A 288,358-nucleotide genomic window follows, 5' to 3' on the forward strand; every position below is an offset into this window, starting at 1 on the left:
TACTCTTCACTAGAAATTATATCTGTTGTGCCCAGCATCACTGAGATCCAATGTGTTTGTTGCATGCTTCACACTTAACAGTGTCACCAACCATTGGAGCACTGGCTTTTGGTGCAGAAGTGTATTATTTTGTGAGAAGATATATGGGGCTTAAACTGATTTAACAGACTTGACTTTAAACCTGTGTCATTCAGGGATAACAGCAAGCATCTTCCAGCAAGCTCCAACTCCAAGATGAACTGATATTTCTAATTAAACTAAGAACTAGTGCAGTTCTTCAGGCTGTTTTGGTAAAGGCATGTAAGGACATCTGGGTGGTTCTTTTTTGTTTTTTGTGAGTTTTGTGTTTTGTTTTTTTTAACAACCTCTGGTGACACTTTTATTTACTTGCTCATTCATTGACAGACCAACCCAGATGATGTTGCTAGGCAATTCTGGCAATTCATTAACAGAAAACATCCTTTTCCTTAGCTTTTCCACACGTTTTGCATCAGTTGTCTGGAGCAGCAGCAAAATAACACCTTTCCATTTTGTACCTGTTCCCTCCTCTATAGTGTTTTGCATGCAAAGGACAGTGACTTGCTTTCAGACTGGTAACTTTTAACTAATGGAGGAAAACTGTGAAAAATCTATTAGCCCCGATGAATGCACATTTGGTAATGTGTCACATAAAACCATTTCTGCAAGCCATCCTTGCAGCAGCTCCTGTGCATCTAGTGCAGTAGAGAAGAGGTGATTTGATAGGAAATGGTGCAGATTATTTTGTGCTCCCTTGTCAGAGGTTACTGATATATGTTGGGAAAAGCTAGCCCAGCTGCTTGTGAAATGTGAATGAAATGAAACTTACAGGACAATAAACGGATCCTTCTGCACATCCATCCTAGTCTTTGCAGCACAGCACTCAGTCCTTGTGCTAAATCATATGTGCCCTGTTACTCAATATGTAGCAGCTGCAGTCATGTCATTTTTTGTGCCTGGAGCTGGATGATGGCAGTGGTAGCTCAGCCATCAAAGATGTCTATTTAACATTTTAATGAATTGGTGTTTCCAAGGGAAACACTGAGACTTAGATGATTTTTGGATAGTTTTTCTGGTGCCTGCTATGGCTACCTGTGCTTCAGAAGCTCACACCTGGGGCAGATTTTTTCTTGCATTTCACTTCCAGCATCAAGGCTTCCCCTTGGAACAGAGTATCTCCCAGATCCTGCTGTTGCTGTGCCTCATGGATGCTGGTGGAACAGCATATGCAAGGGAGAATGGGAGAAAGAAGTGTGCTGTCACAAGGGCTGGATTCTCCTCCTTTGTATATCTACATATGTGCAAGGCTGAAGTGCAATTACCCTGTGTATGTCAGACCTAACATGAACATATTGTCAGAAAAGCTTTTTTTTTCAAGATATATCAATTTTTTCTGTGTATGAAAGGGCACCTTGAAGCCCCTGTGATGAAAGAAAAGAGAAGAAAGGCTTGAAGATAAAACTGCTGGATTATGTCTCTAGCTTTCTTATTTCATTACTACAGTTTTCTGCAAATTCTGTGTTGTCTGCCACTGCTCTCCCTGTCTGCAAAATATTGCAGTACCCTGGGGATTTCTTTGTGGAAGCTCCAATAAATATTTTACAAATGCTAATGAATCAGGTCAATGAACAGCTCAGTGTGTTAATGTTTTCACTATGCAGGCAGGGTTTTAGCAAAGGTAGAGCGGGAAGGTGACCAGCTTCATGCCATGCAGCAAATTTGGGGTGGAAAGGGAGTATGAATCTTTTACTTTAAGAATGGAGATTCCTTTTATAGCTTCATTTCATCAAAAGGAGAGGTCCTGAGGCATGTTACTTCCCAGGCCTGGTAGGTGCTTTATTGCATGGTCAGTTTGTGGGTACTGGGATAGGGAGCTGAAGCAGCTCACTGTCTGGTTGAGGAATGGCAGAGCTGGCAGGGGAGAAGCTGCAGAAATTTGTGGGATGGAGAAGAAGGGTTAAGCTTAAACTTTTGTATGATTTAGAGTATAGACTTTCATGCCTGTCCATCTAGATTTCACCATCTCATTAATAGCATCATGGACAGCTTTCTTCTTCTGGCACCTTTGTCCCCTCTGCTTCATTATCTATTTTATATTAATTAGGTTCCTCCTTTCCCACTACATGTGAAGGGATCAGCTGGGAAGGCCATGAGCTAAGCAGCACCATTCAAGTACATAAAGCGATGACCCATGGTAGGGACTGAGGCAGAGGAAGGCAAAAACTGCCCGTGCCTGCATGCAAGAACCATGCAGGAAGTTTGTTCTGTGCTCAGGTCAGTGGTGCTGAGCTCTGAGTTGCAGCTCAGCCCTGATTTATCAGGTTCTCATTTTATTCTTTATGTTGTCACCAGTGCTGGCCTTGTGCCTGTTTATGCAACTCCTATGCAATCACTCCTGATCCCAGAAAAGGCTCTTCCTTTTTTTTTTTTTTTTTTTTTAATTTTTGCTGCATCAGTGCTCTCTGCACTCAGTTCCCCAAGTACTAATTTCTTCACAAGACTCTCTGATCAGTGATTTGTATTACTGTAATTTTTAAAAGGGAGAAAACCCTCAATTTAAATATCTAGCACCTACATACAGAGAATTTTAAATGTATACATCAGATCTCCCATTTTGGTGTCAAACTGATGGATCTAGCTTCTTTTAAAAAAATATTTGGGTCGGAGTTTGCACATGTAGCAGAGCATGTCTGCCAGCAACATTTCCCTTTCGTCCTCTATTTGTTACTCTGTTCATTTAGATTATCAGATCTTATGAGCAGGGACCGTGCACAGCAGCAGAGGGCTTTTCTGTGGAGTTGCAGCCTCCCAGTACCACTGCCAGACAAATGAGTAATTGGCTGAGCAGCTCTGCAGAGCAGTCTCCTTGCACTGTCCAAGCCGAAACGCAGAAGTAAAAAAATCCGTTCTCAGTGATGAAGAATCATAAAATTGTAAGCCCAGAAGGAATTAAAAATCATGAAGAAAAACCTTTTCTTAAAGAAAAATTCGTTGTGAACATATCTGGCATGCTCTTTAAGAGGCATTCTGTGATCTTGCAATGTGCTTCTGGGATCTTCTCTCTTCACTGTTGCTTATAAGATAGCTTTAAATTAATGATAAGCCATTCAGAGCACAAGCTGTGCTGAGGTTCACAGCTTTCATTCTGAATGAGAGAATAAAGTAAACTGATATTGAAAGCAAGGAGCGAGAAACAAATACAGTTAGTAAGCCTATAAAGTCTTAGCCAATTGCAATGGTGAACATCCTGCCGGTGAGAGTGACCTTGAATGAACTAAGTGGGATAAAGTCACCAGCCTGGACTGACAGCTGAAGAATCAGGCTGGATTCCAGCAAACTGTGAGAGCAGATTCCTGACAAAAGTCTCCTGAGCTGTGGCAATGGCTACTCGGTGTCGGAAATGTGGACAACAGGTGCCCAGGAATCCACCTTTCACTGCTGTCCGGATAACAGAAGGAGAAATGAAATCTTACCATGATTTTATAGGAGGATGCGTTAGACTGGAGAACATGGCAAAGAAAGGTATGTGCAGCATCTTTAAAAGAAATCTTCTCTCAGTGATAGCTGCATTGCATTCCTAGGAGATTTGCAAGAGGAGATTATTTTTCTAATGCTTTCTCTGGGCTGCACTGGTAAATACAGACATCTGGCTGGCTTGGGCTGTTAGCTCAGATACGAGTGCATCACTTGGCTGTATATTTCTGGGATGTTTGCAGTGATTTGACTTAGGGTTAAAATGAAGGCTAAACTCATTCTGAATAAATGTTTAGTTCACTCAGGTGTTAGCCATTGAGGTTTCTGTGTATGTTGGAAGCAGCTATTTGCTACACGTGTGAAATACCTTTTAGAAATGAATGTTAGGAGATGGGGCAGTGGGTTTTGTGACCCAGCTGACCCTGTCACGCTCTGCTCTGAAACTACTGTGTAGAAGGTCTTTCTCACTGTAAAGATTCTGTTTTCACTGTACTTGTAACAGAAACTCAGACTATTGAGCTCTTTGTGCACTGTGTGAGCCAGTCTGGCTACAGGGCATTATTCCACTCTGAGTGTTTTGCTAGTTTAAGATGCTGATGACCTGGCAATTTGTGATCATTGAATGTTAACTCTGAAGTGGAGTGACAGTAGTTGATATCTAAGCTGTTGCCTCCTCAGTCTCATATCAAGATTGCTGAATCATAGAACACTTTTTCTCTCATTTGAGAGAAAGATTAACCAACGACCCCTTCAGTTGCATTTAGTCTGTGCCATTAACTTAAACAAATACCTAGAAAACTGGAAATCCAGAAATTTAAAGCATGTTTTATAGTACATGATGAAAAGATCCCCAAAAGCATGCAATATGAGTGTATTTTCAAGCTGAATTGTTTATTGTGATTTAATTAAGTCTTCAGTGAAGAGCTGCATTCAGTCTGGTGAATAGAGAATATTCTGCAGAAAAAGAGGTGGACCATAAGCAGGTCATCTGCTGGCAGCTACTGCTTACAAATTGGGGATTGCAGATGCTTTCTTTAATAGGGCTCTAATGCACAATGGCAGCATTTGAAAACTGCAAAGCCAGTCCATTGTCCCTCTGCTTCTGTTGGCCATCTACCCATGCTGATTTTTGGGCTCAGTGCCTACCTATGTGTTGTTGTATTTGGCTGACCTTTTGGTAACACTGATGTTTCCAGTTGCACTTTTGTAATGAGGCATTCTGAGTTCAGCATAGCATGGCAGAAATGTCTGGTATCTGAGAAAAAGACAGAACTGAATTAATTCAAGTTCTTTCCTGAATCTTTGATCAGGTGCTTCCAGATTGCTGATGGCTCTGGGGGCTGGTGAGCCTGCTGGAGGGAAAGCTCAGGCATCTGCTGTTCTTTTTCTTCCTGTAGGAAGTGAGGGGAAGACACTGGTTAGAGCTTTGCCATGGTTACTGTTCCCAGGGAAACACCTTTCCTGCTTTTCATGTTGAGATATGACCTGGCATAGTTTATGAGTGGAAATCCCTTGGAAAATCATTTTCTGCTAGAGAACAGGTAGTGTGTAAACTAGTCTGAGCCTGCGGCCATTTTGCAAGGCAGAAAGCATATTTGCTGCTTTTGTTTTAAATTCTACTAGTGAGGGCACAGGGGGGTCAGGTTATTGCTATGGACAAGGTACTTTCAAGTGCATGTATGAAAGCTGCCTGAGCTGAGAATACACCTGTGACATCTCTGCTTGAAATCATCATATTAGAAGGGGGTTAAAGAGCTGACAAGGTGGTACAGAAATTCATAGTAACAATACTGCCTGGGTCCTTTTCTCCTGCTCTGAACTGACCGTGAACATGTACATTGTCTTGTTTTGGCCTTAATTTTTTTATCTGTAAAGTAGCAGCAGTGGGAATTACCTGCCTTCATGAACAGTGGATCCCAATGTTGTAGCTGTGACTATACTTCCATGATGAGACCCTTTTCCCTTGGCAGTAAGTGCTGTATAAACACAGAAAAAGTGTTTACGTGGGCTCTGCTTGCTCCACATTGCTACCCTTTGCTACTGGCAAAGACTCACCAACAAACCTGAGGTGTGGATGTGTGCCTCTCTCTCAGACTGGCTCTGTTTGGATGTAGTGGCAATGCAGGATCATGGATCTCTGTGAGATGCTCTGGCTTGACTCTCACTTAAGGGTCCCCTTTTCACTATGTAAAGATCCAGCTGGAGGTTTTTTTGAAGGTTAATTGTCCAGTGCTGATTCAGTACTTCAGACACTGCAAGTATGAAGTGTTTTTCACATACATACTATATCTGTGGGGCCCTGTGAATATTGTGTGGCAATTTTATCTCTTGTACTAAATATCATCACTAGAACAGATGGAAAGCATGCAGGTAACAACAGCAGAAATAGAGGCCACATGGTTGCACTCAGACCTGCAAGTACCCTGCCTTTTATCCGCAGTGACCCATAGCAAACAGCTCTTTGCCAAACTAGTCCAGTTCCTGGATCGTGCAAGTTCAAGGCTTCCTCTGAATCAATGTGATCTCTTCCACCCTGATGTTCTATGATTTATTTTGAGGAGTGGTTGAACGTGTGGTTGTAAACTTCTGTTAAAGTAAAGAAATAAAAATAGTGGATGCTTACAGAAAGAAAGTGCCACTGTAAGGGGGCAGCTGAAGGGGAGTTTTGCTCTGTCCATGTGATAGCTGCATAGAGCTCCACAACTCTGGCTCTCTGCAACAGGCCAAGGAGGGACCTTGCTGTATGAGCTGGCCTATGGGTGCCAAAGTCCCCTCTGGGGTCTGATGTGCAAATAGTACTATTTTGAGCACCAATATGTAACATTGGGGCTCTCTGGGAGCTGCAGCTCCAAGGTGCTATCAATGGCAACCAAAAGGAAGAAGCTCCTAGGATTTCAGGTAAAAAAAATGTGGCAGGGACTCCAGTCCAAAGCTGATCCTCCTTGTAGTGTTCTCAGTTGCTCATAAAAGAGATAATGAAGCTGAAAGCAAAGCACAGCCTCTTGTCATTAAATACATCATCCTTGGACAATTACTCATGTGCCTCTTCAGCATGGACATGACTGTTCATGTTGCCCAGCTACCGGTTTACATCTTTTTGTGCTTGAGGACACCTGCCAAAATGGCTTCCTCTGTCCCCAGATGCTCTTAATTAGCCTGCCCTTTGTGATGCTCAAGTCTTCCAGTGTGACAGCACAGCTACTGGGGTTTAGCATGGATGGATGAGCATTGGCTGGTTATATTATGTTTCTGCATGCTGTGGAGCCCAAGGCTGCATACAGATTATATATTTTTAAGTGAATAAATGTGTGAGTTTTATCTGTGCTCAGGGCTGGTGGCTGTGTGAAACAGGGTAATGAATCTGCAGACACTAAGGAGTATGCAGCTCATTACTGAGGCTGTTCAGGATTTTGCTATTGCTGCAAAACCAGGCAAGATTCTCCTTTGCCATTAGGATATGAACCTGTCTCCTGTGCTGACAGAGCAATTCTGATTTTGTCCTTCTGTAGGACAGAGGATTGCCACATCCAGCAGTCATGCGCACTTCTTCTCGGTCCTGCTACTGTGTCTCTCTCACTGCTGGAAATGAAAAGCAGTTCTTCAGATCTTCCTGTTCAGGAGGGAGAGGGACTGAAGTACTGGAAATTGTTTTAGAGCAGTTAAGAATTTAAAGATGGAAAATAGCTTTTATGGTGCTATTTCCAGAAGGAAATTCTATCTAAATGAGATCAGACTGATATTCTTTGACTTTTTGGAGCTTCTCCACTTTCAATAGTGAAATGAATGAGAAGTGTTTGCCTTTCCCACATGGCTGACCTTTCTACAAAGGTGTTGGTTACTGGGGAAAGTGAGTCTTTTATGTGAAGCCTGAAATCTGGAGTGTAAGTGGAAGGTATTTCTAAATCCCTTGAGGATTGTCATAGTGCCTCCTTGTTAATTGCTCAGAATTTTCCTTTATTTATTTGCATCCAATATTTACTATTTAATGTAAAATGCTACCTCAAGAACTTGGGATAATTTTTTTTCAGCTGGCTCTCACTGCAAAGAAAATAGTTAAAATAAAATATTCTGTTTTCCATAGAGGAAAAAAATCCTTATCTTAGGTGCTTGTGTCCTCTTTTCACCAGTGTCCATTGATATACAGCCTGCTCTGCTGCTATTGAACAGTACTGAACACTGTTCACCGAATCAGAAAAACCCAGAGAATGTGATGAAAAATAGGGAAGGCATATCTTGATTTCCATTTAAAGAGTATTGAGAGATAAGTAGTACGAGAAGATCAAGAGAACAAATTCTCAGAGGGCAGGTTATAGCAGAAGACTTCTGGGTATTTATGTTTTTCCCTTCCTCCCATGATACCAGAACAAGAAACAACTCAGTGAAATGGAAAAGCATTAAACACAGATAGACAGATTGCTGTAATTGGTATGGTTTTGTTAACATGTGGGACTTTTTACCACAGCATAATAGCTCAGTTTTCTTGGTTTTGTATTGCTAAATTGTATAAACTGTCTACAGAGAATATTTCAGGGGAAAATGCTGCTGAACGTAACAGAAGGTTGTAGAATAGAGCCTAAAAAAATTATTCTCCAATTTCAGCCAGTTCTGCTACTTCAAGCTCTGCTCACAGACCCACTTCTGCTGTGATAATATTTTTATCTGGTGTACAAATTATGCTGAATTTTTATCTGAATTTATATCTGAACCATGCTCTGGATTAGCCTGCACAGTGCGGTTTATAAGTCATGGACTCTCCTGCTTCACCACTTGCATGCTATCTAGTAGAATTCTGGTGCTCAAGTATAAAAGAATGATAAGTAAAGCTTGGTTGTAGCAGCCCAGCTTTCTGTATATTCGTATTTACACTATGCCAGGTGTCTTGTTGCATGAATTTCTGATTCTGTTAGTTCATTCTCTTTCCTAAGGGAAGAGAAAATTCTTTAGGATTCTACAACGAGCAAGAATTATTGACCAAACATTTGTTTTTCACTTATTTCTAGTCCAGGATTTCTCAGCAACTTTGTTCTGTGCAGAGACAGCACTTTATTTGTATCCAGAATGTGTTCCTGACAGTCTTTAAATTGGAAATTGCTGAGTTCAGGCTATTTGTCTAAACTCGAGTCACCACCCTGACACAGTGTGCTGCTGTGGCAGCCTCTAAGCAGCATGGGGTCTGCATGACTGAAGATCTGACAATGAAATTGGGGTAGTGTTCATTAGCAAGGTCTTTCTGGGCTAGCATTGAGAAAAGCTGAGCTGTGATGGGAAGAGGTAAAGGAATGGGAATCTCATGTTCCCTTGGCTTTGCCACCAGCCTCAAGAAGGGAGGTCTGCGACAGGGTGGATAAAATTGGTGGCAACTGTCAGATTTTTAAGTTAAAGGCCTGATAAGAATCAGCAGGCTGGAAATTAAAGTGAGACCTTTGAACACCAAGATAATATCTTTTTGTGTTGGGCCAGCTGCAGAGGGAGCAGTGGCTTTGCAGTTGCCTGAAGTCTTTAACATAAGATTAAAGAGCTTTCTCAAATGCTGGTTTAATCCAATTTCCGTGAACTTCTTGTGTGTTCAACAAGTCAAACACAATGAACATAGTGGTCCCCCACGGTCCTGCAGTGAAAGAATATGGGAACTTTATTTCTGAGATAGAGATGAGCCAGCTCTTCTTGTGCTTTTGGAGAGCCTTACCCACCCGTGTTAACACATAAACATGTGGGGTCAGGTGTGTGGATGGTGCAATTTATTTCAGTGAAATTGGGGTGTATAGTAGCAAATAAGGATCAGGTCCTTGGGGCTTTTTTTGTGTGTTTTTGCTTAGGGTTTTCTTTTTGTTGTCATTGTTCTGTTAATAAAGTAAGCTTCCATAAGTACAGCAGATGTGTACCAGTGACAAAAACTGTAACATCAGTATTACTCAGTTCCACATTCTGTATGCTGCTGGGACAATATTTGGGTAGTACAAAATATTGTTCTACTGGGAGAGGTACAAATAATCCTTTTCAGCTTGGCAAAGACCTTTTAGAGTGCACACTGAAATTACCTTTACTAATCATGCAAACAAAACAATGTCTGGCACTTGTAAGTCTAGTTTATGAAACTAAGTGTTGTCTGATGAACCATCCTTCGAGCATGCAGTGGACTGAGAGCAATTTCTTGGTCCCCATTCTATGGTGAGTTCATTCTACTCCTTTTCTCAGGAGTCAGACTACATTAAGCATTTCCATTTACCTTCAGAGGAGCATTTACTCTTCAAACTCCACAGATGGATTTGTTACTTCTACAGCATCTCTACACATAGTTTTAAGGTTATTTTTAGATTGCAATCATCTGGCAGATTTATCAGCCACTTTACATCGATGTGACACTTGCCTATAGCGCTTCGATCTTCTCCCACCTCTGCTTCTGGAGAGGATCTGGAGAGGATGTCTTCCCAGGGCGCTCACGAATGCTGCCCAGGAGAGGGCAGTGCACCACACGGACCATTCCTGGGGAGCTCAGCTGCGCATTGACTGCTGCCTGTCTAGGGGCTCCCACCAGTGATAAACTGGGTCTCGGTGTGTAACTGGCCTGGCGTCCATCCACTGTGTGCAAGCAGAGCTGAAACTCAATCTCCTACCCACAGCTCCCCCTTGGATTGTAAACTGGTTAAATGGGGATATTTTTATCAGTATTGGCAGCAGGGAGTAACATTACACACTCGCTACGGCTGGCAAATTCATTTGTTTAGGGTGCAGTTTAGGAGAGGCTGGAGAAAGAAAGTGCAATCTTCCTGCTTTCCGAGTCTATCTAACTAGTAGTGCCTGTAACACTGCAGGTGTCATGCACAGTGCAAACTTGTTTCCTGAAGAGTGTGTTGAACTAGATACATAGAACGGATTACTTCCCTGTCCAAGAGCTGGCCACATGTTTCCAGCTAAATTCATGGGTCTCATGCAGTCTTCTCCTTTGTCTTTAAATGACAGCACTATGCTTTGGTGTGTGGGTGTGCCCTCGGGATAGTACTCTAAGACAAGCTATTCACAGCAGCTGGTGGTTTCCCTTGGCCCTGAATACTCTACTATTTAAAGTTATTTTCATGAGAACCTTTTCCATAACATAGTCTGAGCAAGTGAATCCATGTTGTCTCTTGCTGGGATGTAGCTTTCTTTTTGTGCTGAGCTGTGAATGCCTCCAAAGTATCTAAGGGTCTGAGCAGAGAGCTACCTGGGAGGCAGAGGCAGCTGTACTTTGGGGAGGGTTAAAGCCTGGGTATGATTATGATTTGTGTCAGACGCCTCTGCTGTGGTTTGCACTGAAGCATTTAGTTAGCAATTCGTGCAGTCTCCTCCAGGAGAGTGTCAGCTCTTTGGTAAACTGTTGGTTACATCCAGGACAGCTTCTACAGAAGGCTGCCTCCCTCCATCCCTCCCCTCTGCCTCGGGTAAACTCATTACCGCAGTGGGACAGCGGAGAAGCCAAGGCTGTGACACAAGGAAGGGTACATGCTCGTGAGTGTGTGTGGGTCTAAAGGGGAGGCATTGCTCTTTGCAGTTTGTTTCTGTTGCTTTTTCTAATGGGCATCTGAACTGAGATGGTGGTGACAGCTTGGAGAAGGCTGCTGCAGGGGTGGCTGGGCAGAGAGGGGCTGGGCACTGGCTGTGAGCACTATTTGTCCTGTTACTGAGATATACACTCGGAGTGCTGCTGGCAGCAGTGATGGCTGCTGTGGCTCACTATTTGTCTCCAATGGCAGTAACCAGGGAAATATTTTTGAACTAGCTGGCCTCTGTTCAGGCCTGAGCAACAAACCAGTCCTTCAGCTCCTGAGCTAAGTGGTCCCTCAAAAATTATGTAAATAGTTTCTGAAATGTTCTTGCTATCTGCAGTAGTATTGATCAGAATCAGTGGCTGGGATTTTTCTAAGATACTGTTTCAGCTTTGAGACTGCTGGCAATCTCTAGGGAGGAATGAAGTCTGCTGTAGTCTGCTGTATCTCTTGAACAGCTTAGTGTCCATGTATTGCAGTGAACATGTTTTAGCTTTGCAGATTGCCACATGCAGGTTTTTTTATTCATGATGGATTTTCACATCCATTTCACATTCCTAAGCAGGAATTTTTGTTCTATCAAGCGTTGCTACGAAGCACAGATTTGGGGAAGATGTCAAATTAACTTTTCTCTGGCAAAAATTAGAAACTTTCAAGAATTTTACTGCTTGAGGTACTAGGCAAGGGGCTGTGCCATGCTGCTGTAAATCTGGTTTAATTTCTTGAAGCTGTTACTGAGCTGAGATCTTGGCCTTTAAACCTATAAACCTTTAAACCCAAACCTATAGCATCTCTCTGATTTTTCTCTCTGAAGTAATAACCTTGAAGTTCTTTTTGGCCTTCAGAAATGGAAATATTTTGCATAATGGTTTGCATTGGGAATTCTGGTGGAACAGAATATTTTCAAATCCTTTAGCCTGCTTAAACTTTATCAGTGAAGACAAGCAAATTTGTCTCCTTAGTGTGTTTAATTCTTCAAACCTGACGTTGTTCTGCTAGACTCTTATCTAAGTGTTGTTGTTCATGGCAAGCAGACACAGGACTTGGGAGAGCTTTTGAACTGTCGGTACTCTACAACTTTTGAACTCTGGATTTGTGTGTTGCCTCAGTACTTTTAAAGAAGAATCAGAAGAATATTAGGTGTCCTTTCATGCTCTTAAAAAGGATATCTCTGGCCTTGTGCTTAACTGTATCTGCTTCTTCCATCATATCAGCAATGTGATTTTTCCCCAAATCAACAGTTTGATTTGAATTCTATGAGGGTTGTTTTTGACTAAGCTTGCACAGAACACAAGTAGGTCAATGGACTCTGATTACTTTTCCTTTTTTTTTGATATTAACAAAGATTTTATTTCATTTGCAGTTGTCTTCTTTCCCTGTGACTTGCATATTAGGGTGTCATTAGGAAGAGGTGAACTTTGCTCTGGAAATTTGTAACCTATTGTTCCAAGATCAGTGGCTTCAGACGGTGGATTAAAGCAGCCCTCCCCTCAGAAGGCCAACCAGTTGGAGCATTCAGTCACTGCAGACCAAAGAAACCCCAGTGCCCAGTCACGGCTGGTTGCCTTTGGCTATTTTTCATGAAGCAAGAGGCACAGCTGTACCAATCTGCTCAACCCAGTCCAGTCTTTCCACTCCAGGTCATATTTCCAACACTGTTGGAAAACATTAGTTGCCATTAGCATGTAAACTAGTTTTTGCTCAGAGGAAGGAACAAAATGATATTCACTGTTGCTGTTAATCAGCTGCTGTTGGTGTAGCTCTGAAGGTGGCAGTCTGAGGGCTGTGCTCCTGCCTTGCTGCAGGAATACATTAAGCTGCAGTGAGAAATAAAATAGGCAAATGTGTGTGTGGGGGGGGGGGGGGAAGCTGAAGGATGTTTCCTTTTTGAGCAAGATGAAGCGTAAATAAATGGCTTTCCCCTTAAAGACTGGATAGCAGTATTGCAGGTAGCCTCCCTAGGGATCTGGGAGGGAGGAGGAGCTGTGTCAGACAGATGGCTATAGTAATTGCTTTTCTTTTTCTCCCCCATGGTAGGAAAACTTGGGAAGCAAAGCTGTAAGGCCTCCTTTTTCTGCAGTGAAATGAGCCTCCCCTAGGAATTGAATTTATCATGGTTTAAGAGGAAAACGAAGAGCAGATGGACTTACTTGTTTAATTTTTTTCCCCACTGTAGTATCATGTCTTATTCACATTATTCACATTTTCATTTTCTTGGCAAATCCATTTCACCCAAGTAATGAAACACTTCAGAGTATGTGTAAAGACTCAACTTTGGTGACCTATGTAGGGGGGTTGGATTTATTTCACATAATACTTTTTGATCAAATAAGCTGTTTTCTTTTTTAAATTTGAGAAGCTACATGTCACTGCCTTTATAATAATAATAATTTTAAAAAGACCACAAAAAAGGCTGCCAAGATAACTATGTTCCAGCCAAATGGCTTATGTATGTTTTGGTATTATCTTTAGTTGCATGACCACGGAGGCCTTTTATCAGAAGACAGGACTGCTTTTGAAGTAACCAGAGGCTGCCCAGTGTCTTCTGCAAATATTATCAAGGTGCAAGGAAGCAAGACAGCTGTTGTCAAGCTTGTTGACTTCCTAAAACCTTCCCATTGACTTCTGAGTTCCCATAAAGTGAATTAAAATGTTACTATCCTCATTAAGTTTTTCTGAAATTGCCTGTGACCCTGCAGCTGCTAACTTGCTCTCAACTCATGTCAGCCTAAAGTAGGTTTTTCTCAGCTGTGGCATCTGTCCCACAGGAAAATGGTTCATTTCTTCAGTCCACTTCCATGTGGCTTGCAGTACATGGATCAGGAAAGCTACAGGGCTTCCTGGGATAAAGTTAGTGGAAGATACGAAGAGATTAGTGGAGATATGAAGAGATTAATGCTCATTGATGCTAGACAAAATGTCATGGCTTCAAAACAAACCCTGACCTTTGTCTTTTGGTTTGCTTTTAAGAATTTTTTCGAACTTACAGTCAAAAATTAAAAACTTCCTTCAACAACTCCAGGTAATTGTATCTTTCCAAGGTTTAGGACTTCTTTTGCAAGCTCTGTGCTGTAATGCTGTTACAAATTCATCAGTATTGGAGGGTAACGACCTTTAAGCACTGTCCTAGAGGAAGATGCAAGAGGGCAAATGTAACCTGGTGCGCTGGGGCTACAGCTACTGACATTTTGGAGCCACATTATGTGGTTTGCTGTTTGGGCTTGTGAGGCACCTTCCCTTGTTTCCTCTGAATTTCTCAGTCTCCTGCTGGTTTCTTCTGCTTTCTTGTTCTGTAATTTCTTTTCCCAGCATGTCAGTGTGTGAGCTAAACTCACTTACTTGAATGTGTGATTCATAGCCACCAAATATATTTTGTCCCACCTTTTTCATCATCTGAATGTCTCCTGCTGAGTGTGGGTTTTACAGCGAATCCCATGTGGCTCACTAGAGAGAGTCTTGCCCAGGCAGGGGATTTGATGAGAACTAACTGGCACTTTGCAGTTCTTGTTTCTATTATTTCATCTTATCCTTTTACCACAAAATAGTTTCAGTAGAAAAAGGCAACTAAGCTATTTTTAGAGCAAGCTAATAAAACAGCTGTATGAAGAGCAAGGGAGAGGTTTTCTGTTTTGCTCAAGGCTAGTTTGGTATTAATGATGCCTACGTATTGGCAAACATCAAAAAGTAAAATATTGTGCTGGCAAGTTTTACCTGCAGGGCTGAGAAAGTCTCTGAGAGGATAGAGATGGTGGCATATTTTCTAGTTAATGTTATGTTTCTTTTGAGCCTCCTTGTGATTGTCCCATGCACTGTAGAAACCTTTGCTCCATTTTTGCAACTGTTTGGTGCAATGTCAGTCCTGGTCACCCAAACCTGAGTGCATCTGTCTACCTGTGACTGCACAGTTGTCACAATATCTTTGCACCTTCCAGATGTTGAAATAAGTATTTTCTTCGATCAATACTCCAAGCTGTCTCAATTCTGGGAGTACAAGCACTGTTTTAATTATTATTTTGATTTTCCCTCCTGCTTCTGCGTTGTGTATTTTTACTGTTCTTTGATTCATCTTTAGTCTCCTCTAAACATTCCTCTTCTGCCTCTATCTTGCTGCCAATCTGTGGTTTGAAAAGAGCGTATCTATTACTTTTATGGTGACTCAAACACTTCAAGTAGACCATCTGAAGGGTGATAAAAGTCCTTGACTAAAAAACCTTATTTTAGGTGGGCTGTGTAAATACAGCAGCTCAGGGTATCAACCTATAAACTAGTTTGTGGGTCCTCTGATTTCTCTGCTTTGTCTGTGATGTGTTAAACTTTAGCTCTGTCAACTCCATACAACACTGTAACTGTGTGACCATAGCATTAGACTGAAACTACAGTAAGCTTTATGAACATCATTGAAACCAAGCTCGTTAGCTGTGATTCATTAGTCTGCCCTTCTGGTAGATCTTAGCCACCTGCAATGTCAAGCTTCTCTGATAATGGGCTGTGTAAACAGGATAGAAATAAAGGTCCCACATCAAAGCCATTGCTCATTATAGTTTGACTTTTCCCCTTTTGGGTTCAATGGGAAGATTTTCAGAACCAGTCCACTCGAGATTCTTTTTTTTCAATTGCTTGGAGCTACTGCTTTGTTTTGTGCATCAGCCAAAATCTATGTGACTTCTTTCTGTGCTGTGTGTCACTTTCTGTCAAGGAGAGGGCAATGACAAAAGCTCTTCAGTAAGTCTCTAGTCATTAGTGGAGTGTTTGAAAGCGAACAGAAAAGTTTCCAAGTGGCATTGTATCATTTAAAACCTAGTTCTGGAAAGGATCAAAGTAGATGTCTCAAAGGAAGATGGAGATGGTATTTTGGGCAGCAGAGTAGGACACAGGAGAAAGATGCTAATTTCTAACCTCTCTGACCTCCCTCTCTATTTCTGGACAGTTTGTTTAAACCCAGGTGCACCAAAGTATTTCAGTACCTGCATTGTATTGATATCAGTGAAGATCTTGATGCTTAAATAGAGCAACTATCTGCCTTTACTCTGATCTGTGGTCTGCCTGGACCCAGCTTTCATCTTTCCACCTGTTCTCTGTGCAGTTAGAGGTGAGCTGTACAAAGGGCTGGTTGTTGTAGCTGGTTACTACTGGTTGTAGTTCAGTAGCTGTAGAGTGGCTCAAGAAGTAATTGTAACATAAGGCGCTACTGTAACATAAACGTTAATCCTGAGGGTTGAGTTGGGAGGTGCTCCCTGTAAACTCTGCTGGTCTACATGGAGGTGAAGAGTGGGGAGAAGAACTGAGAGCACCTGTTACAGAAAGAGACCATGTTACCTCAATGTGAGATTATAGTTGCTGGTCACTGAACAGATCACAAGTGGAAATTGTGGTGATTTTTTCCCCAGCTGCTTGCCAAGGTACTTTTTATCTTTTTAGTGTTTACTTCACAAGAACAGGCTTTGTTTTCATGAGAAGAAAGCCTCACAGCCCCTTATTTCCTCTCTTTACTACGTGTTTGCTTGTAACGGAAAAAGCATCAGCAAAGGAAACTGTTCTGGATTAGCTGGTTACTTACACAAAGTCTTCAACCAGAGACCAGGGAACTGAGGGTGGAATGTGGCACAGTATCTGAAATAAGCTTTGCTGTTTCAAAGACTGAAAAGATGCTTTATGTGGGAGGCCAAATGCAATGGCTTAATATGGAACATGAAGTAGTAGCGAGAAGGCTGTCAGCTTGAGCAAACCTGTGACACGTTCTGGCAAATCTACTGGAGCTGCTTTATGGAAAGCTCTCCCTGAAATCACAAGGCAGTACATAAAGTAAGTAGGTTGAAGATGACTCTGTAAGTATTATATGACAGTCACAAAAAATTTATAACATCTGAGCCAATAGTCAAGCCAGGCTTTTTTCCCTTGAGTGTCATCTTTGTTTCTCTGGGTAATTAAAGGATGGGAGAAATTGTCATTAAGGTTTTATTAACTCATTGAAGATTTCTGTTTTCACTTTCACAGATGAAATCATGCAGCAGGAGATACGGCCGCTGGTTGCAGTGGATATAATAGAGCAGCTCCACAGGCAGTTTGCTATCTTGTCAGGTACGAAGTTGCTGGTAATCACATTCTGGGATTCTCTTGGAAATGTATTGGAATCTGTCATGCTGACTGCCACCCTTCAGCTCTGCAATAGTATTTTTATACTGCTAATGAAAAGTGCTGTTACAATCAGACCTTCACAGTGCATGGAATTGATAAATACACCTTGTTGTGTTTGGTTTTCTTAAGACAGGTTAATTTTCCATGATCCCCACAATGGGGTGGGGGGAAGAGATTTAGAGGGTAAGGAATTAAACAGATCTTTTTGTATGTATCGTTGCAAAATATTCAAGCATTTTGTTTGTGGGAAAAGATTTTGTTCTGGCAGGGAGTTTTCATGACCTTCCCCCTCTTCCTCATTTGCCTTTGTTTTAGAAATTATTTATTAAGTGTAAGGTTCTAATCTTTTAAAAATATTACGTATTCCTTTGTTTGCCTGAAGTTTGCAGTCACACAAAGTGACGCAATTCCTGCCCCAAATAAATTGCTGATATTAAAATATCTGCCAAATTATTTAATATACTTATTTTGAATACTGTAGAAGATAAATAAGACCCTTATCTGGGTCCTAAATTGGCCTCTTCTGTTCACTATATGGCCTCTGGCAACTCCTTTTGTCTCTGTTTCCTCCTGTTTTGCAAACAGGGAAATTAAGAACTTGCCTTCCTTGTTCCCCATAAACACACAAAGAAGTAGCATGAATTTGCACTAAACACTGAGATAGTTTTGTGAGGTAAGTCTTTAACAGCCTATTCCTCTGCTTGTTGGAGAGGAACAGTGGGTACGCAGTGTAGAGAGTACATAGACCCAGCTCTGTGAATGATCAACTCAGCAGGCCCAATCCTCCTGCATCTTCCCATTTTCTTGTTACATCCCTGTGAAATCCAAATCTTAAGTGTCTCAGAATTCTTTATGGGGCTCTGAGTATTAAAACTTGATTTTACAGGTTTCTAGGTAGCATCTTGTGTCAATTTCACAAGCCAAATAACTACCCATTTTGCATTTGACAGAGGGTAATAACTGAGCAGAGGTGGAACTAGATGCTTTCTCACCTGTGGAAAAGCATCTCTGGGTCACATCTTCAAAACAGTGTCAACAACTGCATAAAATTGCTCAAACATTTTGCATTCCACTGTTGTGCCTAGTGCAGGGTGACTAGGAAAGGTTGGGGTAGCATCTATCCTAAGACAATTTTTGTGGGGTTGCAATATTTTCCTTCAGCTGTCTGGGTGTTTGTCTGCATACCATGTGCTCACTATAGCCCTGTCAAGCCAGAGAGGATGGTTAGTAACTTGGTATTGTTCAGTGCTCCAAACAGGAGCACTGCAATGCACAGATGCCTCAACAAGGTCTCATTAGGATTAGATGAGCAGGTAAAGCTGGGCACCCCTTTCCTCTTGTGCAAGCTGCTTAGTGGAAAAAAAAAAAAAGAGTGATGGGTGAAAGATGACAGCCTTTTAATCTGAGAGCTGTTGTCAAGTTTGAAACCAATCCTTACTTAAAGAACTGCTTCAAGAGTGCTATTCCAATCCCTTTTAATTGTGCTAAACTGACTTTGAAGTATTCAAAGCAAAAGGAAGAGACCAGCAAATCTAATCACCATTCAGCTCCTTTTGGGTCTTGATTTTAACCTCAGTCACATCATAACTGGGATGCTTGTCTGCTCTCTCTACAAAGCTGGACTATCTGCTGGATTTTTCTACTCACCAGGCACTCAATGATGCTGAAACCAATATTGTTTTCATAGCCTTTGATTTAACTGATGGAACACAAATGACTAAAACACTTGTCTCGATGTAAATAAGATAAAGTCTTTTGAGAATTCAGTGCCTCATGAATTGCCTATCCTGTGAAATAGGGAGGACTGCTTTTCTTAAACCACACTACCTTCCAACATAGAGACCATTAATAAAAGCTATATATGGCATGTAATGAGCAATTTGGGGGAAAGAATTTACTAAACAGGAAGAAAAGCCATTTCCAGTTCCAGCTAGAATATTAAACACTGAAATGTAAAGGGTAAATACAAAAAAGCATTTCATATTTCTTTAATGACTCATTTCAGCAGTGCCTGTATCCTTACTTGCTATTTTAGCAAATACAACTCTTCACTTTTAATCTTATACTTTTATTCTTAGAAGCAATGAAAAAGATGTTTAAGACTATTTAAACCTAAGGTGCTTAAAAACTTTGGAAATAACTCTTAATAGAAGGCAGGGCTGATAGGCTTGTTTATTAGGGATTGGCAAATGACTGGTTTATCAGCGTGCAAGTACTAATAACAAATACCAAAAAATGAGGGGGGAAAGTGTTTTCCACGACTCCATCTACATAAATAACAAATTCTGTTTGAAGAATTTTCAGGCTTACCTGAAGTCTTCTTGGTACAATTCAGAAATAATATCCTAATAAGGAACACAATCTAGATCATAGTTTGTAAGTTGATTGTAATTGTAAGTTGATTTCAGTCTGAATTTTACAGCTAAATTTTGAAGCATAGGTGCTTCCACTTGGAAATCTCCATGGTATCCGTGGCAGAAGGTCACGACTGCAAATAATCTACTTGGAGGATCCTTTAACTTATTATTTTACCCTGTTGGTGACCATCAGTGGGTCAAAGGTAAAATTTAACAACAGGAATCTTCCTTACTGTCCCTTTAATGCATCCTGTGAACTGAGGCTTTGGTACAAGCCATAGATTATGGTTTGTTTCAAAAATGCATTTCTCTAAAAAATTTCTTTTTCTTTCTATGCTGATTTTTTTTTTTTTCATCCAATGAAAACAGATCTGGGCTCTCTTCTGCCTCAATTCACTTATTAAAATAATTTATACAACAAATTGCTTCATTTGAGATTTTCTTATTTTTCCTCTGGCAGTTCTGCAATTTTTCCATAAAGCATGCTGCTTTTCAGTCAGAACAAGCAACCACAAATATTTTTGTGTTTCAGTGCTTGCCTACATGCAGACTGAAATCTTACCCTGTTTCCTGGCTGGCCATGCTGTTATGTTCCCACTCGATAACCACCATCTGAAAAAAACCCTCTGCTCTTTGGCCCCACCACTGTGGGCAGTGAAAGATGCTCCCTATCTACTTGTGGAATGTTTCAGGCATATATTTTCTGAACAGCTGTATTAAGATGGTCGATGCTGATTTAAACCAGTTGGAGGTTGTTTCCTTCACTCTGTAAGCTGCGGCCTCCAGAGGGCAGCTTGCCACCTTCTCCATGCTTACACATGCAGAGCTCAGAGGATGTTAGTGGTGACTCTCATTTGTGCTACTGCAAAGCTTCTGGATTTGTCATGTTCTTCTATTCAGCACTGTGGGATGCAAATCCATCTGTCCGGTGGTAATGAGAGTAACTGTTTGACTACTGCAGAGTTTATTATAAATGCTTTTGGCTAATATCAGCTTTTTATTAGCATCTGGCAGCTGAGGCACGTGTAGTGAAACCACGATCCCCTGCAGTAAAGCAGAAAAGAGCAGAATAAGTGAAGTGGAAGACTTTGTTTTCTCTGGACATGACTCATTAGAAATCATTGCCTCCTGTGCAAACCTCTTAGAAGAGGATCTGACTATCTTGCAGTATCTGAGCCAGATTGTAGTAATTATGTAACCAGACTAATGAGTTTGGTGTTTGGTTGTGTCAGGGTCTGGTTATAAGGAGTGCATTAGACACTGAGCCTTCTGATCATCCTGGCTGTCCAGCTATCAGACCAACCAAGACTGTGCTGTCCACACCAAGAACAGGGAAAGTCTCTAAAGCCTCCCCTGGTCCACTGTGGTCATGGAAAAGGCTGAAGTATAACGTGGCACTGTCCTTAATCATATAATTCTACTTCAGTCATCTCTTTTTCCATGCAGTGATCTGGCCCTGCTTACACTGTAAAATGGGTTGGGAGTGCTGGTTCTTGTGGTTAAATTCAAATCTTGAAACCACTACTGCCTTTTTCCTTTCCCTGAGAGCTGAACTCCCAATTATGGGACTACAGCTGTGACAACACAGGAGTGGTGTTTGTGTGTTTCCTGTAGCTGTTAAGGGTACTAGATCACAAAGCTGGGTAGTACTGAAAACCTGGCTTTTCTAATGCACACCGTTTTGTACTGAAAAATGGACGATGACTGTTAAAATACTGTTCCTGTCTACTGACTAATAAACCACTGCACCAATCTGCTATTGGAAGTACTACTACCCCCTCCCTTTATATATGCAGTTTCACAACCTGTTCTTATCTGTAATTACTCTGTCAAAGAGCCCAATCTGCCATTTGCAGCAGATTACTGTTACTAAATCACAAATTTATTAGACAAAGTGTCACAAAGTGCTGTAGGAGAGGTTAATTTTCTTTGTGTTTTGCTCCTCTCAAGTCAATGGGCTCTAGTAGTTGGGAGACTGTCTCTGAAAATGGTAACTACCTCCAAAGCCAGTTTATTTGATTTCAAGGGGCCTTGAGGATATATGGCCATCTGCTTCCTGTTTAAACTGAGTCTTTTTGAAAACCTGGCCTGACCTTGACAAAAGGACACTTTAGAACTGGCATAAAAATCTAGACCCAGGAACCATGACTTAAGTTTAATGAGAAATACAGACTTCACAACACTTAATCAACATGGAAAAACAAAACAAGAGAGCAGAGAAGTAAAATCTGACCAAGGCAGTGAAACTTCAGCCAGGATATGACTGAACACTTCAACTGTCTGCTCCACAAGATGAATTGTTGTCAGGTCTGCTATGACTAAGGGAGCTGTCTGCATGTGGGCAGACTCAAGCAGTTGGCCTGCAAATGTCAGCAAAATTGTAAAGAAAACTTTCCAATACGAACTGATGAGTTGGTGTCTGGCAGGCTGCGGAGGTGTGCACTGTAAACTTGCAGATAAACTTTCTTAACTTCTCATGGCCAAGCCTGTTTGTGTGTTTTGGTGCTTTTTATTTGTTTTTTTCCCCAAAGAATTAAGTATATTTTGTAGACTCTGATTAGATGTTACTTTACAAATCTAGCTATTGGTGTTGCAAGAAGAGTTGCTGACTGGAGATTAGGACTTAAATGTAGCCCCTGAGTGTCTCAGCCATGGATAATTTTGTTCCTTGGACAGGAAGCATAGGTGGACTAGAACTGAGGAATGGGAGATTTTCTAGGTTCTCACTCACATCCAGACATTTGGCCTGCAGTTGTGATTTCTTGCTGCTTTTGCATCACACGTACCAACAGAAAACTCTAGCTGTGAGAGCCCTCAGAATTCAGCACTCACACCTCATTTGTCAGTCACACCCTTAACACTGTGAAGAAAAATTAAATTTTCCCTCCTGCCATATCCCATCTGCCCCATGCATAATCCTTCCCCAAATACCTCAGCTGCTTTATTGCCATTGCTGAATTCTGGCCCATCTTCACTGCAACAGCCATCCAGGCTGCACTGGCAGCTGAAAAATCTATCTAATAGGAGCAACTAGGAATGCTGCTTTGTGCCCTGGAGTTGGGAAACTGATGCACATAAGAGTGAGTGATGGCCCTATTACCATGCCTTATACTACCTTGAAGCAGCTTGTGCACCATCTCTCCTACTTTTCTTTCCTTTCCACAGTACTTCTGTCCTGCTGCTCAGGTTCTTCCTGTCCCATTGCGCTTGGGCCACAAGAGAAGAGGAAAGTTCAGCAAGAAGCTGGGGTGAAAAATAAGAGAAGTGCCCAGGAGAGGAGGAGAATAATGCTGTCATTCTGAGCAGCAGGTCAAGCTGACTGTAATCTTTTCCTATTAAGTCTTGCCATTTTCCAGGCAGTTGAGCCCTCTGCTCCTCCATCTCCTGCTGATGTTGTCTGCCTTGTGTGCTTGAAGCAGCTGAGTTTGCACCTCTGGCAGATTGCAATCTGCAAAGGTGGAGATGATTCTCTTGAAGGAAATTGATGGAGCTGAATGAAGGTGGCAGCATGTGTTGCTTTTGCTGGTGCTGTGTGGGAGGGGAGCTCATGTTTGCATCAGGAGATGGTAGACAAAGTCCGAGTTTCCTCTGAAGGCCAAACTGTGACAGAGCAGCCTGGAGTCTGACTGATGAGCAGTGACCCACAGGAGACTGCCAGAGATGGCCTGGCTCCTCTGAGGCAGTGTTAGGTGTTAGTTCAGCCAGAGGATAGCCATGAGCCCCCACACCAGCTTAACCACCAGCTCTTGTGGCTGCTGCCTGCAACCACCACTGCCCCCAGCTGCTCTTTCCCTGGAATCTCACCAAGCATTTGAAGCTGCCAGAAGGTGTTGGACGTGGCTGCCGGGTTGCTTGCAGAGTGGCATCTAATGGTGCCTGGAGGAGCTGCAAGACTGCAAGGCAGATGCCTCAGCATAGCACGGGGACGGCTGCCAGGCATGGCTGTGCTTCTCCTAATGTCTATTTTTGAGTTTGTCTTTGTTTCTCCTCCTGACTGCCCTAAACTGAAGTTGTTGTTGACGTCTCCCATGGAGCTTTTTAGCTAACCTCATGCCCCGTGTTGCTCTGGCTTTTCACCGAGCTCCTTTGCTCCCGGCAGCCAGTCCTTCAGCCCTTTTATTTTCCTGTACAGACACTGCTGCTGAACACAGCAAACCTGCTGCAGCTGTAACCTAACTCCCAGCGTTGTGCTGTGTTCCTGTGGCTCATTCTGCTCAGATCTTCTGTCTCCATTCTCTGTTCTCACTTTCTACTTAAAAAGTCTTTTTTTTTCTTGAGGACAATTTTTTTTTTCTTTTAGCCTTCTATGTTGGCTGCTGGAGTCTGTTCTGTCCCTGCCCACATTACTTGACAATGGATGGTAAAATTTTCTGGTCAGCAATTACACTCTTCACAAGTGATGCCCAGCAGCATGAGGGCTTTATGAATGGTTTCAGCAAGCACAAGAATTGTATACAGAAAGTCCTTGGGGCCAAATTCCATGCACTCAGTCCTTGTGCCTGTGGAACTGACTGCAGACTGTCCCTCTTGGTTTTTAGTTTGTGGTCTCTGCCCTTTGAAGACATTGTATAGCCTGTTAAAGTATTTCAAGGACTGGAAGAAATGTAAAGGCAGCTCCCTAGAGAGCAAGGTTGATGGCCCAGAAAAAAAGGGCCACAGCTTGCCAATTCACATTCTGCAGAAATTTGCATACTGCAGCAAATCTTGGCTTAGTGTCAGGAAAAAAAAAAGGCATTGACATTTAGATGTATGGAATTGCTCACTCGTCCAGAGGACAGAGTTTTCCAGACACTCCTGATGTACAAGGAGCTTTCCTTATATCCACTAATATCCACTCTTGTTACCTTGCTTGATAAAGGGATATGAATCATTTTCCCTTGTAACCCATATACCCTTGTAACTCAAGGTTCAGATATGGGCATATTACTTAATTATTTCTGTTTATAAATCTCCCTCATACATCACCCTAATTTCATGGTAGAGCAAGAACTGAGGGTTTGTTTTTTTTATTTTGGTTTTAACTTGTCCAAAATATAGCTGTATTCATGAACCTTTTGACAGTTCTTCTGTTTTGATTGCAGCAGTAAAGGCTACTTCCACTTTGGAGGATGAGATGGAGACCAAGAGGTGTTAAGAAAGTGTGGAGTTCTTTGTTCTTAGTTGAATATTCAAGTCTGAGAATGCTCCTGAGTGTCCTTCTGGATTTGTTGCCAGTGGACATTGATTCCTTGGATTACTTTTTGTGGGGAAAGGTCCTGTGACAAAAATACACATCTGCATACATACAGTGCATCATCAGCCTGCCTCATGTAGCTTTGGGAAAAGAAAATTGGAAAAGAGCACATGTTGGAATGTAGATGCAAGAGAAAGAGAAGATAAAAGGGGCACAGAGATCCTGGTCAACAGGAACATTAGAAGGCCATGTGAAAATTGTACTTTAAACAAATCTGAGTATAAATGCAGGTAAACTATTGAGTGTTGAAGGAGGAGAACCAGGAAAATCTTTTTCTTGTCTTCAAACCAAAATATTACAGGTTCCTATATCTCCCTAATTCAGTATTTTCACCTATCTGAAATATGTGACTGTGAAAATGGGGTGCCCAGAAACCATGTGAATTAAGAAATACAAAATACGAAATACTTTGGTAAGCACCGAATGGAAGAAGAGACAGGAGCAGACTTCCCATTTCATCTTCCTGGCCATTACTGTTTGTGTCCAGAAGATGTCACTAAGAATCTGTAACAGCCCGACCTCACTGGGTTCCGATTGGTTGAAGTACCTGGTTTCTAGAGTACAGCAGTCTGAGCAAAGTCTGATTAAATACGCCTGTCAGCGTATTCTGTGTCACTGCTGACTGCAGATGCATCAGCATTTGGCCCTAAACCCAAGGACAATGTGGAGGTCAGTGTGGAGGCGATGGTTCCACTCAGTATTTGAAGTCCAGTTCAGTGTGAATGACAGTATTCCTGCTTTGCATTTTGTCTGAAAGCCTTCTGAATCTCTGTAGAACTGGGGTGTTTTGTTTGGTTTGGTTTTTGGTTTTGTTTGTTTGTTTTTCCCTTAAACAGGGTGAGCTTACTGGATGATCTAATATAACTTAATTTTCAGTTACTAAAGCAAATAATCAACCTTCTGAAAGGAAGATAAGGGATAAAGGTAGAGTCTTGATAAAGCCACCTCCTTGATCAAAGTTCCTATTTTCTAGAGCTCTGACTTCCACTTTATGCAAGCATTGTGTTCCTCAGTGTCCCAGCTCTCCATGGCTGGACAGCACAGAAAGGACTTCAAATAATACAACTGAGTCTGGGAGGGTTGGGCAGAGGCACAATCAAGACTAGCAAAGGGCTGACCATTCTAAACAGAAATAGCTATGAATTACTGGAGCAATGTTGTGCAACAACCACCAAAACAAGAGAAGGAGCAACTGGCTTGTGTATTCAGCTGTGGTTATCAGCAGGGAAAGGCAATGGTCTATGGAAGCAGCCTGGAAACAGGGTTCCTTTGTGGGGATTTAGAGGGCACTTTTGAGGAATGAGGACTTTTTTTTTCCCTTAGTCTGTTTTTCTTCTCATTCTCTTGATGGGACAGTTTACTGGATATTTTTCTTAAGGAGGAAAATATCTGTCTTCCTCTTGCAGCTTCTCCTTCTCTAAGGGGAAACTATTCCTTGAACAAGAATATTATGTGGGTGATAAATGACTGGGAAAACTGTGTGTGCTGCAGGACCAGGCTCAGTATTGGATTTGTAGAGAGTTCATGAGCCTGATGCAAAAAATGGACTTGGAGATTGCAGAGGAAGGAGAGACTAGGGAGGAAAGCATGTCTTAATGCCCTAAGCAGCACTAAGCAATAAGGTACCTATAACAAGAGCTTTGTTTTGTTATATTCCTTTACATGCTACTGCCTCAGTAGTCTGCTCTTGGCTCTGAGTCAAAGTTGGTAGAACTCCTGTTAGCATCTGTGTGGTTTGAGTGACACTAGATTTATTGGAAGAAACAAGTTAGGATTGGTCCTGCAAGCAAATAGGGTTTGTCCTGTCTATACATCATCTCCTAGAGCTGAGTGTTGTCAGAACTGTAAAAGCTGCTGGGATATAAGGGGCAGCTCTTCCAGAGGCAGAAGGCTGCTTTTTGGATCTGTGGAGCTCCTCAGATTGGGACTCTTCTTGACCTTGCAGCTTATGACCTTCCTGTCACATTTAATGGAGGTGTGATCTAAAAAAACCAAGATGAGATGAGCAAAACTCATGGATTTGAATACCCCATGCATTTTGAACAAGTCTTTTTCTGTTACAGGAAAGACTTGATTGGTCCTAGGCCCGTGTTGTGGGTTATATGTGTATATTCAAAGCTTGTGTGTTCTATTACTTCATTTCCTTTCATGTCTAGAGGGAATTGGAGAGTGCTGTACCTATACATAGGGAAATGCTGCAGTATTATCACAGGGAATTGTTTGGAAATGAAACAACGAATGTCCTTAATCAGAATTATGCAGACAGTTCATTAAAAAGCTGAGAATAAACAACAGAGGTGAGAATCTCAGCTCGAGTAAACTGAGGTTAATGTAACTATGGTGAGTTATAATATTAAATAAGAAGCAGACCACATGTGCATTGAATCTGGGTGCTTTTCAATGAGAAATGTGCCAGTGTTCCTCATTTGAGTACTGACCAGTCTGTACAAAGGCAAATTACCCCCTAATCACTACAAACTCTTTTGCAGGAGGAAGAGGGAAGGATGGGGCACCCATTATAACCTTTCCAGAATTTGCAGGATTCAGTGACATACCTGATGAAGATTTTCTGAACGTGGTCACGTATCTAACCAGCATTCCCAGGTGAGGCTAAGCAAAAATGACTGATTTCCTGTAGAGCTTTGCCTCCTTAGTAGCTCACTGCTTGTAGTGGTCCTGCCAGGATGTATCAATGACTTTGCATCCATCCAGTCAGTACTAAATTTTTATATATACAGTAGGCCCTAGGAAACATCATTTGTATGGAGCAAAAAAGCTTTGTTTATTGGGAGATTACTCCACAGCTAGGATGTTTTGTTTGCCTGCAAGAAGAGTGAAACAAACTCACTTCCACTACTCTGAGGAAATGTGCCAAAGCATAGCTGCTGAATTACTTTTTGTTTATCCAAAAAGAGACCTTAGTATTTTTCAGTCCCCTGATCCTGTCTCCTAGTTAGAAGCACAGCATGGATTTATTATTTCCTGTGGTCTTTACATAAAGGTGCTTAGAGGATGATGAGGGGGAAAACGTGCCTCCTTCAAGTTTGACTATGAGGTTTTCCAGCTCCACCTACATCTATTCCCTGTACCAAGTTGCCAAAGCAAGCTGAGAGAAACCACACACTGTGAACTTAACAGCTTCATTGTTTCACTCTTCTCTGTAGGGCCTTTGTTCTGCCAGGAGAAACTCTGTTACCTCTCTCTTCATTAGTTTCAGGATTGAAAAGATGACCATTTAAGGGTTAATAAAACAACACTAGAGAAACACACAACTAATTTGCCAGTTTTTAGTGTTTGGTATTATTTTTGGGAACTATCGTGTGAAACTGTTAACATGATAGACAGAAATGCTTTATGCTTCTTCAACCTGTGTGACAGCCAGAACTACAGATGGATTCAAAAGCCAGTTCATGAAGGATTGCTCCATCAGTGGCAGCTGAACACAGTGGCTCAGATGCCAACTCTGGCTGAAGAAATCCACGTATTCCTTAATGCTGGGATTTGAAAGAACATACCAAGAGAAAGATTGTCCTTCTCACTTTGCTTCTGCTTTTCTCTTCCTTGAGAATTAAAATTAAAAGGACTACTAGCAGTGAAATTACATGTCCATGAGCACTGTCATAACGTAATATGCATACAGTGTATAGTACTGTAGTGCTGATGAAAGTAACAAATGTGGTTCATTTACTGCTCTGAGATGTGTGAGAGACTGTGCACAGATCAGCCAACTGCAGGTTAACAAGACTTTGCTGCACCCAAACAGTCCCCCCATTTATGTCACATTAAGATCATAGTTCATACGATTATGCCATAAATCCCACAACCAAAGCTTGGCACTCAGAGTCTTCCTCTTAGAAATCAATATCTTCATCCCTCCCCATCCACGTGAAAGGTGGCAAGTTTCAAATAGTGACTTGAGAAAGCCAGTCTCCCTGGAAAACTCGCGTCCCAGCTGTGTGATCTTTGATTAAACCTGAGTCAAACCAGTGTGCTGGTATGCAGAAAATGTGGGTTCAAATCCCAGTCTGTGGCTGACCTTGAACAGGCAGTTTAAATCAAACTGAATAGTCACCTATTCAACACAAATTTCAGTGAGCCTGTCTGTAGTATCCATCAAAGTGACAAAGAGAATGATCTTTAACTCTTGTGGATTTACAAAGAGAATGGCCATGAATCGGATAAGATGAAGTACAGTTTGAAAAGGAGTTCACAATACTTCCTTGTTCATAGCTCAGTTAACTGGAGAAATCAGCATAATTTCTCAGGCAAATAGAGAATATCTGTCTGCTGTAGTGTCTTTTTCAGTGTATCCTTGTAGCATAAGGTTCATGCTAGTTGTGGGGAGGAAGATCTGTTATTTGCAGATGGCATCATTCAATGAGTTTGTAACTTTATAAGTCCCTCTGGAATAATGTTTAGTGTACCCATATGACAAAACAGTGAAAAGATAAAGAGAATCAGCAAATGTTGTTACTCAGATGCACAAGTATGTACTTGCCTTTGACACTGCTTGGCAAATTTGCTTTACCAGCTGTGACACACCACAGTATTTTGGGGTGGGCTGTAAGTAGACTTTGCACTTCTGGGCTTTACAATGTGAACTGCTCTCCAGAATGGAAGATCAGCCCAGTGTGACTTCTGCAATCTGATTAGTTTTTTCTCTGGTTCAACACCAGCTTGTGAGTGTTCCCTCCACCAAAGATATACATGCATACATACACTTCCACAATCACTGGGTAGGTAACACAGTGTGTGCACAGGCATGCCACTATGCATGTATACTTACAATAGATAGCTTCAGAAAGCCCTTTTTTACTTGCTTTATTCCATGTCCAGAATTCCCTTCTCCTACAATTGACAAAGGTTGGCTACTTGAACAGATACCCTTACCTTCCACAAGAGGTCAGGAAATTTGACATACCCTGCCCTCCTCAAGTCAGCGTTCGAGGCCTGAATTCAGAGCTGGGGATGGAATAGCTCTGCCGATTGCACACATTTCCTTCAGGGAGAATAAAACTCCATGCCAGACATCTGTAGAATCTAGACAAATATGCCAGAATCTGATTTGGAGGTGAGCGTGATGTTTATATGCTCTGCAGGATTGTCTTAGAATCCCTCTTTTCAGAGAACTGGAGAAACACCAATGCATTCCCATAAAGAGGGTAGAGGCTTTACAGAACTGACAGAGAAAACATTGACAGTATGTGTGTGTTTGTTTTAAACTCCTTTCCTCTGGATGTGCACACAATGGATATTTTTCAGCTGTACATCCACTTGCCCTGATGCTGCTACCCTGGCCAGGCTGTTTGCCTGTGTGCATCCCTTAGAGCCAAATGACATTCAGACCTTGGTATGGCCTTTCCTTTCAATGTGTTGACTGAAATAGGATCACCTCCTGACATTCTCTGTTTCCTTGGATAAATTTAGGTCTTAAATCAGTCCTATCTAGTAAAAATACCCAACCCAAAGGAAAGACCAAACATACAAATACCACTGGCTTATCTCAGTGAAGACAACTGATACCATCCTGAACATCAAGGTGAAAAAAGCAAGTAGTAACATTGCAGAAAGGGGAGGCCTAGCTTTCCATCAGGGTCACAGCCCCATTTTGAATTTTCTGTTGTCCAAAGGTACCTCTCTTATCTAGAGCCTTGTCATGTTGCATCCATCAACTCATAGCAGCCAAGATCTACAGAGGTGTATATTCTGCAGAGGTGTATATCTGAAAGGCTTCTTTGCTGCTTGCCTTTGCACAGTTTGCCAGTGATTCTGAGTGACATAGATAATCTCTCACACATTCTGAAATCTGCTCAGCTGCTTTGCTTTTTAGCAACATGGTTTTTTTTCATTAGTTCTCTCCACTCTTTTCCTCCTTAAGTTTAAAGTTTTGTTTAGTTGGTTTTGTGTGCTGTTTATTTGTTTGTTTTTACCTATTTCATCTCAGACAATGTAAGTTCAATGTTGTGAATTATTTGTACTGCAATATGTATCTGAATTGTTTGCTTAATGGCCACCTTCTCATTTTACCCAAACAGATCTCATACCTTGGCTTGTTTTTTATGCTCTTCCACAGCTTAGGATTGTACCTGCACTGTGTAATGAAGTATTCTGTCATGTGCCTTCCCCCTCAGCTGCCTGTGCCAGGCATGGCTGCTTGGCAGGTTTTGTCTTTGCCAGCCACCTGCAGTTGATCTTGGAGGGAGAGAGCTATGAGTAGCACCTCAGCTTAATTAGACTGCATGCAAAGTGGTATTTTACTCTTCTTTATTCTCATATTTAAAGCCAAGTCACACAAGTATCTATTTAATGTTCCATTTCCTCAGTTTGTCTTTAACTGGCCTGCAACACTGGTGTGCAGTGGCCACTAATTAGCAGTTTTCCTACTCCCATGTGTTCGCTATTCCCAGCTCTTCTCACCCCTATGACCATTCTTGCTGAGCCTAATTTCATGAGAAAACTCCGTTGCTGCTTCTCTGTTGCATTTTCTTGTCTCTGTGTTTCATAAGCTCTTGTTCCTATTATCTATGAACTTCATTTTGGGCTGGATCTGATGCTTGGATGCTTTCATGCTGTTAGAAATCCCCACGAAGAAGAAAATCTGAAAAAATTAACTTCTCAATCATGGACATGCACTTGGAAAAATAGCAAAGATCCCTTTTTGAGTGATTTTATAAAACAGAACTAAAGAGTTAGTTCTGAGGAACTGAGACAAGTTTTACTTGGCACAAATCTTTTTGTGTTTGTTTAACTCACAGTTGTACTTGTTGCTTTTGGCAGATGCTGTCTTGTCAGTTATTTCCCTTGCAGTTTGCTCACCAAGGTGCAATTATAAGGGTCTGATTCTAATGCTTATAGGCTTCCAATCGTCTGTGTATACTCCTTTTAGAAAACCTTTAATCAGTTTCTCAAAGCAGGCAGATAGACAAACCAAGGATTATTTCTATGTGCAGTCAGCTTGTGTGAATATGGTGCTTATGGATATAGTTACTTGTGGTATGCTACATCATGAATTTTGTGAATAACAGATTTTTCTTATTTTTATTAGCCTGATATTAGTTGTATGATGTATTTCTTTAGATCAACATCAGCTTTTTGTTAACTTCAGCTAACACATCTACTTTGATGTTATTAATTACTGGTTTCAATGGAACTGCATAAGATTTGAACCTGATTCTATATGTCTAATTATTGTCAGAGATATTCAGCAATTACATATTGGTTGCATGACTCTGAACTGAAAACAGGATGCTGATTGTGGTTTATATTCTCTGTTTCTTTGAAGTAGAGGCCATATTTTTGGTGATCCACTTGATTCAAATTGTGTCCTCTAGCATTCCAATTTTCCTGCTGCTTTAACATGGTTATCAAAAATTAACACGGCAGTAAAAAATACATAAAAGGAAAAGCCATCTAAGCATGTAAGTGTTTAAAGAAGAACTGCATTGGTGTAATTTCCCCCTTCACATCTTACTTTATTACTAATAACTTCATTCTAAACAATAATCCAGTTTCAATAACACACTGTAAGCCACATGGATGCTGAATGGTAACACCATTCTCTTGGAATAATTAGTCATAACATGCATTTTCTGTATTTGTTCCGGATAATGAGATATTTGGATGAAATCCTGTTCCCAGCAAGAGCAAATGCATTTTGTGGTCACTCATTTCTCTGGTCATTTGAAGAACTGTGACTAGAAGATCTTACCTCCACCCATACAAGGCCAGAGCATGCTTGAGTCTGTGGTTTAACAAGAGGCCAGAAAGGCTGCTGAGATGGTTTTTTTGAGATTGTGACAACTGTTTGTATTGACATTATCAAATGTTTAAAAACTTCTTTTCTGCCTGAGCTGGTGGAGAGTAGGTAGGAGTTTTTTCAAGTGTTTGTAAATGAGTCTGATCTTGTCTTGAACAAGTCAATTTTCTGTAGTCTGTGTGGTCAGAGAGCAGTCAGTGTTGACTGGATGGTCTCCTGTCCTCGAGCCCAGGGAACTGGGTGCTACCCATGTCTGATTTTTAAAGAGTGTTTCTCTGACAGCATCTTAGTGGCTTTTTTGTCTTTTGTGGTGGTGGTTGTATTAAGTAGAGGATCTGGGGCTTCTAGTTTCCAGAAGAAGCAGTTTGATAAAACCAATGCAGATTTTTTTGTATTTTAGGAAGTCCACAGTTTAAGTCTTTTGTATTTACTTTCTCACACCTGTTGTGTAACAATCTGCAACGCACACAATTTCTTTGCTGCTTTCCTCTGAACCTTTTTTCTTTAACACCTAGACCGAACATTAAAAAAAAATGAAGTTGGAAAGTCCGTTAGTTTTCCTAGTACCAGCATGATGAACTATTAGGAACACTTGCATGACATCCCAGATTTGCACAACCCTTTGGTTTCCAAGTTGCTGTTCTTGATTCTGCAGAGCTGCATCAGAAGATCAATATTGGTATTGTTGGTGCTCTTCAGTGGATTATTGATATGAGTTTGCAAAAATAACCCATGACAATGGTGTTCCTGAGATCCTTCTTGTAGGAACAATGTAAAAGGGATGAAGGAAATATTTTTATAGAATTTCTTGAAGATCAAGAGTTGTAATCTTTGTGGTGAATGGAGTGAAATTCAGTTGGTGGCCAGCCACAAGTAGTGTTCCCCAGGGGTCAGTGGAATCATTCTTTGAAGGGAGAGATTAGTTCAGTCTCACTGAGACTGCACACCAAAATGGGATTTCAATGAGAGAGAGTGAAGATGGGATATTTATGAGGTACGGAGCATCAAGTCTGTGCCCCATAGATCCTCCTTGAAAAGTATGGAGAAGGAACAGTAACTGTTATTCTAGCCAAAATGTTCAAAGGACAGTTTTGAATGACTTGCAACCCTAGAACCAAGCTGTGCTTGGCAAGATGTAACCCTTCAGTTCCTGCTTTGTCTGTCAGAATTCTTGCGGCATTGTGTACATAGGCAAGGTGGTGACATCAGGGAAATAGTGACTCCCTGGAACTAAGTGCTCCTGTCACATATCAGTGTACTGGGAGAATGCAGACTAAAGTGGGATGTCCAATACCTTGAATTATTTTGAGGAGATAAAAAGATCTGAGGGTTTTGCCTTTGATACAACACAGTGTAATTCCTCATCCTGAACTATTAAAATCACGTAGGTTTGGCAGCAGAGTAGCAAACCAACTGCAAGATTTAGCAGCTAAAATATTCATGTTTTGTGTACACTGATAACCTTACCCTGGAAAGGGAGAATTTGTTGGCTTTTGTTTTCATGTGAATTTCTGCCAAATATTCATCCTTTCCACTGTATGTTGCATTTTCATAAAAGGCTTAGAGAGTGATCTAACAGAGGCTGTGTTTTGCTGCAGCACATTTCCTTGGAGCAGGAGTATCTCCAGGTAACTCAACATACCTATTTCTTCTGTTTTGCAGTCTGGAGGCTGCCAGCATTGGATTCATTATCATCATAGACAGACGACGGGACAAATGGAGTGCAGTGAAGGCATCCTTGACACGGATAGCAGTAAGTGCTTGCTTTTTAAATTTATCTTCTAGAAAATAAAATTATCTGCTAAACCTTCAGCACAGGATACAGCTAATTCTTAGCTTCTGTTTTCTGTTTGTGGATGCAGATTCTCTTCTGCCCTGAAGCTCGTGTGCGTTAAATATGAGAGAGAGGAAGAGGCAGTAACAAATTAGACAGCCTTTTTTGCTGCTTAATTGGGACAAATTCTTTATTTGCTGGGCTGAGTGTAATATAAATTCTAGGAAATTGAAGTTTGTTCCTAGAAGAGTATAACAGCAGTACCCTTCTGTGCACAGAGGAGTGATGACGTGGTCTGCTTATGAAAGAAACAGATGCAGAGAGCTTTGTGTCTGGTTGGTAGTAAGTGATCTCCGTCAGAAGGTCTTAATGCTCTTAATAGCTCATTATACCTAATGTGCAAAAGTCAGATTTAAGCACTGATCTTCAGTACTAATTATACTGATTTTATGCAGCTATTACCAGTAACATGTGCTGTGTGAGAAGGAAGTGATTATAATATACAGAGTTGTAGAATGGATGGATGACCAAGGCAACTAAGTTCCTTCAAGGAATTTAGAAAGATTTGCTTTTCATTCTCAGTTCTTCTAAGCTGCTCTCTTCTAGAAATTGTTCTTTTTTTATGCTTGATGAGCTCAGAGAAGTGCAGTGAAAGATGTGGGCTGGGTGTTGCAGACATGGCAATGTTTGATGTGTTGAGTGCCTGTGTGTGTAGAAAAATATGTGAGGTTAAAAAGATTTTAAAATATCTTTCCAGAGTGAGAAGGCAGGTCAACCTGGGGAATATATCTGTGCCACCAGGTTCGTTCAGCAAGTCCAACATGGGTAGACAGTTTTGCCCCCTAGTGCTTGCAACCTAAAAAAATGAGAAAACTGACAGTGTGGTGTAGCACAAAGGGGGTTGGTATGCTTCAAATATGGGGGATGAAGACACTAGCACAGAAACTTTAGAGCTCTGTGATAAATCCATATCAGAAAGCAATGTATGGCTGGGCAGTAAAATCCATGGGCTGGTCTCTTCCTTGGCTTTGGAGACTGGGACAATGAGCACGTGCTGAATAGACCAGCTAATATCATCAGCAGCTGGAGTGAATAAGGTTCAGCAAATCGTACCTGCTTTGTCTCCTTTAGTCAATACTTGACTGAAAATTCCCCTGGCCTTCCTACAGGGCAAATGTATGCTTTCTAATAGCTCTGTATTTCTTTTAGGGAGCATTTCCAGGAAACCTGCAGCTGGTGTTTGTCCTGCGACCTTCCCGCTTTATCCAAAGGACAATCGCAGACATTGGCATCAAACTCTATCGAGATGACTTTAAAATGAAGGTACCGGTAAGCATGCAATTATTAATTTGTCCATGTGCTTTCTTTATCTCCCTTGTCTGCAGTTCCTTGGTGTCAGCAATTACTCATAACCCAGTAACTGAGATCTAATTGCACGTAGTGACTGGGGACTTTGATCTGGGTCTGTATGGTGTATATAATAGTAATGCCAAAGAGTGGATGCTTCCTGGCATTTAATGGGCATGTTCCCATATGGAAGGTTGGTGTAGTTATAAAATGTGACCTAGGTTTTTAAATATTGACATCTTAACTCAGTGGAGCTGTTCCCCTGATGCAGACAGAAGTAGACCTCACTCTGGTGACAAACATAATTACACTACAGAGCAGTGAAAAGCTAGGGCTGAATTCTGCACTATTTTACATATTATCCATGGGACTGCTGACAATCTGACAGTGCCCCTGATAAATGCTTGCATAGCACTGAGTATTCATAATGCCTTTTATGATTCTTAAGCCCTCAGAATTAATTTTTTTTTACTTGGCACTTGGCTTATGCTATGGGTTGATGAGAATATAATTTGCAGCAGGTTATAAATCCTGAGAGTTTAAGTTTTAGATTATTCTTTGAAAACTCTTTCAGGAGTTGTTCCTAGCTGCATGTTTGCACGTGGTTTCAAAGTGTTTATTTATAAAACTTGAATGATGATGATTAATGGTATTTCACCCTGGAACAGACTCAGAGTGTTCCACAATGACTTTACTGGAGTGATTTCATATGATTACTTTGGATTATGCTTGTGGTTTTATATCATTTTGCAAATAACCTAGGGCTCTCCTCCAGTGAACTGTAGCTCTGTCAGTACCTAAGTTTGAAGTTCAGGTATTTAAGACACTTTGTGCTTCTAAAGAGGCAAAAGACAGAAGCTTATTTATTACAATGCATTACGAAAAGGAAACATGAATATTCATTCAGTTACTGTAGATTAAATTGTAAGATTGCCTGTAGTTTGGCAGAGGTGGCTTTTTGGTAATTAAAAGGCCCATTGATGTAAAAAAGTATATGTTTTAACACAAACCAAAATCTTTTCATTTTATTTCACCTTGAAAAATGGATGTTCCTGTATTTAATAAGCTTTAAGCTGTTACCATAGTAACTGTTGTACCAGCAACTGCAGCCCAGGAAGAGACAGCTTCATCAAGGAATGGCATTTTCTAGCAATGCAGCATCTTCTGTACTGTTGCAATTCAAATTCAACTTGAAACTATGAAAGCTGGAAGGGTGAATTCTAGGCTTGGGTCAAGCACTGCATTAAGTATTAAACAATAACTTAGCTTTTCAACAGGCAGGAAAATAAAAATATTCTGCCCAGATATCTTCTGACAATCTGACAGTTGTATATATAGCCTATTGTAAGTTTCTTAGGATTGTATTAAAGGTGTGCAAAATTCCTGGGCTCTTCCATGCTTTCTGGAGAGGCCATTCAGCTGTGTTGGCTTCTCTTCCAATAAAGATCATCTGAGCATGCCCCTGTATTAGCCCTGTTTCAGAATGGGTAGGTTACTGAGAACAACACCTATTTGTTTCCAGTGAAAATATCATTTTACATGCCAAGCATAAGAATAGGGCCAGAACGTTCTTGTCCCATGGGAGATATCCTTACTCAAGGAATTAAGTATCAGGACCTATATTTAATACCAACTTCATCCTCTAAATCGTTTGCAGGTTGGTTGTTCATGTTGTGCATTTGGCACTGTGACAGCGTGAGTGACATAAGTGAGCCATGGATGGGTTGCATTTCCTATCACTACTATAAGTGAGTCAGGGGCAGAACATGAGCATTCTAAAGGGGCTTCAGGAACACAGTGTTAATTTGTTAAGGAAACGTTTGTTTAAGTGTTTATCTGAACTATCAGACTGCAAATATGTTCAGCAAAATAGATTAGCTGGGTTAAATCAACACTGAATTGGGTAGAAGCCAGAAGATCAAACAGGAGCAGGAGCAGGAAGTGGAGCCTGAAATAATATACCAGACACAATAAGGAAATGCAGGATTTATATGACTTAATGTCATATGAATGTCATTAATAAAACCTCCAGAGGCAAATCTCTATTGGGATTGTTATTTGATTAAAAATCATTACCCAGGAGCAAGATACAGAAATATTAGAAGTACACCAGGGTTCATCTAATATATTCAAGCCTAAGACACTAATGTCCAGTCATTTGTGCTCAATATCTTGGTTTTCTATTGCTGAAATATGTTTGTCTCTCCTTTCCCTTTCATCATGGTTTAAAATGGAATAATGCCAGTGAACTCAGTGGTCATACAGTGCCATATAAATGATGCAACTGAAAGGAAAATCTTACTCTCAGTTATTTAATTTCAACACTTCCCTAGATCAAGTACCTGATGCTGAGGAAACTGTTTAACCTGCCTGCTCCTCCTTTCTCCATACAGAACAGTTATCTAGAAAATACAGAAAGTATTTGATGGAAGTTTGAACATTATAAATTCAGTACTTTTGCTCTTGATGCATATGAAAAATTACTGTATCTTCAGCCTAGAAAGGAGCAAATTCATGTCAAATTATTGTTGGCTGAAGAATGGCCATGTACATACTGAGAAGGCAAAACCTAATGGAGATAAACTGTGGCTATGCATGAGCAAATACATAATGAGAACTTATTGCCTATGGTGGAACTACAGTCTGGGCAAACCCAGTTCCTAGGGACAACGATTGAAAGGACTCATTATTTCTCTCAGTCCTTTGTGTTTGGATTTGTTTCAGATCATCATGTTAAATTCTGTCTCTGATCTCCATGGCTATATTGACAAAAGCCAACTGACCCGGGAGCTGGGAGGAACCCTGGAGTATGGCCACAGTCAGTGGATACATCACCGAACTGTGAGTGCTGGTGCTGTTCTTACATGTGTCTACATGCAGAATTGTTCTGATGACTGATGTAGACCAACCATTAAGTAGTAACTCTCCAGCTTCATTTCAGCCTACAAATTCTGCTAGGGAATCATGGAAAGAGGAAATCCATGACTCAAGTAGAGAAAGGTAAATTCTCCAAAATTCTGTAATAGAAGCAGCAATCTGTGTCTCACTGTTGAACTGCACTGGGTCCTAACAGTGTCACAGTATTCTTATGTGGAAAGGCCTTTATATACATTCTTAGATTTTGAATAATTTATGACATTCATAGGCCTTCCAGTCATGGTTGAAGTTTAACATATGCTATAGCAGTGTATTGCATCAAAGGTCAGGATTCTCAGATTAATAATTAATTATGTCCATGTTTTAAAGAGGTGAAAAATGCTCAAGACACTGGATTTTATTTTCCTATTTCATTTCTGTGCTATGCACAGCTGGGTCTCATTTTGAGTAACTGAAGAGCAGTTAGTAATTATGGGAAGACAGAAAACCTTTTTTGTCTGTTGTCTTTGAGGAAACTTGTTACAGGCGTGATTGCTTGTTCCCTTTTTGAGTTGGTTGACACACCCCAGTCACTGTTTCAAAACAATGTAAAGAATTCATGATGGCACCCAGAAAAGGTGACAGTCTACAAAAAAATTACCCCAAACTGTGGCACATTATCAGGCAAAATACTATCTCATCCCATTAAAGCAAAAATGGGCGAAGTTCTGTCCTGATTCTGGAAAATGAACTGATTTCCTTGAGATTGTAAGAAATGTTTGCATCTCTGGCCCTACTTACAAGACTGGTATGTTAGGGCTTCCGTTTGAGTGACTTGATGGTGCTTGATGCAGTCAGCCAAGGATTCTCTGCTAGATATGAAGGTGTCACTGGGGAACAGTCAGCCTCCATGGCACCTTGAAACAGTGAGACTTTCAGTTTTGTTGAGCTACTGTCTTCTCTTACCTTTTACAAAGGTATAATACTTGTAGCAGTGTGCCTGGAAGACTAAGCATTGTTGAAGGGTTAAGAGTAAATAACCATTCTGTGACTTTATATTCTTGCTTTTCCAGGCTATTGAAAACTTTGCAATGACAGTAAAAACAATAGCCCAGATGCTACAGACCTTTGGAACAGACCTAGCAGAGACTGAACTTCCCAATGATGTACAGTGCACAGAGGAGCTCCTGTCTGCACACACTGACCACCACTGCAAGTTGAAGGTGAATGTTGTCTCACAACAGCTCCATCAATGTAATATAAGATTTCTTAGTGTAACAAAATTTTCTGCCATAATTTTGGAGCTTATTGTCTGAAAACTACTAAAACAGAGAGAAGCCTGGGTTCAGGAGGTCAATTTGATTCAACTGTGAAAAGGAGACATTTTTACAGCTTCAGGAATGGTAGAAAAGGGAAATGTGACTTCTACTGTATGAGGGTTTGATGGGATCACATCTGGAATTAGCATGGTTTCTTGATGAAGAGTTCATCAGAAAGGATGAACTTGCACTGGTGCAGATGTAGAGAACACCTGTGAGGATAAGCCAACTGAAAGAGCAATCCAACTAGATAATGAATGTCAGGTTGGTTTTTTTAAAAAATAAAAATAATAATAAAAAATGATGTTGGGGCAAGTTTAGCTTTTCAGAGGACAGCTCAGAAGCAAACACTGCTGCTGTCAGCAAACACTTTAGGTCTGGCCAGACATGCAGTCTCCTAAAAAGTTATATGCTATTCCTGTTTCGAAAAATATACCTAAAGTATTTCAAGTAGAAATATATCTACTATTCAAAGTGAACAGATGTCATCTCTGTATTTCTAGGAAGGAATGCCATCTTTGGTAAACATTTATATTTTGTTACAAGTATTAAATACCTATAATAGAGTCCTCCTTTAGCATTAAGAAGCTGTCCATCTAAGAGATGTGAGAATAAGCACATGCAATTTGTTTGTTGTTGTTTTTTTTTTCCTCAGGATGAGCTGAAATTAGCTGTGAAGCAGGGAGCCACCCTACTAACATGCATTAGGGAACCAGTCACCCGAAGTGCCAACAGCAAACTCAGTCCAGATGAACTGGAAAATGTGGCAACAGTAGAAAGGTCAGTGAAACTACATTACCTTGCCCAAGTTGCTAATTTATTCCTAAGAAATACAAGTATAATTTACATTATTTAAATATGCATGTTGTAAATTCCTAATAGTTCAGCTCTTCAGGATTTATTCGACAGGTAACTCAGAGAAGGGAATAGCTCTGAGGGAGTTACTTGATTAAACTGTCAAGGCAAGCCCAAACAAGTCTTGAATTTCTTGGTAATTTTTGGTTGGATCAAAAGTACCTGGCTGAAGAGTTAATGTGGGACATACTTGCCTCATAACATATGCATCCTCCAGACTTTTATGCCTGGTTAGAAAGTGGCAGCTGAATCTATGTGAAATGAGAGGATATGTGAATGTGCATGTCTGTGGAAGTGCTGGGGGAGGAACAGATGATAATTATACCCCAAAACATAGCACTTCACAGCTGCAGAGAGAAATCCCTATTCTTTCCTACAATGCTAGCTATTTCCATACAACTTTTAGTCACTGTGTGGAAACTTCTGCTGTGCCATGTGACAGAAAGAGAAATGTCATGCTGGTGTTTCAGTGCATCTGCATTCATTGGGAACAAAGCTGCTAAAAGTACAGCTGAGCTGCTATTTTTCACTGAATACTTTAAAATCTTTTAAACATTTATCCCAAAGAAATGCGCTAATTCATCTTGAATACATAAACTAGCTTCAATTAAAAACACGTTTTTCAGGGATAGATTGAAAACAGAATTTTGGTTTTGAGAGGAATAGGAGAGAACTATTGGTGTTTGCCCCAAAAACTTGGTGATTCCGGCACTCACTGGGATTGTAGGAGCTCAGTCCTTGCTGCTTGGACTCTTGTCCTCTGCCTTGTCCTCTGCCTACCCAAAGAGTGCTGGTCTAGTGAAATAGAGGATATTCAGAGATTACTTCCTTTTAATATTTTTCTATTTAAACATCTCTACTTTGAAATATAATTAATAGATCATTCAGAGACTGTGAGAATGACTCACTAGGCTGGTGTCAGACATTTTATTCAAGACATATGACACAAATTTCTTTGTGAATAAATGTTTCGTAATGTACATAAAGTGAAACAATGTCCATGGGAGGTATTATGAGTTTCTAGCCTATTGTTTTGAATGGACTGAGAGAAATTATTCAGTGCTTGCCTGTTTCTTTAAAATTGCTTTCTATTTCTTTAAAGTCGTCGTTGCCTATTCAGCCTTAAACACTCCTTAAAAGAATAATTGCACCATACCCAATCTGCAGCCTGGAGTGAATAATTTTTGAAGAATTGGGTGGAAGCTGGGGAGAGACAGCTGCCTTGGGCTGCCAGTGCAGCATGCCAGCTGCATGCCTGTTGCAGGCCAGGAGGCAGGACTGCAACTGCCACAGTGGATGCATGGAATTGTCACACTTCTGTCTCACTGCAAGTTTCATTCTCTTTGGTTTAAGGGAAAGTTGACACAGAGCCTTCTGTGCATAGGCTCCCCACCATCTCCCTGCTCTACTTTCTGCCATCAGTTGGTGTAACTTAAAGGAAAAGAACTGTAAGAGAGAATAAAATTATTTCCATTCTGATTTCTTAACAGGTTGTTAGCTCAGCTGGATGAAACAGAAAAGGCTTTTGATCAATTTTGGACCAGGCATCACCTAAAACTAGAACAATGCCTGCAGCTTCGACACTTTGAACATGATTTTAGAGAGGTATTTAATTGTTCCATTCTGTCTGGCCCTCCCTTGTAAAGAAGGTGAAATTTTACTCATACTTACAGCATACTGGCAATCCAAAAAACTGAGGCTGGGAAAGAGGCCCTTCATTATGAAATAGGAAATGTATATTCAAAAATAAAATTCTTGACTGGTATTAAATATCTTGCAACATTTGAATAAGGCACAGTGAGCAAACTGCAAGCCTGCTAGGCCAAAATGTGAAATGACAGCCTCATGATAAATCATTTTACATTTGTGTGCTACGTTACCAATACCACTCCTGTGATAGTAAATTCCCAGTCCCACCAGAGGCAATGTATTACAGTTCAGAGAGCTCAACTGTCAGCCCAGAGTCTGGAGTAATATAGATTCTGGAGCAGTATAGACTCTGGAGCTGCAGGTCTTCAAAACTGTGTGTGCCTAAATAAATAATAAGAAACAGGGGCAGCTCTTTGAATAATAGTTGATTGTTGCTTTATTCTTTGGCTTTTCCATTTTGGAATGAGCTGAAAGACTAAACTTGAGATGCAGACTCATCTAAAAGATGTAGATGAATGTTTAGAAGCCATAGGTTTTTTATAATTTTATTTAGTATCTTGTGATGGGATTTTGGGTGACTTTTTCTGATTATTTATTTGCTTGTTTTATGTTTTTTGTTGCTGTTTGTTAGGTAAAACTGGCACTGGATAATCTCATGGAAGCACAAGCAGGTTTTGCTGACATTGGAGACACTGTGACTCGAGTAGAACACCTCTTAAGGGAACAGAAACAACTGGAAGAGAAAGGACAGGTTTGCACTCAATATAGTACTCCAGCTGCTATAGACATGATTTTCTAGATACTTCTCTGACTGTTATTGCATCACACTGACTCTCTTCTCACTAGTCATTATGTTAAATTGCATAACTCAGTTCCTAAATTCCAGAAGCCAGGATTATTCAAATCCAGTAGTTCCAGTTTTTTACTTGGAAAACTAGAATCCAGTTCAAAAATTGGTATTTCAGTGCAGGGCATAGTTGGTCCAACTTTGGAATCTGAAAGGCTCTGAATATTTAACAAGTTACCTTGGCAGATATCTTTTAAGACTATTTTATTAAGATTCACAGCAGTTTAAGGAATACCCTTGCCTTTCTATAAATATATTCCTTTTCCAGACATCTGGATTTTCTAATTCCACCAGTAGGTCAGCTGTGAGCCTACATCTCATTTAGCATTATTAGAAAGCGGGGAACAACTGAGTAAATTGAAACAGAGAATGATGCATTCACATGCACAAATGGAAAATCTGATTATCACCTTTTTTTAAGAATAGGGTTATAATTTAGAAATATTGTGATCTTTGCACAGCTCTTCTTCAGAAGCCTAAAGATATGAGTTACAGTAACGTGTATTTTCCTTCCATAGTCCACATCACATTGGTGTGCACTCTGTTCCTGTTTGCCATCTAAAATCTCAACCTTTTGTGACAAAGTTTATGAATTGTGCTCAGTTGGATCTGAAGAGTTTTCCAGAATATATCTTGGAATAATAAGCTAAAGCTTGATAAACCTTGCAACTACTGAGTGAAAAATTATATATATATTTTTGTAATTGAGAACTTTGCAGTAAAAAAGAAACTTTGTAATGAATGTTAGAAAGAAGGCATACACTCACAGAATCACATGTGTCACAGAGCGATTAAGGATGGAAAGGTCCTCTTGGAGGTCATCTTGTTCAGTGCCCCTGCCCAAGCTGGGCCACCTAGAGCAGGCTGCCCAGGAGGGCAGGTTGTCCATATGTCTTTTCATTCTTCAAGGATGGAGATTCCGCAACCTTTCTGGACTACTTGTTCCAGTGGTCAGTCAGTCTCACAGTAAATATTGTTTCCTGTTGTTCAGATGGAATCTCTTGTGTTTCAGTATATACACTGACAATTAAGTTGGTCTTCAATGTTAGTATAAAATAAGACATATCAGCTATATTAATATTCCAAACCTTTACCTGCAGGCTATGGCAGGGATTCAGGTATAGATTATTTGTATTATGCATATGATTTTAAGGTCTAACTTGGGATTTTTTCTCATTAATTTCACAGGAACCTTTGGAGAAGGCCCAGTCTCTAGCTCTCCATGGAGAACAGCTCATCCAAAATAACCATTATGCAGTTGACTCCATTAGACCAAAGTGTGTTGAACTCAGGCGTGTTTGTGATGACTTTACCAATGAGACCAAGAAAAAGTATGATATTTTGGGAAAGTCTCTTGAGCTACATAAACAGATAGACAAGGTGAGTGAACTTTCTCAGCTAGCAGCCCTGGTAACACTATACTGCAAGTGGATGTTTTTATGAGCTCAGGTAATTTCGATGAAGAGAAAAGGTGTTTATTCCTTTTCTCTCCATTTCATTCAAAAACTGTTATTATAAAAATTGGAGCAGTAGCTTCCCATAATTAAAGTCTTAAAATGATATAAAGTAGAAAATAAAACGAAGCAAAAATAGAGCTCAGCCTAAATTTGTAAAGTTGTTTTCACTTTCTCTGATTTCTCTAAAATAGCAACCTAAATGCTTTGAGAACGTCTGCTTGCTATTCCAGTGTCATCTAATATAAGAATTATCAAAATTTTACAATAAAATCTGTTTTGGAGTTTTTAATGAGTTTTTAATGCCTAAGAAGTTTTATGGGGAGGGGCCGTGGGGCGTGTGGTGTTGCTAATATGGGTCTAATAGTTGTTTCAGTATTTGGATAATTCTGTGTCTGAACATCAAAATGAGGTAATACAACTGACATTTGATTTGCAAAACCCATAGTACCACTTCTTTTTGCTCAGCATATTATTATTTAACATGCTACTGGACCATCTAGCTCATGAGAACAGAATTGAACTTGCTGTTGTTCTACATATCTATCTGGGGTGACTTGTGGCCAGGAACTGTTGGGTTTATGAAGTAAGATTAATTCCCTTAAGTGACATGTAAGGGCAAATATGTATTTTATGGAGCAGAAGCAACACTTCATTGTTGATGGAGTCACTTGCCCTGTTTTTCTTTAAAGGCGAGCCAGTGGTGTGAAGCTGGAATCTACCTCTTAGCTTCCCAAGCTGTGGACAAGTGCCAGTCACAAGAGGGAGCTGAAACTGCACTCGTTGAAATTGAGAAGTTCCTGATGACAGCTAAGGAACACCAGCTCTCTAACCCAAAGGAGTTCTACAATCAGTTTGACATGATCCTCACTCCTGAAATAAAGGTAAAACCCCCTCAGATGTGCATGTAATCACTTAGAATTTCAAAACTATCAATTGCCTTGTTTGCAAGAGTGAATTGGACTAAATACTTCAGTCTGCTCGAATTCCTCTTTCCTTACACCAAAAGGGCATAGAGGAAAGCACTTGGGGCAGTAAGGTTTACTCAGGTTAGCAGTCATGGAAACCATGTGATTTTCTTCAGAGTAGTGCTAGAAAGACTGCACAAGTCACTATGTCTTACTCAGGGAAACAGATCTGTGCAGAGTGCATGGGCTGTGTTGCATTAAGCTGCAGCACAGTACAATCTTCAGCTCTGTTCTGAGTTAGGGTGACAGAAATCCTTTCCTAATTTCCTTACTCCATCACTGACCACCATCTGTTGTTTACCTTTCCTTTGCCTAGGCCAATGCCCAAAGAATTCTACAAAAACTCGAAGATGTACAAGAAATGTTTGACAAGAGACAAGTAAGCCTGAAGAAGCTGGCAGCCAAACAGACCCGGCCAGTACAACCTGTTGCCCCACATCCTGAATCTTCCCCAAAGCGAGCATCACCAAAGATTACCAGACCAGCAGGAGTAGGTAGGCCATGAGCAGTGTCTTTCAGATAAACTCCAATGGTTTGTCCACATGACAATTAATTTTTTTCAAAATGAAAACTTGTGTATGACGTTGTGTCAGCATTCTAGGCCCATCTGTTGAAAATTAATGTGAATTATCTGTCACTACAAACAGACAAACAAAGGTGAATAAAAAAAATAATTCAGCCTTCTTTTCCTAGGTCTAACCTACAAAGTACATTTCTGTATTCTTCCTCAATATGTTGTATATTGCTAATTATTGAAGGCCCAAATATTGAAGACTGCAAGTACAGAAAGTTAACATGAAAACCTTTTTTACATTGCATGTACTGTAATGTGAATATTTGGCTTTAAAGAGGCACAGTCCCTCAAATTTCAATCAGATATTTGCAAAGGTTAAGGGTTCATTAGCAACACTGACTCCTTTGAATGGCTTTAACCTATACTAAAACTGAATCTTCAGGCTAAAAGCTGGTCTTGCATTTCTGTTTATGTGTGCAATTTCCATATTTGTGTTTCTTGAACTTCTGTCTTGTCATTCTAGGGCTCTTGCAGATTTTTTTTTTAAATTATACTTTTGATATAGGTAGAATCTTAAAAATGAGTCACTCATATATAAGTGACAATGCCTTAAGTTTTAATTCTTATTCACACAACAAATTAACCCAGGGTGCCTCTGTACAAAGAAATAAGTCCCGGACTACCTATAATTTATTGTGGTACTCAAAAGGTTGCTTTAACCACTGTGAACAGTAGATGTATATTTACATACACTGTGTAATGAATTATCCAGTTGTCCACTGCAAAGAGTTATACTTTGAATTTCCCAAGTGCCCTTTCTGTCAGAATGCCAAAGTACTTGGCAAGCACTGGTAAGCATTTTAAACCTCTTTTTTTTTTCAGAAAGAAAACTGAAGCACAGATAAACAGTGATTCAGACAGTTGCACATTCTGAGTCTGAAATGTGGCTGAGAATAGAAACAGGGGCACTGAGTCCTATTCCAAGCCTTGCAAATGAGGCTGTGAAAATCTGTTCTTCTTGGAGCTACTTTTTTTTTTTTTTTTTTTTTTTTTTTTTTTTTGCGCTCTTTCCTCACAGTCATGGAATCAAAAAAGAATTAGTGTTTGTTTATGGGGAGAATTTATTGAGCACCACCTTGGAAACATGAAAGAGGCTAAGAACAGCTTCTGGAAACGGATACTGTAGCTCTTGTTATTTGTTAGCCAGGACACACCTGAATATTTCTAAAAGCTTGCAAAATAGAATATGGCAACAGGAAACTACTATGTTCCTAGGCTGTGTAAATACAAAGGCAAGCAAAGGCAATAAAATGTGATAAACAGAAATAGAAGACCAGAAAGAAAGGATTTTGTCCCGAGGCAGCAGATGTAACAATACTGCAGAAGCATTGCAATGGCTGTCTGTGAAAGGCAAAAAAGCTGCATTTGTTGCAGAATAGATTCTGTTTTCATTTTACTTGCTGACTCTCCATTTCCCAAACAAGGAGTAGTGTGTACTAATAGAAAAAACTTAACAGACATGAAAGCTCAGGCATTAAATACTCTGATATTGTAACTGTGAGACACTTCATTTTACATGGATGTGCACATAGACGCATACAGGTAGAGCTGATATCATGCAGGAGAGAAAGGGCAGATTTCCATCAGGGAAATGACTGTGACAGTTTCTTAAATCTATGTCCTTATGATCTCTGGTGACTCTTGGCAAGCTTAGATAAGGAAAACTCTGTTTACTCTCAGTGGAAGCTGCTTGAATACTGCTAACAGCTAAACTTGTTCCTATACATGTTGAGAGGAAAGAAATGGCACTTAATGAGGAAGTGTCTCTGCTCTGTTTCAATACCAAATGCATAATTTTTAATTGACTACATTTTTGTGGACTTCATTTCTGTAAGAAAAGTTGTTAGCTGGAATGAATTGAAGTAAGTCCACAAGTCAAAATATTTAGGCTAGCATTTCCCATAGGCTGCCAGGCACAGTAGGATAAGCCACAGAGCTGTAAAAGATAATATAAGCCATTAGGGATGGCTGTAGTTAGCATTTTTCTATTTTCATTTACTTGTAATTCTCCCACAGTCTAACTCTTTCAAATGAAACTTTCCCAAAGGCTATCTTCAGTCTGACATTTCCTTGGAAAACGTTCAGTAAAAAATGGCTTGGCCATCTTAGTGAAAAAGGCTAAGAAAATTGTCTTGTTCTAGTTGTCTTTGTGGTGAGTACTGGACCACGGCAGTAAAAAAATTGTTTTGTCCTTTCCTAAAGTGTCTGGGTTTGGCAGAATTACAAGCACTTGAGGAAAAAAAAAAAATCCCAGGTCATAACTGTTCCTTATGCATGAACTTACTACAGTTTGGCTCCTATAGTCTCATTTACTTTGTTGTCAGCAGAACTCATGGAATTCAGAGAGAAAATGTTTCTTATCCCCTGCACTGCTTGTTTCCTTACAGTATGATCTTGCAGCAGCTTAAGACCTTCTTAATGCAGGCCTGTTACAGTCTCCCTTTCTCATCTCCTCTTTGCCCAGCACAGCAATGTGTTCCTGATTCTGCTTTCCCTCCATACTTATGGTCACATAACCAATGAGAACAAAGAAGGGAACTGAAAACTGTCACTGGGGTTGAGAGGGTTGTTTTGGTTGGTGTAGCTCATCATCAACCAGTTCCATGAACAGCGGTGCTGACAAAAAAGGAGACAGAAGTGTGTGGCCAGAGGCTGGAAGGAAAAGGAGAACCATCCCAGACTCATTTCAGTTGGGTTTAAACTGCTCTGGGGTCACCTCTGAAGCTGTTGCTCCTTACTGCTGCTTTTAACTCCTGCTGACATGGGGAAAACAAGCTGGTGCAATAGGTGTAAAGGTTTCAGCTCTGTTTCTGGGGTACCTCTCCTATGAAGACACAGAGAGAGTTGGGGTTATTCAGTCTGGAGAGGAGAAAGCTCCAAGGAGAAGTTATTGTAGCCTTTCAGTATCTGAAGGGGCTACAAGAAAGCTGGTGAGGGACTTTTTAGGATGTCAGGTAGTGATAGGACTTAAGGGAAATGGAGTCAAAGTAGAGGAGGGTAGATTTAGATTGGATGTTAGGAAGAACTTCACCATGAGAGCAGTGAGACACTGGAACATGTTGCCCAAATTTTTAAGGTCAGGCTGGACGGGACTCTGAGCAACCTGATCTAGTGGGAGATGTCCCTGCCCATCGCAGAGGAGGTGGAACTACATGATCTTAAACATCCCTTCCAACCCTGAAAATTCTGATTCTATTAAAAAATCTATGTGGGTGTTAACATGATCCAACTTAGTGCAATTTGGGAGTTTTTGGTTTTAATAACTAGTTCAAATACATTTTAAAAACCTACATTGAAAGAGCAGTGAAATATGAAAACAGAACAACTGGCAGAGCACGTGCTCATGAACATGTGATCCAGAAAATTCAGTTCTAAAAATGTCACCTTGGCCTCCCATAGCATATTCTCTTTTGATCTTTATCTATAGCACTTGGAGATCTCAGTGTGGATAACAGCCTGTTACCTCTGAGAAGTGTTGTGAAAACAGCTCAGTAAATATTTATGAAGCACTTGAATTTGTAAAAAGGACTATTAGAAAAAAGATAACCATTTTCAGAGCAGGGATTGAAATAGCATATAGATAGTAAAGCTCAGGGCCCGCACTGAGAAATACAAATAAATCAAAATAATGAAAAGCTGCACATTAATCAAATGTTTTTTAAATCTGTGCACAGAATGAGGCAAGGATTCTTAAAGGGGGTGGACTCTAAGATGCCTTATCAGAAAAGGGGCAAAACTAAGGTTGTATGTGTAGCTTTGCTTCAGGCATCTCTTGTCTTCTAAATGCTATCCTTACCTAGGGATTTCTTAGTGTGCAACATAGATGTGAAATACAGGAGCAGAGATGTCACAATTTCTGTGAAATTATGAAGCAAATAACAGTTAACAGCAAACTGCACATACTAAATCTATGACTCACCCTAAAAGCATCTCAGAAGGCCAACTTGGAACATGAAAATCATATGAAAGAACACAGCTGGCATCTTTTCAGTACTTTAAATAAAAATTAAACTGCTTCCATCACAGTCAAATGTGTATGACTGCTCACTGGATCCATTCCAGCAATCCTTATAGTCAACAATGCTTAACACTCACTCACTAATAACAGCAGGATAGAAGATAAAAAAAGAGTGTCTTGCAAGAGTCTGGGGATGTGTGCAGAAGTAAAGCTGCAGAGAGGCTGGCTAACTCAGACAAGATGGTGCATGTGATTTTCATTAATGGTTTTGGGAAACCAGCAGTTTCTATAGTTTGGGAGATTTCTATAAATGAAGTAGAGAAGAGGGGAAAAGTGCTTTCAATTTTGCAGCTGTAGAGTTGCTATAACACTTGGGCAAGTCAGAGGAAACCAAGTAGTGTGTTCTTACAGAATAATATTCCACAAACAGGGACCTCACTCTTTGCTTTTTATACGGGCAGATTTTCAGGGAGCTTGACAGCAATTTTGCTAGAGCAAAGGAGTAGAGTTGATATTGCCTAATGGAAAAGTATTAAGTCATTAAATGATAAATCTTAGATACTTAGGTGTTTCTTTAGCTGCCTAAGCATGCTGTTTTGTCATCACCAGCATTCAAAACCACTGCTGAGTCATTAATTATCTTCCAACTCGTGTTCCTGTGGGACAGCATGAGCTGCAAGCCCCAGTAAACAGTTTAGCAGGAGCGTTGTTTCCACGCCTGTTCTTGCCAAAGAACTTTGATTCCACTGTAAGTGGTTAGTGAGAATGCACCAGCTCTCCCACAGAAAACAGATGAGGAAGCTCATGGTTGGGAAATTCACATAAGATCTGAATGTAAAGCATGGTACTTATTTAATGTCTTATTGAATGTCTTGCAAGTGCTGAGTGTGTGTCATAACCCTTGACTTCAGCCCATGTCTCTTGCTGGCTAATGAGTTATATTTACTCTAGCAAGAGAAAACATAAGGCCAATTACCCAGATAGACCAACCCAGTAGATCCTGAGCACCTGGGAGCTGTACACAGTTCTGCTTGTGCCCCATTGTGTGACGTGCCCCGCCATGAGAGATGAACTCCTGAGACACATGGTGCCTGTGACCTGCCATGCAGGAACAGGGTGGGGAAATGGGTGAAACCACAGCCTTTCCCCACAGGCAGCACAGCATTTGTCCTCAGTGAATTTATTTTGGTCATGGAGTGGCAAAGTCTGCAGAGAAACATTGAGCACATGAGTCTGTCTCCTCTCCTAGCAGCTTTAGGGACAGTGCAGACCACATTTACCACTTGGTGTAAACTAAGTCATGAAACAGGAATTCTGTATTTATCGTGCAACTTGATTGTAAGAAACTAGTGACCAGAACTAAAGCCTCATAGGAGAAGCACAGTAGGGCTTCAGAATGCTTAACTGTAAATATCTCTGCAATTAAAAGTTTAAAGGACATTCAATACCCTTTGAAAGCAGCACCAGGCATTTTAGAACATTAATGAGTTCAAAATGAAATCTTCAGTACTCATTATGCAGGAGACTACTGTGAAACAATAAAATGAAAACAACCTTAAACCATACGGACCTTAGATTGTTTATAGATACAGTTTTACTTTGTTTCTCTGCCTTTGTTCTTTCAGTAGGCAGTTGGACGCTGGTACTTTCACCTTCCTCAGCAGTAACGACCTTGAAACGACCAACTGTACTGACGTTTATAAAGGAGTTTCCCCTTTTATATATTTCCAGCTCTACAGTAATTAGTGCAGTAATAATAGGCAGGTATTTGGGCTGTTTCTTTCTAAATTACTCCAGAAACTACTTAAATGTAGTGACATGCAGCGATGACTGAATATGGGCCAGTCAGTAACCCAAAAATATTTTGGAGCATAACCAAAACCAGATTGCTTCCTGCTTTCAATTCATTTCTGAGTCAAACTGGAAGTGCTGGTCTGAATCAAATTCACCCCTAAAACATAGGCAGCTGGCTTCAACTGCTTTTTTATCTTGTACCTGTCTCCTTCTTTCTGAACTATGTTATAATGATGAAGCCAACACTAAGCTAGTAAACTGACCTGACTAATCATCTGGTGGATCATGGAGTACCTGCACTTGGGATTTTTGTGAATGTGTCATCTTTCACTTCACCCATCCATTGCTCTCTTTCTGCATCACCTGGAGCACAGTCTGAGTTTATAAATTGTGATCCAGACATCAAAGTCATAGCTGACTTCCACATTTTCTGCCAACTGCTTTCAGACAGGATTTTCAAACATAAAAACAAATGAGTCAAGAGCTATGCTTCTCTAAGCAGAAGTTCCCATGTTTCCTCAAGTTACCACCCAGTATGTATAAAACCTGAGAATTAGCTTGATGAGCAATGGAAAGGACTGAACTCAGGTTTAAACAGTGTAACTGGACATTGGTAACATGTCTAAGGTAGTCACGAGTGTCTGGTAAATATGTAAAAAAGAGGGTGCAAAACCACCTTGGTTTTGTTTAATAGAATCAGGATTTTTATGACCAAGTCTTGGGTGAAGTAACAATACCTTTGAGAGAACATGTACTACTTCATGGAAAGTTTTCTTTGGGATGGGAAAGGCAGCTGCTGAAAGTAGTGCTCAAATTCTGCAGTAAATTCTGAAAGTGATGGAAGAACCAGAGATAGCATTTGCATTTCAGCTCCATCTTGGGAACTGTAAGAATCTTCTATTACTTGATTCAGCTGCTGGTGGCAGCAGACAGTGCTGCTACATTGAAGAAACTTTCTAATATGGAGTCATTGTGAGAAAGATAAAAGGCATGGAATAAAACCAGGAAGATTTAGCAAAGAGTTGGAGAGAAGCTGCATGCTGAAGTGGTTTAAAAGACACAGGGCAGAGAAATGTCAGGTTGTTAATTCCTATGAAACTGGTACGGTGCCTTTTTAATATAATCTAGGGTGTTCCTATGCCACTGCTTTTTTTTTTTTTTTTTTTTTTTTTTTTACGCTACATTAAAATAATTAAATTACAAAAACTTTGGAAAATTTGTTACTGTCCTCTCCAAAGATAATCTGGTTCTTTTATCACATCCCTTGGCTACTCCCACAGAGGAAAAGGTATTTGTGACAACCAAGAGCCTCAACCCCTCAAATCATTAGACTTGGTGAAACCCTCTTTAACAGAATGTTACAGGACACATTTGAAAACACCAGGTTTTATTCTGGGAAAACAAGAACTTTCCAAAAAAACAAACCTACAGAGGACCTGATCTCAGGGCTGTAAAAATTTTCTTTCTTGCCTCACCCAGCCTCTTTCATCATTTCATCTGGTATTCCTATTTGTTTTTACCATGACATGCATGGTTGCCTATAACAATTCAGCAGTTGAGAAAAAGGAGAGCACTGTTTGCCTTAGACCTATACAATATGCACTGTGAACTGTCAATTTAAAACAAGGATACAAAACATGATGGGTTATTTTTTACGAAAGCCAAACGTATGATTCACCTTCTCACAGTTTACTATAGTTTTTTCTTAGCACAGAAGTCTTAGGGTAAGCAGTTAAGTTGTTGAGGATTGTTTTCTAGTAGCACTGGACAATTCAAGGTCACCTGTGGTTTACAGATCCTGCAAGTCCCAGCAAACCTGACATGACACAGCAACTTCCGAAATAATTTCCTTGGAATCACTGTCATTGCATAAATGGTCACACTGACTTCTTGATACCTGTATGATTACTCTTTTCAGATGTATTCATGTGATGAAACTTAAATGGGAGCAATCCTTTATAATACAACATAAGGAAGCCATTACCAGAACCAAGATTTCCTTTATTCGGAAACTGACACATGGAACAGCACCTCAGCTTAAAAACTACAGAAGTAAAAATTAGTCAACTGCTGATAGAGCTACATAACACTTACCTGAGCTGCTCTAAAGATGACTGCCAGGGAGGAATCCAAAACAAAGTAGTCTCTACAACGTGGAGCTATGGGCACCAATTCAAGACAGTGGTGTACTGAACAACACTGCCCATCCCTTGTGCCAGATGGTCCTTCACCACTCCAGCAACAATTCAGTTCTCTAAACCAGGTCTCAGTTACGAGATGTGAGAGGATCTTTGCACATTGACTTTTATTAGGAAGTAGGATTTCAACTTTCAGCACGTATTTTTTAATGTTGCTTTCTTTCTGATTCCTTCAGCTACCAACAGGAGGTCCACAGAAATTTCCTGCCCTCCAAAGACCATTTCTGAAGTAGAGTTATCAAAAAAGAAAAACATTAAGAAGACTAAAGGTGGAATTAAGGTAGGAGCATCTGTGTCTTGGGGACATTCCACATTGTGAGAAAACTCAAAATAAATACAGGTTTACATATTTATAACTGGAATTAAAAAACCTGAACATCTAATTAATTCTCTAAGCATTTTTTGCACTTCGTGTTGCAGGTTGAAAGTTACTCAGATAGCAGTGATAAAAATGTGTATGCTTATGTACATGGAAACCAAGTTACAGTTAAGTAGAAATGGGAAACATGGAGGGAACATCCAACAGTAATACATTAGAGTGCAGCCAAAGTGCTCCTTCCTTATAGCATTTTAAATATTTTGTTTCTACAACTGGAATATTATTCCAGCTTCCCTGAAGTTATGATATGCTATATTCAGCACTTTCTGATGGTATGTATTTTTCTGCATGTAAATATTTTCCACGAGTAGGTTTTACATGAAGGAAGAAAGACTACATATTTAATACTTAAAAATAAACCAATAAACAAACAAAAAACTAAAGAAAAATACTACTGTTACCTGTTGCTGCATGGACTAGTATGGTTCAAGGAAAAGTATTTTGCTTATTTGTTCTGTTAATAGTTCAGGTGATAATAGCTTATTCACAAATTCCATAATCATCAACAACCAGCTAAATAATTTAGCTACATTGAATATAGGTACATTACATTACGTTTTTCCCTTAAAAACTAAAGTGCTCAGAAACTTCAAGTTTAGATACAGTCTTGGTTTAACTGCAAGCTCAGTAGCAGAGTAGTTCAACTATATTTGAAGACAATGCCTTTGAGTAAACCCAAGTATTTTAAAGCTACAGGCAAAAGGAGGAAAAGCCTGTTTAAAACTTGCCTGGAGCACACTTGAAATGATACAACTCAGCAAGACTGGACAAGGAAGTAGGTTAATGTTTGTCAAAATAGTTTGTCAAAAGACCCAGTCCATTTCAGCCTGGGGACAGCCCTTGCACACATACACTGTACCCAGCAGCTGAGTTTTACAGAACACTGCTGCTTTTACAAAGACACTTTGTAGAGGCACAAGGCAGATTAGTCCTTAGACTTCACCACATAGCACCATACAAACCACTCTGAAAAATATTAAGGTTTTTTTTTGTTTCCTGCTAAAAACAAAACTATAGTACTTCAAAGTCTAAGCATCAGTCTGTTACACCTGTAATTATCTACACAAGCAGGTAATTCTCCTTCTGTTGTGGAAGATCATAAGGACATTGCCTAGAGTCAAGAATGCCCCCCCTGCCAATACTGAGACAGCAGAAACATAGAGAGGAAGGATTATTGATTTACAACAAGCAGCCATAGAATTAAAATATTTTAACTTGTCCAGTACCATACTACACTAGATAACATTCTTTTAGAGCTACAGTTCTCTAAATAAAAGCATCATCAACTAAGTATTTTTCTTTTAATATGTCCTTTTTATTCAGATTGAAGTGATGCATGAAGCCAGTCAAGGAGGATCTAGCAGAGTCCTGGTAATGAGTGAAAGTGATGAAAACTTGTCAACAAGGAGAAGGTAAGACTACTTATGAGCCAGTATCATTTTTTTTTGTTCTTAGAATGCAAACAGCTATTTATAGCACATTGTCTACAACTTCTTTGAAGTTCACCCAGCTTAATAAGTAATTGGATAGGATCATGTCATTGAAATGCTTATAGCCATGCATTTATACTGCCTATCAGCTGGAAAAGCAAACAAGACATAACTTTGGGGTTTTATGTGGGACTCTTGGGGGGGGGGGTTTCCAGTTCTTTTTCCTTAGAAACATTAATTACATGAGGTGAGAAAATAATCCATTAGAATAAGCAGTGTATGTATTCCCAAAACTGAGTATTGATTATGATCTTTGTGTTAATGGTATTAACATTCGAGTATAATATTTGAGAATCTTCTGGTTTTCAAATGCATGCAATTATCTTTTCTCCCTTTCTGCAAAGTCTTGAGAAAGACACTAGTTATGACGTATTGTAAAACACCAAATACTTAACTGATTTAACAAAAAGTACCAAGCAAACCCACTTTTTAAGCTGAACTGTACTTTTCTAGGCCAAAGGGAACAATAAGAAAACAACAAACAAAAAACCACCCCACATCACAAACCACCCTGCAACAAGCCAAGCCCCACAATCCTTTCTGACTTCACCTCCTTTGTTCTCTTCCTCAGTATGATTTAGAGAATTTATCCTTGTATTATGCCTCTGTCTCACACAGGTACACACTGAATTACTTGATGCAAAAAACGTTTGGTATGTTATGCTAGATAAATTGGAGACACATACCAAAATGCAACGTATTACCATCTGAATGTAAATGTATCCTATGAGAATACTATGACTTGTCTTCAAATCAGATAGTTTTCAAACAGTGCAAGTATAATCCAAAATAGCACTTATTTAGATGTACACCTCTTGTGGGACAATTGCCTAGAGAGAACATAGAGATTTGGAGTTAACAGTAACAACAGGTTAAGCTTCTAATATCTGGCAGTTTCACACAACTTTAGACCTAGAAGTAACAAATTTTTGAGCCATCTCCTTTTTTGGGAACACCAATTTTGTCTTTAGTTTCACAAAAAATGTGATTCAATGTAGAATAGAAAGGAAGCAGGGAAAGAGGGAGAAGCAGTTTGAAGTCCTCTCATAAGAGGTGACTCAAGATAGCATTTAAAAACAGAGCTGAGCCTGTCAGTTACAAAGAAGGCAACACAAGATATTTACCACCTTTGTTGTGTTGTTTTAGTTTTTTTAAAAGAAATAAGTCTGTTTATTCAAAACAAGTTTTACAAAACAATTGTCTTTGCAGTACAGAGCAAAGAATAAATATTGAATACTTTGTATAAAAATCAGTAATATCAAAGGGAAACTGATGCAAACCAAACAAACAGGTAAAAACAATTTTAGCATTAAATATGCTGTGCAACAATGTCAAACTCTTAACAAGGAGTGACCATTCAGGCTGACATAGTTTTATTTGTACAAGTAAAACCTGACAGCCCTGCATTGGAGCACCAAGACTATTGTTATAACAGGTTCTAGGTAGAGGTGTACAAATCTTAAGTCAGTGTTATAGAATCAGAAAATAAGTTTTCTAGCTTCTCCATTTTTTAAGAGGAGTGCCTTCATGCTTTCCTTTTTATTCAAGAAGGAACTTCTTTCCACTGCATCAAAAGAAAATGCATACTACCAACACCAAGGCCCTTCTAGTATTAAGAAACATTCCAAACAAAACTCAAACCAGCTGTAAAACAAAGTAATTCAATGGTCAAAAGTGACTTTCAGATAACGTCAAACTACATTTACATGTTAGCTAGGTCATTACCCTATAGAAGATTAAACTACTTAAAACTTATTTTACCTTCACTTGTATGACTGGAAACAATAAATCCCAGCACAGTTATACTGAGAAAACTGTAGTTTTACTAGAACATTTTGGTTGCATACTGCATATGAAGACCCTTTTCCCTACAGTGGGTGGCTTTTTTTAGTAGTGCAGTTTTGCTGTGCAGCTTGTTCATTTAAATGGCTCACAAATCAGAGATCTAATGAAGCAGATTTCCTTCTGTATGAAATACTTTCTCTGTATGTGCATTTTATTTCTCTATAAGCCAAAAATTTTTATATATATATATCTAGGGTTGTCCTGTGTTTTTTTTCCCTCTAAAGACCATACATCCTCAGTGCTGTAGTCAGTCCTTTAAGCAAGAACAGGAACTGGATTTTTCTTTCTAAAGTATAGCTGTTACATTCTTTAATCATTCTGACACTGCATTTATTTGTGGCCTCTCAATACACCAAACACTTGGGTTCTGTTAGGTCTCTTACTCTTTTCCTTCTGGAAAACCAATCAGACAAAGTTACATATTTTACTCAATTCTAGTAGCTATCTCCCATCCATCAGAAATGGCAGTTTAGAGAACAGTCAGCGAGCTCAGTCCTGAATTTTGTCTACGCTCGCATACTCCATTAACCATTCAAACTATTAAAACCTGCAGCACAGCCCCAAAGTGCAGTAGCAGTTATTCAAACAAAGTTTACTACTTGTAGCTTGACACTGCCAAGTAATGTATAAGTGATCTGCAGGAGAGTCAGACGACACAGATCAAATACCTCACTGCCCCACACAGGAAAAAAAAAAAAAAAGCAAGCCAAACAGGAAGCAGATAGTTTTGCTCCTGTAATTAGCACATTTCCAACAGACGTTTGATCAGTTGTAAGCTTTTGCATTGTTACTGCTCTGCTGACAAACCTGACTTATTCAAGCTTTCAGAAGTAACTTTCTGACACTGTCCACACTAGAACTTGTTCCAGCATCAAATCAGTTCACAAGTTAATACCTGACTGTATCTGGTGCACTGTGGCTGTGTCCACTCCAAGAAGAGCTAGCACAGGTTTGGCAATTGGTAATTAAAATATTTGTCCTGAGTCTGTGAAAGCACCATTAGTGAACTATACAAGAAAAGACTGCAGACATCCTAGAAATTTGGTTCTCTGCAGTATTTATATGGCACCACAGTACAACTCATTAACAGCTGGAGGTTGAGCATCACTTAGTTCTATCCTGATTTACAACACACAGGTGTTTTGTTACTCCTGCAGCTGATACGAACATTGAAATATGCTCAAGATACAGGGTTTTGTGGACACAAGCTACCCTAAAATTTCAAAGACAGTATTGTGCTTAAGACTTCTGGAGAAATACTTGGGTGAATTGTGTACTGTGTTTCTGTGGATCACTATCTTCCTGTGCATTCACTGTGAAGTCAAACTTTTAGCAGGAAATACCTTCCTCCCTCTTTGTTAGTACAGGCATGAAATTTTGCTTTTTTAAGGTCTTTGTGAGCTTCAAATTATCTAGAAGTAACACTCTGAGACTTCCACTTGCTTGTCACATTTAGAACCACAAATATTGGAAAGCAGAAGCAGTGATAAAGAAAACTCATTTAGCTTATTTCCTTATTAAAGACTGAATTTACAAAACATACTGTTTCAGTTTTCAGAAGGCAGAGGAAGATTAACAGATTAGCAAAACCAGTTATGTAATATTTGATTTTCATCCTTTCAAATTCAGTCCTGATCTACAGGGAGCAACAACAAAGTCAGAGGGCACTCAAACAGTGTTTCCCTATTTCAAAGATCTAGGGAGCTTTCAGGAAAAGACTGTTGCAGGTCTTCACTTCTAGCACTCACTGTTCATCAATTGTGTAGGTCCAGACTTACTTTCTATGAAGCACTGAGAAATGGTGAATAACCAATTTACATTGCCTGAAAGTACTGCAATAGTCTCACTCATCAAGTCAGATTTTCCTTGCATTTTGAAAGGTCTACTCCATTCTGGTAAGATTTTTTATCATGTGCCTTATTTCACATAGCTATTTAAAAAAACTTTAAGACTTACTGACAAGTTCAAAGTAACAGACATTTTCACCAAGCATTTCAAAGTTTAAAAATCAATTCCATTACAGTTCTTTTAATGCAGACTTGCATCTCTTAAAGAGTGCAAAAAAACCCAAAACCAAAACAAACAACCCAACAACAAACCAAACCAGACTATAATGTAAAAGGCTGCAGCACAACAAGAGAACAATTTCAGTAAGAGTTTCTGAACAGAATCTGGGACCATCTTCCCTCCCACCTCCAACTATTCACATTTAGGTTTCACCTCTTTCCATGTTTACATATTTTGAATAAAACAGCTAAAAAATTGTTGCTCTGTTTTGGCTCAGTGGATCTTCAATGCAGATATTCAAGTATTAAGAAAATGCAGCTGAACAAGGATATGTGTCCTCATAGTATAGTTTACAGAGAAGCATAATATTGATAAGTCTGCAGTATATTCTACCCCAAATTCCTGAAGCCATTCTTTTAACTTTGGGATCTGTAGCCTGCTTCCAGAGCTGGTGAAGATCATCCACATGTCCATGAGATGTCATCATTTTGTTATAAATGCAAGGATGATATGGAGCCTTTCCTTCCCCAGAAAAAAATACATGGTATTGTGGTACAAGTCCCATTTTATTGGCACAGAGACCCATGAAAACATCATCTATATAAAGACTTGTATTGAGAGTCAATGAAGCCTCATATACTTTAGCTGCTACATCATTTGATACCACATATGCAGCTCCAGCTGTGTAGTCAGGATAAGAGGGCCACTGGTACATTTCGTATGGAACGTAGTATTTGCTACTCTTGTCTCGTACCGGAGGGGATCCACGATGGACACGACCAATCCAGAGATCCTGAACACCCATTTGTGCTAGACTTTGGAGATAGGCAACAAGATTTGGCATATGGATGAATATATCATCATCTGCAGACATAATGAACCTGGCATGAGGACAGTAGGCATTCACCCAGCTAAACTGCAAAAGCAATTTAAGAGTAAGATTGTGAAAAGTATCCAAGAAGTCTTGCTGAATCAAATCACTGTATTTCTGGTCTTCAAGATGAAGTTCTCTTTGCAGCCGTGTTTGCTGCAGATCTGTTGGTCGTCCTAAAGCAAAGAGAGTTTTAATATTGGCATTAAGTTGCAAGCGAACATACTTCTCATTACCCCAAGTTTGTCTAATTGCATCCCTCCGATGACGATTTTCAGGAGAAGTCTTCACAAACAACAGGAGAAGGACATCCTGCTGCTCACATTTCTCTCTGTGGTTGATCAAGTACTGGTATCTTGATACTCTGTCCAAGTTATCCCTGTTGACAGACAGGCTGTCATTCACAAAATGGTAGCTATTTATGAGGTATCTGTATGAATAGGACTTCATATGGCTCACAATGTGATTATCAAATGGTCCCCAAAAAATCATGAGACACAGTATGAAGCAAGTGGCAACTATCTGCAAAAAATGGCATTTTCTAACTTTTCTGGGACTAACAAACATTCTGATGCAGTTCCTAAAATCTTGTCAGGATCAGTGTTTTTACAGTGCCTGTGTTTCAGTTTAGGAGCACAGTGTCACCCCTTCAAGATAAGTGTCCCTTGTAAGGCATGTTGTCTTTCATTCAGTATCCTTGAATAGCCAACTTTGTTCACAGATTTCACAAGTCATCTTTCTCAAAAAACGTTTTTGTTTGATTGAAAGAATGCAGACAGTTTTGACAGATGAGACCTGCAGATGAGTATTTTCCCTTTGGCGCATCTTGAAGCAAACACTACAGGTCTAAACCAGATCTTCTCACGTGTCTCCTTCCTTCATGAAGATGAATGCCTACCAACTGTAAGGGGAGGAGAGAGGTTTTAGTGAGCTGTTAATACATCTGGGTTTTAGGTTTGGCAATTGAAACTGGTTGACTGTGCAGGCACTCCCCATCAACCACCCACCTACACCCCCCCAAAAAATGGCAGCAAGTTAGAGGCTGTCAGTGGCCCAGAACAAGCTTGCTGGAGGCCAATGAAGGAGAAGGGGAGCCTGACACAGAGGCTTCAGTTCCAACACAAGAAACTCTTAGAAAAGCCCCTGCCGTTAACTGACGGCTAACAACACGCTCTTTAAGATCTCAGTCTGGAGGGAGGCCCTACCCTTCCGCTGAAGAAATTTACAAGTTGTCTTTGGGCAGCCTACTGAAGGGACAGACCCACACAGGGCGACTGCTCCCGGATGTGGGGGCGCCACAACGGCCAGAGCCGGGCCAGAGGCCTCGCCCCCACCCTCCCCTCACCACCGCCCGCAGCCCCTCTGCCACAAGGGCCTGGAGCTGACAAGAAGGGCAGCCCAGGCTCCCGTCCGGCTGAAGCCCGCCGGGTCGGGTTAGGTTAGGTTAGGTTAGGTCAGGCAGGGCCGCCCCAACTCATCTCGTCCCGCCCCCTCGCCACCCTGAGGGAAGGCGCCACTCCGTGTTGATCCCTTGCCTTGGCAGCGCCGCCGTGGCCTCACCCCAGCACCTTCCCCACCCCGAGTCGGAGGCGCAGGGCAGCCCAGCTCTCCTTCCCCGAGGCTCGCTGAGGGAAAGCGGCCGTTGGCTTCCACAGCCAGCCCAGGGGTGGATGAAGCGTCACCAACTGTACAACCGGGCTCCGGTGGCACCCGTTACCACACACCCTATGTATCAGCTCAGGGCTGCCATTTGGCTGACAGTGCAGACATTGTCACCCAATTAAGATGATTTTGCCCTGCTAAAACCAGACAGCTAACACGGCAGGACTACCGTCCCTACTTCGCACAAGGGTTTTAGTAAAGAAAAGAATCCAAGGCACAAAAAAAAGACACCCAGGTCCAGCCTTACTGCTCTCCAGTTTGTAGGATTCTGTTCTTGTAGCCAGAACTCTCATGTCTCCTAAATAAGAAGAGGTCCCATGAGCATGCTGATCCCAGGACCATGAAATAAAAACCTCAGCAAAGTGTTTACTCCACCATGCCAGAATGTCAAACTTAAAAGGAATGACACCCACCAGCTGAGCACTTCTTGCACAGAGACACAACCCCTGAACCAAGAGAGCACAAGCTATCGCAATTATATGAGATGTGCAACACAAGTTTTTTGACATTATTTTACCCATCTGAGGTCTTGCAACTACATACCGTAAGTACACAACAGACTACACAGAGATAAGGAAACCTGGAGCAATTTCGTGGTGTCGTTACCTACCACAGGAAGAGGACTGGCTACTCAAAATGGAAGCCGTGCAGTGGTGCAGTTGAGGCTTGCAGATTGTAGTGCATAAAACAGAAAAGCTGGATGGGCAGTTTGGTGATTAAAAGTCAGCGCTTTTTATAGCATTGGTTTAAACCCTTTTTATATTGGAAACATGAAGTTCAACAATGCACCTCAGAGATATAAACTCAGCAACTTTACAACAGAAAGCTATTGCAAAGCTTACTCTTGTTTCAGATGAAGCACGAGAGTGTCACAGAAATCCAGACATTTAATAGCTCCATTTAGAGGAGTAGGTCTGAAGATATCCAATACTTCCAAAGAGGGAGGATAAGTTCTGTTTTTTCCCCTCCAAACTAGACAATTGTTTGTGCTCTTTCAAAAAATATGTACTCTACATGAAATCGGCCACTTATTACAAATGCTACAGCATCTTCTCACCCAATTACGTTACAAAGTAAAAAAAAAAAAAACCACAAAAAAAAAAGCAAAAAAAAAAAAAAAACAAAAAAAAAAAAAAAACCCAACAAAACATCAGCTGACCAACTTTTTTGAAAAGAAAGGGAGCAGGAGGCAATCTATTTTTTCCACCTGTAGAAGCCAAGTTTACCTTGGTATATACAGGAATCCTAGTCATCAAACACAACTTCTTTAGATTACACTTGAATAAAATGCTTTGGCAACAGCCTACAATTGTCCATGTCTGGTAAAAGGAGACAACAGTCAATACCACAAATATAAACTGACAGAGGTCACTGGGGACTAGGAGTGAAACTAACCTATATGACAGTTATTGCCACTAGGAGAGAAAAAAGCCCCCAGAAAAACCCTGCAAAAAGCCCAAACACATATGTCACAGTGAAAACAACTTTAATTAAAGAACAGATAGCAGGGCTCAGGATGCACGTAGACCAAATTTTCTGCTCCCTTAAACTTCACCCCTGAAGTCAGAGTGCAAGTCTAAGATGCTGGTTAAGAAAACATGCTTTTCCTTGACAAAAAACCCAAGCTATAAAATCAGCAGATGAAAGGCTGGAACAGTCTAGTCTTTAATTACCTTGGTCTAGTGCAGGGATATTAAAACAGCCTTTAGGAGATAGAAGTTGTTCAGAATTCTCCTCAAATATGCATCTCAGGTAAAACTTAAAAATGCAATTATAAAATTTATCGGTACTGTTTATCTAGGTCTATATCCACTCCATCTTCCTGCAAAAAAAGCCCAAATGCCAATAGACAAGTAGTCTTTCATTGTCAGAACTTTTCATAACCCATTTGCAACACTCATCCTTTGGGCTTAGTCATGCTCTCCCCTTCCCTTAAACAGGAGAACAGGTTGAGTCACTATAGTAGCTATTTACTTCTAACTGATTCTCATAACTGAGTTTAAAAAAAAACAAGGATATTCTCCCTAGGAAGAGGAAACACTGTGGAAAAGAGAAAACTGCATGCCTTATTTTTCTTACCATAATTAAGGTGTTTTGCCTCTTGGTGTGCATTCTCTCACTTGCGGTACAGAAGCTTTGTTAACTAAAACTTAATTTTTTGTAACATTTTGTTTCTAAGCCTTTAAACAGTTGTAATTCCTGGGAAACTGAACTCCATCAGTACCGATTTATCTACTGCTTACACCAAAAGAAATCTAGTCAAGTTAGCACATCAAGTAAGCCCAGCAAAACACAATTACATCTCTATCAATATTTTCCCTTCTAATTGAAGATTCAAAGTCTAAGGAAGTATGTGCCTAAGTTAATGGGAACAAAGCCCAAGTGAACCTTGCTGCTTACAGCTTTATCTGTGATATTATGTAACCCTCTTAAAATTTTTTTTTAATTGCTGACACGCCTTCACGAGTTATGCTGTTGTCATCTTTGCCCCGGCTTATGTCTTCCTCCACTCCCCAATATTTGAAGATCTTCCTATATATTAAAAATTTGTTTTGAATTTAATCTTCAAGTTCCTCTTACGTATGAGCTGTATGACAAAAGAAAACTGAACAGAAAGACTGAGCAAGTTACACCCCTGCCACTTCTAGGATTTCCTGCTATAGCAAAAGACAGTCAATTTAAGGAAAAAAAGATGCAGTAAGGTACTTAGCTAAGTCTTCCTTCCTACATAGTTCATTAGCAGAGAGATGAAAAGAAAGCAAACATATCCTGCAAAAAAACAAAAACAAAAAAACTTCAAGGAATTTCAAAACTTCCAGAGTTACACCTTGTTCTGTACAAAACTGGTGAGAAACTTCAGACAACTTGGACACATCCAATAGGAAGATATGTTCACAATGACAAAAGAATTAACTGAAAAACCCAGTTTAGCACTACAAAGATCTACAAAGGGTTTAGAGTCAGGTTATGGATGCTGCATAAATACGGAACATAAATACAGGGATGACTGACAGCAGCTTTGAAAATTTGGTTTCAAAAACATTTAACCCATCTTCTGCAATCTCATATGCAGGCTTTGCTGGCAACTTGCAGTCAAAGTAGTTTCCTGGAATGGCAGAATCAGCATTCCTAGATGCTTTATGTACATGTATTGCGAGCTCAGATTGAACAGACACCAGATTTTCAGAAAGTGAACATCCAACACTTTCAAAAACATGAAGTCTTTATATGATTCTGAAGTTAATCAAGTCAAGAGAAAATCCACTTTTTAAATAAAAATGGGTGATGAAGTACACTTCCTCCAGGGGAGCCTTGTATCAGATGTAACTACAGCAGCATGTAGAAAAACGAGACACTGAAAGCTGGAAGCACTTGCTGCTTCTCACTGATGTGAAATACTCAAAAAGTACTGGGGCAGTCTTTGAAGTGTTCATTGGCAGAGAAATTCAAAGGATGGCAATGCACGAGAATCATAGAATTAAATGAGTAAAGCATTTCAGATCCTTCGGGCTTGGAAGCAGAAAGAGAGGTGGTAAATGCTGAAAACTGCCAGGAAATGGGTAACAGCCAGGAGAGATTTAGTTTCTACAGAGGTTTTGCACTTGTTATAAATATTTGGTGGAAAGGAAGAAAGTAATTTCTTCAGTTTCCCCTAATATGGAGCAGCAAGCTGCCCAGCTGCTGCAAGCAAACTGAAATGGAGACATCTGCCAGAATGGACAGACTTGCCTTAAGTTGCTTTCATCAGGATCAGTTCCCTTAAACAGCTGCTGTGCAGACCACAGGTGAGGAGCAGGACTACATCTTTCAGGCAGCAGTCTCCATTTAGGCTGCAGTTTTCAGTTGCTTTGACCTGGCTTGTCTACCAGAGAGTCTTCTCCATACAAGCTAGAAGGGAGGGCTACATTTTCCAGAATTAAAGCTTCCAGAATGAGTCATTTAATTCCAGTGGGTTATGCACAACACACACAAGCACCAACATGAATTTTTTTGCTTTGTGTGCTGCAGATTGGTTTAAAAGTGCCAGTTCTTTGTACATGAGAGCATGTATAATGTTCTGAAGTTTCAGCCTGGCAGTGACATGATTGAGGCTGCACATCCTCATTTTCTGAGAAGAGTGGCTAAGCTAAGTACCTACTTCTACCCAAGCAAGTCAGATCTCTTAAGACAGATATAAAGGCCACAATTGTTCCTACTGTACAACCTACTTCATCTGTTTTGGTAGATGCTAGCGATGAGCTCTAGTGCTATACTGAACAGCAGTCTGCATTTATGTGAGTTCACTGTACTAAGGCAAAAATGCACAGCAAAGGGGCAGAGACAGCACATTAACTGCAGCTGTTAATGTTACCCCATCAGGCATCTTGCCTTTGCAAGCAGGACAGGACCACAAAAGGCATTACAGAAGACCTAGCTTTTCACGGCTTTCTATCCCACATTAGCATATTAAACTCTTCACAAAGTGTATTTCAAACAATCTTGCAAGGAGGACATCCAATTTGCACATGACATGCTTTGAGATGAAGGTTTATCAAAACTGAAGAAAACTGTTTTCCCCATACTAGAAAAAGCAACTGTGAAATATCAAGCAGTTAAGGTTCCAGTCCAAAGCTAAACGCTGCAAGACAAGAGAATGTGAATACAGTAATTCAGAATCCTAGTTTAAAGGCCATACACCTCAAGATCTTTGAGGCAGACTTTTTCCATCCTAGCTGCTAAAGTAAGACAGGAAGTCAAATTTAAGACTTACACAACTAATTGCAAGAAGACTACTTTAAGTTGCCTTTTCACGGGGCCTAAATTTCAAACTTTTTTTTTGTGTGTAGTAACAGTACTTTAGAAAGATACAGTGAGTTAGAAAGCAGGTGAAGGACTCATTTAAACAGAAGGCTAACACTGTTGCACCATGGCCATTTCTAAAGCATGCTATCCTAGTTCCATGTTTTAAGTTTCTCATTCCAGATTAAATATTCTCATCTGCCATCTGTCTTTCCCTCTTCCCCAGGCAATGCTCAGGCCTATAATCCCAATTCAAAAAACTCCAGACTGATGTGCTATATTGCATCAAGAGTGTACAGTCAAAAACTGGATACAGCATGTGTCACTAGCACATAAGCACTAAGGCAAGAAGGCAGACAAATTAACTTCACCTTGCAGACTAGAACACATAGGGTGTTTTGTGTCAGACAATGTTTTTTTCCTCTGAATTTGAGTAATCATTATAAAACAATGAAATAAATAAAATAAAAAATGTAAAATCAAACACTGGTTAACTTATCAGGTACAGGAACGGTTGGGTTTGTTTCTTTAGTGTTCTATTAGACTTCTTCTCTCCAGATTTAAGCTAGAACAAATTAGAGATGTGAACTCATGAATCCACAAAGCAGAATTCCCACCCATCTAGACTTCTCAAATCATCTCAGCTTCATAAACTTGCCTCTCTCTTAAGCATGGTTCATTAACCTGAGCCAAGCATCACGGTGACTAATCAATCCAGACACCATTTATCCTCTCTACACAACAGAGCATGATAGAGGGTCCTGGATCCCTTTTCTGCATCAGTTCTCTTTTTCAGAAGTCTATGTTCCCAAACCTACAAGCTTAGCCCCGGGAAACAAGTCTGAAGGTTTACTTGTTTAAACTTAAACTTGAGTTTAAGGCAGCTGGGCTGCAGAACACTAGTGCTGGTGCTCATCCTAACAGTACCTCAGCAGTAAGAACCAACATTTCTTTTGTTCAAAGCTCTTCCACTTAGATGGCCTGAGTCATGCAGTCAGGAACACAGCCTGTTTCAGTTCTTTAGACACATTTCAGAAATTAAAGAGCATATCGGGTTCCAGTCCTACAAACAAGGATACTATACAGGCAGTACAGACTTATTTTCTCAGTTGCAGGGGTAGCACCCAGGTCTTCAGGTTCAAGGCCTTGCTTTCCTTACTACATAACACACCCAGCAAGCATAAGGTCTAATGCTAGACTGAATCCACCATCCACAGAGATGTACCTCTAGCAAGGCACACGCATACACAAAAAAAGGTCTCCTAGTAATTTAATAGAGTCCTCTTAAAGCAACTATAGGATCAGCCCAGAAAACCAACAGTATTTTTTCTCAACAGGGCTATCATATCTCTGGAAGCATCTGCATATATGATTATATTTAAAAGATGAGCTTTCTGATGAGTGAAAAGTCATGAGGAAGAAAACTTCTTAAGATGACACCCTAAAGGTCATCACCCCCACAAATGTAGTAGAGCTACCATTGCCACTACATTTCAAAGTCCTCCTCTTTGAGATCACTAAGAGCAAATGTTGCCTAAGTCACTTCAGCTTTTCTGACACCCACAGATCTATAAGCACTTAAGAACAGCATTGCACACTCTGTTGCCTTCCCCTTAAACTGAATCATGCTTTGTTCATTCTCACCCATTTACTGCTGTAAATAGCTGCCAGCAACTCTTAAGCTGAGAGAAATGTATTCTACTCGAGGGTAAAGGAAGAGGAGACTCATTAATTATTCGGTCTGCTTCCTGGTTAGTCTCATCTATGGGTTGTCTTCTTTTATGTCTAGGAAATTAATCTATTTGAATTGAGAAAGCAGTCTATCTGACCACACAGTCTCTTCTTGTTTAGCATTTGTACTTGTTATTTTCTTCAGAGATCGATTCACATTCAGGGTAGTTCTGCCCTTATTTGCTAAAACTCTTTAACACATGCAAATGAAGTGTAAATAGAAAGTCTTTTTATAAACTATGTATAGACACACATTTTCTATAGAAGCACAAAGTAATAGTTATTCAAGTACACCAACAGAAATTAAAGAACTTAATTTTTAAATCCCTTTAAAATTAAAGTTACACAAATACAACGTTGTTCAAGAGTCACCCTAACTGTAATCATTATCTGGAAACAGCAAATGTACCTCCTAAGGTACATTACACCACTCCTCCAAAGTCCTAACTTTCAGACTGCAGTTCTGAAATCATTCAATCTTCATTAGCATTAAGCCCAAAATAATTTTAAAGTTGAAACTGAATAAACTTGCTAAAAGCACTATGTTGAGAGGTACACGTACTATGAAGAAAACCAAGCTCAAACAGGTAGCATCCAAAGCCATTAATGCCTTGTACTCCAACCAAGAGTTATTTATCTGTACTAAATCATGTCCGCTTCTTTGGGACTGATTGTCAGTCTGGGGAGAGGGTTAAAGAAAAATGCAAAGGAAGTTCTGTCAAAGTGAAGCATATTGAAGAGCTGGACACCAAAAAGAAGTTTTTTGGTGTTTACAAAAACTTCCAGCTGCTGGCAGAAGTTACCACCATTTCAATACTTCCTGAGATCTGTATTCATGAGGCTAGCAAATATTTTCCTTTAGTTCAGTAGTGAAATGTTGAGCTTTGGTCTATTTCAGTTATTTCTTTGTAAGTCTTGGGGTTTCAAATAGTTTTCATGACAGTCTAGTATTTCACTTCAAAAGCTGTCGATTCTATGTAGATTTAAAATCAGATACAAAAGTGAAGGCTCCTTCATATTGAAAGCCTCCATGTTTGTTTCAAGCAAGCCACAAAGGCACCAACATTTCCGATACTGTGATCTGTGGCTGGAGAACCACCTCGGCATACCCAAAGGAGCTGCAGACTGGCTGCAGTCATAGTGGTTCAAGGCTTTGTTTAAGCCTGCCTGCAAACTGGGTGAGATGAATTCCATTCAATCCCCTCCTACTTCTGTGGGAACCTAGGAGAATTTTGGCCTTCTCTGCAGCCTCTTCTGAGATGCAACAAGGCCAGGGAATTAACAGGAAATTTATCTGCTTTTGCTTATAAAATATAGGGAGCAGAAACCACACGGGCTTAGGGCAGAAAAGCAGAAAGAGCCAACACCTCCCCCCACACGCATTTAAGAGAAACGTGACAATTCCCTGAACTGCAAGCAATTTAACAGCAGCATCCTGCAGTTTCTAGCTTACCACAGCTTAAATACCCTTATTGGGAGCTGTACCAAGCCAGAAAACAGAGGACTGAAAGAATTCCTCAGGCCTAGCGTCAAGATTCAAATCCGATAAGAAAAGTTAAGAAACAAAGGAGCTGCAAATCACTCCCAACATGTTTAGTAAGCAGATCGAATTTGCTAAGATTACAGTCTTTGTAAATTAAATTAAGGAACTTGTGCATTTGCATTTAACCAGAAGTACTTGTCTCTCCTTAGGACAAACGGATAGTGGGTCACACTATTTAATAGTATCAAGCGCCAATAAAAATATTTTGATATATATATATATATATATATGAAAACATGTTCTATAGATGTGTGTATATATAAACACACACTTCCATGAAACCGTAATGTAACGCCAGGAATGTAACTGAACTACAGCACCAGATTAATACCAGCCATGAGGTTAATTTAGTGAAACTGAGTTAAGCAGAAACTACAAATGGAATTCACTGGGAGACAGACCACAAAGCACCAGTCTGTGGACTCTAGAAAGAAGCTACAAAGATGGGACCAGAAGCTTCAAAGGGAGAGATGGCTTAAGGCTGAAAAAGAAAATAACAAAGACATTCAATTAAAGAAGCCTCATCATTCTAGTTTTGAGAACAATGCAACAGAAAGTCACTACTCATAATTTCCACAGGACTTCATTCAGGTCTTGCAGACAAAGCAGCCAGAACCTCAGAAAAGATTTAGTGGTAATTATGGTTTCTTTGTCACCTCTGTGACACTATAGAGGTTTCCTACTGAGAATACAGTGAATACTTTTTACTGGGAAATTAGGAAAATTACAGGGAAGAGTCATGAAAACACTTTGCCTACTCTTTACAATAAAATACATGGATTTCACACCCCATGTATGTACAGTGCAAAGTGAAAGACTAATCATTCTTCAGTTAACCAAACCAAGTAGGAGACAATCCATCCTCTGCTTGTTTCATATACCGTGGAAAAACACAACTAGGAAGGGAAGGAGGGGGTATACTGCAATGGTGTTTGATGAGAAGCAGTGTAACAAATGAGCTGCCTGAGTTTCCTGACCTAAGACAAAATAGTCAAGTCAATAGTCAAGTCAAGTCAAAATAGTCCAAGTCAATCAGCATAAGCCTCTTCAGCTCTTCACCAGAAGTGAAACTGGAAGAAACAAATTACAGGATGCAGGAGAAGACTTGTACAGAAAGTGACTGAGAAAGTGACTTACTGCACCAACAGATGGTACCAGACAGTCAAACTTAACCTCATGAAACTGGTTTGCAGCAAGCAAACTTGCTCTGTGCTACAGGCAGACACTCCTACATCCTGAGATCTTAGCAATATGCAAACATATGTCCCTCTTCAATAGTCCTTCAAATGAAATTGCTTTTGCTTACACCACCATCCCCTTCTTTGGGGGTCATCTGTCCACAGGTTGTTTGAGCAGTCTTGGATTGTTATACTCCGAGTTATTTGGGCATGTAGAAGCAGCATCTCCAAGCCACCATTTTAAGTCGAATATCAGACTATGCAGTCACTCAAGTGACAAGTACACTTCAGGACTGGTACAGGTTCATATTAAAAAGTTGCAATTCCAAAGCAAAGGGTTTGTTTCACGATCCTGTTTCATAGCAGTGGTTTCATCCCTGACTGAATTTAAGTCAAGAGTCATCTTTCAAAGATCCTTCCAGAGCTTTCCCACTCTTGCTGCCAGGAGCAAATGTGCCATTTTCATAACTTATGAAAGAGGGGAAGCAACCTCTTAAGTATCCGTAATTATTATTTCAATCTTTGAAGACTCAAGAATGCACAGATCTCTGGTCAGTGTCTGGAACACAATTTCCCAAATGATGCAAAGATTTCAAATATTTAGTATCTCTTATGATCGGTGGACGATCTTGTGATACTTCCAGCCAACCCGACAGAGGTGGACCATATGCTGCCTTCCACTGGAAGATGAGTTATTATTGAGGTTTACTGAATATTCTTCATGTAGCCTCACTTGATATGTGCATATCCTAATAAGCTGAGGAAGGTACTGTACCATAAACTCTGCAAGTGCCATGTAGAAGGAAGAGCTAGTAGTAAAATGCTGATCCATCACTTTCTGGTTTCTTCCACCACCTTCTGCCTGTGCCAAGGCCTAGGAGACCTACCACAGTAACAGCAAAACCACAGCAAGTTTTCCCAACAAAAACACCTCTGTACTTTTGGTAAGCAACATCAAGTTAAAAGATTAGCTAGTATTCTTCAAGCATAGACTGATAACCATAGGAGATGAGGCAATTGCAGGTACATCCTAGATTCTGTAACACTGTAGGTGCAGAATAACAGCAAACACACAAGCCACCGGCATTTCAAATGATAAGCGGTGACTTGCAGGGTTTTTTTCCACGTGCTTCTCCCTGATCTGTAGGGGAACTACCTCTCCTGGCTTCAGTACTCACTACTCCAGTTTGGCCAGATGTCACAGACTGTCCCAACTACTGTTTTGCACAGCATGAGCAACCAGTTTGCTTCTCAGTAATTTAGGACATTAGAGAAAGCAGAAAGTGATACAGTTTTGATTCACTCGGTGGAAGAGGCCAGCAAGCAGACACTGCTATTACATTTCTAATTACATTTCTAATCTAAACACAAAGCAAAACTAAAGCTTATCAGTGAGGCCCCCAGACTTTCACGGAGATACAACATTTCCGTTTACTACAGATGGTGAGCTTCTATGCAACTAGTCTTGTGCAGAACAACCAGTAACTCCCATAATAAATACCCAGCTCCATCCACATAATACTCCAGCCTTCTGGAATACTTACAGAATATTCCATGGCTGTTGTTATCAGTGATTTAATGTCTCTTTCTCTGATCAACAAGGAATAAACAAAACAAAACAAAGCAAACAAACCCAAAGAAACAAACTGGCATTTATCCTCCTTTAGAATACAGCTAGTTTTCCCTTTTTAAAAAATAATCTATCCCCAACCTTTGCCTTTCCCAACTGCCAAAACAAATGCAAGAATTGGGGAGGAGATGCAAGAACAGCATCATACAAAGCACTTCAGCAGTTGCACTACTAGTTTCAACACCACTGAGGCACAAACCTCGGCAGTCACCAGATGAGGATGCTGCAGCACGTACCGAGTTCTCTGCTTCTTTGTGTAGCCAGAACAGAACTAAAGATTTTATCATTGTCTTGCACTTAATTTAGTTCCTTACGCTGGTGTAAAGCCAGTGTCCCATCTCTAGAGGGACTCCCAAGATCTTGCTCAGAAGCAGATAAAGCTACTTCTAAAAAGCTCAGATGTTTCCTTTACTCCCACCAGTGCAGCTCAGCCAGTGTAACTCAGCCCGCTCCTTCCCCCCTCCGCCCCGCTCGCCCGCTAAGAGCATCCCGAGCTTTCCCAAAAGCCTCTGAAATAAACCCAGGAGGACTCGGGAAGAGTTTGAAGCTCGCACGGGTGCGGGCTGGAGGTCCCGCCCCCCCCGCGGTGTTTCCGCAGGTTATTGCAGTGGCCTCCGCGCCTCACCCAGCGGCTGCGGAGCGGCCTCCTGGCATCCCCGCGAATCCCCAAATAGGCGCAAATCGATCGTTAGTTTTCACAACACACATTCCTCCGACCGAGCATGAGAGGGGGAATGGGGCAAAGATGGAGGGGCAAAGCGAGCAGCTTCCAGCCATGAGGCTGCGACCGCCCTTAAGGGGGAACAAAGGAGGGAACCGGCCCGGCTCGGCCCTTCCCCTCCCACCGGCAGGAGGGCACGCCCGGCCGCCTGCAGTTTAAAAGTCCACAGCGCTGCCAAGAGCACAGAACTTTTAAAAAGTAAAAGAAAAAAAAAGGGGGGGGGAGGGGGCGGAAAAAAAACCAAACCAAAACCCAAAAAAACCTAACCCCAAACTTTTTTAGCTCCAGAAGCGAGCTTAGCGTAAACTGGCTTTCAAAACGCTTTCAGTCTTTCCCCCTTTCGCCTAATGCGCTTTCTCCAGCCTGTTTTCTCAAAAGTAGTTTGGGAGAGGGCTGCTCCCACCCAGCGGCAGCCTCCGTCCCCGCTCCCGGCGCTAATCAGGGCGCTAACGAGGCCAGGGCGGGAGGGTTGCCCCAACACTTTCGGGAGTGCGTCCCCGTGTTGCAATCCGGAGCTGAGCGGAGAAACTCCGAGCCGGATTTGCGAGTTTCTCGGGTGGGAACAGCTGAAGAAAAAATCCTGCACACTCTTCCCGTAGGAAAAAAAAAATAATATATATATATAAATAAAATTAAAAATTGAGAAAGGCGGGAGGGGCCGCCGGAACAAGGGGCGGGAGGAAACGGCACTGCTTTGAATGGGTTATTTCATCGCAGTAGTCGAGTGGCTGCGAGTTTTCCCTCCAAGGCTCAGGGGATGAGTGAGACCGTGAAAAGGACACAATAAGTCAGAGGTTGTTCTTTTTTTTAAAATGTAACCGACTGACAGACAGCGATCAGAGACTGGGGGATGAAATCTGCTATAAGGCTCTACTATAGAGACGTTAAAACTGCACTGAATTTATATATTGTTTATCGCAGAAATTTGAAATATCAAACCTCGACAAAACCCTTATTTTAAGGCAGAAGAAAGACAGCCGCGTATAGAGTTAATGAATGAGGTCCTGTAGCAAAAACCTTTTAAACAAAGCAGTTGGAAAACTTGTTTGTCCAAAGCATGAAACCGCAGTTTCAGAAACGCGAAGAGGCGAGTACCCCCTCCCCTGAACAGACCGGCTCCTTCAATCTCTGAAGCCGAACAGAAAGCAATAAAAAAGGGCTTGGGAAAACAGAGTATTTTCCCCAAGTTCAATTACCCAGCTACTCGATTTACCCAGAACTGAGGAACCAACAACCCGGCTGCTCTTCGCTAACGAACAAACTTAGAAAGGGGAGTTGGGGGGCGGGGGAGGGAGGGGAACAGGACGACACCCAGCAGAAATTCCCGCATCTCACCAACAGAACCGAACAGCTTTCTTCTCCGCTTCTTCCTTCCTGCGGGAAAAACACCAGGACCGGCCCCGTCGCGGGCGCCCTCCCAGCCGGCGCCCGGCCGCCCAGCCCGCACCCGGGGCCGCCTCATCCACTCGCAGCATATAGGATCTCCCGGCCCGGGGAGCCAATCGGCTCCTCCTCTCCTCCCCCCCGCCAGCTCCCCGGCTTTGGGCCGGGATTGCTGTGCCCGAATCAGATGTCCCGGTGTTTATAAACACCCGGTCCGCCCGCGGCACTGTGTGTCTTTGGGATTATACATACTCCCGGTGTGCCAGATCGATACGATTGTGTTTGTTTTTTGGGTTTTGGTGTTTGTTTTTTTTGTTTTTTTTTTTGTGGGTTTTTTGTTGTGTGTGTTTTTTGGGGGGTTTTGGGGTTGTTTTTTTTGTTTGGTTTGAGTTTTTTTGTTGTTGTTGTTGTTTTTTCTTTCTCTCTTCCTCTTTTTCTCTCCCGTAGAGGTGCTGAGGGTGAGACTGCAGTGTGCTATATGTAGAAGCAGCGTCTTGCAGTTGGACTCAAAGTGCTAAAAGAAATTCAAATTCCTAGAAATTCAAAGTCACTTACTTCTTAAAAATACATTAGGGGACACAATAAAAGTTTAACTAATTGCTGCTCTAAGTCTTCCCAGGTGGCAAGTAAAATTTTACTGTGGGTAGTCAGTTTGTAGGTCATGGTGGAACTTGTTAATTTCACTTTCTTGTTGGAAATCTTCAGAGGAGGAGTAAGAGTAAGACAAGTAAGTCTTGTGTGTTTTTTCTCTTCTACCTTGGCCACAGGCCTTGGTGATGTACTTGCATCATCTTGAGGGGAATGCCTGATTAACTGAAGTACATCAGTGATGTCAGTCACTGTGGTCCATAGTCTGAGATGGAAGTATTTAAAAAACAACCCAAGGTAAACACCATGAGCAAGCCTTCTTTAAATAAACTTCTGCAAAACTTTTGTAAAGAGAAAAAGTAGATCAAAGAAGTTTTTTTCAAATTAAGTTGAAAAGCCACTATAATGCTGTGCCTTGCATGATCTATCAGAAACCTGAGATTTCTCACTGAACATAAATGTCAAACACAAGCCCATTGTATATCCCTGCTTTCAGATGACTATGATTGATCTGAATCATTCCTGACCTCATCGTTGACTTCACAGAAATTTAACTATTGCATTTCATGAAAAGTAGTATCTGTCACTGTATAGCCATAAATCTGACAACATCTTTGTGAGATGAGGAATTGTTTCCTTTTTACACATGAGAAAGAAAACCAGAAATAGGAATACGGTTGTCAAAGGCACTCAGCAAAGTAGAGCAAGGGTAAAACCTGAGCAGTTAATCACATGGAAGGATGTGTTGCTTTGTAATACAGGTTTTGTTGAGGGAAAATGAAAGGCCTAAGGAGTAATTCACTTGTTCTCTCTTCTCTCTTCTTGCCTTTGTATGACTAAAAACTTTATAACAGCCGTCCCAGATTTCTCTTCATCTGTTTGATTATGCAGTAAGACAAAATAGCATTATTTTCAACTGGCAGTTCACCCTAGCAGGAAAAGTTTGTAGATCATTGTGTAAATCTGACATGTTATCTATGCAGTGTTTAAATAACAGTAGAAATAACCTTATAAGCAAAGCAATGTTCATTTTTCTTAGTAAAATAATAATTGCTGATTCCTTCCCTAGTTCCCAAATTTTTTTTTTATAAATTTATTATTCTTTCTTCCTTTTAAATGTCACCCCATTCAAACATTTTATCAGTGATAAAAAAGTCTCAGAATCAGAAATGCTCAATGATAGATAGTCTAAAAACTCTAGAGCACAGACTTCTTGGCTGTTGATAACTGTTTTTCCTAGTTTTGTTTTCAGTCAAAATTGGTAAAACAGTGAGAAAAAAATAGTATCTGGATTTTTCCTTTCACAACTAACTGTAAACAACAACAACAACCAACCAAACAAAACAAAAAAACCAACAAAACCAAACCAAACAAAAAAGTCTATGTGCCCTGTTGTGCTGTCCAGTGCAGCTCAGTATACAGAACCTGTGTCTAAGCATTCATGGGAGGAGAAGCTTAATCAACATACAGAGGATTTTTAAATCCATAAGTGCAGTTCTGTTTTATGATCCAAACCAGCACCCTGCATTCAAAATAATTTTTTTTTTGCTCTCATTGCCTTTACTATCAGGTGGCCTTTGTAACTCTCTTGTTTATCACATTCTAACTGAGAGCCATTCGGTTTGCACTTTCAAATCACTCTGTATCCATGAGATGTTTCTTGTGTCAGAAATCTGATGGTCTTTCATAATCACATGACTCTGAGCTTAGGCTGTAAGCAAAAAATAGCTGGGCATTTTTTGACAAAATCACAAGGAGGGAGGGCACCCTTTCCACTTCATTTATAGAAGCCGTAGGCAGCCTGTATGGATGTTATTGTAGCAAACGGACCAAAGTTCATAGAGTCCTAATTACTGTACTCCTTAGTAGCTTGTATACACTAACTACATTACTGTGACATTTTGCAATTTCTGTTCAAGTGCTATTATTATGGGGAGCTGATTTTGCCAGACATCCTGGGCTATCATTTTATGAAAGAAAATCTGATTCATAAGTCTATTCTGATGACAGTTTCACAACCAGTCTAAGGTCATCCAGGGCTGCTGCTGCTGTCATTTCCTCCTCTTTCTCTCCCCACACCCTGTAGCTCCCTGTAGTCCCTTTGTATCCTTTCTACAGGGGTAGCAACTGCATCTAGTGTGACTTTTTTCTTTTTGTGAGGTTAGATTTGGGTTTACCTGAGTGTCAGTCATTGCTAAATGCAAGGGAAGGGGCAGGATGGAGTAACTGGGAGCATGAGAAGGTGCATATTTATGACTTCATTGTTATGAAATTGATAAATTTATTTTAAAAATGCATCCAAACATTTTATGTTGATCCCTAACAAATATTAAAATTAATTTCCTGTAAATTTGCAGTATTTTCTGGTGATTGGTTTAGATCTAATTCACCCATCATTTTTCTAGTCCATCTTGCAACAAGGGCTGTGAGGCTTGTTAGTTGGTGTTAGTGCTCCCCATCGAATGGACTTTCTGACCACAGTAGGCTCTTTTCATGAGATATTGCCTGTAATCTTGTACATGGTGATGGTGTTATCAACTGTTTGTCAGTGTGATCACCTTCACAGTGATCACCTATATGCACAGCAACATATATATTGCAGAATGTGCAGTGTCAGGAGTTACACTAGTGTTAATTATGTCTAATTTTCATTCAAGTCTGTTACTGCTGAATAAGATGGAAAATTGCAAAGCATTGGTGGTTTTGTACTCAGATGTGGCATAATCCATGCTTTCTGAATTAAACTCTCATGAGAATGTAAGGTCCCCTAGAGCTTATATTCAGATAGGATTCATGACCATCTCTAATGTTTGGAGTCTGAGGTATCATTTATGAAACTTAAATGAAAGAGTCAAGTTTCAGAATTTGGGAAGGCCCTAGCTATCACATATGCATGGAGAAATTCTGCATACATGCAAAATAGTCTCCAGGCATGTACACAGTCCAAAGTCATTGCTTGTCCTCTGAATATGCACATAAAGTTTGCTTTACATGCTGAGGTATCTGGAATCACTCCTGCATGCCAGCAGCCAGCTGTCACTTTGCAAGCTCACATCCTGGAGTGTGCAGCCTGTGGGTCTGTGCTTGAAGGTGCTTTTACCCTTAAATGACAGATTCCAACTGCAGATTTAGATATGATTTAAATGTAAAAGTCCTTTAAATTCAATGTGTCTTAATATCTGGGTCAGACCTTCCCTCATTGTTATTGATCTAGCAAGGACTGGAACGTCATAAATTATCATAAATTAGTCTGTGCATCACTGTGTGTATGAGAATAACTAAGTATATCACTGAATCATCAGGTTGTGTGAGTAGAACAGGATAGCACTTCTGCCCTGGGTAAAGAACTAGCAGCTATTTTCAGAATGAGAATTTTGTGCCAGAGCCCTATTCTAAATGAGCAATAGCAAAATTGCACTGACATTAGGTCTGGAAATTGCTAAATTTAGTTGTGGACTGGTGTCAAAAATACTGGTAGCTCAGGGAGTGCTGCTAAAAAGCTTTGGTGTCCAAGTGCTTCTGGTAGTCATCAGAGCTGCATATGTCAGGGGACAGGAACTGAGATCCCTGATTTTATTAGCTATTGGCCAAAGATGCTTTTACAGGAAACAGGGATAAATCATAAAATCATAGAATGGTTTGGGTTGGAAGGGACCCAAAGATCATCTAGTCCAATCCCCTTCCCATGGGCAAGGACATCAGGTTGCTCAAAGGCCTATCGAATGTGACTTTGAACACTTCCAATAATGGGGCATCCACAACTTCTTTGTTCTCACCACTCTCATAAAAAATTTCTTCCGTATGTCCAATCTAAATCTACCCTCTTCCAGTTTAAAACCATTTCTCCTTGTCCTGTAATTACAGGTCTCAGTAAATCTCTCTTTTTTACAAGCCTCTGTTATATTTTAAAAGGCTGCCCTACTGGAGCCTTCTCTTTTCCAGAATGAACAATCCTAAAAGGGGGAATGAGTTTCCCTTTTTTATATAGCATAAGTGAGATCCATTGCAAAGATTTCTCTGAAGTGTGTAAATGCATGATGTAAGAAATTTCATAATACAATATAATATAATAAAAGTCTTCTATTATAATTGAGGCAAGGAGATTCTGGTGAGTGGTTGAGACATAAGTATTACAGTAGAACCCCAACGTCATGTCTTTCCAGTCTCATTTCGAGACTTATGAAAACTTCCAACTTGTAGAGGGGAAGAATTTCGAGCCTGCTTTTGAAAAGATAAATTGTGTTTTTGACTGAGTGGTTAAGCACAGAGAACTGCTTTCTTTCACCAGACTTCATGAAAGAGCACTCAGTACAAGAATTTTCAAGAGTCCACTAGCCATTTCTTGTTTGCCATCATCTCTTTCAACCTTTACAAAACCTTTGTTTTCAGAGAAGTTTCCCTGTTGGGCAGATTGGCTCCAGCACTTACAGCTCTAATTACAGCCTAAAGGGCTGGGAAGATCTTTGAAGTGAAGTGGATGCTGCCTTGTAGGGAGATCTTGCTGCTGATAGAAATGTGTGTAGAATAACAAGAGGAGACATTTTCCTACTATAGATCAGAATATTTCTGGGAACTCGGAAAATTATTGTGAAAGGGAGAAAAAAAATCTTATTGTTACAAGACAATGGTTTGTTGAATATTCTGAAGGCTTCTTGGAGGCTTTTTGTCCTTGCTCTGAAGAATCTGGGAGGTAGAGAAAAGCTGAAACAAATGCTCTCAACATGCACATGCTTTCTTACAAAATTTGTACTTAACCAAGTATCAGAGAAGGATAAGCAGCCACTTCTGCTATTATCTCTCATACCTGCTTCCTATTGGATGCTAAGGTTATTTTAATACTCTTCAGAAATTCCAGGAATTCCTCAGCCTGGTTTCTGTGCAGTTGTTCTGCAGCCTCTTGGCTTTGGGCAGGCTTCTGGAACACAGCTGGCTACCTGCACAGGCTGGATGGTTAGTTTGTTATAGACACATGGGGAAATCAAGATCAGACTTATGTCCTGTCTTGCCCTCTGTCACAGGAATGCATGTCCTCCACTTGGAAAGCATTGGGAACTTCAGCAAGAATATAGTCAATGTGGGGCAACCTACATCATCTGTTGGATGGCAACTTGCTGAGCCCATCCTGGGCTTTACTGAAGCTCATCTCTCTCTTACCTCTTGACCCATCTCAAGGTTTATAGAGCATGTGCAAATAAAAGCTGCTTTGTGTTGGCCTAGGAGTGGATGCATCTTTTTTGAAGAAGCCCAAGTGGGCTTGAAGGCTTCTGTATTTGTTTAATCCATAAGCGTAGCTGTATCTCCTCTCCATAAAAGCCTCTCTTTGCTCTGGCACAGGGGACTGACACTCCTTGGCCTTTCTGCATTTGCATGAAGGACACCAAGAAATCCCAGGCAGCTTAGGCACAAGTGAAGGAACAGAGGAAGTTATTCAGCCCTTTTATCACTGCCAAACTGATTGATGGGGAAAGAAATGGGGAGGCACTGGTATGATTTTATACCAACTCAGTTCAGGTGCTGCTGCTTTTTCTTTAAAGGGCAGGACAGTGACAGTCTCCAGACTAAGAAACCACTGAACAAACTAGGAGAAGTGACACTTCTCAGAGTGTAAAATTCTCCAGACTGAGCTGCCAAAGGGTACCTGCCTTCCCATACACCTTCATACCAGTTCCAATGAAATTTGTTTTTAAACCAATCTGAAGTTAAAACCATGCAGCTCCTGTATGTCAATTAGCTCATGAAGGAGTGCTGACAATTGCTATTGTTATTTCCAGCAGCACAAAGAGGATGTCACGTTGTCACACCAGGATGTCAGAGACTTGCACCCACACCGGGCTGATCTAAATAATTGCATGGTTTGCAGGACAGCAGCAGACAGGGCATGGCAGATGGGAGATCATTGGGTGCTGTGTAGATGGGGATAAGAGGGAGCAGCACAACTCAATTGCAGCTGTTCAGTAATCAGCTGACTTCTTGCATTTAACAAGTTGCTCATTAACTGGGAATAAAATAAAAAGGTTTGGAAGATTTGTGACGTATTAGTGTTTAGAATTCTGTATTTGCTTCTGAAAATTCACTTATATTTTTCTATATAGCAGGAACCTTCTTTCATCATACTGGCCTGAATAGGAGTTCTGTTCAATATAGTCTCACTTATCTGTCAAGCAGATCCTCTGCAGGCTCTGCAAAGTTCCTGTGCATACCCAGATTATTCAATACACCAATGATTATCTTTCTCTGCAGCCTCTATGTTTAAGGCACTGGTACTTTATTTGCATTTCTATTTATTTCAAACCTGTCTTCAAATGCTGTTTCCTGGTCAACAACCACATGGAACAAACTACTACGGGCAATCTTGCCTTTATGGCATCTTACCAAAATTAGAGCAAATAATATGGCAGTGAGTATGCTATTCTTGGTAAAAATGTGTAGATTCCCTTTGTCTGTGCTGGCTTCTCCACTAGTACTCTCAGGCTAGGCTTACTGAATGGGTAGAGGACACCAAGAGCTCCAGCCTCTGTAATAGGTCTGCCTGATGTGGCATTTCCTCTTCCAGTCACCACTGCAACTGCACCCAGCCCCAATTCTAACCACAAACACAGAAATGAAAAACTAGATATTTCCCATGTAGACAAGGCTTGTGTAAGCTCCCTGTGAATTCCAAGTCTAAATAGTTCCCATTAAGCTTCTTTTAGCTTATATTTTGGTTCTTTGTTTTTTCTCCCTGGTCTGTTCAAAAGTTTTGTGTTTTACCACAGTCACTTTCACTTTTATTAAAAAAGCCCTTTTTCAAATATCATTATTTCCTATTCTGTGTGGGAAAATCCATGTACTGTCAGCCTTTATCAGATTTCTTGCTCAATAAGGTCAAGTGGTGTTTGGATATCATTATGTCATGTCTACAAAGGAATGGAAAAAATATACCGCAAGTAGAATGAAAGTGATTTCTGTCTTAAAGGTCAGGTTGAGCTTATAAAGAAGCTGTTAAATGATTTTTGCAAAAGTCGGAAACTATTACATATCTGGAGATCTTTTACCTGCTCTATTTCCAACTTTATGAAAAAAAGCGTCCAGGAAGGAAATGGCTTCCAGGACACAGGGACCCTGTGAATTTCCCACAATAGGACACACAGAATCCAGTGTTCTTTATTTTAGAGGTCTTATCTTTTGAATATAATCTGTAACTGCATGTTCTACTCCTTCCTAGCTAGAAACAAGTAAGAGGATAAATCTCAACATGAGTATATTAATGACCTTACTTTAATTTTTCCACATTTGTGTGTATATATATTGGCATATTAAAATGCAGTCAGCTTAGCTTCCTTAGTGGAATGGTAAATTCAGTATCCATAATGACTTCAGATCCATTCTTAGGCAAGTGTAGTGAAGAATTCTTTCTTTCTTTCTCTCCTGTCCCCAGTTGAGGTTATTTATGCAATTTATTTTGCTGTAGTAAATGAAAGCTCCAGCTGTCCTAGATCTACCTGACCTTAAGAAATCAGAAGGTTTGCTTTTGAATGGAGAATATTTCTATGGAAGGTCAGTGAAATTTGAGTCATTAAGTTGATTCTGTGGCCTATATGTGAACACTCATGATTTCAAGCAAGGAAATAATGCTAAGAAATTTCATGGAAGTCTCTACAGTACAGGAGCAGATGGTTAACCTGCCATGTCTTTGTTACATGCATGTGTGTGGAGTAGCTTGTATGGATAACAATCTGCATAATAGGAACCTATTCCAATCTACTAAAATGTGGCCTAATACTAGTAATGCTTAACAGTTACATTAGTAGCAAATTTGATCTCTAAATTATTCACTTGGTTTTTGCTTATTGATTACTCAATGCTGAGATATCACAGAGATAAGTATATCTTTTTCCTCAAATAGAAATGGTGCAGCTGCAAGGTTAAAACCCCAAATCACAAGGTGGATTAGATGGGTAGTTCACAAATATGGGCAGTTGACAAATATTTATACTTGGTATGTTATGGTGGCTTACAGTGAGGAGCAGCCTGCAGCATGCACACTATCTAAACCTGTCTAAGATTTATGTACAGAGCTGCATCCTTTCAGTGTAGATGCAGAGCTCAGATGAGAAACATCTCTTGCTTGACTTTTAGTCTATTTATAATATTTGTCTCTGTAGGTGATTCAGTTAATTTGCATCTCCATTAACAACTATGTTCTGGTTCCTATAATGTAGGTCAACTAATTAAGATATATAAGAATATTTCCCCAAGGTCACTGGTTTTAGGAACAATGAATGTGGGACAATTCCTTGTATAGATCATTTCAGAAGAAATGAAATATTATAAATGGTGAAATGTATTTCTAACAAAGATATGGTCCTTCTGCTCAGACGAACTTCCATAATAATTTTAGCAAATCCATTTGACATTGTAGCAAAATAGGATCACCTAGGCAGGTAGTTACAGTATCTGCACTACAGGCCACTAATTTTCAGGTGAGATGAAGCATCCCTCATGCCTCTCAAAGTTGGGGTTCATTTGCAGCCACAAAATGTACTTCAAGGACAATCTTTGTTTTTTTCAAGACATTGCTTTCTTTCACTTAAAAAAAAAAAAAAAAGAATATTTCTCAGAGAAATAAGAACTGTTTTCTGTATCAACTAACAAATATAAAATTCCATTCAAACAATGTTCTGACGTCCAAAATGATCTTTTGTTCCACTTTAGGAGGTAAAGTACAGCAACTGACTCATTACTTAATTTCACTTGAGCTGTTGCACAATCTCAGCTGTACTTTTCAACTGGAGAAGGTGCTTTTAACACTGTGAGAAAAAAAAATTCTTCTAACAAGCAATTAAGTAGGTGGAATGGAAGTTTCCTGCATGCAACAGCTGACATGCTGTCATTTCTTTTGATTCCCTAGCACAGAGATAATTCTGATATTTTAAGATTACACCAGTCTTAGAATTTCTTGTCACAATTTCTAATTCGAAACTGGATGTGCTATTTATTGTTTATTATGTTTCCACTGGGACAGTGAATTTTTTACCATTTACTTCCTGCAAAGGAGATACCATTACAAAAGATCCAATTTTGTAATGTTGTATTTTATGTACATTCAGAAATAGAAATTTGACAATGCTTAAGACTAGACATAGTGCTGGGACAAGGAGGTCTTAAATACTGTGCTCATTTTTTTCAGTTTCACTTCTTTTATATCCAACTCTATCCAATGTTGATATTTATTTGAAGTATATGTATCTGTTGCACTGCACACAATTTGTTCAGTCCTTTCTCTCATTTTGAAGCTTCTGGTATTAAAAGAGCCAGTATTTTCAATTTAAATAGATTTATATCTAAATTATATATTTATAAAAGTTGTATTTCTTTTATTTGTATCATTTTAATAAATTCCCCTTACTATTTTACTTTTGCACACAAGATATTTTCATCTTCTAGGTATTACGTGTTTTTGCAAGACAGATCTGGTATACCCATGCACAAGTGCCACTTTTGCTGGCCCCACATCAATCATATAGACAGGTTTTAAGCAGCATAATAACTTTGGAGTCCCACTTATGATTTATTGATATTGTGTTGCTTTTTGTTCGTTTGTTTGGTTTGTTTTGTTTTCATTCAGAAAAGCTATGGTTTAATTCTGTTTGATGTCTCCAATTTCTCCTCTGAGAATAAACTCCATATCAGGACAGACACCTGTGTTAGCAAATCCTGACATAGAAACAAGATCTGTGAATGGAAGTGATCCAATGCGTTGGTTAGAGAAGCAGCACAGCTATGGAAACAAAAATTCTGAATTAGTTTTATGTTGCCATCTGAGCAGATTGCACAAACAGTAACTGTATGAGCAAAAAGCCATTGTGATTTATCCAGAGGATACATTAATAGGTTGTGGTAGTCTCTAAGATACTATTTCTGCTAAGTGTTTTACTATATTTGATAAAATGTTTTAGGGTAGCATATATCACAGCAGAGTTATTTGACTCTGCCCTTACCAGAATTATTATGATACAGACCTGTATAATGACCTGGCACACTTAGGGAGCTTGGCCAGCCAATCACTTGTGTTACCTTTTTCTTCTGTTATTAAGGAAGGAAGGAGGAAGAGTTATTGGTATGTAATGGGCTGGTACATGTCTTCTTTATGGTCACTGTTGTGAGGACTCTCCTAGTAACCCATTACCAGAAGAAGCCAGCTCATACAAATACTTATTGACAAAATTTTGTTGTGACAAAGCAATGCAGTGCAGGATTAGTTTATACTTTGTTAGAAACATTGCTAGTTGCTGTTTGTAAAGTCTAAGCCAATATAAATAGCTATATGTTGTCTGAAGTCAGAACACGCAGTGACAGGGAAATGCATGGCTATGAATGGTGCTAATAAATACCAGCATTTATCTCGGTTTCAAGGTTTTATGACCATGACTTATGAACTAAGTCTCTTCCTGATGCTTTGCTGTCCTTTGCAGCTCCTGCATTCTCATCCCTGTTTAGGAGAATCTCTTACACATTAAATTTTCTCCTTCACTTCAGCATCGCATCACTAACTTGCCAGAGGTCAGAGAGAGCACTACTGATGAAGTAGAAACGGATTTCCTATTACTTTCTTACCATCCTTATTGTGCTGGCACTGCAATGCCTCTCAAAGCTGGGAGCCATTTCAGGTGGAATCTGGCTCAATGTGTAAGATCCTGGTCGTGCTCTAGGGTCACAGGATACCATGGTTTCCAGGCAAGAATAATCGGCCCAAAGGAAACTGATGTGAAATCACACCTGTAGAAGTGTGGAGTAGTTCATGCAGTTTAACAGTTTCTCATAAGAAGAAGTTTCCTTTGCTGGAGGAACATCTGACAACATCACATCAGTTACGGTCACAGCAAAGGCCCTTCCATACTGACTGTTTCCCAGGTTAGTAGACAGAGGAAAGCTGTCTTTGCTCTCCTGAACAAGGAGATCAAATCACTATTTCCACATCAGGAAAGATAACGGGGAAGGTATTCTTGTGACGAGGGTGTTCCACCTTTGGAACTTTTCTAATCTGGTGAGTATCTTTATTTCTCTGGATAAAGTATGGGGAAGGAGCAAGTATACTCCAGTGGGAAGAGGGTTGGTGGCAACAAGGATGCCTACAGGTTGTATCTTAGGATCAGACTCCATGGAAACATTAGACCTTCAAGTCAGATGCCTAATCCTTCACCATCCATGCCGAGATGGCCTGCTTACTGGGGATGATCCTGATGAAGAACTATCCTTGTAAGAACAGCTCATAAACTTCAGCCAACTCAGAGTTTTGTTGTCTTTGGACTGCTACCATCCAAACCTCATATTCTTGTAAACTGCCTGTGAAATGAAGGAATGCGGAAGATCTACCCCCCTTTACCTCACACATGCCAGTTACACCGTTTTTTATTTCCACTTTCCAGTCACTGAGGAGAGTGTTTGGGTCTTTCCTGTAACCACAGTGCCGAGTCCAAAGTTGAGGCTGCAAACCCCTTCTGTTCTGAAATTACCTCAGAATCCTGTCAGACACAGCCAGCTGCGATGGGCCTGCTGATAGGGTGCAGGTTCTACTATTTACTGGCTGAACTGTGAACAGTCCTTTAATACTAAGGGCAAAATTTCAAGTGTTTCCTCCTGGCTCCATCTCCTGTTTTCACATTTTCTCTGTGAAGGGGAAAGCAAATACAAAAGCAGGTGGGATGGCAGATATATTTGTGCTTCCTGTGCTGCTGCCTCCAAGGGAATAGAGGGCTGATTTGGGCTGATGGGCTGTGTGTGTGGAGGCTGAAGAAAAGGCCTCAGAAGCTGGTAGAAATGAAACTGCTATGCTGTCTAAGCTGAATGAACTGTGAGCTAACTTTAAAGCTCTAAATACAGAAAGGGCCCGTGTCTCTGCTCTGCCATTTATTAGCTTATATTGTACATTTTTCTGATATGCTTTTTCAGTCCTTCTCTGTCTCACCTTTTGTTTCATTTCTGATATTATTTTCAGAAACATCAGGTAGAATCCTGGTGCCTGCACTTTCTTCTTCATGGTTAGAAAGACAATGGATTAGATGCATTTGTCTTAATTTCTTATCTACAGTTCAATGTCCTTTCTCTTTAGAAACAATGTATGCCTGGATTTGCAATATTAATTTTGTTCAAACTTTGGAAAATATAAAGAGGACTTACAGTGCAGAGGGTCACCAGAAATTAATTCTAATCTTGCTTGTTGAGACCATACAAGGGATAAAGGGACTTGGTAGGTCTGTGTGTGACAATAGTCATGTCAACTGCTGCATCATATTTTCCTTAAACATGATACTCTCAGCAGGTGCATGCTGACTTATCCTCACTGCCCCATGATATCCTAAAAGAAGATACCATATTTTAGCCCTCAGGGCTTGATGTGGATCAGATTAGATCACTATGAGTTTGTAGGCTGTTAGATTATCTCAAATGCCATTATAGGGAGCCATGTGCCATATAGGGAGCCCTCTACTTCAACATTTACCAACCTAGCACACTCACACAGTGAGCATAAAAGTATCTACTTTATACCCTCTCAAGGTCAATGCTTTTCCCCACAGCATGTTTATGTAGCTCTTAATTTACTGTTCTTAAATTGCATCTTTGTCAAGGCATTTCCAAGGTTTGTGGAAGGCACTTGACCGAGCACACAGCTCTATATTGTTAGCAGTTTGACAAGGGAATGATTCATGTGCAGCAACCTTTTATGTTTGAGATTTTGCTGCTGTGGTTGTTATTTGGAGAACATTGCAGTTAAAGGTGTGATTTCAAAACTTACAGCTGATGAAGCAAGCGTCATACCTATTCTCCAGTTCTTGAGAGAAATATGGAGCTCTTAGTGTCTACTAACGGAACCATAAAGTGTGGTTTACAAAGGGAACCATTAATATAAACATCCTTTGGCTCTGAAGAGTGCTAAAAGTTAAAGTATTTCTATATATCATTGCAAAGACCATAGCTGCATGCACGGGAAGGATATATGCACAGTTTCTATGGCCACATTGTTGTACCAATGCAAATATGAGGTTTGCATAGGAAATTATATTTGCATGTGTCTCTTTTATCATTTCTACTATTAGCTGCCTACCTGGACAACTGAATCTCCAATTTTCTCTACTTAAGGTGATAGCCAGTGAAAAATGCAATTTGAACTGCTTAGTGTGAAATAGGTACTCACCACCAAACGTCTGTGTGTTCCAAAAAGTTTCTGCCACTACTGTTTGTGTTGTAGCTTGATAACCATTCATGGCTTAAGCTTAATGAGGTATGTTAGTTCAGTTTGACAGCCAACCTCATTTTTTGACTCCAGATACAAGTTGTGCATTGTCCTCCTGGTTTCTTTTCAGCTCTGCAAGTGGTAGTGATGCTACAACAGTGGCAATCTGCTTGTCCTACTTTCCATCTGGCCCATGCAGTAACTTCAATAGCTGATAAAAGGATAGACATATTTAACCATAAAATTTTTATTTGTTTCAGTCATCTGTAAAAGCAAGTGTTAATGTTTGTAAAATATTTTTTTTTGACAAATGGGCCCTTAGGCCATTGACTGTTCAATTCTCCTGAAGGTGAATTGGTGTATGTAGCTATCTCACAAGGAGTGATCTAGTACTCTGAGCATGCCCCAACCATGTTTTATGGCTCAAAGGTGTGCAGATTCAGGGAAACGTGGACAGAGCTCTTATACAGGGTGAAGTCCAACAAGGCTTGGCTTTGTGAGCTCTTGCATAGTACTGCAGAATCCCTTTGCACTCATCTTTGCTCAGTAGTATTGCTTGGTCATGAAGGGTGATAACACTTTTGTTTACTGCTGGATGAGGCTTTCCTGTGCAAAAATACCTCAATTTGACATCCATGTGGGAGTCAGTACTCCTGGAGTGTGCAGGGTGCAGCCCTGACCCATTTCCCTACCTTGTACCAGACACTGCAATTTTGTCTTTCCTTAAGGCAGTAAGGCAAGACACCTATGAAATCCCAGCTATGTTATAACAGATTTTGAAATAGTGTAGGTCGGTTGAAAGTGGCTTTCTCAGTAGCTATAAAGTTTCCCAAGTAGGGTCTATAAAGCAGTAATAGCCTATGAGACCAGAAAAAGGTCTGCACCTAGCCTGCAGAATTATATTGCCTTGGAAAAGACTAGGTATATCTGGAGCAAATAAATGAATCTGTTTTAGTAACCCAGTAAGCTTTCAGTCAGTGCTTTTTGCATTTTGCTGCCTGAAATGTATTTTACTTTCAAATGCCTCTCTATCCCATTTAAAGGAGTCTTTATCAGAAGTGTGACTGATTTATTAACCACAAAAAGGACATCCTAAAAGATGTGGAGGATGACTAAATCCCTTTCCAGTTGATGCAGTGGTGTAGATGTGGTTCATGATATAAAGGGCTAATGGGGTCTGGCTGATTGCATGAATGTTGCGTGATATATAAAATCCCTTTATATAACCAGGCATAGTCAGAACAAAACTCCCAGCAGGAGTGATAGAAGTCACTTTCCTTTCTTTATAAAATTCTCCTCTAGAAAGCAACCTTGAGATGCTGCAAGCTTTTGGCACTAGGCATCAGAGGAGCAAATTTCTATCTCCATCAGTCTCTTGGAGAACTTTTTACCAATATACCAGAAATCTGTATTTTTTTGTAAAAAAAAAAAACACAACCAAACATGATTCCAGTACATTTACTCTGGAGGTTACCCTCCAGACACATCAGGATATTGTTGGCTGGCCAATGGCATGTGGGGCAAGTGCATTTCTTGGTGAACACCTAGGATTAATGGTACCAATTGTATATGTAAAGTGGCAGGTAGCTTCTGAGGTAGAGGGGTCTCCAGGTGTAAGATATTTTTCCTCTTTCTAAGCATTACTGCTTTCATTCTTACACTAATATATGTACAAGGAGATATTGGACAAATGCATGTGCTGGCACTGATGCCAGTTGTTGCCTGCACTTTACTACTATCAGGCTGTGTGCTGCTTCTGACTGCCCATACTCCAGTTCCTCTGGACATGACTCACTCGTGTCCTTCTGTGTTTTTGCTTGATGTAGCTCTGTGGTTACAGACTCTTGTAAAGCATGGACCAGGAAAGGCACACCAGGCTTTAGTCCTATTCTACTTAGAGAATCTGCTTAGACCTCTGGAAGAGCTATGCTGAAAATCATATTCATAAAAGTATTAAAGATAACTTTTTTCTTGAGAATATGGGACAACTGGTTACATTAAAAAAGAAAAAAAACAAAACCAAAACAAAAACTTAAGGGTTTAATGTAATTTTATTTTAAAATCTAATTAGTCATTTGTAAAAAAATTAGTTGGTTACAGCCATATTTCTATGAAATAGATCAGGAATATTCAAGATACGTCTCCAAGTTACCTAGAAGCATTGAACTAATATCAGAAATTAGAAGTCCAAAGTATAGTGTAAATATTTTACTTTGATTTACTTTCATATTGTCAGAGTTCCAGCATCATCCTGTTGCCTGTTTTTATAATGTATTAAAGAATGGAAGCAGAATCACCAATTTTGCTTATTTTAGAAGGCAAAACATAAATGTAACATGGGCCTTGAGAAATACAATCCTCTCTTACTGAGTATTGTTAGCTATTATTAGAAGAGGAAACTTTTTTTTTCCCTCTGCTGGGGCATTTTTAATCTTTTATTCCAATTTATAGGTACAGAAATAACAGAAGCAAACAAGATGAAGAGCTGAGAGAAAATAATAGAGATGAGCTGAGAAAAATAATAGTTCAAGGGATGTTTAGGACTTGTAAGCTTATCAACAAGGCACAATATTGAAGTATGGAAAAATAACCTTCAGAGATGTTACTAGAGGGTGTTTTTTGTGTAATCAGATGCACAAACAGGAATATACAGGGAAAACCATTTTTTCTTTCATGTGTTCTCTGTTGAACTGTTGGTAAAAACTATAACTTTCCACCTTTCTTCTTTTTTTAGCCACATAATCAATGAGCTGATAGAAACAGAACGGGTTTATGTCGAAGAACTTCAAAGTATAATAGAGGTAAGAAATTCTTCTGTGATAATTTCTTGTGCTTAACCTCTAATTCCTCACTGCAGGTGTGCATCCTCCATGGGCTGAGCATTCTCACCTCCCACCTTGTGTTTAGAGTAGGACAGAATCTGTTAGCAAGATAGCTCAGCCTTGGAGATGGAAAATGAGAAGGATGTTTTGAACGTCTTTCCTCAGGGCTTAAAGGAAGAGGCACCTTTTCTGACCCCAGCCCACAGAATAATTCTGTATGGTTCTCAAGTTACAGAGAGAGGACTAATTAATAATGTGCCTTTTCAAAATATCAATAGGCTTTACAAATAGCACCCTTCATTTCCATGGGCCAAACACTAAATTCTGAGAATATAGGCTTAGAAAATGACTGAGAAAAAAGAAGGCCTTCTTCCCCCTCATTTTTATTGTCCCATGTAGTTTCTGAGCACAGAAAAGAGCAGTTTACACCAGAAATATAATTCTTGAGCTTTTGAAACTCACAGCATGCTGGCGTACTCTGTCTTTGGCCTCCTCCAGTCTGTAGGAGGATGAAAGCTGAGGAGGGCTCCATCATGCTTGTATTTGGGTGGGATTTGAAGGACTGGGTAGGGGTTTTTTAAAAAAACCTTGTGGTTGCTCCATTATTTGATTTGATCTGTGGGAGCTGACAGCTCTGGTAATTAATATATTACTCTTGATTTTAAAATCTGCACTCAGAATGTTCTTCTCTCAAAGTTTTTATTGAAGAAACACAATCCAGTTTCTTCAAGAAAAAGACAAATAATGAGGCCAGATACCACAGTTCAACAAATAAATCCAAACTAACTCTTTTACAGAGAAGCTGTATAACAGAAAGATATGTGGCTATCAAATTTAGCAGTTTCCATCCCTACATGACCAAAATCACATTTGAATCTTATGGACGTACATTTCTCCTTTTGGTTAATCCAGTAATCTATCTAATTGTGGTTAAAATGTTTTTACACAGCCATCAGGGGTAAAAGCTCTGGGAAAAATTAGAAACATGTAATTCATGGGAGCAACAAAGAAGCTGGCATAGGAGAAGCCTTTGTATGATGTGCTGGGAACAAAAAGCACAAAGGCTTTGGGGCTTTTCAGTGTCTCAGGCATCATACTTCTTCCCGGGTAAAAATGCCTGGTTTTATTTTATCTTTCACTCTTCTCTGCAGGGGTATGCTTCAGCAATGGACAATCCCAATTTAGCACATCTGATTCCATCTGCACTCCAGAACAAGAAGGAAATTCTATTTGGGAACCTCCCAGAAATCTACGAATTTCACAACAGGCACGTGGGAACTGGCGGTTGTCCCGTGCCCTCGGGTGCTGCTGTCATTTCTATTCCCTTTATGTGGGGTTCTTTGTCTTACTGACATACACAGGCAGGAAAACTCATCCTCACTTTGCCTCTGTGTGTGTCCTATAAAATCTTTGTGTCAAGAGCACTTCTGACATCATCAGAATTTTATTTATTTATTTATTTATTTATTTCTGAAAGATTACACCCCTTTGTGCATTTACGAGTGATTTCTCCTGCATTTTCCATTTTGAATGTTCCTCATGGCAAGTATTTTACCACCTCCCTTGGTACACTGCTAGATGTCGCAGGAGTGAATCCTGATATTCTTTCTCTGGTGAGACTCCTCTGTGAGGAAGTTTTCTTGGTGTTCAGCTTATTTTCCTATTCTTGTTATCTTACCAGAACACAATAGATTTGATAGCACATTTCTTAAGAGATTTTAGCCTTCACATGATCATAAACCTTTTCAGAAGCCTTGTCCACAATATGGACAAGATGATCTAGTGCCTATAACTAGAGAATACCAAGTATGGACAAGATTAACCTCTTTTCAATCCTGTACCAAGAACTTAGGGTTACTTTTGTAAATTTTGTAAATTTCCTGGGTACCTTGATTAAGTAAAACTGGCTGTAGCTGAAGTAATAACTTAGGAGTATTTTTGGATAATAATTGCCTGTAAGATGTAACAAACAGTTGAAAAAAATAAGATAAAAAATCCCCCCTCTTCAAGGTTAAATATTATGCCAGAGTAGCTGATACACAGTTGAAAAATTACTTTCCAATTTACCTATTATTTTGAAAGAATGTCTTCCATTTGGAGATTGTTATTCACCTGCTTTTGCAGGCCAGGTCTTTCTTTCCCTAAAGGCATGGTGTATTGACTGCTACTGCAGAAACTTTTGAACTGCATCCCATAGTTTCATTGCTGGCTGATTAAGCAACTGCACCTGACCAAGCTTTTCTGTCTTTTCTGGCTGTTCTGATTCTGAAAAATCCTCATAATCAAGTGGGAAGCAGGTGTTGGGGCTACATATTGGCAACAAATCTCAACAGCCAGAGCAATCAGATGTGTCAGATGCTTGTGAGAAGAGGAAAACATGATATTATTGGTGACTCAGGCAGTCAGCTGTGAACCACATCCCACTTGTCCAAAATATATATATATATATATTTCTGTGTGCATCCAGTTTACACAGAAGCCAGCACACTGTGTGAGTGGGATGTTACATTATTTCTTGCTTTCCTTTCTCCCTCTCAGGATTTTCCTTAAGGAGTTAGAAAACTGCATTGAAAACCCTGAACTTCTTGCCCGATGCTTTTTGAAAAGAGTAAGTAAATCCTTTTGCAGGTCTGTATGAATATCTATGGTCTTACCCTACAGTACTTATAGATTTACTCCTACTCTTTCACTCTGATTGCTTTTGTGAACGAGGAAACCTCAAATAAACAGATATTTACAAATTAAGCCACAGTAAACAAGAACGTATTCCAAAATCTGAACTTTGACTTGGTTACTGACAGGACTGTATCTGTTATCAGTGTTTCACCAATGTATTTTAAGCCCTGGTTTAAAAAAATAAAATTGGTCATCCAAATATTTAGCTTTTCATATCACACAAATCTATACCAGTAGTCTGATGTATCCCAAACACAACCCCACTATAAATAAGAAGAGAATGGTATAAACAGATTGCTCTGAGTACAGACAGTGTATCCTGTATGTCTTATCTCTCTTTTCCTTGCAACACTCAGGAGACTCACTCCTCTAGAACTGGTCCAGCAGAGTCTACCACCTTCCTTACTGCCAACCAGCCCCATTAGACTCCATGAGGTCAATTCCTTTACTAATATACATAATTCAATAAGCAATTGGGATTCTCCCCACTTTTCTGGAGCAGTAAAGGTTAGGTTTTTGTCTAAAAGTTGAGTGAGGTCAGCTTATTGGAAAGGCCAAAGCCAACAGGCAGTGGTGGCCTTGATCAGGTGCATGTGTCTTGGCTTCCTGTGGCTTTTAGTGCCCAGGTTCTGCAGCTTTCTCCTCCCAGTCATGTCCCACCCCCAACACCCCTCCCAATTAGTATGACTGGTTTTTCTATTTCCTGCAACATAACAAAAGATGCTTGTTTACATAGCACTCATTCAGAGGCCCTATTAATAAGAGCCTCTTGGCCTTGGCAGGTTTAAGCCATTTTCATAGTCTAACAAAACTGTTGAAACAGACCCTGTGTTTGCATGGGAAATGGAAGAGACGTGAGAAATGGGAAAATCTGTCCACTCCTCTGTAGTCAAAGATACCTCCTGCTTCCACTGTATACATCTAGCATTTGCTGCTTTTCCAGGGTACCTGTTGAACCTTCTTTTCAACAAGGTTCTGTATGAAACACAGACAGATTTGGATGAAATATACATACCGTAGCTGCCAGATGTGTTGAGCACAGCTACATCTATAAAATTTCAGTGGGAGTTAGGTACACATGATATTTCCAAAGGATAGCCCCCAAATTTACAAACAGGTCAGTCTGAAGAACATCATACAAGGATAAATACGATTATAAATCCACTGAATAATTTTCTGTTTAACAGCCAGCATTTAGAGCTTGAGTAAATGACACTACTAAGGAATATGTTGTTCTCCTAAGATTCAGATGCTGAGCAGGAAAATATTGTGGTGAAATCATTATACAAAACAGGATAAACAGTCTTTGAAGAATGCAGACCTTTGAAATCCAAGAAATATAAAATATTCTTTATGTTGCAAATATCCCTGGATTTGGAGTTAAAGAGAAATTACTGATACAGAATTGATCATGTAATCCTGCAGAATGTTCAAATTTCATGTTTAAATATTGTAACTTCTCTCTCTTTAAAAACAGCTGTTGAGCCATTTTTTCTCACTCTTTTATCAGTATGAAATCTGCAGCACTAAAGCAATGGTTAAGCTGTGAAGTGAAAGAAAATCAGCTTCTGTCACCTTGGCTTATCAGTTTCTATGGCTTAGTCAAACAGCACTAAACCTAGTGAATCAGAGGTTAACTCGTGCATTTCCTTTCTCTGTTTCAAATTTTATGCTAAGAAAGCAAATGCCTCTCTCCTGAGATGTCTCTTCTCACACAGTAGCACCTTTGATTCAAGAACTTGCCCTTATGTTCTGTTTTTAGAAAAAGCCACAAAAAGTCCAGAAATTTGCTGTTTCTGTTGGACTGCCCTTAGGATGCACAAACAAAAGCCTGCTTATGTGTTTGTGTTCCCCATGATTTGGCAGTTTTTAATGTCTTCCTGATGAGCAGAAGTTTCTGGCTTGCCCTGTGAGTTATGGCTGTGCTTGCTTTGGCATGGGGGAAACTGAAATGGCTGGTGTTCAAGGTGATGCTGAATCCTGGGAGGAAACTCACATGATTACAGATTCCCTTTTCCATTTCTCCTTCTTTGTATGGGTGCAGCCATCCAGCCACAACATCGTGGTGGTCCTGTTATTAGAAACAGGCTGATTTCTAGATTCATACTTGAAGAATATTACCCTATCTGATCACACTGAGACTTTTCAACCCTGATTCCAGAGCTGCCTGAAAGCATCTTGTGACACACTATTGCCAGAGTCCCTTCCAGCCCCTGCCAGTCATTCCTCTGCCATGTCCACACACACTCTCCCATGTGCACCAGTACCACCTGGTCAGCTGTCCCCAGGGATGTCAATCCTTCTCAGGTGACAGCAGAAACAGTCTATGGTGTCCCAGCCTATTTCTCCTTTCTGGCTTCTCTACTGGAATACAGTAGCATATTCAGGCAGAAGATGAGGCAGAAATGCCCCTCTTGTCCTCCCTCCCACTTTGCCTGACCTTATTAGGGCATGATCTTCATATGAACTAAATTACATGCAAATCAGCTCAGCTTTGCCCACATGGAAGCTTTTATACAATCACTGATATGTGTGGCCTTGCTTAGAGCTCTGCATGGCAAGGACTTTACAGGTGCTCAAAGTGGGGATATGTACTCAATGCCTTGCAGTATGGGTCTTCTAGTGCCTTACCAGAAACACTTGTGGGCTGATCTGCTACCCACAGGGCTGGGAAAAAGGAAATCTTACCCAAACCAAGGCAAGAGTGCCCAGGAAGAAACCAAAGGTTTGTCAGATTGCTTACCAGCATATGCCAGGTGATGTGCCTGGCAGGAGTGACTCACTGGGGATTGCCACTGTTTACTTATTCATATTGCTAACCTTGGAAAAAGGGAATAATTTAGTAGCAACAAGCAGCTGAGACCTTTGGTCACTCAGGGAGAAAGGAGCATTTAGAAAAGGAAGCTATCTGTGAAAGGACTGTAGACACGAACAGAAACCTGTGAGTTGGATTCAAAGGGCTAAATTCTAACCAGATGCAAAATTTATTCATAAGTTAGCAGGCAGCAAAGACAATTGGAACTGTGCACATATGCCATGTGTGTGAAAGCTTATAAAGATCTCAGGATGCAAATCACTGTGGAAAGCAAAAGTGTTACAGGAGAGATGGACATGATGTAAAAGTACCAGCAAGAGGTCAGAACCTCTGGATATGAAAATAGAGCTGTGTGGAACATTTAAGACTAGGATCTGAGTAATTAGGCAATTAGTTATTACTTGGAATTTTAGAGTCTGATCCTAGTAATCTCATTAGGAGTTTCCTGCTCCTTGTACTATTACAAAACTTAATGCTGTTTTTAAATATGATGAGGGCAGAAGTAGATTGCATTGGCATAAGGTGGTTCTGATATGACACATTACTGGAAAATTGTTAATTATTGTATCTTTTCTTTACATTTAAGTTTAAATTGTCGCTGTCTCTGTTCTTCCTGTCCAGTCCAACTTGGTTTCTGTGGGTCAGAAACAAATTGTAATGCTTGGTTATACTTTTTGTTACTTTTAGTTCTGTGGGGCTTAGACCTGCTCCAAGGCAACATGTACAAACAATTCTATTTGTATGAAAAAAAAACCAACCCTCTCTGCTTGTTTTGAAACAGCAACATTAATAATCTGTTGAGTTGTAACAGAATTTTTCTATTGTATAATACTTAACAGTCAGGTGTTGCCTGGTATAGCTCTACTTTCACATCTGATCCATCAGGGTGATGCCAATAGAGGTCCAAAGAGAAAGGTAACAGTGATACTGATTTCTTTTAGTAACTATCCAAAAGAAAATGCTTTCCCTGCACCAAGCCAGGAATTCCTGAGCTTTGTTTTTAGTTCTGTCTTTGATTCACTGAGGTCATGTCCACCAGGGTGGGTGTAAAAATGAGGTCTCAGCCAGTAAGCCACAGCCAGCGCTGCTTGGGAATCTGTGAGGCACTGCTCCTCACTTACTTGCTGCACCTGGGTGGCAAGCCAAGAACCTGGCAGAAGAATGTCTGTCTGTCTGTCTGTATCCGCCCATGTAGCCTAGAGAGCTTGAAATACACCTCTGTTGGCTTTAGAAGAGATTGCTTTTGTTTTCACTGAAGTCACTAAGATTTTTTTGCCAGTGACTACTGTAAGAGCACCTGGGAGTGTACTCAGAGGTAAATAGAGGTCAAGTGAGTCCACCCAGTTCTAATTTGGATACAAAAACGTTTAAGCACTTACCTTTGCCTTGCCCAGGACATCAAGACCAACTTGCTACTATTTAATTCATCATTGTACTGCTGAGAGAGGCTGTTTTAAGAGAGTTTTGGACACTTAAACCTTGGCTAAGTGGTGAGCTAGCAAGTATCAGTCTGCTTTTTACCAAAATAAATAAATAAATCTCACTTTCAGGTCTATTCAGCTTCTGAGGATGAAAAAGTAAGTTTGGTAGCTTCAGTATATTTTTTACATACAGAGTTATCAGCATGAATTAATTCCTACGTGTGGTAGGATGGAAAGTAAGAAAAACTGTGACTGAATGCAGATGCTCTGTGGATTCTTGTTTCTTACCTTACCTAAATTCTCTGTTTCTTGCAGAAAGAGGACCTCCAAATATATGAAAAGTACTGTCAGAACAAGCCAAGATCTGAAGCTCTCTGGAGGCAGTGTGGAGATAGCATATTTTTTCAGGTGGAATTTCATTGTGGACTAGCAGTGCAAGACCATAAAAACTTGTTTTCCTTCTGTGTTGCTTCTTTTTTTAGATAACTTAGAGGAATAGACAGACTTTTCTGCATGTTTCTCATACTGATGGCAGGTGCTCAGTGTGTGTCAAGGTGTCAGTATGTATACAGGAGTCTCAGAAGGTAGAGTAGGAGGTAGATTTCCTGGACAGGAGCCTGACTCTTCAGGCTATCCCCAAAGCAAATAATTGCTGGCTTCTTTGTAAGCCCCAGATGATTGCAATCTCAGCAGAGCATGCCAGATTTTGACACTGAATTGAACCTAAACATTAGCTCTTGTTTAGCTACATTTTCACTGTGGCATAAGTAACCTGGAAACTCCTATGCAGATGGAAGAAATTTCTCTCTCAACTAATCTGCAGACATATACTATTCAGGTGACCAACAAATAATGATCTTGGTGTCTTGCTTAAAGAAACAATTGCATTTTTCATCTGTGCTGTCTCTCACAGGAATGCCAGCGTAAACTGGATCATAAGCTCTCTCTAGATGCTTATCTCCTAAAGCCAGTACAGAGAATCACCAAGTACCAGTTGCTGTTAAAGGTAAGTTCTCCATGACCATGCAAAGAAGTCCAATGCATAGCTTGCTTTACTCAAAGAATTGCATATCAGCATTATTTTCTGAAGAACACAATGGAAATAAAGCCTTCAACTTTTTCAGCAAAGACTTTGTATTGCTCAGTTGTAAAATGGTAACAGAGGACTTCTATTTCAGAGTAAGTACTGCTAGTACTTAATACTAATACACTATGCAGCAGCAGTGTATTATCATATGGATATACTGCTATATATATATAGTAAGATATTTTATATGATATTTTTTTGTCTTGAAATAGAAATTGAATTTGGCTTTTTTTGATCAATATGTGGTCTTACTGTTTGAAAATGGAACTGATACTTTAAATCTTGTTTCTGACATCTGTCCCTGTTGAACAAAGCTCTTCATCTCTCTGAACTTGTTATTTTCCCAACCTTGTGACACAAATGTTTCAGTCGGAGCCACTCCCTTTTGGTGCTTCTGTTTTAAAGATCCAGCCAGGAACAAATAGTAACTTTTATACGTAATGAATATGTGCATTTCCCAATTGATTTGTTTGGAACTGTGAGTGGTACATGCTTAAAATCTGGTCTGAAATGGGCAACTAGAAATATACACTCTCAAACTAGATGGTGTCTGAACTTCCTGTCTTTATCTCCTCAGTTCTTAATATTTACTGACATTCCTTCTGGGAAAGTCATGAGGGTGAATTTCATGCTCTTCTCCATCCTCTGGACTTAATGTTGTGCCCTGTCATGAAATTTCATGTGAAATTTGCAAGGAATATTTAAGGCAGCAATCTTATTTGCTAATAGTTACCAGGTAAAAATGTGTCAGCTTAACCATGTGAGGATCTGGCTGGTCACTTACTTGATGCAGTATTTCTGTGGCCTGTTTATTCACTTTACACAAACCTGTACAATAAAAATAACAACAGAGGATATTAGCAAGGATGCAATTGTGCTGATTCCAGTAGATTTGCATCAATGTAATCCAGAGGTAAATTTCATTCTATTTTGTGAAACTATTCAGTGTGAAGGGAGAAAATGCCAAAGTCAGAAGAGCAAGACTAAACCAGATTCTACTTTTAATTTGAAATATGTCTGTAAATAAAACCAAGATTAGATCAAGAAGTAAAATTCTCAGGCAAACCAGCTTGCAGCCAGTGGGGTTGAAGCTGGTCAGACCAGTTTTGTACTTAGCAACAGCACATTGGCATGGACATTTACTTTTTCAGGGATCACGAGTACTGTGAGGATGGTGCACTCTCCCTGGCAGCAGGAGCATTTAAAAAGTGTAGGAAAATGGGAGTCAGTGAAAAACTGATAACACTCAAGTGCTTAAGAAACTGTGGGCAGACCACTTCAATTTTGTCTCACAGTTCTTGCAACCCTCTGGTTTCAATTAGTTTAGCTAATATTATAAACCATAGTGCCCACTGTAGATCCATCCTAGAAGCTGTGCAACACACACTATAGGAATGCATCCTGCATTTACATTCTAAGCCCTGGTCACCCAAGCACCAGAGGAGACACTTCTGCTGTTTGGGATTTGAAAGAAGTACTTTTTTTCAGCCCTGGTTTACAAGAACACAAGTGCATCAGCTTTTGAATTAAATTATTTCCAAACTCAAAATGTGAATAAAAACCAAGTCAATGGCCACCTTGGTGAAGGGGTCTAATTCTCACTGTGATATCACTACTTTATATCACATCATTTTTCAAATTTGCAAATGTAAATCTATGAATTGTAGTGCAGAGGTAGAGAATTTGCAGTGAGGAAAATATATAGTAATCTATCATCTATTCCCCTTTCCTCCTGCTCTCCTCTGCCACTCCCCCCAAAAAATTAGCAGTTTAAGCACCTGTCTTATAGATTTATGAAGTATCATTGAATGTAAGGAAGAGAGGTTTGTGAGATGATTTGACCATAAGTACATAAGCAGCTACACATGTAGAATTTCTTTATCTGGCAAGAGCTTGCTAAGACCTGATAAGTGGAACATCAAAGCTGCCAAACTCAGACTAGACATTGCCACTGTTAAAAATATAAAATTTAAGTAGTAAGCAGCTTGTGGAAAAATTTTCAAAGGGAAATGATGAATTTTCTAACACCTGAAATCATTACATTAGGATTGAATTTCTTTCCTAGCAGTTGTGGAGTAAAAAAGACCTGAATGTAAATCTGTGAGACTCAAAACATTAATTGTAAATATGTCAGAATGTTCCTGTCTCATCTAAAATTAACCCATAAAACTTGAAAATGTCTAAAAAGTAAAAAAGCATATTCTCAATGACAGTCCTGGTGAATGTTCTGTTTGGTTGGTTTGTTTTTGTTTTTTTCTTCTCTCTTTTTGCCCCTCCAGTCCTACTACTTTGTCTATGCAACACAAATTTTAGGGAGAATTGTCTTTATGCTTTTAAGTCTAAGAAGATTTAAAGTAGCTTTTTGTATCTTTTTTTTTTTTTTTTTTTTTTTTTTTTTTTTTTCAATCAGGAGATGCTGAAGTGCAGCAAGAACTCAGAAGGTACTGCTGAACTGGAAGAAGCCCTGGCCACAGTGCTTGATATCATCAAATCAGTAAATGACTCCATGCACCAGATAGCAATCACAGGATATGAGGTATTAAGAGCTGTTGCTTTTACTTTGGTCTTGATCCATTCAATGTTTCTCTCATCACTGATCATGCTGTGCCCGTGGCTAATACATTCTGTGGGAGCCTGTGCTGCATTCTTGAAAGAAGACACCCTGTGGCATGTTGTGGTGACCAAAAATAGAGGTCAGCCTACTAGTCATATGGAGGTGGGGGTGTGAATGTAGGGAGGAAGTGAGACAAATGTGGTCCTTCTGAGTAATTGCACCCAAAACTCATTTGTAGGTGAGAGGGTGAAAGTGTGATGGGCATAATTTAAGAAATTTGCTGAAACTTTGTGGCTGCTGTGCAACTCAAGTGTTTCCAAATCTTTTGAATTTAGGGAGGAAAATTTGGCTTCCATTTAAAGTAGGTAATACAATCCATCCTGGTGATTGGCAAGCTCATTATCTGAAATGTGCAGTAACAACCACAGTACACATCAAAGGCCACAAATGTACTTATCTGTCTGCTGAAGCTCCATTAAAGTCATATGACTTTCAAAAACTAGTGTTGCCTACATAAAATGAGCCCTGAAGTGAGAAGTGGAAGTAATTGACACATAAAGGAGAAATAAGCCTGGCAAAATGAGGCCTGAGGGTGATGTGGTTGCCCATTTTAAAATAGCTGCAGGGTGAAAATATCAAGGAAAAAAAATATACTCTGAAGCTGGGTTCAAAGAATTATTGGATCACAGTAACAGGGGCAGCTGAAAACAGTATTTTGCACAGAGAATGACTTCTTGAGGAAATACCACTGTCCATACCAACTGTGTCTGGGTGGGAAGAGTTATTATGTTTATAGAGTGGCTTTGGGTGTTTTAATTTCTATAGTTCTGTTTTGTGCAAGTGCATCTGCATCTGGTAGCTGAGGAAACTGTGCCCTTTATTAGCATTATTTTAGAAATTAATTTAACTACTTGCTCAGCTGTCATAGATCTACTGCTGTACACAGTTGGGGATGCTGCTGGGATACATTCCAAGGTTAATTTTCAGGTTTCCCAAGTTTTCCTGCAGTAGGTGAAGCTTACTACATTCAGATTTGTTGGCTGAAGAGGAGTAGTTAATTAGCTTTTTAATTTCTCCAGGCTCGTAGGTGCAGCCCATCTTTTACTTCCCTTGTTTCCACTGTTTCTTGTTCATCCCCAAAGAGAAAGTTAGCTTTCCTCCTGTGTTTCTCACTTTAAATGCAAGTAGTTAACCCAATTTTAAAAAGATAAAGGTATGGCCAGAAGAGATTCTCCAAGAAAGTAACATATTATCCTAAGTGTGGGAAACTACCTAGATTTCTATATATAAATGTTGAGGTCACCTTGTTGCCTATTCCTTACTTTCAAATCTCAGAGTAGCTTTGTACTCTGGAATTAAACAGAGTACTCTGTCCCTTTTCAGCTTCTACTTTTGAATTTGGCAGCCTTCAAGGGTATCACCAAGGGGTAGATTTTTTGCCTCTGCTTTGTTAGCTGAACTGAAAGACATGAAAAGGAGCAACATGGCTCATGTGTAGCCCAATATTGACAGCATTCCTGAGGTGGTTTGGAACATGATTATTAAATGAGGTGAAAGTATGAAAGAGAATGAACCCAATAATTTCTTTGCCCCCCCTCCACCTGTCCCACTTGCTTAGCTATGATACCAAATAAACACCACCCATAGCTCATGAAGCCACACCCTATCTTGTGGAGTATCCACATGGGCACGGTAGAAATACTTGCCTAGAACATCTCTTGGAGAATGATGTTATGCCAACAGAAAACCAGGTTTCATGGCAGCTAATGACTCCTCCTAATTGCATGGGCTGTCCTACTTCTTGGGCCTCTACATGTGAAGACTTGAGAAGGTGAACTCTTGTGTAAGAAATTGCTAACATTTAAGTTTGGGATTGATTGTGCTTGGTTTTGTTTTTTTTAAATTTTTTATATTTAGGCAAAGCCACAAAACAGGACAGTGGAGCTTGGTGAGCAGAAGTTCTAGAGATGTTTCCTACTATCATCCTAATGTTGGTATATAATATGGTCTGGGTAGTTTGTCCATGAGCTATGCAGCATTTAAGCTATTCTTACATATCTCTCATTTTCTGTAAATGAGGTACAGTGTATTGTTCTAGCAGGGGATAATTATATTTGCTATAATGCTGAAATCTTCCATTTTAAATGAACTTCCTTTAGGACACTAGCACAAGTTTCCAGAAGCAGTGTCTTCCTCTCTATTTTCTGCCCATTGTGAGGTAATATTCAGAGCCCTTTGTGGGTGACTATCCCTGATCATCCCCTTTCCCTATGCAGTGTTAGCCTCCCACTTCCCATGCTATAATCCCAGTCCTAGATCCAAAATTGAAGACTCAAACCTACCACAAGGGTTGGAACTGAGCTATTGGATCTCTGTGCAGTATCCAGTAGTGCCTTGTCAGACCTATGTAGAAAATATGTTTATGTGGGTTTTTTAATTTTTATTTAGCTTTATGTCTCAACAATATGCTTTTCACAGGCTTGCAGTTTACAACCGCATGGACGTGTAAATACAAACAAATTCAGTCCTGTAAGCACAAATAAAAAATCCAACTCTATTTATTAGAGGTGAGAAACTGTAATAGAAATTAGTGGTTTTTTAAAAACATCCTGATTTGGAGTAGAAAAATGCCTAATCAAATCCTGGTTTTGCAGATGGATGTAGGGTAAAGGATGGATGTGAGAGGAAGAACAATTTGCAGTCTGTACTTTAAGAAATCTGACATTCTCACGTGGAGCCAACATCTTTACCTTACAATCAACAGAACATACAAATGCTGAAAATACATAGTTTAATGATACACTGAACTTATTCCCTAAAATTATTACATAGAGCACTCCTAGAAAAGCTTGCTGTCAGGATAATTATATTTCTCATTATTTGATGATACCCATTACTTTATAAATGTTGCAATATCCTCTGTCCACACAATGTTACAGTCCTTACTACTGAACAGTTTGTGCTGGTGGCATCTGGTCCAAATATTTATCTCAGTTGAGATAGTTCCCTAGTGGTCCTCAGACAAGGGACTTAATATAGAAAGGTCTGGTTCCTGCTTCGTTTCACTCTCCCTCAGGGATTTTTATGGCTCCTTGGTGCATTTAATCCCTCTTTGCCCAAAACTGTGCAGCATTCTCTGCTTTGCAGATGGTGAACTGAGAAACTGTTGATGAAGTTTTTAAAGAATATATCCCAATGGGAGGGAATTACATACCCCCATACCTCTATGTACTAATCTGTGTCTTCAGAAATCTAAACATTTTTCAAGGTTTTGCTCAGGGACCTAAGAAGTTTGTAGCAGAGAGGAAAAATGAACCTATAGCAAGGATTTTGCTTTGATGTCTGGACTGCACTGGGGCTTAATACTACCTTTGAGTCAGGACTTGAAACCCAGGTCTTTTCAGGAGGTGCTTACTCTGAGGTCATCAGAGGGCCTGTGGGTCAGATCCAAAAAGGTCCTGAGACAGACCTCAGGCATTAACAATGAATGGGGAGGCAAACTGGGAATTAAGGACATGGAAAATAGAGGGTTAGTAGCTATATGAAGAAAACTCACAGGTTTAACAAGCAGATGTATGCAGATGGGATTCCAGATGTAACATGTCCCCTCTCCAACACGAGGGGTGCCTAGGCACATGCCTCTGCCTGGAAGCTTAAACACCACGAGAGAAAGTATGGAAGCTGGCATTACCCTGGTTTGAATTTGATGTAGGCTCTGTTTTCCCTGCTTACTAGGGGGATGTCAGTGAGCTTGGGAAGCTGTTGATGCAAGGTTCTTTCAATGTGTGGACTGACCACAAGAAGGGGCACAACAAGGTAAAGGATTTGGCTAGATTCAAGCCAATGCAGAGACACCTCTTCCTCTATGCAAAGATGCTACTTTTCTGCAAGAAACGGGAGGAGAACACAGATGGCCATGAGAAGACAGCTTCATACAGCTTTAAAAATTCATTAAAGGTAATAAATGCGGTAATGAGGAGGGGAGAGAAATAAATCTGGTGTTCTCACAGTACAGGGATGTTTCCATGGGGAGACTTGAAGAAGGTACACATATCTGGTGCAACCTTGCAACCCTGAGTAAATGAAAGCTCCCATTTATTTTTGATCTCGAGACAGACCCAGCCATGTGTCCTGCAACTCTAGATGTGAACCTTGGTTTTGCAACTCAGTACAAACTCAAACTGGCACCACGTATGTTCTTGCCCGGCACCACATAAAGAGAAGCACGTCAGAAAGAACCTGCATCTCTCATTGTTTGCCCATACGCCACCCCCTTGTTCAGTTCTGAGTTTTACTTTCAACTTACTTGACATCAGTTGAGCCACGTTCTGTGACAATAAAAGCTACAGGTGAATAACAGTACAGCAGAAATGCCTGTTTATTTCCATTTATGAGTCAAGATATTTTCTGTTCACATGAAATTCACAAGTGGGCCAAAGCACATTGGCATGACAAATGTGACTTCAGATGAGAATCATCACGTGTAATGCTGCATAATTATTAAAGCATAACCAGACAGCAGTTGTAATAGAACCTGGTTCAAGGAATGAACCATATAGAAATGTCTGAAGTTGCTGTTTGTGGAGATAGCAGGAATGATGACAAAATCAGAGCTGTTTAAATCTTCAGTCAGCACAAAAGGGGATGAATGAATAGAGGACAGGGAAGTAGGAAACCTGGTAAGTATAGTAGCAGCTGGACTTCAAAATCACGGTTAAAAGAATCTCTTAAGAAAGCTAAAATTATTTTCTCCAGTTCCTGAGGCACTTAGCTCCTTGCTCACCTCTTTTTTTTTAGTTTTCCTGAAACTCTAATGAATTTTTTATGTTGTTGAGATTTGCAGATGAGTCATTAAATCTTACAAAGCTCTGTTCCATCCCCTTTCCCCTCCCAACTCAGAAGGTCAGTGATGGCAAGCTGCAAATACCATCTTCCTTAAAATGAAAATGTGTATAGGTCAACATGAGCCAGGATAAATTTGAAAACTGACCCACAGTTCAAGCAGAAAAAGCAAAAAAGATAAATTCATGATCAAACATTAGCTTGTGTTGCTTTTAAGCACTTACATTTTTATTTTTCCTATAACAATGAAAAAGATTACTGATAAATTAGATGTTGAGAAATAACATGTTTTGAATTTTACTTTTAATGACTCCCAAAGGTGCAGAAGGGAATGCAACCTTTTAAAAATGCTTCTCAGAGGATAAAGAATTTAAAGACTATTGACATTTTTCAGATTCCAGCTGCCTCTTTTCTATTTTGAAACAGATGAGTACGGTGGGCATTACAGAAAATGTAAAAGGGGATAACAAGAAGTTTGAGATCTGGTATAATGGCAGAGAAGAGGTCTATATCATTCAGGTAACAAAAATATATATGTTTTTTTGAGGACTATACTTCCTTTTAATTGAATTGTTTTTAAGAGAGTTTCCAGTTTCATTACTGTCACTTTCCTGTATGCTCAAGAGTCTGTAGCCACTGGAAGCCTTATAGTTGAGTTGGCATGGAAATTACCAATTTATCATTGAGAAAATGGTGATGATTTGGGGTAAAATAGGAAATAAAGTAGTAGAAAATTTACTTGGAACAATGGATAGAAAAGCAAGGACAGTCCCTTAGATTCATGGTAGCTTTTCCATTGTGAAGAACATCCTCCCTCTACTTTACTCAAGGTTGGCTACACTGTTCTAATCCTTGGGAAAATTGAGAACAAGCCACATGATAGGCAGCATGCTTTAACTGGGTCTGCTTTGCCTTTTCCTCTTGTGTTCTCAGGCATCTTCTGTTGAACTGAAAAACACCTGGATTTCAGAGATTCGCAAAGTCCTGACAGGGCAGCTGGAAGCATGTAGAGGTAAGATACTCAGAGCCCAACCTGGGAATGTTGCCTTCCTACTGTAGCTGTGTGTGACAATATGGAACTGGGATGAGTTACTGTGCTGTTCAGTAGCAATAATGAAATCAGCAGGAACAGAGCTTCTGTGCAAGGATCAGTTAGGTAGTTGCAGTATTGCACATAGAACCAAATTTTGTAGAATTTTAGAATTGTCATGAATAATAATTCCATTCACAGTTAGTCTGAGGAACGTAATTTTCCTCTTTTCTCCTTGTTAAGTTGCAACCCTAAGAACATCCATCAAGACCAGTATGTGAGTAAACGGGGTCCCAGTCTTCACTCTATGCCTTCTCACAAGATCTCCTTCCACATACATGACAGCAGCTGTTCCTCTCCATCCTATTTGTTTTTCTTTGTGGGGATCTTGGGGGTTTTAAATTTTAAATCTAGTCCATCCTTCTTTTTAAATGTTAGTCAGTTATCCCATCTACTTATCTTAGTGACCTCCGCGTAAAACATGATGAATGACACTTCCCTCTCTCACAGAGATGTCACTTTGAAGGTGATTTGAGACATGTTCAACTTGTGAATGATTGAAGACTCATAGGTACCTAAAATAAAGGTACCCACTTCGTGTAAGATATTGAACTCAAGACAGACAAAATTCAGTTACGTTACTCCAGGTAGTAACTGAACACAGTGATGAAAGCTATCTGAGATACTATGCTATTTATGAGCTAGAATGCTCAAAGGCCTAAAAGCCATTTTTCAGGCTTTCTTAGGACAAAAAGACATAGCTGTGTCTAATACAGGTTCTTTCTGGGCCCTGATATTGCTTCTCACATTGCCCTGCCATTTTCTGCTCCTCTCATACAAACACCTCTCTTTCAAGCAACACAAGCACAGCTTCTCCACCCACATCCTTCAGATTCCTAAGCAGATTGTATCCTAGGTGGAGACCTGTGCCTGTGCTTTAATTTCAGAGGTCACCTTTATTTTAATTGTCTGTTTCACAAAGACAATGAGTTCTTACAAACTCCTTAAGTGGAGGGAAACAACTATGCATATTACCCTCAGCAGTTTAATCCAACTCATAGCTGTATATTAACAATGCTTACTACTTAGGTCTTTTGTTACTGTTCTTGTCTTCACTTCCTTTTTATTCTAGATTTCACTGTAGGCATTTCAGTAGGAATTGCTGAAAAAAACCCTCAAGATTCTTATCAGTGCAGTTTCAGGATTTAATCTAGGGACTCTGTGATATGGTTTGTAGTATTTACTTCTGAATTATAAAAGCTGGCTTTACTTAGGCTGCCACAGAAGAGTAGTTTATGGAGAAAATGTTTTTAACAGGATAGAGTGTTAATCCTCTATGTGTGATTCTAGACAAAGAAAATGAAGCTTGTATGTCATGCAGATGAGTGTTTGTGAAATCTTTGTAGTATACAAAACCTGTATGTAGGCATTACTATGCATTTTCCAGGGAAAACTATGCAGGAGTCAAGACTGAAAGTTTTAAAAAATATTTATATTTTGATAGTCTTTATTGTTTTGTCTCAAGATCATAGGATCCTATTGTATGTAAGGTCTCAAGGGATCTCCGGACATCATAGTCCAATGTCCTGCTGAAAGTCGGGTCAGTTACTGGTCAAACCTGGTTACTCAAGGCTTTGTCCAATCTGATCCTGAGAACATCCAAGGATGATTTTCATCATACTCAGTGAGCAAAGTCAAACTTTCCTTCATTGCGAATCCAGAAGAAAAGGAGACAGAGGGCAGAAATTCTGTTTTGTATGCTACTGCAACTCTTACTTTGCCTTTTCCCAAATAATCACATGAACCAAAGCCTTTACTATAATACTCATGGCAGGAAACAAATGCTTTGTCATGTGATTTTAAACAGTTGTTTCTATTCCCAATGACTCATGAAAGAAAAGGCCTTAATTCATGCTTAATCCTCCAGCTGTGCATTCCAATGAGAGAAGGAAGAGGAAGATGTTTTTAATGGGCTATTTTTAATGACTGTTGTTAAGAGTTGCACAGGGGGTTGGAATGTTGTAAGAAACTGAAGCTGAAATGAATGAATGAATGAATGAGTAAAGGGCCTAGAATGTGGCCAAAGGTATGTAATAAATAGTTTACCATGTGGGTCATTAGAATACAAACACTTAGCATAGGTGCAACCCATATCATATACAATGGTAAGGAGAGAATGCTAATAAGGCTTTGGATAACACCTTGATCCATCAGTCCCAAGGAGCATAATTGCCTTTTGCAGGCAAAGGAATTATGGATGCAGCTTAAAGGCTTTGTACAAGGCTGTGTATCAGTTGCCAAAATTAGGAATGAAGCTACTGTCAGCTGCCCACCCAGAGTCCTCTTTTCTCCCATCATTCCCACCTACTTTAAGTTCAGTTTTTGAGTGCTGTCCTGGTCTCTTTGTCCTCCTTGCATTGGCAGGATCTTTATTTTCTTCTGGAGTGAAATAGCCCTGGGATCTCAGTAGTCTGGGAGTTTGAAAGCACCTCCTCACTTCTTAGTGTCTGACTCACCTGGCCCTAAAAATCATCCTTTTTTCAGTTTTTTAGTCATATTTCTCCACTCAGCAGTTACTGGACAAATGAGTCTGTTCCTACGTTGCAGCTATGCAAGAACAACAACAAAAAAAGCACATATATAGCATATAGCACAGCATTTTACTATTGCTGTGAAAATGATTATTCAGAAGGATGGGGATATAGTCTACTAGATGACTGTGTGTGCAAAAGAACTGATGTATATGTATCCCTAAATTCAGAAAAAGCTCTGAGCCACAAAACTGACATTGCACTCTAGGGAAAACACCAGTATCTTTATTCTCTAGATTCAAGTTGTGAAGTAACCTAGGCAGAGGTACAGAGGAAAGAGAAGGTGGCAGGGAAACAAATCTCTTCTGCACTGAAAAATTATGGGTAGAAGAGCTTTTTGAGCGAAGTTTTCAGCCTTTAAGATCACCATATGCCTTTCTCTTCAAGTACGAGTTCTCCATTTTGATTGCTGCAGCAGTCAAAAATCTCTCCTCCCCTCTTTCTCTCTCCCAGCTTCTTTGTGAACAGGGAAGAAACCTTCATAATATGGAGCAATTTCTTTTTACTTTTTCTTTAACAGAAGCAAGTCAACTGCACCAAAGAATCACCGAGAGTGTATATCATGCACCAATGGACTCCTCCAATGCAAGCAGGTAATCACAGCTATCATATCAGGGCCATGTTTTGTCTTGCTTCAGTCTTTTTGCAGTTCATAAGTTCTTAGTTTTCTGTGTTTAGCTTTCTGGGTACAAATTTACTCAATTATCTTCAAATTCTTTAAAGGCATGTAAATACAGATAAAGGTTTTACTCATGGGAAAACTAAAAATCATAATTCAGAATTAATTTCAAAGATGACAATTTGGTTTTGCAAAGGAACCGTATGCTCTGTATTAATTTGGTTTTGCAAAGGAACCATATGTTCTGGATTAGCTCAATCCAAGTTTAGACAAAATGTACTGGAACACTTCCAGGATGTGAAATGGAGCTGTCAGCAAATTTTTGTAATGATCCCAATTGCCTAGCAAGTTTAATGCAAGTTGGCATGGAATATCACTGTAAAATCCTAACAGGATCAACTAAACCAAGAGATCCACAGGTACACAGACAGCCTTTGAGAGCTGTATAACTGGATACAAGGAAGTTTGAACAGATGCACTGTTGTTAGTTCTGCTCCATGTTCTTTCTAGACTTCATTACATTATCTTTGTTTAAGTTTGAAGCTGGAAAGGTTTAAGAGTGAAAATCTGTCAGCAAAACCACTTCAGGGACAGAAAAAACTTATTGCGGTAAAATATGAAATGCAGTCACAAAAAAGTTGCAAATCAGTGCAGATGTATGTTCCTTGCATTAGGCTTTTAACATGAGAATTTTCAGAGCAAAAACTATAAAATATGTAAACAGAAAATTAATTAACTCCAGGAAGAAAGGCTATGTAATTAGCTATTTGTACTAGACTGGATTAAACCAGTGGAAAAATGAAGTACTTTTTTCCTTACTCTGCCAATTATGCCAGAGAAGGGGAGGTTAGATGCTTCTGCTCTAAATGCTGTGTTATTATAGGGATATGAAGAATATGGTAAAGTCTTCATGAAAGAACAGGGCTCTGGCCTTTAATGAATGGAACAAAGTTCTCAGTGTTCTATTGGCTACTGTAAGCAGAGGCCACCTTTATCCTCTCTCATACATATCTCAGAGAGACACAGGGACAGGGGAAGTTGCAGCACAAGATGGCTTTGCTCTAGCTGACGTGAAAGAGGGAGTCAGAATTTCCTCAGACTGTGGAACCCTTTCTACAGTCTGTTTGGAGTTTCTGGGTGGAGGAATGGAGAGGAAGGAAGAAGTGAGACTGTGATAGCCACACACATGGGCATAGTCTGTGTTTATGACTGCTGTGACTAAGCAGCTGGGTTGGGAAAGGCACTGTAGGTAAGCCAGTGAAAAATAGTATTAGCTAAAGAGCAACCACCATCATCAATGCTCTGCCAGTGGTTGGAGGTTAATTAATTACTGAGATTTTATCTAACTAAAAGCCATCCTCACCTGGATTGTCCATGTGTAAAAGTGACTTTAATGTTTACTGGGAATTGTCAAACCTGTCCTGTGACATTGGGGAAATCTGTTTGCAGAACACTCTCCCCTCCCCCAGCCGTATCTGGTCAATGACAAAGCTATCTCCATGCCTTGTTTATATGTCATCACAGCACTTGGGGCTGCAATTCCATGAGATAGATAAGGCAGGGCTGGGCTGGGCTGAGGCAGGACTGGATCTGAGGTGTCTGCAAAAGAGACAAGTACAGCTAGTGCCCTGAATAGAGGTGGTTCTTGAATGTCCCTAAATTCAATCTATTTAAATTCTCTCTCAGTAAATTCTTCCCCAAAGTTTGAGTGTTTGATCCTAAAATGAAATGCCTCATGGTATCTACTGATGCTGTGTCTCTCTCTCAAGATATGACTGCTGCATTTCAGTGATAATGAAATTCTCTCTTTGTATTGTTTACTAATCAGGTTAAACATATTAAACTTAAAGAGGCTATTATTCTAGCTCCTTAGATATCTGATTTCTTGGAAATGACTGATTCAGTCATACATCCACGTAAAAATATCCTGTGCACATAGATACACAGAAACACTTGGAGTTTAACTGCAGATGCTGTTTCAGAGAAGCTCGTGTGTTTTCTTGGTATCTTTCTCACAGCTGTAAATCTTTAGCTGTCAGTTTTGTGTTTCACAATTATGTCAACCCAACTGAGGAAAAAGAATAAGGAAATGTGAATGTGCTTTGGATGTGTTCCCATATTTATTTTGAGCCCCGTTTTGTACCTGACATCAGGCTGCAAAATCACGTTTTGATTTAGTACAGGAGGTAACAGAGACCTCTGTTAAGATTCCATCAGAAACAGGTCAGAGGTTCAAATACCAAGCAATGAGTCCCATGCTCTACTACAACTACCTTGTAGTTACAAAAGGTATTTGCAGATGTCTGGTCTCCTGAAAGTTTTAAAGTTTTTAATCATATCTTGGACCTTCCATTACAGAAAAAAACCCCTTGTGAACATTATGTATAATGGTTCACATGATAATTGTAAACAGCATTGTAGTTGCTGATACATGTTAATAACAAGCATTTTGGGAAAGAGTATCTCAAGTGACAATGAAATGTGTGGAGTAGTCTGCCAAAGATAACAGTCAAACACCCAAACTGAACCACCAGACATTAGCAAAGCAACGAGGATAAGAATCATGACAAAACCTTGCAGCACAATGTCCTTCAGACCTTGGACAGGGGGGGTTGTTCCCCTTACAGACAAGGCCTGTACCTAGGCAAATCTGGAAAGATGAATCTCCTTATCTGTGATTCAGCTGTAGACAGGGATATCCCACTTGGATTCATGCTTTCAAAGAGCAGAATACACAGAAGTTGGAAGCCAGTGGAATCCATAAGTTCCTCTACACATGGTGTGACCTCTGAATGAGCATCCAGTGCACATTCCTATTTCAGATTCAGCTATGCTTATGCTTGCTTGCTTGCTTGCTTGCTTGCTTCCTTCCTTCCTCCCTCCCTCCCTCCCTCCCTCCCTCCCTCCTACCCTTCCTCCCTCCCTCCCTCCTACCCTTCCTCCCTCCTCTGTTGGACTTGCAAGACATGCAGACAACCAGTTTATTCCTCCATTTTTCCTGTCTCAACCTTAAGCTTACTGTGTGGTGTGGAAAGGGAGAAAGGGCTAGAGTGGCTTTTCCGATCCTACATGCCAACAAAGAGGGAGACTTACATACCAAACAGAATTTTAAAGCCTGCCTTTTTTCCTTAGGCTTCCATATCTGAGAATAAAAAAGAATCCTCATTGTTCAGTGCTCTGTTAGATATTAACCATGAATGTAACTGTTTTTGTATTTCTTTCATCCAAAGGTATAGCAGGAAATCATCCAGTATATATGAAAACAAATGTGAGACATCAAATGTGGAAGCAGCTAACAATAAAAACAGGAATTCCAGTCCCAGCTCCAGACAAAAGAGAGGTAGGAGTTCTGAGACAGCTTTTTGCTTCCAAAGGATAATATTTTTATCTTTGAACACTTATTTCTGGAGTATGATGAGGATACTTTACATGTATGTTGTTTAAACCCAACCTCAAAAAACCACAATGCTACAAAGCTGAGTGACTGTGCCATGAAACTCCCTGAACACCAAAAAGAATTACTGGTTTAGGATTTTAAAAATCTGAGTTTTGATGCACTACAGTGCTCTTTATACAATCTGTGTTTTCTAAAAATAGAACTTGGGGGGAAATAGTATGCATCTTTAAACCTTCTCTGTCCAGTCCAAGTTGGTTTCTTGCCATATTTAATTCTAAGATTGTCTGTGCATTTTGCTAACTGATTTCCTTGCTTTATGTCAGAGATGTTTTGTCCTCCTCTGCGTATGTTCCCTTCTAGTGTGTAATAAATAAACACACATGTGGTCACAGAAAATCCCTCTATTATTTGGGGGCATAAATATACCCAATATATTCTACGAATTGTGGGTTAAAATGAACGCTAAAAAGAAACTGGATTTCATTTAGCAGAAAGAACAGAAAATCTTTCAACATCAGTTTCTCTTTTGGGTAGTGTTTTGAAATGTTGGAATGAAGAGTTTTCTAACAATACAAAAACAATATTTTGAGGTCTAAAGAGATGAATGTCCAAATCAAGCTTAAAGTTAAAGCAAGACCTTTTAGAAACAGAAACGGTAAAAAAAAAACAAACCAAAAACGGGAGGGGGGGAATATTTTTCTTTTAAAATAGTAGACTATAAATTGCAATGAGTTTTCATTCAGAGAATCATAGAATCATAAAATGGTTTGGGTTGGAAGGGACCTCAAAGATCAACAATATCCAACCCCCCTGCATGGGCAGGGATACCTCTCACTAGACCAGGTTGAACAAAGGCCCATCCAACCTGGCTCTGAACACTTCCAGGGAAGTGGCACATTCTGGGGAGGAACTTAAGGATTCTTCATTAAAAAGTCCAGTGCTAAAAACCTGCTTCAGTAAGAATTTTTTTAAAAAAACATGGACTTAAAAAAAAATTAAAAATTGAAAACCAGTCTTTAATTTGAAACTCATAAAACCACTTTAAAAAAAAAAAGTTCTCGGAAAATTATGAATATTTTTCAATCCCCCTGTATGCTGATTTTCACTCTTCTGCTTTGCTATGACCAAAGCGGGCTCCCCCCGGCGCTGCGGCTGCCCCAGCCCAGCCCCCCCAAGCCTGCGGGTGTCCGGGCGCACCCTGGGCTGCAACCCCGCCGTGCAGGGACCCTGCGGGAGGGCTCTGCTGCCGGGCATCTCCGGCTGGGACTCTGCTGGGGCTGGATTCGTCTCAAAAATGTCCAGCTGGATCCTGCTGTCAGAGGTGTTCCGCCCCCCGAGCAGGGCTGTGTCGGGCTGCAGGACTGAGACGACATGGAGCCCGGTGCGCTGCCAAAACTGCTTCTTTTGTGCCACCTACTGACTGTAAACCTCCCGAAATATATAGAATTAATGTGAACACGGAAGATTTTGAAATACTGTTTGCTTTCTGTAGTACGGAGTGGCGGGAGGCGGCGGGGAGGGAGGCACAATTGGCAATTTCATTTTCTCTTTTCTTACGGATAAATGCCTGTGATTGAGTTATCTACGTTAAAAAATGCCGTGTCCAATTGGGTTCTGAATAGCTCCAGGGATGATGACTCCACAGCTGCCTTGGGGACACAGTCCCAGGCTTTAACCACCTTCACAGTAAAAAAGGTTTTGTTTTGTTTTCTTATTTTTAGTGGACTTTCCTGTATTTCAGTTTGTGCTCATTGCCTCTCTCATCCTGTCACTGGGCTCCATTGCAAAGAGTCTGGCTTCATCATCTTTACATCTTAAGGTGCCTCTGAGCCTTTTCTTCTCCAGGCTCTCTCACTTCCTCCTCATGTCTGCTACTGCAATCCCTTCATCATCTTCATGGCCTTTCACCATATTCACTCAAATGTATCCATGTCTCTCTTGCACTGAGGAATCCAGTAGAGGGGAAGCATCACTCCCCTGGACCTGCTGGCAAGGCTCTGTCCAGGATGCTGTTGGTCTTCTTTGCTACAAGTGTGCGTTGCAGGCTCATGTTCAACCTCTTGCCCATCAGGACCCAGTCCTTACTATGTTTGGAAAATTTTTACAGGATTATTTGGTATACCTGCAGAATGAAGGAAAAGGTTTGAAATAAATCAGGTGGAGACAACATGTCATTAGAGACCAGCCTCTAATGATTGTCCAGTGCTGGGAAGCTGTGGGGACTTGTGAAACCTAAGGGGTCCCTCAGTGAAGTGATATAATTGAATACCTTTCCCCTGTCCACGTGCACTCTTATATTTGCTGCATGACTCTACAGTAATGAAATACTATGGATTTTCTTGCTCTACACAAACAGAAAGTAAATCTATTTAATACACCAATTTCTGGATTCTTTATGAGCTTAGAGTATCTTTACAAGGATTGCTTCACAGCAGGAGCAGCAGGAGGCAGAGTATGGCTCTTAAGCCAGTACAGGCAGTCTGAAAGCAAAAAAACGTTTCCCCATGCACCTGTGTGTAGTTCTGAAGCTGAAACCACTGCTCACTAGCAGTTCCTCACCAGACGCACCTGCCTGTCCCAAAGCTGTAGTCAGGCCACCAGCTGGAAGGAGCTGAACCACACTGATGTAATACTTCTGTATTGCTAAAATCTGTTCATTTCACACCAACCTGCACGTACAGGCACCTCTGATCTTTGATTATCTTGGCTGCAAATCAGGAAGTGATAGGTTGAGCTTTCCTCTGGAAGCGCAGCTTGTCTGTCTGTTGCTTGTCTGTCCTGTGTGGATTCATTGTCTCTTCATGTTTTCTTTGTACTTCTGCTCTTCAATCATGCCTCTAGTGATTTTTACTTGGCAGTGTATGAAATAAAGAAGAGGACAAAGCTAGGGGCTAAATCATAAGGCAGCCAATACATGGCTTTTCTCCTGCTCCTTTGCCATAAGCCTTCTGAGTGCTACCTGCCCACACAAAGAAAGGGGCAGCTGCAGGATTTGGCAGGAATGTGTAGATCTGGGGGTTTGATCTAGGTCCACCTTTTTCCTCCAATGCAAGTAACTGGCTGTCTTTCAAACCTAAAGCCTCAATACCTAGATTTATCTGGGACTTACCTTGTCAAAGGCAACTGTCAGGCAGCATGGCTGGCTCATTCATCTGGGCGTCTGGCAAGTAAGCTTTGCTGGCATGGCACTCACTCCTTACATCCCAGCAAATCATGAGATCAAATGCATGACTATATGCCAGCTTCACAGGCTGTTGGAAAGACTTAAGCAGGTAAGGCTGAGCATATCAGCCAGAGAGCTGATGATGGCAAACTCTTCAGTGCTAGTACTGCCTAGCAGATATAGGACTGCTTGAAACACTTGCACATGTCCTGGCACTGCAAGACTTCTCTTCTGCCTCCCTACAACCCTGGTGTTCCAACCACAATGATGTTTTTAAATAGTAAAAGGCACTAGATCCTTTTTAAAGAGCTTGCTGCTAAACTGTATTTTCCTTTGATGAGAGCTACATCCCTTCACCTGTTTTTCTTTGGTTTTGTTTTGGTTTTGTTGTTCTCCATTAAAACTCAGTGGGCTAAACTAAGCCCAGGGGCTCTGTTTGGCTCAGCTGGTTTAACCACCCTGACCTCATGTCACCCTTCTAATTGATTAGCTCTTGCTCAGGCTTGAACTCAATCAAAATTTATTTATTTATTTATTTTTAGTTGTCATCCGGTGCTAACCTCTCCTTTCCCATAAGCTGAACAGCTGACCCTTCCTTCCTTATTTCTCTTCCCTCTCCCTCTCTCTCCTAGTTGATGCTTCCACCAGCCTTAACCTTGAGCGCACAGCGCTTGCTAGAAAGCGATTCACATTGCAAGGTCTTTCCAACCGCAGAGCTCCACCCAAAGGTAAAATCACACCATGCAGCATTTGGTGTCTGGCCATCTGTCTCCTGGACTCCCACAGTGTTCTCTCCATCCCATAATGCCATCCATCACTATTCCCAAAAGCACTGCCGTCTCTCATCAAAATGCTCCTGTCTGATGCACACATATGGCTCTTCTTCTCAAAGATGCTGTTACCAAAAAATTGATACCATGGCAGTGTTGGCCAGGAAATCTTTGAGTTGACTGGTTGGGGCTTTTGCTGGTGTACAGTGCAAATAACATTTATTTCCAGTCAAGGGTCAAAGTGTGGATTTCTTTTAAACCACCAACCTAACTTCTTTCAGGGAAGAATATCATCTCTCTGTTGTGCTACACGAGGTTTTCATGTGTTAAATTGTTTACTGGTTGGTCCTCTGCTTTTTCAGTGCTGCTCAGCCATGGCCTAGTGGTTACACTGGGGAACTGGAATTCAGAAGATGTGGGGTTTACTGCCAGTTCTACTTAATTATGTTATGTGACAGTGTAAAATAGTGTGTTCTGGGGTTTTGTGTGTAAATGTTTAGAAGACACTTAGTACTTATGTGTATAGAGCATTTTGTAATGGCTGTACAAGGAAGATAATTTACAGGAAAGAAAGACGTGTGGATAGGTATTAAATTGAACTACTATTTACAGTCACTTTCTTAAAGATAATGGAATTACTCTTTTTATTGTTATTATATGGTTTTTCTCCTATTCTGATAAATAGCATTTCTTTTGTGAGATAAAGGGTCAGTGTGCAGTGATGGAGAGGGTAAGCATCAGAAAGAAGCAGCAAGATAAAAGAAAGAAAAGAGAAATAAAGAAACATCAAATTACAATGTTATCAAGATGAGAATACACCAAGATGTGCAGTTATAAGATTCTGGCTGCAAGGTTAAGGATGTGCTTGGTAGTAAGATTCAAGATGGACAAACCAGTTCTATGTTCTTAGTACAAAAAAGGGAGTGGTTTTCAGACTGTGTCTTGGGATTTGATTGCAATATACAAATTTCATAAATGCAAGATAATGCTGTACTTCAGGCTAGTTTGGATCTGCAGTTCTGGTTTGGGCCTCTTTTGCTCTTTTATCTGAATTTTTCTTGTCATGTGAATTGTCTGTCTTAGTCTTCAGTGTTCCCAACAGCAAAGCAGAGTTCAGAAGAGTCTATACCTCCTAAGCTGTAGGCACTCTCAGCTCAAAGACTTGCTGAGTCTGGTTATTTGAAATTCCCATGCAACACCTCCATTACACAATGTCCCATTTGTTGTGCTGTTCAGTTGCTAATCTGCCCCTGGTCTAGAGGAAACCTGTAGGCAAACAGCCAGGCTGATTTGCAGAGCTTTGTCATTTCTGCAGGTGGTGACAAAGCAAAGCTGTGTTAGCGCTGTGTGGGCTGGCTGTAAAGGCAGATCAGAAGTTGTGAGAAGGTGACTGGGATGTTAATGGCAGCAAGCTTGTCCTGCTCTTGACCCTTTTGTCTAAGGATTTGTTACTGGCTGTTCATGTCCAGAAAGCATAAAAGGGAAGGTCTAAACAACAAAATAACAAGAGTAACTAGGGGGAAAACAAGATTGCCTGATGGATATCAACTGGCAGTGGGGCAAGGATGCTCAGAGCACTGCTGGACTGTCTGCCAGGGCTGGATATGATGAGGCAGAAATACAGTATCAAAGGACCTTGGTGTGTTGGCCAACGAAGTGCTGCTGTCTGGAGGGGAAACTTTGCTATCTTGCACTTCATCAGTGCAGAGACCCCTAAGGTAGCCATAGCAGAACTCCCATCAAAATGTGAGAGCTCACCCTTGTAGCACTGTGCATCTCCCTCACCCTTGGGTCAGCATTAGCTGTCCTGGTTTGCAGAGCCAAGCTCATAGTTCTTGGAGTTGGCACAGGGTCTCTAAAAGCTGCATGATGTGGTGTAAATGTAGTTCAACACCCTAATTATAAACTGAAATTTTCTTTGTATTTTAATAAGAACAGTTAGAGTAGTCTAAATGTGGGGTCATTCCACTGTAATTCTCCTTGAGAGCAGTTTAACCTCTCATTTTTCACAGCCTTTTAAGACGTGTGAATAAGGAGGTACTTGAATATGTGTGCTTTTAAGGAGGTGCATTGGCAGATACACAATTTGCAGTTTTTATATCCCTGGCAAGGAAATCTTCACAGTAGTATAGTTCTGCAAAGGTTATTTAAATCTGAAATGTAAAAATCACCTGAGATTTATTTTACTCCAGTGATGTCTTGCATTTAATCATGGAAATGCAAAATAGAAAAAGCACGAGAGAAAAGAAGGTAGATATGGTAAGAGAGAGGACACTAAGGGAACAGAGAAGTCTCTGAATCACAGGCACCACCTGGGAACATCTGGACTAAGATTCAACAATGCATATAAGAAAAGAGCTGTGTGTACCAAAAGTCTTCATATATCCCAGGAAATTTTTCAGTGAAAATAGAACCAATGATTTAATTTTTACCTAAGTATTTATTTGGCATTTTTGAAAGTGAAAACATGGAAAATCACAGTTTTTGACAAATCTGAAAACCTTCAACAGAGTATTTAAAGCAACTTCTAATACATTTTCAGCTGAGGTTGTGTTCTGGTAAAGTATTCAAGGAACTTACTGAAACTGAAATATGAAGCATACAAATAGCTTTACTCATGTCTCCATGGAAATACTCACTTGAGTAATGCAGCACATGTGCTTCGAGTGTTGTCAGCAGAAGATACTAAAATGTTAATCCTGACGTATCTATAAGCAAGTAACAACCTTTCCCAAGTGCTGCTTCTCCCAAGTGGTATCCAAGTTGATTGTTGCAAGAAGTTCACTCTTAAAAGCTGTGTAATGACTCTGGCTTGTTTTGAAACATCATGTGCTCTCTGAAGCTAGACAACAGTTAGTCCATTTATACTTCCGATCTGTTTATGAAATATTTTGAGTCAAAAATACTCCTTACATCTTACAGTGAAATCTGAGAAAGCTCTGTCCTCAGTCCTGAGTAGACTCTGAGGAAAGGCAGGTTCCTAATTGGAGCTCTTTTGCCTCCACTTTCTCCAAGCTGGCTTGCACCAGTCAGGATGGAGGCTCAGAGAAAGTTTTCAGGCATTCACACAGTTAAATTTTAGAAATTACAAATATAAACTCCAAACTGTTCATGTTTTTCGTGTATTTCAGGACACTGAACAAGCAGTTCAGTGTCTAAAATAACCAAAGTGTTATTTTAGTGTGTGTCTCTCATCTGGAGACACAAATACCATTCTAACCATTGTGCTCATCTCTGTGTTTTGTAGCTGTACTCAGACACTACTTGGTTGTTAAAATATTAATTGGCATAAGCCTTCTTTCTGAAGTGTTCAAATTGGTGCAATTGGAATTGCTCTGAAAATATATTAATATAAATATTGTGCTTTTGACTTTGTTGAGGGCATTTTTGCAGACTGTTTAAGAGAAGCAACCTACCCTTTATTTACCCTTTTCCAGCTACTGCTTTGCTTTGGACACCTTTTACCCTCTGTGCTTATTAACCTCTAATCCTGCCCTGCATTGCATCTGTCTGTCCTCCCAGATCCAGAATCTAAGGAAAGAGAAGTTACCCGTCGCTTTTCCCTAGCCTCCTCCATCAGCACCACAGTAAATGCTTCTGCTGTGACCAAAGGTACCGTCATGCTGCTTGCTTAGCTACCCTTCTCCTTGCCTGCTGACTGACACATTTACTGCCAAATGCTGCTCCTGGAGTGAGTACCTCAGGCTCAGTTTTTATAAATGCAGGAGATTCCAGTAGAAAAGTCAGGACCAGTTTAACCTCTCCAGCCAGTCAGGCCAAGACACTTCAGATGTATATCTAGTTGTGCTGCCAGAAAATATAGTGACTTTTCTCAGTTTGTCCATAACAGCAGTGGTGCTGATTTCCATACAAACTGGATTAATTTTCAGTGCTTTTCAATTAAGTGCTTCATTTTAAGAAACTATTTCAGATGACAGAAGAAGCTGGAGCCTGTGTCATGTCTCAGCTTTAGCCACGTGCAGGTCTAGCCAGGGTGTTTGGATCATCATATTCAAGGCTCTTTCATGCTATTGTGTGCTGATCCTCACTGCAAATGGTTCAGCTCCTTCACATCACCAGTCCTACACATGTGGAGTCAGGGCACAGGAGAAGTACTGTATGTGGACATGTGATGGATGCCCTCCACTTCTGTGGGGTGTAGGTGTTGGCTTTTGTAGAAAGCTGAGATAGTGCCTTCCTGCAGTAGTGCCATCTCCTGAACTAGAGATAGAGAAAACATCTGTGAAACCTGATAAGAAGCAGATGTATTTACTGTCTCTTTTGCAAAAAGAGATCTGTTTCCTATGCACATCACTGAAGTGTTTATTTTCACTACCAAGAACTTAGAGGTTGGTCATTTTTCTGGGTGAAATGGAAAGTATTAGGCAGGTAGTATTTTCAGATAATGGGAAAGCAAGCTCCTTCTTAAACAATATTTACAGCCTTGTGACTCTGCAAACTTCACACAGGTCCCCTTGTTCCTGCAGTTAAAGTCAAGAGACATGAAATAAAGAGTGATCCAACTCCCCTGGGGTTTGAAGGTATGAGTATGTACATCCTGCATGAAAACCTGTTTGGCAATCATTTTATATCATTCACTGAATTTACATCTCATCACTGCTGGCAGAGTCCTTCAGGGGTTTGGTGTCACTTTATCTGCTTCACTGTAATAAGCACCGACTGTCACCCCCTTGCCTGTTCCCTGCACTCATGTTGTAGTTACCTACTTTCACCTAGGGATAGAACTAAATTAAAATCTTAATTCTCTGCCTGTTTTGGGAAGAAATGCTCTAGACTGTGATCTGGATCTGAATCTGGATTTTCTCCCTGGCTTTCACCTCACTCTGCAGAGTGCAGCAGCAGGAAGCCGAGGAGTTAATTTTCACCTTCACCTGCAGTCTGGCTGCTTGCATTACTCCTCCCTTGTTAGTGTCTTTACCTAATAAGAGGAGCAGGAGCCATGAAGACTACAGAAGAGGCTAGACTATACATTAATATTCATTTAAGGTGTAGTATTTCATTTCAGCTAAGCAGAATTTCCACCTGCAGCAGATTTATCAATTACTGTTTAATAACAATACCAGAGAGCTAAACTGGGATGTTATTTCCCAGCCTCTGGAAGATCCTCAGCTTCCACTGTCAGTTTTCCCCTTTACATGAGTATTTGGCAGAGCATGTTGCCTTGTGGGGCACAAGCAGTCAGGTACCCCTGCTACAGGACAGGGAGAGATGTAAGCTGAGGAATAATTTTTTAGGACTGTGTTGCTCTGCATAAAACTTTCATAGAAAGGACAGGTGGCCGAGTCACTGATGGAATTGGTGTTACAGCTCCTATGTCACTCATAGCAGAAGAGGAGACTGGAACAGAGAGGTTGTAAGAAATAATCCAGATACAGCAGAGGAAATAGCTTTGCTGGTTGCAGAATATTTCCTTTTGCCAGTGACCCTTGGCACTGTGTTTTGAATTACCCTGGTACACAGCACCAGAGTTTCCCAAACTGTGCTGTTTATACCTCCGTTTCCCTCACTGATGGATACCTCTGAGCTCAGCCTACCATGTGGCTGAGAGGCAGGGGTTATTTCAGGGTGTAAGTACTGTCCATAGGGTGGAGCTGAGTTGATCCTCAGTGGTTAAAAACATGGTCCTACTGCACAACATCCCTCGCCAGAATGAGTTTGCTTCAGTAGGAAACAATGAATATTATCATCTCTTTACTAGAAGATATTGTTGCCATTGTCAGGGTTTTAACAGGGCAAATTATTTTATGTACTTAGATAAAATCTTCCCCTTAAAACTGTGTTGCAGTCATCAAGAGTGAAAACATTAATTTCTGCCCAGGAAGAAGAGTCTCCCTGGTCCCCTTTCATTACTGTATGGATGGGCATCAAAGCCATATACCATCACCTACAGAATTATTTAAAATGCTGAAAGGAAAACATGTAAAAAATATGCAAGGAAGCTGTAGCAAAATAGAACACTGCACTGTTCACCCAGCAATCATCTTCCTTACTTAACATCAATATTGCTGTTTGATTCATTTGGCTGTTCTCTGTCCTTGTCAGACTGACAGTTATTCTGTGGAATGCTGCTGTCTTTTCATTCATTTGTGCTGCTTGTGTGTCTCCTCTTTTATAACTGTTGGACCCCAGTCCACCTGTTTGTTAAAGAGACTCCCAGTTGCAGAGGTGATACAGGAATTCACCTTGTACTGGTTGTCTGGTCACTATTTCACCTTGAAGACACAAACTGTACTTCCTGTCACAGATGCTTTTGAGAACACCATATTGGCCCAGACTAAATGTAATACCGGTTCCACCATCAGACCTGTACCTAGATCTGCTTCACAGACAGGTAAACAAAATTAAACATTTATCATCTCCATTTGAGAGTGTAATATAAATTTCTGATAATATTTACTCTCTTTAGCTTAAGTATATTTTTATCTTTTAATGAACATTATTTCCCATGAAAGCAATGAAAGAGCAAGCTTGGATCACAAACAGGTACAGAAACAATGTCCCAGATTCTGGTTTTCTTTAGGCCAGGCATACCTCAAAATAATTTTTTAAATTGATGTCAGAGAGCTCAGAATTTGATCTGTGTGATTTCATAGCTTGAATTAAATATGTAAAACTTTTTCTTAGTAAAGCTAATTTTTAGTCTCTTTGATTAGAATGGCAGGTTGTATGGAAGAGGAAGGCTGATGCATATATTTGAAAGGAATTCTTGCTGTTTAGATTTCTGCCTTGGGTGCTCTCTACAAATGACAGTGGCAAAAGATTACTGAAGCTTTATCTAAAGTGGATATCTTTTTTTGTTATGTGTTTGTAGCCCAGCCTATGAATTTGAACTAAATTTGGTGCAGCAGTTTGAAGCTGGTTATCATCAATGTATTCTTGTGTGTTTTAGTTGCTAGTATTTTGCTAGTGTGACATAGAATATGGGCTCCAGTTCTATGCCCTGCATGGTTCATAATTGAAATTGTCTCTTATGTCTCAAAACTCTGTTGGTATAGACCTTGGTGGAGACACTCACAGCCCAACACTTGAACACACACTTTAGAGGCTGGTTTACACCTTGGGAAGTATGGATGACCTTATGGTTCTAACCCTAACTGTACCTGGAGGGTTATAAGTAGGGATGTTGCTCTGGTGGACGAAGGTCACTGCCTCTCCTGTGACTGAGTGGCAGCAGTAGGAGCAGTCACAGCCCCTGTGTGACAGGAGGGAGGAGAAGGGGCTACAGATCTGCATGACCACATGTTGAACCAGGCAGTGCCTGTAGCAGGAAGGATATGCACAGGGAGGAATGAAGTAAATAGATTGATTAATAAACTTATTTCTGTCACATCAAATTGCTTTCCTGTTTTCTGCCTGAACTGTCTTGGGTTTTGTATTATCTCAGGCCAGGTTTTGCTGTGGGTCTAGAGTGCTGGGTTATGCATAATCACACTGCATGAGCATCTGGCTCTGTGCCTTGTTGCCAGAGCACTGCTTTGCCTTGTTGAGAGCAATGGCACCCAGGCTGTAAAGAACTTGATTAAGCATCTGCTCAACCCAAGTACCTGCAAATCAGGTAATGCACAGCAGGTAAATTAAGTAGAAAAGCACATGGTGATTTGACTGACTCCACACAGCTTGTATCTGTCAGGGCTGCAGAATTCCTGGTCTGTTTCCTCCAGGGAAACAGGATGCAAGGTCTGTTTCCTCCAAGCAGGACTGTAGTCATCCCTGTCAGAAAAGGCATTGGCATCAAGTGTGAAGGAAAGTGAAGATCATGACTGACATCAGTACAGAAGAGGTTGAGTCACTTTTCTATCATGGGAGCCCCATGTGGGCAGGTCTTGTAAAGTTCAGCCTGATTTTTCCCCCTGGACAGATCCACCAGGCATGCCTTTGTTGGTAAAAGAGACTGGCTGTTGTACTTGGGCTGTAAATCTATCATTTAGTCCCTTTCACTGGGCTGGGGTGTTTCTGAGTGCAAATCATGCAACAGTACTGCTAACAGCAGAAATATTAATGAGGTCTTATCTAACTACAACCAAAGTCTGTTTGTCTTTTTATCTTTTCTGTTTACTCTGTCCCTGTCCTACACTTCCAGCCTTTTCCAGGCTACAGTTTTGTAAGTTGTTTAGGTGGTAGTATTACCTTGAGAAGAGATGGAGGGAAGAAGACAACCAAAATAAAATGGCTTTGGACTTCAATATCTAGATAAACATGTGGAGGTAGGCTGAGAACTGAATGAGCATGGCCTTCTGGAAGTCATCAAAAGTTCTCATTTGCTGTAGTGTTTGCTCTGCAGAAATGTTACTGGACCTTGCTTTTTGTACCTCTTGAACTGGAGAGATTTAGCAATCTAAATACTCAAGGTATTGACAGGCATGCACACTTTGGCCACACAACCTGCCCTCACACAAAGCTGTACAGGTTTCTGGAGACAGAAGAATGACTGCTGCATAATTTGGCAAAATTAGGGAACAAACTGTAGGAAGATACAAGTCAGCAAGTGGAATAGTGGGAAGTGAACCTGTCATATTTTGTTTTAAAAGACTGAGTGTGTAAGAGGCTAATGACTGATAACTAACTCCTTTTGGTTTATCTCTTTTAAAAGGTTGGCCAAGCAGGCAGATGCCATCTCTAGACACATTTGAGGATTTTGAAGCCATCCCCTCCAGCACAGATGAACTCTCCAACTCTTCCGACTTGGAGGAAGAGAACAACCCTAACAATGTAATTGCTTTTTGAAATTACACTGCCCTTTTCCAGTGCTACCTGAACTACTGTGAAGATCATAATTTAGCCTGCAAAGTTTAGATTCATACCAACCTTAAATTCATGGATGTGTGGGAATTCAGAAGATAGGAATTTGATCTGAGGTATTGGGAGATTATTCCAAAACTATTTTGTTGATAAGGACCAGGACCATAAAAAGTCACTCTTACTTGTAAGCTGCAGCTTTACTTGTTCCAAAAGTGAGGGCAAACTCTGAGCCTTTAGGAAAGTAATTTCAGGTTTTCCAGATAAAGTAGCCTGGTGTCACAAACCCAATTTCTGTGTCAGAATAATTGCTGGCTGGTTAACTCTAAAGCCTAAATGCACAGTACAGTTCTGTCCTAAATTGAATAATGTTTAACCTAGGCATGATAAAAGGAATAAAAAATGACACAACTCCATACAGAAGTCTCTGCTAGTTTGAAATGCTTAAATCAGTATTTAACTAACCTTGCTCTCCTTGCACAGTGTTCTTTCATCCATAGTAACTGTATTTCTGGTGCATTGTTTTATTTATAGGGGACTAACCTTTTTCGGGTAGAAGGCAGTTTTGACAGCTGTTTCCCAGATTCTCTTACACTTGAGGATGGAGATTTAGTGCAGTTTGTGCAGGAAGGAGAGAACGGTCAATGGTAAGTACAGCAGAAAAACAAAATTTGACAGATAGAACATCCCTAACCTCCTGGAAAGCATTCAGAAGAATGGCAAAGACTCATCAAAATCAATCCAAATCCACTCACTCTATTGACTGCCATGTGAAAGAGGCAGTGGGGGGCATGAATATACAAGCAGGTTTGGTTAATTACACCTCAAGTGCCTTTATCCCAAATGCTTGTGACATGAGACATAAGAGGACAGAACTTTGCATAAAGGAAATGAGAGGAATATTTGGGCTTTTGACAACTGCCAAAGGCAGCACCCTTCCATAGGACACATCAGTAAAATCCCCATGCCTTCCACTGAGCTGCAGCGGTGAACCAGAGACCATTTTTAGCCTCATAGGCTTAGATATAAGATGTGATTGACAAAATGTAATTAATCTATTCCTTTTCACCTCTTGTTTGTTTTGGTGTATTTGCTCACACGTTACTATTAGAAACAGATCTGTCTGGACATCTGATTTCTCCTTCCATGGTAATTTGGAAGCAGATCATCTGATCTCCTTGAAGCACCCATGCAGTCAGAACCGTCACTCACAACTGGCATGCAGATGAGATGGGAGCAAGTCCCATAGAATGGCATAGGTGGGAAGTGAACTAAACACATCCACCCTGGGTGTTATTTACAGCAAGGGGGATGGACAATATGAAAGATTAATTTTCTTCAGCTCTGAATGTGGCCCAGGGTCTCAGACACAAGCCAAGGCCACAGCTTCCTTGTCACACTGCTTACAAGAGAGTTTCATCTGGAGTACTGGGTCCCCATCTGAGACTGCTAAAACTTAGTCACTGGCCACCTGTGGGACTACCCTGGGTCCTCTGCCAGCTTCTATAGTTTAGGAATTAGCTGCCCAACATGCACCTCTAAGAAATGCAACCTAGGAAAAGGGAATGTTGGGAAATGCACTGACTGTTCTCTGAATTTCAGGTTAGTGAAGAAACTGGTCGCTGAGAAAAGCGACTGTGTTCCTTCCAGTATATTGCAGCCAGCAGAGGGGGACAGTAACATCATTAAGAACAGCAATGCAAGTAATAGACAGAACATGTCATTGGCATTTATTTATTTAAATATTTTTAAAAGATGTTATAAAAAAAGAATGTGATTAGCAGTGCACATTCCGTATTAAAGTACTTGGCTTGAGTGTATGTTTATGCTGCAGTTTCTGGTGATAGAGCTGAAATTTGTCACTTGTAGGTGTCAGAGCTAGTTAGGCACAGTAGCTTACTTTAGCATGGTTTAACTGGTTCCCCATTCCTGGGCAGAACTTCAGTCTCCCATCAAACTTCTGTGGCTACTAGTATCCAGCCTGGCTACTTTACAGCTAGCCCTCATGTGTCCTGTGGCAGGGTGTGTTGTAACTGCATGATAGCTTTCATCCTTGACAAAGGTATTATTTGGATTTAGATCAGCAACGGTGCTGCCATTCTGAACTACATTTGAAAACATTTAAACCTCATGAAGTATTACTGCTTTCATCATGTTTCACTGCTGCTTCCAAAGGCTGGAGGAAGAGCTGCTCTGTCAAGATTTCAGTCAAATCAGCACTAAAACTCATCCTTTCTTCAGCTTTGGTTCTGACCTAATAACCAAACAGGTTGTGCTGGAAAGAATCTCAGCAACTCTGCACATCAAAGGTTTAAAATTTCAGATTAATTTTTGCCCATCCTTAAATACTATCTTGCTTTTCTTCTGGTAACAGAAAAAGCAAGAAAGAAAGCAAGAATCTGGTACAGCCATTTCCTGGCCACCTGTGACAGAGAGACACAAAACTGCCAGTGCTTTATTCTGAGTTTCCGGTTTCTTTTGATTTTTTTTTCCTTTTTTTCTGGTGATCAGTTTGTTAAAGTGGAGAAGAACCTTTCTGAAAGTTAACCAGGGTTCTTTGCTATGATTTACAGAGAGTTTGGTAATTGCTGTTCCTTCATCTCCACAGCAGGTCAGTTTAGTCTTCACCTTCCCTGCCTAACTGTGGCTCTCATTTCTTTGGTGTTTCTAATGCTTCAAAAGAAAAATAAAGCCACATGCACCTTACAGTCAGTCACATGCCAAAAGAGCCTGCATTGATTTTAATGAAGAAATTAGGACAACAGTAGAACTGTGATTATATGTTTTTTATTTTATCTCAGGCTTTTAACAATGAACTTCAAGACTGTAGACAGGAAATCCTTTACACTTACTGTAGTGACAATGCCCATGTCCTCCTTTTCAGACATGTACAACGATTCCTGCACTATGGCCTCAGTAGAGTCAGACACCAAGGAGAGTGAGGTGACCAAAAGCTTCCCAGCAGAACAGAGGGCTGGCAGCTGAACAACAGGAGCAGCCTTCCTCAGGACCCCATCTATCTCAGTTTATTTTGGGTGGACACTGGATCAAAGTTGCCTTTCTCACAAGTTCTGAGGTTCATAATTCACTAAAACTTTTTCAGCATGAACAGATGAGAACTGTGCTGTCCATCCAGCAAGCTGGGAAAAAACAACTTGAAAGGAGCATTAAGCAGCATCGGAACCCACCTTCGGTATTAAGGGAGAAAAATGCTTCTTGCATTGATTATCAATTATTATCAATGTTTCAGAAGATGTGGCCTAAATTAGGTCGACAGCAGAGCTGAAGAGTTACTATGCACGCACCTTTTGGCAACTTTGCTTGAACATCGAGTTACTGCAGAGGGACACATGCATGGTGATGAGGTCCTGCTCTACCATGGGGTCGCCTGGAGGTTTTTCCATTTGCTTGCCTCTGGCTGTGCCTTCCCCATCCTCCTTAATTCCAGCTGATACATCACAAATGTGCCCTTTTTGCTGATGGCTAACACCAAAACCACCCCATTTTAGAGTAGCTGTGGAAAGGAAACTTCTGATTTGGGCCATAAGAGAAGCAACATTCATCCAGCAATGATGTGGTGACTTTTGGAATGGCACAGTGAACAACCTGCTGCATACAGCATTCTGCTGGAATGATGCAGATGGCAACTCCTGGCTGTGAGATGGAGATGCAGGGCTTAGTAGGGAAGCAAAGATGTGTGACAGCTACTGTGAAAAAGAACATCTTGAACTCTTTTTACAATATAAGTCATTCCTCTCCTCCCTCTGCAGTCTGTGGTTGCTGGATCACAATCTTTTGCATTTGGTGCCGAGAATTCAATTGAATACCATTTAATGTCATATGTTTGAGTAGACTGCATGCTTTCCTTGTGTGCTGAGCTATGGAGTAGATACATTTCATCCCCCATTTGGAATATAATTAAGCATTGCAAATAGGCCATGAGCATTAGATGCTCCAATGAGTGGGTAAAGTGTTGATGTTAAATACATCTTTCCAGGACATTTGATTAAAGGACTGTACCAAATCTCTGCCACATAAGGATGTAATGTAAAATACAAAGTAAGTACAGATGTTATTATTCCTATACATGCCATTAGCTCATTCAGAGCAGCTGTTAAGATATGAAGGTATTTGGATAGCAACTGGGCCTTAAGACCCATACACGCTGCTAATACTTTAGTAAAGATAATTATTGACTGAGGGTTGCAAACAGGCAAAGGTCAGTCTGGAAAAATGAATCTAGAAGCTCAAGAGTGAGTGACTGGCTTTTTGTTTAAGCCTGAGGCTAGTGGTGCTCTACATAAATAACAAGGGGACAAAACACTAAAAATGGAGATTCTACTCTTTAGCAAGGGAGCCTCTGACCAAACTAGTAGGAGTCTGTACCATTTCTGCTATCATCTTTGCAGGGACCCCAATTTTTTTTCTTTATGTGGCAGTGTGGAATTGTAAATATCTTAGTGTGTGAGTCAGGATAGTTGTGAAGAAGGTAAATAGTCCCATTCAAGAAAAAGCCTTGGAGTAGGTAAAGGCTTACTCAGATTTTGTTTGCCTGTGAAGTCTTATTGATTAATTATGGGTTGCACTGTGGTGGTGAATTGCCATGGGTCTTCTAACCCTCAGTATCTAAACTCTGATTTTTGATATTTTCTGTTTATGATTAAAGGACCCGAGTGTTCTGTACCTTTTTGAAAGCATATTTTGTCCTACAGAGATAGGAACTTGTCATTTACCTGAAAAATGACACATAAGCTCTCAAGAATATGAATCCTGTCAGTCTGCTATAGTTATAAGCATCTTGAGGAAAGAACTGATTCCTTGCAGTCCCCTGAGGAAATATGCAGTGATGTTTTCTTGTAGTGCAATTATTTTAACTTCTTCCTAAAATGAGTTTATTTTGAATCCCATATTACTTTCAGTAATTTTTGCACAGCCTGATAACAGTGCTTCTGTCTACCCCTGTCCTGAACACAGGAGAGGAAAGGGGTAGGGAGCTTTGATTGCACATTAGTAAATGTAGTAAGCACTTGTGTGTGAGAAAGAGAGAGAGAGAGAGAGAAGGGTTACCTGAGGATATGAAACTGCCAAAGCTTGGACTTGTGATGTTGCTGACAGATGGAAACCTGCACTTTGGAGCTTCTTTGTAGGAATCTCATTTTAACAGTGAAATGGCAGTGGGAAGTCTCTGTTTGAACTGAAGATGGAAAATCAGGTATTGTCAGTCCATTTCCTACCTCTGCTGTGTGCAGGGTGACAATGTGCTAGTCTTATATCCCCTGGTGCCTCGATATCTTCCCATGAACTGGGAGATATTAGATTTTCCACATGTCAAATTCTGATGCTAAATTTTAGTATGTATGTAAAAACTGGGGACCTTGCAGGGGAGAGCAAAGTATTCAGCCCTCTGTGTCCCTCTTTGCCCTCCATGGGCATCAGTAATGGCATCCTGTGAGGTGATCTAGAACTGGAGCAGGGGAGAAGATTGCTGCAGAAGTGTCTCCTCTCTCCCATCTTGTAATGATTGCAAAGGTGTTGGCTGGGTTATAACAGTTCTCCTCCCTACTTTGCTTTTGAAAACAATATTTTTTTTTTTCCTCAAAATCTCATGTTTTATCCTGTTGGACCAAAGTTTGAGTCACTCCTGCACCATGAATGTCCTGAGGATGACAAGTAACTCACTGCCCCATGGCTCTGTGCAGCAGTGGGACAGTGCTCTGGTGTCAGAGGTCTTTAGGAGCTGGTTGTATCATATCTGTCCTCAGACACTGCTGAACCTGAGCATGGAGCCCACAACCATTAATTGTGTCTGTAACCTTCTTGCAGTGCCAATGAGCCAAAGGCAGCTGCCTGTTTCCATCTCCATGTTCCAAACTGAGACAAACTCAGACCACACTGCAACCACTGCAGCTGCTTCTGGGGGGTAACTGGGGCCCTTGGCCTGGTTGCTGCCTGTGGTGTGAATGACAGTGAGACAGTGTCAGACTGCTGGGTTTGCTGTTTTAAAGAATGAAGTTCAGTGACAGATAGGCTGCTGGTAAGGCTGACAGCAGCCAACAAGAAGTAATCTTCTGGCTTTGCTGACAAGAAAAAATGGGGTTTTGATGACTTTTTTATATATATAGTAGACAGGCTAGTCTTTTACTTAGTGTATTCTGTCAAGCAAGGAAATAATTAAGGGAATTAATTATGTACAGTCTACAATATGATTTGGTAATGTCCAGAAAGAATAATGTGTACACTAAGGTATACTTATTCTGTGTGTAGATTTTTGACACCACCACTTTCAGGTAAATGGACCTAAAAATCATAGTTTTCAAATCTGGATTTAATTTCAGGGTTGTTTAGAGATGATGCAGTGACCAGAAAGTCAATTAAAAGTAATGGTTGCCTCTAAGTTTGATTTGTAGAAGAGACAAGGTCCAAGGCAAGTCTATCAAGCAGCAGGACAGTGGTTGAGTACTGTGTCCTTGCTGCTTGGCAGCAAGTCCATGCCAGCCTCCTGGTTGCTCTCTCCAGGTCTGGGTTAGTGAGACTTGTGCTCTAGGCTGAGATTTTGACTTGGATCTGCTCCCTCTTCTTTGCTGCAATCTTCTGTGAAACTTCCAGACACTTCACATCCTCAAAACTCTGCCCTTGGGTGTAGTGGGGCTCCTTCTCTACTGACAGTAATGACAAACAGATAGGCAGCTGCCATGAGACACAGGTCTTGCTTCTAGTAAACCAGGTTAAAATGTAATCAGGCCTGATCTTCCCCTTCTCTCATGTTAAAACCCCACTAGGTGGAGAATCAGACCAGTGGTCATTGTGTTGATCACAAATGGCTGTGGCCAACCCACATCAGAACACTGGCTTTTCCTGTCAGTGACAACAAAGCTGTGTGTGTGTATTATATTCTGGTTGTGTATGTATGTGATGAAAAGCCATTTTATTATCCATAATTTTCTTAGACTCTTGAGATTTCAAACAGGATTGGGTATGAGAAAGGCCAGGAGCTTCTTTTCCAAAAATACTCAAAGCCTGACCTCAAATGTATGTATGATTAGAAATATATAAGAATAATAAGAAAAAAGAGCCAAACTGTGTATTTCTTCTTGCAGCTGGAGCTGAAATAGCTGCTAAGATTTCCTCTCCCCAGCTGAGAATTGGTACAGTTTGTTTTTCTTACATATTTTCCATGGTGTTGATTATGATGTATTTGTATATTGTGACTGATGAGAGATAATCAGACAGGGAAAGAGCACAGAATTACCTGTCCTTTTTCCCAGTCAAGACAGAATGTATGAATTTATTACAAGAAAAAGTGTGCAAATGAATTTCCACTTCTTGTAATTAGGCCATTCTGACCTGTGTAGAACCACACTTTGTTTGAAATTTATAAAAATTATAACTAGTACAAAACATTGTGGCTGATGTTTCTGTTTGAAGAAACAACTCAAATGAGCTTTCTTTCTATTCAGAATAAATGAGCATCAGTAAAGGCACATTATCACACCTGAAAAAAGTCTACATACCTGTGCCCTGTAACTTTACTTGTCCAAGAAATGTGTCACAAAAAGCACAGGGGTTTTTTTCTTTTACCCATCTCCCTCCTTATCATGTTACATGCAGTGCAATATTGGTATGTGAAAACAAAGAATTAGGTCCAAAGCAGATCCCAGGCGTGGGGTTTGCTTTTGTCCCCCCACACCAATCAGCTCCCATGGCAAAAGCCCAGGGCTGGGAATGCAGCCACAGGGCAGGAGCAGGTGTAATGCTCTCCTCTTGCAGATCTCTGGTGTGTGACCCTGCACGCTGGGAGCTGCCTGTGCAGCTGCTGTCCCAGCTTGGTGTGGTTTGCAGGAGACGCTTCACTGAACCTGGCAGGGTGTGTGATTTGCTGAGGAGTCTGTTTGAATGGAACAGAAATGGTGAGTGACCCTGGCTGACCCACCTTCAACAAACCCAGTCCTTGGAGCAGGACTGAACCAGCCAGCAAAGGCTGCTGACAGTCCCCAGCTAGGATCAGAGCTCTCACTTTTAGCAGGTGCTCTGCAGATACAGCTCAATCACACTTCTCCCTTCTGTGCCTTAACATAAAAGGAGTTTGTGCCTAAAGAAGGAGAAAAAAAAAACCAAAACAAAACTGCACCAGGTTACCAAAGCTGGAAAGAGATGCATAAAGCTTTACATGGCCTTGAAGAGCCCTAGGTTGCAGCTGCAGAATGAGAGCCTGTCCTCGCCCCAGTTAGCCCAGCCTGTTTTCACTTTCTTTCCTAACCATAATTTATTTCCCTCTATCATAGCTTGCAGACAAGAAACACCAGTCCCCCCTCTCTCTCCACCTCCTTTCCAGCCATGTGACTGAGCGCTCCCTGCATCAAGTGAAACTTTTGAGTCCCAAGGAAACCCTGATTTCCTTTCCACCCTCTCTGCACTCAGAAGCAGCACCTCTCACACCTGCAGCTGTGCTGGCCATGGCGAGGAGCACAGAGCAGCTCATCCTGCTCACCTTTGCCTGTGGTGAGTAACATCCTCCAATATTTCTATCAGAAAAATGATATAGAGACTATGGTAGTTTTGTTTCTTTTCAGTCAGGACATCCGCTAACAGACTGGAAACTTTAAATAATTTTGTTGCTAGCAGTAAGGATGCTATTACTAAAGTCACACTATTATCAAGTAACTATAACTGCATTTAATTGCAGCTGGTATAGACCTGGTCTGATATTTTCCTGTGTATTTTCCCTTGCACTGTGCGGTGACAAATAAAAACTGACTATATGATGGAGTCAGTTCAAAACTAGAAGCAGACCTTTTGGGGTTTGCTTTTCTTAATTAAAAATAATTTCTGCAGAAGCAGAACTGACTGAAAGTCTTGAGTGAGACAAGCAGAAGAAAAACTAAGGACTCATTGCTCAAATTATTAAGTTGTCTGCATCACAAGATGCAGACCATGATCAGGAAAGCAAGAGTGAGGCGGGGGGCTTGGAGGAGGCAGGCTGCTGCTTATCTCAATGACAAACCACACCAAAGTCTCCATTCAGTCCTTAATGTTGCTCTGTGAAAATATATTAAGCCAGCTTGGGCAAGGACATGTTAAGTCATGTTAAGTCATCCCTCAACACCTGCAGCAGTATAAAATCTGCCAGGTGAAGAAGGACAGAGTGTGATTTGATCTGTGTAATGGCAAAAATCTGTGTAAGCACTGGTGAGGTGCTGGATTTCTGCAGTGGGTTTTGCCACTGGCACACAAGAAACATCCCCTGTCCCCCTCCCCATGCAGTGACTCCTCATGCCAAGGGACTCAACCACAAGAAGCTCCCACTGGATCTGCTTTGCTTCCCTAAACCCCCTCCATAGCCAGAGTCTGCTCAAGTATCCACAAAATCTGTACATGAAAGGAGAGCAAGATCAAACTGAGAGAAGTAATACTAATAACTCAGTGGTCAACAAGGATATTTTCAACCAGAATGAATTAGTTTCTTCAGCTTCTTATAAATTTTTGATCATTCATTTAATAATTTGTTTTAATGCTTTATTGATGCTATGAAGTTAAGTCTTTCTGTGCAGATAGAGACTAAAACATAGCTAGAGTTTAAAGCATAAAAGCCTGATAAGTTTTAGGTTTAAGAAACTGCTTCTATGGTGGAGGAAAATCTTGGTGTTTTTTCAGTTCTTTGAGGATTCAAATTAGAGCAGCCAGAGCCAGTGAGTGTGTTCTCAGTGACTGTAGAAGCTAAGTCAGGGTTTTGTGCCCTGGCAAAACCAGTAAACTAAACATGAGCATTTCTTCTGGGCAGCAAGAAAGCAGAACAAACCTGCTGGGCTGCTCAGCAGCATGAGTGTGAGGTTAGATAAGAAGGGGGAAAAATCCTTGGCAGTAGTTTTTTCACCCACCCCATTACAGGCTGAGAAGCTGAGAAATGCCACAGCCAGATCACAGCACTGAGCACCCCGTTTCCTACCATAATGCCTGGGAGCAGAGCAGTGACCTTTCTGTGCTGGCATGGACTGAAACCTATCCCCAAAGCATGAAAAAGGGGAACTTTAGGCCCAGGTTTGGGACAGTGAATTTCTGAGACCTGCCGTGAGCCTTTTCTGAGAGTTTTGTTTGGAAGCATTGCTCACAGAAACACAGCCCTCAGCATGTGTAACACACAACTTTGAAGCCCAGGTGAGATGAAGGGATTGCAGCTGCTTGCTCCAGGAGCACGTGTTCCTGGTCAATATGAAGTTTTGAGATGGCCTCATAGGAAAAAAAGAAGGAAAAATATTTAGGAAAAAGGAGACTTCCAGGGGGCTGCAGAAGTGCAATTTGTTGTTGCTCTGTGGCCCCTTTTTGGCAGCAGAGCTATGAAAGGGCTGTGGGGGGGACGTGATCAGGCAGCTCCTTTACTGGGTTGTGCCTGGCTCCCCAAGAGCCAATGCTGCAATGCTGAGGGAGCATGGTGAAGCCTCAGTTGGAGGGTAGGTCAGGAATCCCATGGGCCCACCTGCCCCTGAACTACCTCCAACAGTGACTCAAGAAGAGCCAGGAACAACAAGTGAGATCAACAGAGAGCAATCCTTACTCATGCCTGGGAGCTCAGGGCCAAGCCAACAGGTTTAGCAGCATGGCTGTACCCAAAATGCTGGGGAGAGCTGCAGGAGGCTGGAGGAACTGTCTCCAGGTCACCTGGTGAACACAAGCCATGGGACACCCCAAAGACATTTCTGACTTTACCTCTCAGTCACTCTGTGAGGATGAATGTTCCTCTAGTGAAAAATAGGTTGATATGATCTTTTGGGGAAAATGAAGTTTCATTTAAAACCTGTGGGTGGCATCCAGATGTTAATGAAATAATATGTCTACCTCTGTAAGATAAATGTTAGCTAGTCAGTCACTGAAACCAATCTATGAACTAAAAACTAAGAAGTACTGACTATTATAGGTTTGTGGAAATTTAAATATGGATTATTTTGCAAACTTTTAGGGGAGAAAAGAGTGAAAATTGCAACTTCTTCCTTTTCATATCTATCATGCTGATACATTTAGATGAAGCTATGGCTGGTATTTGGCAACGGATCTATGGCTCTGATTTCCATCACGCAGAGGGATTTTTCTTTCTTGTTTGGAGTGTTTGGAGGAGGAACTTGACACTTCAAGCTAGCTACAAAAAAACCATAAACAAATATCTGGAATTTCCCTGTCTCCCAGATTGGTTTACCAAACTACTGTAAATCACTGTAAGACCTTTATGCTGCCTCGCTTCCTTCACATGCACTGTTCCCTTTCCCCATCCTTTCTTGGTAAGTAACCAATCACTAGATCATCCATTACATCCATTGCACCTTCCTTAAACCCTAATCATCTGCTTCCAGCAAATTCTGCTGTACTACTGGCTCCAAGGGAATCCTTGTGCTGCCTGGGGATTGCACAAGGCCTGCTCACACCTCTGGCATCCTCTGGCTTCTACAGAAGTAAAAATCATGTCACCTAACTGATAACAAAATCAGTGCAGTTATATTGTGGGTAACAACAGAGATGTTAAACACAGAGGGTTTTAGACTACTGACTTATTTTTTATTTTGCAGCGTTTTCTCCCTGCTTTTCTAAAGTGGCCCTGGGGGATGAACTGTCTCCAGAAACCATATCCTCCCACCATGCAGCTGCTTTTGCTCAACCACTTTCCCTTTACCAATCTTCACCTCACCAAGTCACCAAAACTCATTTTAATAGCACAGGCTCTCTTAAAACAACAGCCATAAGCCATGAAACAGCTGTGCAGACAACAGGCCTGAGTCAGACAACAACAGCACCAGCTCATCACATGACAGCCCAGGCAGGAGCAGGCACCACACAAGTCACAAATGAGGAATCTCCCACAGTGGCACCCACAACATCAGGGGACGATGCAACAGAATCTCATCAGGCTTCAACCCAGGCATTGGAAACAGCTACAGCTGCAGTGAAGAAGACAACCACACAGCTGATGTCCTCAGCCAAGCAATCTGGAGCACACGTGAGCACAGCAATGACTGTGGCTGCCCCAAACACAGCACCAAATACACGAATGACAGAGGCTGCCATAACTACTGTTGCCATCACCATTCTAACTGTAAAGCCCACCACAGGAAATCAAACAACAGCACCTAAAAGTCCAACAGCCACAGCCATGATCAACACAACCATTGATCCAGGGGTGCAAACAAGCACCCCACCTACTACGATGACATTGAGACCCACTCTTGCACCACAGCCTCCTCCCATCCCCCCTGGCACATACACCATTTCCAGTGGGAACAGGACCTGCATCAAAGCAGTCATGGGTTTGCAACTGATGGCTCAAAATACACAGAAGGTGAGAAGGAAGGGCTACAAGCCTGAGCTTTGTAAAGACTGTTTCTTTATTAGCTGGAATTTATACTTCTTTCAAAACAATTTTCAGACGTTAGTTTCTATGATAAAAATAGTGGGTTTCTAACAGTCTAAGACCATTTCTGTACGCAGCATCTGAGCTGCTGTTCTTGGGTTTGCATGATGTTGTCAGTGGGATGTATGGGTGCTTTCTTATTTCAATGATGTATGCCTGGGCACAATATTTGGGGGGAGGAGGCCAGATCAGCCTTCAGCATCATCTGTGTTTCCAGAACAGGAGATTAGTTAAAATCTGAATTGACCTCACTGAAGGGCTTTACATTGTGAATTGCAATGAAAGCAAGAAATTGTCATTTCACAGGCAATTCAGAGGTGGATTGCCTTGATGTTCATGCATGGGGATCTTAGGATCATAGGAACTGCCAGGCTGGATCAGAGCCGGGGTCCTGGGGAGCTGGTACCCTCTCCTAGCTATGGCTCACTGGGAATGATTCAGCAAAAGATGTTATAAAACCTGAAATTGTGATTATTTCCCTCAGTTAAGGTATGGTAATGTCCATTAATACAATATGTGGGGTTACATCTTCCAGATCTGGAGAGTGTACACCTCAAGACATCCCCATTATAAATTCAAATATTCTTGCCTGAGGTTTGAAAATTTCTAACATGGGATGAATATCTCATGCTTGTGGAAGTAATTTTCATCCCTTGTCCTGGTGGGAGCCAGGCAGGGAGCATTATTCCCAACCTCACCAGACCACAGTGAGATGTTTATTACAAAAATAAGATTTGTTTGAGATAAGCCAAAGGGGCTGAATTGGGAATTCAGGGCTGCAGAGCTCTCCTTGTCAACAATGTGGTTTGGCAAATGCTAGAGATGATCTTAGGGGGACATAATGAGGAGCCCAGGGTGATAGGACAAGCATTGTATATCAAAGCCAACCTGACCCATACCTGGCTCTGTCTGATCTTTCCTCTGCCTTCATGCACGAGTTCTCACTGCTCCCTCTTTTTCAGTTACCACTGGTGCTCATCCTCCCCTGCTCTGAATCATATCATTTCACCGAATGAGTAGAAAACTATTATTTTCTGCCCACTGGACAGCTGGGGAGTGTGTCAGAAAAGCCATAGTGCTGGGTTATGAGCGGGGAACAACCCTGGCAGACAGCAATTAGGCTGCCACCACCACTGGCTTGTTCATTTAGCCACACAGAGCTTGTCTGGGGGGGGGGAGGGGGGAAAGAAAAGTAGCTATAAATATCTGTGTTTCATATTAAGTTTCCCCCTTCTTCCTCACCAGCAGCCCTGCAATGTCTCTTCTCTCCACAGAAGCAGATGGAGTACATGTCTGTCAATCCCAACACCACACAGACATCTGGCAGCTGTGGGAAGGTGCAGGCTGAGCTGAACTTAACTTTCTGTGGAGGATTTATAAATTTCACCTTTGTAAAGGTAATTGCTGCACTTAGAGGGAAGGTGTGTTTAGGACTGGGGAGCTGGGACTTAGGCTGCCTTTGATCCAGCTTATGCTGTGGAAAAAGGTATTTCATCCATCTCTATGCCAGCTTTCCACATGTGTATAAGGTACTCCTGTCCTTCTCAAGAGGCTAGATGCATAGAACCATGGGCTAATTTAGGTTGGACCTTGGAGGCCACGGGTTCAACACCCTGCTCAGAGCAGGGCAAACTTCAACATTAAATCATCTCTTGTCTATTAGAACTTTCAATCTGGAAAGGTTTGTATGTACCATGAAGGGTAAGTACAGTGCCTGGTCATCCTGTGATAGAAAGTGACCCATCTAACAACACAAAGTCTAGGAACAGCCTCAAGCAAAATCCGGCTCCCCGTTTTTACCTCTGCAAAAATTCTGTGGTAGGAAAGGCCAGGTCTGCTGTTTGCACTGGGGCTGAAGTCCCTGCTCAGGCACAAGGTGTGTCTGCCAGGAGCTCTGACTCACACTACCAAGTTGCTCTTATGAAATGGCACCTCAGGGATCACCTGAATGCAGGTGAGGTTAGGCCTTTGTTCCCATAAATGCCAAGTATCACAGCTGTCCAGCCAAGAGCCCACTGTAGTTGTTAAATCCAAAGGGCAGCCTGTGCGGCTGTAAGTGCCAAGGAGCCACATCCCATCCACAGTTTAAAGGGCCTAATTTAATCTAATTTCTGAGTGGAAAATGCCATACAAGTGAACTACAGCAACAAAATTGCAGATAAGTAACCTTAAAATGTACCACACCAGGGGGGCTTACAAGTGCACACAGAAACTTGGGCAAGAGAGAGGCCCTGCTTACACAGGGGAAAATGAGCTTTCTTTCTGGGTCTGTTGATTCCATGTTCCTCACTAGGACCATACTGCATGTGGATGAGGCTTTAACATAAGCTACCAAGAGTGCTTCTGCTGTTATAACCACAGCAGAAAATTGCTGAGTGCAGCCATTGTCTTGCTTCCTCAAACATTTACAAAGTTTACACATTTTAGAAGGTATTAATGGGCAGAGAGGAATACTGCACAGGCTGGATCCCATCGAACTCTGACTGAATGTAACATGCATTAAGGTCATGTCCTGGAGCTCCAGAGCAGTGTGGAGCTGAATCTGGCCAGCACTGCAAATCTGAGTCCTTCAGTTAATCAAGCCAAAAGGTCAGTCTTACAGCCTGGTTCCAACCTCAAATTAGTGACAGGTAAGAAAAGTACAGATGTTTATAATTGGTCATTCCCACACAAATTTCAAGAGGTAACAGCAAATTATACCCTACTTGTGTCACTAATGCTTGAGCAGGGAAAAGATTACAATTAATAATAGTCCTGATTTTAGTTTATGGCAGAAAGTTTTCTAAAAGCTGCAGAGAAAAAGTGGGGTAAAAAAATTAAGGAGCTGTTTTAAAACAAAGGAGCAGTTCAGACCATGAGTGTTTGCACTGACTGCTTCCTGAAACAAGAGGAGCATTTTCTGTGTTACAAGGATCCTTATAAAAAGTCTGGTGATTCAAGTACCCATGAAAGCCCCAGCTTCTAACAGTGCTAAGGAGGGTGATGTGAACCTTTAGGAGGTACTTGACCTGTCCAGCCCTGAAAAAGGTGGATATTGGCTCAGCATGAGACAATCCTCTCTTTACTTAAAAGATAAGCCTTAAAAGCGTAGCAGGGCTTGGCTTAGACTTTGAATTCAAGTCAATAAGAAATAATTTCCTGCTGTTTTTTATGTGTTTGGCCATCACAGCTCCTCAAATCACTTTGAACCAGGAGTGCTCCAGTGGTGGCACTTCTGATTTTCACTGGTGAAAGAGGACCTGGATGAGGCCCCAGGGCTTCAGTGCTGAGGGGGAAGCAGAAGGAGAGTGGCTGGCTTGGTACTCACCAGCTGCCTTCTGTAAAGAACTTGAAAAAAGGAAGTTTTGTAACGAACCCATAAGATGTGAAGTAGGAGCAGGTGTTTTTCCCAAGCAAAGTTACTGAGTCCAAACCCAACTGTTTGGCTGCTGCCAAAAAAAATGGTAATATTTGACTTACATCTTTTAGAAAGAATAATTCTGAGTACCTCTTCTCTGGTGTACTTTTTTCTTAAATTTCCCCATTCCATCCTACCAGCTCTTAAACTGCCTAGCATTAAAGCAGGGTGCACAGGAGACATTCATGTCTGCTGCCATTTCTCCAGCAGCTGCACTCCCAGCTCTGTGGGCACACTTCACTGTGAGGGTCCTCACAGCCAGGGTTAAAATGAAGAGCAGGGCTGCTACAGCAAGACTCACATTGTACTCCAACACTGTTAGTGGGGAAAAGCTCCTAGGGCTGGGTCTCAGTCTGTGACAGTCCAGGGGAGGACAGTGTTCAGGTTGCAGCAGGGTTTTAAGACATATGCAGGCAGGACAGTCAGATGGAGATTTTGCTCCATGTTGTTGCACCAGGTGCTTTCCATATCAGCAGTCTGCAGACATATGAAAAAAAGCCATCCAGCAACAAGGGTGTCTGCAGAGTGGAAAGAACAGTTATGTCTCCCCAGGTTGCTGTTTCCTCATTTGTAATGACTGCTGTTGGCAGGCAAAATCAGAAATGAGTGTTGTTAACATGAAATGAGCTTTCAGCTCTCAGCTTGTTGCTGGATGTCTCCCAGTTTGAAACAATGATGAATGCAGGAGCAGGGCTGCTTTCTGCAGTTTGCTCAAGGGATGGGCATATACACATAAAGTGAACTGCAGTGCCAAGAGTCTGGAGAGTGGGCTTAGGTCCTGCAAGTCAGGCTGCAGGGCAGAATGGATTCAGACAAGTGCAGGATTAATCAGGAGAGCACTGTGGGGCTCTCAAGAAAAGCAGAACCTGTAAAAAAATCAATTTGCCTTATCCCATGCCTGTTAATTTGGACAATGTATGCTATTAGATCCCTCCTATTTTTGGTTACCACAATATTTCACAAATGTCTGCCTTGAGGTGTCCAAATCACACCTTCACGGTCCAGTTTTACTGAACTGAACAGAATTTGTGATGTGGCTGGCATTGCTGCATTACACCAGATTCTTACCTATTAGATGGATGACTAGGAAAAGAAAAAGCAACACATCCAAGCAAGTTCATTCTTAAGGCTTGAAGTTGAGACTTTACAATGTGTTTCTTTGGTAATTTCTGTGTGACCATTTTACTGTGGTGAAGTGTAACTTTTTCACAAATATTGGGATGCATTATGAATAAAGTTATATCTTCTTTTGCAGCAAGAACCAGTGTACTATGTCAGTGAAATTGAGACCAGTTTACAGTTATCTTCAGACGGTCAGTGATTTTACTCTGTCTTAATTTGATATCAAACTGATATCTGGGTCTGGGATAGGCTTTTAAATACTGAATTTTGAAAATTATGTATTTTGTGAAGTTTTAATATGCCATTCACCTACACCTGATGATATAAAAATGGAAAAAAAGCAATAGGGCTGCATTTGCATCAGATTTTTTCAATTTTTCTTTTATTCTCTAAAACTTTCCCTGTCCCATATCTCTCAGAATTACCTCAAACCTAAATTTAAGATATAAAACAGTCCTCGAAGTATTTGTCTGCAAACACACAAAAATGCTGTGATTACAATTCAGTTGTATGTGTTTTTCCAACCTCATATGCAAGCTAAATGAATGCAGTATCTGGATCACAGAAATGCAGAGCTGGATCCAGATTTAAATATACCAATATGGAGCAGAGGTATTTCTGACATTTTTGTTTGGCAAAAATAAGAGCCAGACTCAGGCTGAAGTTTTTTAAACCATTCTGAAATTCTAGGCCATGTCTGTGCTTTTCTCAAGCAATCAGATTTTCATTTTCTGATCTAGCCCTACTTCTCACCATCTGAACAGTCAGGAGCTGCCTCCAGATGTTACCTCCCAAGAAACGCTAAAAGAACATCATTTATGTTAGAGAAAAATTCTGAGCCATCAGTTCAGATCTTCTGTGACATTAATTTTGCACAAATGCTTCCCAGTATATCAAATCTGTTGCAGGTTAACGACTGTATTATGTCACTTCTCCATTTGTTACCTATAAGTATTTGGATTGACTTGTTACTGAAAAAAGAAAAGCAAATCAGGAGCTTGATCAGGCATGTCCCAGTAGCACTGAACTTCTTGGGAGCTCAGTACCTATTCTTCTTCTCACTAATGAGCACTGAAATAGAGCCTACTCTGATCTGCAACACTTAAAGTTGATCCAAAAGACATCTTCTAGGGATGTTCTCAGCCTAAAAAACTGGAGTTTTCTTGTGCAAACTGCACCAAATAGATACTAATTGGCTTAATCATAAGGTTTTAAATCCTCACGTATACTTGGAGTCCTCCACAGTGGCGTTAGCAAAAGACATTGCTATCCCTGGCTGTTTGTTTCTGCCTCTCTGCCAGATGTTGCCATTTCGCAGCCCTCCAACAGTTTTTTTGCAGTGAGCAAGCCTGTGCCTTTTCTTAGGTTAAAATACTGAATTAATTGTATTAGGTCACATTGGTGTGTTGATTTTGACTGAAGAGGACCAAGAGTGTGCTGCACGCTATGGTGCTTGGAGATATGGGTGAGACAAATTGATGTAGAGTTGGAGATGTGGATAATACTGTCTTCAAGTGGTTTATCTGCTTTCAGAGGAGCTTATGCATAAAGGATATGCCCAGGATACCGGATCTTTTCACACTTTGAACTTGAGCCGTATTTTCTGTAAAGTACTGTGACAATAAAATATTTTAAAATCATTTTTAATGCACAAAGCAATACAGACTAGATATGCCAATTTTTCATGCTAGAGGTAGTATCAGTATGTTTTGTCTGGAAACAGCCATGCTGGAGACCTAAGATAGCTGTTTGCTCCTTTGAGTATTGAATGATTTGATGAAGCATCTCAACTTTGAGCCGCTTTTTCAGATCCAGTCTCAGCTGAGTTGCCTATGAACAATTAAGCACTCCTTTAAACATGGAAAAAATATAACTGATGCATTATGGAGAAAATGTCCATGCTTTGCTTGCTTCTGCTGCTGCTCTGCCAAAGCACCCAGGATCCTCTGATACCTCTCAGAAAAAATGTTTGTTGCAACAGTTATTGTGGATTCTCCTTTGTCTCTATGGCCTCCAGGTATGCTGTACTTTGCAGCCATAAACGAGAAGCTGTTTACAACAAAGCTGGGGAATTCCTTTAAATGTGCCAAGAAGCAAACCTTTGTCTTGGAGGAGAACTTCCAGCTACTGTTTGTTAATATGCAACTGCAGGCATTTGATATTATCGGCAACCAGTTTGGAAAAGGTAAGTAGAAGGATAACTTTCCCACCCTTCTAAGATCTACCGGCCAGCACTCTAGTAGCCTGATAGATGTAATCTGCTAGATTTATAACCATGCACATATGGTGATTCTGTTATACCTATAGCACAACCACAGCTTTGTAATTGTTCCCAAATCAAATACTGTAACCTGTCCACTGCTGTATTCTCACCCTTTTCTACTTTTTTCAGAGCCTCACCTGTAGCAGAAAGAGAGCTTAGAAAGATTCCCTCTCCCCGATCCCCCAAAAGTTCAGACTAATCTCTGCTAATCAGTTTTGCTCTCAATCAAAGGGCTAATAAAGCAGCTACCACCTCTGGAACAATTCCCCAGTGGTGAATAAATAGTTATGAAACTGTTACATACCTCTGCTGTGTATGCAGATTTGAAAGCCAAAATCCCCAAAGAAGGAATGATTCTATACACATCACTAGCCTCTTCCTATCTTGTGTCTCAACTGGTGGTTTCACTTCTGTTGCTTCTGATTTGCTTACCTTTAAAAGAGGAAGAAAGAGAAAACCCTAGTGATCACTGGTTTCAAGTTCCTTACAATTTTGTACAGGCTGCAGCAATGTTAGATCAAGAGCGTGGTTTGTCTGAGTCTGGAAAGCTGTAAAAGTGTCTTTTGAACTGTGCTTCAGTATATCAGAACCAGTTTCTAGAGTTCATAGTCAAAGGTTTCATCAAAGCAAAATAACCAATTCAAACATTTCTCCAATGCAAATACATTTCAGCTGACTTCCTTAACAGCAGAGCACATTAGCCAGACAAAGTTTTTAGAAGGCAGCATCTAGTAGAACACTGATGCCTTTGGCTCTGTGACATTGCATCACATGAAATCATCAGCTGAAGCAGAGGAGAAGAGGATCGGATTTGGGGGAGAGCAGTGTGGAGGTTCTGGAGCTGTGACATGATGCCATGCACTCCACATGCTCCCTGGGCCAACTGCCTGCTGTTGGTGTAAAGATTCCCACTGGGGAAAAGCTCAAGCTAAGCTGCAATCTGTGACAAAATTAGACAATAACAACAGAGACTTTTGTCTTAGAGCTCTGTTGAATCTGCCTTGGAATAGTCACAGGAAGCACAAGGGGCAGAGGCTGTTGGGTCTCCCTTGTACCCTGGATATAAACTGGATTCACTGCTGAAGTGGTGGGGTGGGGTTTAGCTGATCAAGCCACACTACTTAGAGGATACTTGCTACTCAGGTTCCCCTCCAGCACATCATGCTAGAGGTCAGTCTTTCCCTGGAGCCCAAGGAAGGACCATTACTACAGATCAGATGGAAGAGGTAGGTCTGATCCAGTTCTGGGATAACACATTAGGGATCATTCCCAGACTTTGCCTTCACTCCCAGGGTTATATTTGTTGTACTGTGAGTTTGAGACTGTTTTTGCCATTGTTACTTGGGTAAATACTCCATTTATGTCAGTGACTTAGATGGTGCAATCTCACCATAAGAAAACTGCCAATTTATTCCAGTCAGGAAGTTAATTTTTAAGTAATTAGTTTTCACTTAATCAGAGGATAACTTGATTATTCATTCAGGTAGGGACTGTCTGAGGAACTCAGGATTTCCTCCCTCTGTAGCTGACAACTGTTTGGAGTGAATGTATCTTTGGATGGTTCTTATGTGTCAAAGCCATTTCTGATATCATCATTTGTAAATAAAATTCCAATGGTACTGCTAAAGCAACTCCCTGGACTAATTCCAAGGTTTTGCCTTCCTAATTTCTTGATGTTCTGAGTTAGCCACAATTATCCACAAATATTCTGAACTAAACACAGAGAACAATTAGAATTTTATTTTTCTGAGGAAATACTGACTCAGCTAGGATCCTTCCTGCCCTCATGGTGCAATGGACTATGTCCTTCCTTCTCTGGCCTTATAGTTTTACCAGCAAAAGCCATTGGATGCCACATAATGGCAGCTTTTGTCTATGCAGGAAGAGTCTTGCTCTTTATTTACACACCTAAACATTGTAGTGTGATGCTTCACATCTGCTATCAGCAAGGAAGCCTCCTGCTTCCTGCAGTGTGTGTACTGATCTTCATGCTAAAAAAATTACTGTGGGCATAAAAGAGCAGTGTCATTCTCTGGTGAAATGTATCCATTTCAAAAGGGACAAGTATTGTTTTCTTGCTGTAAGATTCACCAGAAATAAAAGTGTATAGCTAAGGAAAGAGAAAGAAAGAACAAAAGAAAGAAAGGAGAAAAAAAGGTTTTGGAAACTTCTGGCTTGAATTTGGTAACTTTTCTGGAAGATAAATGTATAGTCTAGGAGTATGGTGTTCTGCTGTAACACATTCTCTGATCTCCCTTTACTTTCAGAAGAAGAATGTTTTCTTGATAGAAACAGCAGAGCAGCTCCCATCGCTGTGGGCCTGAGTATCCTGGGATTGTTTGTTGTTGTATTTGCCACATTCCTGATCTCCAGAAGGAAGCCTCACAGAGGATATGAACGTATCTGAGGTGCCCTTGTACTTCCAAATGTGCGAAGCAAGTAGAAGTCACAGGAGTTTTATCCTCTACCTGACAATCTCACTGCCGTGAAGCCATATATTTAAGTGGAAGGATACCATGGGTTTAAAGCTAATGAATATTTCTGGAAGATATTTCTCTAAGGTGGGAAGGAGAGAACTCACACTGTATACTTTAGACTATTCTTAGCATCTAATTTAGGTGCAGTCCAGAGGACCAAAGTGAGGAGCCTAAATTCTTGATATCACCAGCAAAGGAGGGAATCACACAAACTAAATCAGATGCCTAAAAATAGCTTAAAGGAGGCAGTATCAACATCCCTCAAAAATCCATCAGATTTCTTAAAGGTAGTGTATATACCAGAGGTCCACAGATACAGACAACCCCATTGAAACAAAGTTTAGTGAAAGCCTTGTGGGAATATTGTGTATGCTGAAGTCTCAGGGTGAGTGTTAAGTGTGACTTCCATTCATAAGCAAGTTCTTACCAGCCCTGTAAATATGAGGGTTACAGGTGTGTTTACAGTTGAGCAGCTGGATTTTCATACAGAAATAATTTGGAGTTGCTTTAAAGCACAATAATCAATGCACTCTGTACTCCATTTCCTGCTAAACCAACGATGAAGACATGAGGGTAGTAAGTGCTTTTGAGATTTAATTCAGCTTATGTTCTTTTTGTAACATGGAAAAATCTCCTTGTCACAAAAGACTTACAAAGCTAAACACATACTCAAATGTGCACATGAACACACCTGCACACACCAAACAATCTGCTCACTGCAGCCAATGACATCAAAATCGTACAAAATTACATATAAAAACATTTACAAAATAGAAAATGTTAAGTAATAGCACACTTCCCCCTTAGGAGCTTGGGTATGGCTTAAATTTCACTAATAAAAGTTTTTCCAGCACAAGGACCATGGAATGGCACCCCTTAAACACCCAAAAGGCTGGAGTAGCCAGAATTCTTTGTTGTTACTTTAATCTAGATTTAAACAAAATAGAAATAGTGGGAGTTAAATTAACTTCTGTTAATAATGGCCCAAATCCTGATCAATTATCAATGGTAATGGAACTTCACTGGGTTTTCACTGGTGAAAATATCTTGTGAGTTTAACTTCCCTTAGGGGCTTTTAAAATAGATTTGATATTTAACCATTCAGAATTTAATTAGTTAAATTAAGAAAGAAAAGAAATCCTTCTATTCCATGAATAACTAGAAGATGCTGGTCTGGGTCAAATAGGAAACATGGTCATTATGTTCCATAACTGACATAACTCATAGCTGTGGAAGTAATTAACAGTCACCAGAAATGTTCCTTTTGAGTCTGAATGAGCCAATAAATAAGAAAGATAAAGACAATTTTGAAGCACACTTGCATTTGAAGAAACATGAGACAGAAGTCAGAACCAGCTGCGAGCAAGGGAGACCCCTAAATATGATTATAAGGTAAAGTAGCACAAGATACCATACCAGACTTTCAAACTTTTAATACAAATATAGTGATTTCAACTGTATTCAGCTGAATACTCAAATTGAAATTCGAATATTTGAATTATTGTTTTGTAAAAGGGTTCAGCACTGTTAATACTGCTCAATGAACCTTAGCTTATTTTCGCCTTCTTCCTCCCTGCTGCTGGTGGACAAACACCCACTGAACTCTGTGGCATTGTTTAGGCCCTTAGCTTAGTAAGACCCCTCTAGATTTCAGAGTTAGTTATTAATCTGTTGTGCAGAAAACAGATTTTTATACTCTATTAAAGCATTCACTTTTAAAAAAACCAGAAGAATTGATGAGATATCCAACAGGAAAAGTAAGCATGTCGAAGAGTTTCCATTATAAAATGAGCCTGTGTATGCAATAGTGAAGTTACTGTCCCAGACTGTTCAATCTGGATGTGTTAATAACAAATACTGCCAGAAAATTGAGCCCTGCACATGATCTGACCCCAGACTGTTCTGACTGGTGATCAATAGACATCTTTCCCATTCAAAACTAAGTCCTATTTCATGTGCTGTTTGCTGTTTGGATTGTTGAGTTGCATGATCTGTACAGTTTGTTTCTTCTACTGATACGGATATAGCATTTTTATGATTTGTACTTGAAAAATTTCTTTATATTCAGTCTTCAAATGTTTGATACCACCATGAGGACAGAGAAAGGCTCTTAAAGATTGATAATTCTGTGTTTTATCTTTTGCCACCCTCGCATTTTTACTGATGATGCAAGGTTAATGTTTTTTTCCCCCACTCTCTTTCTACAGTGAATCAAACTGTTGATAGTGAAAAATGTTTAGATTCAGATTTATTTGATTTTTTCTTATGCTTTTAATTGCTGTTATTTATTTGCTATTTTTATAAAGCTGCATTCTGCCCTTTCTAGATGAGTAATACTCTGCACTTGCTCTGAACAGCAGAGGTGAAGTGCATGTGGTATAAACTGATTGGATGCTCCCATGAAATGCTGCCAACATGCAGCAAAATTAATCCAATGGAGTTTGTGCTTTACAGTAGCAGAGGATCCATTGGAGAATTCCCTACTGCATGAGGAGATCCCAGCCCCTGAAGTGCAAACCTTTCTACCATCAGCAGCCCTGTTACTGCTTGCTGCTGCCTCCTTCCCTGGCCACAAACCACAGCAACAGCCTGCAGAGGGGTGTCTGTTAGCATGGGGGGTAGCAGGCAGTGGTGCCTTTCTGAATTTAACACTGAATTAGAATTACAGCCCAGCTGCTCCCTGTGTTGCCATGTGCAACTTTTAAAGCTGATGATGCCTGCATTTATTTTCTGCCAGAATTTAGTTAGATGGCACTTTTTTTATCTAATGGAATTGCTTTGAGGTTCTGCTCCCAGTGGGACGACTCTATGGGTGTAATTGGTCTTGGTTGCCAAACTTTTGCCTTTAAATATCTTTCTTGTCTGAGGAAATATTTTGAGCAAAAACTCTCTAAAAAAGCACCATACAAATGAAAAAGCAGCTATTAATTCTGCTTGAAAGGGGAAGGGAGATGTGGATAAGCATCGTGAGTGTATGACAGTGGTTTGATTGATCGCTTCTAGCTTGCCATAATATACGGTTGCTAAAAATTAATTTGCTATCAGAAAATATGATTTTTATTTTTCTGATTTGGCATTCCTACAATAAAGGTTGCATGTAGTCATTAAAGTGTGCATTGCTGTGCAATTATTTTATTTCTGGTGTGTTCTTTCACCTGAAAACACAAGTTGAAAATACAAGTACAATCTAACCAAAAGGCTCTGGGGCACAAGCCACACGAATTTGCTTATTTACATTTTTCTGTAAGTTCCATTGCCAATGAAATTGGTAGATCTTCAGTATTTTATGAAATTATAATTTAATTGGATCCGTTTCTCATGTAATACTTTCTTCAAAATTTTATAAAGGAGAAACAAAATAATTGACTGTTGGAAAAAAGGAAAGTTTTCAATCTGAGCCAGAATATGTGTGGAGATTAAACAGACAGATCTTGCTTTTGCGTCTCAGCTTTGCTGTATGATAGACATTTCTGAACACTGTGATTCATGAACCAGCCAATATTTAACCTTGCTCGTTTTGCCATGGAATGGGATTTTTTTTAATTTCAAGGAATATGAATTCATATTTGAAACAAATTATTATGTCCATAATCTGCTCACGGAAAAAAAAATAATGAGAAAAGTCCTCAAATCAATAATCTAAAGCAGCTATCAAAATATGCAAAGTTTCCACAATAAAATAAACCATGTCCAACCTACCCAGTACATCACTAGGTTCATCACAGTGCCTCAAGCATGTTAGTGGTGTCAGTGAGAAAATTATTTTGGTTTTATTAAAAATTTTTTTGGTCTGCATTTTGGTTTTGTTACATCGCACTTTCAAAACACCTCTGTACACGGATGATCTGGTGATACTGCTTGAATTCGCAAGCCCTAGAAGCCAGGCTTGCAGGATGTCTACACCAGGAGCAAATTTGGAACATAAATTAATTTGCCTCTTCCATTAGTTCTAATGTTAAAAGTGTAAACTCCTCTGCCACCTCTGTTTTATGTGCTGTAAAATACCGGTCGCTCTTCCCAGTGTTCTGATAAACTACGTAAAATGCTGCCATCTTGTGTTTAGAAGCATGTTGAATTTATTTTAAATTTGGATTTCAGAAGACAAGAGTAGGATTTATGCTGTCAGCATGTATGTTGAGGAAGATTGAAGTTAATGAATTACTGAAAAGTTGTTGTTTCTCTTAATAATTTAGATTTAAAAGCTTAACTTCAGAGAAAGTGGTGCACCCACCAGCTCTTGCCATCAGGGTCAAGGGACCATAGTGTTTCCCCAAATTGACCTTGCACCCATGCAACCCATTACAGCCTCTCTCTTGGTGTGGGGGTCACCAGCCCACATTAAAAGCAGAATGAGCAGAGATTACCCACATACCAAGAACGTTCTTAGTGTCAGAGACCGTGTTAACACTTCAGAGTGTGGAGAACAGGTGAATACATTAAATACTACCACTGTCACAATCGGCAGTTTGTGTATTTTGTGAAAAAGCATTGTTGCTTTTCTACTTGTAAACAGCAGATAGAAATACTTATTTGATAAGTGCTACTGTTTGATTTTTTAAAAAATATTTATATAATTAATATTAAAATCAAAGTGATGTGAAATGCTACTTTGGAAATGCCTGCTGTAGTCTTAGCAGTCTCACGGCACATCTGGATGTTACTGTTAACCTAGGTTCAGTGAATCTTTACTGAGGCAAACGAGGTGACTTTGGCGATTCACCCTCCTTTTCATGCTGCGTTATCAGATCTAGCTTGTCATGGAGAATATTAGGAAGGGCGAGGTGAGGCCTGACCAGCGGCACAGCCACCCAGCCCAGTCCCCTCAGGAGCGGCAACACCGTGCTGCAGCCTTCAGCAGGACCCGCACGAATGGAAGGTGGAGCTCCAGCAGCAGTACCGGTACCGGTCACATCTGCTCTCTACTGCCGAGAGGGTGGGATGTGCCGGTCCCGACACTCTCTGACCTCCTCCATTTTCACAGCAGCTTTGAGCTGGGCACTGGGCCCTGGGCACAGGGATCCCCAGATAGTGGAACATTCCAGCTACCCTCATAGCATTTATGAAGGAACAGCTTCGATTCAGAGCCTGCGCTTCCAGAAGTAAAGTGAGAAGTCCTTCTGTGCCGTGCATCCGTTTGCATTTATCTCAATTAGCCTCAACAACCCCATCAGGAGCTCCAGGCTGGGCACAGGGTGGCTGGAGAGCAGCCAGGCAGAAAGGGATCTGGGAGTCTGGATTGACAGGAAGCTGAACATGAGCCAGCAGTGTGCCCAGGTAGCCAAGAAGGCCAATGGCATCCTGGGCTGGATCAGGAGCAGCGTGGCCAGCAGGTCCAGGGAAGGGATTCTGCCCCTGTACTCAGCGCTGGTGACGCCACACCTCGAGTACTGTGTCCAGTTCTGGGCCCCTCAGTTCAGGAAGGAGACTGAGGTGCTGGAGCAGGTCCAGAGAAGAGCAAGGAGGCTGTGAAGGGATCCAGCACAAGTCCTGTGAGAAAGGGCTGAGGGAGCTGGTGGGTGTTCAGTCTGGAGAAGAGGAGGCTAAGGGGAGACCTCATCACTCTCTACAACTCCCTGACAGGAGGCTGGAGCCAGGGGGAGGTCGGTCTCTTCTCCCCGGCAGCTACAAGCAGGACAAGAGGGCATGGACTTAAGCTCTGCCAAGAGAGGTTTAGGTTGGATATTAGGAAGAAATTCTTTGCAGAGAGGGTGATCAGGCATTGGACACACCAGACAGCCATATCACGCCCTCCCACACAACTGCCCCTGGCCCCTCCTTTTTCGTCACCTCCCTCCTCCCCGAGCTCTTTCTCCCCTCGCTCCCCGCCCACCTCCCCTTGGCCACCTCCCGCCTCACCACGCCTCTGCCGCGGCAGCCACTGCCGAGCGGCCTGGGCCGCACACCCTCCGTCCCGCCGGCCCCTGTGATCACTAACATGGCGATGGCGATGGCGGCAGAGCGGGGCCGTCGTTGTCTCTGGGCACTGCGGGGGCAGTGAGTGCGGGGCGGGGGAGAGGCGGAACACGGCGCGCCGGGACCCGGGGGTCCTCGGAGGCGGCGGTCGCTGCCTCCGCGCTTCGCCCGGGGGATGGCCCCGGTCGGCGGCCACTAATGGGGACGCGCCCGGGAGGGAGGCGGCGGCTGTCGGGCCTGGCGAGGGAGGAGGTTTCCTAAATCCTTGGAGCGGGGCTGCCCGAGGGAAGAAGCGGGGTCTGCGGCTCGGGGGGAGCGAGGGAGCTGCGCTACCTCCCGGTCCCGGTGCTCGGTGTGCGGGGGATGCGGGTACCCTGGGCTCCTCCGTTGAAAGAAAGAGTAAAAAATCCCCATCCCGAGTTTCAAGCGTAGGTTTAGCAATTATTGCGGATTCCATGCAGCTGCCCTGGGTGCTCGGGGTCTTGGGTAACTGTAGCCACCCTGTGACCCCGTGCAGAAGGAATCGGGGCCCATGACAGCTGTTTATGGGGAGTTCAGGAAATGCACAGATCTCTCCTGTCACTGAAGCTGAGCTCCTGGCCATCTGGTGCCAAGGAGTTTGTCTGAAAACGTTTAAGAATTGCTGAACTTGATCCAAGATTCAGCAGTGGATGTATATGATAATTGAGACCAGTCCCAAGAGTTTGTTTTTACAGGTTCTTCCAGTCACTTGGCTTTCACTATCTGATTTTTTTTTAGTACTTTTTATTAGTTTCCAAAATTCTTAATTGATTTCCAAAATTCTTCAGAACTCTTCTTGCTTTCTGTCTTTCAAATTCCTCTCTCTTGCCCGTTTTTTTTTTACAAACAACTCCTGTTTTACTTTTTTAAGCTTTTCTGTTTTGTGATTGTTCAAGTCTTCTTCCTTCAGTGCTTCAAATATCCTCATCCATAATAAATGGCAGACATTGGCTGTCCACAAAAAGATTTATTTTTTTTTTAATGGTGACTATTTCAAATTGAACACTGCGAAAAGAAGCAAAGAAATAATTTGCTGTTTCTGTCAGGTCTAAATGAAAACCTTTCCACAAGAGATTTGAAGAGGTTCAGTAACCTTTCTTGTGCCTTAGTATCCTCCCTGCCCATGCAGTTGGAACAAGATGATCTTTAACGTCCCTTTCAACCCAAATAATTCTGTGATTGTTTGGTACAAATGGTTGTGTTAAAAGCTTCAGAACTGTGTTAGTTCTGTCCTTCTCACAGCTAAAAAAGAGAAAAGTAGCTGGGTTGCCATTATAGTTTTGTAATGCTTTTGTGTATTTATTTATTGTTGTTGCAGGCAATGGAACCAAGTACAAAGATTTGTGAAATGGGCCTCAACAATAGGTATGAAACTTTATTTCCTCATCTCCTAGGTTTTATTGCTTGTGTCATGTGCATTGTTTTGCAATTAGTTTTAGACCATTAGTTACTGAAAAACTAGTTTAAAAAAATATTTGACATTTATATAGTTTTTGAAAACAATAGCCTGTAGTTTACCTAACAGAAATAATCTTAATGTGTAAACATTTTGAATAATTTTATCTATCATATTTAGGTATACTCACCTTAATGAAAACTATTTATTTTTGTGATGTTTTCCTCTGCGTCCTTTTCTGGTAAAAACGTTGCAAAATCTGTTTTTTAGACATCATGATATTTAAATGATATGTGAAGGTAAGTAAAAAAAATACTTAGCAAAAATATTTAAACTGACCTTGTTGTCATATTGTCTAAAATTATACGTTTCAGAATTCAGAGATATATTTTTATTTTAATATGTAGTTTTAAGCTATTTATTTCTGCCAGCAAGGTCTCTGACTGTGTTGGCCTGGTATTTCTAATATGTTTTAACTGCTGTCATGGGATTTAATAGAAGCTTTTCTGACTGTGTTTAAAAAAAAAATCCTGTCTTGTTATTTCTTTGTATCTGTGTATCAGTGGGGAGTAGTGCTCTTCAGAGTGATGTGAATCACTTTTTCTGGGGCCATGGGGTGAGGACAGGTTAATTGTTTCCTACTTGGTCCCAAGGTAAGTAAAAATATAAGCACCAGCTTTTATTTTTAAGTGTTGTTTTAGGGTTGGAATCTATTTCTTGCATTCTAAAAAGAAAAATAAACTGAAATTAAATATACTTCTGCATAAGAATTCTAAGAAAAAAGATTACAATACTTATGGAAATGCTTCTGGGTGAAGGATGAGGTTTTTCATTATTGGAAGAAGTACATAAATGCAATACATTATGTACAAGAAATCTGAATTTTTAACTTTGTTTATGGGAATATTTTAAAGGATATATTTATTTTAAAACTTGCTTACTGTTCTTCATCCTTTTAAACAGGAGGTCACAGCATAGGGAAGATTCTTATCGCAAACCGAGGAGAAATTGCATGCCGAGTGATGCGAACAGCAAAGAAAATGGGTGTGAAGTCTGTAGCAGTTTATAGTGAAGCAGACAGAAATTCCATGCACGTAGCAATGGTCAAGTATATTTATATATAAAAGTTTTTGACATTGATTCACAGCTATTTCGCATTAATAAGGTTGATGTAGAAGTAGATATATGTGGCAATGAGTTTGATTCCAAGTTTTCATTGAGTCAAAAGTTTGCCATGTCTCTGTCTCTGCACCTGGCAACTTTACAGGAGGTGCATTAACATTTGGCACTCTTAATTCCAACATAGCCACAGGGGGTTAGAAAGTGGACTCTTATTTGGGGAAGAAAGTCAGAATTCGTTTAATGCTGTTGAGTTTCTCCATGGAGAGAGACAGTGATTTAAACTGTTGTGTGCTAGCAGTCTGATAAACCATATCATTAGCTGAGAAATTTAGTTAAATTTGCTTTTTATTATCTAATAAACAGTCTGTGTCATATGTATTTTTTTGTATCAGGCAGATGAAGCCTATTGCATTGGTCCAGCTCCCTCCCAGCAGAGTTACTTGGCCATGGAAAAAATAATGGAAGTGGCCAAGGCCTCAGCAGCACAGGTAAGCAGATCATGACTGTTTGCTTCATCTTCTTTAGTTCTTTATTTTTACCAGTGATGTTTCCATCTTGTCTTTCCCTAGCACTCTGCTAAATTTTCAGGGTTTTCTAAACTACAGTAATGTAAAAATAGGCTGGTAATATTATTCTATTTTAGGCTATTCATCCAGGTTATGGTTTCCTCTCAGAAAACACAGACTTTGCAGAGTTGTGCAATCAGGAGGGAATCATCTTCATAGGTCCGCCTTCATCTGCTATCAGAGATATGGGTATTAAGAGGTATCTATTTCTGATTTGTTACTTGGTTATGTAGTTTGTTAACAAATTACCAGTTGCCTCATAATTGTTCTGTTCCATCAGTTTTTATTCTCTTTTATTTTTATGGATATCTTCAAAGGAATAAGCTCCAAGTTTATTGGTGTGAGCTTCATATAGGCATAGGAACAGTCAAGGTTGTTCAGTTATTAGGATTTTAATAATTAAATACCTAGCTGATTCTGGTATTCCAGATGTAGGGTATTGCAGTGTTACATAGGTAGAGCTTCAGCAGTCAGATATTGGTCAAAGAAGGGTGGAAAAGAAACACCGTGTCATCAGTGGCTACTAGGGCTCATGTGAAATGGGTTGGTAAGTTTTGTTCACCGTGGAGAATCTTAATCTTAATTAAGTAGATGAAATAAATGTTTCCAGAGGATGAAGTATAAATCAAGAATATGGAAATTAGGTTATTACCAACACAAACTGTGTAATAACTAATTTCAGATAATTAATTTTTTATCACTTCCTAATGTGAGAGTGAATTACCTTTTTTATTTTAAGTAGATTTGCATGCATATTTGAGATTACAGTTGTTACACTCAAGTGTTTTATGTGTGGTTAGAATCCAGCCTGTATCATGAAAAGAGTTTTTCCTTTTGTACAGTTTTAAATACAGTTTTGGCAGGATGCAATCTTTTAAATTGAAAATGTTGTGTTGGGCTCTGTATTGTGAGTTAAAAGATGGGAAAGAAAACAAACCTGAAACTGACAAGAGCTTGTATCTGGAGGGCTTGGAGAAAAAAAATTGCCCATTTGAAATTGCCCATTTGAAACTTTTGATGAATTACAATCAAATTATGTGTAATCTACTGATGTAAGTGGTCCCATTAAGGTCTGTGGCATCAGCTTTTGTAAGGACACTTAACATTGGGAATGTGTACAGATCTTAAAGTAAGAAAAAAAATATTATTGCCATTCTAAACATAAAACTATTCTGTCAAAGCACTTCCAAAGCTATAATGTCTGCTGCTGGCGTTCCTGTTGTTGAAGGTTATCATGGAGAAGATCAGTCAGATGAATGTCTGAAGGAACATGCCAAGAGAATAGGATTTCCAGTAATGATTAAAGCTGTTCGTGGAGGTGGAGGAAAGGTAAAGGAAATCTCATCACATACTGTAAAGTTGTTGTGTCTCTGCTTCTGTAAATGAATATTCTAAAAGAAATATTTGAAAACAAAGGAAGTGGAAAACTACTGTTAGTTTAAATTTGTTATTAATTTCCAGTACAGCACTATGAAATCTCATTTCCATTTGTTGTGCAGTCAGGCATGATATAAGTTGCTGGCATAGATTGGAAGAGGTTTTTCCAGTGGTCTCCAGTAATTCACAGCAGAAAAAGTCCTATGGTTTTGTTCCTGTGAAATTAGATGACTTTAAATTGTTACTTTGTGATAGCTTCTGTGACCTTTTTTGCCAGAACTTTTAAATGATGAATATTGAGCGACTAGAACTACCATTTAGTTATTTTGTGTCTAGACATGTTTAAAAGTATTAATTCCCTGTCTAATTCTGATTTTACTCTGAAATAAAATTTTATAAAAATGACATACTAAGAAAATCTAGTAATTTCTAAATTAACTGTATTTATTTTGTCATGAAATCAGTTTTTCTCTGTCAAATTTGAGAAATTTCTATGATATTTAGAAATAAAATCTTAAGAATAAGAATTGAATTTTACACTCAGCCTTATTCAGTGGAATGGTAGCTTTTTCTTATGGCATGTAGAGTGGGACTTAGTAGGATTGTATTATTTGAAGCTGATAAAGAATTTTGCTAAAATTTAAGAAAGGAAAAAGTGTTATTGTTAAGCTCATATCCTGTTGTTTTAGTCAAGTACCTGTTTGTGTACAGCAAGAATTTTTATTGTGCACCATATTTGTAGACATTTAGATATGTGTTTTGTTGTGTTGGGTTTTTTTCCTGTATTTTAGGGTATGAGAATTGCGCACTCAGAGGAGGAATTTCTGGACCAACTAGAATCAGCTAGGAGGGAAGCCAAGAAGTCTTTCAATGATGATGCAATGCTGATTGAGAAATTTGTAGATAATCCAAGGTGCAAAATAAATATTTCAATATAAACACTGTAATGTTTATTCTACTGCTAAACAGAACTAGAAAGTAGGATGAAAATTGGTCTTGTGCATTGTGGTAGCAGTTAATTCGGTTAAAATTGTTTATAATGTTTACATTTCTGTAGTGACTGTGTTTTGATTTATAAAAGTTAAAATACAGCTGCTTGGGAGACATGGCAGTGACATTTAATGACATTGATAGACTACCTTGAGGGAGCTTTCTAAACTCAGTTTGCATCTAGAAAGAAAAAAGTCATATTGTAATAATGTGTAGACCTGAGTCAAGGTGTCATGGTTTTTCTGCTGTCAGGTGTCCTGAACTACTTACTTAATCTTTCTCTATTTTGATACTTAAAATAGAAGTGATAGTCTTTAGCTCATGCTTCAACTGTGGAACTGAGTTAATTTATCTCTTATAAAGAACTTCTTACAGAGGTCTTTAAAATACTTTTGTACTTTACAACTTTTTTTTTCCAAAGCATCACTATGAAGGAAGCATTTATTATGAAGAAACTCAGGGCCTGATTATGCTGTTAAATGGGCATGAGAAAAATCTCATTAAATCCCTGGGGAATTTCTTTTGTCAGCATCACAGGATTTATCACAGTGATCTCAGATTTTTGTTAGTTTTGTACATAGAATAAAGTTTTGCCACCTACTGTGTGGCAACAAAACACACCAGACAATGTTATTCCTGAGCCAGGGGCTGCTTCCTCTTATGAGTTGCTATGCAGTAAATTATGAGGGAAATCATCATTATCAAATAATAGTGAAGTGGTTTTACTTTTATTATAATAAAATAACTAATAAAGAGGTAGCAGCCTTTAGATACTTACCTTATTTATCCTATGGCCTGAGTTTTCACTGCAGTAGCTTGCATTTAGAATCCTATTTTATTGAGGATGTCTAAACCAGTTGAAATCCTGCAGATTAGCAGCCTCATTCTGTATCTTTGTCTATTTGGGGGTAGACATTTAAGCCTATAAGAAGCCCTGGAGTTTTGTAGGACCATGTAAAAGTTCAGAGTCTTTTTGGGTGAAGTCACTTGCAGGATTGGGGTGTTATAGAGAATGTGTTGAAACATTTATTATTACAAAACAGGCATGTTGAAGTCCAAGTATTTGGTGACCAGCATGGCAATGCAGTCTATTTGTTTGAAAGAGACTGCAGTGTGCAAAGAAGACATCAGAAAATCATTGAAGAGGCTCCAGGGGTGAGCAAAAGGTTCTTACAACATTTGATAGGAATGGGCATATTTTTAAAATAATTGCTAACTCCCATCAAATTTATTTAGCAAGTAGTAATTTATTGTACTTCTCAGTACCTTTTTAAATTTTGCTGCTTAAAATGTTCTAATTGAAAAAGTTCCTTTTTAAAGAAAATTATTCTCACGTTAAAAACATGTAGAGTTTAAGTATAACGTTGATAAGATTTTTCACTATAGTTGCTAAATGCCATAAAATATTCATGCATAGTAGGTTTAATGTCACCAAAACTCACAGTAGTTTCTCATTGCTTATACTTTTATTTACAGCCAGGAATTAATCCTGAAGTTCGAAAGAGACTTGGAGAAGCTGCTGTCAAAGCAGCTAAAGCAGTGAACTATGTGGGAGCAGGTAAGCCTGAGGAGGTATGGCTGCTCCAGAGGGATGATTTTAACTTAAGACATTGAGCTTCAAGGCAATTGGCATCTGATTGTTGTACAGTATGACACACATCCTCTTTTTTTTTTTTTTTTTGAGGTTTAATCAAGTACTCACATAATTAATTCTGACATAATTACAAATTTAAACCAGCATACCTGGTCTGAGCTCAGGTCCATTGGGCAGCTGAAGAACAGAACGAAAAAATTTCAGAGTAGGTAATTCAATCACCTGGATTGTTGTTGGAAAGTCAGCATTATGAATGTTACTAAGTTTGAGCAGAGTAAGAGAAAAAATACTGCTCTTTCAGCATACAAAGAATAATACTTTATACTCAAACAGTAGAGACTTTTAAGGGAAAAAAAAAAAAAACAGACAGAAGAGTTCCCTGTCTATAAAGTCCACATTATTTCCCAGGTGGAAAATAACCTGCTAAAGTTTGAAAAAAAAAAAACCAACCCACAAACCAACAACAATAATTATATGCCCTGTACACACACACACACAATACTTTAAAGATTTTTGATGCACTTTTTACATCTGTATCAAAATGAAGCTATGAAGCAGGATGAAAACTGCTAAAGAGCACAAGATATGTAAATGTGCAAGGAAGTAACTCTTTTGTTTTGAGACTTCAATTGTGTCACCCTTTAGGATACTTTGTATATAATTTAATGACATTCAGCATATCTGGTTTAGAAGTAATAGTCCTGGCACAAATGAACCAAGTTTCTTAAATGTCCACTTTGACAAAGTCTTGTTTTGGTGAAATGCCCTTGTATTAAATACTTCAGGAACAGTGGAATTCATTATGGACTCTGAACAAAAATTTTATTTCATGGAGATGAATACCAGACTGCAAGTAGAGCACCCAGTTACAGAGATGATCACTGGAACAGACTTGGTGGAGTGGCAGCTTAGGGTAAGTGTTAATTGATTTTACTTGTAGAGTTCCTGTCTGTTGAATTGTGCTCTTTGATATTGCCCATGAGAGAGCAGATATATTTTCATATCTTCATCTATTCATGTAGTTGAGTGGAGTTTCCTTTGCTCTGAAGAAACATCTCATATTACTGTATTTGATTGTAGAGCATTTTGTAAACGCACTGAATGCCAATAAAGTTTTCTTCCAGTTGGGTAGAGAAAAAAAAACATTTCAAAATTACGTTTAGAGAGGTTATAGAGCATGTGAAAAGTGGGAGGAGTAGGGCCATGATCTTTCTCTTGCCATGCTGAAGGTGTCTGTAAACTCTAGTTCACATGTATCTCTGGCCCAAAAATCTTTTGGATCAGGCCATAGGAGGAAAATTCTTCACAAGGAAATGTGTCTGCTGTTATATCTGTATTGTCACATTCTAAAATAAATGTATAATTGTATAGACTGTAAATAGGCTATTTCCTCACATACAAAATTTGCAGAGATTAGTCACACATTTGAATGATCAGGAAGTTCTGGATCTTAGCAAACTGTAGATAAAAACAGTTCTGGTAAGATAAATCCAAAAGTGATAACAGCAGCAGAGGTTGATCTTAAGTAGATTGGATGGGGGAGTACTTAGTATAATCAGGGGAAAAAAATAAATATCAAAAGGAGGAATTTTTGGCTTCTTGATCTGGGAATGGAAATTGAGCATTGCTGACTTGGAGCAGGGATCAAGCAGTGGTAGAAGAAAAAGAAGGCATAAAGGTTCAGTGGTCTTGGCATGTGGCTCAAAGAATGAATCTGTCAGTTCTTGGGGAGATTGTTTGTGAATCTGTATAATGCTTTTTCTTTGAAGACAACGTTATATTCTGTCTTTGCTGGAATCCATAGTTTGCTGGCAGAAGGCAAAGTATGGAAAACACCTGACACTTCAGAAGAAGATTAAATGCTGTTACAAATTTTTGAATGGGAACTTGTCTTTATTATGTAGGTTCCTGGTAAAGAGTCTCCATTCTGCTCAGCTGTAGCAGGCTTGTTATTACTTTGTCCCTAAAAGCTCTGTTTTTTTATAGTCTCAAATTGGCTTGCTAGTGTTTGTTGGTATTCCTCTATTTGTAATGTGAATTCCTTTGAGTAATGAAATAACATTTCCTTCCCCATTAAGTGTGCTTAAATTGTTAGGAATCCCCTTAGACAAACATTACCTTAAATGTACACATTCTGTATTGCACAGGATACAGAAGAACCAACAGCATGTGCCAGTAGTGCTGGCTGCCAGTAGCCCATTTTATCATCTGCTTTTGGAGAAATTTTTCTCTAGTAAAAATTTGTCTTATTTGACTAGGCTTTAACTTAAGCACCTAATTTTTTTTTACATAACCAGTAGAAAAAAAATTGACTTTTTCCATTATGTTATAGCTTTGTGAAATATTAGGAGATAAATTTACACTGTAATTAAAAATTCTTTGAGTGTTGACTCCCAGAGAAAATGAATAAGTAACTTTAGAATTATTCTGTGGTCATCTACCACTTTTTTCTCCTTGTGCTTTTTAAAATGTGCTTCTTACTTGTTCATCTTTAGAAGGATATTGTGTATCTATGTATATCATACATTGGCACTCCAGATTATTGATCCTTCATTAAAGAACAAAACTATTGGTTTCAGGTTGCAGCAGGAGAGAAGATTCCCCTAATGCAGGAAGAGATTCTGCTCCAGGGCCATGCATTTGAAGCTAGAATATATGCTGAAGACCCTAATGATAACTTTATGCCAGGGGCTGGCCCATTGCTGCATTTATCTACTCCACCACCTGATAGATTCACAAGGATAGAAACTGGAGTCAGACAAGGTAAAAGTGAAGGCATTACTATAATCACAATTATTTAACTTAAAAGCATTTCTTTGTAAGCATTTTCCTCTTTTGCCTAAATAAGTTTGACTGAGAGGGTGTTTCTATAAAGACAGATCTCTACAGAATTAGTCTTCCTTGTGATTGTCCATGTACTTCTGGTCAATTGCTGAATATTTTATTTACCTGTAATCAAATTGTTGTCCATTAGATCATGCTTATTATATTTTCAACACAATTTATCAACCAAGACAACTGAATTTGAATGGTACCACTACAAAGGTTGAAGTTGTCCTTGGAATTGAAATGCCAGGTTACATCATTAATGTTTTTTAAGAACATAGAGAAATAGAGGGACAGAAGAATGTGGCAAACAATTGTGCCAGAGTTTAATGCCACATGATGTGCAGAGCTACACATTATCAACTTTCAGAAATACTTGATTTAGTGTTACAGCATTTTTTTAATATATTTTAGGTGATGAGGTTTCTGTTCATTATGATCCAATGATTGCAAAGCTAATTGTTTGGGCTGAGGATCGTCAAGCAGCACTGAGAAAGCTGAGATACAGTCTGCATCAATATAATGTGAGTAGAAGAAATGCAGCATGATTTCAAATCTTGAGCTAACTTTGTTAACATCTTGATTTAACAAAAGATGAATAGAATACTCCAGTCAAATTGGTTTCTAAAAGGGAGCTTGCATTGCCACTATTGTTTCAGATTCATTATTTGCTTGCAGGAGCTGTATTTTTTTTTAAGTTGCAAACTCTTTTTGTAGGTGGAGTGAGTAGAAGTGTGAAGTCCAGGTTTACATGTAGATTTTTCTTACGTTTAATATCTTCAGTTGGGTGATACAGCTGGGACTTTGTAGAAGAGTAAGGATAAGCAACCACATTTTCAATTGTAGTGTAAGCTTTCTCAAACTTAAAGGAATTGGTAAAGGGGATTTTGTATCAGACAATATTTGCTTGTAATTTCTAATTTATAAAAAACATCAAGTTTTTAGACTATACGGGTGGCAAAGAAATACAGAGAATTTTTCATGCTGTCAGTTCTTTCTGAGAAGTGGTCCCTTCTCCCCCTGTAAAAACTACAGGCATTGTATCTGTTTTCAAAAGCAGAAATTGGAAGGTCTGACTGGAGGTGAGAATGGATTTTTTTTTTTGTGCAGATTAAATTTACACTTTAAATCACCAGAATAAACATGATTGAGGGACTGAAAATGTTTTGCCCACTGCTGGGCAAAGTATTAAGATTACTGCAGGTTAAAGATTAAAGAATTCCCTTGGGTTTTTTCAGTTTTCTTAGTAGTTTTGTCAGTAAATGCTGACAGTACAATATAATTACTAATTTCACTGATTTCTCTAAAACAATTATTTCAATTTTCATATTGTTTGCTTAGGTATTTTGCAGAACAGGAAAGTATAGAACCTAGTAAATTTATAAAAGTCACCATTCCCATGTGTTGGTATTAAAAGATCAAATACAGAGTATCTAAAACTATTATGATTAATTTTTAATAAGCGACACTTTTCATAGTAGGAATCTTCTTCTAAGTAGTCAGAGGATGATTTTATGAAACATTTACTTTTCCTAAGTAACCACCCATTCTGTTGCTGGGAAAATTTCTTTGACTTCACAGTGGACAAAGGTAGCATTTTGAAATCAGTACTTTTGAGAAAGCTACTCTTGGTGCTTTTTTTCTTTATAAAAGAAATTGTTTCTTTAATAAGCCAGTTGAATTCATGACATTTTATTGATAAAATTTGTGTTTTAACAGTTCTGTGTGAAGAAAGATTCATTTATCATCTATGCATAAGTTTAGCAGAAAGCTATGTACTCATCCATAACTTCATTTCAATTTGGCAATATGCTTCTTTTTATTTACAGATTGTAGGATTAAGCACTAATATTGATTTCTTACTGAGCCTGTCAGGACACCCACAGTTCGCAGCTGGAAATGTACACACTAATTTCATTCCTCAATACCACGATCAACTATTTCCAACCAAAAAGGCAACCCCACATGAAGTTATGTGTCAGGCAGCTCTAGGGCTCATACTGAAAGAGAAAATGCTAACAGATGCTTTTAGAGATAAGTCAGATGGTAAGAATAATTCTTAATTTTTTATTTTATTGCACTTGTGACTGTGTCTGACAGTGCTGTGAACTCATGCAATTATTTTGTTCCTTTTTGCCTTCGTGGTTGCTCAGGGTTCTGCATTCTGATACCTGTCAGATAATTTCCACACAAAGCAGACTGTAACTTTTGTTAAGGGACCGATATTGAATATACCACGACTGTGATGTACAGATTGCTTCCCACAGCACTTCAAATAGGCACTATCTGAAAGGCCTTGGGATTCATAATCAATGTCACTGTGTACTCTTTGCTCTTCACAAGTGTAAACAATGAGTATCAGCCACTGTTATTCCTACAGTTGGCCCAAGGTCTTCAGAGATAAAATTGACTCTGCTGGGACTGGGAGAGGCCGAAGGGTTTAATGAATGAAAGGGTTTAAAGGAATGAACAGGACACGAAGAACTGAACATTCTTGAGTTCTGACACTGTTAATGGCTGTACTGGTGGGGCACGTTAAGTCAAACTTCATATAAATCTAACATGCGTTGCCAGTAACCTTGTCAATTTTTTCCCTCCTGCACTTTAATTGTCCTAGAAACATGGGAGAGTGTCATTGGAAAGGCTGCCATCTGGTATTCCCTAGCTCCATGAGACAATGTACTTATCAGGCAGTATCTGATAGTTGTATATCCAATCCATTCTCAAAACCACAAAGAAATAGAAAACCCCTTAATCTTCCCAGGCAATTTTCTGCCTTGTTAGAAAGTTACAATTGGAACCTTTAGGTTAGTCTGAATCTCCTGTGTAAGAGTTGAATTGTTGCCTGTTGAAGGATGTGTTCAGGGAAGAGGGTCAATATCCTACCTCTTGCCAAGTGCTGATGTTAGAGTATATTCACAGCTTCAGTTTATTCAGTGGTGAAGTTTGAGTCAGGGATTGTCACTACCTATTACAGTGGTTCCCCAATATTTTACATGCAACATAAATATATGGTAGTAATAATAGGACACTGGACTTTATGGTGTAAGTTGTAAGTGTTGTGTTTTGCCAAAATACAGTAAAAGTAACAGATCTGTTTTGTTTTGTGTTCTAGATAAATTCTCACCATTTGCATCCAGCACTGGTAGAAGGATAAATATGTGTTACACTAGACAACTGTCTCTGCTGGATGGGGAAAACAGTAAGTTAATAAAATGTGTGTGAAGGGAGAGGAAATACTTGGGAGATGAAGTTACATCATTGGGTGCTTGAAAATTCAGACTAAGAAATATCAAATAGAAGCAGTATGAGTTTATATAATTTAAGCTTGGAGTTCACGGAATTGCATGATTAATCAGTGGTGTTAGATCTTGATGCAATATAAACCGAATTCAAAGGACACTACTGAAGTTCATAATTTAAATTAATAAGGTTTAGGTTTTCAAGAGAACTAAGTGCCAGCAACTATTTCTTTTCATTACTCAACTTTGCTGTGAAAGTGCTCAGCAATTTTCACATCAAAAATCTGTCCTGATAACTTAATACAGATTTCAGACCAGAGCTTCAAGTGTTTGTCATTGTAAACAAATTGTCTAGAATTCAGTATGAAATCTGCAGTGTGTTCTAAACTAATCTGAAAATACTCTTTTCTTAGAATTGGTAGGTCTGTCTTTTATTTTGTGAATAAAGATTAAATCTTTATATGTCATTATTCTCTAAATTATATAGTGAAATCTACTAATACATATATATTTTGTTTTATTGAACAGTTGTGGATGTAGCTGTAAGTTACATTCAAGAAGGGTCATACAGAATGCAGGTACAAGTCCCATTTTTTTCAGATATTTAATTAGATAAAAGAAGAATCAGTTTCTTGCTGACTGAAGAAACTTGGTAGCTACTGTTACAGGGTTGTGTTTTTGCTTTCTTGTATCCATTATTGCAGATCATTATTTTGTCCTGAAATTATCTTTGTTAGATGCTGCATTGGCATGGAAGAGCTACTAAAATGCTTTTGAAGATAAGGTTAAGAAAAACATTTGTTTTTGTAGAAAAGGGATGGAAAAGCAGAAGCAGGAGGTGTTAATAGAGATGACAATGTCTCTGGAGTGCTACAAAACCTGTCCTGAGCCCAGCCAACTCCTCAGTTGATGATGGCAACTCACAGTGCTGCCCAGGGTGCTGCCCTGATTTCTGCTCCTACTCAGGATGTTTTTTTCCTAAGACATCACTATCAGATCAACTGTGTCCTTTCAAGGCGTGTTATAAGGTCTTCATTCAGTGGAAAAATAGTGTGTAACTATACCAATTAAGACTGAATGGTAGAGAAAAATACTGGATTCTAGCAGTGTTACTGAACTGATTATTCTGATTTTTTTTTCCAGAGAAATAAAATACCTTTGTTTTGTTCAGTGCTGTTGCATAATTTATGGTAAAAATTATCCTGTCCAGCTAACTTAGATTATTGTGTTGAATAGAGATTACAGTCTGTTAACTTAAAAGTAAAGGATACATAAGATTTAAAAAGACCATTTTTTTTTTAAATTCCAGGATTTTCTATGTAGAATCACAGATTTCAAGTCTATACTACAAGTACTAACTTTTGGTTTATTGTTTATGAAGGGTTAGACTTTGACCTTATAAAAACATTTAACTTTTAGATTCAAGATAAAACATTCTTGATTTCTGGAGAGATGTTCAATGAAGGTGATTCATTTTACTTGAGGTCTTCGGTAAATGGAACAGTGTGTAAGTCCAAATTGGTCATTTTGGACAACACCATTTATCTCTTCCTTCCGGTAAAGCTCCTTTCTTTGTTATCACAACTGTAAAATTTCAGAGTTTTAGGTATTGAAATATGAACATAAGCTGCCAGAGAATGTGAAAGAATGATAATTTTAAGTTCTTGCATTAATCCATAATGTTTTGATACTTGTTAGATTTATAACTATAACCAAAATTTAGTTGCTTATGGCCAGTGAGTGAGAAAATAAATATCTTTTAGAAAGATAAGATACAGTTGGGTGAATTAAAGTTGAAAATTATGGTTTGGGAGTGGGAAACACTAAATATTAAAATGGTCAAATATCTAAATTTTTCATAGTGGTTACATTAAACTGGACAACTGTTTGATACTTTTATTTTGGTGTATTTAATTTTCAATACTGCACGATAAGAAAAATCTGTGGTATCAGAGTGGAATCTGAGGTGGGGGATCTTTTGTAAGACTTGGTCATTTGCAAAGTAGTGAGCAAGAGCAGTGTCTCTTTTGCTGACCTGACCCCAGCAGTCTGCCACCCTAAACAGTTGGCTGAGTTGGTTAAAGCTGCATCTATTCTTTCCCTGTATATATGTTCACTAGTGGTATGGTTTTATGTTGTTAACTTCTGTGTCATTGATTTTGTTTCTTTAGGAAGGCAGTGCTCAGATTGGCCTTCCAGTGCCCAAGTACTTATCTGCAGTGAGTTCTGCAGGAACGCAGAGCAGTGCCATGGCACCCATGACAGGCACAGTTGAAAAGGTCATTATCATAACATGGGTAGGGAATTATTTCTCCAATATCTATCCAAGTGCACTCTTCCAGAAATGGTGCTTGCTTCTCTACTGCCAGGACAGAATTAGATCTGAACATACCAGTGCTGTGGGGCTTCTCCCAGTTGGGAGAAGCTTCTCCCTGTTTACTCTGACTTTCCAGCATACACCCAAGAGGCTTACAGGCTTCTATTCTTCTCCATCTAGAGCTCTGGAAGATATGACTATTTAACTAATCCTACTGCTTAAGTAATTTTTTCTTCATTTTCATTACTTTCTTAGTCAAAGTTCCCTGAAGTGTTATAGGCTGTTTGATACATTTCATCTAACAAAAAAAAATTAAATTCAGAAATGTCTTTTTTTTCCCAAGCTGTATATTTTGCTGCTTCTGTTTGTTTTGTTTTGTTTTGTTTTTTCTTTAGCTCAGCAAGTCCTTTCTCTATGGTGGAAAAGTTTCAAAAGAAAAGAGATTTCCAGGAGTGTAGTACTTAAAGGATTCTGCTAGCTATAAAAAGGCATGAACCCTTTTACAGGATGGTGTTCATTGAATGTAGAACTATTACATACTGAGGGAACTATCAGTTATTGTAGCAAAATTAGGTGGCTCCTGCAATCTTCTTTCTGGATTTTCTTTTAAAAACAACTTCAGTGACTGACTTCAGGAAGAGGTTCTAGACTTTCTCTCAGAATACAAATTCAAAGCACAGAAAGGGTAGAATTGACATTGCCTCTTCTCTTGGTGTTTCTTCTCTGATAAATAAATGGCTTCCTGCTCATCCTGTTAGCTGTTACTGAGCCATTTTGTAGAGCTCCTGACTCCCTGAATATTATCTAGATAACTGAGCCAGTTCAACAGTAATAAAGATATTATGGGCTGCTTTTGTGAAATCTATTCAGCCAAGATCTAGGTGATGATTTTTAATGGTACAAACATTCATGATTTTTTTTCTCTATTTTCTCTTCAATTGTAGGTGTTCGTTAAAGCAGGGGATAAAGTTCAGAGTGGAGACCCTCTAATGGTTATGATAGCTATGAAAATGGAGGTGAGTGACGTGAAAGGTTTTAATTACTGAGAAAATAAAAATCTGCTCCTAATGTAATCATTTTTGGTTGCATTACTGAAACATGATGCAGATTATAGTTTGCAGACGTCAGTATCACTTTATACACTGTAGAAAATTGTGTCTGACTAGATTTTAGAGGATTATGTTTGCTTCTGTTTTATTAACAAATGATGATTATATAATCCCTGGTATTCTTACAGATGTTTTAATGTTCATTTGGTTAGTTTATCAATCCATCTCTTTCTCCCACAAGAAGCCAATAATTCTTTCATTTTTCTAACAGAAAACTGTACATGTATCTCTTGCTGACTGCTTGGTATATAAACATATGCCTGCATTTTCATGCAGAAAAAATAGCTAATTGTGACTTTGTAAATAAGCCCAAGACTACTGTATTTGCTTTATTTTATTATATTTTAATTGTTATTTACATAAAGTTTTACCAAGAGTAAACTGAAGACTCTTTGTAATTGTCCATGTGTCATTTGGTGGACTAATAGCTTGGCCATTATATCTTGTCACGCTGCATGACCATGGCTCAAATTGCTTGAACTGTAGTTTTTGAAGCCTGAACTGGTTTGGTTTAGCTATTAGTTTCTTTTGAACTTAAGTTTATGGTAGCAGAATTAATAATGTTGAGAAAATTTCTCTTTCCTTTATCATATCCCTCTGTAAAATACACTAAAATTACACAGAATACAACATCTGTGCACTAAAAAAATTAACACCCCAAATTATGTTCAATTGGGTGATAAATATCTGTGCCTTTCCAGCTGATATCTCAGAGTAAGGTGTGTTTTTTCCTTAGTGCTATTGAAATAAAAGATATAAAATTTAAAAAGCCAATTATTATTGAAATGATCATTGCCTAGATGTGAGGATCTGATATTAGACTAACCCTACTTGCAAAATTGCCAAGAATCAGAACTTCGTTGGAAAGGCTAACTTTATGAAAAAAACAAGTAGATCAGTTTGAGGATTGCTATGTACTCATGCTATTCCTGTCCTATAGCTGCCTTTGTATTTCATCTGGATTTGGCCAGGTATCTGGTCATTAAAGACCACCCCAGGCCAGCAAAAAAAAATATCTTTAATCTGCAGATTCCTCTTAAAGGAACAAATTTGCTATATCATTAACATTTTGGACTAAAACTCCATTATTTCTTCCTGATATTTATTACAATAACAAAAATTATTTTTGAATTAAAATAACATTCTGCTGTTTATGCTTCAAAACACAATGTTATGTAACATGTTTGTCCCCAGTATAGTTACAAAATAAATACTGATGAGAAAATAAAACTTGAAAAAGACTAGGATAACATTTTAAAATATAGTTTAAAATAAATATACATGTGTCAGAGGAAGTAATTAAGTGTGTTCTGTTCTAATTTTACCGAAAAAGTAATATTAGCTTTTGGTGGAGAGGAAGAGGAGGGAAAAAAGCTCTACTTTTCTGATTCTCTATTGGTCTGTTTCTGTGCAGCATACCATACGGGCTCCAAAGGCAGGAGTGATAAAAAAGGTTAATTTCCAAGAAGGTGCCCAGGCCAATAGACACACTCCACTGGTTGAATTCATGGATGAAGAGGCTGAGTCAAAATAAAATTCAAGGAAGGTGCATTTTAACTTTTCTACTTTGCTGTTTTCCTCTCAGGAAAGGATCTCATATTTTCAGCAAACTTTTGTGTAAGAGGTTAGGGTTTCCTCTACACTTTCTGCGTAGTTTGACTGTACTGATGTTGGCTTCACTGAAATTTGGATATCACCATACTGTAGGCATATATAGAACTCGTGGGCCTACGTGATGTTCAGTGGTAATGAAGAATTCTTGAGGATGGAGCCAGGGTTCTTCTGCCTACTTTTCTATTCACAGCTGCCTTTTTAGCCCAGGATGTGAGAGCATTGATATGAAGGACATCTGAAAGGTGACAGTTGTTACATGAAATCATTGCTCTGGCAAAACTCCCATTTGTGGCTTATGCTTTTGCCTGAATAGGGCATTTGGGATTGTTCCTTAACCCAGGATCCCTCCTGGCCATTTTTGGTGCTTCTTTTTTCCCATTTACCTAAATGAGTAGTGCAAATTTGCATAAAGAAGTATTTTACTATACTTTGAAATATCTGATACAAAACATTTTTAAAGTACATATTACCATTACAATTCTAATCAAAGCTTTAATGAAACTGCTCTCCACAAATAAAATTTGATCTACTAACATGAAGCTGTAGCACAGAAAGATTATTTAATCTTATTAAAAAATATTTTATCTTATTTAATACTTAAAAAGTGTGCCAAAATAAACTACGGGCTTCAAAATCCTTGTTAATTTTCCCATATTGTTCATGTCCTAATATGTTGCATAATGGCTGGAATTAAGTATACCAAAGTCTTCATAGCAACATGAAATAAGAGTAACAACAGTAATCAGACTTTTCGTATCTGCAATCTTGCATAAAGGAGAATGGGTAGGGGTTTTTTATATGCAAAAAAAATTCTATTTCTCAGACACAGTATATAAATATACTTAAATTTCTGGTGTATTAATCATTTGCCTTAAATTTTTGTTTAAAAAGCACCTCAGAGAAGCAGGAAAAGGGAAAGAAAAAACACATTTTTGTAGTGAAATGAGGCAACCAGATGCCACTAATTCCCAGGGAGTGGCATGGGTTTGTGTTAAGCCCACCTGTGCCAGATTAGGGTTGGCCCCCTAATCCTGCTCATGGGCAGTGGGGGCCCACCCCAATTAGGTTGCCTCATTTCACTACACATTTTAATTGTTGCAAACTTCCAAACTCTTCTCACCTGTTAAGGTAAAGCTCTGCTTGTCTCATGAACTTTTGATATGCTAATTAAAGATGGTAGTATGGTTTATAGTGCAGAAAGGAACACAGATGATGCAGTGTTCCCAAATTTGTAGTTAACATCTTTGAAAATGGATCCTTGTATTTACTGGAACATTATTTCTGAATCAATGTACTATGTCACAGGGAATTCTCTGATCCTATAACTGTGCCTTGTGTGCATTTCAGACAAAAGCTGTAAAAAAGTAATGGCTCTGGATAGTCTGTATATTTAAAGCATACATTAATACTTTTCAGTTTTCTTATAATCCCATGGCCACTTCAGTGATGATCTTTTAGAATATTGCCACAATGATTTTTATTTACTGTCAAATAAAAATTATGCTTAACTTTGAATGTTTGTTTTCATTTTTCTCTATTTTATTCTTTCCTGGTTGCTTATGTTTACACATCAGAGGGTTTTAAAGAGATGTTTATGTATCATCATCTGATATCTGACAGGTCACAATCTGCTGATCACATTTAGGAGGCAGTAATCCAAACAGTCATAATGGGTGTCATTGCAGGTAAGTTTAGCAACTTATTTTATCTAAAAGCTGAATATAGATTCTGTATATAGATGCAGAAGCATGAACACAGTCCTGAGGAGACACTGCAGCTTTGCTTTTTTTTTTTTTTTTTTTTTTTTTGGCTTCTGTGTGCCATTGCTGTGTTTTAAGACCCACTTTGCTATACTGAATCTGTAGCACAACATTAAAACTCATAGCATGAGCTTCTTGGTCCCCTAAGTCTGCACTGCTTGCCTCATCTACTCAGTGGAACAAGAGCATGTTCCTTGGAGGATGACAAAATGTCTCCCTTAGAAATAGAGACAAATAGTTAACCATTTTTAATTTTCCATCACTTTAGAAAATGAGCTGTTTGTTTTTTCTCTATAAGTTTTCAGTCAGTTTGATTTTTTTCAAACAGTGATGGTTTAGTTTACTTCGGAATAAAATCTCTTGCAGAAATCACTACCAGAATTTGCACCACTGAAATGTTTTGCAGCAATGTGGTTTAACTGAGCACAGAGATGAGCAAAAATTATTAAAGGTAGGTTATTCCTGTAACCCAGAACTGCAATTTGAGAAATATTCAGAAAAATTATTTTTGTTACAAATAAACCCTTGTGTTATAAATGTTAATTAATAAGTGCCATGTGATAGTAACATAGCTGTAACTAAGCTGTTGTCTGTGGGACATTCAGTGATAAAGTAAGAAAAAAACTACTGAATAGATGTGTACTGAATTGCTTAAAATTCAGTACCTTAGTATTTGAGCTAAAAGAATAATTTCTGCCAATTATTTGTTATTATTCTACATTTTCAAATAGTTTTGCAGTTCTGATACTAAAGTCATAGACACTGTAGAAATGAATCTGAACTGATTGTAGTTATAATGATCTACCCTGCTGCCAGAGGATGGAGGGGCCCAGGTCACAGGATTTGTAGTTCAGTCACAGCTGGTAGTCTGCAGGAAAGAACAAGGGTGTTAAGTGTTCCAGACTATGGCTCCTGTGCGACAGGATCAGAGAGGAACACTCTCAATGAGGTTACTGTGCAGCTTGGTAGATCGGGGATGTAACATCCTGCTTGCCAGGGTGAATGTTATCATTGCAAAATGAGATCCCGTGGGGATCTCTGTCTCTTCCACTCTTCAGCCTCTGTCAGTTAGGATAGCTTGATACCCAGTGCAGATCTGTAGTGTAGAGCCTAAATTCATGCTTAGTCAGTGATAAGAAGACAGACCTGGAAGCAAGAGAGCAGGACTGTGTTTGCACTTCAGCCACTGACTCACTGTGACTTCAGGCAAGTCACTTGGTAGATAGTTGCCTGTGATTTCTCCTGTTTAATGAGGCTAATGATAATCAAAACACTGCAAAATTTGCAGATACAGTGATTTATAAATAACTATTTTCCATGCTTGCTGGTAAAATTGTAATTTCAAATGTATACCATAGTTTAAAGGTTAATTTTTTTACCTATTTACCCAGTAAAAAGGATCTACTTACAGGATCTACTGTAAAAAATAAAGTTTTCAATGTGTATCGAATCCTTTGTTGTAATAGTTGTATCTACCTGTTTACCAGGAAATTCTGTCTTCATGATGATTAAGAAATGAATATTAAAGTGTTTTGGCAAGACCTTCATAACTTAGTCAATAATAGGGAAAAAAAAGTTAAGACCATTTTCATTAGAGCAACTTGTGCCTATTCTAAAGCATGCATCACCCAGATTTATCACAAGTATATTATTGTCTGTTGATTATTCTGTTCAGTCAGATCAAGAACTATTTGATTGTGTACTATCTGTTCTGTTTGCAAAAAGCTCAATGATGCTGTGTTCAATGCGGTTACTTAACAGTTAATGGCAATGGATTAAGGTTTGATCTTACAGCTTTTATACAAGGCATGTTCTCAACAGGTTTTTTAACTGCTCGTATAGTTATGTTAAAAATTGTAGATTTTTATGCTTGAATGATTCACAGGCAGATATCACAGTATCTTTATGATACTGGGGCGTAGCCTTCTGTGTAGGACTTCCATTTGGAAAGTAATATACACTGCTGAGCATTTTATTAAAAAATTAAAGCTCCAGAAATCCATAATTGAGACTTTGTCATTTATTTTTGTGTGGACTGACTGTATTTCTGAAAAGAAATAGGCCTGGGTTTTAAAAGCAATGAAATATATTTTGTGGGACATTTGATGTTAGCTTACAACCTGTTTATTCAAGGATTCCATGTTAAAGTAAATTTTGGATGTTCTGGTTGAATACCCTGTATTTTTTATTGTAGCAGTAATAAGTAAAACACATGTCTAGAGTCATACTGTTCTTTGAAATTATAATGATAGCTGTATTTTAGCTTTAATCTGTTTTCCATATAAACAGTTCTGGTGCCAAAAAGTTGCTCTTAAAATTATAATTGGTCTCTGTGAATGGGAGCCAATCTACTCACTGAAGAAGTAAGGAAGGTGGGAGATGTTGATGTTCTAGAGCCAGCAAAGCTCCAGGTGGTATCTTGTTGAAAAAAGCCTGTTGCTGAGAACTCATATCCTTCTCTTGCCTCTCTTTAAAGGAAAGAGACATCTTACTCTGGGCTCTCCTGCATTGCTCACTCATCAGCGTGCACTGGCACACAGAGAAATTCTCAGTAATAAACCCTGGTATGACAGCTGCAGCAGTTGTCCCCAGGTATGTTCAGTTTCCTGTGCTAAGGATCCCAGAAACATAAGATATAGCTATTGCTCTACAGAGGTGTAAGAGATAAAATAGGAGCTAGAAGAATCAAGTTTTTAAACAGAACTGTTATTTACAGATGTGATTACAGCGTGATTTCCTTGAAGTTTGCCCTGCTGATTGATAACTAGCCATGGGTGTGGAGGCTACAATTTGACACCCTGATTATCAGGAAAATAATACTGTCTGGGTTGTGTAGACGTGTTCCCCAAAACCAGTTTTTGGTTATGACAGTGTGAGGAATGGATAAGACTCTGTGTGACATGTATGGCAGAAGTAAGGGTCATCTTACTACCCTGGCTTTGTCTGTCTCCATTACTCCTGCAGACTGCTTGCTTTAAGGCAAAAGGCCCTGCCTCCTGTACATATAACTACAATTTTTGTCCTGTATGTTAATAGCAAAAATGTGTGCTTTAAATTCAGATGCCTTATTTTTTATTAAGTTGAACAAGTGCTGATGGCACATACAGCAAATCCTTGTAATAGGAAAACAATAGTGTGTCTGTCTTTTAGGTTCCTGAAATTGACTGTAATTCTTTGTAGTAAGAATGGAAAGCTGTAAGTTTTGATTGTGAAATCATAGCTATGATAGCTGTGTGTGTTTTATAACTTGGGGAATTAAGATAATTTTGTTTATAAAGATCATCTCATGTTTACTGAAATTCTGAACTAAAGGAATGTCTGTATCATAAAAACCAACTACTTATTTCCATTTTTATTGCCCTCTAATTTCTTAATTGATATTACTTAAAATGCCTTGATAGTATATGTGTCTCAGTACTTCTAATAAGTTCCCAAAAATACAGAAGTCTTGCAGTTTGTTGCCTGTTAGGTGTTGAGGAAAATCTCAGTTTATTCAGGCCGTCTGGGTACATGAGATTTTTAGACTTTCTTAGGCTCACTGACCTGACTCTGCTTCCTTTGTCTCATAAACCTGTCCTGCCCCTTCTGGAGACACTGTCATGTGGAACCCAGCTCCTAACAGTGCCTTTGATTGGGCGTAGTGACTTGTTAACCTCTTATGTAAGGGAGGAAGAATGAAAAACTTAATAGAAGGTGAACACCCTTCCCTGCAACCATTAACAGCAATCTTCAGATACTGGCAATGTGCCAGTTAAATTGCTGAGACACCTACAGGAGGACTCACACTGTTTACTTCCTCTGTCCTTCCAGTACAGAAAAAAATTAAAAAACAGGTTGATATGGACGTCCCAACTATAGCAGTGTAGGAGAGAGCCAGGAGCAGACCACTGGGTCTGTACCTGTGGATGTGAAGAACTTCCTGCCTTCAGAGTGCTATTATGTTTCCTCATTCAGAAGGACTTCGTTCTCTTAGTTAAATATAAGGTCAGTGTTTGCAGGCAAAGGGCTATTAGTTTTAATCACTTTATGGCTACTCCACCAGTGTAAGATGAATTGGTGGTTTCACTTTATAGAACCTGAAGTAGCTGACAAAATGATGTGGGACTCGGAAAGTAATTTCAAGGTCAAGCTGTTCCAGTTTATTGTTATTCTTTTTAAATCTTTGGGCTTCTTCCTCAGAAAGTGCTCTCCATGGAAGTTCTCAGCAAGGGGATTACACTAAATGGATTCTGCATTGACTTAACATGAGACTTGCTTCTCTCTGCTCAAGAAGAGAGCTCAAATCAGTGTAAACCCAGATCAGTGTTATCTTCAGAACTATGCATTTGACACACTTGGATTAAAAAACATACCAGCTGGCTCTCCTAGGGTTCATACAAGATAAAAAAAAGACCATTGGATCACACAACAAAACAAGGCAAGCGTGTCAGCATTACCATGAATTAAGTCATCATGTTACTGTGGTCACAGTGATTATGCTGCATGCAGATTGCTCAATGAATAATATTTCCTCCTCCTCTGTATCGCTGAATGCACGAGTCATGTTTACAAATAGCAGAGCTGTTTCTCACTGGTCTGACCTGTGTGCCATCCTGGGAGGTGTTGGACAACAGCTGACAGGTAACAAGCCCAATTTAGAAACTCACTCTGAATATGTACAAATGCATTTTCATTTTGCAGCCTCACGGTGCCTGTTGCTTTACAAAGCATCTGGTTTTGCTCAGAAATGTCAAGGGTCACTGAAGTCACTACGCTGCAGATCTACATCTGCAGGTGTACAGCCACCAGGGGAACATCACTGGAACTGGAGCAATCTGACTGTCCTGAAGTGTGTGTTGTGCTAGATATGCCTACTGCAGTGTGCCAGGGAAGGGGATGATAACTTAGTCAGTCTAATCAAACTGTCTCAGGCTGAAATACCAGGCAGCCTGGCCATGGTAGCCAGGAGCTCTGGGCAGGCCAGTTTGCCTTAGATTTGGACATACGCATGGAAACATGCTAGAAGTCAAGACAGAAGAGTATACTGTAGTTCACACTAAGATCCATATCATTGGACTTAAAATGGCAGTGGGAAGCTGCTTTTGTTATTTTCTCATGTACAGTTTCACCTTATAATTGGTTAGGGTTTTTTTTCAGTTTAAGTTCAAACAAACCACAGAACTGTAGCATGCACGCTAGGACTACTGTTAATCTGCATTTCACATTTTATTATATTTCACTTGCATTTCACTGAATTATCCATTTTTATCTGCCCAAAGAAGCCCCTGCAAAGCAATTAAGTATGTTTTTCCATACCTTATGAGATGGGAGTTCAAAATGTAGAGGTAGTTGAAGAGACCAAATCATAAATCAGTCAAAGCTGGAAGCAGAGTCTGAATTTCCTGACTCCCAGAAAAACAAAACAAAACAAACAACCCCCCCCCCAACCAAAACAAAACACAAACAAACAAACAAACAAAAGGCACAGCCAGAACTACTTGAACTGAAGTACTGAGAACTACTTTGACCAAACCTGCAGCTACTTCAAATATTGCTAATTTGTAACCCAGACAGAAGATTAAAATAATGGATTGAGCTAAAAGTCGTAGCAAGGGTGAATTTTTGAAGGAATGTTTTTAAAATAATTATTGGAAGGCATAAAATCAAGTCTTCTAGATAATATCTGAGAATTACCACTGTTGTAAGTAGCACTTTATTAAAACTTACGAATGCTCCTGCATGTGAAGTTCTTTGTTCTCTTAAATAGTTGTTGTAACACCAGGTGTTAATATATTGCAAGTTGAGTCTAAAACTCATTTGAAAACAAAGTGAAAGATCGTGCTGATTTCAGTACCTTTTTAATTAGGAGCTAATTGATGTTTTTACTTTGAACAAAAGCAGCAGTAAGATTAATACTTATTTCAGCTTTCTTTTATGTTAAAAAATCTTATGTACAACTTGTTAAATAGATACATTTAAACACTATGTGCTCCCGGACACATTTTCAACACATCAATACAGAAAACCATCAAGACCTACAGATACTGGGGAAAACCAAGCCACTTAAAATCATGTGGCCTGAGGAATCCACTGTAATCACAGGTCATCTCTCAGATTATTGTTACAGTCACAACAAATCTCAAGAAGGTCTGATGTGTGTTTTCAGATGGCAGGAGGGCTGTCACGGCACGTTATAGTGATGGCAATTAGCTAACTCAAGGAAACAGCATTTTCAGGTCTGGCTTTGTCTCCCCTGCCATGGTTCACATGGACTGAGCTGATGTGCCATCTTCATGGCTGCCTACACTGGTCATTTTACAGCCATCCTCATTTTTAAAAACAGACTTTTCAGAAGGATCCAGGCACCTAGTGTCTCGTGATTGCTGAATTCACACATAGTTCCATGTACTTAAGACCACCCTTAATTTTCCTGTCTCAGAACATTAGCAGAATTGTACACAGAACAGGCCTGATCCTCCTCTCCAAACACTACTTGAACCCCTTACTCCATCTAAGATTAGCTCTGGTTTTCAGTGAAACAAGTGAGAAGCAATTCAGACCCTTTTCTATAAAAACATACATGTAACCTCTGAACATCCATCATGAAGAAGGGCTTTCTCAAGTCTTAATTTGTTTGTGCAGCGTGTAGTCATACCCATCATGTAACATAAATACAAAACCTTACTACTTCAGGATCAGCAGATGAGAGCACATGAATCAAATCTCGAACGTTTTGTCCTTCAAACTAGCAGTTTGCCTCCACTGAGTTTTATCAGCAAAGGTTCTATTTCCCCCGATCTCTCTGCCAAAAGTCTGGAGTAGACTGAGTAAGCTTTCCTGAGATAAAACTACTGTCGGGGCACTGAGATTTAACCCCTGCAACCTCTTTTTCTAGTAGAACTATGCTACTGCAGAAAAGGCTTCTCCTGTCGACAGCCACTTGGAAGCAACGGCTGCCAAAGGGGATAATAACCTCTAGCAGGAAAATCTTTAAAGTGTGGAAGTGGTCCCATGGGAAAATGCCTGTGAAACTGCCGCCCGGAGACTTCACCTTCCCCAGGTCTGCGTGGCTGCTCAGCAAAATGTCTTCTGCTGCCTTTGCAAATCCGTTCTGTAAAGCCCACAGGATTCTCCCATCCCACCTCTTTAAATTCATGCCTTTAGAGTGAGAATTCCCTCGGGGCTGCTCGTCTGTCTACCCACGGCAAACACCGTGAAAACACCTCTGCCAGCTCGGCGCGGCGGGAATGGGCTGCTACCCCGCGCTGAGCCCTCGCAAAACGTTTTACTCGAGGAAAAAAAAAACAAAAAACATAAGGAGATTTCCTGACAGAAAAGCGGACGCGGGATGACCGCGGGTCGGAGGGTATGGACCCCGGGTGTGTGTGTGGGGGGGGAGCCGGGCGGGATGCCGGGCGGTCCGCGCCTTAGGGCGGCGGGATCCGACCGCACCACAACCTCCCTCCTCCCACCCCGCCTCCTCTCTTCGTCTGAACCCCGCCGCTGGTCAGCAGCCACCCCCACCCCTCAGTAACAGAAGAGAGCCAGGAGCGGGGCTTTCCACCCCCTCCTCTCGCTTCCCTTCCCTGCCTCGGGACGAGGTCTCTCCCCGGTGCGGTGCCCCCCACCTCATCTGCGTGCGGTAACCAACGGCCGCTCGCGCCGCAGCCCCAACCGCCGCGCCCCGGCCGCTCCTCGCCGCTCCCGGAGGAATCCGGGAGCGGGACGGAGTCGTCGTCCCCCCGTGGGCAGGGGAGGCTACCGAGCCACCCCCAGTGAAGGCTCCCGCCCGCTCCGCCAAAACCGCGCAGCGCCGGCTCCCGGCGCGGGGGATGCGCCGCACTGCGCATGAGCGGGAGGCGGCGGAAGGGCCCGTGAGGAGCCGGGAGCTGCCACTGCTGCCGCCGAAGGAAGCCGTTGCCGCCGACGCCCTCAGCCTCTGCTTGAACCGGGAGGGAAGAGGCCTGCACAGCCCTCAACATGGTGAGTGTCCTCCCGGGTCGCCTCTTGGCCCGGCCCGGCTCTGCGCCTTGGTGCCGCTCAGCCGCGTCGGTGCCGCAGGGGCAGCTGGGGCCTAGTCCTGGCGGGTTGGGGTGTCCGGGAGCGTCTCGACGGGAGAGGCAAAGGCGCCGGTCCCCAGGGCCCCTCAGCCGGGGCGTGATGGCCTGGGACGGTGGACTTCTCGGCACTCCTACCAAGCAGGCAGCGCGGGGCCCGGGAAGGGCGGCGCGGTGTGCCGGGGCCGCTGGCCGCGGGGCGGGCAGGCAGGAGGCTGCTCCTGGGGAGGGGAGAGCGCCGGGGCCTAGGTGGGGGGCGCCGAGATCCTGAGAAGGCCGCCTGCCCGCCGGGCTCTGTCAGGCCTCCGCACCACGGGGAAGGTGCTCGCTTGCAACTCGTATGAAGGTTCAGGCACCTTTGTATGGGACAGGGGCAATAAAGGCGTTTTGGAGGGCATCTCGGTCTGTGCCCGGCATGGGACGATGAGCATCAGCGACTGGAGAGAGCACAGGGGGCTGCCAGAAACCAGGGGCTACTTGGGGTTCTTTGCACCATTTTGTGTAGCTCGGGGCCTATTGAGCCCTCTAACTTCTCTGGGAAAGTTGAATATATTGATCCTTCTTGAACTGGGATGATACTGGATAATTTCTGGGTAATTGTTTTGTGGTTTTGGTAAGGCTTTTATTCATGCAAGTGTTGTAAGGGAGGACCCATCTATCCTGCGTTTTCCCCATATTTTTTTCCTTATAGTGGAGGGACTCTCAAATCAACTTGACTTTCTCTCTTCCCTCTACAAGAGAAAAACCACAGCGGCTGGAACAAAATTTGCTATTTTTCTTTGCCTAAACAAAAGAAAAAAGACATTCTTTAGCTTTGAATAAGGAGGGCCCTTACTGGTCTCTTGAACAGTGTATATTCCACCCGAGGCAATGTATTTATAAGTCATACTTCTAGGCTTTGTTTGTATAAAAAAGTTATACAGCTTTAGCTGCACCTGTACAGTTTAAAGCAATACTTTTGTATAGCAGCTATATTTTCTTAGTAAGGGTGGAGGAGGGAGTCCAAGATCTACTGATGTACCCTTGTTAGTATAAAGATATCTTATACCTTTTAACACTGCTTGCTAGAGTAGAAGTTAATACTACTCTAGCAAGAGTACAATTAAGAGTAGATTATACAGAAACCACCCTTTTAACACTGCTTGCTAGAGTAGTATTAACTTCTACTCTAGCAAGCAGTGTTAAAAACCTATTAAAAAATTAAAATGTCACCTGTAACTGATGGAGTTCTCTTGCCATAAAAATTTAGTGGTACAGTATGTAGACTTCTAATAGACTTGTCACTATGTTACTAGTGTAAGCTTTTATTGAATAGTTGGACATAGATCTTCATGTGAGCATGTGAGGTTCTTTTTTTATGGGAGCTTAAAACTAAAGTCTGGGTAAAGTTCAGGCTGTAGAGGTGTCTTATTGTAATTCTTCAATTCTGGGACTGTGTCAAATAGCACTCATGCAGTAATGTTACACAACTTTTATGAAGAATTTTTTCTATAAAAATCACCTAGAGCTGTCTCACAGCATATCCAGCATAGTTATGCAGAATATACAGCTGATGTCTTGTGCTTACTTATTGGCTGGCATTGTGGTTAGAAGTTTCAATTGAACAGTACTATAGTAGGAGGCAATATAACAGAAATAGTGAGACACATTATTCTAATAATAACTTTTTGTGAGAAACAGCAGAATCCTATGTGCTTAGTGTTCTTGGAAATACTCAACCAAGGAATGAGAAGATAAATTCTGTGGAACAATGCTGTACTGGTAGATTTGTATTTATCAGATTGGAGGGAGTATCTGAATACTCTATTCATGGCCCCGAGCATAGTACTCTAGGTGCTATGCAAACAACTATTTTCTAGGTTATGCTTGTTGACTCCCAACACCCAGGTGAAAGGATGGTGTAGACACTGAAGTGGGACTAAATGATAGGCTGCAGCTTTTATAAGCAGTACGTGCAGGTATGAGTTGTTTCTAGCGCAGAGGCATAGGATGCTGTACCTGTACTTGCAGTATGTCACAATCCTCTGTTTAGTCAGGACAAAGGGAGACTTCTCCACAGAGATCTGAAATGTCCATCTGGAAGCATGAGATTCAACCTCCCATTTTTCTGCCTGTATATATTACTGCTCTGATGAGTCTGGTGGCTGTGGCAGGTTCCTGGGGCCAGGCTGCTTCTCCAGCACAGCGATGCTGTGGTATAGGCTCCTTCAGCAGGGCCCTGGCTCCTGCTCACCCACACAGCATTGCCAGTCAGAGAGCTTCTGGATCAGACTTGGCCTCACCAGTGTTTATATGTCCAGTGCTTGCAGGACGAAGGTTTTCTGCTTTCAAACGGTCTTTTTTTCCCCAATACCTGGAAGGGTGACCATTATAGCAGACTTTTAGGCTCACCATGGCCCTTTAGGTAACTTGAAAAGTGTTCTCTGTTCAGTACTCAGGTACACCATCATAGTGATGTTCCTTGGATTACTGATAGCAATCAGCCTCTCTTACCCACATTTTCGTTTGAACTGAGAAGCATCTGTAGGAGTGGTCTCCTTCACCTTATCTTTTGGTATATGACTGTTTCATCTCATTGTGAGGACGAGTAATGTGCCTCCGAATCAAAGAGAGAGCAGCAAGCTGTTCCTTAATACTCAGCCTACTTCTTCCCTGAGGAGCAGAGCTACCCATACTGTTCTGAATGATTTAATGTGTTTAGGACTATGTGTGATAATCAAGGCAAGTGTGTGAGTCTTCATATCTTTATCCAGAGCCAAATGGTAGCCTTGTCTCTATTTACATTATGTATTACAATATCCAGTTTGTGTTGTCTGAAGAATATTTCTATGCTGATAAATACATAATTTCTCATTGCAAACCTCAGGTGACAGGAAGTTGTAAAAATTGAGTATTAGAAGAATCTAATTTCTGACACTGTCTCTTGTAATGTTATTATACTTCATGACATTGTTATGTAGTGTTTAACTCAACAAGCTGTTCTGCAGGACTGTTTCGTATAGTGCATATTCGTGTATGTAGTATTTTGTTGATACTATATAGTTTTGGTTCTCCCATAGTAAAATTTGTATATTCTCGGCATTATGCTTAGGACAGAGTAATCTGAGTGCTAGACAAGATGGTGCATGATCTTGTTTCCTCTCCTAGCTTACCAGAGAACCCTTTGAACTTGCACTGTAAAACTACTTTTAACTAGAGCCATGAAAAAATTACGCAGGAATATCATCTACTCTTGAGAACAAGGTGTAAAATTTATTATGTAACTCTTGATATTTTACTCATGTTTTATGGTGCCAATGCAAATATAGAATATGAATGCAGCTTCTAATGGATGAACAGAGCTTGTGCCCTGGACCAGAGTTACGAAAATTTAAAAATTGACAGGTTTATTTTGCCTTTCAATTGGAAAATCCTGAATTTTTATGTTTCTTTCATCTCTCCGGTTAATATTAATTACCTTAACTCACTGTTACAACTACTGCATTTTTCTGAGTAGCTATATATGGGTCTTCTGTGAATTTTTTTCTGCCCATATGCAAGAACTACAGTGATTTTATCCACTAAAAGAACATTTGAGGTGTAAAAAGCAACTTTGATTTTATGTTGCTTGTGATTTTTTTTCCTTGGTTTTTATAGCTCAACAGACCTTTTAAATTTTCCAGGTTTGTTCTGTTTTATTGCAGACAAATGGATTTCACATCAGTTTGGAACAGAAGCTTAAAAATGTCCTGATGGTCTTAATTTGTTTGCCCTCTTTTCAAGGAACTGCTGTAGAAAATAAAATGTACTTAAAGGACATGTTTGTTTAGATTATACAGAAACTACCGCTATTTGATTGGGTTTGTCTTTAACCTGGATTTTTTTTGTTTGGGTTTTTTTGGTATTATACATGTATGACATCACAGTGGGTAGATTAAAATGTTTTTCAGTGTATTCACAGACTTCTGTTTTTGTTATTAATTTTTATTTTCTTATCAAAGAAAGAAAAATATTTATGATTTGCCTTTTAAACTTTTGCCATGTATTTTGTTGAATACAAGCATTAAGCTAGGTTATTTTTGGATGACTTGTACATTCCTTTAATGGATACAGCCCCAGATGGAGTGATTCAGACAGTAAGGGAGAAATACTCTCTTGACCATTAGTGTTGTGTAAAGACATGACAAAACTGTTCACTCATGGTTTGTAGGGTTATTACATGCACGAGCCCATTTTTCTGTATTTCAGCTGATGTCACTGGGGTCCTTTGAAAGTCCAAGGATGCTTCCCTCTTGCTATTGTATAAAAGCCTAAACTTTGTAGAGGTTGGTCCTGTTTTAGAAAAGGCTTTTACCTGTCACATGCATGAAAACATAACAGGCTTTTCTTTGAGGCCTGACTGAAATGAAAGCACAGGTGTCACATTGTTCAAATTCCTTTAGTTGGCAGGAATCAGGATCTTCTGTAAGCCGTAGCTGGGATGGGAAAGGTGGAAAGTAGTTACTCATTAAGGAGTAAGTGCAGGAATGCCTTCTATGGAGTCCATAAGGAATTTTTGGCAGGGATACCTCAAACTGATCATGCACTGCTTGTGTAGCTGGCAGCTGACCTTTAGCAAAGTCCAGGAACAGGGTTTTACCAGGTGGTGTGGGATGAAGGTTGTTACTCCCAAGATGCTGATGATCAGTGTGAAGAGCTTGTCTTTGAATCAGAGGTGATTAAAAATTGAGTGTAGAAGGTAAGGAAAAACAACTGTATAATACAGTCAGAGTTGACAGATCAGTTGTTGCATGCTTTTTTTTTTCTTTTTAATTCCTTCCCCACCCAGAGTGAGGAAGTTTACCCCTCTAGAAGGCAGGAGTTTTAGTCTAAGGCTAGGGGAAAACAAAGAAAGAAAAACTTTGGGGGAAAAAAGCCCCAAGTATTTAAAAAAAATTTAATCTTTCACTGACATACCTGATACTCATCACTGTCAAGAATGGGTTATTGAATTGGAATTGTCAAATTTGGTACTTGATAGAGAGGCAATTTTTCTTTTTAAAACTAATATTGTATCATCAGATATTCATTGGATTTAATTATTGCAGTTCCAAGAATCTCCGTTATGTAGTTTTTCAGTTAGAAAAGTAATTCTGTGTTTTAAAAGTAAGTGTCTTGTCTCTTACAACATCCTCATTATAAAAGATACCATACAAAATTACTAAATGCTTGAGGCTCTGAATTTTTCCTTTTACTCCAGGGGGTAAGACCTATCAGAAAATTTCTTCCGTTTGTTTTCTATTGGTTTTCATTTGTATATTTTAGCAAGAAAAATAAAATTCTGTCTTAATTAATGATGTTTTAAATGGATTGCATTACATTACAGCACAATCAATTGAAGTATTAGGTATTTGTTACCTGATGACTACAGGATTAGAGGTTATAGGGTGCTCTGGCTTCTGTATCAAACACTTAAAACAATAATAGTCTGTTAGAGCTCAGTTTCTAGAAATAGCCCTTGAAAGTGCAGAAGGCTTGGAACCTTTTCCTGCTTGAAGTGTGGGTTTTCAATGTGATGAAAGAAGAGCTATAATAGGATAATAAAAGCTCAGCAGTAATTTTATCTCTTGCTGTCCTGTAGTAGGCCCTCAAAGAGTTGTCCAGTCACTTAGGATGTGGAGTGCCTTGTCCATATTGGCGAACTTCTGCAGAAGCATTCATCAGATAGAAAGAGAAGGCTTTGGCAGTTCTTCACTAAAAATAAACTTGTATTAGACCAGTAAAATATAGTTACTCCATAAAAAGACTTTGGCTGAACAGTGTGATTTATTGCATCTTAATATATTACTGAATGCTATATGAATTAGAGTCACCAGCTTCTTGGCTCCCGGTAAATCAATGTTTTCTTTTTAAAAAAAAATTGATATTGTTACTATCCCTTTGGGGGCCCCCAAGCACAGGAGACCTCAGGTGCATATAAATATGTATATTTATCACTTAAATTTTGTCATAGAAGTGATTTAAACTGCCATTTTTTTATCTAATCAATTCCATTCTCCTTTTATGTGACTCTGTAGAAAACCAACTACATTTTGTGGTCTTGGACATCCATGTTGAAACCCTTGTAAATCTGTTCCTGGACTTTTTGTTGTGTCATTACTTTTAGAGTTTACCCTTGCAAGAGTAGGGCAGAAGAAAGCCTCTTGAGGTTATGCAGAATGCTTCCAGTTACAAGCCCTATGCATACTTATGTGTACATGTTAAGAAACCCAACATAAACCAAGCAACCAAGAAAAAGTGATTAAAGGCACCTGTTTTGTCAAAAAAGAGAAGAGAAAAGCAAAGGTCTTAAGTGTGACTGTGCCCTTTAATGCAGCTAAGTCTGTGGTGCTCAAGGAGTCTTGGCTGTATTGAACTGGTTTGAGGAAGCTGGTATTGTTAGAGAAAATTAGCCTTGGGATTGTTTCATCTGCAGTTGGGATTTCAATCAGTGTTTTAATATACCTAAGTTTATGGTGTGTTTCTAAAAAGTGGAACCAAAATTGACTCTTTGTTTTGGGAAGCCATTCCATGTGGCTTTGTCAGTGTAAATGATACTTGTGAGAGTTTGAGCTCAGTATTGTGAAGTGCTAAATGTCTGCTGTGGTACTTGAAGTTTGCTGAAGCTCTTAGCAGTGGGTCTTTGCCAGGACCTGATCTGAAAACTTGACCTTTATCTAGAACCACTTCTGAAAATCTGAGTTTCAGAAACATGTTTGTAGCAAATGATCCCAAGTGAGAAACTTAGCAGCAACACCTTGTAACTTTAAAAATAGTATAGCCTGACTGATACTACTCTCTTTAAGTCTGCAGTGTGTGCTAAAATTTTATTTTCAGCTAAGTGCTGTAGATACAGGGTTGGTTTTCTTTGCGGGAGATTATTTTTTTAAGGAACCTCGAATTAAAGGATATCTATCTAATAGATGATGTGGGCATCACTTTAAGCCAAATGTGGTACTTTTACTTTTTTTTAAAGATGTAACTCTGAAGCTGGTAACTTAACTACTCTTGCATACAATGGTGTTCGTGTTCACTGTCATCAAGCAGCAACTGATTTTGACTTCTAGAGCATATGAATTTGTGTTCAGAAACATTAGTTCAGTTTATTAATGATCATACAATTGGACAGTAATTATCCTTTGGAATGAAATGCTTGAGACCATACTGCTCCTGAGCAATTAGTTTTTTGGCTGAGGGTAGTTGATCACATCTAGAGACTTCTTATGGCCCTTCCTCCTTCCATACTCCCTGAGAGGAAGCAGTGCACTTGGAAATTACAATAGTCAACAGAACATAAAAGTTTTGGTTAGAATGCATGGTAAACTACAAATAAAACATTTGTGCCATGTAAGAAATCTAATCCTGACTTAAAAGTCAGAACTTCTATTTACCAAGTTGAAACTCGAGGACTCTTTTTGATTTGCACTTTAGAAGTGAATTTGTATTTAAATACAAGAGCTGTGTGATTGGTTTCTGCCTAGCAGCAGTTAATTTTGTATAACTTACACCACTGAAAATACTGAGTGTGTTTCTCCTCATAAAAAATATCCTTGGGAATCACTCTATGCTGATAAATTACTGGCAGCAAGTTCTCCATTCAGTTTTGTGCTAGAGCAAAGAAGATTTCTCTTGGTCTGGGCAGGAGGCCTGAAATTCCAGAGCTCTCTCCTTGGCTACTCACTCGCCCACCTGCCTCTGGCAAAGTTAACTTACCCCCCTTTTTCTTTTTCTTAGCTTCAGTTGCTGCACCTGTGAAATGAAGACAATGCCTCCTCGCAGTAATGTTTTGCAAGTTATGTTGAGCACCTTCAAAGTGGATTTTTTCTTGTGTGTTTGTTTGTTTGTTTGTTTAAAAAAAAAAAAAAAAGATAAGTCTAAAGTTACTTCGATGTGCAGCTCCCTGAAATGAATGACCCAGCCTAGTTCCTTGCTGCCACCAAGGGGGCACATCAAGAAATATTGGTCCTGCACTCGCTGGTGTTTCTATTAGTTCTATCAGCTGGGACTAAATGAATGGCAGCCTCTCTTGCAGTGCTGGTGAGCTGCTACAGAGACTTCTCTGTTGCATCTCTTGAGGAACTAATCTGTCAATATATTGGTAGCTATGGGCTTTATTTAGCCATCTCAGTTGCCCTTTTTTTGGTAGGTGTAGCGTTTTTCTGTTAAGAGGAGAATATTTTTGGTTTGGTTTTTTTAAAAATAATAAATTGGTTTAAAGAGAGAAGTTTCCATTCTTACAGGTGTATATGAATTGGCTATGCCCCCTTCACCTCTCTCTACAAATATGCATAAGAATACTCATTTTTTATTCCTGTGATTGCTTTGCCAGCATGAGTTTTGTAATGATTTTGACTCAAGTTTTGTTTCAATGTAAAATATGAACAATATAGGTAAGTTTAAATTGAAAAAATCAAACCGTGGTTTGGGTGTCTGTAACTGCCCAGGCAGTTATAGAAAGTCTGAATTGCTTGTGAAAATTAAAAAAGAACTGATTAAAAAATATTAACAATGCTGATGTATTGCTTGATTATTTTTTTTTCTGTCCAGTATAATATTTCTAGTTACAGTATTGTCTATTTTTACCAGAGCAAGTTGAAATCATCACAGAAGGATAAAGTGCGTCAGTTTATGGTTTTCACACAATCTAGTGAAAAGACAGCAGTGAGTTGTTTGTCCCAAAATGACTGGAAGTTAGATGTTGCAACAGACAACTTTTTCCAAAATCCTGAACTTTATATACGAGAGAGTGTTAAAGGATCACTGGACAGAAAGAAGTTAGAACAACTATATAACAGATACAAAGGTAAGTACCTGACTTTTAAGGCTTATTTCTTATTTATATGTATGTGTTCTTACCTACAGTGTATCATTGCAGCTGTACTCTTGTGCTTGGAAATCTTAACTGATGCTTTCAAAAAAATTTTTTTTTGTATTACTAATAATAGAAGTTAGAAGGGCTTTCTATATATGTAGGCTTTCCCACCATGAGAATTTTATGTGGTTGTTTGTTGTAAGTACATATATACAAGATTAATGTCTAGAACTGGAATCATTCAGGACTCACTCCTGACAAAGTGAAAGGTTGCATACCAAGCATGGATTCCATCTTAATTTTTATTGATGTTCTGCATATTATGAGTTGCAATAAGAGCAGGAAGCAGTCTTTTTATCTGTTATATAACCACTGCTTAACTGATGGTATCTTACCGCAAATAGTGAAGTGGATTCAGTACAGTAGAAAAATTCGTGTTTTAGCACACTAAAAAAAAAAAAATTTAAAAATGCTGCATTTTCTGACAGTTTTCATATGGCTGCGTAATCCAAATACCATTTTCCTGAAGTCTTTGTTGGCTTGCATTAGTAGATCTTTGTTAGTGGACTTGAAATATGAGCATCTCACTTCCAGACCAGATGTTGATTCCTTCCTGTAAAGAGGAATGTGCTTGGCTGATGTGGAATTGGTAATGGGGCAATGTAACTTTCCTCTTGGAGGTCACCATGTCCAATCTCATGCATGCTGGTGATGCCAGGAAATGCATAAAACTGATGCTGACTTAATAGTTTATGGGCACTTTTGATAATTGAATCAGTACAGCTTGCAAATGGACACTGCAGAATTGTTTATAATGGCACACAGATCAACAGTCTTACCAAAGATGCCAATAATTAAGTGTGCTGGTGTGAAAGGACCATTGTTCTCTATGTGGAATGAGTCAGAGTATCATGCATATTATTAGGCAGAAAACAAATGTTTGGTGCTTTTGTGTCTCAATGAAAATAACATAATCTTCATTGTATGGCAAGCTTTACTGTAACAACTTTCTCAATTGTTAAAGCTTAAGCATTGAAAATGTCAGTTTTGTTTTAAAAATATTCACTTTTAAGGGTTGATCCCAAAAATGGCTTCTTTAAAATGTTTACTTGTGTTGACTAAATTAGCTTTTTCAAAAATCTAGGCTTTTTTTATACTTCCTTTTATATTCCAAAGATCCTCAAGATGAAAATAAAATTGGTATAGATGGTATACAGCAGTTTTGTGATGATCTAGCACTCGACCCAGCCAGCATTACTGTGCTCATCATTGCATGGAAATTCCGAGCTGCAACACAGTGTGAATTTTCAAAGCTGGAATTCATGGATGGCATGACTGAGCTAGGGTAAGTGTACAGTAACTGTTAGACACTGACATTGTAATCCTGTGTCAGAAGCTGGACCATTAAGGTGGAACAGCTCTGCTTTGGGGGTTCACAGTCACATACTTTCAGAACTCAGAGGCTTTTTGGAGTCCAGCATCACTTGTCTGTCTCTGTAAAAAGCCATCTGCTGTTTTATGTGTTGGATGCATGGTGACCACAAAAAGGGAGGCATCTTCCTGTGCTGCTTGCGTTGGTTGTGTGAGTATTTTTTAGTTGCCATAGAGTTTCTCAGGTAGGTAAAGCAAGGGTGTTGGTCTACAGTGTAGCACACCTGGGTTTTCTCTGCTTTTTGAAAATGTAGTAGTCTTTATCACCTTTTTCCAAAAACCTTAATACATTATGGAATCAGATGTGTTCTCTAGTATGTGCAAGTGACAATGTGAAGAAATACAGCAACTTAATTTCTTTGTTACAGGTGCAGACTAGTTAAAGGCTTCCTCAATTTAGTGTTGATAGTCATGTTGTATTCCACAAAAATTGCATAAATTTTTGCTTAACTTATATTCTGTAGCAAAATTAGTAATACACAAACATGCTTTTTAAAATGCAGATGTGACAGCATAGAAAAACTGAAGGCCCAGATTCCTAAAATGGAACAAGAATTAAAAGAGCCTGGAAGATTTAAGGATTTTTATCAGTTTACTTTCAACTTTGCAAAGAATCCAGGACAGAAAGGTTTAGGTATGTATTCGTAATTATAAACATTTGTTCATAAATATGGGAAATGACTGATTAAAGCAGGAAGTGAAAATATTACAGTGATCCAGTAAGTCTAAAAGATAATCACCCTTGGGATAATATATGTCTCTCTGTGAAAGACAGATGCCAGTTTAAGGTGTTCAAATTGCTGGAAAATCAGCATCATTAGTACAGACTACAAAATTATATGAGAGGGTTTATTCTTTCACTAAGAATGCATGCAATTCCCAGTAAGAATAGTGGATTAAAGCATCTTGCATTAAAGGCATAATTATACCACTTAAAATTTGCAACACATAACAGATTAATTGAATTTTCAATTTTAGGATAAATTCAAGCTGTAAAACTGATTTCCATGTAATTATATTCATACAGTCTTCTGTAACACCAAAAAAAATGTCTTGGCAAAATAGAATTGGAGTAGTATGATTAGATTTCTATATTATGGGCTTGATACATGTTGTGTGGTTGGTAACAGCTCCTACCTACAGCCTTTTTTCCCCCCCCCTTGGCTTAGTGAATGTGTTTACCTATTTATTTCTGAGCTCTTCTGCTGACTGTGGTTTTGATTAGTACAACAGGTGGAGTAGAAGAGTCACTCATTAAATAGAATTCTTTTTGGAAAAAAAATCCCAGACCAATGACAGAGCACCACAATTCTGATGGGAATAAATGAACAAACTTTAGATCTGCCTATTCCATACAGCAAAAATGGGGGAACAGAAATTTCCTTGGAGCAGCAATGTTAACCAACTAGAATGCTTATTTGTTTATATACAGTATAGTTGAGATATTGCCCATAAATGGTGTTTTCATGACTATCTAAATATTAACTTCTTAAGTTAACTGTTCTACTTTTGAGAAGAAATAAATACTGAAAGACCAGTTCTTCCTTGTCAGTTTGTGAATTTATTTTTCTCAGTAGTGAAAATGCCTTAAACTGCCACTGTTCAGCTATGGATTCATGTGCATGTGAAAAGATGAGTGTTGGCTGTGGCTTCTGGCGTAAAATGAATATTGAAAACTGAGTAAATAAGCAAAAGCTCCATGTTTTAGTTTCAGCTCTGTGTCATTCTTTAACATCCATCTGTATGCTGTTTCTTCTTTTCAATTGGATTGTTTCATTGTCTTTGAAGAACCTAAAGAGCACTTAAACTGCTTAAAAATATTTGTGCATGCAAATAGTCAGATCTGAATCCTGCCATAAGTGCATGGGATGATTCTTATTTTTTCTAGAAAATGGTATTTTTTTTTTAGGCTGCTGCAGCATGGAAAATGTGGACAGTGATTGAATTGTGAGAGGATAGAAGTAAGGTTATGGAGAGTGTGGATGTGGAGTCAGTTCTGCAATGTAAACAGTTGCAGGGTTTTTCTTTTTTATTTGGTATATATGTGGTATTATGTTATTTAATGGTAACATTTGTATGTTGTTTTTCACCTTAAGAGCTTTACAAAATCCTGAAAGGTGGTAAAAGTGAAATGACAAATCACTATTGTTTGTAATTACATGATCATTTTAGTTAAATTTTTTTCAAAGATTCAGAACAAAAGAACTGATTATGTAGGACTTTCCTCTTATTTTCTTTTCTAGATTTCTGTGGTATAAGGAAGTCTTGCATTCTTTTTCTGAATATTTTTCCCTAGTACTTTATGGAAATGAATCTTTTGCAGATCCAAGACAGAACAGACTTCAGTAAAAAATATGTACCAGGAAAACTAAGTCACTTGCTTTATTTCTCATTAATCTTAAAGATTCTTTATGAAATTTAACAGTAGCAAAGGCAAGCACAGTTTTCTCAGAGTCGTATAACATATATATAGTGTAAGATTTTTTTTATTTTTTAAGCCTGGGTCTGGAAGTCATGTAGAACAAAGCTTAAAATCTGGATGCTTACCAGTCCTTTTGATGCCAATAAAGACATGGTTCTAGGCATGAGTTTGTGATAGGGGAGAGTAATTCTGGAAACCCTGCAGCAAAAGAACACTGGGAGAAGTACAGTGCAGAAAGTAAGTGCTCCTAGTCAGGCAATTCATTTTGTAGTGTCTAAATAACTGCTTGTAGGAACTTGCAAATTGATTGTAATATATATTGGTCTCTAATCTTCCAAACATTGTGTAGTAGTTCAGGCACAGTTCTGGAAGTGCATTTCTTCTGCATAATTCCTTATTACCACAGTAAGTACTGTGGATGCCTTAAAAGTTCTTGTGGTATTTGCATATCAGTTGAGAATACCTCTTAGCTGATGCTTATCTCAAACAAAGCTTCTCCTGCATCTCTCTGGATAAAACTCAAAAATGGAGTGTGTATTTTGAGACTTTTATATTTGATCCATAAGGACTTTGTTATGGAAACCTAAAGTTGCATCTTTACATTCAAGTATTTTGATTTAATATATTTTCTGCTTAAAAATGTAGTTTATCCTAAGGTGTTCATGTCTTTCTGCTCTACATGTTTGGACTCGCATAATGAGTTTGTGGTTGCAGCATCCTGTAATCTGTTTTTCAAAGGCCTTTGCTTACCCACAAGAATAATCCCAAAACTGTTTGTGTCAGAATGCACAGTTTGTTTATAGTTTATGTTTATAAACCATTCAAAATACGCACTGGTTTGACCTTCCATTTTTTTATTCCTGCTATTAATGTATCACAAGTAAATAAAACTTTTTTTCTTTCCTTTTTTTTCTTTCCTTTTTTTTCTTTCCTTTTTTACTTTCTTTTTTTTTCTTTCTTTTCTTTTTCTTTCCTTTTTCTTTCCTTTTTTTCTTTCCTTTTTTTCTTTCCTTTTTTCTTTCCTTTTTTCTTTCCTTTTTTTCTTTCCTTTTTTTCTTTCCTTCTTTTTCTTTCCTTTTTTTTTCTTTCCTTTTTTTCTTTCCTTTTTTTCTTTCCTTTTTTTTCTTTTCCTTTTTTTTCTTTCCTTTTTTTCTTTCCTTTTTTTTCTTTCCTTTTTTTCTTTCCTTTTTTTTCTTTCCTTTTTTTCTTTCCTTTTTTCTTTCCTTTTTTTCTTTCCTTTTTTTCTTTCCTTTTTTTCTTTCCTTTTTTCTTTCCTTTTTTTCTTTCCTTTTTTTCTTTCCTTTTTTCTTTCCTTTTTTCTTTCCTTTTTTTTCTTTCCTTTTTTTTCTTTCCTTTTTTTCTTTCCTTTTTTTTCTTTCCTTTTTTTCTTTCTTTTTTTCTTTCCTTTTTTTTTTTCTTTCCTTTTTTTTCTTTCCTTTTTTTTTCTTTCCTTTTTTTTTCTTTCCTTTTTTTTTCTTTCCTTTTTTTTCTTTCCTTGAGAAACTGATCAGCTGAATCTGAAGTTTGTGTCTATTCATTTCTAGAAAGGCAGTAGTTTTAGTTGAAAGCTGAAGTGCATATTTTTGTATCTGAATCTTCTGCTAAAGAGCAATACACTCTTTACACTCACTGGTTATTTTCACATATAGCTGATTTACTGAAGAGTAGTGACTTTTTTTTTATACTATCCTCTGCTTCTCAAAACTCAAACATAGACTTTTGTCTGAAATTATACCCCTTTGCAGCTGCTGGAAAATTGTCCACAAATTTTATTTTTTACTTTGGTCAGAAAGCTTTATAATGTGAACATGCCCTTTGAGAAGATCTTATAATGTCAAAGATACTAAACAGTTCATAAACTCCCTCATCGTCATCTCTTTTCCCTCCAGCATTACAGACTTAGTGCTTTGTTTTGTTTGCTACTGAATTAACCTCTGAGAACCACCTCCTTGTTTTTTTAAATAGTTTGGACATCTGGGGGAAAGGAGAGGAGTGGTTGTCTCAGGTTTTTCCTTTTTCTTTTTTTTTTTTTTTTTTTTTTTTCCTTTTTCTTTTTGTTTTCTGCCTGAGGTACAATTGATCATGTCCCTCTTTTCTGTGCTCTCACAAGAGGATTGTTTCTTAAATAAGAGATTTGCTGGACAGCAGAATATACAAGAGCTTTTGTTAAAAAAGAGGTCACTTAAGTAGGTAGCCTCTTGGCGTTACTGTACGTACTTGGTGATGGATTCTGAGTTCAGTGAGATCACAGTTTGTAGCATTTTGTCCCACAGTGCAGAGGTCCTTGTTAATTCCTGACAGTGGAGATCATACTAGGTAAGGATTTAGAGCTCAGACATGTAAATTTTATTTACCAGCTAACATGTTATGCCACTTATAAACGTGAAATGCATGGCAGTTTAGCCTTTGGCAAATACCAGGGAGTTTAGGTTTTTTCTTTCCCCCTCCCGACGTGCTAGACAAACCAGACTTTTCTCTAACCTCTACGATATAACAGCACCCGCTGCTGACAGGAGCACACAGCTGCCTGACAGGCAGTAAATTGTTCCAGAACTGTCAGTTGGGGTTTCTCAGTCACCCTGAGAAACAGATTCAAAACAAGAAAGAATTTAGATGGAGTCTTTGTACAAGAGGAACCTCAAACCAACAAAAAAACCTTCCAAAAACCCAACTGAAAAAAGATCATCAACCACCTGCTTGTACAGTATCAAGATTTTCTTGAAAATGAAACCTGATTGCAGAAGGGAATGCTTGACAAAAGCCATGTTACAAAGACAGCACCTCTAACAAGTTGTCTCTAAAAATAATAAAAAGGTAGTTTTATATACATTGTATTTATGTAATAAGCACTTAAAACAGATCTTGGTACAAAATGATTCACGTTTTCCTTTCAAGTCAATAGAATTTCTAAGACAAAAATATTATACTGAATTGTAATTAAGGTATTGATAGGTAGCAAAAGGCATATGGAATATCCATGATTGTTTCGGGTATTTTATTTATTAATATGGACACTTTCCAGGTTTTCTGTATTCAAGTGGTAGTAGTAAAATATATGAAATATTTGTGTAATACTTTATGGTTGCCTTTTTGTAAAGGTTCCACGAGTATATTTGTATTATATTAATCTTTTTACCTTTGTGAATATTTTATTTATCTTCATTAGGTATATATGGTGATAATATATTTGAAATGTGTATTTCTAAAAATAATATATTTTAATATTGCAGATTTAGAAATGGCTATTGCCTACTGGAATTTAGTACTTAATGGAAGATTTAAATTTCTAGACTTGTGGAACAAATTTTTGTTGGTAAGTTTAAGTCTTTACATAAACTGTACTGCAATATTTTCAAATCTTAGAAGATAAATACATATAAACTATTGAATAGATGAAATGGACTGTTTTCACCCAGAATCCTGATATTGCATTTCATAGTGTGTACAAGAGAAATATATTTGGAGAATACAAATGTGTCCAAGACAGTAAAATTTGTGTACAAGGGTCTTCTGATTTATAGTTTTCAATATAAATTTTCTACTCCTCCAAACAGGAACATCATAAAAGATCAATTCCTAAGGATACCTGGAACCTTCTTCTAGACTTCAGTACAATGATAGCAGATGATATGTCTAACTATGATGAAGAAGGTAAACATTTCCATTGTCTTTCCTTAATTTCTAACTGCTGCATTTATTACTGTGTATCTGCTTTGGCAGAGCTGTGTAACAACAGCAGAATTAGAATATTGCTGGTGATCTAGAGTTCAGTGAGAGCTACTCTGTGTTGTTAGCATCTGTTTATTACTGCAGCTTTAAAAAAGAGATGTTGAAACTTTTTAGTATTTTCTTCTGTCTGAGCTTAAATACTAATTCTTTCTTATCGAGACAAACCCTGACGTTTGTCCACTTAAAAACCACAGATTCTCTGTCAGTGCTGTTCTTGGCATCTTCTGCTAAGTAATCTGTTCATTTACATTTCTTCCTTTGCTCCTCTGGTGATTACATTTCCTAGCTGAGGGCTTTATAAGTTTTGTTGCTTCACTTTATGTGAAGATTGGGCATGTAATATTAAAATGAAGCTGGCAACATGAAGAGAATGCTAAACATAGGTTATTTTCTACCAAATATGTTTCTTTTAAGCTTTTGTATTTACCTTTGCTCTTCCATCTGTAGCCAACAAGAGCTAGTTACCTTCATTCATTGGCAGCAGATCAGTTCAGTGAGTGGAGGAAACTCTAAACTTCTGATACTTCCACACCAGAGGGGAGCAATCTTCTGCAACTTTATTTAATAATTATGGACAGTTCTTATTCCCTTATAATTGAACAAAAAGGCTACTGCCCCCCCCAAATCAATGTGCTTTAGAAAGATTAGGGGCAGAAGGCTGGTTTTAGTGATTTTTGAATACAAATATTTTAAGGTGGGGAAAAAAAAAAACAACTCAGCCCACAATTATTTTTAACCTTAAAATGACCATCGTGCACATGACTGGAGACCTCTTGGATATGGCTGCCCACAATATGTAAAATATTGATGTGCATTTTAACTGCCTCTTGAAAAGGAATACAGAAGTATCAGTGTAATAGCAGCCTTCTACAGCTTCGTGCTGCACTGCTAGCTGCTGGAGTGCATGCTGCTGTTTTCTGGTATGGCTAAGGATGCTGATCCTACCAAACAGATGAACATTGCATTCCTGCAAAATCAAATTGTGAGCAGTAAATGCTGTAGCATGTTAAGATAGGCTGCTGCTTACAGCAGACTGCTTCATCCCATGCTCACCATTTTGTTCATGAAGTATGACTCTTGAAAGGGATTTGTATTAACTGGGTTTGAAGGAAGTAGAAATCTTTAGGCAGCTCTTAAGTATCAAACCAGAAAATCAAATTGCAATATTTTGCTTGAATTTATACCTAGTTAAGACTACGAAGCAAGTAATTTATTTACATCTGAAGCTTTAAAGAGAATGGCTTGTTCTTACATTCTGGTCTGTGTTTTTTTCTTTCAGGAGCATGGCCAGTTCTTATTGATGACTTTGTGGAATTTGCACGTCCTCAGATTGCTGGGACAAAAAGTACGACAGTGTAGCACTAAAGGACCCTTCTAGAGTGTACATAGTCTGTACAAATATCTGAAATGGAAAAATTGCACAGTCAATTTCTGCTGGCTGGACTGAACTGAAGATCAATCCTCACAATATGGCTGAGGGTTGAGACAAACCTTTAAAGATACATCTTGGACCATATCGTATTTCATTCTTCTACTGGTGGTTTGGGCTTTTCTTCTAGTCTGGACCACTCTTGCCCATTAAAATTCCAACATTGTGGATTTCATCATGGATTTTTTAATTTTTTTTTTTTTGGTGGACCACCCTAGTTTCATCTCCCATAAGTCCTAGAAGCTTTATAATTATTTTGAGGTTTCTGGTTTCATATAAAGCACAATGCTGGTCATCATCAGACAGCTGTTGTATGGCATCTGAATTATACAGATCAACATCAAAACACTTTTTAAAAGAATCCTTAAATATACACTTGGGGCTAGTTGCAAAGACTGTATTGATAGCACTTCCTGTAAGAGTGATATATTTAAGTGAACCGGGTCTGATTTCTTCATTTTTTCCTTTTTTTTTTTTTTTTTTTTTTTTTTTTTTTAAAAATACAAGTATCATCTAAGTAAGTGAGTTTGAGTATAACAATTAGAGAAATAACCAAGAAAACCCGAGGTTGTTGATACTGGTGTATCCAGGTGCCTATCTGAATGATTGGTTTGTGCATCAACTGACTGAGCACACAACTCCTGTGCACTTAAAGCACCCGTGTTTAATGTTCCAGTCAGCCTTCAGTGAGCAGCATTGAGATAAGCTGTGTGTGTCATGATAGAATCTAATATACTTTAGGTTATTCCTAAGAAATCGGATTTCGTTGCAGTTTTGAAATGCTTATCTGTCTGTCAAAGGTTTTTCATTTCTGTGGAAATCTAAAACTTGAATATACTGATTTTGTGTCTTAATGTTTGCTACACAATACAGTATTTTGGAATTTTTATGGTTGAGGTATGACGGATCAAATGGCCCCGTTGTACAAGAAGCTGGTGAGTTTGATGTGAATTTAAGTTTTGAAACCATTATACTGAGAAGTAAGTTAAATCTTTAAAACATAGGTACTGCCATTATGGATGACACCCATTTTTAAAATTATCTTGCTGAGTTTCCCTTAATTGACATATCACTGTGGTTGCCAAATACAGAAATTTAAGAGTAAAGCTTTCCCAAACAAGCACAGATCAGATATTAATTACTACACTGGCTTTGTTTGCTTAAATTATTTTGTTGATCCATCACTACTGCTTATTGTCTTACTGCATTTAACTAAATTGTTTGTTTCATTCAAAACCAGGTTTATCAGATGCAATTGTTCTTTAATATTACAAGAGCTCTTGAGCTGCTTTTGTTCTAAACATGGTGTTTTACTCCTCACTTGAGTTACTTGTGAAGAGATTTGATAAATACTGCTCTGGAAAACAGAGAACAGGAAGCTCCAGGAACAAAATAAAAAAAAAAGCAGTTAAAGATAAAGATCCAAGTCTGTGCTCCAAAAAGTCCTGTGATAAGGCTGAAATTATTTTTGAAATGAGCAATTGGCACTTGCACTAAACAGCAGAACATTTTTATGCAAATGCTAGAAGTATTTTAGGAAAAAAAAAAAAGCTATTAAACTGCTAAATTTGTTTAATTTGTATTCTCTGAAGTTGACCGTAAGGCTGGCTCCCCTTAGAGCAGTGCTCTTTTAGGAAAACTCAATTACACATTTATTTCAAGAATACAGTTCCACAAAAACATTGCAAACCTCCTCCAGCTACTGGAATTGGCTATGCCAGAAAACGTGTGTTTTGCTGCTTTCAGTATTTCCTTTCTCAATTTCGTGTAAATATAAATGGGGATTGAACTTATGTGGTGGGAGGGGAGGGTGGAAAAAAAGCTCCTCAAGGTATCTGCGCGTGCTCTTTTCTGTCTCGAGGGTTTTGGTACAGTTTCCGATGGAGTATTTCAAGTATGCTGTGTTTGGCGAGGAGAACTGACTTGCTTTTTATCCCAGTACAGACTTGTCCTTCAAAAAAAGTCTGAGCTTGGGGAGTGGCTTAATGCCGTGGTGTTTTAGAGAATATTCCTTTCAAATGCCAGATCCTTTCAACAAAATAGTGTTGTCACCAGCTTGGTACTACACGCTTATAATTACTGTGTAATTATAAAGAAATACATAAAACTTTGACTAATTATGTTGCAGAAAAGGGTTATTTGTGCTGTGATGGCATCTTAAAAGTTTTTCAAAATGAAGTTAAAAGTTTCTTTTAACTAGAGTTAAAAGAAACATTGATTTAACAGGGTGTTGTTCTAAGGAGAAAATGCCTGGTTTACAGGGAATATTTTGTATTGAAATGTGCTCGGTTGTGGTCATGTGTTTTTTTTTTTCTTTTACGTGTGTGGTTTTTCTTTTTTTTTTTTTTTTTTTAAGAATGCAGACAGTTGCTTACTTGGATGGCTTTAATTCGTAAGTGCTTATGTCTTCAATTTGATGATCTCCTCTTGAATGGATCAGTTTAATTTTGCCAAATGTCAAGGAAAAAAGTAAGATGGCGAACATAAAACATTTGTGACCTGTTTTTATACATAAAATATGTACAAAATTAGAAGTGCCCTGATATAAAACACTTAATCTTGAGATTATATTTAGTAAAAAAAAAAATCCATCATTTACATATCTCTGTAAGTTCAAATGTAACTTCTTACAATCCCTCTCATTACCAACAGAGGCAATAAAGCTCCAGTGAAATTGCCATGACTAAGTCTTCTCATGCATTGTTTCAAGTGTATTATTTGCAAGACTTACTTCAAGAATATGCTTTTAAGAAGGAAAAATAAGTTACTGAATACTTGACTTCTGCATAAAATACACTTTATTGGTAAGGGGTTTGGGGCTTTTTTGGTTTTGGGGTTGTTTTTTTTTGGAGGGGTGGGTGGGGAATCATTCAGGTGTTGCTGCACCATGTAGCTTACTGCTTGTTCTAAATGTTTAGAAGTACAAACAGGAGCTGAGGTTTTCCAGCTGTGCTGCATTGCCATGGTTTAGCATGTGAAGAAAGACACCACACACACACACACACACACACACGGTGCATTTGATTAAATATGGTTGAAGACTTAACCTGCATGGGTGACTTTTTTTTATTCATCGAGCTGTTGATAAGTAACTTATGACTTGCGTCAGAACTGTTTTGCAATGAACTTCCATATGGAGAAATCCTTATTTAACAAAGATACTATTCTTTTAAGAATGCATTTAATAAACTTCTTTTGTAATTCACACTGTATTTAAATATAACGTTGCCAGAAGCCTCTGTAGATTTTGTTCGAGTATGGTACTCAAGCTGTGGTTGGTTTTTGAGTGCATGGTGCTACTCAGAGCTCTCAGAGCAGACCCCACCATTAAGAAGGTGATCAGATTACACTGGTTAGCTATTGGAGATGGCCTTAGCTTTGTAAGGGTTAGGTGAGAGTTTCAGTGCCAGCGTGGGAGTAGCTGCATGAGTAAACACCAAGAGTTCTGCTTCTAACAGTTTAACCAGACATCTGCAGCTCAAATCCAAGTCTGAACATTTAAACTGCTACAAAACTCTTCCCTGCTTCTCAAAGTTCGTCCACCAAGTCCTCAATGTTGTAAAAGCTGCCCCACTGTAATGTGAATGTTTCACATGAAATTGGACTTGACCATCCAACCAGTTGTTTGTTGTTGGGGTTTTTTATTGTTTTTTTTGTTTGTGGGTTGTGATTTTTTTTTTGGGGGGGTGGTGAGTTTTTCTCACTGAAGGGTGTGCAGAGAGCTTTGCCAGGAGACTGCTGGGGAAACCGTGTCTTGCAGCCACCACCCAGAGCCCTTCCCTCATCTGGTAAGCTACCACCTTGTCATAGAAGGAGATCAGATTAGTCAGACAGGACCTGCCCTTCATCAACCTATGCTGACTGGCCACATTCACTGAGTTGTTCTTAATATATCCCATAATAGTAGTCAAGATGATCTGCTCCATCAGCTTCCCTGGTACTGATCAAACTAACAAAGAGCCCTGTAATTTCAGGATCATCCTTCTAACCCTTATATTGATGGGTGGGTATGTTGGCTGGTTTTCTTTCTAAGCTCAAGTGTGTGGCATCAGAGCAAAATTTCAAGCCCTCCTCTCTTGAAGACGTCAGAGGATAACTGGCAGGAGTCAGACTGGTAAACATGTTAATCAAATTGGGCATTGGAAGCTGCACAGAAGATTTGAGTTGATGCAGCTATAACCATCTAGGGGCAAAGACAAAAGTGGACAAACAAGATGGTTATGTTTGCTTTTGTAGAAAAAAAAAGGGGGGGAGGGGGGTGGAGGGACTAAAATCTCTGCTGGAATTCATCCCTGGGCACAAGTCATGGTGTGTACCCTGTGAGCTGGGTGAGCTGGAGAAACTTAGGCCAACTGAGTGACTGCATTCTGCTGCTGAAGGGACCTGACCCTGCCAGGCACTGAGGTCAGGCTGACGGGCCTGTAGTTTCCCGAGTCCTCTTTCCAGCCCTTTTTGTGGATTGGCGTGACATTCGCCAACTTCCAATCATCTGGGATGTCCCCAGTGAGCCAGGAAATAGCTAAACTAAGGTGGGATCTTTGTTGGTTTTTTTGGGGTGGTTTGGTTGGGTTTTTTTGGCTTTTTGTTTTCCTTCCCTCTTTCTGTTAGACTTCTGGCCAGGCAGAGAAAGCAGCAAGGCAAGCCCATTTGTGCTCATGTCAGTGATCCTTGTGCTTGGCATGCACACAGGAGGTGGTGTATGTGTGTGTGCCTGCTGGGAATGTATCTTCAACCTTGATCCCAGGCACACAGTGTCGTAAGCTTTACTTTTCTCTGACATACTGGCTTCTAAAAATATACATAATTGTCCTGGTTTGGGCCAGGGTAGAACTAATTTTCTGCCTTGTAATTTTGCTTTCAGCTAAGTCTCTCGTAAGTAGCTGTTCTTGCTGAAATTAACAGCCAGTTTCTCAGTCAGTGTCTGCTTCTAGGACTGATGATGCTCAGTGTTAATCATTACTGCTGGAGAATGGGCTGCTGAACACTGCTCAGTTCTGAGGAACATCTTGTTCCCTGGAAAGAGAAAGGGAGTAAAGGGCTCACACCTGCAACCCTCTCTTAGGTGGGAGTGGACAAGAGAGGTGGCCAAAACTGAGCAGAGGATTCCATCCCATACTCCATATAAAGTTGAGGGATTATGAAGGTCAAGCCCCTTCGCCTTCACCCTTCCTCACCTGCTCATTTGCTTTGGCATCCTGGGAGGATTCTGTCCCTTCCTCTGCCTGTGGTCCCCACCTGAATCTGTTCCTGCTTCCAGCTCCCAACTGCTGCTGACTCCAGGAGTCCAGCCAGGACTTCCCTGGTGTGAAAATTACGGGGGGAAAAGGGAGTATTATTTATCTGTATATCTGTATATATTTAACAATTTTTCCTTTTTTAGCATTACTGCTTCATTACAGCTGTGTAGTTTAGTTTCCAGCCCATAAATCTCTCTCCCTTATTCTCTCTCCTTTGTCAGAGATGGGGATTCAGAGAGAGTGTCTGTCATTGGGTCAATTGCTGGCCCAGTGTTAAACCCTGACAATAAGTCAAACAATGACTCGGCTAGAAGTGAAAGTTTTATTTAATAAATATAATTTCATTTTTAAAACAACTTCTACTGACCAAGCTGTACAATGAGCAAGCACACCAACTCACTGTCAGAGATCAAAATAGAAAAAAAAAAAAATAACATGAGGCAGCCACAGTGTCAGAGGTCCAAATTTGTTATACCAATTATTGCTACAGTTTCCAGTTGACAATGCCCCTTATTTGCTTAAAATAAAGGATCAACATCTTTTAAAAACTTACTTTCTGCTGAGATGGTACCATTCAAGTGTTTCTTAAAAACAAAACAAAGCAAACAAAACAAAAAAAACAAAAAAACCCCACCAAAACCAAACAACATTCCCCCCCCCCCCAACTTGGTAACACTTCAATGAAACACAGGAGTCTGGATGATTTGTTATTTTAGTATACATATGACCTGAAATATCTCAAAGGACTTTAGCTGGAAATTGGGGAATTATAAAAATATATTCTTTACTACACTAAAGATGTCTTCTTATACCTGAAAGAGTCTTAGTTCTAATAACTTGCTCCATGGATTACCCTTTACCCCCACTGAGTTAATGCAGAAAGGTGGAGAAACTACTGATGTAGGGAACGTCCGTTAGAATTTCAGGTTTTCATCCAAACAAGACACAGTTGGCATCGAATCAGTATATTCCTTGTCTTTCCCCTTCATGTTAACAGAAGGAGGCCTACAGGGCACAGCCCCCCCCTGCCCAGTTTTATTCATGCCTGTGCATTTATACAAACTGGAAACAACAACAAAAAAATTACATCTACAGTGATGGCAACAGCATGTACTCAGTGTGATACAGCAGAGTGTGGCAACAGCAAGGCGAGCACTTCAAACCCATGAGAACATTTCTCCTAATGAAAGCCACAGCAGCTTGGGCAGCACACGTGGTCTCTCTATTGAGTATTTCTGATGCCTCTACGAGCAGCATTTAAGCTGAAGGAAGAAAAATCTATGGAAAGCAGAAGCCTTGCAAATATGGATGTGACTTCTGCTTCTGAGACAGCTGATGGCAAGAGCTGACAGAGCCCTGAGCATCCAAAGCTTTCCTCCTGTTTACAAACTGTGTCATTCTGTAGAGAGCAGAAACCAGACAAATCATGCCACTGGAAGCAAGTAATGGAAGCAAAAAAAACCCCCGCAAAACTACCAAAAATAATTCACAGAAAAGAAAAGAAAAGAAAAGCAACCCCGAAAGATCTGCAAAGAAGGAAGTTTAACTGGGAAATAACTTAGGAACAGAAGAAAGGCTGAGGTGAGTCCATGGTGAACGGTTCGCCCAGCGCTAGGAATAACTCCTGAAACCCAGTGCTGTCTGTGTGACAAGGCAGTGGCCAGGGCAGTGACGATGGAGTTCTACTCTAAGGAAACAAGAATCTTAAAATAAATGGTTCAGAAGCACACTGTGACTGAGCATTTTTTGAACACTGAATTTCACCAAATCACTAACATTAAGACGTACAGAAGAGCCAGATAAAACTATTACTAAAACGTAGGCTACAGCTTTGAGACACTGCTAATACTAAAAAAAAAAAAAAAAAAAAAAAGGTATTTTTTTTCCAATATAGAAGTTTTACTGTCATAAAAAAATGTGTTTGAAAGTACTACTAGATTTCAGTAAGAAATTATAGTTACCTAATATGCATTCTAAGTTGCATATTTTTCTTAATCATCTTTTGCACTAGAAAACAAGAAATCATTCTGAACACATAAAGCCAAAGTTTTTAGTACTTCTTCCTTTGCATTTATTCATTTATTCATTCCCCCTGCCCTAACCTTAAAAAATATACAGAATTTTTTAAACAGAAATTTACATTTTAGTTTGTGAAAGCCTCTTCCCACTTTATCTTTCCCACTGCACCCTTTAGAAGGCATTAAGTTTGGTAACTAAAGTTATATTGTTCTAAGTAATAAAAAAGCAAATGCTATTTTTGACAGAACAAGAATCAAAATCTGCTGAGAGCACTATCCTGCTCTGAAGGTGCATCCTCAGAAACACAGCAAGGTGACTTTACATCACTCTTGCTTTTTACTAAGAATATCTACTATTGGCTTTTCTGCAACATGTTATGGATTTCAAGGCTAAGAGGCAATTCTAAAACACTTTCTTCTCTGGAAGAAAAAGAAAAGAAAACAACAACAAAGCTTGGCATTGCAGTGAAATAGCAGTGTTTCACGAAGAATTCTACACTGTACCCAATGTACAATGACTGCTGCATACACTTCAGCTGTCAAAGAAATACACAAATGCCTTTTTCTTGAATAGAAACAATTCTGAAAGATTTGTGACAGTACAAAAACACTGCCACTTCTTCCATCCAAAATATCTGTCAGACCAAAGAATCTGGTCTTATGCAAACCAATTCTACGTTCTTATTAAACGAGAAATTACTGACTTAAAGTTACTGCAAATAGAAAAATATACCTTGGCAGACAGATGGATTCTTAAGTTCTTCCTGAATTGTTTAAATGCATGTTTCTTCGGTAACCTTACAAACACTGGGAAAAGGGAAAGTAGGGGGGAGAGGGAGGAGATGGAAGGTTTTAAAGAAACACATAATGAACATGAATTATTCTTCATATATTGGACCGTGCTGCTTTTGTAAAAACATTAAAATATTTGTGTGGTAAAAGCCAAAATACATACATGTACAGAGCTGAGCCAATCTAAATGCTTGGAGTGGGGTTGTACATCACAGCCTCTGCCTTCTGTAGCAAACTGGTCCCAGTCTGCACACACTACAGAAACCACACACACTGATGAGGTTACATGGTCACAGACTGGATGATGAGAATGCTGTGGCTGACAAGGACAAACAAGTACTTCTGAGAAGTGGAACATTGTGATTTAGACATAAGAGACAGCTGAACAGCAGATATCTGATTAGATGTTTTAAAAATTACATTGTTTTAAAGACAGATTTAATATTATATACATTATCTATAAAGTAAGTTACAGGAATGGGTGAAAGCCAAGTGTCCTTGTTTTACTGCTGAGCATCTGGATAAAAGTTTTCTTGGGAACTGAGGAGATGACAATCAGTTTATTGCATTTCTGCATGGGAACAAGGTTTCAAGCTCTATGCAATCATGTCACATATTAAATGTATTACAATGAGTACACACGACTATTTCTAGCTATTTCTTAATCATGTGGATGCTCAATGTAAATTATAAATTGTTTTAAGTGTAACTGATCCAGTGTACAAATGACATTTTCAAGCTTGAGCCTTACTGCAAGATACAGATATGAACTATAAACACTTATTTAAAGGCAAAATTTGCTGTGTTTTGCTTTTGTTTCTTCTGCCTTGGATAAGGAGATACTGAAAAATCCCACAGTACCTGTAGCTTTTTATTTAGAGTAAAGCTTCAAGATATTAATGTAAAAATAAAGTTTCAAGAGGAGAACTGAAATTATACTGGTTAAAGTCATATAGAAGAATAATGAAGAGGAAAGCCATTTATAGGTAAGGAACATCAGAAACATTTGATATAGAGAAAAAAGTTGGACCTCTTGAAGACTTCCTCCCCTGCAGCTCAAACTCAGAATTTGGCATGACCATAACAAGAGTGGCATTCACTCTTCTGGCAACAGCCCCACTGAGGTATCATACCAGGAGGGCAAGATGTGCCTGCCTGAATTATGAAATATGAAGTATTTGCAATGTAATTTGCTTGGGAGACAGCACTTAGGCCAACACTGGAAACCTGTGCAAGTAGGGTGAAAGCAGCTAATATTGGGTTGTCCACATCCTAAGCTTAACTGTGTCTTTTTATAACAAAGTTTGTAGGTGTTATTTACAGTCTAGGTTATTAAGTCTGTGTTGGATTTACTGCTTAATATGCAGTGTTATATCTTTCACTGTCTGACAGGAAGATTCCTAAAAACGTTGTTGGGTTGTCAGTAACAGAAACTGATTTAAAATCGAATACCCAAACAAGGGTCCAGGAGCAGCAGCCATTTCACCAGCCACAGAAACTGCTGTGCCCAAGGCAATGCCCTACAGATGTCCCTGATGGCAGCACCTCCATTTTACCTCCCACATCTAAAGACAAGCAGTAGGTCTGGTCACCTGAGCTGAATGCACAGGCAAATGTTACTACACAGCCCCAAACATGCAGACACATTCATACTGGGAGAACAGATGTACCTGCAAGATGTACCATTCAAAGCTCCATCTGTGCAATTTATTTTATTGGCATACTTAGGTATCAAAACATTGCCATCAATGTCTCAGATCCTTCAGATATATGAAGATAAGTAAGCATTAATTGTATCTTCAAAGTACAACATGACGAAATATAAATACATGAAAAAGAATAAAACATGCAAAAATTCCCCAACTTTAAAAGGATAATTCAAAAAATTTATGCTAGTGAGACTTCTACGCAATCCACCAATTCTTGCTTATTTTTCCATGTCAAGATCAAGAACTGTTAACAAAAGACACAGGGCATAATAAAAGATGACTGGCTTCTGAATTGTATTTGAGAACAGTGACCTGTTATACCCCTTATTATTCCAAAATATTAAACTGTAAAAGTTAATAGTGTTTTTCAATGCAATGACTAATATCTTGCCATTCATACACCAGCATAAATATTTGAATTGCACTGTACTCTCAAAAATTACTAAACTAATTGCGTATAGACTATAGTAACCATCCATGGAAACGAAACTGATTTCCAAACTACTAACCATAAGACAGCTCAAAATTAATGTGTGTGTTCAAAGTGAAAGGTCTTCATGAAAAATGCAACTGTTTGAAGTTTCTTTGTGCAAATTCTACTGGATCACAGGAGGAGAAAGATTTTGTCACTTCACACAGTGACATCTCAAGTATCAAATGGAGGATTCCAATCCACTCACATGGTAACAAAATAATATGTGGTTAGAGGTCAAAGCGCTCTTTAAAAAAAATTATTTAGCAATTTGTGTATATAATGAGAAAAAAATCTTGGAAGCAATTACTGTCCAGATGACTTATGCTAGGCCACAAGACAAGCCCCATTTTGTATTCAGTAGTCTTTCCTAGGGCAAGGATGTAGCACTGAACTCACTACAGGTGTGTGAGCACCACATGGCTTCCACAAGGCATTAACAAATGTCCCTGTTAACAAGTGGATGAGTCCATTGTGGAGAGAGTCAAGATGCTTCTGTCGTTGGCATAGAAGGGATCCGATGAACTCCATGATCTAAAGTAACAATAAAAGAAAAGTTTGGCTGACTGGGAATTTATAATCTAGAGGTGAGGAGAAAAGTCTATGAAAGCAGAAGATAAAAGCGTTACGAGATCAAGCAAATCTAACTCTTCGAAAGACTAATCTGTTAATTTCATGTAGGCACCTGCAATGTATTCAAACCTTCATTATGCCAATGCATTCCGCTGTGTCATTAACCATGCTGTGTTTCTCTTTCTGGCAAAGTTTACTTGCAGCTATAGATACTTTCATAACCATGAACTAAAATGATCAGAGATTTATATGCCAGCATTTTTTTTTTTTTAAACATTTTAATGCTGTGCCTCAAGGAAAGCCTGCATGTTGCATGTGTAAATTCAGGCACTACAAATGCTACAATCTGATGCAGCCTGAAGTCAAGCTGGTAAAAGCCTTGTGGGATGCAGAGCTCACCGTGGTGACCTGGTTACTGCTGCCTCAAGTCACTGGTAGGTAAAACATGTCTACAGCCATGTGTCTTTTCCATCCCTTACTGTGACATTTAACTTAAAATTTAAGGCACCAGGAAACTACCAGCTTTGGACTCAGATGAGATTTTGCAAGGTCTTTCTCTTAAGGACAGAGTAATACTTCAGAAGAAACTCTTCTTGGCTGGAGAGTATTACAGGAATGTATGTGAAAAACTGAACAATAAAAGGTTGGAATGCAGGAAATCAAATTATAATGAACTTATACTCCAAATATGCCTCTGTCAGAAATCTGCTGTTTCTTTAGAACTTTTACATGCAGTGCCTTAACACCAGGACCCCTAATGAGAAATCCAAACTCAGTAATGAAACCTACTGTACAAGTATGCATGTGATCCAGAATTCTTAATATTTTAGTGACTGACAAGACAACAGACAATTCAATGGGACAGACAGACAAGAATGCATTTTATCATACCACAACACACATTTTATATTCTAACTGGTGAATGAAGCTATAGAAAAGACTTCTCAAACACATTTTATAAACAGCAAATTGAGTAAGAGAGACTATACTCCTGTGGCCCACTACTCCAAGCATTTGTACAGCTTTGACTCAAAGTTTCTATCAAAATCTGATACTGTGATTGATTTCATGTTCAGTCTTTGTATTTGACAGAATATCATATTTGACAGAATATTGGGAGCACAGAATTCCACACAAGCTAACTACAACAACATCATTTTAAATAGTGCTCTTCATTCTACAGCACATACATAGACAATATATTTATCAGCATGGCTTATTTCAACAAAAATAATTTGCAGCCACCTCCTGGTTGAATATAAAGCACAAGTATTCAAAAAACCATTCTCTGTGGGACTGCACCATCTTCTGAAGATGGCAGCTTCAGGTGAAAATAAAAGCAGCTCAAGCTTGTGAACAAAGCCTTAGCACTTTTACAGGCATTCTGAAATCACCAAATAGATTTGTACCTTCAACATTTCACAACTTGTAACTGCTTCATGTAATTTAAGCATTAAGAAAAAAAAAAGAAAAAGAATGAAAAGAAAAAAAAAAAAGAGAGACTTCTGCAGATTACCAGGAAAGTGTAAGAGGAAAACTAGTCTTTAGTATCATAGACATTAAGTCCAGGTTTTAAATGTCAGCACTGAGTGGAAGGAACTGAAGTAATTGAAGAAAGCAACTAAAGCTGAAATTTTAAAAGATGTCTTTTCTAGTTGTACTGTACATAAGTTTAAGTGAAACTAGAACACTGTTCAGAGTAATTTCAACCAGAGGCAGAAGCAAAAACTGCAGAACTTCAAGCCCTTAGTGTAGCACCAATATAGTTTTGCATATTGATTAAACATAATAACATTTGTGTTCTAACAACTCTAGAATTATTCAGATAGATGGAACTTGGTCTGAAAATTATGAGGTAAGCAGACAAGAAACCTGAGAAAAAGCAGTCTTCAACAAGGGTTTAATATTCTGTCAAATATGAGTTATCTGCAATAAGTATCTGTAATTCTTAAAGAAAAAAAAACGGGGTGGGAAAGAAAGGAAATCATAAAAATGTAAATACACTCCAGAAAAATAAACACACTATACCTACCTGATAAAACTACACATTACTATGGCAAATGTTAACTAAAATTCTGCCCTAATTAGATAACAATAAATGAAGAAAGTAGCATGAAAAGTTACTCATTTGGAAAGTACAGTTTTACAGAGAAGTGGAAAAAAACCCAAGAAAACCTTAGAGCAACTGGTACAAAAATGTTGATTTTTAGACCCATTAAATGCTCACCTTGTAGATAAAAATTCTATTAAATTGTTTATTTTATACATCATGCCCACTTTCTATACAACAATTTTGAAATAAAAATGTACTGAATCATAACAATTCATTTTTCATATGGAATGAAACACTTTGCATAATCATACTCTAGATTTGTAGAAATGTTGAATGCATTTCATAAGCAAGCCAGAAGACAGAAACTGACTGAAACCACAGACACTGTGTTCAACGCAAGAATTCAGAACAGAGATGTACTACACACCAAGTCAAGACCTAAAGGCAGAATCAGAACTGACAAACTTGTCTGTGAAAATTATCCACAGAGGTTTTATACTGAATGAATGATATCACAGCCTTTAACCAAAAGAGACAAAATTGTTCAAATACAAAATGAGTTTCCTTGTTAATGCATCAAGTGCAACTTCTTCAGGTTTGCCTTTTGACCAGTGAAGGACCATGATATCATTCAAGGACTGGGAGATTACGATGTACAAAAGACTATTTTTATTTCTACCCCCAAATATTTCCATGTTTGTTAGCTATCCCTCTTTATTTGGAAATGGGGAGATGGCACATTTGAAGATTTAGAGCGAGCTTTTCTCACAGATATGCTGCCTGCAAGAGCAGTATTGCTCCTTAGATGAATTCAATTACTCTAACTTGCTTCTATCCCACTGAGGTTTGTTTCACACATGTTTTGTGAAGGAAAAAGATTCATTTAGCACGTATTTTGGAATGGCACACATGATTTTTGACAATATACCTTCTAGAACCAAAAAAACGTTTAAAATTCTTAGAACCTGAAGGCTCCGTTCGGTCAATTACTCTGATTTTAGAAATAGACTATAAAAGTTATACTACAAAAATATTTCATCTTCATATCAATCCATGGCTGAAAGCTTTAAAGACTCTCCTTCTAACAATGAAGTTATATTTAAGGTGGGAAGTGTGAGCCTTTTATGTATCTTCAGGAGTAATGCAAGCTCCAAGGTAAATATTTGGAGGTTGTACATCAAGAATCACAGGGGAAAGTCTTTCAACTTTACAAACAACTCCTGATTTTTGAAGGTAAAAGAAAAAAAAATCATAAATAGGAGAACAAAAACAGCAGCAAGGCTTGATTTTCTGAAGAGAAGAATATACAAATCAAGAGATAGAAATAACACAAGAACTTGCAGTAAGCCAAACTAAACGTTGTAACAGAAACCTTTTGAACACCGTTTTTCTTCCTCCCCATCCCAAAAGAAAGCACTCAAAAAGAAACAAGAAACTAATCTTTTAGGGTGAAAAAAAGTACAATAAGGAGGTGCATTTTCTACATAAATAAGCAAAACCTGCAGCTGGTTTGCTAGATATCTATTGCTGCAGGCTCATCAGGTTCCAGTTTATAGGAGAATCGTCTGCAGCAAAGGCTATTGAGAGAAATGCCACACCTGTTGACCCGGGTTGGACTACACCTCCCCATTAGTCGTTCCAGCATTCTTCTAAGAGATGTGCATGCTGTTTCCCCATCTGAGAAGCAGCACATGGAGTCCAAGCAGTTGACACCTGAACCTGCCTCAGTAAGCTGGAAGAAGGAAATAAAAATAATGATTAGTACTCACAGATTCCAGCGCTGAAGGCATTATCAGAAAATACTTAGGAAAAGCATGTTTTCTTAAAGTTAAAGAGTGTTGAATATTTTTCAGTTCTATGGAACTAAAATGATAAATAACACTACCACTACCCTTCCTAAGGAAAAACTGTAATTTTGGTAAGGGAAATGGCAATTTTTCCTAAGGAAAATGGTAGTGTTATTAATAGTACAAGAAAGTCTGATTTTACCAAGGTTTCCACCAAGGCTGCATGCAGCCTTCTCTGCACCATCTCTGCCTAATGTTGGAAATAAACTGGTCAACAATTCTGTGTCACAGCTATAATGAACCTCTGGAGCACAGCATCATGCAGTTTAAGCTGTGGTATCTTGACTAACCTCAGCAGACACACAAGAATTCACACAAGCTGCAGGTCCATCCTATTTTAAGGGAAATCTATCAAGAGAGAGCTTCAGATCAAGGCTGCAGAATACAATACAGCAACCTGAGGGAAAATAATATTTTTCCTCCAGTGCAGAATGAAACTTTGTATAATGATTTATATTGTATCTCTACCCAGGATACCCCGGATTTGAAAAGATTCCTGATTTTGTGAACAGCTTTTACCTAAACGCAAAAAAAGGTGATGTTTCATGCCAGCTTGAAGAATAATTCAGCATTATCATAATTAACTTTCTACTGTTCATCTTAGTAGGTGGGAATAAGACTCAAACACAATGCAAGGAGCAATAGAGAGATGTACAGGTCTCAGTTCAGCACCACTGATCAGTATCTATATTATTTTTGCACACTGGTCCTCTATATTGTTTTCCACATCCAGCGTAACCAAAATCTAACTAAAATTTAGTACATCTGGAAAAAGAACATTTATAATTGACTTCATCATCCTTCCCAAAAGGCAATAAAAATGTGGTGTGCAGGGACACTTTTTAATGTAATCTGAAACTCTTCATGAGGGCATCCTGTCAAATGCTGAACACAGAGGCTAAATTTAAGCATCCATTATCCTCACTTCACTCCCAGGCATAAGTGAACCAGGAAATATGACAGGAGGTATCTAGGTCTATGACAGGACACAGCTCACTTAGAAGCTTTCCCCAGCTTTTCATTTTGTGATCAAATGCTTGATCACCCTCTGAGACTTTGGTTTCCAACCCCAGTTTCTTGCATGCCACCCATGCTTGCCAAACACTGCAGGGAAAGCAAAGAACCTCAGAGACTCCCATGGGAATGGTTGACTATGAGTGGGCATGTTCCTTACTAATCCTCCAAAACAGGCAACTGGACAGATCACAGCTGGACAGATCACAGGGCAGTGAACAAGAGAAATGGAGAAATCAGAGAGAAACCCCAACCAGCAGGACACAGGGACATAGCCAGAACAGGTATTTCCATGCCTTTTACTTTGCCCAACTCTTCCTCAGCTCTGTTCCTCATTCCCCAGATCTTCCCATCACGCTGCTGAAGGTGGTGCTTGCAGGATACAGGACTGGATGAACTTACAGACAGCATGACAGACTGAAACCCTTGATTCAGCTGCTGCACCCTGGAGGCCATTAGTCAGGCACACTTCTGACTAACTCGCACTCCTAAGGAAGCTCTTCTAGACACGAAATGGACATTTACTGTGGCAATGAGCTTCTGTAAATACCTGAGAGACAGGAGCAGAAGCACTGCAAGTGACAGGTCTAGAAGTGTTTTTAGTTAAAAGCAAACCAAAATACCTAAAAGTGGTTTTAGTTAAAATCAAACCAAAATACATCTCATAGCTTGCGTCCATCCCTGAATGGCCTTATTTGATGACCATCAGGTCTGGTCACAACTACACTGACACAGAAGATACCATAATTAGGAGCAGCACAATTTGCAGCATTGCAGTACTAGCAGATATGACCTTCACAGCAACTTCACACTGTGTTCACAGTGCATGAGACAAGAAATTACACAGAGCACAAGGAACACCTATTAGGAGGTCAAAATGCATGCTCCCTGCTGCACAGGCAGTGATCTTCATAACTGTGTTCACAGCAATACAAAATAAACTCTCACATTCATACATGTAGGACTTAAAAAAGAATATTTAGTTCACTCATTATCTTGAGGTAGACCAAGTAACACCTTTGAAGTCATTGGCAAAGGTAGTATTACTGTGGTTTTATGTGGGATCAGATGGACCAGGTATTTTTTTCCCCTTGAACCTGCTCACCTAGATATTACACAAAGAGGAACCAAGAGTAACCCAAAGTAGCTGCCATGCACTGAACCCTCAGCTCTGGATTTTGGAGGGCTGGTGCCTCTTCATTACAATTTGCTTCATTCTTCTTAAGTGAGATACAAAAAGCTAGGACCAGACTTAATCCACTGGTATCTTAATCCACAATGTATGGAAAACTATCTTTTAAAAAAAACCAGCAGATGTGACTTTAACATAAGCCTGAAATCAACATTTCTTTTTATGAAACTCACAATTATGTGTAGAGTATTACTGGGACTGAGTTAAGAACAACATAAAAATGAAATAATATTTTTTGGTAGTTATATATTGTATGTAACTGCCTGGTGAATATGGATGTTTGTATTTATATCCACTATGTAGAAGAAAGATACTTATATGATAATAAAACGTCCTTTTTCTCACTTTACTGTCTGTGGCAAAGAACTATGATCACAGTCTGATATCAACGTAAAACTTGGCATGGTAAGGCAATAGAGCACAATGGTCTCTGAAGACCTTAAACAAATGCTCAGGAAACAAAAGGTGTGAGAGACAATGCTTTAAAAATTAGTAAGTCTAGAAAAATATCAGGTATTATTCATATTTGGGCTGCAAATAAAATATTTTCATGAGGTAAGATCCAGGATCATAATAAACATGATGCTTTATATGATAATGGCCCATTGAATGGAATAAATAAAAAAAAGCAACTGAAATGCAGAACTAAAGAATGATTCAGCTTGATAAGGAAAAATAAACCCCACACTCTATGTTGCAAATTTTCTTGTAGATATGAAAAATACAGGTATTTTGGAGATGGCTCCATGACTGTCTATGTATGATATAAAAATAATAAAAAAAAATGTATACAAAGATTAGGATAGAGTGGGAGTACTACCTAGTGAACGTAAGAACTGTCGGGTAGGCTAGATGGATCTAGCAGTTGCCTATTGTCCTCCCCTCTGTGCCTGCTTTCAGCAAAGTCACATGCTGAGCTGACTGAACCCTTATCTTCTTCCATCTAGAAGGACAAAAAAGCAACAAATCTTATAAAGCACCATGCTCGTATTGCTTTAAAACAGTTACTGTTTTTATATGAGCTTTCATTTTACAGAGCTGCTCTTGAGAGAAGAAGGCATATTTACAAGAAAAAGAGGCAGTTTTTTCAAGGTACTTGATGGATGAAACATGATGTGTAAGTGCACAAGTGTTAGAAGTGCTCAGTCTTTTGGTGTGCCACAGACCACAAAAGGGGAAAACTCAACAAATCTGAAATCGATTTCAAATCTTCAGATTTTGGTGTCAGATTCTGGAGTTTTGTTTTCCCCCTCCTAACAGAAAGGACCATTTCAGTTTGTATGTCTTCTTTCAGGGTATGCTATATGCCACAGGACAGACACTTCAAATTCACATTTAGCAACAATGATACACACAGTTGGGACTTGGCTGAACAGGAAATGTATTTAATCCTCTACAGCAAGTTAAAAGCACTGCAGGGTATTTTCCTGAGCCCAGGTCCTAGCTGCCAATCTATCTGATGCAACACAGATGTTTCAGAAAGTATCTCAGATGGTTATTACAATTCCACGATTAAATTAAAACTTGTTCCCTACTGTAATGCTCACTCTGTTTAACCCTCAATATACTGTGGAGCAAAATTCCAATCAGACTTTGAGAGACCTGTTTTAACAGGAGGTGTCCCTGCTTATGGCAGGTGGGTTGGAACTAGATGATCTTTAAGGTCCCTTCCAACCCAAACCATTCTATGATTCCATGATTTAACAGCTTCACTGGCACCTATGTTTTCAATATTTTTTTTCAGTTTTCTATTCTTTATCTCTTTGAATTGTGTAGACCTACAAATGTCAAATTATTTTGTTATTTCAAAGTCATTAGACAAAAGTATCTTCAGTTAAGTAAATACATGCACTTTTGTGACTGAAGATAAATACAAAACAGCCTATTTTTCTCTCATTTACTTCCTCTTCATTCCACAGATTCTGTGGATTAGCTAACAGATCAGCACCTCTTGCACCATGCTAATGCAATATGCAAACCTGCAAAGGAAGAGATTAGCCTTATTCAAAATTTATCATGTTAGGATGTTCTGCTATACCTGACTAGTGCAAATACATGTCTGCACTTGAACAGTCTCCTTGGAAACTATACTTCCCTTACATAAAGCATACACTGTAAAAGGAACATAAATCTGTCCTCAACTTCTATGTGGCTGGGCTGGATCAGATCTGAAAGATACTGAAAGGAATTCTATGCAACAGTAACTAGAGAAAAAAATATTGACAGGTAATGAAGGCTGTGAAGCCATGGGCAGGAGCTTGGAGTTCTGGAGGCAGCTGAAGCAAGCAGATCTGTACAGATATGCATGGAAAATAAGGCAACAATGGACTCATGGGCCTGTGGACAGGGAAGGAACACGGTCTTGGCTGTGCTAAGATAAATGCTACGGCTTGAGAGTCCCAGATTTAACATCCACTGACAGCCTTTCCTGTAAATAAGAACCTTTTTTGAGTTTTACATTTCCCTACTATCATGTACAGTTCGAAAATACTGTTCAAAGGTAAAAACTCTATTATAAACATAGTTAATCCCATCAGTAAGTAGCATGAGACAACCTGTCCAAGAAACAGTTCTCACATGTGGCTTAAGAATGCTGACAGTTCTTATAAAGCACAGACACATACATACATACATACATACACAAAGCTTTGTAAATGAAGAAAAAACTGCAATGAGAAACAACGGGGCCCAGTAAGGACCCTAAGATACAGATTTTACACCTTCCAAGAACAGGAGAGACAGCTGGAAAGAAGTATTCAGCCTCAGTATCCAGTAAAGCCTGACCCTAACCTGATTTCCTCTTCATTCCAAGTTGAAAAAGTGACAGTAAAGTTTAGCAGTAAGTTTAACAGGTACACATGACACTGCATTTCTGACTTCAAATCACAGGGACTCTGGAAAGACACCCCCACATCCTCCCAAGCCCTTAACTGTACATCACAAAAGGACTTAATATAAACCTGAACATTTTTTGCACACTGTGAAACCTATAGACATAAAAATTGATCACACCACCATATTTGCCTTTTAATTTGCATTCATAAAGGTATTCTCCTTTTGTATAGCAACAAAACAGTGCATTTGCAGAACAAGGCATAAATCGGTTTAACCTGATGCTATACTCCCTTTGAGGCTTTCAATACATGTTTAATAAACAAAAAACACACTGCCAAAGCCTGTTCAGCAATCTAAATGCATTCTGCAGTCACAAAAGATGCAATTACTGGGTGGGCATATAGAAATGAGGTGTGATGGAACTGCCTGCTAAGAACTACATTCATCAAGCAGCTTTCTGTGTTTCATGTTCCTACAATTTTCCTTGCTTTCTCTGCTCTAGTGCTTTTGGAGAAAAGCTGTTCTGGACACTAGAGAAACTAACCCAGTCTTCACTCCAAATTAATTATTATTTAGTATAGTGAAGTGAGTAGTTTCCATCTATTAAGTAATTTTTCTTTTTGCTTTTTTTTTATGTGGGGATCCACAGGATACTTTCTGAAAACAACATACTTAGTTTTGGAAAGTTTAACAATGTTTTGTTTTAAAATTCTTGGAGCAGATATGTTACACTACATACATCACTGTAATAATTCAGTAAGAAAACAGAAGTTTACTGAAAACATATTTTTCCAAAGTTTTGAAAAGACAACTTATTTACATGACATTGATAAGCAGAATTTAAAAAAGCTTTTGTAAACGTTTTGCAAAGGAATCTCCCCAATACGTTGCTAAGTTTACTAAAATTGAAGAGGTTTACTGCAGTTTGCCTGTTTTAAAGGTAGTAAGCAATTAGATAAAACCAAGCAACCAAACCCCACCATTATCTCCCTGAGGTGCTTGAATTCTAGTTTGATTTGTTTCACAGTGTGACAACTAACAAGTAAACACAATATCCATTTCAAATTTTGCCTTGCAAAGGTCTAGAATACTCTCAGAGGAAACACAAAGCTTTTCACTTTTTTCATTCTCTTTGAAAGAACTTTTGTCCTCTGTTTCAATTAACCTGCTATTAATCCCCACTATTAATCCACAGCGTCAGTTTCCTGTCTCCTGTTTTCTTCCCTCAGTTAACAAATGGCAATTAAGACCCAAAAACGTAGCTTGGTTGGTTCTCCTAGCAACTATTGCATGTTTTCAAACAACAGTCACCTTAAAAACATTTAAAAGGAATCAGTCCGTTGCGTTAATTCTTGCTGTAAAATATACAAGTAGGTAAGGGTGGGATAAAACATCAAACAGGTTGAGACATTATTGATGCATATGGAAGTTTTAGTCTTAAAAATGACAATAAGCATTTCATAGGATTTCATGCACTGACCTCAGTGCACTCAAAGACTTTCAGAATCATAAATGCTTCACCTACACAGACACATTTATACTTTGATCTTGTTTTTTAAGAATTTCTAGGACTTTGTAGCCAAATGCTTTTAGAAATGTATTCATACACATTGAAAACAAACAACACTCAACTTTCATAGATGCACAAACAAACACAAAAAGCCTTAGCTGCACAGGTTTATGTACTGCACCCAAACAAAACATTTTCTGCCCTTTCAACATAAGAAAAAGCAAATTATAATAGGCAAACAACTCGCAAGAAACTGCTGCCTGAAATACACAGACCTTCCTGTCACAGCCTTATGAAGCTGAAATTATCCAGCATGCAAAAAGCACTGTTAATTTTTATTATAAACAAATTAAAAGCATTATTACCATGCTAGAAACTGTGATTATTTAAAAAATGGATGCAAGAAGAGCGCTCCGTATTCTGAAAGTTGAGCATCATGCTAGGGATGTTTTTTTTCCTAAAAACAGCACGTACAACACATGCTATTTAGGAGAAGCATTTGGCTCAAAAACACAGAGCAAAGCCAAGAAATAACCAAACTGAATGTATCTGCACTACAGGTATTGCCCTCTGAACCCACTATATAATCATGCCTCTTCCCATCTCTCTCAGCACTGGTTAGTTCACCTTCAGCATGCATAAGAGTTGACGAGGAACTGTCCCTCCTACTCTACCTAATTTTGCTCAGCTGATTCCTTGCCCTGGACAATGGCTGCAGTGCGATGAACTCGTCACTTAAAGCAACTCTGTTGGAGTACATCTACAATTGGACAGAGAAGGGATGGAACATACATGTCAGTAAGTAGCAGCAGTAATTTTCTAAGAGAAAGACACAGGACAAGACATTGTTATTAAGTGGAATACACAATCATATAGAGAACACAAGCCTGGTACCTTCAGGACAGCTCCTGGGACCACCACAGCCAGTTATTGTTTGCTAGGACCATTCTTTTATATATATCTTAGCTTTCAAACTGGCCTATAAACTTTTATAAAAAAGGCCTATAAACTTTTACATCTGTACCAGACATCTTGATTCATTATTACCTTCTGTCCTCAATAGTGCTGTAATTTAGATTTTTAACCAAGATTTTTACTTTAGTGTCCACTTCTGCCTATACGATTCTGTAACAGTCAGAAATTACCCAGAATCTATCTCAGTGCAACAGACCAAAGTCAAACACAGTAAGATGGATTTTCTTTAAGATCAGCAAATAAAAACTTGGAACACAGAAAAAAAAATGAAAATGACACACCTAAATTCCTTAAGAATGGTAGTTAACCAAACTCATTCCTCTATGAAAGTCAACTAATGCTTGCCCGTTAAATTTTTAATATATTGACTTCCCAAAGCAGAACTTTTTAAAAGTCCTTGTGACACAGAACAATATTTATAAGTTTAACTTTAGCAGAAATTCTTGTGTTTCTCTCTCATAACAGTTCAATTTCTTTGCTGGCTTGTGAAAAAAATTCGCTAGATGTAACATGAAAGACAGATTGACTGTTGATGTTACAACCTTCTCTATCTACTAAATCAAAGATACAAGATCAAGGTCCTTATATACCCTGTAGAATAAGGCAGATGCCTACACATACATCAAATTCAGAGCATTAAGTTGGGTAACCTGCACAGCTTGTGTACTCTAAAGTTTCTGAAAGACTAAAACAATGGGGGCAAGAATTTTCAGTTGAGAAACCTGGGTTTTGCTCACTGCTCCTTGGAATATTTTAGAATTTAAATGATGGTGAGAGAAAAATAGCTGTGATTAAAAAATTAGTGACTAGTTCACATAACAAATTATCTTGCTCTGTTAAAAACTGATTAACTGTAAAGTAAGCTTCTAGATTAACTCTCTTTAAATGACTTCTGCAGAAAATTCCTTAGCTTGTAGAACAGAGACATTCTCAAAACTCATTCTATTTGAAAGTCAGAGTCCTTTCCTCTGCTTTGAAGCTGAAATTAAAAGATTTACTAGAAATTTCGAACAAATATAATGAGATATAATAATGAAAGAACCATTGTCACTTCTTGACAATAAATGTGCTACGTGGGTCATCTGTTAATCTTCACTTATGTCTCTTCCTCACTACAAGAACAGCTGATGAAATTCAGTGGGTCTCACTGTCCCATTAAGAGTGGGAAAATATCAACAGATTAAACCTCAAGAAAGCAACAAATAGGTGCCTTCTTTTCACACAAGAAGATATTTTAACTATGATTTCACTACCAGACACACAGAGAGAAACCAGTAAATGGCTACTGAAGCATTTCTGGTCAAACCAGATTTTAGATAGCTCAATGATGCAATGCCAGGAAAAGACAGTATTTCTGTAAACAGAGACCATAATGCTGACACTGTCAAATGACGAAGTAGAATGGAATCAAGGAGAGAGGAAAAAAAAAAAATACACACAAAGCAAAGTCCCCAGGGCTATGGACCAAGCTGTAGCACTCAGGAAAGGTGTTAGACATCAAGATTGTTTCTTCAAAATAAGAAGTCTGACTGCTATTTTGATGACACAGAAGCAATAGAAGCAAACTGAACCCAGAAATTCTTTAGATTTGGATCAGAATGCAAGAGAATACAACAAGAAGTACACGGACAAGGTGAGAGAAAAAAGATGTAAGCTTTTTGGTTTATAATTCAAGCACTTTGGGAACATGAGAAACCTCAACGACCAATGCCTAGATACTGCCAAATAGAAACAGCTGACGTACAGGAAGGAAGGAAAGGGAAATGTTCAATCAATATTGGCTCTAGTGGTTTTGAAGTAAAAACCCCATAAAATTTGATGACTGGAAAAAAGCAGCAGCTGAAAAAAGACTAATGAAATACTTTGGCTAGCAAAATGTTTTTCTGCATAATGTTGATCCTTGCCACATTAAAAGAATGTCTTATGGCTGTTTTTTTTTTTTTAAACAGACAAATTAGAAGAGCAATTTAATTTAAGAAAATTAACATTTGCTTATATCAAAGCAACTGCAAAGTTAGCTGCTCAGGGTAACAGTGTCAATTGTAATATAGTTAAGAGCTGCATGGGTCAGTGTAATTTGGATAACTACTCAGGACATCACAAAATCAATCTGACACAAAAATAAGACTAAAAATTGCTAACAACTTTCAGAACATCAATGTATATTGGATATTTTTGTAAACTGGATTTTTCATTCACTTTCACTTTTTTTTTTTGTTCCTATGTTATTTGACCCCTCATCAATGACCTGGAAGAAAGCAACATGATCACTTGTAGATGAGAAACAGATGCAGAACAAGTTATTGATATATATTATTTTGTTAACTGAATATAGCTGGGGATTTATTATTTCAGTACTTGGCACTAATCTATGCTGTGCTGCAATATTGTGTCCAGTGGTGAAATCCCAAATACAAGATGAGGCTGAGGAACAGTGATGGTTACAGAAGAAACACAAGAATGATTAAAAGACTGGAAAATAATGTTTTTGACAAAAGATGCAATTCTCCAATCTACTTAAAGAGACCTAACCTAACCATGAATAATAATAAGTTAACAGAAAGCTTTTCAGTTTAGCATAAAAAGCTTAAAAATATAAAATGCTGAAAACAAATCAGAGACAGTAACTATTAGAACATTGGGTCAGGATGACTTCTCTCTAGCTGTCACTAAAAAGAAGAAAATACTCAAAGACGGATGAAATATTTACCTAAAAGACTGCCTAATTTCAACAAAATGTTTTCAAGGCATTTTCGTAGCCTGTGTCAGGCACAAGGGAGATTGTTATCACAGCATGTCTTTAGACCTCTTCTATGAATTTATGAAAATGCCATGTGGGTAATTATCTTTAATTACATAATCAACAATCGAATACATAGCACATGATATGATTGAGATTTAAGTAATACTAATTAAAACTAGTCTTACTAAAGTAATATTTAAAATTACTGTTTTCATTACATTTTAACAACGATTCAGTGCCAATTAGAGTCAAATAGAGAGCTTCTAGTACCTAGACAAAAGTGAGAATAAGCTATGATCTGTAAAGCAGTACAAAAATGCACACTATGATCCCCTCAGCCTGTGGCAAGCTGAGGTGCAAAAGACTGAGTGACCTTGTTATATACAGTTCTACTGTTGTATCAATTACTTAAATACAAACGTTATTTCCTTGTAAAAAGGCATGCTCATTTTTGTAATTTTGAATTACCAATTATGGTTTTAAATGCGAACACTTTTATGCATTAAACATGACAGCAATGTAAGAGGATAATTAAATACCATAGGAAAGTAATTAGCTTACAAGGCACATTTTAACAGAAGTGTTCTTTTAACTATTAATCAAGTTGGGTACCAAAGCATGACATTACCTGAGCTTTTTCAGTACTCGTTGGTTGTAGATGTCTGTACAGCACTTTCTTCACAACATCAAGAAACAAACAAGCAACTACTATGAGGATTATGGCAAACCAAGCAGAACCACTTGACAACAGTTGAACAAATACAAAGTACATGTCCTGGGTATGTAAAAATGGCCTGAAAAGTTAAAAGAAGTGCCAGTTACTAAAAGCAACTTCTAGAAACAAAAGTACAGCACAGGTAGGCTCAAGTATTATTTTATATCAAACAGCAAGACCCTCAGGATGCAGAGGTACAGCTGCACAGTGTCTATGAAGAAGTCTAGCAATGCTGGATCTGACCTGCAAAGAACCTCCAGGTAAGGAGGGTACCAAACTTCAAAGGGAAATGTGGTTTAGTTTTAAAGGGTGTTGCAGGAAATTAATTGCCATCTTATCAATCAAAAAATACATCACCTCAGTAATTCAAACCCCGGCATCTTCATTGCTCTTGCAAACATTTACCTATTACAATTACCTTTGGGAATCTACTTTTGAAAAAAAAGTCCTTCTAGTAAAAAGAAAAAAATAATGAAAAAAATCACTCACCAGATAATTCCCCCATAAAACAAGGAGAATAGGAAATAAAATACAATGGATCCCCAAGTAACAAAATGGTTTATCCATGTCCAGAAGTGAGTTTCTAGTGCCATCTAAAACAGAGATAACTTTAGTGAACTTTTTTTCCCCCCACTTCACAGAAAATGATAAATACTGAATATATTTATGAACTTCCACTTCATTTAACTTTTCTGTAAGATATAAAAACTATGAAGAAAATTTTACCCATGATTGAAACCAAACATAAAAATCACTGATCTGGAATCTTCAAGAATCACTTCTGTATAACTTCTGATCACTTTTAAATTACTGGTCTACTACATATTTACTTGAATACCTAAACACAGAGAGCAATTAGCATAATCTCATACCTTCATTGTAACCGTTATGACCATAACAGTGAAGACCAGAGTGCCAAATGTCCAGTTTCCAAACATCTAAGAACACAGCAAGGCAAAAAATCATGGAAGAAAAAAAAAACAAAAAAGAAACAACAGTTAAGAGCATTCATAATCAAGTTAGATTCATCTGAAGTCAGCTACACTAATGAAGGAAGTCTGTGGACATAAGCTTACAACAAGTAATCACTGTGAAAAAAGGAAGAAGGGTACAACACACACTACTAGAAAAGAATACAGCTTATGATAGCAAAATTAGCAACCCACAAGTCATCCTTCTTGTTCAAAACAAATTACTACAGAGGCTATATGAAATATGGAGTCCAAAACAGTAACATGACACAATAGGAAAATGAAGTTATCAATTTGATCCACTAAATATAAGCATCCAGTAGAAAGTAAATATTGGGTGAAAGGTATTCACCTTAATGTAAGAGCAAAACACTGAATTTAAACATTTCCAGATCATTTTCAACATGCAGCATCATCTGAAAGTTTACTTTTATCCCAAGCACAATTTTACAATTCAAAAATAATGGTGCCATTATATTATTCTTAGACAATTCTACAGAAAAGACACTTTGTTTCAAGGCTAACAAAACCAAAATTAAGCTTCAATTCTAAAATGCTGTATCTGTCACTTTGTAGTCTCTTGCCCATGTAAATTAAACTATCAAAACTCTGAACAAGTTCTACAACAATAAAATCTCAGCTCTGACAATGAAGCAGGGATGCTGAGTTTATCTATCTACACACATGCTGCTCAGACACACACTGCTGTTCTACAAGGGATCCAACTGCTCTGCTCCTATAGGCAATCTGGGTGCTACTACTGAAGATGTTGCTGTTTTACTGCCACTGACACACTGAACCCTGAACTTGGGTATGTACCAGTAGCAAACTAGGCAAGCAAGGGGAAAGCTAACACATGCAGACAGGCAATCAGAACTCAATCTGGAGTTGATTTGTTAGTACAGCACAGGGGCACAAAACTGGGATTTGCACAGTTGTAGTCCTTGTTACAGAGCTCTGACTGAAAAAACAATCCACCCCAACAGCTTGATGACAGATCTCACTAATGCTTATCTCAGCTCAAGGTAGAAAACTGAGGCAGCCATGAGCCTTGATTTACCTGGTAATTTCAAAGATCTTTCTTTTAACATGTCTTCTGAAGCCCTCTGTTTACTTGTCACACTAAGAGTGACGTTTAACAAGCAAAGCACTTGCTGTTAACAGCTGCAATATTAATTTTGAAGTAAAACTGGGACTACTGCTCTCAAGTGACCTGTGAAAGAAAGTGTCTTTGCTAACACTGCTCTCAATTGTCACAGAGTTAGAATGCAAAATGTGAAGAACTTCTTGCCACCATTTTATTTTTGAACACATTTACACTGTGGATGCTATATCCTTTAATCCTATGAAACATCAGATACAATATTTTGTATCTCCTCCTCTTCTAAACTCTTACCATTTGCCTGTTAGGTTTCAATATCTGGCGACATGCACAGCATGAAAAAGGGGGGAGAAAAAAGAACTAAAAGATCAAGTTGTTGTACAGTGTCTTGAGGCAAGCCTAACAAATCACTGGCATAAACAAATAATTTACAGTCTTTTCTATTCTTCTTTGCTCCTATCTGAGAACTCAGGATGAGAAATTGGTGCTTTGCACTGACAGCACTGTGCATCATACATTCACACAAAGTGATCACTTCTTCAGGACTGTTACAAGAAAGCACTTCAGCAGTACATGAGTTTCTCTTGCCTTAACTTCGAATTTTTCAGACACACATTAAAGTCTGCAGCACAGGTTGTGCACCACAGATACTTTACATCTCATAATGAAATAGGTACTCTGGACAGCTGCACCATTCCCCCTGTACTGGTCCTTTCCCTGCAGGGATGCTCACAACCAGTTCACATGCTCTCTGATTTTAGTCACTATTCTGGCCACTGTCTGTCTGTCCACCATTAAATGGAAAAACGTTTTTTTGGCTAAACTACCTGAGCTCACACTCACTTCTTATCACCAGGTGACAGCTCTGAATACAGAATGATGCTGCTTTTGTACCTTTTGCCACAACTTGCAACTCAACCAAACACTACACAAGAATCAGAAAACACTTAATGTCAGTTTTAAGAATGGCATAATGAGAGAAGCAAATATATTTTTGCATTACTATACATAACAGTTTTCTGAGAGAAAAATAAGAATCTAACTGTTCTAAATGGGGTTAACTAACCCAGAACTGGGGAGGAAGCAAACTTGTAATAGTTGCACCCAGGCTTTAGAGTTTTTTTTCCTGTTAACTTTAACAACTTTAAAACAGAAGGGGTCAAATCAGTATTTGATTATTTCATTTATTGTCTTAAAAACATTTATTAATTAAAAAAAATAAAAGCAGCTTGCATCACTTAATTTAGAAAAAATCTGAGCAATTAATGTAATACATTCTCGGGAGAAGCTTTAAGACTTTCAGCATCTTTTGAACTTCAGCCTAGTTTTATAACCAGTGCTAAAGAGGAGCCATTGTTTGACAGATCAGTTACATCCAACTCATCTGAGTCCTGCATGAATACAAATCTTCATTTATTGAAGTTATGACATTGTTTTGACAAAAAAAGTATGAAAAATAAAAAGAAGTTTAAGACAACTATCTTTCAGAACAAGTGTATTTTACGTGTTCTTCATGGTTTTCTGATGAGTATTACAGTCTCCGCACTGATAAATGGCACTCTTGAGAGCACACATGGATACTGCAAAGCATTTTTGGTTATTATGGAATTCAGAAAAATAGGAAAATCTTAGATTTTTCTGACACTAGAGGATTTTCCAAAACAACAACAACAAAAAAACCTCCAAACAAAACAAAAACACAACAACCCCAAAACATTAAGAAATGTCACCAGAAATACAGAATAATTCTTGTGATACTGTACCTGGCCATTTCCCAGCAGAGAGGTGTCTTCTCCCATTAGAAGATATGAGCCATAAAAGAAAACAAACGCATGAATGAAGCCCAAGATGGTCCAGTAGAGAAATGGTTTAAACCCAAGATGGGCATTTTTACTGATGTCCCTGCAGAAATAGAACAGATTTTGGATTTCAGATTCCCTCTGCATGACTGCTACTGCTTTGAATAAATGTGGCTTTTGGCTGCACCAAGATACATTTAATGAATGCTGACATAAGAAAAAATACATCAGTCATGCACTAAAAAAGAACACCTAGGCTCTCATGATTTGCCTCTGCTTTATACAGGGATTATCAATAGTAAGGGTCTCTAAATGGCCAAATTCAGAAAAGTACAAACTAGAATTCTTCATTCTGGAGGTGAAATTGCAAGAGGAAGAAAAAGACTGATCTCCCAATACTTGCCCCATGCTCTGCTTTAAAGAACTTTGGAAAAACAGAATAATCTAAGAGACATTTCTTTTCCACAAAAGTATACATTTCTCTCCAAAAAGCAGTATGCAGTGCAGCATGCAACCACTGGGAGGGCATCTAATTCAACAGGAAATCACTTCCCCTCTTTGTAAAGTATTTCATGGTGATTCTTCTAACCATACTGTCCTAGATTTTCATTTGCATGTCTGAGTGATTTTTCACCTCCTACAAGTAATGCTGTGTAAACTGACCAAGTGCTTGATTCCCCTCTAGTCTTAGCATCACCAACAGAAAAAGATGCTTCTCTTAAAAGACATGCATCAATTAACTTCTAGGATGAAAACAATGTAGCTGCAGTTTTTTCCTCCCTCAAAAGTTACTAAAAATCGCCAAAATTACAGATAAAAATGCTGTAGGGATGCAATACCAAGTTTCAAGCCCTGCAGATGCCACTGTTCTTCTAAATGATGTGCTACTGTGACAATATATGAAAGACATACATACCGATAGAGCACAGGTTTACTCTGTAATACATGCGGATGCACATGCTGCTCAAAAAGACTGTATATGAGGACAGGCAAGGAAGTGAAACAAATATTGTACAAAGTCAGGTATACACTGTCATACAGCGTCTGGAAATGGAAACAAAATATTTTGAGTGTTCTGAAATAAAACGTTGTTTGTATTTATTAAAATTTTTTAGTGCACTAATAGCAAGAACAAATCATTAAGTGAATTTACTAGTTAGAAAAAACACTTGCGTGACCATCCAGCAACATTAAAGCTATCAAATGCAGACAGTTAAGATGGATAGTTGAAGTATAAAATCAGTGCTGCTCCTGTGTAGTTTTTTCCCACATTTCTATTTATTTAACCTGAATTTCATATACATTTACCAAGATCTGAGGCATCTAATACTTACTTGTTGTGAAAACAAACAGAAGAACTGATATAAAAATTGTGGTGTAATAAAGCACACATTCTGAAAAAAGAAAAAAAGTGAAGGAAATGGTTAATCCTCAATATAAGCCTCACAACCCTTAAAGAAACCTAACTCTTTCAAGCTGGTAAAAATACACAGAAAAGCATAGAGTCTTTCAGCATTTTACTTGGAAAAGTGAAGCAATATGCTTTGCTAGAAAGAGTATTTTGTTTGTCCTCTGAGAAAATGAACCTGAAAGAGATAAACTTTATATCATGTGCTTGATGAACACATCTCATTATAGAAGTACAAGTAGTATTAAAGGAAGAGAAATAAATCAGATTTCCCTTGAGTTTCTTTTTAAGAATTTCTTTGCAAATTGGGTTCCACATTTCATTCAAGAAAGCCTGTGCCCTGCTCACATAAGTTTTTTGCATGGGAGTAGACAAAACAGAAACCAAAACCTAAGCTGTTATCTTTAAAATGGAAGTAAGCAATAGAAGATAACAAGTGCCTTGGTGGCCGTTGCTAGAATCTCAGATAAATTTAAAGGAAGATGGTGAATTTTGACTTTTTATCAAAACTGATGATCAAGTAACAATTCCCTCAACTATTTCCTGTGCTGCTTTTTCCTTTTGTGTAAACTGAAGAGATTTTGCTTGTATTAATACTATAAGAAAAAAAGTTATACTGTTACATCATGGTAAAGAATGCCTCTAATTTCAAGGCAGTAATAATGCTTTCAGGGAGTAAACAGATCTGTCTCTCAGCCTAACCCATCTCATTGTGGTATTCAGAACCCATTTCTAGATGGAGGTACTACACAATTTCACAGTTAAACTACTGCATTTGCTTGAAAAATACTTTTAAAAGACTAGAAAATGTGTTGGAGAGAGATATTTTACCTATTCCACACAAAAATGTTCTATCTGAAATAGATTTATTGCTGGGAAAATGTTACACATTGTTCTGTGAACTTCACTGTCACTCTTTGAAAACTTACCTTATAAAAAAAGTACTGTACAAGGGTTGCTATTCTAACATAGTAAAAATGCCCATGAACAAAAAGCAACTTGGAGAGGAATTTAAACCGTGCTATTGCATAGTCACTGTTTCTTACAGCTTGTCTTCCTTCCTTGCCCATGATTCCTGTAATATTTGGGAAACAAAAGAGAACAAGTTAGGCATTTTAAAAATAGAAGTTTTAAAAAGCTAATGACATACAGAGTTATGTTTTCCTGCACTTTAGCATTATAAGGACTTAAACAACCTTCAGGTCCTAATGAAGGCATTATTCCTGACACCTACAGCTAATTGGTACTGATTCAATTAAAAATCCCAAAACAAACCCAAATTAAAAACCCCACAAACAAACAGAAACCAAACCTATACTTAGAAAATATTTATGGAAAGACATAGAAATAATAAGAACTAACACAAAACTGAAATTCCCAAACCAAACATTCTCAACACTTAAAATGATTATGCATCCATTATCACTTCACTTAGTATGTTTTACTTCAGAGACATTTTTCTTACAGCACTTTCTGGGAATAATATTCTTATACCCAACAGCAGATTAAAATAAATGCCATTCTTACAGTAAGTTTACTTAATGGGATGGGCTGAGAATGCCTGGCCACTTGTCACAACTGAGCACAAATTTGTATCTAAAAACTATTAATAAGATAAACACAGAGAACACAAAATACTCTTTTACAGAAGAAATGTGGCACAGCATTCTTGAAAAACAGACACTCAAAAGTGCTGACTGCTTTCAAAAAGAATAGTTTAATGCTCCCATCACCCTCCATGACAAAGAATTACTAGTTCTGACCAATGTACACAAAATGTCAAATAGTCCACAAATTACAATAAAACTATCATGGTTTAATTTTTAATAATCAGCTTTATTCAGTTGACAAGCTAGTGTAGAATAAAGCATAATTTGATAGGATATATCCATGGTCTCAAAAACAATGGCCATATGATTCACATGATGAACATGACATGTCATAAAGGGTGACAGACTGAATATTCTGATGTTCCAATACCTATGTAAGAACCTTCAGCTTTTACTACTGTAATAAACAACATCCAAAAAGTCAGTGAAGGAAATGCCAAAACACTACATGATGAGTATGGATTCGGTAACGTGTGTGTTTTGTACTCAGCTACATAGCATGGAGGAAAAAAAAAAGCTTAAATTTAAGTCCTGGCCAGATATCAGAAGACAATATGAACAGAGAAAACTACCAAGCTTAGCTGAGAATCAGTAACAGTGTCTCAAGCAATACTATGAAAGCCTTCTTCCCAGAGACAAACTACAGACATGTGGAATTCTATAGTGAATTTAGCACATGCTGCAAACAGTAACAACTGAGCAAAAAGAAATCTTTAAAGGTCAATTTTACAGAGAAGCTTAGGACCAGACAATGCCTGAAGTTAGAGATAGCCACTTCTAACACTCAAAGCAGAGTACTTCTGAGATTCTAGTTACAAAGTCTTTGCTGTTCTTAAGGCAGCACTAAGAAGGATCTCTGATTATTGGTAGAAAACAAAATAAACCCAGATTTCCTGAAAGCTAAAAGCCTTAAATTTTAAATTTAATTAAAGCTCGGCTACAAAAGATGACTCAGGTTAACACCCTGGCAAAATGTTCTAAGGTTCAGAAATGTTTCAAGTTTATCTGTTCATAAACACTATTCATGATCTAATTAATCCTCTGCTAAAATTTGCATTTTATTTGCCTTTATCTGTTTTGACAAAAGAAACTTACCTATGCCAACATGAGCTTCTTGTATCATGCTCACATCATTAGCACCATCACCAATTGCTAATGTTATGGGTTTCTCAGGAGACGTTTTTAACAGTCGCACTACCTGGAAAAAATAAAAGGCAGAAATTTTTCAGATTAAACAGACAGGCTGTCAACAAACCATGCCACTGATTCCTAAATATCTTAATTACCTACCTGTATATACAATTAATATATTTTATACATGTGCACTGTAATTGGCCAATTCCTTGCTCTTTTAGAAAAACTGGGGCACTAGCCTTATTTAAATATTATGCCTGTCTTGAACTTCTTTTGATATTCTTATTTAGATGCATACAAATCTTATAATTTGGTGCTATGCCATACAAAGTGTAGTGAAATGAGGCAACCAGGTGCCACTAATTGCCAGGTAGTGGGCGTGAGCTTGTATTAAGCCCACCTGTGCCTGATTAGAGTAGGCCCCCACTGCGCATGAGCAGGACCAGGGGGCCAATAAAAGGTGGGTAGGTACCTGCTCATGCGCAGTGGGGGCTTGCTCTAATCAGGCACAGGTGGGCTTAACACAAGCTCATGCCCACTACCTGGCAATTAGTGGCACCTGGTTGCCTCATTTCACTACAACAAAGCATTCAAGTAAATGTTGGAACTGAAAATTTACTCAGGGACTAATCCAGATTTAATGCCTTTTATTAGATATGCCCAGATTCTTTGAATTTTCAATTAATGGAACTAAACAGCATATAAGCAGAATCTGAAAAACAATGTATTAGCTCAAAAATCAATACATGCTATTATTGAGGAAAATAGCTTCTTTTTAAAGCAACTTCATTATCTCCAGTGGTTATTCTCAGTTGGAAAAGTCACAGAAAAAAATGACAGAGGGAAAAAGTTATTTACATAAAAGACACTCAAATCCTCAAGAGAAGAGCAATGATACCCTACTCTCTGCAGAAAGGAAACAAATCATGAATGTGACTGCCAAAAATATCCCAAATAGTTTAGATAAGGGTTTTGACTAATAAGAATTAGTAATTCATTAACCTCCCAGAGAGACCTAACTAAAGGTAGAAGCTTCACTAATTCAGTTGTAAGTGGGCTCCAGAGGCAAAGGTGTGAATGCAGATCCAGACGACTTTCTAAAACCAAAAATATTTATGAAAAAAATTTACATTTCCTCCCAAAGTTCCAGAAAAGCCAAAACAGAAATACCAACTGAGCAACAACTGCATGAGGTAAGAAGGCACAACCAGCTCTATTCAAATAATTGAGATGTAGCTGGCAGTGTTGGTGCATGGACACACAGAAACAGTAACTCACATCACATGAGAAACACAACAGAGATTAAATGCAAGTCTTATGAAGAGAAATCCAACTCCTAATGGATTTCTACTACTTTTCCTAATAGCAAGTATTAAAATTTAAAGGTTTGCCATTTGTAAAAGGGTAATTATTTCAATACATTTAGCACCAGATCTTGGTAAACAGCCTTGAAGAGACTGAAGTAGGTCACCCAGACCAGTCCTCATGACACACTGGAGTCAGCTAATTTAGGCAGGCACACATATACATCTAAAAATCAAGACAAATCTTCCAGCAAATTTTACTAACACCAAGCAGCAGCAGCAACCCTGAATGAGTGACATAAAAGATGCTTTAAAATGCTTCTGAGCCAAAAAATACACAAAAATACATAATGAGATGGCTAGCCATATGCTAACAAGCATTAGACTTAAAGGAAACCATGAGGGAAATATTAAGATAAGTTCCAGCTCAACCCTTGGCGTAAACATCACAAAAAGTGTGCCTACAGCACAACAAATGCAACTCTAGAACAAACTGCAATAAAACCCCTTCTCTAATCTTGCCTCCCACGCTATATGGAGTTTGTCTTAGTGACTTATAGACTTCTGTATTTAAAATTAATAACTCCTTGGAGTGAGAATTTATTTTTACTGTTCTTCATGACAAAACACAGAAAATAATGGAGATTATCTGCAGGACAGGTTAAGAATTAAGGAAAACAGCATTGGGTGTTATTTGCCAAAGCTGGCAGTACAGAAAACTTGCTTTATAAAGTTAAATGACAAGAATGACACAACACAGGCAAATAACTACACCTAAAGAGAGGGAATGGCAAAAAAATTCAGCTAAAAAGAGTGTACAGAGTCTCACAGCAGTCACAAAAAATTTAATGATAGTTTATTGAAATTATTATTATAGTAAGTTTATCAAACAGCTGAAGAATTGTAACGAAGTCATTCTAAAGACTTCACTAAAGCCTGGCTAAATGTTGGAAGCAGGAAGAGTGACCTCAGAACAAGTCACTCATACTACTGTAGAACAACCAGCTCTTCAGCACATTTACTACCTCATTTAAGGATGTCCTAGTGCTTTAAAAGGTAAAAAGATACTTTTTTCTTTCCTTTTTGAGGAGGTGTAAAAATAGAGTGGGCAACATTGTCCTTTCAGAGGTTTACTGTTACTGGAAAGATGTGCAAAACCCTGTTAAAGCATACAGATAAGCTAAAAATATAATAAATTTAAAAATACTCTGATGGAGGTATACCACTGAATATTACTCAAAAAGAAAGAGAAAATTGAGATAATTGCAAAATCAAAGAATAAATAATATAGCTCTTCAGAGCTTAGCTTTTTAAAGTAAAAAACTAAATCACAAAATCTGAATTTGAGTTTTTCTAATCTTTACTTGAGTAAAATTAAGTACTCGTAAAGGAAAAATGGTCTTTAGAAGAGAGCATTAAAGAAGAACTTCCTGGAGACCAGGCCTCAGCCTCCCCTTCTACTTCCTCAAATCTGGGTTTTTTTAAATCTACAGAGAAGCACATTTTTTTTCCCTACAGCTTTATGAACTTTCAATTTAGCTTTTTTGGTTTGGAGAAGTGATGAAAGAGGCAATGCAAAGGCATGCAGGTGATCATCATAGAAAATGCCTTAAGAATACTCAAAAGGCTGATTAAAGACTAAATCCTTCCTCTTGCCCAGTGGCAGTATTTTGATTCTCTCCCTCATCCACTTGCAAATTTTCACAAATGCACACAGAAACTTATGAGTAAAGTATTTAAGATCAACTAAATTTAACATAGATTCAAAAGTCACCCAGAAGGTCAGGCAAACAAAGCCTTTCTAGAAATTCTTGCCTCTTCAAAGCGTGACAGAAAGTACCTTCGGGACACATTGTCACTTACTTACCTTTGCTTTCTGAAGGGGTGCCATGCGACAGCACAACACTGCAGAACAGTTTTTGCAAACTTCCATGAACAGTTTTTCATGTTCCCTGAGTGCAAGAGAGAGGCTGGTCCCATCCACAACTAGGCCATGCTGGATAACATGGTCTTCCTTTATTCTACTCAGGAACAAAAACATTTTTATTGGTGTGATGAAAAAATTAAAATTTTATTATGAACTCTTCAGTTGCCAATACAAAAACCCAAGAAGTTTCCTGTTAGACAGACTGCTACTTCAAGTCTGCTGTTATATTCACAGGTTTTAAAACAGGCTACTTCATTGTGTTTGGCACACATATTAAAGAGACTGTCATAAACTTTAAAAATAAAAGAAAACCATGCTACGATCACCACTGAGATAATGACATTTCAGACACTTTACCTCTTGGCTAGCTGCCTCAGTTGCTCTGCACATGTACTGTCTGACTTGTGCTGCACAAGCTCAAGGATGTTCATGGTTCTGTGGAAGTGTCCACAGGACAGACTGACACTGACAGCCGTTTCGTGCTTATCTCCAGTGAGTACCCACACCTTGATACCAGCCAACCTGAGCGCTTCTATTGTTTCTTGGACTTTTTCCTGCAGTCTAGAAACAAGAAAAATCATAAATAATCAATTGAGCACTTTAGAGAAAAAAGAAAGCTCATGCTGAAACTCCATGTTACTTTTGTAACCCCAATGGGGTGACAATTTAAGACCTGCATTTCCAATGCTACACATATTATAGTCTGGCACACGACACTCTGTTACCAGCAATCAAATGAAGGCCTTGATGAAACAGAAACTCAACTTCAATCCTATTAAGTAATCAAAACTCTGTAAGGAGCACATCTTAATTTAAATTAGGCACCACTGCTGCATTTGAGAAACTTTAAAATAGTCTACAACTATTACCACCTACTGTGGCAAACAAAAAGTTTTTAAATGCTCCATCTGTACCCTCCAGTGTACAATACAGCCACTGCCTTACAGAATAAACACTATGTAAGCAGAATGAATGCCTTGTAAAGTAGCAATGTATAGAAGTTTCCCCAAGAAATTTGCCATTACCCCTAATATTTCCTGCAACTTTGTGTTTCATAGACATTAAATCCTTCCTGATGAAGCACTCTGTCATAAGTACTAAGCCAAAATCAGTTTTGAGTGCTCCTCAGTCTGAAGGAGTGGTGAACATATTAAAACAAGAATAGCAGAGAACTTGTGGTGTCGGTGGGAGAGTTTTTCATGGTACACATTTCACTTATAAATCCTAAACTTGCTGGTTTTGATTGCAGTTTAGCAGAAACTCCATAGCATACTTGTCTTCTACTCCTGTAGCCCCAAGTAACTCCAGATCCCTTTCTATGAAGTTGAATACATCTGCTAATCTTTCTTCCCGTTGCTGTAAGGCAGTCCTGGCCTCCTGAAGGCGTTTGCCAATTTCTTGGTACTCCTCAGGTGTGAATCTTCTGTAGGCTACGCACAAAGTTCTTAGTCCTTTCTGTGAGAAAATAAAAGACTACATTCAGAGCAGACGAGATTCTGATCTAATAAGGTTTCACCTGAAATTTTTTCACTTCTAAGTCACAGAATTTCTACCAGAAGAATTTTCTCCCCATCAGCTGCTCAAACATAAAACACTTACCAATGCAAATTCATCCACATGTATCCTTGTTTTGTCTATTTCTCCACTCTTACTGCGAGGAAGAATGGAAGATTCTGCTCCCTTTGTGAATAAAAGCTTTTCCCCTAAAAAATAAAATTTAATAAGAATTAAGAATACATACTATTTAGGAAGTTCTCAACTGCAACTTGTGCAACTTCTGATCACTTACCTGAAGGACTCTCTACAATGACACTCATTCGTCTGCGATTTGGATCAAATTCCAAAACATGAAGCAATTTATACCTGTGTTTTGGGTTTTAACAAAAGAGGGAAGGGGAAGAAAACATTTTTAGAAAAAAACTTCCAAAGACAATTATAAATATACACCTATCCCATAAAGCCTCCCCGAAAGTGGCATTTTCATATGGTAATCTAAAAGTAATGCTATCACTGCTGAGCAACAATCACTGTTACCAGTGTTTGTGCATTTGACTGGTTTTCATCACTTAATATATGCTCATTTCCCTTACCATAAAAATAAAAGGTTTTTCTACCAATAGGAATATTTTCTTGAACACTAGCTTTCCATCTGGAAATTGCCACCAGGTCTTCTAGCTTTGTATCATCACTTCAGGTGTAACTTTGACAATTACATTTTCTAATACTCAAACAAAATACACAGTCTAAAGAGTATATGTTCTGTTATAACTGGACTATTTTTTGAAGCATTTTGTTACCAGTTTAGAAAAGTAATTTTAGACCTTTTTTAAAGTACTGCCAACTACCTGGCACAGACCACAGGGACAGAAGGTGTTACGACATGCTGCAGATACAAAATTATTAATAATATTTGTATTAATTTGGAGAAAGTTTAAAATATGTAATTAGATTATGCATACATGAGACAGATTTGGGGAATTTCCAGAGGTTAAAGAGCAAACTCCAGGGCCTGAGTGAGCAATCCAGTTTTCTATCAGCCCCAAACTTTGAGGATTGGGCAAAGACACACACTGTTACAATACACACCTACAAAGAGTAACTCAAAATTCTTGCATCCCAGTTTCAGTCAGTAAGAAACGAGATGCAAGCTGTCATGAAGACATCAAGGGAAAAGCATTACAAAGAGCACGCTGCTGAAAGGCAAAGCTTTTTTATGAACAGAGAGGATTAAGAGGAGAGCACTAAATTAATCTTCACTAGTGTTCTGTCCTTCAAAAGAAACAAGGAATAAAAATTAATACCGTTCTGGTTTTCCCAGGCTTTTTACTTCCATACTGTCCCCATTAGTTCCAGTAAATACTACTCCAACTCTAAAATAAAAATAAAAATATATATTTAATCATCATTTTAGATATAATGACGACTGATTGTTCAGGACAGAAGGAAGAAAACAGTGACTCATATCCCATTACTGTCCTCTGTTTCAGGAGAAGATTAAGGATGCCCAGTTTCTACAATATTTTAAGTGCTGTATCATTTCTCAAGGATTCCCACAAATATTTTAATTCATCACTTTGTAAATTTGCCTAGGGATCTGTGTATTTTATTTCTGTAGATTTCCATTGTAAGCTGACAGTGTCAGGTCCTGGGCTTTACAACCTTTATGAGAAATTTTTAAGGTTGCTTTTACAACTAATTGTCTGCCCTAGTAAGTAATTTTTATATCAGATAATTTTGGCAGAACAACTCACCGGCTTGCAGCTTCAACTAAAGCTTTCTCATCTGGTGAAGAAGCATAATACTCCAGTGGGGATGTTAGTCCATTGGCATGCCAGGGACCATCAGCACCATCTGTCTGATCTGCATTGATCTGCACTGTATGACAAAGACAAACTGCTTTCAAGAAGAGTTCTTCCTCCTTCATCTATAAGAAAGAAAAAAATTATTTATAACATTTATATGTTATCAACCCAGTTTTGAACATACTTAACAAAAACTAGTTTTTTACTTAAAAATCTAAATAAATAAATAATTTAAAAAAAAAAAAAAAAAAAAAGACTTACCAAACTATGCCTATTTCCATCTGGAGAATCTTCAGAAAACCCCTCTGGAGTTAGTTTACCATTGACCTCTTGGTACTTTATGCCATTAATGGAGCACTCCCGAAACTGCATCTCATTTTCAGTTAATGTACCGGTTTTGTCTGTAAACACATACTCTACCTTTTGTGAAATAAAACAAAACAAACTTATAGTTGCATGTATATGCTAGAAGGAAAAAAACCCTAAACAACCTCAATTCACCTTCTCCACCACACACCTTTTTATGATCATGTAAAAATCTTATTTTAGAATCAATCAGAAATTAAAGTGCAACTAATAAAGTTTGCAGTAAAAAATTTTAGTATGAAAAAAGGTATAAAATAGAAGGTAAGCAAAAAAAAAAAAAAGTAGAACATTTCTTTACACTACCTGTCCCAGCTCCTCATTGAGGTCTGAAGTATTTACTTGTGCTCTCTGGTTTGTTTCTTCATGATACAGATCAAGATCCCAGCCAATAAAAAAAGATCCAAGAAATTTCTGCATCTCAACAGTCACATAGAGCGAAATTGGTATGATGAAATTGTAAAGTACCAGAAAAGCAAGAAAATCTGAAATAAATCGCAGAATCTACAAGAGAAAAAAGAGAAAATGTAAAGTTTATTGTAGTGTATGCAACACGGTCACTTTATTATGTTTCAACATGCATAAAAACCTAAAAACTTGACAGAGCCAGAGGAAAACAAGTCCCATGTACACATGAGAGAACCAACACACACAATGACAACCCAGGCATTTCCAGGCTGCCCCAGTAATGTGCCTTTGAGATGCCAAAAAGACTGCCTTAAGCTATGACTGGATACTTCCATTCTGTAGTTCATTAATTTTTGTCCTTTCTACTGAACCTGCAGAAGGGCTGCCAATTAATATTAACTGTTATGGTGATTCTGTTTGCAAATAGACCTCTTGAGAGAGTTGGGTCTGAAAAAACTAACATGCTCCCCATTCCATCAAAAAATTCCATTCACAGGCTTTTCTAAGGAGCTATAAATGGTAAATACAAACAACTGATATTTCATGTTATCAGAGGAATCTCCAAGTATTCTTAGTGGTTTAGGACAACAGAGCAACAAAAGGGTTTCTCTTTACTGGCACTACCCAGTGACTCAGGTGATCCAAGCTACATGACAAGAGAAAGACCATTTGGATTTCAACAGTACAGACTTCTATGCCTCCTCAAATCATTGTGTTCAACACATACATTTCAGGTAAACAGGTATGTAAGAAGACAGATATTTCTTTTTTAACAAACTGTGAAATGCAACATTACACTCTCTTTGAAGTTTCCTCTCCATTTGCACAACAAACAGAGTATCTGAACTGTACTTTGGAAAAACTCTTACCAACACCTCAACATTGAGTAGTCAAGATTAGATATGAGAAAAAGGGGGGCATCTCTTACACCAGATATTGGTGTAAGAACAAATTTTGAAGCAAGGGAGTGTCAAAGTAGTCAACAGTTTGCAAAGCTAAAGAATGTCTGTGCTATCAATTAGCGTGTGGTTATGATTACTTAATGAAAACAAGCACCCCATGATTAAAGTGTCTTACAAAAACTCAGCAAGTTCTGTGCCTGAAAAGATCTTCCAAACTAAACTAGAAAAGACAGATCAAGACTGAGAGCAGCAATTTATGTTAGAGAAGATACAATAAGAAGTGACAATTACTGACATTAATGAACTTCTTCAAGCACTATCTATTAAATAACAATCTGTATAACACAGGACAGGGAAGCCACTCCAAAGTAGGGGAGTCAGCAGATTGAAAATGCAAAGCAGATTGTTTAATTACACAAGGGAGAGACAAAAAAAAAGATACTATAGAAGGACAGTGACATTGCAGAAGCACAGATAGCTCTATCTGCTCCTGAAAGCAGAAGTAAAGTAATGGAAAGATTGAATGCTTATCCTGATGCCATTCAGAACTGAAAAGGCTTCACAGGGTAGTCTAACTTACACAGACACTACTTTAAGTTGCCAAGAATTTACATGACTAACCACTTCCAACAGCTGAAAGCACATGAAGTGAGTGCAGGTACTGCAAATAAAAACCACTACACAAGCTGAAAACATTTAAATTCATTTAATGCTTTGACAGTGACACACACTATTTGAAAACACATTGAAAAGTTTCTGATAACCGTAGTGATAACCTGCATTAATAATTTTAACTAAAGCATTGCATTGTGATAAAGATATTTCTTCAGTTAGACCAGAAAATGACTTCACATGACAAGCTTCTGAGAAAGCTGCAGATTCTACTGAAATGCCAGTGAACTCAACTCTTAGTTCTCCTGCCTTCGTGAAATATTATTATATAACAATAAGTTTAACTCTACTTATGAAGCAAATCAGAACTACCCTGACTTTGGCTTTGGACCTTTTTATACACATGGCATCTACTGAGCTCATTTAATTCTCAGCACTCTGGGAGATGAGGCGTGTGAGGGACAGTGAGTGCTAAACATCTGACACCACAACACATATGGAAACTCAAAACTGGGTTTCCAAATACTTCCATGCTTCAAAAATCCCCTCTACTTCTTAAGATCAGCTCCTACCAACACCTGAAGGAGGAGCTTTAGAAGGAGGTAGCCTCATACAAAAATAAACAATTAATCTGAACACAGAAAAATACAGAATGATTAAGAAAAGACACTTCTCAGAACTGCAGACTTAAGGAACACTTCAAAATATCCCTTCAATCTCTACAGACAAGTGAGAAGGCAAGCAGGAGCTTGAGCAAAATTACAGCCTTACAGAATTGTCTGAACAATCTCAACAACACAGAATGTCCAAAATGCCTGAACTGTCAAATCACTGCAAAAGAATATGCACAAGAACAGCTTCCCTCCTCTTCTGTTCCTATAATGAATGACAAAAAACATCAAAAGAGCAACTATAATAAAAACAAAGAACATCAGAAAATCTAGGGAAAAAAATAAAATAAAAAAGCTTGGTCTTTTTGTCATATAGGAAAAAAAAAATCCAACTAGTAACAGAGGTAAGGTATCTCTACACAAGGATGAGGCTACATAGAACTAACTTCCATAAAAATACTGAAACATAGCATATATACAGACTTGCAAGTTAATGACATGGTAGCTCCACCTAAACCCAAGAACAGGGATAACATGAATATCACATTAAGTAGATAGTGGCTGAGGTTTCCACCGATATGCAAAAGTGGCTAGAACTTTATTACCTTGCTGCTGTTTCTTTCATGCTCTGTTTTTTCATTATACCAAGGCTCATCCCATTTTTCTTCAGCTTGCCAGGCATACTTTAAAATAGTACTCAAAACGGCTTCAAAGAGGAGGATTATTAGATAAATAATCAAAAAGGAATTCATGGACCTACAAAGAGGCAAAAAAAAAATGCAACTTCAGTTTGTTTTCCTTAATGTGTTGTTACACCATGCTACATGATACGATCAAAACTTTAGGGCTTTCTAAAAAAAAATAAATAAATGTTTCCTTTGTTTGACACAAAGTTTCTATATGACAAACATGCAACAGCAAGAAAAAGAAACCTTGCATCTGACTAAGACATATTCTACTTAAAGCAAAGTGAAAACTAGATTAAGGTGCAAGAATGCCACAACAGCTGACTCATGTCACAGCCGTTGCCCAAGATTTTGGGAGCTGACTTATCCTTCCCTGCTTCCTTGAGTATCTAGGCAGGGCCGTGAAGGCAGGACAAAAAACCATGGTGTAAATCTAAGACTGCATTCTCTTACTCAGTTAAAAAGCACCATTGTGTGTATCTGATTATTTAACCCAGCCCATGCTATACCAGGATGTAGCCAAACTTGCCCCTGTGTTCTGTAATGCTAGGCAGCCCATCTTTCCACTTGCTTTGATGACTGAACCTTTCTTGTGCTCTCTACAGCTCTATTTGATCTGGCTATTGAAGAATAATCAATCCCATGTTTGCAAAAGATTGCTGGGAGGCTATCTCAGATTTTTAGTAGGTGGAATAAAGGCAACACACCAGAACACATAAATCTCTATTATAGTACCACCTATCCCATAACTATGAGCTAAGATTTTTAAATCTGAGCCGGTGACTTAGCTAGAAGCAAAATTCATGGCAGAACATATCTGGATAGGCCATACATACTCTTCAGACTATGGGGGACAAAGCTATTTTCCAATATGTCAAATACTAGGATTCAGGACAAAGACTTGTAAGTAATTAAGACTTCATTTCAATCCATCCCCTTTAAAGGCAACTTTGTATGCTACTGGAAGAATCGATAAAGAAGGAAGTATCAAGAAGCAGATTTTTATCTTTATAGCTTCCTGCTGAAGGCAAAGCAATTACACTCTCTTCCCTTCCTACTACCGAATGATGAGTTCATCAGGGTTTTAAAATTACCAAGAAAAATCTAAATAAAAGCTCTACAGATAAGAAAGATATTAGAAAAAAGTAAACATACTTTTCTACTGCTGACCGCTTCTGAGATTTACTCTTGTAGTTTAATGCCATCTTTGTCTCCATACCTGTATACACTGCAACACCTGGGAATGAAGTAGAGGAGGAAAGAATTAAACTTAAATAATTTGCAGAATTTTTCATTTTAAGAGACAAAATGAAGACGTGATATTACTTTTGTGTTTACTTCAGTACAATCATGAGACTGTATCCTGTATTCATACAATATGCTGTAGCAAAACAGTACTACTGCAGTAATTTTAACACCTACTGAAATGCTGTTCATTATTGTATTATGACTGAAGCACTGTTTCATATGTATGTTATGGAAATCAGTATGGTAAATCTCAGGAGAAAGTCTTGCACAATGGGTAACAGTAACAATAGTCATTTATCCACTTAAATTAGGTTATTCTTCTATCAAACAGCTTCAAATATTTTCATAGAGTAGAGCTGGAAATTTATATCCTTAGGAGATTCTTCAGCATAATATCACAACTTTCATCTATAATCACATCCCTGCAGGTAACAGGCAGCAAGATTATTACAATTTCTTCAGTGAAAGCAGAATTAAAGCACAGTTCATTAACATGTTTTAAGAAGAGAATACTCTGTAAGTATTTAGGTGTCTACAAACCAAATATTTCTTTAGTGTTTTTTAATCTTGCTCCACGAAGTAAGAGACTTTCAGGCCCAAGAGGTCTAAAAAGAAACAGACATACCAGCATTTAAAGATTAGTTGTTCTGTTTTCTGTAGGACTAATGAAATCCAGTTTCCTATGCAAAGTTGCTCTGTATCCCCTATGAATTCACATCACAACATCTCCAACCCCACTGTCATTCAGGTCCACCTTCAATCCTCCTACCCCTTTTACAACACCTCACCCACACAACTCTATGGAGCTCTCAGTTTCCTTTTATGACTCCTTTCATCACTGCCATCCTCTCCCATCACTGGTCAAAATCCCATATTTAGTGATTGAGCTAAATATACCAAATGGCTAGTTCAGAGAGTTACTTGAAAAGCCAACAGGAAAAAAACCCATCAAGCTTTCAATGCAACACAAATTCTCTTTTAGGTTTGGCTGTTTTACCTGTCTTCTACCCCTCTGTCAAACTGACATGGATCTAGGAAGTTCAGAAGTTATCCATAACAGACATACAAACAACTCTTATTCGGACGTACCAACACAACAGTGCAAGCCCAGTCCAAGAGGAAAAAGTCATATATTTTTTTCCTAACATCTATCATACCCCAATAGCACATTCATCTCATCAGCTACAGCTAAGTGAACTGTAAACACTGCTGTGAAAGTAAGGGTCAGTTAGAATCAAAGTTAATATAAGGTTAGAGCTGTATTTTCTACTCCAGTAGTTGTATCATCTTCAGAAACTGCATGGTTGGTTTGATATTAAAAAAAAAAAAAAAAAAAAAAAAAAAGGTGCATTCTCTATTTTTGCCAGTGTATCAAATGAAAGCAGAACCTGAACAACCACAGTGGCCAGGCTGACATAGTGGGTATAAGCAAAAGAATTAAAGATCATCTACTAAGTGCTTTGGCATACAAGTCCTTGGGTTATTCCTACTTTTCCACTAGCTGTAACACAAGCAGTCCATGATTAATACAAACAAAGCTCTTATACCTGAAGTTCCTTTGAAAGCATAACCTGAAGTTATTTTAAAAAATACCCACTCCCAAACCCACACCACACCTCCCCAGTTAAACATTTAGCTTACATGTTACTGCAAATGTGACACAGATTATGCCAGGTTAAGTTACACATACATATACTAACACTTTAGGCTAGACAGAAACTTTAGATGAAAACCTGAACTAAAAGGAACAAAAGGCTCAAGCATTTAATCTAACTAGTGTGTATTTCTGAATTTAAGTGTTTCATGCAGTTTTAAAAATCAGTGTGACAAGCCCAAAATACAAAACCTGAAAACCAATGACTAGGTTTTTGGAAGGGTTTGGGTGGGGCTTTTTTGTGGGGGTGGCTAAACTATTGGTCTTGGGGCCAAATGATCGGTCTCCTACATTCCTGTATTTCTTGCAAAACCACTGGCAAATCATTGATGCACTCTGAACTCCATGTTACTCCTGTCTAAAATGGACAAGATGCTTGCCAGCCACATAGGATGCTCTCAGATCAAAAAATTCTGTTCTTCAGACTAAAGGTAGGCATTACATGGAAAATAGCACATCTTTAATACTTGATGCAGGTAGAAATTTCACTTAAAAATGTGTAAAGAACAATATTAGAAGAGTAAAAGAATAACAATAGATATATCTATTTTTGTGACACATTTTTTACAACATAAAATAAGACTTTATAGTTTATGGAGAGGTAAAAAAGTTTTTTTAAATCTTGATTATCAAAAAACTCTCAAGAGCAAACAAGTAGACACAGGTATGGCCATTTCTTGTGAGTGATTTCCTCATCTTTATTTCAAACCAGGACCTTTCTCACTTTTATTCTTATTTTTCTCTCCTGTCCTATTGTGTTGAAGGGAAAGTGAATGAGTGGCTGTGCAGCTGCTTGGCTGCTAGCTGGGGGTCAACCCACCACAATTCACAATCTTTTGAGAAAGTCCACATGTAGGTCTGTAAGTGTTTTCATATTGTTAGTTTTATATTTTAACCTGTTCAGGTGCATGCTAGTTGCTATGACTGCACAGGCAAAGATTCTGTGCACTTGATTATATGCACATAACCTTTTATGCACACAATTATGTTTTGACTGTTACATATGTAAGCACTTACCTTTGCAGTCCAGGTAGTACTGCAGTTCAAAATATATACTAAAAGCTACAGATTTGTAGCAGAGACTTTGTTAAAACAGACCAATAATTTATAGAAATTTCAACTGCAAAAACTCCTGCTCTGTATCTTTGGTAAACAGACACTGGAGGATCTGTACAGTCTATGAAATAAGGCACCAGAAAGTATTCAAGATCAGTAACTGTTTTAAATAACAAATAGCAACAAAGTGAAAATACTCCTCCCTTTCATATATTCAACAGTAACACTTTTTTGTTATAGTCATGATTTTTAATGACCTCCATCAGTTCTAAACATTAATCTTATAAAATTTTACTTACCGCACGATTTCTTCAGTTTGTTGACTTACAGTTATTCTCCCAACAAATCTATGAAAGACAACCGTAGGTTAGAAACATCTATATAAGGACTCAAAAACATAAAAAATTCCTCTATATTTACAAAAAGAGTCATTAGTGCTTCACAAGTACAAAATAATCAACTTTTGTTAACAATAACAAATCAATAATTGAAACTCTGGCAATAATTTCACAAGAGATATTTAACAGTAGAAACACTTATGCTCCAAAAGAACTGTCATTTCCTCCATGAATATAAGGTAGTATATTATCCATCAAAAATTGTGATTTTTCATTTAATAAAGCCAATCTACTCTGGTTTTAACATCTGACACTTGCATATTTAGTGTGACCCCCTACTGCAAAGAGAGACAAACTTCTACAGTAATTGTACCTGAACTTGATGTTCTCTACAAACAGAACTAAGAATCTTACCTTTTAAGAATATTTCTAAAAGATTTCAAAGGTTACTTAAGAACAATTGCTGTGACATACATGGATTTTGAAAACTACTACTCAGTAGCTGCCATTTTCCATTATACAATACAGGAAAGTTGGATGGAATTTGACCTTAGATACCTATGGCACTGTTTTACAGAGTTTATGGCACTGCTTGCTGATGTTAAGAGTTGAAATGAAGCACACTCAGATACAACTGTTTTTAACATAAATTTGTGTTGTAGAAAAATGAAGTTCAAATGTTCTCTTAAGCAAAAATAAGTGTCACAAATACATATCCTTAAAATTAACATAGGCTTGCAAAAATTTACTATGGTTTGAGTTCATTCCATTAAAACCAGCAACTATAAAGTACTGAAATCTCCACCAGAACCTTATACAAATCTTTCTCCAACCTGCTCAGACTCATAGATCATTAATGATTTTTTAAAACCTGGAAATAAATTTACTGATCAGTACAGAAATGTAAACAAGTATCATGATTAAAAGGTATCTGCGATCCTATCATTTCTAAACTCTCAAATTTAACTGCTCACTTGCAACTTCCAGTAAGTAGGTAAAATACTTGAACTAATTATTAAATCCTAAAATTTAAGCAGATGTCTGAAGGTACTTTGATCTCAGCAAGACCCACAACAATCCTAACATTTAACACTATATTTTGATTTAATTTAAAAATATTTACTGATGAAGTGATACCTGTATAGATCTGCTTCTGGCTGCTGACATTCTATAACAGCTACAAGTTTGTCCAGGTTGGCAACAGACTGTAACACTGCTGTTTCTGGGACTGCAATATGCGTCTGTAAAACAGTGTCCATTATGTTAACGATACAGGACCACAAGATGGGGAAGGTACTTCAACAGGATAAAATAAAAATGGCATTGCAAATTAACTAGATTCTATTTTACAGCAGTAACCCATACCTTAAGATTGGTCTCTCCATCCAAACTTGCAGTAGTAACATGGCATGAGCCATTGACTCGATCAGATGACAGAAGCACCAGATCAACAGGAAAAGTCTCATCTTTGGCTACTCTGACAATGTCCCCCACCTGATGAAGTGAAGACAAATGAGAAGTGGATAAGCAGTGTTTTAAGAGGGAAGAATTTGTTTCAGCATTGTTAGGGAATCACGATGAAACAGCTCACAATGAGGAGTCATGAAACAAGAGCTTTAGCTATGCAACAGAAACACAGTTTTCTCTTTTTCCCTAGACACATACCCGAATGTTTTTAGATCTGGTTTTCACAAGGCCACCGCTTCGAACGACGTAAACTGGAGCACCGTTTACTTCATTGTCTGCTTTGTGTCGTAGCCAGTCTTCATAACCCTGTGGAAAACAGGTACAAATTTACTTTCTTATGAAGAAGCCTATAAAGCAAACAAATATCTTCTAAGGAAACGTCCTTCGAATTGGTAGCCATGTAGCCTGAATGCAGTTACTAACTTCTCTTGAGTTTGTACTGCAGAACCTGGGAAATATCTTCATTTTCACACAAGTGAAATTTTCACAAAAAGGCAGTAAAGTAGCAAATAAAGAAGAGGTGAAAAGAACTCATTCTATCTTTTCTCTATAAGGATTAAAATACCACAAAACTGACAACAGTCGCTCTGAGTCTCTCTCATGGATTTTTTTTTTAAGAGAAGTAACAGTTTGAAATTAATTCATCATGCTATACTCTAAAGAGTTTCTTACAGTTACTGCCAACAGCTGACAGAAACTGAGTTTTTAAATTGATAAATTAAGCCATTTTCCTTTACCTGATATTCAGCACCTCTTTAAGCACTCTTCATCCCATGCACACACACAAGCAAGCGTTCACAACAGCCAATCCAGGTATAGTATTCCCCTCCTTTTTTCCTAAACTATTAACATGTTACTTATTTAATCTAATAGCATGATTGTCAATAGCATGATCTCTGATCATGAGTGTAGATACTGTTTGGAAAGTTTCATAAGTAAGCACAAGAAATGTTATTGGTCTACAGAGGAAATTATATTGCCTCATACTCTGACAAGATTAAAAAGGAAGCCTTATAATTTAACTTCTTAAAAATAAATAATTTAGAAGTATGTAGTGATAGCAGCCAAACATAGAGCTACTGGGAAATCAGAATCCAAAAAGCCTTCAGTAAGGCTCTTTAAAAAAGTCCTTCCTACTCAGTATTAAAAAGCAAGAGTCAGTACCTACAGCTCCTTGTTAAAGGTGACAAACAGAAGAAAACAAGGATTTAACTAACGTCCAGTAACCTTGGGGCATTTGTCTCATAAGCCTGAACAGCTGAGCAATATGGGCATTTGGCAAAGAACTGAGATTTACCTTCTTTAGAAAGTACAGATTTCAGCGCTTTCTCCATCTGACACCTATTGCCTACAACACAAGGGTGACACCTCACACCAGGGAATTCTTGAGAGCCAACTTACTGCACTCAGTTTGAATTCCCCCAAAATTTACCTACTGCGGCATTTTTGAGACAGTTCCTTATCCTCACTTGCAAATATTACAAAAATACCATTAAAAAAGAAAGACACAATAGGAATACAGGAAATGTTGCTTAATTGCATGAACAGTGACTAAAGATTAAAATCCCTCAATCAATTTACATTCTTAAGCTCTGCTTAGGTAACTGCATCACTGAACTTCAGAAAAAAAACACAATTAAAATACATCTGCATATTATCAGGCTTTTTGTTTCCAGTTTAGGTCTATATTTAATCAAAGTTTGCAAAGTAGTTGTTTCTAATTTAACTGATATCATGTAAACATCTGTGTCTAACCAGTTTGTTTGCTAAATACCTATGAACTTAGTGAAATGGACTAAGTTCCCTGAAGTTCCTTAGGAACCACCTTTGTTTTGCTGTGTTTGTTTTTTTAACTTTAATTTTTGCTTTACTGGGATTTATTCTATTTTCTAATTATGGACTCCTCTGAGGATTGCATATACCTCTTCACAGGCATAAGGAGGAAAGTTCTGGCTAACAAAACAGACAAAATGACACAGCATGAGTTGCATCACTTTGCAGTCTTCTATGTCCTTCTTCTGACCTAGGTGCAATTACACTTTTCAGAAGAAAAAGTTCTATCTCCTTGGCTGAGATGAAAATAAGGGTAAGGTTTAAAGCCTGTCAGAGGTGATATGTCAGCTGGCCTTCTGGAAGCAGGGGAGATTTTTTCCACTCAATCCTAAGCTTCTCAAACCCACACAAAGTTATTACTTCTAGTTTTCCCCTCCATGTTTATCTTGATGTAACTTTGTACATAACCAGTAACCAGCAGCTTTCAAAAGGAGTTTTTTCCACTAAAATCTGCTTCCTCTTCCACTTCTGGATTGAGAGAAAATGAGATCTGGTTTTGAGATCTTACTGGGTATTTTCCCTTCTGCATTCTAACAAAAGAATTCTCTCTTTCCTCCTTGTCCAAGGGCAGCCTGTTGGAAATAGCACACTCAATCACCTTTCCAAAATAACAGATTGTAAATACTGCTTGCTGGCTTTGCAGCAGGTAGGATAAGCATAAGAGTCCATTAGATCAGTTTATCTGGTTTCCATACTCCTTGCAGAGACATTGAGACAATCAGGAAAATTCCTGATGCATGGCAAGTCGTGAATTATTTGAAACTTCTAGAAGAAATGTCAGAATCTCAATTATTTGCAATAATGGCAAGGTATCTAAATTTCCTGATGTAAGATTTAACATCTGGAAACAATGTGGTAATACATTATTTTGGACTATTCTAGATTTACACAAGTCCAGCTTCTTTCTACAAAAATAATATTTATAACTAAGATGCACAATGTCTTTCAGTTCACAGAGTTTTAAGGGATATTTCCCAGTACCCACTTATGACTCTACTGCTCTTGAAAATGTTACTTTTTGGGGGGTGATGAGAACAACTGCAACTGACTAGGATTAGGGCACTTTACTTAGACAAGCTGCACGGCAACAAGATGAAATCTTAGTTCAAATATTACTCCAGCATCAAGATCCTCTCTGCCACAAACACTATTCTGCCTTCTTGAAAGTTAGAGCTATTTTTACTTTTGCCCTCTTTCAGGGTGGATTTGGGTCTCACTGGCACAGCAGGCAAATTGAAATTCCAGGTGTGGCTCCATAAGTCTCCTGCTTACTTTTCAGTTGCTATGACTGCATCTCTTCCACAGACAGCACTGTCAAACCCTTTGCAGAGGATAGTTCCTGAAAACTACCTCTATGCAGAAGAGATTACAGTTTCTAACCACGTCAATCTCTTTATTTATGTGCTTCTTTGTTTTTCCTCCTGCTTTAAGGTTTAAAGGAAAACAGATTTCTTTTCTTTTTTTTTTTTTCTTTTAAGAATTCTCCTTCTAGGGGCTCTAAGTTTTAGTAGGATGGTAGTATGGGGCTATAAGTTTTAGTAGGATGGTAGTATGATGCTTAAACAAAATTGCTATTAAACTTTTAAGTAAAAGATTTCTCTTATTTGAAGTTCTCAAAGTGCTTTAGGCAACTGAAGAAACAGAAAGCAAAAATGAGAAGCTTTCTAAACTGGAATTTTCCCCTGGTACAGAATTACAGTCAGTATTTATTTTACACCATGTAACATCCTTGGGGCAAAAAATTGCCTTTTAAATACGGACAAACATGGATTGCACCATTGCTTGATCTGCCCATGCTCCTTTCTCAGTGTGTTGTGTGGGAGGATTGGTTTTAATATGCAGCGAGGTGTGCCAAAGGGATAAGTGAGGAGCTTACAAAAAAGGTCTTATAACAAGTGACATGCAATGTTCAGATAAAAATGCAGTCTGACAGCCATCCACTGTCCATTTAAGGGTACCACAGTGAGTCACTGAGTGCTTGACAAGTATCCAAAATACTCAGTTCTAGTATCTATCAAGAAACATTACATACAATATCCTTTCCCAAAATTACATCTTTTTATTTATTTTTAGAATCTAAATATTGCCTTGGTCAGATTTTGTTAAGTAACATTACCTTAGAATAATGTGACATGACCTTTCCCCCTTACCTGTTTTATGGCTGTCACAGTTATTACGAAGAATAATGGCAATCCACTAGTAATAGGACTGGTAGGGGTATCTATCATGAGCTAAAAGAGAAGAAAATATAAAAATTAGCTGCAATTTTCTTTTTTTCAATTACACTTTCCAAAATAATTTAATGAAGCAAGGTAACAATTATTTTCCAAACTCCTCATTACAACCTGGGAATATTTTTACTTCACTTCCTGCAGTTTTTCTGGAGCAAAGCTCAGTTCCTGACAGCTAAACAATACATGTCAATAACTATGCAAGGGTGATAGGGTATAAAGCATACTTAACCACGTTTTTAATGCATGTGCCAATTTTAAGGCTTCAGTAACAGGAAGATATATTTTCACCCTACTAAGATGGATGTGAAATTACAAAGGAAGAAAAATTTACATTTTGTGAAGTTGTTTCAATACTATATACAATCTACTACTTCTTAATAGCAACGTAGAGTATAGCAAGATCCACTTCAAAAGTGAAAATAAAGTTTAAACTAGCAATTTCCAATAGTTCAGATATTAGAGAACATTTTCTTAGACTGCTTCTTTCTGGATCCCCCAAACTAACATGCAATTATTTTAATTTGTGCTATTATTGCTGGCATGCCAAAAGTGCAGTGTATACACTAAAGTTCTGTATGTGGGGGGGAATGATAGTGGTTTGCTTCTGCTGCAGGAAAGAGACAAGTCAAGTGCTGTAAAGAAAACATACACAAGAACTGTTCAAAACCACAGACACTGATTTGTTCCACTTTACCTGCAACTTATGGCATTGCTTTGGGAACCATTAAGGAAGAAGAAAAAAATCATACATGAAGTTAACTCTGTTAAGAGTCAAGAACTTCACTGAGAACACAGATTATGCCACTTGACAACACATGCATAAGCTTTTCTTTTTTTTTCAACTGACATACAAATAATTTATAGAACACAAAAAAAATCAGATGCAGTATGCAATACTGTCTGTTTTTCAGCAGTAGCACTGCAGTTTCAGCTTGGAAGCGTGTTGTCCAAAAATACCCATACCACAAGTATCTTAGTTTTGGCTGGATAGGGTTAGCCATGACATTTTTCCCATCTAAAACTATCTTCTTTCTTTCATCACCAGAACACCATAGCCCTTTGCCTGCTAAGCAGCTGAACACTCACTAATCACACAAGTGGTGTGGAGCCTCACACAACCAAATGCAGCCTGTCACCATGTTTCTGGCACCCATCTGAGAGGTGGACAATGTGGACTGGACTGTGCTGCATATTTAAAAGCACACAATGAGAACCTGTCCCAGCTCTGTCATCCCAGGTGGTAAAAAGTGATAATGACAGACACTGCACCAGTCACACAAGACTGATATATAGGAAGATACCACAGTGATCCACTATCAAACACCACCAGCATCCACAAAAAACAAAAAAGCAAGTCTGGAATTTATTACTAACATAACAGATTTAAAATTGTATTCTGAGGCAGACAATTGAGTCCCTGTGCTGGCAGTGCAATGGATGTCAATGCTACACACCTAAATATTTTAGCATTCGTGAAAATAAAACCTAAGGGCAGTTCTTAAATTTGAACAGAATTCTTCTTAAAGTTACAGTATTTTTCCCAGAAAAACTGGAAACATTTTGTAATAGAAAGAAGACATAAGTAGAGAAGTTAAATAGAACAAAAATTAGTTTAAAAAAATGTCAAAAAATCTATTATCTTGAGTATCATTTAACTTACCTGCACCAAAAATATAATCAGAAAATAAAAGTTGGCTACTCTTCTGAACTGCTCAAATAAGTTTTTTGGAACAAAATTCCACACTGTATACTGAAAGGAAAGAAGAGAGAAAAGGAGAGTTATGATATACTGAACAATTTTTCAGTTAAATTCAGTTCCATTCACATTAAAATCTCTTCACCTAAATCTTTCCATTTTCTATCTCCCCCCAAAACTTCTTCTGGTTTTACCCTCCACACAGAACTGCTGTATTCAATTTTTAATTTTATTTTTTAACTACAGCTAGCAGGGAAGCTGGGATAGAAACTGAACTGCCTACAGTCAAAGTTTTAAATATTCTCCTTCCAACCAGGACAGGAGCAGCTGGAGTCATTTGGCTGCTTGCATCCTGGGCAGCAGAGAAGAAATTAATTCTTGCATCTGTAACTTTCTGTCCTACACCAGAGCAACAAGATACATCCCCACCATCAGTTCTATTGATTCCAATCCAAGGTCACACTAGGAAGCAATCTGCAATTGCAGTCCACTGCTGATTTATTTTATGCAGAGTACTAGCTTACAGTCTGGCCAGTTTATAAATCCTCTCAACTAGCTTCATCCTTCCTTTTAAGTAGTTCTGTGCATCACATACAGATACAGGCAACACTGGTTAAAAACCTTCTCTTCAGTATATCTGACCAGCATGCTGAATTGTTCAGAACATAGCCAGGTTCTGAGCAAAGAGGGGTGACAGCAGGAGAAAAACTACATAGAAGCAACCTAGCTTGTTCCTCAGAAAAATTTTAGAGCTTGTTTAATCTTGAGTATTGTATATGCACCATTAGACATCACACATCACACTGGCTACTCAACTTCTTAAGCAGTATACCATTTGGTTTTTCCATGGTAAATTGATACCTTACCTTGGATGATATAATTCTGTTGTCTGCAAACTTCTGAGGAACATAATGGCCATGCTGGGGAAAACGATTTGCTATATAAATAGTTCTTGTATCGCTTTGATGCGGTGGGTCAAAACCCTGAAACACAAAATAAAGATGACCAAGAAAGACTATTTTATTAGCAGTAGCTCAGTAGCTTTGCAAAATTTCTATCTTTGTACTGAAAAATTATATCCAGATATCAAGTGGCCATTTTGGAATAGCAGCTTTTGAATGGGGAACTAAATTGACAAATAAATTTAAAAAGTCTACTGTGTCTAGAAAATTTACAAAAATTGAGAAAAAAAAAGTTTTATTTTGAGATTGTGTACTCATTCTGGAAAACAAACAAAAAAAAAATCCAGTCTCAAAAATGATAGAAAATACTTGCTCTCATCAAATTTGAAGCACCATGAAACCTAAGAAACAGAAATGGAGATGAAAACATATATAAATCACAAAACTCAGAGCCATGCTAATGATAACCCTAATAAAATGGATTATCAGAAAAATATAAGGTTAAAACAAACCAGTCATGCTGAGATAACTGGATATTTAAAAGATCCTCACTAGTATAAGACAAAGCATATGCATCTGACTTGACAATAGAATTGTTCTAAACAAATTCTCTCTCCAAGAACTAACATTTTGTCTAACCTCAAATGTGATTTCCTGTCACTAGAAACACTGACAGCAAACTCATTTCAAAAAAACAAAACAAGCAAACAAACAAAACCACCCAGCCCAAACAAAACCCAAATCATCTTGATCAAGGCCCACCGAAGACTGGAGGATACAGCAGTTAGACACAATTAACTGCATAAGAAAAAAAAAACAAAAAACAACAAGTCCATATGCGAGTTCTGTAGAAAAAGATCAAAATGCCTGTCAGTCATCCCTGAGGAAAAGGTCTTCAGTATGAAGCAGGCTGGAGGATAAGTGGAAGCCACAACTGAAGCACTGTGAACCAACTGGACAGCATCCAGAGGAGTGGAACATGAGCCACAAGAGATCCTGAAAACATGACATAAAATGCAAGGCTGAGCAATCTAAAAAGCAAAGAGCAAAAAAATTAGAGCCATTTAGCCTAGAGGAGGGGAAACCTGGGATATACTACCACATCTTCTGTTATACAAAAGACTGTTCCACTGAGGAAAGGGGTAACCTGAAGGACAAAGATGACAGCAGGCTTAAGTTGCAGCTAGGAAAACAAGCTAGATACTGCAAAAACAAACAAAAATTCCTTTTTTTTAAGAAAAAGCATAATTGAAAACCAAAATAAGTCATGTGGGAAGGTTGCAATGTCTCTCTAACACAAGGGCTTATATCTAGGTCATTCGATTCTATCTTTAATTGAGCCTTTCCTGGGGCTACATGACTCACCAGAACCCTTCCTACCTCTTCTGACCTGGAGAGAAAAGGTGATGGCAAAAGACAACAAGCAAACCAGTAATAATTCAGATGGCAGACCAAGAAAATTACTAAAATCAAATAAAAAGATAAAAAGCTTTGAGACATGAAACAAACTAGAAAACATAAATTTAGAACTGTTAAAGTTCTTTGATAGAGACCAATGATTGTCCAGGAAGAGGTGAATTTCAGCATGAGTCAGACATTCCTAATCTCAGAAGCCACTCTGCACCATGCACACAGTTTCCTTGTTCTTTATTGCCACGTGAAAGGGCAATTGATGAAACAGGTAGAAAGGGCATTACCAATCCCACTACTGGAGGTGCAGAAGCAGTTTTCTTCCCTTGTGAAACCCTTGATTCATGTCAAAGAAAAAAAAGACACTTCACTCCAACGAGATATTTCTGTACCAATTCATTAGAGAAGGCAAAAAAATGAGCTATATAAAAAAAGGCTGGTAAAACTGACCAATAACCTTCTTCAATAGATACAGTTCTCCAACAAAGGGCATTAGGGATGTTCACAGTCAGGAAGATGGAATTTTAAAGTAAAGGAATAATTAAAAAATCCTCTCAAACACACACATTTTTGTATTTGGTATCATTACTACAGAAATATTCTGCTTGAGAAAGAAATGAAGGGGGACTTTTCAGAGATTTGAAGAATGAACTGTAGATGACAAGCAGTGGAAGGCTGTTCAAGTCACATGCTCTGGTATGAAAGCTTGTTTAAGGATACGAGTGGATGAGGGAGACAAAAAGTTGATAGGGGGAAAGAACTGGAAGAAATATGTAAATTGCCAAGAGCAAAAAGAAAGGAACTGTTCACAACTTTAAGAAACACAAGCATGAAAGTAACTTGGAAAAAAAGCACCTGTTAACACTAACACAAAATTTTAAAAGTGAATAGTGTTTGTATCAGAAGCATTTTGGATATCTGACATTAGTGACACTTTATAAATCAAACAAGAAGATGCCACAATAGATGTGTTTTGCAAGCAAGAAAAATGTTCTTAATTAGTAAGACTAAATACACAGCTCTTTTCTATCTCAGAAAATGTCTGGCGCTCACAAAATGCCAGACATTCTCACTTTGGAAAGTCATATTCTACAGCCTCAAAAATTCCACTTTTAAGCCAAACAGATGTAAAGCAAAGGAAAAAAAGGAAAAAAGAAAAAAAGAAAAAAGCGAAAGCAATTAGCAGTCTTTTGATAAATGCTAACCACTATGCTACTCACTGAAAGTTACTATAAATGAAAAATTTCAGAGTGAGTAGGGTACCACTGACATTTTTCCAGTGTATGCCCTTTTTAGGCCACTCTCTGAGCACCTGTAAACTGTTGAGTTTAATGACATTTTTGTTACAAAAAGATCTTGATACAAGTCAAGCACCTCTGTCAGAGGGGAATGCCTCTGCTGAAGCAGATTCAGCTGATTGAAAGTGAGGAAAGTATTTTCCTCATCAGAATCTCAGGTCGTACTTGTCTACAGCTGCAGCTGTGCAGCTAAACCAGCTTGAAAACTATGTCTATACACATTCAACTCTGTTTTGTTGAAATTTATCATTGGGAAAGCAGAATTATTAGCATTATCAACAAACTGGGCACCTGGAGAATCAGACAGAGTAAGCAAATGAGAGGCAGCACTACTAAACAGAACTGTGCAGAAGATAAGATGGCCCTCCCAACATCTGCAAGTGTGAACAAAGGGGAAAACAAGAGTTTCTCAGTAAACTTGTTGATAGAATAACCAGACAGTACAGACTCATTTCTTCATTGCCACAATTACCTTATGGCAGCACACACATACATCCCCCTACACACTCTACAGCACTGCTGAGTGAAACAGCAGAAATCTGCAGATCTCTCAGCTGGGATTAGTGACATGGGACCAGCACACAACAAATCAATTGCTGTTTCAAGCTTTGCAATACATGCACCAGTAATTACAAATGATCTGACAAGCAACTTCTGCCTGTGATTTGCATAGAACTAGTGTACTTTAACATGATTTCCCAGTGTTTCTCACTCATCATTCGTAGCTTCTACAGGAAAAAAACCTTCAAAATTATGTTTGCTAAAAGAACTTCTGCGTGACCAGTTTTCAGTTAACAGGGATTGAAGGAAGGAAGTCTTCATTAAAGCTCCTGACTTTCAAAAACTACACTGAACACTGCTGAGGAAAGCAGTAGTGCCCCCAGAAGCCCTTTAGATACCACGTACTAGTTAATAAAACTAATGAACAGAAGAAAATTTGCTCTCAGGAAACCTTTTTCCTAGGGAGGCAAGTGACCCTGGCTGCAGAAACAAAATGCCACTTTTCCTGGCAGATAGCCCAAAAGCTTGCTGTTATGCTGCTGCCAAGATATACTTTGATTAAAGGTGTTTTGAGGGAATAGATTTTCATGCTTTTGATTTTTTTTTCCTGAATACGCATGGAATATTTTTCCTTCTGTCAGATAAGATGATCTATTCACACCCCACGCACATTTTCAGAAGTCTGTGTAAATTTGTACTCAAAACAGTCAGCCAATAATTCTTTCAGTCATATAACTGGGCAGTAGTCAAACTGAATTTGTCGTATCAAAGGTTAGCATAAAGGAAGAAACTGCCTCCTGCAGCAATTTTAAACACTGCTCTAACAACTGAAGTAGTGAATCAGCTGAAGCACCCTGAGGTTTACAGAGTGCCACACAGTTTGTTCCTCCCTTTTTAAATATCACTACAGTAAAGAAATAAAATTGTATTAAAAGTCATGCACTATTTGTGCAACTTCCTCTTCCCGCTTATTACATCTACAGTCGTTTAAAACATCTGATAACAAATCATGTTGTAACCTCCTAAAGGACCTATAACCAGACTACATTATTTTGTGAAAGCAAACACTTCAGGAAACAAGGCCTGAGAAACCATGAAGCAATAATCCTTCCCTTCACAAAGATAAAGAATGCCTACCACTGTATTTAGAAAAATTATACTGGTGCTTGAAGACCAGCTCAAGTGGCTCTAATTTTACCTTATTTTGTCAAAATCCCAACATGAACAACTTGGAAAAATCCCTATTTAAAATTAGCTAACTCCTCATTATTTATCTGCAAAAATAACCACCAAGCTAAACTGGCCTCATTCACTGCTAACATACTTCCCTGTGCCAGTTTCTCTGCTCAGGTGACTGATGCCAAACATACTGGTCTTGAAACATCAATAAAAATCACAAAGAAAACACAAGCTGAGCAGGCAAGGTAGACATTCTAACACAGAGATTGTTATGACATGTCTGGTTTCTGGTAGTAGTGGGGAACTTAAGCAGAGACTTAGGTATACTACTTAAGTATAAAATACCACAACTTTGCATTATTAAGGAACCATCTTTCTCATCCTCCTCTACAATCCAAATAACAGCGTTTACAAAGCATAATACAGAAAAATCACATTCCTAGATGTACTATTCTCTTAATATTAAATGCTATTTAGCCACTGCTCTGAAGAGTAATTCATAAAACTATTTTATACAAGCCTGAAGGCTCCTGTTTCAGGTTACTTGTATGATCATTATCCGATATGAATATTGAAAACAACTTTCAACAGGTAAACTGGTTCTAGTAGGCCAATCAGCTCCTGCTTTACAAGTCAAATTCACCTATTTCTTCAATATATATATATAAAAAAATTCTCTGCCTCTGGATAATAAATCTTAAGGCTTTTCCAACATGTATGCCTAAATCACACCGACAATTGATTTGACAGTTGTTGCTCAACAAACTTAATGGAAAGACCATCTAGTTCATAGCTAGAAATGTCTAACTCTTCCTTTTAGCATGCTTTGATAAAGCCTGCCCTGTAAAACTTGACATTAAAGTTTTGAGTCTACTTCATTCATCAAATACTGCTTCAGGTTTTAGTTTCAATCCAAACATGATTTATGATCTAAGTATCAGTTTAATATCCTACTTTCAGACGTTTCTACAAACTCACCTTTAAAGCTTACTAAATCTTAAGCTTCCTTTTTATTTTGCTGTGATTCTTTTTCAAGAGATGTATATAACTTCAAAAAATAGAAGAGCTCCATAAAACTGGTACAAAAATATGCAAATGGGATAGTGGGATAGTTAAAGAGTAGAAAATGTAACACAATATAAACCCCATACTTATTGGTAACCATGTAAAATTTCTTTCCTTGGTAAAATATTTAATGATAAAAACAAACAGGTTGCCTTTTGCCTACATCATTACCTCTCCTTACCATTTACAGGAAAGTTCTCCTTCCCCATACTTATTTTAACTCGAAGTAAACAAGAAAAAAACCATCCTCTTAAGTCACAGTATGTGGGATGCCAAGGAATTGCAGAGCTTTATTCTTTAAATCACAATGTAGCTTTAGGTCCTGCTTTCTATCTTTTCTACCATGATCTGTACAATTGCTCAGTGGCTTTTTCAAGAGCAGGTTAAAGAAAGATTGTATTTTAAAAAAAAACAAAACTTGTCTAGCTGCTAATATGTCATCTGTGCTCACCTGGATGGTATGACCTTGCATTTACAGAGGGACTTTGTCACACCTATTTTGCTGCAGTTATCATCTGCTGGCTTACAATCAGATTTTGTGGTAGAAATTAACAGAAAAAAAAATCTTTTAAGGTATATTGTAGATACCTTTTTCCAAGTGAAACAGTTACAAAACCAATCACAACTACTGAGGACACAGTACAGAAAAACACACAACAGATCACCAATGAAAGGCACAAGTCATGAAGCTTTCAATTAAATTTAAACACATTATTGTATTTTTTTCTCTTATAACTCCCATCTCTCCACCCCAGAATAAAGCAAGTAAAATTTTTAATGAATTCAGACAGTCCATTCAAAACTGGAAAACTTAATACCAACAATATCCAAAGCACATGTAGAATATTAAACTCAGGTCACATTTACTTGCCTTAGATAATAAGTTTTATCTTCAGATGAGAGTTCAGAAGCAATCTCTTAGAAATAAACAGACATCCACCCTAGCCATCCCACCAGATACCACCTCCCGACCACACCATAAAAAGCTTTTGCTCTTTCTGAACAAAACACTTTTCTCCCTGTCTCATAAAACATAATCAGACATAATCAGACAGTTGCCATTAAGGTAGAAGGACACTGTTAATGCAGGAATATCATACAATCAATGAAATGGTCATATTATTATATCACAAGTGGAAGTCTGTCACAATAAAAATTTGTGGCTTAAAAGATTCGTGACTAGGAAAAAAATAAAATTTAAAAAGATCAAAAAATCTTCACAGGACACAGGACAACGGATGTCTGTTTGGAATGGACAGCTGGCTGGAGACAGGGCCAGGTTCCTCATGCTTTGGAACACACTGTGCTGCAAATGTGTTAGCCTTCAGTAGTGGCAGAATATACAAATAGAATAAGCTTAAAAGACTGAAACACGCTATGAGGACTAATCCAGCAGACCACAGAATATCTCTGACAAAAAAACAGGGCTGTGTTTTCACCTATGTGAAGTTACATGAGGGCTGCCATTAACCCCTAGTTCCCAAACTACTTTAACCATAGCAGTGCAACCTCTGCACTATTTTAAGACACATCTCACGGATCCTTAAATGACAATATAGGTCTTAACTGGGCAGTCTGAACCAGAGGAACTTTAGTATTCAAAAATACAGGGAATCTTATTTTGAGGGGAAAAGTATTTGCTTTGGTTCAATTCTATTAAGTGATTAAGGGAAAATGATACATGCCAGTAACTGCACTTTTATCACAGAATACCATCTGCACCTCTTGGAACATTTAATGGGTACCAACACCTGGAAGGAAGAAAAAATATCCCAATCTGCCTTATAAGTAGAACCTTTTCATTAGAACACATTTGAAACACGAACAATCCTACAGACACTGACTGAGGAATCATAGGGTGTGGCAGGTGCAACCAATACAAACCAATCAGAAACATTCCCTATGATGATGACCTCTTAATGCAGGCTATGTAAACTAAAATAAAATAATCTGGTAACTTGTTTTTTCAGTCTTTTAACACCAATCCAAAGGAATTAAGCTATACGTTTTGCCATTGACTTCCAAAGACCAAAGCTATGTTCACCTGACTACCTTGCTCTGTCTAATGTAGAAGCTGACAGTGCACAACACCATTCAGGTTCCTCAGTTGCAGGAAGAAGATATTCTACCAAATACAGCATAATTTTTTTCTCTCTTAAGCTGTCATTTATAACAGAGGGACCAGGCTGGTAGCTCTTAAGTTTTCTCCATGCAGCACTTTTTGTACATCATTGAACTGTCAGGTAACAGATCAGATGGCTCAAACTCCACATAATAATGTTTAGAAGGTAAATCCAGAAACCAATTGGCAGTTCAAAAGTACTCAGGTAAGATCATACATAGGGTATTCTATCATGGTTTTTGGAGACCTCCTTCCCAGACAGATGATGTTGTAATTCCTTTCTGTTAAAAACAGTGCTACAGCTCCTATATTTCAGGCACACCATCAGGACATTAGCACGCTGATAAATTTAGCAAACCAGAAGAGGTACAGAAAGTCACTGAGCATTATGAAATGCCACTTTGTACTTCTGTATAGCTACTGCACAAACTTGACCAGGAGAGACACAACAGCACTCTGATGTACAGAGATCAGCTATGTAGACTAACCCATCATATTTGGAAATGCAAATAAATGTAGTGTACTCTTCCTGAATATTAATGATGCTTCCTATCAACTGTTGTTTATCCATCTGCTTTTTCAAGCAGAGCTGGCTGTGCCTGTGCTGTTATGCAACACTCAGCAAATCCATGAGCCCCCTGTCTTTCTGAGATCTCAAGGTAAGGGAGCTGGACTCACGCATCCTTCCTGCTCTAACTTGGCTTTGAAACACTTCAAGGCATTTTACCCAAAGCAAAGAATTGTGTTCCATTTGTCTTTTCCTTTTTTATTACTAAAACTTAAGTACTTCCAACTATTAACTAGATAATGATATTATAATGTAATACATTACTACATAACTACAAAGTCACATGCTTATTTAGAGCTTATTTAGTAGGGCTCAGCACTAGATTAACAAAAAGTGACAAACTGTCCATTACAAGGTGGTGTTTATTGTTTCTGAGCAAACACAGGGGGCTGAAGGCCAAGTTACCAAAACAAACTGACAATCTGCACAGAGTTCCAAGTAGGCACTAAAGAGCAACTGAATACTGAGCAATAGAGTTACAATTACCAACACCTGTTATACAACACATCCCCCTGAAAAGACAACACCTCAGAAAAGTGTTTGGACTTGTATGACCATAATAAAGATAAAGAAAGTTGGAATGGAAATTCTCAGCAATTCTCCTCTTCTCAGTCATCCCTTCCTGTAGGTATAGATGCGAGCACAGATATTCACAAGCAAAAGCCCAGTAAAGCCATCACTTAGAAGTACTTGGCTGAAATAATTTGAATTTCATACCCAGTCCTCTCATCACATGTTTTTAAGTCCACCTGCTTCATTTGCCCTGCCCCTTTCACAACTCTTGAGAACGTTAAGTTGTCAAGACCACGTAGGACAACTTCATTAAACAGTATATAAAATACTGTCCTCCTAAACAATCAAGAAGTTGCAAGACATTCATTGGTTTCAGACACAGAGTACCTACCTAAAAGCACCTTTAACAAAGTACCAGTCCCATCTCCTTTCTCCAATCCCTTACTACTTTCCAACATTTCTGCACACCAACCTTTTTGATTTGTGCTACTACAACATCCCTCTTAAAACACTCCCACATATTTGCCTGATTCCAACCCTGTAGGGCAGGAACCCTCCTGTAGGGAACGTTTTTCAAAACCTGATGCCACATCAAGCACAGGTACAAATACACACTCTAAGGGCATCCAAGCCTACGCATTCTTCTCCTGTCAGAAATAAATCAGATTCGGATTTTGCCACCCTGATTTCACTATTTCTGTGACCCTAACTCTTCCCACTCCCTCTGATTATTTTTTCTCAGCATCCTTCTCCAGGCTCTAGGCCCTCTGACATTCTTTCAGAAACTGAACATCACAGACATATGAAGAAGCAAATGTTTTGTGGGATCTATGACAAACCAACGATTACACACAGGAATGCACTGCCCGAGTGTCCCTCAGAAGAAAGATGCAAGTGTGACACCTATCTTAGGTAATTTTTCAACTTATGATCTGTGAAACAACCAAACCATTCATGTCAGTGACATTTAAGAAAACACACAATATATATCATTACAGTTTTGGTTTTTTCCTTACTACCATATATAAATGTCTGTTCAAGCATGTTGACTTTTTATTATCCAATTCTTTTACTACACTAATCCATCCTTGTCAAAACTAGTGCAAGTTTTAAGCAGCTGTTATACTATCAAACAGTTTCCTCTAGAAAAACAAAAACCTCTTACTGCCGAAATCCTTGTTATGCTCAACTTTTCCTTTCTATGAAGGGCAAACATATTTCTGGAAAGCTGATCAGTATACTCACAGAAATCCCATTTGACACAGGAATTTCCAGCACAACTGCAGCCCTTATCTAAACTCTACAAATGGTAACATAATGCTATTTTAAAAACCACACACAAACCTCAAAACCACCTTCAAGAGTTAAAAAAAAAAGCTAAACAGCCTTCATTCAAAAAAGCATGTGTATGACTGAAACAAATCAGAACAGTCCAGAAGAGAGAGAGAGAGCAATTAATTTCCATGTCAATAACTCCTGGTGTCACACCAAACTAGTGAGTGCTGTCAAACTAGCACTGAGATCATCACCACAAGCTCTGTGCTTCAGAAACAGGTCTGGGGAAGTCTATGGTTCATGAGAAGGGAGGAAGATGAAAACAAGGGGGGAAAAAAATGCTTTTTTTTTTTTTTTTGTAGGATTCTTGTTTTGTTTAAGTGATTTATCAAATCAAATCATTACGAAGATAAAAGCTTTGAAAATTAAAATATAGAACCCTAACTAATATAAGTTCTTGTACTAAGCTGGGCAACACATGGGATGCAAGGTAACTTCAACGAATGGAAAAAATAACTTCGTAAATGTAGGATTTCAGAGTAATTGAGAAAATGCAAGAGAAGTAACGCTGGATGGGGCAGGAAGCTGGCCAATACTTGAATCAAAACAGACAAACTCCATATACTTCCCTTCCACAGCACCAGACGTGACAGCCACAGCCTCCTCACCTCCCCAGCCCACTGTAACACAGGCAGAGCCAGCAGCATCAATTTAGAGGCAGACACCCTCCGTCTGCAGCCTTTTTCAAGTGGTTTCCCCCGCGAAAACATTTAACGGATGTTTTTCTTCTCTCTCTCGTTACTTTCAAAAGCTTAACCCACAGGCAACGGCTGCAAAGCTCTCGGGTCCAAGGAAATAAACGAGACAGACGCAACATCAGGTGAAGGAAAAGCCTCGGATAATTTTCCAACGTGAAGGAGGAAGAGGACAGAGAATTCCTGAAGTGCCGGTCCTCAGGAAAAGGCACCGTCATTCCTCCGTGAAAAGAAGTTTAGGGAGCCCTTCCCAACGGGGGCCACAGCTAAGGGAACGAGTTTTCCTCTGTGCCAACGTGGTTTCAAGGAAAAAAACCACAAAAATAACACAACCCCGAAGCCCCAAGCACCCCAAACCCTCTGATACGTGTTAAAAACAATACTTTCAAAAAAATAAGAAAAATAAGACAGTAACTGATCAAGTGGAGCCGTCAGGTTTCCCCACCCTGCAGGTTTCCCCTGCCTCTCCACGGTCCCGGCGGGGAAAGAACTCCCCTTCCTCACACTCAGGCCCCCTCTGCCTGACCGCCCGAACCCCACTTCCACGGGGGACCCCGCAGCGGCCCGGGCAGAGGCAGCGGGACGGGGCTGCCCTGGAGGGCCGGGCCGAAGCGATGGGCCGCCCGGCCCAAGGGGGGCGTGTGGGGTTCAGATGAAGTCCCTGGCGCCCTGCCCTCTCCGCCCGGTCCCACAGGCACCTACCAGCTGCTGCCGGACCCACCGCAGCATCCCCGGCGGCGCGGGTCGCGGCCCCCGCGGCGGGGCCCCCTGGGCAGTGCCGCGCCCTCCGCTGTCGTCGTCGCCGCCGCCTCAGTCCAGCCGCCCGCCGCGGCTCCTCCCCATGGCGCAGGGTCCCGAGGCCGAGTTAGGAGCGGCACAGCCCCCCCGGCGCCCTCAGCCGCCGCAGCTGCCGGCGCTCCGCCGCCGCCATCACAGGGCCGCCACTGACACCCCGCGGCTCGCCGCGCTGCGGCCGCCCCCAGGAAGTGACGTCTAAGGGCGGGGGGAGGTGGGAGAGGGGTGATGGGGAGGGGAACGGGGAGTGAGCTCAGGAGGGATGGAGGAGGGTGGGGGGCGGCCGGGGGGCTCAGGGACTTGGTAGCCGGGGGCGGGTTCGCTGGTAGCGGTTTCGTTGCTGCCCTGAAGCTGCAGTTCACACGTGGGCCCGAGGGAGCCGAGCCTGTGGCGGTTCCGAAAGGGGCTTGAGCTGGGGAAAGATTCTTCCCCCTCCCTTCCCATCAGGAGCTGCAGTCGCAGCCAGGGCCTCAGCGTCTCTGAGGCGCCCCTTTTCTAGAGAAGTGAAGCTGCTTCACGATTTCACTACTTGCATCTTTGTTTTTTTGTAAAAAAAACTGCAAAATGTGCACGTGTTGGAATAAAGACTTTGGAAAGAGGCCTGGTAACAGCTGATTGTAACTTCAAAAGCTACTGCACTGTGTGTAGGTGTATCTAAGTGGGGTGCATATGCACCTTCTGCTCCAGTCCCTGTTGTGCTAAACTGTCCTTTGGTTAAAAACTGAGTGCTGAAATGGGTCGGTGTCAGGCAGCGATGTCTTTGAAATGTTAACATTTTTCTCGCAAAACAGCTACTACTTAGACAAACCAAAAGGTCCCTTCCAGCACTTGTGTATACCAATACAAGTCTGCTTGGGTTTCTGTGGCTAAGCACTAAAGGAGATTATTTTAAGCAGTAAATACCTGGGTATTTGTGACCAAATACTGTTGTCAGTGAAGTCAATGACAGTTTCAACACTCTGCTAAAGAGAAGTCTTTCTGAATGTGAAATTCAATGTCCTGTTCCTCCCACTCCCATTTGTTTTCAGGGGATTGTGATAAATAGCAAGGAATCCTAATGGTATCTGCCACAGAGCTGGTGAGTTTTTAGTGTGCAGTTAGAAATGTAGGACATAACTCAGCACCTAAGATGGATGATATAATGTCTGAGCCACTGAATTTTATGGTGAATGCTGATGGTTTTAACCATCTGCATTTAATTAGAATAATAGCCTTAAATCAGTGGGGAATGGGACTATTTTTATCAGGCACTTTAGAAAGCTAATGTTAGCAAAATTCTGTATTAAATGCTAGGCATTATTTCAAAACATTTAAATATATCAAAGCTGAGTTTCAAACAGCTTGCACTACCCTATTCATCTAACGTGAAGTCTAAAATAACAAGAGTGATTTCATAGCTATGGCACATTGCCTGGAGAGCAGCCTTAAGCCAGAAGCTTAACTGATACGCTCAATATTCTTGTCCTCCTCCTTTATCATCTATGTAGAACAGGGTCCCAACCACTACACACTAAAAGTCATATGCCATTTCTCTGAAGTGCAAGTGTATTTGTGACTGTGTCCCTGCCAAATTCGAGTTGCACTTACTTCAAGCTTCTATCTCCGTGGCTTGCATTTATGTTACATAAAGCTCCTTTTCATTTCCTGTTCCACATTGCTGTAGTGATACTATTTCAACAAACAAAACTTGGAAGCAATTTACAAGTTATTTGAACACCACAGCTTATATTTTTCACTTAAAAATACATATAATTTTTAGTTGATTAAAGTATATTGACAGGATGAAATTATTTTACTGTGCACAGCAGAAGGCTCTGACCACGTTCCCTTTCCAATATACAGCAAGATTCCACCAGAATAACAACCTTGCTTTGTGTCCTGTCTTGTAAAACTTTGCACTTTTTAAATTGCTCAAAAGCCCACACTAGACATTTATGAAGTTTCATCTCACCCTTGAGAAGTAAATCGTTTTCAGGAGAGAAAAATTGAAGCAGAGCAGCCAAGCCAGATATTGATCAGCCAACAACACTCCAGCACTTCTGAAATCAAAGGTCAACTGTATTAAGAATGAAGATTCCTATATCAGAGATCCCACTTTAAAATATTGCCCTGTGTCCTCACCTGAATTTGCACAGCTCGCTTATTCAGAAAAAAAAGCAACTGCTGAAAAAATGTCACCTTCTGATATGAAGATTAGGTTTAACCAATCATCTAGGCTTTCCCGATGAGACAAGCTTTGCAGTAAAGCATCTATGAGAGCAATGATTTCAGATGCTGATTTAGCAAGGTGAAGACACAAATGATATAAAAATATGTGCATAGGCATAAAAGCACACTCTTAAATGTTGGGTCCAGCAAGCAATTGTCTGTACATGAGTAATTAGTATGTAATCAATAGCACTACTTTTAGGTCTATAAAAGTAAACACTGGAAAACACAGTATCATTGCCTAAATATGCAACCATCAAATTGGCACTGGGACTGTTGATGTTACTTTCTGAGTTTGTTCTTGTGCAAGACATCCATGCATTTCCATTATCCTTCAGTGGTGTTTTGGGGCAGGAGCTTGTGAGGCATTGCCATGCTGTGTGGCTCTGTGCCCACATCTGTGTATGATGAAATGAGATGACAGTGCAGCAGTGATGCCAGAGAGTGAGCTACCTCCAGCATTCTTGCCTTTGAAAACTTAGGAATGTTTGGTAGCAGAACCCTTTCCCCAGCCACATCCCCAGGTGCTGCTGTGGTGCAAATGGGGGGCAGTGCGCTCTGGAGCACTCAGCCACCTGGCACAGAGGCAGCCCAGGTCTTGAGTTGCTGTTGGAGAGCACCAGTGTCCTTTGAGACCAAACAGAAAAACAGCAAAGCCTAAGGGGAGTGGAGCAGGGATGTAGATTTGTGTAGCAAAGGACTAGTGTTAGCTCCTAAGGGCACACCATTTTCCTGGTGAATTCCTCTCATTATTTTGTCCTTAATGAAAGTATTTTGTCATTTCTTTAAATTAATATTTTTATCTCTGCATTATTTACTACAGTGGTAATTAAAAATGTACATTAGCTATAAAAAACACTTGTTTGTTCTCTAATCCATAGAGAGAAAGAACTGCCCAAGGGACACAGGGTTTCTTTAAGGCATCTTCATTCCACAGGCTTTCAATTACTGGTTGAATCACCAATTATATGTAGATAATCAGTGGTTGATTTTCATCTAAGCATACATATGGATTCTTGCCTAGAGCAACCAGTCTTCAGGGAAAAAGTAGAAGAGTTGAAGATGAACTGAGCTTTTCAAAGGAAAGGAAAATCTTGTATGTAGTTTGTTTTTTTGTTTGTTTGTTTTTTTGTTTTTTTTTTATGCCCTGCAAGACGTAAGATCAGGTTAAATTACAGGATGCACAAGGTGACATTTCCAAGATGCTTACTGGATCTAGACAGTCATGAATTATTTTGTTATTTCTTATCCATTCTATCCATTGCTGAAATCAGAATCATGATGTAAAATGTCACCTTGCTCTTATTGTTTTGTTCTTTTCACTTGAAATCTTTGCTTCCAGTGTAGTGCTTCAAATTCTGCGCAACTCATTAAGCTCAACAGAGCCAGATCCCAGAGTGCCAGGTTAGGGGCTCCATGCAGCATGCAGAAAGTCAGACCTGCAGGTCCTCTGCCCACATACTTTGCACAGCAACACACTCCACAAAAAGATGCTCTGCACTTACATGATCTCCTGGACAGCAGGAATAACCTGGCCTCCTAAATGTAAGTCAGAGTTTTGGGTCAGGGCTACCCAGACTGGAAGGCCCCAAGATAACAGCAAGATGTGAAAAAAGTTATATTTCACCTTTCAGCTACTCACTCTTAACTTTTTAACTATATGTTGCCTATATGGCATAATTTTTGGCCTTTAGCTTTCCCATGAGTGCTTTAGTTTAGCATTCTCCATCAACTCCCCATCATTTCAGCATGTGCTGAAAGGTGAGTTTGTCCCTTTCTCAAGAGGGTGAGAGACTTAACTGGTGTATGGTGACTCTGACTGTACCTGCTCTGCACAGGTGCCTTAAAGAGTAACTCCCTTGCTCAGACATGTCCATGACAAGATAGGAGGCTCCAGAGTGTCTGACTTACGCAAATGCCTCAGCAAAAGAGGCAGAGACAGTTCGAAGGAGCAAGGCAGACAACTTGGAGAGGTAAACAAGATTTCAGTGCCTCGTCTAAAACTGATACAGCCACCTTGGGCTGTAAAGGACAAAATAAAAGAGCTTTGCCAATGTTGGCCATGAACACAGGTTTCAGATACATCAGTGGGTATGAGAAGGTCTCAGGTCAAGACAAAATCACTTGCTTGCACTTAACACCATCGAGGTTGCTCATTAGTATAGCTGCAAAAGCAGATTTTTTCAGCAAAGGTGCATTTTATACAGCAAAGAGGATTTAGCAAAAGCATTTGCCAAAATGAATAAGCTGGCAAAAATACTTCTTTCTTCCAGTATAATGTTTACAGTTAAGTTTTTGGCACTTACAAAATTGTAAATTAGTCACACCTCCAGCTGGTATTTGCTGTAGGACCTATCCCAGAATGAGTATCTTCAGTCTCTTAAGTGCCAGCATCCTTCCTACCTAAGCACATGCCGACATGCATGCTAAGAACACGGTCCATATTGCCAGGCAGATCTCCCAAGAAGTGTAGGAGTGTCCACCAGCACTGTCATGCAGTCTCCAAACAGCTGCTTTTTACCTCACCCCATCAATGCCCTGAAGGTGTCAATGGACCTTTGTGGATCTCAGCAGGTACCCCAGGCCCCTCTTCCCATCCTGTACATGGGCTTGGGGACTCTATTTCAGCAGCCTGTGGCTGCCTATCCTGACATTCTGGGGAATCCCACCTCTCCCCTACACCCCTGGCAGCACCTGGCCCCTGCTGTGCCCTCAGCTGGGTTGTGCACATCAGTCTTGTGGTCCTCACCCCTGGACACAGTGCATTGTAGCTTAGCACTGATGTACACTGATGGTTTTGGATAATAATCACAATAAAGGGGGTTGTGTTCCACCTCCCCTCTTTAATTTGGGGTAAACATAGTAAAGTAGGGTTATTTATACTACTCTTGGGGACTGAGACTTTACTGGCCTTTTGGGCTGGAGTACCATCATTATAAAATTAATTTAACACAAGTTGTTTTTCATGTAACAAGATTATGTGTATATACAAGAGTAGTCTAATGACAGAACATAGTACTGCTGATACGACATCTTCACATTTCCCTTCTAAGTTTCAAGAAAAGTCACAGACTCAGAGTATCAAAAACTCTCTATAATTTCAGAGACAAACTTCAGAACTACAGTAATGAAACAAAATTACCAGAAGTGTTCAGCACTTCTTAAACTCAAGCTCTATAAACCTGAAACTGAACACTTAAAATTTGAGTGCATAGATATGTTTATTTAAAAAAATACATTTGTGGTATACTATTCTAGAAGTAGGGTGCAATCATCTGTCTACTGTGCAGGGATGTTTGCATTCTCTGCAGACCAGAAAAAATCCCAAACTGTGAAAATGACAGATGATGTTCCTGCAGCCATATGAGACAAAGAAGCATATGGTTGCTCCATCTGAAGTTCCTGCAATGCTTTATGTCTTCACAGTGCAGCAAAACATTGTCTGATTAACATAATTAAAGCATTTTATAAAATATTTCTAATTATTTTTGCCAATGTAAATGATGATGCTGACATATGAATTGTTTTTGCTGTGCATGATGAATACTCAGTTCTCATTTTAGTGAGTACTGTAATCAAATTTAGAGCAAATGTTACATAAATGCATAAGCAATCCTAATCCTAATCTCTTTTCTGCTGTCTCACTTTCTCTATCTAGGCTTGCTGCAGCTAAATCTATAAATCTCCCATATTTTGTGATTTCTCTGTATATTTTTATTTTTGTTTCCCAATCTCCTGTCTTTTTCTGAAAGCACAATTTTTTACTTGATAATGGTTCTGCTGGAATAAGAGGTCTGGGTTTTTTAGTGTTCTGCCAGCTTCCTTGTGGTACTATATGTTTGCAGCAAGGGTGCTTTACTCCTTTTATTGCTATACTGGTGCCCAACTTTAGCCATCACCCTGGCTTAGAGGTCTTTAAACATTTTTTTTACTCTGTCCTTAATTGAACACCTATTGTTTTCGGTGTTTTGTTAATATTAATAGGGGTTGGCTGAGAGTTTGCCAACAATGCATAATTCAAAGTATCCAGAAGGTATTCAGGATAGCTATAAACAAACTTAGTAAAAAATTCAGTTCTAGCTTTGGACCACTAAGTTTTCTGTGGGCATCTTGACACTGTTTCTTCTTTTACCCTAGGATTTTTGCACTGATATAATAAGACAATACTTCACTGGCTCAATGAAAAGTATTACAGCTGTGTGGTTCGCAGCATATAATTTATCCAGTTAATTTAATTTCTTAATATTTTTCTGCAAATTGCTTATAATTTTATGTAATTAATTCATTACATGAACCTAACTGCTAAAATAGATACAAGATCGTCCAGCTGAAATAAATAGCAGGCTTTTTATTGACTTGTGTGGTAACAGTGCTATGCCTCAGGAGACTTGTCCCTACTCTGTAAATGTTACCAAAATTATTCTTTGGAAGTACTGAAAGAATGAGCTTTTTCGTATTTGACTTACTGTACCTTCTATTTCTTGCTTGCAAAACCAGAAATAAGTCTTAAGCAGAGAATATACACATTTATAAACCAGTGAGTCCTGCAAATTTTCTCCTTTAATTACTGCTATTGGACTGCCATACAAATCATGCTGCTTTCACAAGTAGGACTTACAGCATCACAATAATAATGCTGGATCAGGTGACATGATTACTTGTATTAATGGTATGAAGATTGCAGATTCAATATGAGGTTATAGTTAACTGTACAGCTTTTTCAATAATGCATTTACTAGCCACTTGATGCTATACAGATTTCATGGCAGGTTCTACAATCCCATGCTAAAAGGTAAGGCAACAGCTCAACATGTAGTACTCAAGTGTATGTTTTTAGATGACAAGCAATAGCAAGCTAAACAATAGTGCTTCATTTTTTGTAAATACCTTTATTTTCTTTTGATTTGTTAGTTCTGTTCATTTTGTGTTCATTCCACAAAAATGTATTAAAATAGCTCAAGTATCACTGACATCACTTGAATAGCCAGAGGTTTTCCAGCCCCCACACCCCAAAGAAGGACCTGCTGTACCAGCCAAGTCTTCTCATCCAACTGCTCCTAAAAAGCAGTAACCAAGCCTCAGCATCTGCCATAGTATTCAGTTTTTCTGCAATTTCAACCCAGATCTTCGCTAGGGTTAGCTTTTTTTGACTATTATCCTGCTCCAACTATGAGGAATGATACTGAGCAATAGGTTTTTATTATTTGAAAACATTGCTTCTTTCTCAGCCTGTAGAACTCCCAGCTTACTCAAGTTTTGATCATAAAATCTGTCATTACCTTTGTTGCTCTCATCTGGAGAGCATCTCATCTTTCACCACTTGGTCCTTTTACCTTCCCAAGTTGCCAAGTACCAAACAGGGCCAGCACTTTAACCAAGGCTATCTTTGTGCTGCACAGAGTGGAAAAATAATTTAATTTCTCTCTCATACATTTGTATAACCCATAACAAGACATTGGTTTTTCCCCCCACATCTGCTACACCTTTGACTGATGGTCAATGTATGCTCTACTATGGCTTTTTAAAACTGTTTTCCCCGCCAACCAACTCAATAACTTTGTAACTAATATTCATGCAATTTAATAATATTAAGTAATACCTATTTTTTCATTGATCATTTTTTAGCACCACCCAGACTGATTTGGTGTCTAGTTTACAAAACTTGGTATCTAGTTTATCACGATTATTTTGGGTACTGCTCTTCTTGAAAGTGCCTCCTAGCTTGGTATTGTCTGCAAATATAGTGACATGGTGTTCCCTGATCTGAATGCTTAATGAAATACAGATTAATATTGAACTCAGAATAGATTCCTACCAGAACCATCATTCTATCTTCACAAGCACTAACTTTTATTTGAATTGGAATTTTCCTTAGAAAACAGATAGTCCTCAGTGCAGCAGACTTGCACAGCCACCCTGGAGCCTTTCTTGAGATTCTGGGTTGTTCAAAGAAGTCATTACAGAGCACACAGATGGCTAAAACAGTTGTTATTGAATTGTGTTAGGCCTTTGGAGAAATGCCACCTCTAAGTACCTGAAAGTGATACGGACAAAGTCTGTTGTCCAACTTGCACCTTTTTAATGATATTCTGCCAGGTAGATGTATGTGGTGCCAGCTGAGCTGGTCCTCTGCATATTGACAGAACCATACTGCAAATGACCCAGAAAGTACAGCAGTTAACAGCCAAAGGTAGGTCATCTACAATTGCCAAGCTTTCTCATATTTCTTTTTTTCACTTCTCATTTCACTGTATTTCCAGCTCTGGTGGTGGATTGATGCTACTCTCAGGAATACAAATCTTGGCTATAAAACTACCATGGAAGGCACCCCAAGGAGGCTTCTCCTTGTCTGTCTGTCATATGTAGTCAGACCAGCAGGCATTTCTCATGCTGTTTTGGGGAGAAGACCAGAGAAATTTAGGGACCCATAGACATGTTCAAAATTTATCCAAATCATGCCAGATAGAGTTTATTTATTCTTAATAGATTATTCTTTCTTGATTATCTATCTATCTTTTTATTTGAACACATGTATCTGAACGGAATAAGGAACTGGGGTTGCATGTGGATGAAGTCATATATAAATTATAGGGAAAAATCCTTCTTTTGATAGAAAAGGGTGCTGCTAAGAAAAGATTTTGTAAGGAAAGATTATTAATTCTTATTTCAGATTTGAGAATCTGATTTTCATTCCGAGATTGAAGCACATGATTAACAGTATAATTTAGCTATCAGATTTACCTGTCCTCTGCTGCTGCCAGCCTGTATTTGGTTTCAGGGTTCTAATGTTGACTGTTAACCTATTTAAATATTCACCAACAGCTTTCTGCCAAGGTAGATTAATTCACCATCTCACATCCCTGTCAAGCTGTCAATTTGTCAGATATTTTTCTGTTGCCAGTGCCCTTTAGAGTGACAATGACAGAATACAGCTGAACAACAGTTTTTCTGCTGTTATTTCCTGTTATAGAAAAGCTCTCCGATATCTGAGTACTTAAAGCTTTCTGTCTTGGCAATTCTGAAAAATAGCCTTTTAACCAAAAAGCAAGAATTGTGTACAGAAAGAAACTGATGTACCATCTTGATTGATTTATGATAGCAGGAGCCTGTAATGCCAGTATGAAAGTTACCTCTAAAGCTAAAGAAATACTTTCATTTTTTATCCTAAACTGTGAAAAAAAAAAGACAGTCATCATGGAAGAACTCTGGCTCTTCATCCTGTGACAGCCAGATTTAACCCCATGTCAGACTTTGATAGCATATAAAATAATTAATTTATTTAGTGCATCAATATTTAATACTTAATTATCAATCTTATATTTATTCAATTAAATATTGAAAATTAATTTAATTGAAATTAAATGTAATATTATTTGTGTTGTAATTCATACCAATGCCTCAAAAATACCAGATTTCTTTTGGCTACCTCAACATTTAGAATGTCTAGGGGACACTTTAATGGGAAACATTCAAGACATACTCCTGCAACTGATGATTAATATAATTGTCTTCATGGAAATAAAATCAGCTGCATGAAGTGCACAAGCTTCCTTTATAGATCAAGTACTTCCAGCTTCCAAGTCAGTATTAAAACCACATATTAAATAAAACAGTTTTCCAAAGTGAGAAAACTGTTGAAGTTTATGGAGACAGATGTTTATCTCTGTATTTTGGGGGAGATTAGGAGCAGCAGTTAGCCAGGAAGAAGTCTAGTTCAGCCAGTGAAGTTAAAACAGGGATGTAAATGGGATGAGAATTAAGCCCTTAGATTTCTGGACATGCCTCCTGTATCTGGGGCTGGTTTTGGTCAACATACTACTGAGGAAAGGGATTTTCCTTCTCTTAGGCATGTTCCCAAAGGCATATCTCATGCAGAGGGCAAGCAAAATACACCCCAGTTCGACAGCAGATCAGAGCCCATGATCCTACAGCGCGGCCACAAGCATCCCAGAAAGGCATTGCCAGAAAGTGGAAAACCCATATGGCCTTTTCAACCCCAAACCTCTGTAAATCCATCTCAAAGGACAAGCATGCCAAGACTTAGAAGAAACTCTAGCTTTAGCTAGAGCTCTAGCTGGAAATTGAATTTTCTCCCTAATTAGGTAGAGGCCCCATCTCCTGGCACCCACTGACTTCCCAGCTGCCTGGTTCCAAGTCTAGAGAGGGCACCAGTTTCCATTTAGTCAAACACAGCAGAAACAGGAAAACATGTAGCATGTGTCAAAAAAGTCTTACAGGTAAGATTATTAACCATGTTAAAAAAGATGACTAAAGACACACAGATATGCATAGTTAAGACTACACTCAACTCTACGACCAGAAATAAGCAGGGCAGATACCCTATCCTGTTTGCTGGAAGCACTTTGCATACGGTGATTGATTTCAAGGTAGTCTGCAATTCTGTTTAGCAGGTGCTGTATTAGCAAATCTATCATTAAATAAATATGACACAAATGTAATTCTACACATGGGGATGTTTTCACAAACCTTTGGACATGTTACAAGTTGGTACACGGATAGACTGTACTATATAAGATCAGATAGCTAAGTCTGCAGCCTGAGCTGTATACATTTACACTCTGGTAGCAATGTAATGATGCTGCTAGGTTACAACTAATATATATACATATTTTTTAATCTATATACATATGTAAGTCCTGCAAACAAAGTCCAGCAAGAAAGCCTATTTTCTGAAGAATAATAATTTTTTTAAAAATTTAATAGATACTGAACATCAGTGTTTGAATTGGAACAGAAAAGGAAATAATGGAAAGATGTGTGGAATGGGGAGGGTGAGACTCCTGGGAGACCTGGGAGGTCCATGGAAATGAACCTCTTTCCATCATCCTCAGGCTCCAGTGATGCACTTGCAGACACTTGACTACACAAGCAAGAACTGGACAAGCCAGGAGTGTTCAGGACCAAAGTCAGTGGGGTATACATTATCTTAGCCTCCAAACTGAGTTCCAAAAAAAAGCTAAGTTAATTTTAAAGCATTTAGTGGTTAATGATACTGTAAATTCGCAGGCCAGCCTGAACGTTTAGTTTAACCTCCTCCCTGCCACTGGCTGGGCAGTTTCAGTCAGTACCTCCCATATGCAGACCCTGCTGTTCTTGCTTTGCACTGAAGGACGGAGGACTCAGAAACCCATCTGACTCACACCTGACTTTTTTTTTTTTTTTTTTTTTTTTTAATTCCTGGACCACCTCCCCCACTGAGTTTGCTGGGTCAGTGGGGGGAGCCCAGGCCAGGCCCAGGACTTCACCTTTTCGGGAGGTGAGGCCTCACTATTGCAGCCCTTGTGTGAGGGGGGGCAAAACCTCAACCTTTGTGGCTTCCTCACACTTCCCTGCAGGAAGCAGAAAACGGATGTTGCAGCCTAAAAGAACCCTACCCCCCCACACACCCCATTCAACAGTCTCCTTACTAGACATAAATATACCCTCCACTTGGGAGGATGATGGGTCCCTCCTGCCCCTCAGCAGCCCTGGATGCAGGGCAGTGACTCCAGCTTTTCTTCCCACTCACTATCAGCTCATTAGAAAATATGCCTGCTGGAAAGCAGCACTTTGCAGCAGGAAGGTTTAGAAACACAACCTCAGCTCTGTGCGTGCCCCATCCTGTTCAGGCTGGAGGGGGGAGGTCACCCTCCCAGCCTTGCTCCAGAATGCCCCTGAGGTTTGAGAGGGGAGGGAGAAACACAACAGTTTAAGGGGCAGAGAAGCAATTGGGTAATTGCCTTCATGGTTATGTGCTCAGCTTTCCACTGCTCGCACAAATGAATCGCAAACAGAAAGATTGATATCACTGGAAACCTTGGGCTACCTCTTGAGGCAGAGATAATCGTTCATCACATGCTTAGGCAGTCAGTAAACAAACAATAGTGTTTTACACTTCATTTGTCAGCCTACAAGTTATGGGTTGCATCCATTTTTTATCTCTACACCCATCTTGCACAGTGCTGTCATGCAATTTGCTCTGATATTTTTTTTGAATTAGCAATAATTATAAGTAGAAATACACTACTGAGTAAATTATATAGTCACTTGCCATTTCCCCAAGGTGCACATTACTGCTGTTTCAGTTCTCATACTTATCTGCACCTGCTACAGGGAAAAATTCTATGTGGCTGGAACGTATAATCAAAAGCAAGCTGAACTGTTCCAGAGAAGAGTGGTAAGTATTTGAAAAGCACATATTCCTCTATAATAAGCTGGACTAATCAGCACATTCAGCATTTCTCAGGCTACATTTTCAGATACTTGCTGAAAATACCTGAAGGATATTACAGGGAGGAGATTTTAAAAAAAAAATATTTTTTCAGTTTAAAGCACAGTGAAGAATCAGAAAAGAAAAAAAAAGTAGGCAGCTGTATGTGTTTCTGAGAAGTCAGAAACATTATGGGAGGACCAACCACTTCCTGCATGCAGTGGAGACCATTGCTTGGTGACATTCAAAAGAAAAGAGGATGACACAATATTCAGCTTTGGGGGGAAGAAAAACCCAAAAAGACGTTGGCTTTAAGTTTTACATTCACTGGTCTTTCTCTAAGGACCATTCTCCCTGGCACTGCCTTTGCCTCACAGTGCTGAGCTGCACGCAGAAAAGCGAACAGGAATCTGAATGGCATCAGCCTCCTCAAGGACACCTCAGGACTGAGGTGATGAATTTCTCTTCTTATCATGTCACAGACTGTACAAATGGGGAGTGATTGTTTACTCTGCAATGCCTGAAGTAATGCAGGAGACTCTTCCAGCCATTTTAAGAGGGCTTTAAATTTCCAGTCATGATGCTCATAAAAAACTGCTTTTACTCTGCCTGTTCTTTTTTCCTGGGCCCTGAACACTGTTTCTGCTCAAATACTATCTCAGTTTCAAACTCAGTTTACTCAAAATTTTCCACAAAGCATCTGTAAGCTGCACAATATCTATGCATTTAAGTGACGGTATATAGTTTGGAAGGCAAACACAGATGGAAACAGTTTTGTAGGCATGAGCTTACTGTCACTTAATACTTGAATACACAGCTAAACAACACAATGAAACTCCCCGATTTACATCATCTTCTTTCAACACAAAGAAGCACAGTTAAAATTAATTGTCAGGACAGTATGAGACAGGAGTGAAAAGTAGTTCTCTGTAGTAGTATCCTCTGCCACTTGTTGGAATACACTAGAAAAACTGCTTAACATTGGCCAAGGAAGAGCCTAACATACAAAAATGGTTCTTTCACTTGAAATCCAGTCCTGTTTTGCACTCCAGGTCTAAAGGTATCACCAATGAGAAACATCAGCCATGAAGGAGAATTCCCCTTCAGTTCTGCTGGGACTCAGTAAAACCAGATCCCACTAACACAGGGTTCTCTTGTTATGAGCAATACAGGGGCAGATGGAGGCTCAAGCCTAGGACCTTTGCTTATAAGGCTGAAAGGCTTCATTAAACACAATCTCTTATTACATTGGACTCTCCTACAGCCTCCTTCATTTTCTGGCCATTCGTTATTTATACCTTTCAAATTACTTGGCTCATTAGTCTGTCATTATAATAGAAGTCCAGTTGAGTTTAGTTTATTTACTGTTTAATAATTCCCTTTACTTTAACAAAGTGACACACGCTTGTCTGCGTTTGCCGAAATCTGGAATGTAATGGGAATGAGGGAGTAAAAAAATCCATTAGGGATTAAAGACTTTAATCATTCACATAAACAGCCAGATGACTGCAATCATTCAGAATAAAAATAAAATCAAAACGTACAGACTTCCCTAGGATACTCCTAAAGAGATTAACTAGATAAAGTAACAAGCTAGTTTAAAGAGTATTGACTGAACCATACTATTTTTAGAAAATTTGATAATGAGCAAGGGTGCAGAATAGAATAGAAAAAATTTCCAAGTTTTCTGGCTGCACTGATACAAAACAAAACAGATTGTTTCCAGTAAGGAGGCTACAGCTCTGGCTGCTCTTCTTAAAGGGGTCATGTCACCAGGATTTATCATTAGTGTGGACATAAGCTTGCCAAGGCACTTGGATTTATGTTAAGAGGCCTCAGTGCAGATTTAAGGTGCCAGTTCGGTATCATTCTAGCTTCAAGCAGATGCCTAACTTCAGGCTCTGTTACTCCCACTGCTGATCCAATGGAAATAATCCATTTAGATTGCTTACACTGGTACCACAGAATGAACTGGAGCCCCTGAACTAGGGGTCAGGCCCTCCTTGACATTTGTGCTATCTCCTGCCAGAAAGGCCACACCAACACGTGAACAATTGCTTCTTAAAACCTTTCAGAAGTATTCATAGGACATATACTATACAGCTTCATCTAAGCAGCCTGATTTGGCCTAAACAAAATACTAAAAGGAGTAAGGCAAAATTTACCACTTCAAGAGTCACTCTGTGATTTTGCATATTGGGATCATCAGCAGGCCAAGTTCTGTGGAAAACAAAAAGGTATCTCTAACACCTGCAGCCAGTCCCAGCAATGGAGCTGGGAGAGAGAAACTGGTGTTTGCACATGGTAAGGTCTTCAGGCAGCCACCGCTTTGCAAACCTGGTGCAGGGGCTTGGAAAATGGAACTGGCTGCTCCAAGACAAAGATGTGTCTTTAGACTAGAGACAGCTAAAAGGAAGAATTAAGGTTTATCATCCTTGGAGAGTGTTTAATTAGAACTCATGAAATGTGATCATTTAATGCTATCCTCAATATCATAGTGTGAGCTGAATACCACAGATGGAAATGATAGCTCCTACCTGATAACTCGTGTTATATCCCTCTTGTTACACAAGATGTTGCTTTATGGATTCTGCTGTGTAGTAGCACATCTGATTGAATTACTTTATCAAAGTGCTCTTAACAAAATGACAATGCAGCTAGGTCAGGATAAACTAAAAATAACTTCTAGAACAAGTTATTGGAAAATTAATTAGTTTTGGGTCTAACCCAGTACTCACTGTGCTCCATGGAAAACCATCACTGGTAAGTGCAAGGAATGGCAGACCAAGCCTTCACATGCTTTCTTTAACCCTGTCCAAATCACTACATAAACGCAAATCCAGGACAGTACCAATAAGTAAAGAACTGAGGATCAGAAACTGGCTCTGTCTCTAGCAGCCCATTTCCAGCAGTTGTTCACTGGTCCTGCTTTTCAACTGCAACCATGTTATTTATTTAAACACTTGTGCTGTATATTGCCAGAAGCAAAACATGAGTTAAATTTGCTGCTGTGTCCTTAGAGTACTCTGCTATGTAGTGGAAGCACCCTTCCTGCTCAGGGCAAGCTAAAGACAATGTCACCATTAACTGTGAACTTCCTTGCTTTTGCTACTTCAGTTCATGATCTCAATGTATTTAAACCAGAAAAGAAACAGTATTAAAATACCTGTCTGGGTGATCTAACGAGACAGTGGAAATTACTTTCTCAGTTTTAACAAACTCCCAGTTCTTTTATATTCTCTCTGCAATATTCTTGCTTTATACTCTCCCTCTTAGAATCACAGAATGACAGGATTTTCAGAGTTGGAAATGACCTCAAGACATCATCTAGTCCAACTCTCCCACTCTATTAGTATCACCTAGAACACATTACACAGGTCTGCATGCAAGCAGGTTTGGAATATCTCCAGAGAAGGGGACTCCACAACCCCCCTGAGTAGCCTGTGCCTTTGTCACCCTCAGAGTAAAAAATATTTTTTCTTATTTTTAAATGGAACTTCCTATGTTCCAGCTTGTGCTTATTGCCCCCCGTCCTGTCACTGGTACACTTAGCATACTAAGTTGCCCCAGACCTCACAGCCATGGGGTACTTGCCTTCATTTTTAGGCTTTTAGATGTCAGTTATGGTACCGAATTCAAGATCTGAAATGTAATGCTTTGCTTTGGAATAGCTCTACTGGGGCAGAGCCACAGTCACTGTGACTTGTGTCCCACTGGTACCCATCAGTGGTGCTGTGCTGATCTACATCTGCTCTGGGTCTGCTCTCACCAAACCACTTCCCAGTTCCAACAGCACAAATAAAGGGAGAACCAGGATATAACTATTAACTACTAATTACAATTAACATGCACAAAAGTTTGTAAGCCTCTAAGGCAACAGTTTTTATAAACGAAGAATACATAGAAATTATGCAGTTGCCCTCCCCGGGAACCAATATAAGAATTAGCAGCTTGGTAGCTCACAGAAAGATGCAGAATTACTCTAGAGATGCTTGACATGCTCTTGATTTCTTTCTTACTCATTTCTGTGCCTCAGCCCAAGGTTTCTCTGCTAATTATGCTAAGCACTTAACAGGTGATATCCTTAGAAACCAAGTGAAGAGAGCAGCGTGAGCCAGAACTGAAATGCAGACCCAAATCTGCATCACTTCTGTTCTAGGAGAAAGCTTTATCAAGCAACAGTGTCTTGTGGGATGCAGCCTGCCTGCGGGAAGTTAGTCAATGAAGAAAACAATCACTAGGACAGAAAGAGAGACTGCTTTACATCCTATGGTGGTTAGGAACTCACGTGAGATGTGCATCCAGGTCAGTGTTGCATAAAAGTGTTGGACCATCTCTGCATTGTATAAACGAGAGAGGGATTTAGAAACATTTCCTCTCAATAGCCCACAGCCCAGTGATTATGTGCCTATAAATACTTCTGCAATACAAATCAATATTTATGTTTAAAACAACAATATTACAGCAATAAAGACTTTTATATGGAAGCCCTAATACTTTTTATGAGTGATGCAATTCAGAAGATCTATCATTGAATCCATTTAGTTTTCTGTTCATCTGCTTGAGTGTTTGTGCAAATGGGATTGGTGACTGACTTTCTAAAAACTGAATTGTAATTATACCCTTACTTCAGATGATAGAATTGTAACTTTTTCTTTCACAGGTATAAACGATCAAGTGGTAACATCCATAAGGGACAGCTACGTATCAGCTGAGATATGAGTGACCTACATCAGTGGTTGATCTTGCTTCTTGATTAGTGTAAGCTTTAAAGCTCATAAGCTGTGTTCTACGCTAAGAAAGACATTTAATAGGAGTGGTAATTAGCTAGGAGCTTGCTGTTTTCTAGTACTAAACTCTACTCAAGTACATCACAAATCTCTCTATACACAATATTACAAATTTTGATCTACTCTGAAATTACATGTCTTCATATCTGAATCTTGTGTACTCTTCTCTTGTCATCAATAGATATACTATAAGAGTTGTTATCTAAGCAAAATTGCATATTTAAAACCTTTAAAGCCTTAATAAATCTTGTCTGAGGTTGAAAACTTTCTTGAATCTCTCGAGGTTAGCCATAAAGTGATGGCATATGAAAACTGGTATGTATTGGTATGTATAGAAGTACTCATATGTGAACAGCTAGCCTGAAGCAGTATTCCAAAATAGTCAGCTGCAGATTAGGGAAGGAGACTAAGAACATGTCTTAGGGACATGTTAGGGACAGATTAGGGAGTAGGAGACTAAGGGACACAGTGAGGGAGCCCTCCTTGTGATCTGCTGGTGCGTTAAACTACATATTTGGACACTGTAGTTGTTATCTACCTTGGATATTCTGGATGGTGGTAGTTTTGAAATTGATCTCAGCTGGGGGGGAGAGGGGGGAGAAAAAGAACCTTATAGGCTTTGTATTTCTTCACCATCCCTTCCTATACAAATATACTTCTTGTGTTACTGCCACGTATTTCCCTTGCTCATGGCTACAATCAGTCTATCTGCAACAGAAAGAGTGAGGATGCAGTGGCTGCAGATGAAATAGGATGAGGAAGAAAGCCCATGGCAGCAAAAGAAATTCTGGAGTTTTTATAAAGGTGGAATGGCCTGTACCAAGTTACTCACTTGCCTTTGCACCCAGAGTACTGGCTGAATGCCCAAGTGGAAGTAAGTTGTTCTATGAAACAGGGTCAAGTACTGAGGGGATAGATTTTTAAACTATTTAAATGGCTAATGGTGCAGACAAGCAATTAGTGAGACTTTCAAATTGCATTCCCTAATTGCATAGTTAAATCCTTGAACACACTTCATAAAATTTAGTCTTTATTCCTTCTAAGATCAAAGTGAAGTGAGAATGGGACAAATTACAAGCCTGCATGTAATCAGACATCCTAATTTTGTTTGTCTAAATAAGATGCCCAAGAAAGAAGTGCAGTTTCTCACAACTTCCCTGTTATTACCAGTTCTGCCTGACTTTGCAGTGCTGAGCTGAATGCTGCAGCTGGGCTGGAGATCACCCACCATCCATCCCAGCATCCAAGCAGCACAGCCAGGTAGGCAGATGGCAGCAGAAACTCCACCAGCCATCCTGCACTAAGCTAGTCCTACCTCTAAATCAGATCCTCAGCCACATCCCTGGGTGTGAACTGCAGCCACTAAGCAGAGCTATAGGGGAGGCTTGTTTTGAGACAGTTTTCATGATTTCTCCTCCATCTTTCACAGACTGAATTAATATTCCAGGTTGGACCTGGTGGCAATGCAAAGGCTGCCTCTGAAGTCGGGGGGGTTTAGGAGTGGGACCTTGAGGGTAAGACAGTGTGGGGAGGTAAGGCTCAGACCTATGACACATTGAAAAACCAAAGCCTTTCTGTGATTCAGAGCAGTTTTTCTCCTTAGTTTAAGTATCTGTGCCAGACACTGGAAGTTAGATGATGTGAATACCCCGTCAGAGACAATTATTCTGCTGATTTGTTCTTGTGACAGCTCAGTTACAAGCCAGCACTTACAGAGAGTAACAGAACAAAAAAACAACTTAGAGCATAGCCTGAAGTGAAGTGACATGAGAGATTTATCTCTGAGGAGAATAATAAGGAAATACATTTGCAAACAGGAGCATTAGAAGGTTCAGGAAGTCACAGCTGAGCATGGGAGGGCAGGGTGTGAAGGCGGCTGACAAACTAAGGCACTGACTGTGAGCTGAAGAGCTCTCCTCCAGAGGGGTGCCAATCTTTGAAGAAACACAGTCCAGCTCACAAGAACCTGCTGCATGGCTTTAGCTACAAGTTTTGCACAGACTGGCTTCCACATTCATTGTAGCACTGCTGTTGCCCTGTAGCTAGATCCTTAACCCCAAGGGTGAATTGCTCTCCAGCTTCTAACTCTTCAAACATCACCGAGATGTGCTCCCTGGAGCCTGGCAGTTGTATTTATGTTATGGTCTGAAACTGTGTGCCTCTCCCTGCCGTGCTTTGGAGACCTTCCCCTGCTCCAGCTCAGAGGTGCAAATCCCTGTGGGTATTATCATTACTACAGGCAGGCAGAGGAAAAGATGGAGGTTAAAAAAGGTTTGGAAGCACTAAACACGCTCTTCTACTCCTCTATTGCAGCCTCATTTGAAAACAGAAACAGCCTTCTCTAGGAAGAAGAAAACAACAGAATGCTTTAAATAGTCAGATTGGAGATGTCTGTCTGACAGCTCTGGTG

At 39.2% G+C, this 288,358-nt stretch overlaps 6 protein-coding genes across 6 annotated transcripts; 4 read left to right on the forward strand and 2 right to left on the reverse strand.

Annotated features, from left to right (window-relative positions):
• Window positions 1–3,398: 3,398 nt before the first annotated feature.
• On the forward strand, window positions 3,399–131,108 carry MCF2L2 (MCF.2 cell line derived transforming sequence-like 2). Its single transcript, XM_008493383.2, has 34 exons — window positions 3,399–3,540; window positions 17,010–17,093; window positions 27,230–27,344; window positions 34,159–34,249; window positions 35,480–35,599; window positions 38,342–38,458; window positions 39,547–39,696; window positions 40,448–40,572; window positions 42,138–42,252; window positions 42,929–43,048; window positions 44,333–44,524; window positions 45,291–45,482; window positions 45,883–46,060; window positions 54,267–54,370; window positions 55,793–55,881; window positions 91,845–91,911; window positions 93,084–93,199; window positions 94,471–94,540; window positions 99,160–99,252; window positions 99,758–99,850; window positions 102,342–102,467; window positions 106,221–106,442; window positions 107,754–107,846; window positions 108,261–108,339; window positions 111,469–111,541; window positions 114,798–114,907; window positions 118,760–118,855; window positions 122,420–122,509; window positions 123,367–123,438; window positions 125,163–125,249; window positions 127,509–127,627; window positions 128,189–128,301; window positions 129,257–129,357; window positions 130,539–131,108. The coding sequence occupies exons 1-34, from the start codon at window positions 3,399–3,401 to the stop codon at window positions 130,637–130,639; spliced, it is 3,855 nt and encodes a 1,284-aa protein (XP_008491605.1). The 3' UTR covers window positions 130,640–131,108.
• B3GNT5 (UDP-GlcNAc:betaGal beta-1,3-N-acetylglucosaminyltransferase 5) lies at window positions 60,116–61,443 on the reverse strand. Its single transcript, XM_008493382.2, has one exon. The coding sequence runs from the start codon at window positions 61,247–61,249 to the stop codon at window positions 60,116–60,118; it is 1,134 nt and encodes a 377-aa protein (XP_008491604.1). The 5' UTR covers window positions 61,250–61,443.
• A 4,927-nt stretch (window positions 131,109–136,035) lies between the features above and the next one.
• LAMP3 (lysosomal associated membrane protein 3) lies at window positions 136,036–149,782 on the forward strand. Its single transcript, XM_008493438.2, has 6 exons — window positions 136,036–136,153; window positions 139,207–139,973; window positions 141,320–141,442; window positions 144,698–144,755; window positions 146,582–146,749; window positions 149,095–149,782. The coding sequence occupies exons 1-6, from the start codon at window positions 136,108–136,110 to the stop codon at window positions 149,232–149,234; spliced, it is 1,302 nt and encodes a 433-aa protein (XP_008491660.1). The 5' UTR covers window positions 136,036–136,107; the 3' UTR covers window positions 149,235–149,782.
• A 5,423-nt stretch (window positions 149,783–155,205) lies between these two features.
• Window positions 155,206–174,311, forward strand: MCCC1 (methylcrotonoyl-CoA carboxylase 1). The gene is made up of 19 exons (XM_030456541.1): window positions 155,206–155,298; window positions 156,557–156,603; window positions 157,598–157,737; window positions 158,149–158,244; window positions 158,400–158,521; window positions 159,504–159,651; window positions 160,491–160,612; window positions 161,733–161,844; window positions 162,166–162,247; window positions 163,069–163,196; window positions 164,863–165,046; window positions 165,524–165,633; window positions 166,939–167,155; window positions 168,225–168,311; window positions 168,880–168,929; window positions 169,771–169,908; window positions 170,523–170,630; window positions 171,613–171,684; window positions 173,192–174,311. Exons 1-19 carry the CDS (start codon window positions 155,240–155,242, stop codon window positions 173,309–173,311), a joined length of 2,142 nt encoding a protein of 713 aa, XP_030312401.1. The 5' UTR covers window positions 155,206–155,239; the 3' UTR covers window positions 173,312–174,311.
• An 8,678-nt stretch (window positions 174,312–182,989) lies between these two features.
• DCUN1D1 (defective in cullin neddylation 1 domain containing 1) lies at window positions 182,990–203,688 on the forward strand. Its single transcript, XM_030456441.1, has 7 exons — window positions 182,990–183,113; window positions 191,773–191,987; window positions 193,173–193,341; window positions 193,931–194,061; window positions 199,080–199,162; window positions 199,404–199,500; window positions 200,858–203,688. Exons 2-7 carry the CDS (start codon window positions 191,813–191,815, stop codon window positions 200,935–200,937), a joined length of 735 nt encoding a protein of 244 aa, XP_030312301.1. The 5' UTR covers window positions 182,990–183,113; window positions 191,773–191,812; the 3' UTR covers window positions 200,938–203,688.
• A 7,063-nt stretch (window positions 203,689–210,751) lies between these two features.
• Window positions 210,752–268,720, reverse strand: ATP11B (ATPase phospholipid transporting 11B (putative)). Its single transcript, XM_030456070.1, has 31 exons — window positions 268,648–268,720; window positions 257,224–257,340; window positions 256,322–256,411; window positions 254,578–254,658; window positions 250,793–250,900; window positions 250,493–250,621; window positions 250,265–250,368; window positions 249,089–249,136; window positions 246,620–246,684; window positions 245,987–246,068; window positions 244,751–244,901; window positions 241,919–242,116; window positions 241,511–241,669; window positions 241,199–241,371; window positions 240,749–240,817; window positions 239,737–239,810; window positions 239,547–239,650; window positions 239,221–239,402; window positions 238,305–238,508; window positions 237,888–238,041; window positions 234,678–234,780; window positions 232,902–233,047; window positions 231,899–231,958; window positions 231,481–231,608; window positions 230,529–230,667; window positions 227,565–227,630; window positions 227,182–227,285; window positions 226,606–226,771; window positions 222,934–223,019; window positions 215,460–215,593; window positions 210,752–211,769 (listed from the first exon to the last, which is right to left on the reverse strand). Exons 1-30 carry the CDS (start codon window positions 268,672–268,674, stop codon window positions 215,491–215,493), a joined length of 3,420 nt encoding a protein of 1,139 aa, XP_030311930.1. The 5' UTR covers window positions 268,675–268,720; the 3' UTR covers window positions 210,752–211,769; window positions 215,460–215,490.
• Window positions 268,721–288,358: the final 19,638 nt, after the last annotated feature.

This window comes from Calypte anna, chromosome 9, assembly GCF_003957555.1.
Source record: "Calypte anna isolate BGI_N300 chromosome 9, bCalAnn1_v1.p, whole genome shotgun sequence".
Taxonomy (NCBI): domain Eukaryota; kingdom Metazoa; phylum Chordata; class Aves; order Apodiformes; family Trochilidae; genus Calypte; species Calypte anna.

Bases quoted from the DNA above. Each gene is read 5' to 3' on its own strand.
- MCF2L2 (XM_008493383.2), top strand. From the start codon at position 3,399: ATGGCTACTCGGTGTCGGAAATGTGGACAACAGGTGCCCAGGAATCCA. The intron at 46,061-54,266 runs GTAGGCCATGAG...TGATTCCTTCAG, and splicing joins TACCAGACCAGCAGGAGTAG to CTACCAACAGGAGGTCCACA. The intron at 102,468-106,220 runs GTATTAAGAGCT...CCTGCTTACTAG, and splicing joins TAGCAATCACAGGATATGAG to GGGGATGTCAGTGAGCTTGG.
- B3GNT5 (XM_008493382.2), bottom strand. From the start codon at position 61,249: ATGTTTGTTAGTCCCAGAAAAGTTAGAAAATGCCATTTTTTGCAGATA.
- LAMP3 (XM_008493438.2), top strand. From the start codon at position 136,108: ATGGCGAGGAGCACAGAGCAGCTCATCCTGCTCACCTTTGCCTGTG. The intron at 141,443-144,697 runs GTAATTGCTGCA...CTTCTTTTGCAG, and splicing joins TAAATTTCACCTTTGTAAAG to CAAGAACCAGTGTACTATGT. The intron at 144,756-146,581 runs GTCAGTGATTTT...TATGGCCTCCAG, and splicing joins TTTACAGTTATCTTCAGACG to GTATGCTGTACTTTGCAGCC.
- MCCC1 (XM_030456541.1), top strand. From the start codon at position 155,240: ATGGCGATGGCGATGGCGGCAGAGCGGGGCCGTCGTTGTCTCTGGGCA. The intron at 155,299-156,556 runs GTGAGTGCGGGG...TTGTTGTTGCAG, and splicing joins CTCTGGGCACTGCGGGGGCA to GCAATGGAACCAAGTACAAA. The intron at 167,156-168,224 runs GTAAGAATAATT...TTTGTGTTCTAG, and splicing joins TTTTAGAGATAAGTCAGATG to ATAAATTCTCACCATTTGCA.
- DCUN1D1 (XM_030456441.1), top strand. From the start codon at position 191,813: ATGGTTTTCACACAATCTAGTGAAAAGACAGCAGTGAGTTGTTTGTCC. The intron at 199,163-199,403 runs GTAAGTTTAAGT...TCCTCCAAACAG, and splicing joins TGTGGAACAAATTTTTGTTG to GAACATCATAAAAGATCAAT. The intron at 199,501-200,857 runs GTAAACATTTCC...TTTTTCTTTCAG, and splicing joins GTCTAACTATGATGAAGAAG to GAGCATGGCCAGTTCTTATT.
- ATP11B (XM_030456070.1), bottom strand. From the start codon at position 268,674: ATGCTGCGGTGGGTCCGGCAGCAGCTG. The intron at 250,622-250,792 runs GTATGTGTCTAG...TCACTTCATCAG, and splicing joins CCAGATCTAAAAACATTCGG to GTGGGGGACATTGTCAGAGT. The intron at 239,811-240,748 runs GTATTAATTTTT...CCCAAAACACAG, and splicing joins AGCCTGGGAAAACCAGAACG to GTATAAATTGCTTCATGTTT.